A 288358-nucleotide genomic window follows, 5' to 3' on the forward strand; every position below is an offset into this window, starting at 1 on the left:
AAAATTAGCCTGACGAAGAGCGATGTGCGCTCGGAACTGTACAGTGGCTTGCTTGTACTAATTGAAATATTTTCAGTAAAGACACTTTTTGCATCAAGCATCGATCCACGTCTTTTTTCTATATATATATATATATATATATATACTAAATACACTGCAGCTGTCTTGCCCGCCTGCCCGAAGTATATTAGCGACAGTACACCAGGAACAGTGTGCAGTGAGATCTAGCTAAACTATATACGGTATATATATGGCCTAGTCAGGTATAGGCTTGGCTAGACTATATATATATATATATATATATATATATATATATATATATACAAGCCTGTATATACATCTATGAAATGCACTGAGCTCATTGAGTCACCTGCCTGGCTGAAAGTGTCTTTGAACATGCACTCAGGCAATGGCCTAGTCAGGTATAGGCTTGGCTAGATTATATATATACAAGCTTGTATATATATATCTATTAAATGCACTGAGCTCAGTGAGTCACCTGCCTGGCTGAAAGTGTCTTTGAACACTCACTCAGGCAATGGCCTAGTCATGTATAGGCTTGGCTAGACTATATATATATATACAAGCCTGTATATATATCCATTAAATGCACTGGGCTCAGTGAGTCACCTGCCTGGCTGAAAATGTCTTTGAACACGCACTCAGGCAATGGCCTTGTCAGGTATAGGCTTGGCTAGACTATATATATATATACAAGCCTGTATATATATCTATTAAATGCACTGAGTCACCTGCCTGGCTGAAGTATATTAGACACAATATACCAGGAACGGTCTGCAGTGAAATGAAGCTAAACTGTATATATATATATATATATATATATATATATATATATATATATATATATATATATATACTAAATACACTGCAGCTGTCTTGCCTGCCTACCCGAAGTATATTAGCGACAGTACACCAGGAACAGTCTGCAGTGAGATCTAGCTAAACTATATACAGTATATATATATATATATATATATATATATATATATATATATATATATATATATAAATATACAAAACCGGGATGCATGTATATACACAATACACTGCAGCTATCTAACTGTCTCGCCTGCCTGCCTGAAGTATATTAGCAACAGAACACCAGGCAGGAATTACCTGCCTGCTGAAAGTAAATGAAAGGACAGTGTCTGTCTCTCTCTTTAACAAACGCCACCAACACACTACACACGGTCGACGCGCAGGCAGCCTTATATAGTGTGGGGTGTGTATTTAACCCCCTGAGCCATAATTGGCCACAGGCACCCTGCCTGTGGCCAATTATGGCTCTCTTCGCTGACGGCGCTGTGATTGGCCAAAGCATGTGGGTCATAGTGCATGCTTGGCCAATCATCAGCCAGCAATGGCGCAGTGAATTATGGGCCGTGACTTGCCACTCGAATTTGGCGCGAATGGCCCATAATGTTCGCAATTCGACGAACGGTTGAACGGCCAATGTTCAAGTCGAACTTACGTTCCACTCGAACTTGAAGCTCATCCCTACCCTCTATCAGTGCAGACCCCCCCTCCATCAGTGCAGACCCCCCTGTCCCCTCCCATAGCGCCCCCCTGTAATGCAAATAAGCACATGTTTATTTGCATTACATTAAACTTTACAGACCTCAGAACAGCAGGGGATACAGCGATGTGTCCCTTGGACTTCCTCTCACACAGTGGAGCGGACCAAAGCCTTATCCCCCTCCTGTAGATGTAAACAGAGAGGAGGTGGAGGCAGCTTCGGTCCGCTCCGCTGTGTGAGACAAAAAGATATTTTACATATAATTAATAGAAACATTTTCATTTTTGACTGGACTTCCACTTTAAGTACAGACCCCCCCTCTCAGTATAGACCCCCCCACTAAGTACAGACCCCTCCCGCAGTATAGATCCCCCCTCAGTACAGACCCCCTCACCAAGTACAGACCCCCTCAATCAGTAAAGACCCCCCTCAGTGCAGACCCCCCCATCAGTGCTGACCCCCCTCAGTGCAGACCCCCCCTCCATCAGTGCAGACCCCCCTCCCTCCATCAGTGCTGACTCCCCTCGGTGCAGACCCCCCTCCATCAGTGCTGACTCCCCTCAGTGCAGACCCCCACTCCATCAGTGCAGACCCCACACACTGCAGACCCCCCTCAGTGCAGACCCCCCACAGTGCAGACCCCCCTCCATCAGTGCAGACCCCCTCCCTCCATCAGTGCTGACCCCCCTCAGTGTAGACCCCCTCCATCAGTGCGGACCCCCTCAGTGCAAACCCCCTCCATCAGTGCAGACCCCTCCTCCATCAGTGCAGACCCCCTTCAGTGCAGACCCCCCTCCATCAGTGCAAACCCCCTTCAGTGCAGAACCCCCCCTCCATCAATGCAGACCCCACCTCCGTCAGTGCAGACCCCCCCTTCATCAGTGCAGACCCCCCTCCAACAGTGCAGACCCCCCTCAGTGCAGACCCCCCTCCATCAGTGCAGGCCCCCCTCCCCTCCCATAGCGCCCCAGCACATGTTTATTTGCATTAAATTAAACTTTACAGACCTCAGAAGAGCACGGGATACAGCGATGTGTTCCTTGGACTCCCTCCTCCCTCTCACACAGTGGAGCGGACCGAAGCCACCTCCCCCTGCTGTAGATGTAAACAGAGAGGAGGTGGAGGCAAAAGACAAAAACAGAACATTCCATAGCTCAACTCACCAACCAGTCTGCCAACTGACCAAATTAACCTAACAGTCTGCGTTAAAAACAGGGGTTTAGTTAGCACACATTTGCAAACGCATGGATAAGCTGCAAGGCCTCTTCACGGCACCCTGTGTATGCTTGCAGCCCTAAAGCTACTAAATTTATAAGTGTCTCCACAATGGAAGCACGTGCATTAAATGGACAGATGAGGGGCAGGTGGGCCTGGAGGCAGCCCAATCCCCCTTAAAGGAACAGGAGCACACTGGACACCCAGCAAGAGCACAATGGCAGCAAAGGTGTACAATGTGTCCCCGGACCATATTTTACACCAGTAACAAACAAATGGCCCCTGCCCCCACCTATAACTGGCCTTCACAGTAAGGAGCACATGCGTTTGCAAATGCGTGCTAACTAAACCCCTGTTTTTAATGCAGACTGTTGGACAGGTTAATTTGGTCAGTTGGCAGACTGGTTGGTGAGTTGAGCTATGGAATGTTCTGTTTTTGTCTTTCATGTGATAGCCCTTCCATGTGCTCCTTGCTGTGAAGGCCAGCACAGCAAGGTGGGGGCAGGGGCCATTTGTTTGTTGTAGGAGGTGGAGGCGCCTTCAGTCCGCTCCGCTGAGTGAGACAGCCGGCGAGACACGAGAGATCAGTGTATGAGTGAGGACCATGAGGCGTTAGCGGTGCCGCTGCCCTCAGGTGTCACCCCTCTGGCGGGTGTCACCCGGTGCAGCCCACACCCCCTGCCCCCCCTAGCGATGCCACTGGGCAAGACACACTTGTCTTTGTACTCCTCCTCACCTGGTTGCCACCACACACGCTTGACACCATCTGAACCAAATAAGTTTGTCTTGGTCTCATCAGACCACAGGACATGGTTCCAATAATCCATGTCCTTAATCTGTTTGTCTTTAGCAAACTGTTTGCGGGCTTTCTTGTGCATCATCTTTAGAAGAGGCATCCTTCTGGGATGACAGCCATGCAGACCAATTTGATGCAGCATGCAGCGTATGGTCTGAGCACTGACAGGCCGACCCCCCACCCCTTCAACCTCTGTAGCAACACTGGCAGCACTCATATGTCTATTTCCCAAAGACAACCTCTGGATATGACACTGAGCATGTGCACTCAACTTCTTTGGTCAACCATGGCGAGGCCTGTTCTGAGTGTAACCTGTCCTGTTAAACTGTTGTATGGTCTTGGCCACCATGCTGCAGTTCAGTTTCAGGGTCTTGGCAATCTTTTTATAGCCTAGGCCATCTTAATGTAGAGCAACAATTTTTTTTCCAGATCCTCAGAGAGTTCTTTGCCATGAGGTACCATGTTGAACTTCCAGTGACAAGTATGACAGAGTGAGAGCGATAACACCAAATTTAACATACCTGCTCCCCATTCACACCTGAGGCCTTGTAACACTAACGAGTCACATGACACCAGGGAGGGAAAATGGCTAATTGGGCCCAATTTGGACATTTTCACTTGGGGTATACTCATTTTTGTTGCCAGCGGTTTAGACATTAATGGCTTTGTGTTGAGTTATTTTGAGGGGACAGCAAATGTACACTGTTATACAAGCTGTGCACTCACTACTTTACATTGTAGAAAAGTGTAATTTCTTCAGTGTTGTCACATGAAAAGATATAATAAAATATTTACAAAAATGTGAGGGGTGTACTGACTTTTGTGAGATACTGTAGATATTTGCTTAGATGTGATGCTATAACATTAGATGGGTAGATATACTATGTGATGCCCTTACTTTTAATAACTAAACCCAAGAACAAAAATATACAGTAATATATTGCAGCTTACAGTCCTTAAATGTGGTGGCTGCATTTGTTTTCTTTTTTTTTAAGCTAAGAACATTTTCAGCAAATACAGAAAATACCTGTTGTCTTGCAGGACATTCAGTGTCCTTGTCAGTTCCTGTGACCTGCACAGAAGATTATGTTCCTTCCTATCTATCTTCTGTAAACTATCAATTGTCCTATTCTCTATGTAATAGGGATGAAAAAATCCAGACATACACTATATTGTCAAAAGTATTGGGACACCTGCCTTACATTCACATGAACTTTATTGGAAAATTTATTGGTATTCCAGTCTTAGTCCGTAGGGTTCAATATTGATGTGGCCCACCCTTTGCAGCTATACCAGCTTCAACTTTTCTGGGAAGGCTGTCCACAAGGTTTAGGAGTGTGTCTATGGGAATGTTTGACCATTCTTCCAGAATCGCATTTGTGTCAGTCAAGTTCCTCCACCCCAAACTCACTCATCCATGTCTTTATGGACCTTGCTTTGTGCACTGGTCCAAATCATTTGGTGGAGGGGGGATTATGGCGTGGGGTTGTTTTTCAGGGGTTGGGCTGAAGTTTAAGCTGTTATAGCTGCAAAAGGGTGGGCCAATTCTATATTGTACCCTACGGAATAAGACTGGGATGCCATTAAAGTTCATGTGCGTGTAAAGGCAGGCGTCACAATACTTTTGAGTCATGTTCATACTGCTTTGACAGCATCTGGTTTTTCTAATGAAAAAGTCATATCTAGCCAATCTTGTAAGGGCCACCTTACCCAAATGGGTGACTCTATACACTGGACACCTTCCTCCCTAAAAGGGCATAATTTTTGACATCCTGCTGTAAAATATTTTTTGGCTCCATGCTTGAACAAACTTTTAATTTAGTTGGAATAGGGAAACTGCACAGCCATCTTTTGGAGAAGCTTGAACTATCTCCTCTGCTTTGCAGGGAACTCAGGATCTTCCATTTTAAGGCATCACATCAGCCTTGTAAAGGGAGGGATCAAAACCTACACATAGGCCATCCTCATCTTCTTTAGAAGCTTCTGAGGAGGGTTAATTGGACTGAGAAGGCTTTGAGACAATTTGACTGGTTCTGAAAGGAAAACTGGATGTTGTCAGAGTAGACGACCCTTACAAAACTCAGTGGAAACAACTCCTTTAACCCCTTCCCGACCAGCCGCTGCAGTTATACTACATAGCTGCACGTTGGCTCTTTAAGACACTGTAGCAGGTGCACACGTGTCCCTGGAGCCTGACACATGTGCCTGGCGGGCGCGATGACTGCCGGGCACCCGCGATCACTTGTGACAGAGCGAAAACCATGATCTGTGTGTGTAAACACACAAATCCCGGTTCTGCCAGGGGAGAGGAGACAGATCGTGTGTTCCTACTAAGTAGGAACAACGATCTCTCTCCTCCTCTAGTCAGCCACATTCCCCCCACAATTAGAACACATCTAGGGAACACATTTAACCCCTTGATCGCCCCTAGTGTTAACTCCTTCCCTGCCAGTGACATTTATGCAATAATCAGTGGCTATTTTTAGCTCTGATCGCTGTATAAATGTCACTGGTCCCAAAAAAATGTCAAAAGTGTCCATCACAATGTTGCAGTCCCCTCATTACTAGTAAAATAAAATAATAATAATAAAAAAGCACATAAATCAATCCCCTATTTTGTAGATGCTATAACTTTTGCGCAAACCAATCAATATACGCTTATTGCGATTTTTTTAGCAAAAATATGTAGAAGACTACATATCGATGAATATATGATGAAGAAATTAGTTTTTTTTTCTTTTTTTGGGGGGAATATTTAATATAGCAAAAAGTACAAAATATTGTATTTTTTTCAAACTTGACGCTCTTTCTTTGTTTATAGCGCAAAAAATAAAAAACACAGAGGTGATCAAATACTACCAAAAGAAAGCTCTATTTGTGGGGAAAAGTGGACACAAAGTTTGTTTGGGTACAACGTCGCACGACCGTACAATTGTCAGTTAAAGCGACGCAGTGCCGTATCGCAAAAAATGGCCTGGTCAGCAAGGGGGTAAATTCTTCCGGGGCTTAAGTGGTTAAAGTGCCTTGATGAATGTGGAGACCTTAGTTCTCCTCATCTGAATCAGTGGCTACTTGAACAAAACAGGATTCATTCAGTCATACTCATCCAGATCTTCTTCTGCAGAATATTATAAGGAGGGAATATTGGCTTCAGAAGACTGGTTTTGGAAGGAAAACTGGACATGGCCAGAATAAATGGCCCCTGTACAGGGTAAGTAGAAACAACTCCTTTAGAGTTTTTTGACCACATGCCTAATGAATTTGACAACCTGTTAGACCCCATACACACTAAACAATTTTTGTTGTATGATTTCCTTTAGATTTACCAAAACCATGAACTGCAAGGGCCTGCCTGATTGCATAAAAAAATTGAAACTCTTAAGAACTCGTAGAACAACGAAAAATTGGGCCTTGGGTGGTGGTGCCACAACACTGTAACGTCTCACAGATAGTCGTATTGGGTGCTGGAACGGGTCCTGCTGTGGAATATGATATCAAAAGTTGTAATTACAAGCCCCTGTTACACAGGGCAGAAAAATTGGGCCTTGGGTGGTGGTGGTGCGTCAATACTGTAACCCCTCACAGATACTCTTGTTGGGCACAGGAATGGGCCCTGCTGTGAAACATGACTGCCAGTTTCTTATCCTTCTGTGGCACCCCCTCTCTCACTGTGCATCCTCCAGCAGCATATAACAGACACTGTGGTTAAATAATTCTGGGGACTCCTCTGTGCACGATGGTGGGGCTACGGAAGGAGTGACTGTGAACAAGGAGCCGTTGGAATAGGCTGCTTTGGCAGCTGCGCTGGAAGGCAAACTACTCTGAGCCTGGGTGACAGAGGATGAGGAGGATGAGGACGGCTTCGTTATTTATATATCGTGCCTGGGGGGTGTCCTTAGTATGCCTGTAAAGCAGCACATCTTTTCCATGTTTATAACAGTACCACGGCAAAATTACATTTATAAAGGAAAAATGTCATTTAAAACTGCTTGCTGCTGTAATGTATTGGTGGATCCCGGCAATATAGATAAAAATACCAAAAATAACAAACAAAATGGCGTGGATGTTCCCCACAAAATCCATACCAGGCCCTTCAGGTCTGGTATGGTGAGTAAGGGGAAACCTGCACTAATTTTTTTTTTAAAATGGCATGGAGCTCCCCAGGTACTATATACTCTGAACAGCAATATATATACTATACAGCCTGCCCTATATACTCTGCAGAAAATCTGGGCCTTAGGTGTTGCTGGTACCAGAACACTGTAACCCCTCACAGTTACACTTGTTGGGGGCAGGAACAGGCCCTGCTGTGAAATATTATTTCAAAAATATTAAATTACGTGCTCCTGTTAAACAGGGGCAGAAAAATTGGGCCTTTGGTTTTGGTGGCTCCAGAACACTGTAAGCCCTCACAGTTACTCTTGTTGGGCGCAGGAACGGGCCCTGCATTGAAATATTCTATCAAAAATTGTAATTACATGCCCCTGTTAAACAGGGGCAGAAAAATTGGGCCTTGGGTGATGGTGGTGGTGCCACAACACTATAACCCCTCACAGATACGCTTGTTGTGCGCAGGAACGGACCCTGCTGTGAAATATTAGATCAAAAATTGTAATTACATGCCCCTGTTAAACAGGGTCAGAAAAATTGGGCCTTGGGTGGTGGTGCCCTAAACCAAAAATATTGTTGGAAGCTAGCATCATCAAGATATTCCCTCACCATATATATATATATATATATATATATATATATATATATATATATATATATATATATTATATATAATGCAGATGCTGGCGATGGTTCCTGGAACCATCAGACCTTGGTGCTGAGGACCGCAAAATTGTTTAAAGGCATCGGTCAGCCGGCCACCTTCTCCACCGCTCTTCCTCTGACTGAACAAAGCCTCAGCAACACGTTGTTTAGCACCAGGAAATGGTAATTCCCCAGGGTCTAGAAATGCGTTACACAAACCTTTCTTCAAGGCCTCCTGAAGATGTTTCATCATCTGCTCCCTCTGCGAAGGCAGGATGAGTTCTCCAACTTTACTCTTGTAACATGGATCATAAAGGGTTGCCAGCCAGTAATGATCCCTCTCCTTGATACCACGAATCCTAGAGTCCTTTCGCAGGCTTTGCAGAATCAGGGAGGCCATGCAGCATAAGTATGCAGAGGCATTCAATTCTGAATCCTCTGGGTCACTAAGGATCACATTATCCGTAATCACCTCCTCCCAGTCACGTACAACTCCTTGCATTTCTGGGAACTGAAAACCATCCCTTGAAGACTGCTGCTGAGTGCTATCCTATACATCCATGCTGACACAATCCCCCTCTTCCTCTTCTTCCTGTGTGTTTGGGGGGCCCGCAGGAAAGCTATCTGTATAAAAGGGGCCTTGAGAGGAAAGGAAGTCCTCCTCTTCCTCCCGCTGTTCTGCCTCAAGTGCCCTGTCCATGATTTCACGAAGCGTGTGCTCCAGCAGGAAGACTAGAAGGACAGTTTTACTGATGCATGCATTGTCGCTGCTCACCATCCTTGTGGCCTCCTCAAATGGTGACAGGACAGTGCATGCATCCCTGATCAGTAGCCACTGGCGTAGCGAAAACAAGCCAAGCTCCCCTGACCCTGTCCTGGTGCCATACTCGCACAGGTACTCATTGATGGCCCTCTGCTGTGTGTGCAGCTGCTGCAGCATTGCCAACATTGAGTTCCACCTGGTGGGTATGTCACAAATGAGGCGGTTGGTGGGCAGATTGCATTCCCTTCCAATGTCAGGCATCTGAGCACTGGCATTGTATGACCCGGCGGAAATGACCACAGACTTTTCTGGCCTGCCTCAGGAGATCTTGTAAGCCTGGGTACCTGCTCAGAAACTGCTGCACCACCAAATTCAGGATGTGTGCCAAACTTGAAACATGGGTCAAGTGTCCCGGTTGGAGGGTGGAGAGAAGGTTGGTGCCATGCAACCATTCCTAGCTGAAGCTGGCGTGGTGTCAACCACCTCTGAGCCTGCCCCTGAAGAGCTGACAAAATCTCTGCCCCAGTGTGGCTGGCAGACCAACTCAAGCAACTCAAGCACCGCATGGCATCTTTTAGCCTGACTGCTTGCGTAGCCCCTTGAACGCTTATGGAGCACGGCTGGTTCAGAGGACAAATCTGCAGAAGAGGCCATAGAGGAAGAAGAAGAGGAGGGGGTGGAGAAGAGAGCTGTGGCAGAATCACCACTAGCATTTTGGAGGCATGGTGGTGGAACAAGCTCCAACACTGAATCCTGTCTTGCATCCTTCCCAGCTGCCAGCAGAGTTACCCAGTGTGCTGTGAAGGAAAGGTAACGTCCCTGCCCATGCCTGCTGGACCATGAGTCTGTGGAAATATGAACCTTACTGCTGACCGCCCTGTCCAACGAGGCCAAAACATTGCCTTCCACATGCCGTTAGAGAGGCGGAATGGCCTTCCGTAAAAAGAAATGACGTTTTGGAACCTGCCACTGAGGTACAGCACATTCCACAAATTCACGAAAGGGGGCAGAGTATACCAGCTGAAAAGGCAGCAGTTGCAGTGCTAGAAATCTGGCCAAGCTAGCATTTAGAAGCTAAGCATGTGAATGGCTGGAACCAAATGTCTTTTTACAGTTCAGCAACTGGGGTAGGGAAATTTGCCAGCTAAAATCAATTGGTGGTGTACTGCTAGCAAATTGGCTGCAAGTATTTGGGACACCTATTGCTATACCTTCATTCCTCTCAGTGCAGGTGTTTGAGAGGACTGTAGGTATAGTAGGGTTGGAGATCCCAGATTAGGAGCAAGGAGAAGTCTGCCTTTTTCTTTGATGTGGGTCATTCAAGTGCTGCTGCCAGCGGACTGCATGGCAGGTCGCAATATGTCTGGTCAAGCATGTGGTATCCAAGTGGCTGCTGTTCTGGCCACACTTGATCCGCTTCAGACATAGTTTGCAAACAGCAACGGTGCGATCTACTGCACACGTGTCGAAAAAGGCCCACACCAAGGAACTTTTAAAAGTCAGCAGGGGGGTCAGCAGCGCCCTGCACCTGCAAACCTCTGCGGTGTGATGCATTAGGGTGGCTGCCCTTAAGCTGCCCCCTAGAGGACATCCTGCCTCATTAGATTTGTGCCTCTTCCTCCTCCTCAGTTTCCTCCTCTCTTCTCTCAGGCACCCAAGTACAGTTCCTCCTCATCACTGGAGCAAACTTGGCAGTATGCTGCAGCTGGTGGAACATGACTGCCAGTTTCTTGTCCTTCTGTGGCACCCCCTCTCTCTAGGCTCCCGTTACTCCCTTCCTCAACCTGGGAACCAACATCGGAGCCTTCAAATAGCTGCGCCTCCTCCAGCAGCATGAATAATTCTGGGGACTCCTCCATGCATGATGGTGGGGCTATGGAAGGAGTGACTGTGGACAAGGTGGAATAGGCCACTTTGGCAGCTGCGTTGGAAGACAAACTACTCTGAGCCTAGGTGACAGAGGATGAGGAGGATGAGGGCGGCTTCATTATCCACTCCAAGTCTTGTGCATGTTGTGGCTCAATAACACGGCCAGCAGCAGAAAAAAAGGACAAGCGTTCCCCGCGGCCACCTGCAGAGGATGCACCATGTCCACGACCACCGCTGTTGACTGTAGACACAGAGGCTGCTCTCCCTCTTTTAGTGGCCTGTGAGCATCTGCCACTCCTTGGAGGCCTTCTGAAGATTATGTATTTTTAGTTTTGCAACACCACACTACACTGTATTAGATACTGTGTACACCACCAGAAAAGTAGTAGAAACTGTACACACTGTATTAGATACCGTGTACACCACCTGAAGTGTATTAGAAACTGTACACACTGTATTAGATACTGTGTACAGCGCCTGAAGTGTATTAGAAACTGTACACACTGTATAAGAATCTGTGTACACCACCAGAAATGTAAAAGAAACTGTACACACTGTATTAGATACTGTGTACACCGCCTGAAGTGTATTAGAAACTATACACACTGTATTAGATACTGTGTACACCACCAGAAAAGGAGTAGAAACTGTACACACTGTATTAGATATTGTGTACACCGCCTGCACTTTATTAGAAACGATACACCTAGAGCAAGATCAATCCCCTGTCCCCATAAAGAGCATACTTTGGTGCTGGGACTCCATACCACCTAACTTAAAAACGCACCCTCTGATAGGGAATACCTTGAAACAATGTTCACAGGCCACAGTACAAATACGGCAAATGACCAAGGCGTCACTCTTGACCCAGATCCTAGGAAACCCCAAATTTCCTCCAGGCATATCATCCACACAATTTCAGATTTTACGTGAATCCGGTCATGTCAGTGCATCCCAGTTTGTGACAGGAGATAGCTGGCCCACCATTGAGGAATTAATGATTTCCACAGGCCCATACCGACTTACATTCTGGAATGCGGTACAAGTGCACCACTTAATACAGACTCTGAAAGACCCCCAGGCGTACACGAGACAGATAACTACATTCGAGGAATACTGCTCAGGACTAGAACCACTTTCCGAAGTCCTTTCCAAAACATACACTTTGCTTAACACCCCCCCGCCTCCCCCCGAGCAACCAGAGCTATCTAGCATCCTAAAATGAGGATCAGACCTAAACCAAACTTTCTCTATACCGCAAATACAAAACATGACAAACCTATCCCTCAAATCCTCACTGTGCACCAAAGTACAGGAGACCAACTATAAAGGTACTAACGAGGTGGTACATGACACCCAGCCGACTTCACACCATTTTTTTTAACACATCAGAGCATTGCTGGTGATGTGGTGTGGACAGGGGAACGATTCTACATATATTTTGGATGTGTCCCAAACTGACAGCCTATTGGATGGTAGTCCACACCATATCTTAAAAATTCACTGATTTTATGATCCCAGATGATCCAGCTGCTATACGTTTCAACCATATCGATTAAAACTTACAAAAAGTCCATACTACGACATCTAGTGAATGTAGCAAGGTCTTGCATTCCCTTACTCTGGAAACAGCAGAACCCGCCAACCATAGCGCTATGGTTGAAGAAGGTGGAAGATATAAACAAGATGGAGGACTTGATAATGACTGCGACAGACAGACATGAGACGTACAAGAAAACCTGGACCCATTGTGAATTTATTCGAATACTCAGAAGAAGGTAAATCTCTCTTTAATACATAAACACTGGAATGTACTTAAAATAATGCATCTTTACAAACATAACATGGGACACAGACGCATCCCAACCCAGTTGCCACCCCCAGAACCCCCCCTTTTTTCTTCCTTCCTACCCCCCCTCCCTTCCAACCCCCTCCTCCTGCTTCACTTTCTCTGCTAACTTTACCAGGTCTGTCTACACTTTCTCTTCTCTTTCTTTGGGTATTTTTAATGTATTCAATAATTGTTACTGGAAATGGAGAACGATCTTCCAGCTATATAGTTGAAGAGGATATGCTATCCCTATACCACAACTAATTACTACATTAAGACAGCAGGAAACGTCATCAATGGAAACTCCAGACTATAGAAATTACGATGTACTGTATATACCGATTTACTATTTCACATATTTGGAAGGCTGCGTCCTCCTTATACGCAGGCATGAACTGGCCATCGGGACTACCGGGAGTTTCCCGGTGGGCCGATGGCTCAGTGGGCCAGTCAGGTGCGGTCCTGGAGCCGCTTCTCTCTGAGAGTGAGTGATCACGATTTCACTGCTGTCAGGAGGAGCTGCTTCTGTCACTAGCTGGAGAGAGCATTAGGTGTTATGCTACCTCCAGCCTGCAGGGGGAGATAGACAGCCGGCAGACTTTCCTTCCTCTCTCCCCTTAGCACTTGTTATCACATGACTGGAGAGAGGAACGAGAAGCTGCCTTCAAAATGGTGAGTACATGGGGGAGGGGGAGGATAGGGAGGACTCTCTGATGTGAAGGGGACTTCTGATGGGGACTCTGATGTGAAGGGGACTTCTGATGGGGACTCTCTGATGTGAAGGGGACTTCTGATGGGGACTCTGATGTGAAGGGGACTGCTGGTGGGGAATCTGATGTGAAGGGGACTGTTGGTGGGGACTCTCTGATGTGAAGGGGCTTCTGATGGGGACTCTGATGTAAAGGGGACTTCTGATGGGGACTCTCTGATGTGAAGGGGCTTCTGATGGGGACTCTGATGTGAAGGGGACTTCTGATGGGGACACTCTGATGTGAAGGGGACTGCTGGTGGGGACTCTGATGTAAAGGGGACTTCTGGTGGGGACTCTCTGATGTGAAGGGACTTCTTATGGGGACTCTGATGTGAAGGGGACTGCTGGTGGGGACTCTGATGTGAAGAGGACTTCTGATGGGGACTCTGATGTGAAGGGAACTGCTGGTGGGGACTCTGATGTGAAGGGGACTGCTGGTGGGGACTCTGATGTGAAGGGGACTGCTGGTGGGGACTCTCTGATGTGAAGGGGCTTCTGATGGGGACTCTGATGTGAAAGGGACTTCTGATAGGGACTCTGATGTGAAGGGGACTGCTGGTGGGGACTCTGATGTGAAGGGGACTGCTGGTGGGCACTCTGATGCGAAGGGGACTTCTGATGTGAAGGGGTTTCTGATGGGGACTCTGATGTGAAGGGGACTTCTGATGGGGACTCTGATGTGAAGGGGACTGCTGATGGGGACTCTGATGTAAAGAGGACTTCTGATGGGGACTCTCTGATGTGAAGGGACTTCTTATGGGGACTCTCTGATGTGAAGGGACATCTTATGGGGACTCTGATGTGAAGGGGACTTCTGATGGGGACACTCTGATGTGAAGGGGACTTCTGATGGGGACTCTCTGATGTGAAGGGGACTGCTGGTGGGTACTCTCTGATGTGAAGGGGACTGCTGGTGGGGACTCTGATGTGAAGGGGACTGCTGGTGGGGACTCTGATGTGAAGGGGACTGCTGGTGGGGACTCTCTGATGTGAAGGGGCTTCTGATGGGGACTCTGATGTGAAAGGGACTTCTGATAGGGACTCTGATGTGAAGGGGACTGCTGGTGGGGACTCTGGTGTGAAGGGGACTGCTGGTGGGCACTCTGATGCGAAGGGGACTTCTGATGTGAAGGGGTTTCTGATGGGGACTCTGATGTGAAGGGGACTTCTGATGGGGACTCTCTGATGTGAAGGGGACTGCTGGTGGGGACTCTGATGTAAAGAGGACTTCTGATGGGGACTCTCTGATGTGAAGGGACTTCTTATGGGGACTCTCTGATGTGAAGGGACATCTTATGGGGACTCTGATGTGAAGGGGACTTCTGATGGGGACACTCTGATGTGAAGGGGACTTCTGATGGGGACTCTCTGATGTGAAGGGGACTGCTGGTGGGGACTCTCTGATGTGAAGGGGACTGCTGGTGGGGACTCGCTGATGTGAAGGGGACTGCTGGTGGGGACTCTGATGCAAAGGGGACTTCTGATGGGAACTCTCTTATGTGAAGGGACTTCTTATGGGGACTTTGATGTGAAGGGGACTGCTGGTGGGGACTCTGATGTGAAGGGGACTTCTGATGGGGACTCTGATGAGAAGGGGACTGCTGGTGGGGACTCTGATGTGAAGGGGACTGCTGGTGGGGACTCTCTGATGTGAAGGGACTTCTTATGGGGACTCTCTGATGTAAGGGGACTGCTGGTGGGGACTCTGATGTGAAGGGGACTGCTGGTGGGGACTCGGATGTGAAGGGGACTGCTGGTGGGGACTCTGATGTGAAGGGGACTTCTGATGGGGACTCTCTGATGTGAAGGGGACTTCTGATGGGGACTCTGATGTGAAGGGGACTGCTGGTGGGGAATCTGATGTGAAGGGGACTTCTGATGTGAAGGGGTTTCTGATGGGGACTCTGATGTGAAGGAGACTTCTGATGGGGACTCTCTGATGTGAAGGGGACTGCTGGTGGGGACTCTGATGTGAAGGGGACTTCTGATGGGGACTCTCTGCTGTGAAGGGGACTGCTGGTGGGGACTCTGATGTGAAGGGGACTTCTGATGGGGACTCTCTGATGTGAAGGGACTTCTTATGGGGACTCTCTGATGTGAAGGGACGTCTTATGGGAACTCTGATGTGAAGGGGACTTCTGATGGGGACTCTTTGATGTAAGGGGACTGCTGGTGGGGACTCTCTGATGTGAAGGGGGCTGCTGGTGGGGACTCGCTGATGTGAAGGGGACTGCTGGTGGGGACTCTGATGTGAAGGGGACTTCTGATGGGGACTCTCTGATGTGAAGGGACTTCTTATGGGGACTCTCTGATGTGAAGGGACGTCTTATGGGGACTCTGATGTGAAGGGGACTTCTGATGGGGACTCTTTGATGTAAGGGGACTGCTGGTGGGGACTCTCTGATGTGAAGGGGGCTGCTGGTGGGGACTCGCTGATGTGAAGGGGACTGCTGGTGGGGACTCTCTAATGTGAAGGGGACTGCTGGTGGGGACACTGATGTGAAGGGGACTGCTGGTGGGGACTCTGATGTGAAGGGGGCTTCTGATGGGGACTCTGATGTGAAGGGGGCTTCTGATGGGGACTCTGATGTGAAGGGGACTTCTGATGGGGACTCTCTGATGTAAGGGGGGCGCTGTTGGGGACATTCAAAATTAAAGTGGGCCGGTCATGATGTAGTCCAGGGCCAAATTTTTGTCCCAGTCCAGTCCTGCTTATACGCGTAAGATAATCACGCTTAACACGCGTAAGGATGATATTGGAGTTTTCGGGACTTTGAGTGAGGCACATGGGGAACGTGCCTCCATCCCTATTTCAAAGAAAGGAAAGGGAAATTGGGACTTTAAAATGAGGCCCACGGACAGCAGGAAGTAAATAAATAATGACGTTTATTAATCATAATTCCTGTACCGAACCATATCACAGACATAGACCACATGTAAAAGAAGAACATTGTAATAAATGTCATTCAATACACCTACGCACATATGTATGAGCGCATGCACTAAGGCATCAAGAATACATCAATATGTTAACTAGAGGCCACATGATGGTCACAAGCGATCAATGGGTACATACAATGATGATTACATATATATACACTTAAAAGCAGCATTGAGCAATGAAAATAAGAGTGTATAAAACCATAATTGATTGAAGGAGATTGTTCTAAATAGATGGTAAGATGTGAGCATAAATCTGTGTGACAAAATGCCCAATGCGTTTCGTGTGAACCACTCATCAGGGGCACAGTGCTCAAACATATCTATAAAATATAATAGAATAAATAATTAATCCATATGCAACCGATTGTAGCCAGGGGAAGTGATTATACAACCCCTGAGTACTTACATAAAATTCATTGCGGAGGAAGTGTGGTGATGATAGAGCCAAGGCCATATTGGCAGTCCTTGCCGGGAGCTGAGGTGGCAGAAAAACACGCAGTGGTGGGGCGTGTGCATAAAGCCCCCCCACACACGCACAGAACTCGGGACGCTGAATCTAGAGATGAAACAGTGACCAGTGATTGCTACCAGACGGGGTCTAAGAAAAAAGGGGGGGGATAAATGTTCAGTATCTCATATTGTACTGATAGGGTGAATAAAAAATATAACACATAATTTTGATGCATCAAATGAGGAGAAACTAAAATATAAAAATCAAAAACAGAACAAGTCCAGCTGAAGATGAAAAAAAGGAGAAAAATAAAATAATGAATGAATAAGAAATAAATGAAACACATACAGTGTCCATAGAATATGGTGTAAATAATAAGGGTAGCAACAGCAGACCTGATTGGTCAATGATAACGAAAAACCAAGGGGGAAAGAAGGAAAGGAAAAAGAGAGATAGTGACTGGTTGGAGAAGAAAAGAGAATGTGGTGATAGGTTAAAATAATAAAGGAGGGAGGTAGCCTGGTAGGAACTTACAAGTTTCCCAAGAAGAAAAAGTATACGAGTGCTACGGTGAAATCTGCCATCATCTAATATGCAGCACCCAGACTGTGTCGGGAGCGGCCATAAATATACATCCGCCCCAACCACGTGCACGCCGACTGACACCAGCGTCACGCAGCACGGCATATGCAGGGAAGGGCTCCGACGTGGGCGCAAAGCACCGCCCACAAAAGATACCCATGTGACCCCGCTAAACCGGCCTAGATGGAAAACACTAGTGCCTGCACGCCGCGACGTCAGAATTGGCGTCACCCGTGCGGCAAGATGCGTGGCGCCGCCCGCCCCCCACACACACCCACTCCCCCCAATCCTGATAGGGCATGAGGGAGTGAGAGGGGGAGGAGGGGGGACACGCAGAGCGCATCGCAGCTCCCGGACATAGGACGACAAAAGCGGCCCCGGCAATTCACAAACCACATAATTCCCAAGGATGTGTATCACAGCTATGCTGCACAATCTCATGGACACACATATATAGTTGTGTCCATTGAGAGTGTATGAACCCGGACAAGTTGAACAACCTTCCAGGGCTAAAAAACTAACCTGTGGGTAGCAGGGGAACACTGCTGTCCCTGTCCGTGGACCTCCATCCCTAAGTACGAAGGATATTGGAGTTTTCGGGACTCCTACACGCGTAAGGATGATCAGAAGAAATGGACAGCACCTGAGTTAAATATATGAGTGTCACAGCAAAGGGTCTGAATACTTAGGACCATGTGATATTTCAGTTTTTCTTTTTAATAAATCTGCAAAAATGTCAACAATTCTGTGTTTTTCTGTCAATATGGGGTGCTGTGTGTACATTAATGAGGAAAAAAATGAACTTAAATGATTTTAGCAAATGGATGCAATATAACAAAGTGAAAAATTGAAGGGGGTCTTAATACTTTCTGTCCCCACTGTATATTAGAAACTGTACACACTGTATTAGATACTGTGTACACCGCCTGAAGTGTATTAGAAACTGTATAACGGCTGTGGTGTATTAGATACTGTGTACACCACCAGAAGTGTAGTAGAAACTGTACACACTGTATTAGATACTGTGTGCACCGCCTGAAGTGTATTAGAAACTGTACACACTGTATTAGGCACTGTGTACACCGCCTGAAGTGTACTAGAAAATGTACACACTGTATTAAATACTGTGTACACCACCAGAAAAGTAGTAGAAACTGTACACACTGTATTAGATACTGTGTACACCGCCTGAAGTGTATTAGAAACTATACACACTGTATTAGATACTGTGGAGAGATAGGAGTAGTCTTTCTAACAGTAATGGTGATAAAGAGTATGTAGAAAATTGTACCATCATCCAGAAACTTGGATAAAGAGGTCGGGAGCTTGGTCGCCAACCAAGCCTCCTTAAAGAACAGGGGCAATTGGACTATCTCGGTATGATATAAACTTGAGTAAATTTAAGTATGTAGGCAGGTAAGTAAAAAATGTATATGAAGGTTTATTAATACAAAATTAATAACACATAATAAATAGTAAGTCGAAAGTAAGTTACGAATATAAAGTCTTTTGTGGTATTTGTGGATGAGGCTCTTTATCTTCTCAAATGGTAAAGCTGCCCATTCCTCTTGGCAAAAAGCCTACAGTTCCTGTAAATTCTTGGGCTGTCTTGTATGAACTACATGTTTGAGATCTCCCCAAAGTGGATCAATGATATTGAGGTCAGGAGACTGAGATGGCCACTCCAGAACCTTCACTTTATTCTGCTGTAGCCAATGACAGGTCGACTTTGCCTTGTGTTTTGGATTATTGTCATGTTGGAATGTCCAAGTACGTCCCATGCACAGCTTCCTGGCTGATGAATGCAAATGTTCCTTCAGTATTTTTTGATAACATACTGCATTCATCTTGCCATCAATTTTGACCAAATTTTCTGTTCCTTTGTAGCTCACACGCTGTGCCAGAAGGTTTTAGGCTTGTCTCTGAGCTGTTTGGTGTATTGTAAGGATACTTTGTGGCATTTGCGTAGTAATGGCTTTCTTCTGGTGACCCGATCATGCAGCCTATCTTTCTTAAAGTGATTCCTTATTGTGCATCTTGAAACAGCCACACCATATGTTTTCAGAGATTCCTGTATTTCCCCTGAAGTTATTTGTGGGCTTTTCTTTGCATTTCTTTGCATCCCAAACAATTTTCCTGGCAGTTGTGGCTGAAATTTTAGTTGGTCTCACTGACCATGGTTTGGTTTCAACAGAACTCCTCATTTTCCACTTCCTAATTAGAACTTCTTGGTATGAACACTGCTGATTGGCATTCTTAATTCCTTGGATATCTTTTTATATCTCTTTCCTGTTTTATACAGTTCAACTACCTTTTCCTGCAGATCCTTTAACAATTCTTTTGCTTTCCCCATGATTCAGAATCCAGAAATGTCAGTGCAGCACTGGATGAAAGATGCAAGCATCTGTCAGGAGTCCATAAACTCATTGACCTTTTATACGCACACACTAATTACAAGCAAACAGATCACAGGTGAGGGTGGTTACCTTTAATAGCCAAACTCCTTTGTGTCAACTTGTGTGCATGTTATCAGGCCAAAACCACCAGGGTATGTAAACTTTTAAACGGGGTCATTTGGGTAGTTTCTGTTGTGATTATGATTTAAAAAGAGTAAACACAGTTGATTGATAATAAATGGCTTCAGCCAAACACTAACCATGAGTGAAAGAAATGATTTTGTGTTATCATTCATATTCTCTGAAAAATGGCCAAGAAATCATAAATTATGCCAGGGTAGCACAACTGTATATACAGTATCTCACAAAAGTGAGCACACCCCTCACATTTTTGTAAATATTTTATTATATCTTTTCATGTGACAACACTGAAGAAATTACACTTTGCTACAATGCAAAGTAGTGAGTGTATAGCTTGTATAACAGTGTAAATCTGCTGTCCCCTCAAAATAACTCAACACACAGCCATTAATGTCTAAACTGCCGGCAACAAATGTGAGTACACCCCTAAGTGAAAATGTACAAATTGGGCCCAATTGGCCATTTTCCCTCACCAGTGTCATGTGACTCCTTAGTGTTACAAGGTCTCAGGTGTGAATGGGGAGCAGGTGTGTTAAATTTGGTGTTATTGCTCTCACTCTCTCATACTGGTCACTTGAAGTTCAATATGGCACCTCATGGCAAAGAACTCTCTGAGGATCTTGAAAAAAGTATTGTTGCTCTACATAAAGATGTCCTAGGCTATAAGAAGATTACCAAGACCTTGAAACGGAGCTGCAGCACGGTGGCCAAGACCATACAGCGGTTTAACAGGACAGGTTACACTCAGAACAGGCCTTGCCATGGTTGACCAAAATAGTTAAGTGCACGTGCTCAGCGTCATATGCAGAGGTTGTCTTTATGAAATAGATGTATGAGTGCTGCCAGCATTGCTGCAGAGGTTGAAGGGGTGGAGGGTCAGCCTGTCAGTGCTCAGACCATATGCCGCACACTGTATCAAACTGGTCTGCATGGCTGTCATCCCAGAAGGAACTCTCTTCTAAAGATGATGAACAAGAAAGCCCCCAAACAGTTTGCAGAAGACGAGCAGACTAAGGACATGGATTATTGGAACCATGTCCTGTGGTCTGATGAGACCAAGATAAACTTATTTGGTTCAGATGGTGTCAAGCGTGTGAAGAGCACAACGACAAGTGTGTCTTGCTTACAGTCAAGCATTGGTGGTGGGAGTGTCATAATCTGGGACTGCATGAGTGCTGACAGCACTGGGGAGCTACAGTTCATTGAGGGAACCATGAATGCCAACGTGTACGGTGACATAATGAAGCAGAGCATGATCCCCTCCCTTCGGAGACTTGGCCGCAGGGCAGTATTCCAACACGACCCCAAACACACTTCCAAGATGACCACTGTCTTGCTAAAGAAGCTGAGGGTAAAGGTGATGGACTGGCCAAGCATGTCTCCAGACCTAAACCCTATTGAGCATCTGTGGGGAATCCTCAAATAGAAGATGGAGGAGCGCAAGGTCTCTAACATCCACCAGCTCCAGGAGGTCATCATGGAGGAGGGAAGGAGGACTCCAGTGGCAACCTGTGAAGCTTTGGTGAACTTCATGCCAAAGAGGGTTAAGGCTGTGCTGGTAAATAATGGTGGCCACACACAAAATGTTGACACTTTGGGCCCAATTTGGACATTTTCACTGTACTCAGGGGTGTACTCACTTTTGTTGCCAGTGGTTTAGACATTAATGGCTGTGTGTTGAGTTATTTTGAGGGGGCAGCAAATTTACATTGTTATACAAGCTGTACACTCACTACTTTACATTGTAGCAAAATGTAATTTCTTCAGTGTTGTCACGTGAAAAGATATAATAAAATATTTACAAAAATGTGAGGGGGTGTACTCACTTTTGTGAGATACTGTATACACGAGACTGTGTATATATATAGATATATATCTATATCTATATAGATATATATATTGTACAGGATGCCGTGGCTGGGTCCTGGAAGGACGCTATGTTTCCCCTCTGTTTGGACTGTGGTCCCTTTAAGGGAACAAAAAGGGTTAACTCACCTGTCAGAGGAAGTGGGTTTAAAACAAGACAGGAAGTTGTAGGTGAGTGTGGAGGAGTGTAGAGGAGAATGTGGATGATTGTGTGCAGCAACAAAAGTGAACAGCAGTGTCCTGCCTGGAAGCCTCCTGGCAGGGGAAGCTACCTGCAACAGAAACCAAGGACTGTTTAACTGCGATAGCAGTTCTGGACTTTTGCAAGTCGGTGAGACTGAAATCCCTTTCTTTTGTTTTTGCTGCTGTAAAGCTATTTAAGTTCAATAGTGTTAGACATTCAGAGCTTTTTATGATACACAGTGCTTTGGCTTAGGGGTTGATTTCCTTAAAGCAAATAGGCTGTTTACTTGGCAAGAGAATTTTTCCTTTGCAAAAGTGAATTTTCACCATATTTACTAAGCTAAGAATAATCAATTGTGTAAGGAAAATTATAAAATATATACAAATAGAAAATATGTTTATTAAAGTTTTCATCCCTTACAAAGTATTCAGTAGAAACAATTTGCCCATGATTGGAAGTCAACAGAGTTTAAATGACTTACAGAGACACCCATTCTAATGCCCCGTACACACGGTCGGACTTTGTTCGGACATTCCGACAACAAAATCCTAGGATTTTTTCCGACGGATGTTGGCTCAAACTTGTTTTGCCTACACATGGTCGCACAAAGTTGTCGGAATTTCCGATCGACAACAACGCGGTGACGTACACCACGTACGACGAGACTAGAAAAGGCCGGTTCAGAACCAAGCGCGGCACCCTTTGGGCTCCTTTTGCTAATCTCGTGTTAGTAAAAGTTTGGTGAGAGACGATTCGCGCTTTTTTAGACTCGTGGCTTTCAGATCGTTTTCTGACGTTCAGTTTGTGCTTGTGGGTTTGTATCTGCTCTTCAGTGCGTGCAGTCAGTTCGTATCAGAGTTTTCTGTGTGATCTTGCCTGCTCGTTGCTGTTTTTCAGCTCGCTCTTCACAGGCCTTGCTGTTCTTCAGTTCGTTCTGTTACTTCGTTCTGAGCAGCCGACCGTTTTCTAGCCATGTTTCGTATGCGTACTCCTCGTAGAGTTCGTGCTGTGCGGGGGCTTGGTGTTGGGGTCCTGACCTTGACACAAGTCCAGTCCATGAACAGGGTGAGGAGGAGTTCATGGACCAAGAATTGGTTGCTTCAGCGTGACCAGTTCTGTCATATGCCTTTGCTCCGTGAGATCCGTGAGAATAATCCTGATGATTTCAGGAACTTTCTCAGGATGACGGACCCCGTGTTTCACCGTTTGTTGGCTTCGCTGACCCCCTATATCAGCAGGCAGGATAGCTGCATGAGGCAAGCCATCACTCCGGAGCAGAGGTTGGTCGCTACCTTGCGGTATTTGGCCACAGGGAGAAGCCTGCAGGACTTGAAGTTCTCGACAGGCATCTCCCCCCAGGCTCTTCTTTGTGGACATTTACTGCTTGTGTTTGTTTGAGCTGACCCTGACAGAAATGTGTGGAGTGCAGAAAATGTCGTGATTGTGTAACCTTATACAAAGCACTGTTGGCTGTTATTTACTAAATGCAAAGTCACTTTTCACTACAAGTGCACTTGCAACTGCACTGAAACTGCACTTGTAGTGCAAAGTGGATTTCCCCTTAGGAAATAACCCCCATTTTCTCATAAAACAACAATTACATCACCCCAAAAGTGTTGTAGCATTGAGACAATAATCCACACATTCTTGATGAACAATCTTTTTAATACCTGCACAATCACATGTGCATTTACCAAAGGTTTTTCTGACAAACCAACATGTTTGTTGTATAACAATTTTTGGGGTGTCATTATCCAAAATCAAAATGTCCATTTTATAGAAAACAGGCATGTGTAAAACCAACAAGAAAGACACAAATCTTGATCTTACAAAGTTCACATTTGGTAGAACTGGAAGGCAATATCAGACATGAGTATTTAGGAACTGTGTTTGATATTGCGTTCAGATGGGGGGAAATCACCCCTGGCAAAGCCAAATTTGGAAGATGCACACAAATTTCACAATGTCAACATGTGCTATCTACCATCACGGGGGATCAAGGGACGTGTTTTGGGGGAGAAAGCCCTTCCTCACCGCTACTTTATTATTGAGGAAGGGGTTGCACCCCCAAAACGCGCCCATTGATCTCCCGTGATGGCAGATAGCACATGTTGACACACTGTGTGCATCCTCCAAATTTGGCTTTGGGAAAAATCACAAAAACATTTCGCACATTGTAGCAGACAAAAGAAGAAAGTGATTTGGAGGGGCTTTAAACTCGCCCCAAAACATCAATGATGTTTTTATATTTTGGAATAACATCATTGATGTTTTGCTTGATGTTTTCCAATTGTAAATTACACCCCATGATCTCCCCGATCACAATCTGGGCACTTTCTGATGTGAAAGGATCTTCATCCACAACCTCACGATCACCTAAAAAGAGAGGAACCCCAAAATAAATTAGGTGTAAAAAATATGCCGCCATCCATCTCTTATCTGAGCCTGTGGTCGCAGACACTCACCTGTTGTGGTGACTACTTCCACCACGTCTTCATCCTCCTGCTCATCTTGTGTTGGGGGGATTTCACCTTCTTCCAGAGGGGGGGGGGGCTCTGGTCTCCTCACATGAGGGGTGTCCTCCGAGTCTTTTCTCCCCTATGTAAAACAAAAATGGTATAATTAGCACACAGATATTTGATGGCAGAACTATATAAAGATGAAACATTGCTTGGAAGTGGGGTACAATGATATATTTTAGCAGAGTTCCAAGATGTAGCTTTTTTAGTGCCCTTTGTCAAGCTGCAATACTTTACCTGTTTAGTACAAGCTTCACAGATGTAGCCCCCCCTATAGTATACACTGGAGCACCTGTGTGGCCCCCCTAATAAAAATGGTGTTCTGGGGTCCCACACTAGTGCTCCAGTGTCCAGATGTGAAAACAGCTGCTGAGTGTCCTCTCCTTACACACAATCTAGTTTGCATTTCATTCTAGTAACAAAGCCATCTACACAACCCAATTCTTTGAAGACAAGTATAGGGCCTCAAAATGGTGGCCAAATGCATATGGCCTAAACAATGGTATTTTCTAGTCCGCAAAAAAAATGTGTGATCCGAACGAATAATGTGCCCATGAACATGAAAGTTGCCATTTTAAACTGTACAACAGTTCCTAAAAGCACATGGAGCAGCACGAACGTAATAAACACAAAAAAAATAGGAACACAGCACAACTACTTACTTTTTTGCAGCACTCTCCGGATCTTTCTGTACTGCTCATGTTCTCGTAATTTCAGGTCCGACCACCGCTTCCTGAGCTGATCTTTCGATCGTCGTACCCCGAATTTCCGGTGCAGACTCCTGACCACTTTCGCCATGATCTTGGCCTTTCGGACATTGGGGTTGGGGTAAGGCCCATACTTTCCATCATAGTCGGCCCTCTTCAGGATGTCCACCATTTCCAACATCTCCCCAAAGGACATATTTGAGTCCTTTAATCTCCTTCTGGATCTGGACGTTTCAGGCTCCGGCCTTTCCTCCTCCTCCTCGTTGCTCCAATTCTCAGGATCCTGCTGTCTCTCCGCCATGTGCTCTTCCTCCACTGCGCCGAACGAAAAGGGGCGGGGAATAGAATAGAAAGAACGTCAGGGGCGGGCGGAGTTATACGCATGCGCAGTGTGTATAAATCGTAACGCGCGCGTCTTACGTACGATCTGTGAGCAGAGGAAGGAGCATCGGAGACGCCGATCGTGCTAACGAAGGTAGGATCTAAACTTGGCCCTATACTGCTTCGAAATTGAAGCCTATATTGTAACAAGATTAGGGGAGTTTGGCCTGACATTAGGCTTTGTCTTGTGTTGTGTCTTGCATAGAAAATGGATGGGTTCAACGACCACAATTTCCTGCCCCTGTTCATAGACAAGTACAGGGAGCTGCCCTGTCTGTGGCAGGTGAGACACCCCCACTATAATCACAAACAGAAGAGGCAGGCAGCGCTGGAGAAACTGCTGGAGTTGGTGAAGCCAGTGGTCCCCACAGCAACCATCCCTTATTTAAAAGCTAAAATTGGTGGCCTGAGGAGCACTTATCTTAGGGAGCGCAAGAAGGTCACAGATTCCCAGAGATCTGGAGCTGCAGCAGATGACGTTTATGTCCCCAGGCTGTGGTACTATGAGAGACTGCGATTTCTGTCAGACCACACTGAAGTCAGGGAATCCCTCTCTACTCTTCCTTCCACGCTTCCTTCCACCCCAGCTGAGGCTTCCGATGTCCAACCTGGGCCTTCCAGCCAGGAAGAAGTGGAGGAGCCCAGCTGGAGTCAGGTATAGCATTCTTCTACAGATTTCTGGTCAATCAATAAATGATGTTTATTAGATGTTATTATTGATCACTAATTGCTGATTGAAAAAAGTGTTTTACATATCAATAGACAGTAGTGGGCACCCAAAATTGGGACAAGAATGAAAACTGCTGGGCTCAGAAGGATAGTCTGTTATATTTGTTAACATTCAATTTGCAGCAGTCAGGAGGTGAAAATTGTGTGTGATTGATGAATAAAAAACTAAAACTATGTCCCTTTTTCATACACAGGAAGACCTCAGCCAGGAGGAGGCTGTGGAACGTGGCAGTCAGGAGGAGGCGGGGATTAGTGGCAGCCAGGAGGAGGCGGGGATTAGTGGCAGCCAGGAGGAGGCGGGGCTAAGTGTCAGCCAAGAGAAGCCTGGGACCAGTCGCAGCCTGACTGAGTCTCAGGTTCCTCCCCTCCGCCTGCCATACAAAAGGGCCAGGAAGGCCACTCCGAGTCCCGTGCAGGATTCAGCATACAGGCTGATCCAGGAGGCTTCGGCGTCCCTCCGAGCCTTCCCCAGTCCTGAAGAGGCCTTTGCCTGCATGGCTGCCACAAAATTGCAGGGCATGCAGGAGGGCCAACGCAAGATTTCTGAGGACCTGATTTATAAAGTCCTACGTAAGGGGGAGAGTGGGGAACTGACACACAAGACAGATGTCATGGAGAGGGACGATCCTCCTCCTCCTCCTGCTGCCACAACTCCACCACCACAGCCAAAGCCTGTAAGGAAGCGTGGAAGGAAGACCAAAGAGTGATTGCCCTGGGTTCAGTCTGGTCTGACAGAAGATGCAGTCTCTCGTATGACCACAGCCTGGGGACACACATGTCATCTGCTGCTTTCCGGATCTCTGGGACTTCTGGACCAGACTACCCTCCCTTAGATAAGGACTCCTCAGGCCACCAATTTTACTTTTAAATAATTGATGTCTGCCCTGGGGGTCCAAGGCTTCACCCACTTCTGCAGTTTCTCCAGCGTTGCCTCCCTCATTGTTTAGTTGTGAGCCCTTAATAAAATATTTTTCGGGAAATTCTACTCTCCTGTGTGTGTTTTCATCCAAAAAGGACAGTTTGTTGGTGACGATTCAGGTACATTTCTAAAGTACAATGTGAAATTAACAAGGGACAACAACACCAAACAATCTCCTACAGATTAAATAGAACATATTAGTGGTGTTGTGGGAACTTGTCACCAAAAACACACAAACATTTTCGGGAATACAAATCCAAATCACCAAAAAAAAAAAAATAAAAAGAGAAACACAAAAAAAGATTCTACATTAAAGTAAAAAAACCTAAAAAAAAAAATATGTTGTCAGATGTGAGAAATCAAAATATATTGAGGGAATCCCGATAAATAGTAACGAAAAAAGTTTGTGAGAAGTGTGTGTGAATATGAGCGTCAAAACGACTTAATTCTTGTCACATTATAAAGAAGAAGAGAGTGCGCTGTATTAAACCATTTTGAACATTGCAGTGTGACGAAAGTGCTTTATCCATTACGAACGCTAAGTTTACCAGAACAAGCTGTCCCGTGTCTGAATTTCTTCTGAGCATGCGTGGCACTTTGTGCGTCGGAACAGGCCACACACGGTCGGAATTGACGCAATCGGATTTTGTTGTCGGACAATTTTATCTCCTGCTGTCCAACTTTGTGTGTCGGAAAATCCGATGGAAAATGTCCGATGGAGCCCACACACGGTCGGAATTTCCGACAACACGCTCCGATCGGACATTGTCCATCGGAAAATCCGACCGTGTGTACGGGGCATAAGGCTTCAAAGAGAACTAAAAAGAATAATAAACTGACGAGCGGGACAACCTTGTGGACCATACCTCTACCTTTCAACCCTTTTTCTTCTTTCTCTTTCCTTTTCTCCACCTTACGATTAAAGCTCATTATCAGAATTTATTTGACCTATATACACTCTACCTGTAAACAATATGTATAGTAGGTATAAATCATTTAAATACCTACAAAAGTAACTAAGGAAATGATATATATCTTTAATTTAGGTTTACGTGAACCCATTGTTTAATATTTGAAATTTCATGATATTTACCTATATAAACCCTACTGTAAAACAATGAGCTTACTTTATAGATCCTTGTAAACTTACTTTATGTATCTTTATAACATTGTATACTCATTAAACTTCTTTTGACAAGGAAGTCAACAGAGTTACACCTCATTAAGCTTAGGGAAAACTCGATTGTCAATTGTAAATTCTCTTGCAAACTGAACAGCCTTTTTGCTAGTAAATCAACCCCTAAATGTCAATCTCATCAGCGCCTCCAGTTCTTACCTTGGACTTAAAAACACATTTCCTCTTTTCCTTTAAGTTGTGAAGATTCAGCCCTTCCAGTTCTTATCCTGGACTAAAAAACACATACCCTCTATTTTTTCAAGATAAGGACAGGAGGAGGGTTTCTTTATTTTGGCACAAGACAAGTAGGCAGGATAGACACCATTCTTTGTGATTTGCAATCAAACAAAAAATAGTATAACTGCAAAAATACAAAAATCAGCACAAGGGAAATAACATAATTAGTATAATGTGTTCCTTGTGCTGCTGCCTTTTCAGTTGGTAAAATTTTCCATTGATGCCCCACCCTGCAATCTTCCAGTGCAGCGGGGGTTAATAGAATTGTGGGGGCAGTCACAGTCTCTCAAATCGCCATACTATGCCTGCCTTTTTACGCCCTGCACCACCATTCATACAGCCAGTAGTACAGCTTTGATGAATAAAGCACAATCTATGAATGTAGGGGAAGGTCTTACCAATTATCTCCTGTATTGAATTGTATTGTAACTGTACTGTGTACCCCATGTTGTAAAGCGCTGCCCAAATTGTTGGCGCTATATAAATCCTGTATAATAATAAAAATAATAATCCCCCCTTCACCAGATCATTTTTTATTAAAATAAACTATAGGTTGGCTTCTATGAATAGAGCAGCTATAAGGAAAAGGTGGGCTTTGTCAGAAACTCTTGATGAGAGCCTGCGACAGTTCCCACAATTTAATTAACCCCCCACCACACCAGAAGATTGCAGGGGTGGGGGTCAATGGAGGAGGATATCACCTAACAGTAAAATCAGCACAAGGCATCCTATTGACTGTAAGGCCTCATGCACACTGGACATTATAAAAATGTCAGTAGCATTAGCCGTAGCTGTAGAATGAGTTTTGCAGCGTTTTTGCAGTAGCATTTTTCAGCAGAACTATACTCCCACAAAATTTAAATGCATCACCACAAGATGGCAATGTCGATACAGATAGGTATAAGTGTGCCAACATCCTAAATGTATTGCAAAATGTATTAAAATGAAGAAAACATGGACTTTAGAGGTACATCTGTAGCGTTGACGTACAAAATTAACTTTTATTTATCTTAAAATTCACATTATTGACATAACATGTTAAAAACAAAACATGGTGTTTGGTCTAAAGGACGCTCACACCGCCTAACACAACCAACTATTACCACAGTGAAACAGATCGATCAATAATGATTCAAATGAGGTGATGTCAAATAGAAGAAGCAGCTGGTTGGTGGTAGAGATGTAGTTAAGAACCCCCCCCCCCTAGAAAACAACATTGGGAAGCATCCAACCCAGAAAGGAAGTGATCATAGGTGGACAGGACCCAATTGCAGGGGCGTATAAAACTGTACAATTGTGATCTCTTAAGGCAGGTAACAGCTAGTATAGAACAGGGAAAAGAAAATTACTTATGGTGCATAATATACCAAACAGTATACGCAGGCGGGATCATCCACCAATCAGCGGTTTCTCATGCCTTAAGCAATATTAAGCTCTAGAAGGAAGTGCACAAATATGTATATGTCTATACATATAGAAGAACAAGGCACAAGAGAAACATCTATAAGAAACAGCCAAAGATGGTATATAGGGTTTAAAAGGTGCTTACCGAAAAATCCTTATAAAATTGTGTGGGGCAGGGGTAATAACCATATCCTCAACAACCAAAATAGGAAACTTTGAACCAGACACTAGTACCATACAAATGGAAAGGAGAAGCCCAATATGGCTGTCCCTATGTAAAGTCCACTTTAAGTATAGGGGGCCAGTAGAGCTCCAACAGTGTTGAGGCTAAAAAGAAACAAATGGAGGAGTTTCATAAGTAACTTAATGAGCACTATCAAGACAGAGTAACAAAACCTTGTCTAGAAAAAGGAACAAGCCTTGTATCCAAGAGCATAGACAGGGCATAAGCAGTGCATAGCTTACCCAGAGCTGGTAAATGTAATGAAGACCCACCATCCGTATCTCTCCAGAGTGAATCTGTCTCTGTCTGAGAGGTGCTGTGGCCATGTGTATATATGCCCTGACCGGAAGTGCGTCATCCCTCGAAACCGGAAGTGACGTCACCCGGAAGTGCGCCATCCCAAAATTGGAAGTGACGTCGCTCGGCCCGCCCGCAAGCTGATGCGCATGTGTCAGACTCCCCACTGATGCAGAGAGGGCGGGACACTGCAATAAAAGCAAAGAAGGACCAATTCAGGCAGAGCAAATCCCTCAGGCGCCGCAGTCAGGTAGCAACATGTGCTACCATACATACGACGCTGGGCGGCCATACAATTGGGAGGTAACATCCATCACACCAACCACAGACAGGCAGGCCACTAAAAAAGGGGGGCTGAACAGATTGATCAACATGCTAAAGATAAAAAATGTAAAAACAAAACGAATATTAATAGTAAATATACATAAATGTTTAATTGAGACAATGAACAATCCATTATTAAAAACGGACAGCCCAAACCATAGTCATTTAGGTCATTATATAGCACATATTTGTGAACTTTACATCTTGATCTTTAAAATGGCCAGGTCAGCAGAAATGGAGATAAGCATTGTATAACATACCAAAGTCAATCTAAAAGTTGTCAGATAATATAACTTAACAGGAACCAGCCAACTAAATCAACCATAGCAACAAGCAGGGGCGTTGCTAGGTCTACAAAAGATCTGGGGCTAGAGTCCATAGCAGCGTAGTAAAGAAAGTCATACGCTTGGGCGAGCATACACATGTATATACAGTAATATACATGTGTGTGTATATATATCCACAGAGAGCCCCCCCACTTACATCAGGGTCCCCAGAGAGCCCCTCATATATCAGGTTCCCCAGAGAGCATCCTCCTTACATCAGAGTCCTCAGAGAGCCTCCCCCTTTCATCAGGGTACCCAGAGGGCCCCCCTTACATTCAGGTCCCCAGAGAGCCTCTCCCTTGCATCAGGGTCCCCAGAGAGCCCCCCACTTACATAAGGGTCCCCAGAGAGCCTCCCCTCCCCTTGAGGACCCCTGCAGAGACTCGGGGCTATTGGCCCCAGATTCGGGGCTATAGCCCCAAAAGCCACCCCCTAGTGACGCCCCTGGCAACAAGTATAGCTTAATAAAGTTGAATTATTTATATTTATTATAGAGTGAAGGAGCATGCAGCAATTAGACTCAGAGATGTCAAGAATTAAAACAGGTTCTAATTACTAGGTATAGGTTGAAATATAACTGTATAACACTCAAACGTCAATTTTTAAAGGAAGGGCTTGTATGGGTTTCATTTATCCCTGGAGCATATGTGGCAGCTAAACGCTCAGTCTACAATTTATATATTATAGAGGACAGAGGCAGTTAACCAATGGCACTGCATCCCATAAACAAATGTAAAAAAAGAAGAGGGATATGGGGCACAATTACCCCAGGGACTTTTAAGGTGCATGAATATCAAGATAATCAAAGTCAAGAAGTATGTATGCAAAATCTATCCATGTAAAAACATTTATTTATTTAGTACATAGTAGAAAAAAGTTCATTCATTAAAAACACGTTTTACAATAACCATAATTGGCTTTACAAAAATGTTGGCAGAAATGACCACTTAGTAAATACCACTCGACATGTTTCGCTCTTTTTTGAGCTTCATCAGGAGTTCTGGTATATATGTGGTATACTGAAAGTGAGAAACAGAATATATGTTATATATTATGCAGTTAGAAATAAAACTTAGAATAACAGTTCCAAGTATAGAATATTTTTTGCATACATCAATGGCAAAAGCATCTATGGATTTACATAAAGATAATGGAGATATAACCAATTAATCAATGGAAAATAAGGAATGAAAATTAGTAATAAGAAATAAAGTGAATAAATTCCACATATACCAATTACATAATTATAATTAAGACTGTCTTACCAAGCCAAATGAGTACATACAGATAAACCAGATGTTGTAGTTTGTGTGAATGTGATGAATAACATTCACATTAAATTGGATGAGACTCCCATGCCCCGGTCTCCCAAATTGTTGGTCATAGAGGAACAAAGTATGAATATATCCTTACAGAAAATTAAAGATAACAAGTATAAAATAGAGTTACAAACAGTAACCTGCCGAACATTCAGGATTTAAAATCCAAGAGTCAGGCAAAAATTAGTAACTTGAGTTGAATCAAATGTACATTGCTGAACGGCTGATAATAGCCTATTTTCATATATTTTTTCATTTATTTCATTTTTTTTTCTCCCATCCCAATTTGATTTTATTAATATGTTTTTTCAAAAATTTCTTTTATTTTTGACATAATTCATTTCCCACATCAGTATAGGATTATTATATTACCTCCCTGTGGACAGGGTGCAGAGATTCAAGTTCATCTCCTCTTTCTCCCCTAACAGGGGATATTAAAAGAGGGGTGAACCTATGGGTTCCTACCGTCCCTACCGTCCCTACTGTCCCTACTGTAAAGATAACAAGTATAAAATAGAGTTACAAACAGTAACCTGCCGAACATTCAGGATTTAAAATCCAAGAGTCAGTGAAAAATTAGTACCTTGAGTTGAATCAAACGTACATTGCTGAACGGCTGATAATAGCCTAAATTGCAAAGTAAACACGAGCACTTCCCATCTCCCAAATGAGAGGTTTGGTAAGGACTGATTGTTTGCCAATTGTATGTAAAACACAAGTATAATGGAGGATATATGTACTCTGTAAAAAAAGAAAAACAAATCTGTTTAAGCAAATGTGCTAACCAACAACAATGAATCGCTCTGTCAGTGAGCAGACACAATGTGTGGAGACACAGTTACCTTTCATTTTATATCACTAATATCTAGCCATATTAACGCTTGGTTTTTACACTAATTTTTAGCACTTTTCATCTCAGAACACACCTACAGCTGCAGATATGGATATTTTTGATTTTGTAGAAAAACGCACAGTAAATTTAGATAATGTTTTTTCAACTGCACCTAGCACAGAAAAAGGAGATTTAGATACGAATTTTAGAAAACTTGGCCACCTGATGGAGAAAAAAGTGAGCCTATGGTGGGATATTGCTACCCATGAACAGTACATTAAAGACAAAATGGTGCCCAGGAGATTGAGATGGGAGGTCCCCATTTGTGATGGTCTAGTGGATCAAGAAGGAGTAAATGAATGGTACAAATTTTTTAACGATAAAGGAATGGATTTAGTTCACTTTGCCCTGAAAAGGAAACAGAGAAAATTACAGATAATTAACCAACAAATTACTGAGTGCAAGAGCACATTGGAACCGTTTAAAGATACAGCTCCATTTACAACTTTAACTAAGCAACTAAACAAAGTTCTAGAACAGAAAGATATAGAACTAAAGCAAAGGAAGAAAAGAAAGTACCTCAGAGATACCAATGATTATCATTTGGAACAGGTACCATATTTAATTGGCAGGTCAACCTGAAACAAGGTAAAACAGAATCTATTGCCTCATCCTCTGAGAGAGAGGTAAGAATAATCACTCCAAGAAGAGAATCTAACCATAGAACACCAGAAAGAAGACCGCGAACACCTGATGGTCTGAAGTATAAGAGACAACCTGAAACAGAACAAAGTAGAATCTATAGGGATGATGATGGCCCTAGAACCCCAAAACCTTGGTGGAAAAACAGAACAAAAAATAAGTCCCCTAGAAGACTTTATTGGAAAAATAATGGTAATAAAAGAAACAACAGACCATATCAGTCACCACACAATTATCCAAAACCATACCAATCACCTAATAATCGCATGAATGCTCCACAATATTATCGGGAAGATAATAGAAGGAATAATGGCTATGTGGACCAGGCATGCTATCGTCAACAACCAAGAGAGTACCAAACCAATAATTATAGGACTGAACCAAGGGAGTATTATCAAAATACATACAGAAACGAATCAAGAGATTATTACCAAAACCCTGAGAGAAATGAACAAAGGGAATACCAACATTATACAAATGGAGAAGAATACCTGGAGTATCAATCTAACCGAAATAGGAATGAAGGAGGAGAAAATGAACAATCTAGGTATGAACCGACAAGAAGCCCCATTCAAACTAACAACAGGTATGAACCATTAAGGGAATATAATAATGAGGAGCAATCAAGGTCTTTTTTAGAATATCGCTGAAACGAAGACCCCTACAAACAAGAACATCACAACAGGGTAAAAAGGCCAAACAGAAAAGGGGATGGAGAGCAGGACAGAAAGTCCAAAAGAAAAAGAGAATATTAGGAGAAGGCATATATAACCTCAGTGGAATAGAGCTAACGAGAGCTGAACTTGGTACATTAGACAAAGGTTTAAAATATGCCCCCACAAGAAATCTTGATAAATTTCAAATTTATATTGATATACAAAAGTATACCAGGAAGCTGAATATCAAGAAATAGATGTTATCTAAACCTCCCAGTACACATAACTTGGAAACAGAAGCATCAAGAGGAATTATTCACAGCAACCTCAGAAACAGATCATTGTTTAATCCACAGGTATTGAACAATGAGCATATTCAAGTTTTTAACAGAATGGTGATACAAGAACTTGAACAATTAAAATACAAGAAAATATCTGAACCCAATAATATACAAATAGGCATCAAACGGCTAGAACAAAATAAGGAAATTGTAGTGAGACCTGTGGACAAAGGGGGAGCAATTGTGGTACTATCCAAAGAATATTACAATAAGGAGCTACTAGGACAACTAAGCGATACAAATACTTATATTAAACTAAATGGCAATCCAACAAGAGAATACAAACGGGAATTATCAGATGTAATCCTGAAAGGAGTAAGTAAGAATATCCTAAACAAAAAAGAGTCCAAATATTTATTGCCTGACACGTGTAGAGTACCCATCATCTACACCGTGCCGAAAATACACAAAAATTCAGAACGACCGCCGGGTAGACCCATTATAAATGGTATTCAATCTTTCAATGCCAGGATAGGTGAATATGTCGATAAATTTTTATAGCCGTTAGTATCTCAAACCAGAGCATTACTGAGAGATACGAAACATTTGATACAAATAATGGATACCCTTGATTTAAAACGAGATCAAAAATATATCATTGCAACTGCGGATGTAGCTTCGCTGTATACAGTTATTGATCACAGTGATGCAATAGAAGCATCCAAATGGGCTATGGACAAATTCAGCCATCTCATATCCAAACAAAAAAGGTTTATTTTGAGAAGCCTGGCGTTTGGAACACAGCACAATTACTTTTGGTATAAGGACAACTATTACAGACAATTAACTGGGATTGGCATAGGAGCTAAGTATGCTCCAAGTGTGGCCAATGTTTTTCCTTGTCAAAAGAAGTTTATTGAGTATACAATATTATAAAGATACATAAAGTAAGTTTACAAGGATCTATAAAGTAAGCTCATTGTTTTACAGTAGGGTTTATATAGGTAAATATCATGAAATTTCAAATATTAAACATTGGGTTCACGTAAACCTAAATTAAAGATATATATCATTTCCTTAGTTACTTTTGTAGGTATTTAAATGATTTATACCTACTATACATATTGTTTACAGGTAGAGTGTATATAGGTCAAATAAATTCTGTTAATGAGCTTTAATCGTAAGGTGGAGAAAAGGAAAGAGAAAGAAGAAAAAGGGTAGAAAGGAAGAGGTATGGTCCACAAGGTTGTCCAGCTCGTCAGTTTATTATTCTTTTTAGTTTTCTTTGAAGCCTTAGAATGGGTGTCTCTGTAAGTCATTTAATCTGTTACCATGGCAACAGGACAGAGTCATTGAAGTTTGACAGGAACTGTTGTTTTATCCAAGGATGCCAAAGTTTTTCAAATTTTGGAATTTGATTTTGATCGATGGCTACCATCTTAGCATGGGACATTGTATTATTCATTCTGTGAATTGTTTCTGCTAATACCAATGTAGGAGATTTCCATGCCTTGGCCACTATTTGTTTTGCAGCCGTTATTAGTTGGATCATAAGTTTGAATTGAGAGAGTGTTAACCATTCCGGTTTTAGATTAAGTAAAGTTATATATGGATCTGGTTGTATTATTTTTTAAAATATTTTAGATGCAATCACGAAGACTTCCTTCCAGAAGGTTTGGTTTACTGGGCACGTCCACCATATGTGTAAATGTGTGCCTATTTCTGGGCATCCTCGAAAACAAAGAGCTGAGGTATTAGGTGAATATTTTGCCACTCTAGCGGGTACAAGGTACCAGCGAGTTAGGACTTTATAATTTGTCTCCAGTGCTAAAATGTTGGGTGAAGATGACTTAGATGTGAGCCATACGTTAGACCAGTCCGTGTCTTCTAAAGTTCGTCCCAGGTCCTCCTCCCACCTCTGAACGTAAGAGGGTCTATTAAGATTTGCTACTCCATATAATTGATTATAAAGTGATGAAATTGTACCTTTAGCAAATGGATCTTTTGTACAGATTGATTCAAAAATGGATAATTGGGATAATGGTGTATCCCCCTTTAGGAATGATGTATAGAAATTTTTGATTTGGAGATATCTAAATATCTCAGAGTTTGGTAGATCATATTTTTCTCTAAGCGATGGGAATGAAAGGAATGATTTAGATGCTATGAAGTCATTTAGTGTCTGAATGCCTGATGCTGTCCAAGCATTAAAAGAATTTGGGTAGATCCATGCCGGATAAAAGGCCGGATTTCTGATAAACGAAAGGAGAGGATTGTGTGGAGAACTGATATTTGATATTTGGTTTTTAGTTTATCCCAGAGAGATAAGAAGTGTTTAGTTATGGGATTATGAATTTTAAAGCGGTCTTTAGGATCAAGCCATAATAAGCTTGATATTAATAGAGGGTCATTTTCTGAAGCCTCTATAAATACCCATAATGGGATTTCCTGTTTTGCATGGTATTTGGACAGACTGGCCAAATGTGCTGCTCTGTAGTAGTTAGTAAAATTAGGGTATCCCAGGCCTCCTTTATTTTTGGGAAGATGTAGTGTGTGTATAGGTATACGTGGTTTAGAAGAGCCCCATATAAACGAAGTTGCTCTTTTTGTACTATTCTCAAAAAATAGGAAGGAATTGGAATAGGGAGGACTCTGAATAGATAAAGCAATTTGGGTAGAATAGTCATTTTGATTGCATTAATCTTCCCTATCCAGGATAAAGGAAGTTGCGACCATTGTTTTATTAGATTTGTGATCTGTCTTAATACAGGAGGATAATTGGTTGAGAATAAGTCAGAATGAGATGCTGTTAAATGAATTCCAAGATATGGGATTGATTTTTCTGCCCATGTGAATGGGAGTGCAGCCCTAGCCGGGATCAATTCCATGTTTGTGAGTGAAATATTAAGCACTAGGCATTTCTTAGGATTAATCATAAGGCCGGATAGGGCTGCAAATCCATCAAGAGCTGGTATTAAGTTAGGACCAGAGACCTGTGGTGATGATAGAAAAAGTAATATATCGTCTGCAAATATACATAATTTGTGTGTAATACCTCCTACTTCAATGCCAGTTATAGTTTGGTTTGTTCTGATGTATTGGGCCATGGGTTCGAGTATAAGGGCAAATAATAAGGGAGATAATGGGCAACCCTGTCGGGTACCTCTTTCAATATTAAAGGCATCAGATTTGTATCCAGCATATTTTATATAGGCTTTGGGTTTATTATATAATGCTTTGATCCATGTTAAAAAGTGGGGTCCAAAACCCCATTTTTGTAATGAATATTGCATATATTGGCAGGATACTGTGTCAAATGCCCTCTTAATATCAAGAGATAGAAAACATAAAGGGATTTTCCGTTTTTTAGCAATATGTGCCAATAACACTGCCCTGCGTATATTATCGCCTGCCTGTCTATTTGGCATGAAGCCTACTTGATCTCTATGTATTAATTTTCCTATAATGCTATTGAGGCGTTTTGCTATTATTTTTGCTAATAATTTAATATCAAGGTTTAACAGAGAGATAGGCCGATAATTCACACAGGAAGTATCATCAGAAAGGGGTTTTAGGATCATACAAACAATTGCCATTAGTGTTTCTTGTCAAAGAATGTCCATCTAGAAGTTTGTTAAAAGTTTCAGTGAGAATGGGAGAGAGTATTTCTGAGAATGTTTTATAGTATAAAGCCGAGTAGCCGTCTGGGCCTGGTCTTTTGTTAAGTTTTAGGTCTTTTATGGCGTTAGCAACTTCATCTATAGTTATAGGCTCATCCAAACTGCTTTTTTGATTCTGAGATAACTCAGGTAAGGTTATTTTTGAGAAGAAGGATTCAGCCTCTGTAGGATTAAATTCATTGTTTGTCTTGTATAAAGTTGTGAGATGTGAGTGAAATTTATGGACTATTTTAACTGGATTACAAGTATAAACATTTTTTGATAATTTCAAACGTATTGGTTTGAAAGATTTGTTAGTTGAATTTAATGCCCGAGCCAAATATGTACCTGGTTTGTTTGTATTCATGTAGAAATTGTGTTTGGAGCGTTTGAGGGATTTATCAATTGACTCAGTGAGAAATAGATCGTATTCCAATCTAGATTTTTCCAGATGAGATTTTGTACTCTGAGATGGATTATCTTGGAATGATATGTAGGCTGCATTAAAATTGAGTTCTAGTTTTTTTGCTAGATTTTTGCGTTCCCGTTTAAATAGTGCCATTTGTCTTTGTATTGTGCCACGCAAGACAGGCTTATGAGCTTCCCACAGTGTTATTGGGGAGATGTCTTTTGTATTATTAATTGATATGTATTCCTTTAAAGCTTGTTCAATGGCCATCTGATGTAGTGGGTGTTTGAGCATTATGTCCGGTAAGTACCACGTTGGATCATGTGCTTTTGGTATGGCTGAGGCTATAGTAGTGTATACTGCATTATGGTCAGACCACGGAATCGGAATTATATCTGATGCAATAATTTCTGGTAGCATTCCTATTGTTAGAAAAATATGATCTATTCTGGTGAAGGTTTGATGAGGGTGCGAGAAATAAGTGAATTTCTTTTTCATTGGGTTACTTTCTCTCCACGAATCTACCAGATTGTATTTGGAAAGAAGTTAAGAAAAAGGTAATCTAGAGGTTATTTTGGATGGTGTAAAAGGTGATTTATCTAGAAATGGTAGGAGGACCTGGTTCGAATCCCCACACATTATCACTGTTCCTATTTTGTGTGTATTAATCACTTGTAATATATGTGAGAGGAATGGTGTAGGTTGTTTGTTAGGAGCGTAGTAGGAAATCACCGTGATTGCTGTATCCATTATATAACCCATGAGTATCAGGTATCTACCTTCTGGGTCTTTAATTTCTGATGATAAGGTGAATGGTGTGGATCGGTGAAATGCAATTAGAGTTCCCCTTTGCTTGGTACAGGCAGAAGCCGTGTAAATTTGTTGATAAAAAGGAGAAATATATTTTGGAGTAGAATCTTTGGTAAAGTGTGTTTCTTGGTGGCATACTATGTGAGCCTTCTTGTTATGGAAAGTACGGAAGGCTTTGGTCCTTTTTTGAGGGACATTTATTCCCTGAACATTCAGGGAAAGTATATTCAGTGGTGCCATGGCAACAGATCAAATAGTTTTGACTTACTTTTTGTTATGCAGAGCTGACTGCGCAGATCAACCTGTGTGGACTGAAGAGATGAAAAGATAGAAAAGAAACCAGTGAATTCTGGAGTAAAGAGTAAACAAAAAACATATGAGATTAGATGATACATTGTATAAATTATTTTTTGCAAGTAATCACAATTTATCCATGAAAGAGAATAAATATCTCTCTCAGGGGAATAAGTGCCTTCGTCACACTCCCACATAATATGGTTGGGAGAATGACGAGGGCTAATGGGGGTACACGGATCTTCCGCTTACAGGAGAGAAGTGCTATGTCAAAAGACATCAAAATGATGTTTCATTAATTGGAGTGCAGAATATAGTTTTTGTTGAAATTATTTATTCCAGGGTGGTTGTATATGGTTAGTCTTGCCCTAGGCTAAATAATTCAGTTAGAAAGGTACTGTTAATAACTTTGGTATTGATGAAGATAGTTTGAATTATTTTGGGATTTTATACCTTTTAGAGTAAACAATTACATATTTTATTCATATGTAACTGTTTAGATATGTTAACTCATAAAATTGAGGTTGTATTGCCTCAGATTAGAATAAACAAAAACATAATTCTAGGAACTAGTTAGGTAATAATATATTTGTTTTAAGAAAAAAAAAGAAAAATCTTCCATTACTTCTAGATTATTGAACATATTTGTCCTAAAAAGTAATAAATCTATTGTTATTACCTGATAATATATAACTGAACAAGAATTTCCTTATTTCACTTATATATTCTAAGGCTATATGAATCAAAGCAATAAGAAATATAACTGGAATGTAACATGATCCCACACAGTGTGTGACTATCAGAATGCAGTTACATTCAGTTATAAATACAGTTTTTTATAGAGAACCATCTCTTAGTATAATAAATGAAGAGATATCAGGAATTAGGATGTCAGTCCATTGAATCTTCTTGGTCCATGGATGATGTGGCATAACGGCCTCTTTTGTGAGAATGATGATTCCCATTTTGTTCTGGAATTTTCTGGGTGCTGCCTGAAGGTGAAGATGATGCCATTCTTCTGCGTGTGTGAGAGTTGCTGCTTGTGGGTTCTGTCAGATTTAATTTTATAAGGGTTTGTTGTAGTTCATCTGCTGATCTGCTTCTGTAAATTGTACCTTGGTGGTTAAATCTGACTGAAAAGGGGAAGCCCCATTGATACATAATGTTGTGGCGTTGCAGTTCCATTAGTTGGGGTTTCATGGATCGTCTTTTAGTAATAGTAAGTTGGGATAGGTCAGCAAAAATTTGATAATTGTGTCCTTGAAAATTAAGTTCCTTTTTTTCTCTTGCAGCAATTAGTATTTGTTCTTTCGTTCTGTAATAATGACATTTTGTGATTATATCACGTGGGGGTCCATCTTTCTTTTTGGCTGTGAGGGCTCTGTGTACTCTGTCCAGTTCTAAAGGTTCAATAGGGATATCTGGCTTTAGTTCTTGTAATAGAGCAGTAATAGTAGATTGCAGGTCTGTCACAGTTTCAGGTATTCCCCTTATGCGCAAGTTTGAACGTCTGGTTCTATTTTTGTAATCTTCGAGCTTAGTTTGAAGTATTAAATTCTCTTCTTTTAATTGTTCCAATTCTGTTATATTTTCTTGGGTTGTAATTTCAATTTCATCCATTTTTATTTCTAAGGCTGCGGTGCGGTTTCCCAGCTCTCTTATTTCTTTGGTTAGGCTTTTTGTTATTTAGTCTGAGGTTTGTTTTAAAGCCTTATGAAGCATCTTTTCAAATTGTAATAATATTACTGGGGATGCTGAGGAGGCTTGTGGAGAAGTTTGTGAGAGGATTTGTTCTGTATCTGACTCAAATGGAGAGTCTTGCTGTGACATTTTCTGTCTGTGAGAGCGCCCTGATGCTGTATATTGTGAGGTGACTGGAGCTGCTTTAGTTGCAGTGAGTGCCTGTGAGCTCTTTCTGAGGTGATTTTTATTTCTGCCACGGTTTCCTCCCAGTACCATATTTCCTGCCCAAACTTTCACAGTTTGTTCCCAGGGGCAAAAAGGTTCAAATGGATACCTTTTGAGCCTGCAGGCTCCGCTTTGTCCTTCTCTTCTCTCCTCAGCGGTGTGGAGCTCTAACAATGCATGTCTGCTCCGCTAGGCTCCGCCCATCTCCCCCATGGCCAATGTTTTTATGGCCAAGTGGAAGGATGAGGCAATCTTCTCAAATACCCCAGACAATATGGTGCTCTACAAAAGGTTCATTGATGACTGTATAGTAATATGGAAAGGTGACGAATCTAGTCTAGTACAGTTTTTTTAACCAATTAAATACCAATCAAAAGAACATTAAGCTTGAATATGAGATAAGTGAAAAAACAGTACATTTTTTAGATTTAGAAATAAAGCTAGAAAATAATTCCATTAGTACCAAAACATATTTTAAAACAGTGGAGAGAAAAAGCTACATACCAGTGAATAGTTGTCATCACGAACCATGGCTTATCAATATCCCAAAGGGACAATTTATACGGCTAAGAAGAAATTGCTCAGACAATAAAGAATATTTAAAACAGGCACAATTGATGGGACAAAAGTTTGAAGATAAAGGATATAGTAAGGAATTTATAGCAGAAAAAATCCAGGAGATTAATCAAACCCCAAGGGAGTTGCTGATTCAAGATAAAATTAAAGATAATAATAATTAAAGATAAAGGTAAAATTAAAATTAAAGATAAAGGTAATAATGATATACCCCTGATAATGAATTATAGCACTCAACATAAGAAAATGGAAAGAATTATCAGAAAATACTGGCCTCTTTTAAAATCAGATATTTTCCATTGATTAATTGGTTATATCTCCATTATCTTTATGTAAATCCATAGATGCTTTTGCCATTGATGTATGCAAAAAATATTCTATCCTTGGAACTGTTGTTCTAAGTTTTATTTCTAACTGCATAATATATGACATATATTCTGTTTCTCACTTTCAGTATACCACATATATACCAGAACTCCTGATGAAGCTCAAAAAAGAGCGAAACATGTCGAGTGGTATTTACTAAGTGGTCATTTCTGCCAACATTTTTGTAAAGCCAATTATGGTTATTGTGAAACGTGTTTTTAATGAATGGACTTTTTTCTACTATGTACTAAATAAATAAATGTTTTTATATGGATAGATTTTGCATACATACTTCTGGACTTTGATTATCTTGATATTCATGCACCTTAAAAGTCCCTGGGGTAATTGTGCCCCATATCCCTCTTCTTTTTTTGCTCAGTCTACAATGTCTCCATTTGAAGGATAAGTTTGTCCCATTCTCCTCCTCTTGGACATTTGAGAACGACGGCCAGAGCAATAAATGAGACACGAGGATGCGTCAAACTTATGGTACAAATCCAGATGTCGACCCACTGGAGTCAGCATTGTTACGATTGTTGAATAATAAACGTGATAGTTTATCCTTTGTCTGAATTGCCTGGCCGTGTTGCCCACACAGAAAGCTCCACATTTGCAGAGCATCAAGTAGACTATGACCTGTAGACTATGCCCTGTGTCACAATTGACATGGAACTTTGGGATAACCATTTCCCCATTGGGAAGCAAGAACCTATTACCTATATTCACCTAGGGGCAGAGTGTGCACCTGCCACATCTATAAATGCCTCTGGGGATCTGTGGGCTTTGCGGTTGGCAGAGTAGTTGTCTCAGGGCACAGCCCAACGTATTTTCTCAAAATTGGGTCCTCATGTAGCAAATGCCAATAATTGGTCATAATATGTGTTAATTCAAGATGTTGAGAAGAGAATCTCGTGACATATTTAACTGTAGACTGACTATTGGAAATCCTAGCTCTATACAACAATTCATTGCGAGACTGACGCATTGCTTTATTGTATGCCCAGAGTAGAGTCTTGCTGTACCCCCTTTCCAGGAGACGTACACGTAAAGACTTAGCTTGTCTTTGAAAGTCTATTAAGTGCATACAATTGCGTCGTAATCGAATATACTGTGCATATAAAATGCTTCGAATTAGGGCCAGTGGGCGAGCACTTGATGTGTGTAAAAGATTGTTTCCTGCTGTTTCCTTTTGGAACAAATCAGTTGCCAAGCAGTTGTCTTTATCTTTAGAAATGGTAAGATCTAGAAAACTGATTTTAGAGGTATTGCAGCTAAACGTAAATTTTAAATTCAATGAGTTGTGATTGAGGGACTCGATGAAAGCCTCCAATGATGCCTAAGTGTTGGTCCAGATAATGAAGATATCATCAATAAAGTGCATCCAGCACAATATATCGTTTGTAAAGGAGGATAATGCATCATTGGAGAACAAATTGCATTCCCACCCCCCAGGTACAGATTGAATGAATGAATGAATGATTTGTAAAGCGCTGCAAATGCGAACTGAATCACCTCAAGGCGCTAAGTGCGTTTTGTGTTGTCAGCTTCTTAGAAGAGGAAGGTCTTGAGTTTTTTCTTGAAGGCCAGATGGTTTTCTTCCATGCGGATGTGAGTCGGAAGAGCGTTCCATAGCCGAGGTCCTTGGACTGCAAATCTTCGTTCTCCCTTTGCTTTGTAGCGGTATTTGAGAATGAGGAGGAGGTTTTGGTTAGATGATCGAAGATTGCGCTCGGGTGTGTAGTGTTTTATTTTCTCTCGAAGGTATTGAGGATCGTTTCCTTGTATGCATTTGTGGGTGAGGCAGAGGGTCTTGAATGTGATCCGATTCTTTATGATTAGCCAATGTAGGCTCCTCAGGGATGGGGAAATGGACTCCCAGAGTTTTTTCCTGTTAGCAGTCTTGCCGCCGCGTTTTGGATGGCCTGTAGGCGCACAAGCTGATATTGGGGTAATCCCTTGTAGAGCGAGTTTGCGTAGTCGAGTCGGGAATTGATGGTTGTTCCAACTACTGCTGCTTTGTCCTCTTCTGGGATGAAGGGGGATGAGTCTATGTAGTAGGCGGAGGAGATGGTGAGATCCGCTAACTACTGATCCTATTTGTGCATCCATTGTCATTTCTGAGTCAAAGATAACTCCGAGGCTCTTGGCTTTGGTACTTGGAGAGATGGTCTGTCCAAAGATGGTGGGAGGTGTCCACAGAGTCTTGATTTTGGGATTTTGGTTAGGAGACGAAGTTCTGTTTTTGAATCATTGAGTTTGAGTGAGCTAATGGTCATCCAGTCATCTATCAGAGTGAGGCATTTCTCTAATTGCTGATGGTGGTCTTTTTGTCCGGTGATGCAAAAGTAGAGTTGGGTGTCATCAGCATATGAGTGGAAGCAGAGGTCAGATTTTTTGATGATTTTGAGGAGTAGGCAGATGTAGATGTTGAATAGCACTGGTGACAAGGGTGAACCCTGAGAGACTCCACAGGAGACTGCATGGGTTTCAGAGGTGAATGCTCCTAGTTTCACTGTCTGAGAGTGATTCTCTAAGAAGGATGCAAACCATTTTAGACTACAAGTGCCCATGGCCACGCCTTGTACCTGGAGGTAGCGGGAATCTTTGAAACTGAACCAGTTATGGGTCAGAATGTATTGAAGGTCTAATACAAACTCAGTATATTTCCACTGGTGGTGGTCTTCCTCCTGGGAAAAGGTGTGGATCGTCTTGATGCCCCGCTCGTGTGGAATGCTGGAGTAAAGTGCTTCAAGATCCAAAGTCACAAGCAGGGAGTCGGGAGGAACGACCAATCCCTCAATATTCTTGAGCAAATTGAGTGTGTCTTTAGTATAGGAGGGTAGTCGAATCATGTGAGGCATTAAGACAGAGTCTACCAATCTGCTCGCATTTTCAGTCAGAGATTAAATACCCGAAATGATCGGTCTCCCAGGGGGCGTCAGGCTGTCCTTATGCACTTTGGGTAGTGCATAAAATGTTTACACCCTGGGAGACCAAACATTCAGGTAATCGTATCTTGATCAATGAGGCCCTTCTGGAAGGCATCATTGATAAGAGCTAGGTAGTCATTTTTGAACCGCGAGGCATATGATGATGGTATACGATGATACCAATCCCGATTGGATAGTACTTTAAGACACATTTTCTCATAGTTAGTTTTTGTCATGATGACAATATTTCCCACCCTTGCCTGCTGGCTTTATTACCAAATCAGGATTATTTTGTAATTTAGATAATGCCTGTCTTTGTATTGGTGTGAGATTGGTTCCTTTAGGAGCGATGACAATATGCTTAATGTCACTAACTACACTATGCAGGAAGGCCCATATTTGCAGCCTAAATTGTAAGATCTGGGAAATTCCTAGATTTAGGTTTAAATTTTCTTACTGGTATTGTATTGGGTGCTTCCGGAGGAGAGCCAGCAAGTGAATCCTCAGTGCCGTCACTCTCATCCAAAAGCAACATTAAATCTCGGAGGGCTCGAAAGTCCCCCCATTTTAAAATGCTTGATCCTGGTCAAAAAGAAATTTACATGTTAAATTTCTCAAAAACATATAAATGTCCTTGATAGCTTCCTACTTACCCAAATCCTGTGAGGCTCAGAAACTAAGTCCATATCTGAGAACCTGTATTTCGTGTTCCAAGAGATGGCAAGAGGTAAGATTTAAGATATCCAATCCTACGTTGGAGGCAGGTAAGCAAAAAAATACCTCAAATATTTGGGATCTTTAAGGCAATGTAAACAGATTTTGTAAAAAAATATATTTATTAATACAAAAATATCTAAAAACAGTGATCATATGGATCCAAACAGATTACTTAAAGCTAAATGCATGAAAATATATAGAATAGCATAGAAAAATATCAGAAAGTAGCAAATACAGCTAAGTTCAACAAAGAGATAAATAACATAGCTCTAGGTGATACATAGTTGCAAAGTCCGGCGTGTTTCGAGAAAGTACATAAAATTCTTCATCAGGGTCATGTAGCAACTTTCTGAAAATACAAACATGGTATAAATACATGTTTTCAAGACATTATTAAACGTGTCCAGGAAGCTTTTCAAGAAACACTTACTTATTGTGGTATTCAGATGTTGAGCCCAGGAATGGGAAGAAAGCAACTCCAAAATAAGCACCTCACCATCAACAGAATGAGCCCTCCATCACATTGAAGCGCCCTAGAGTATAAACACTCAACAGGGATATCCAATATCTAGGCCTCCACCATTATATTGTAAACCCCCGAAAGTTCATGGGGAGAAAAAGGGGGGAACAAGACCTGAAACAAAAAATAAATAATAAATAATAAAAATTTAAAAAAAACAAAAAACAAAAGGAGTTGTGTATCTCCTCCAATGTCAGTATGGGGCTTTTTATGATGGGAAGACCAGGCAAGAACTGGGACAACGTGTGAGTAAACACCTCTTAAGCATGAGGATCTGCAACCTTTATCTCCCACTTGGGAGACATGTTGCAAAAAGACATGGATATAAAATGTCAATGGTCAATTTCTCAGTCCTTAATCGGGTAAATATACCTATGAGAGGTGGTGATTGAAACAAAATACTTTTACAACGCGAAATGCGCTGGATTAGGTATTTAAATGCCACCACCCCTCCTGGTCTTAACGAAATGGAAAGCTTTAGGCCCTTTCTAGGATTCAGTTCCGGAAAAACTGATTAAGTGAGGATTTCTTTGATAATTCATTTCATCTCTGTTTTTTTCTTATTTTCGGGACTTATCTATTCTGTCCGGCTGGTCTTTTTGGGTGAACCATTTACATCGTTTCTCCTCTTAGATTGTTCCTCCCCTCAAGGATTTCACGCACTTTTTTGGCAGTTATTTTGGAGAGTTGGAACCATCATAAACATCTTTTAGGGGTTTATTTTTTTTTTTTTTTTTTGGTTTATCCATTTCATGTGAATGAAGTGTACAATATGCAGGTTGTGATATTACAGGCACCCTACTATATCTTATCATATGATTTGGGTTATTTTGTTTTTTTCTGTATATATGCACAGGTTTATTTGTTGTAATTATGTTCCTCCTAGGTCTGGGTCTGATTTGTTTTTCTCCATTTTGGCACCCACCTCCAGTTGTCACTATCGCATTCCCGGCACATTTAGGCCCCCACTAACAATGGGGGCCGCCCCCATGGCGACCCAGTTGGCGGCATTTTCTGCTGCCTCTCTGGTTTTTGCCTAGGGGGGTTTCTTTAGTGTGTTGGGGGTATTAGTCCTCAAAGGAGTGACATCAGCCTCACAGGATTGGTTCGTTCTGGTATTTTGTGGGGCTTCTGTCCCTCCATGACCCATGTGGTGTTTGGGTCCTCCCTGGTTTTTCTTCGTAGGCTGCCAGACCTTTCCATCCACTGTGATGTCTGCCTTTGCTGGCCTTTATGTGTCCTCTATCTATCTGCTTGGCGGATGGATCTGGGTTACACATGATTGAGCTGTTCCATCTGCAGCAATGAACAGACATTCACTGGGTTTGGATGAGGGACCTGCCTCGTATGTCTCCTGATGACGAGGCAGCTCCTCTCTCGGTAGTGGGGGTCAGGGTTCCATCTCCCTAGTCTGCTGTGGGCACTCCCCGCCTTCGGGGTGAGGGTGGCGCCGCTGCCGTTGCTGTGTCAGATTCTTTCCGGCTTGTTGCCATGGTGGCGGCGTCGCTCCCTCGGGAGGGATGTTAGGTTTCCCCAGCTGTCTGGTCGGAGTATGTTGCCTTGGCAATGTCGGGTGCTTTCCGACATCACTGCCATGGTGATGGCACTGGCTTCCCCTCGGGTATTGTCTCCTGTTTCCTGAGTGATCGAGCAGGCGTACATCCATACGCCGGCCCCTCCCTCTGCTCTGAAGCCGTCCATACCCTCTGAGACGCAGCGGCCAGGTCTGCGGGACGTCAGATCTTGTCGCCTTTTTTGAATCACTGGGGATATAAAAGGAGGACGCCGGGAGCCCAGGGGATGTCAGCTCCACTGTATGCATGAGGTATTTTTGTTTCAGGCATAAGATTTTTCTCTTCTCTGGGGGAGACTGCTCCTTCTTTTTTGCTTTATATTGGTGGATGGCAACGGTCTATCCCTATGGGAGCATATCCACATCTTGGCTCCTTGTATTTTTTTTTTTTTTTGTATTATTTTTTTTTTGTTTCAGGTCTTGTTCCCCCCTTTTTCTCCCCATTAACTTTCGGGGGTTTACAATATAATGGTGGAGGCCTAGATATTGGATATCCCTGTTGAGTGTTTATACTCTAGGGCTCTTCAATGCGATGGATTGATGGTGAGGTGCTTATTTTGGAGTTGCTTTCTTCCCATTCCTGGATCAACATCTGAATACCACAATACGTAAGTGTTTCTTGACAAGCGTCTTGGACACGTTTAATAATGTCTTGAAAACATGTATTTATACCATGTTTGTATTTTCAGAAAGTTGCTACATGTCCCTGATGAAGAATTTTATGTACTTTCTCGAAACACGTCGGACTTTGCAACTATTTATCACCTAGAGCTATGTTATTTATCTCTTTGCTGAACTATATTTGCTACTTTCTGATATTTTTCTATGCTATTCTATATATTTTCATGCATTTAACTTTAAGTAATCTGTTTGGATCCATATGATCACTGTTTTTAGATATTTTTGTATTAATAAATATATTTTTTTACAAAATCTGCTTACATCAGCCCACATGAGTCCAAATTTTTTTATAAACGTTGGAGGCAGGTGTGGTGTGGAGATTTGAAAATTCTGAGTGGGAGTAGGTGGCTGGTTAATATGTACATCAAGTGTACTCTGCTTCATGAACATTTGTAGCTGAGTAGTAGGTGTAAGTGTTGGTGTCTGTGAAATAATCTGGGTATTAGCTTGTGATAGTGTGTTACCATTAGAAATTGGTATACTTGAACCAGAGGGAAGATTAGTGTTAAGTGCATTAGACGTAGTAGGGAATGCATTATGTGTTGAGATTTGAGTGTTTAAGATTTGTAGTGCTTGAATAGCCGTAGGGCCCATGTATTTAGTTTGTGATAAGTTACCCAGACCACTAGTAGAGGGGGCACCTAAATGTTGTGCATAGTCAAAAATAGTATTGTCTATATTGTCCGGTCGTTTCTTAGAATAGGGTGTATAGTGCCCTCCACCATAGTTGCGCTTACGTGATCCCAACTCGTTGTGCATTAAGGTATTTCCCCCTCTCCTGTTTGGTGGCTGTGAAGGAAAATTAGATAAAGAGGAATCAGATTCTGTATTTTCATCTATAATACCAGTTTCATTGCCCCTACGCTGGATTTTACGATTGTTTCTAGGGCCCCTCCCTTGGGAGGGTGTAACGGTATGTCCCACACATACTATATATGACGCTATATATGACGAATGCTTTCGTCATATATAGCTTCCTCCCAGTCTGAATATAGATATCAGTTATTCCAACCACTGACAACCACAACAAGGCAATACTCATTTGGTTGCTCACCATGAACTGTTTTTTAGAACAAGAATACAGTCTTATATACAGTTGAAGAGAAGATTCCCCCCTCCTGCTCATATTACTCTAACAATACACCTGTAACCAGAAACATAAATTAACGTGAGCTAATTAACGAATCCCTTAAAGCAGCCGTGGTGATTTCACCACAGGTCAGACTTGTTGTCACCAAGCTTCACACAGTAGATTATACATTATCATAAGTATAAACACAGGACACCAGTAGGAGTCGGCCTGTCTCCTAAATTGTACAGAGGCCAATGTGATCATCTCTTTCAATTAACATGTTGAGTTCAGAATCAAACAATCCAAGAATAGTCTTTATATATATCCTGGGAGATATTGTGGATAAATATTATTGTCCCATTTTAAGTAATCCAAGCCGTATTTTCTCAGTCACCCTGTGCCTCTAATAGAGACACAGGGTGACTTAGACATAGGAGGTGCATGAGGAGCTAAAACAAGGGTTTCCCAACCTTTCCAAGGGATTCTGGGTTCCACAGGCCCTCCCGTCACATTTCTTCCCCTTTGGCAGAAGACTAACACAGGAGGAGACCCCAGATGGGTTGACTCCGAAGTTAGTCCATAGTTCTAGTCCCATAATGCCTGTACCCACATAGTACCCCAAACAAATTGTTCCAAACTGAGCATTACTCACCCAGCCAACCTCTGCCTCTCATAGAACATACCCGCTGCGGGGGGGGGGGAGTGCGGACTGGTCTTTCCCCTGGAGTCCCTTCAGCTGCAGGAGAGAAAACAGGGTGGCTGGGCCCAGTCCGTCATGCTGTTGGGCATCTGGGCCGACTGCCCAGAATTCCTGGGGTATACAGGTGGAGACTGAAGTCCCATCCACTTTTACAGGAAATCCGTCCTCTGTTAGTTGAGTGTAGAGGCCAACAGCACTCTGCCCTGTTGCCAGCACATCTGCTGGGAACCCCACACCATCTGCTCTGGCAAACTGTTGGGGAGGGAGGCCGACTGCCCCGGCTCCTTGAAACTTTCTAGTTGTTGCCAGTGCTGGGCAGAGGTTGGTAGCACTCTGCCTGGTTGCCAGCACTTCTGCTGGGTTTACGATAGTGGAGACCGCAGGCCCATCTACCGACACCAGATCAAGCTGCAGTTGTGAGGTTCCGATTGCATTCTCTCCTTGGGTCCTGATCTGCTGCTCGGGAGTGACCGCCACCTCCTCACCCTGGGCCACCAGAACTGCCGCAGGTGTGGGGCAGAGGTCCTGGACCCTCTGTCCGGTTGCTAGCACTTCAGCTAGGCTGGCGTTATCATTCTGGGGCGCTGTCTGCTGCTGGAACTCCCTTTCACTGGTATTGTCTCCCAGGTGCATGAATCCTTGTTGGGGAGGGGGAATGGCTACTTCCCCTCCCTGCATCTCTGAAATCCACTGGGGAAGAGAAAACATCACCTTCTCACCTCGGGCCTCAGAAACTGCCACGGGTGTGGAGCAGGGGTCTGCAGTACTCTGTCCTGCTACCAGTATTTCTGCTGGGGGTTCGCTAGGTGGTTCCTCCTCTACAGAAAAGTTGATGAAATCACTAGTCTCTGTAATTGCTGAAAATCCAGGGCATGGCTGGTGACACTTGGGCCCAGTGCCAGCACTTGAGCAGGTGATGCATAATCTATAACAGGGATATGCAATTAGCGGACCTCCAGCTGTTGCAAAACTACAAGTCCCATCATGCCTCTGCCTCTGGGTGTCATGTTTGTGGCTGTCAGAGTCTTGCTATGCCTCATTGGACTTGTAGTTTTGCAACAGCTGGAGGTCCGCTAATTGCATATCCCTGATCTATAACATCCTCTAATAGCATTCTGTAATCTGTGGCTGGAGAGAAGAGCCGATTGCTCCATCTGCCGTATCCTCATCCAGATGCTGAACAGACGCATTCCTCCATCTGAGATCACCCCATGCAGAAATATGATCGTAAAGGTCAGTCAGCACTTGCTGCATCTGTCATAAGACCTCCGAGTCCATAGCTGCGGGTGCAGGTGGGCAAAGCACACTGTTACTCTGCCACATCGCCGACTCTTCAGCCAGGATTTCAGAGCCCTGGCACTGAGCAGAGTCTAGCAGCCATCTGTAGGCGATCTCCATCTCCCATTCCTACATGGCCAGAAACTCCATATCTTCCAGTGCCCAGTGCACTTCCGAGAATTTCAGTATCTCTTCTCTGAAATCCATGATTTCATCCAACCGCCACTCCAAATCACGACCAAAGTTATGATCCCCTGTCAGCTTAATGTACAACAGTCCCAGGACGCCATAGCCAAAGCCTTCCATTGGGCTGTCATCCGCTATCTAGGGACATGCTTGGGATACAAGCCACCGGAGGGCTCTGTAGCTCTCATCCAGCCGAATTTCTGCCCAGACCAGCCTGCTTAACTCAGCTGTCTGCTTCTTGTGCGGTTTTTCTCCCAAAAACAGCACCCACAATCCATACTGTGAGCAGTACCTTTCCTGGATGGAGGGGAGAATTTTTCGCTGGTGTCGCTGTTCACAGGCTAGCATTTCCTTCCAGAGTTCACAGTGGATAGAATCATACCATCCCAGCAGGACCTGCTCTGACACTGGTACTCTGTGCTGTATCTTTCGCAACCTCCTTCCGAATTCCTCTTCCATGGCGGCTGGTATCTGTACCTCTCCTCTCCCCTCCTGCTCTCCGGACCTTGGATCGAGGTGGAGGTTTGGATGTCCCAGACTGCAGGAAGCATCCCACTGCTTGCCACCAATGTAATGGTACATCCCACACCCCGCTTGAGTGCTTTCGTCATATACCCCAGTCTGAATATAGATATCAGATATTCCAACCGCTGACAACCACAAGGCAATACTCGTTTGGTTGCTCACCATGAACTGTTTATTAGAACAAGAATACAGTCTTATATACAGTTGAAGAGGAGGTCCCCCCCCCTGCTCATATTACTTTAACAATACACCTGTAACCAGAAACGTAAATTAACATGAGCTAACAACTAATCCCTTAAAGTAGCCGAGGTGACTCCAGGCAAACCTGGCCATTGTTGTGATTAATCAGTATTTCACTACAGGTCAGACTTGTTGTCACCGAGCTTCACAAAGTAGATTATACATTATAATAAGTATAAACACAGGACACCTTCTCACAAACAGCAGGAGTTCCAGTAGGAGTCGGCCCATCTCCTAGATTGTATAGAGGCCAATGTGATCATCTCTTTCAATTAACATGTAGAGTTCAGAATCAAACAAACCAAGAATAGATTTATTTATATACAGTGGGGAGGGAAAGTATTCAGACCCCCTTAAATTTTTCACTCTTTGTTATATTGCAGTCATTTGCTAAAATCAGTTCATTTTTTTTCCTCATTAATGTACACACAGCACCCCATATTGACAGAAAAACACAGAATTGTTGACATTTTTGTAGATTTATTAAAAAAGTAAAACTGAAATATCACATGGTCCTAAGTATTCAGACCCTTTGCTCAGTATTTAGTAGAAGCACCCTTTTGATCTTATATAGCCATGAATCTTTTTGGGAAAGATGCAACAAGTTTTTCACACCTGGATTTGGGGATCCTCTGCCATTCCTCCTTGCAGATCCTTTCCAGTTCTGTCAGGCTGGATGGTAAACGTTGGTGGACAGCCATTTTTAGGTCTCTCCAGAGATCCTCAATTGGGTTTAAGTCAGGGCTCTGGCGGGGCCATTCAAGAACAGTCACGGAGTTGTTGCGAAGCCACTCCTTCATTTTTTTAGCTGTGTGCTTAGGGTCATTGTCTTGCTGGAAGGTAAACCTTCGGCCCAGTCTGAGGTCCTGAGCACTCTGGAGAAGGTTTTCGTCCAGGATATGCCTGTATTTGGCCGCATCCATCTTTCCCTCGATTGCAACCAGTCATCCTGTCCCTGCAGCTGAAAAACACCCCCACAGCATGATGCTGCCACCACCATGCTTCACTGTTGGGACTGTATTGGACAGGTGATGAGCAGTGCCTGGTTTTCTCCACACATACTGCTTAGAATTAAGGCCAAAAAAGGTCTATCTTGGTCTCATCAGACCAAACAATCTTATTTCTCACCATCTTGGAGTCCTTCAGGTGGTTTTTAGCAAACTCCATGCAGGCTTTCATGTGTCTTGCACTGAGGAGAGGCTTCCGTTGGGCCACTCTGCCATAAAGCCCCGACTGGTGGAGGGCTGCAGTGATGGTTGACTTTCTACAACTTTCTCCCATCTCCCGACTGCATCTCTGGAGCTCAGCCACAGAGATCTTTGGGTTCTTCTTTACCTCTCTCACCAAAGCTCTTCTCCCCCGATAGCTCAGTTTGGCCGGACGGCCAGCTCTAGGAAGGGTTCTGGTCGTCCCAAACATCTTCCATTTAAGGATTATGGAGGCCACTATGCTCTTAGGAACCTTAAGTGCAGCAGAAATTTTTTGCAACCTTGGCCAGATCTGTACCTTGCCACAATTCTGTCTCTGAGCTCTTCAGACAGTTCCTTTGACCTCATGATTCTCATTTGCTCTGACATGCACTGTGAGCTGTAAGGTCTTATATAGACAGGTGTGTGGCTTTCCTAATCAAGTCCAGTCAGTATAATCAAACACAGCTGGACTCAAATGGAGGTGCAGAACCATCTCAAGGATGATCAGAAGAAATGGACAGCACCCGAGTTAAATATATGAGTGTCACGGCAAAGGGTCTGAATACTTAGGACCATGTGATATTTCAGTTTTTCTTTTTTAATACATCTGCAAAAATGTCAACAAGTCTGTGTTTTTCTGTCAATATGGGGTGCTGTGTGTACATTAATGAGGAAAAAAAATGAACTTAAATGATTTTAGCAAATGGCTGCAATATAACAAAGAGTGAAAAATTTAAGGGGGTCTGAATACTTTTCAACCCACTGTATATCATGGGAGATAGTGTGGATAAATATTACTGTCCCATTTTAAGTAATCCAAGCCATATTTTATCAGTTACCCTGTGCCCCTAATAGAGACATAGGATGACTTAGACATAGGAGGTGCATGGGGAGCTGAAACAAGGGTTTCCCAACCTTGGGATTCTGGGTTCCACGGGCCCTCCCGTCACAGAGGGATTTTGCCAATAATAGGCGTATCCCTCAGAGAATGTCATCCTATCCTTGACCAGTTTATTGTGTTTTTTAAAAATAATATCCTTTGTAATTTTAGTAGTATACTCCTTAACTTCTTGCCACCGTATAGTGAACTGAGCATGATCTGTCATGTGTTCATTGGTGGATTGTAATAACAGTATATCCTGGTCAAGGCTATTAAGCTCAATCTGGTATTGGGTAATTAGAAGCTTCATAAGATCTAAACTACATTGTGTTAGTATTTTCTCTCAGATTAGCTTGAATTCCAGAGTCACATTCTGAAAAGATGGATACAATTGTATACGTATGCCCAGGGGACTGATATTTTCCTTTACATACAGCTGTCGCCCCCTGAGAGACCGATAATTTCGGGTATCGGATCTCTGACTGAAAATGCCAACAGATTGGTAGACTCTGACTTCATGCCTCACAAGATTCAGCTTCCCTCCTATACCAAAGACACACTCAATTTGCTCAAGCAGATTAAGGAATTGGTCGTTCCTCCCGATGCCCTGCTCGTGACTTTGGATCTTGAAGCACTTTACTCCAGCATCCCACACGAGCGGAGCATCAAGATGATCCGCACCCTTCTCCATGAGGAAGACAACCACCAGTAAAAATATACTGTGTTTGTATTAGACCTTCTTCAATACATTCTGACCTATAACTGGTTCAGTTTCAAGGATTCCCACTACCTCCAGGTACAAGGCCTGGCCATGGGCACTTGTTGTGCCCCGACCTACGCCAGTCTGTACCTGGGGGGGTGGGAACACAATTTGTTGTCCAATGATGCTTTATCCTCCTTTACAAACGATATATTTTCTGGACCAATACTAAAGGCATTTCATTTCAGAGGCTTTCATCGAGTCCCTCAATCACAACTCATTCAATTTAAAATTTACGTTTAGCTGCGATACCTAGAAATCACATTTCTAGATCTTACCACCTCTAAAGATAAAGACAACTGCTCGGTAACTGATTTGTTCAGAAAGGAAACAGCAGGAAACGATCTTTTACATGCATCAAGTGCTCACCCACCGGCCCTAATTCGAAGCATTCCATATGCACAGTATATTAGATTACGACGTAATTGTATGCACTTAATAGACTTTCAAAGACAAGCTAAGTCTATACATGTACGTCTCCTGAAAAGGGGGTACAGCAAGACTCTACTCCGTTGGGCATACAATAAAGCAATGCGTCAGTCTCGCAATGAATTGTTGTATAGTGCTAGGATTTCCAATAGTCAGTCCACAGTTAAAAATGTCACGAGATTCTCTTCTCAACATCTTGAATTAAGACATATTATGACAAATCATTGGCATTTGCTACATGAGGACCCAATTTTGAGAAAATACGTTGGGCTACGCCCTGAAATAACTTTCAGGAGAGCCATGTCGCTCTGTGACAGACTTGTCTGTAGTCACTACTCTGCCGACCCCAAAGCCTGCAGATCCCCCACAGGCATTTATAGATGTGGCAGGTGCACATTCTGCCCCTGGGTGAATATAGGTAATAGATTCTTGCTTCCCAATGGGGAAATGTTTGTCCCAAAGTCCCATGTAAATTGTGAAACACAGGGCACAGTCTACTTGATGCCCTGCAAATGCGGAGCTTTCTATGTGGGCAACACGGCCAGGCATTTCAGACAAAGAATAAACAATCATGTTTATTATCCAAACATAAAAATGCTGACTGCAGTGAGTTGACATCTGGATTTGTACCATAAGTTTGACGCATCCTTGTGTCTCATTTATTGCTCTGGCCGTCGTTCCCAAATGTCCAAGAAGAGAAAAATGGGACAAACTTATCCTACAAATGGAGACATTGTGGACTGAGCGTTTAGCTGCCACATATGCTCCAGGGATAAATGAAACCCACTCATACAAGCCCTTCCTTTAAAAATTGATGTTTGAGTGTTATACGGTTAGATTTCAACCTATAACTAGTTTTTAGAACCTGCTTTAATTCTTGACACCTTAGAGTCTAATTGCTGCATGCTCCTTCACTCTATAATAAATATAAATAATTAAAATGTATTAAGCTATACTTGTTGCTATGGTTGATTTAGTTGGCTGGTTCCTGTTAAGATATATTATCTGACAACTTTTAGATTGACTCTCGTATAATGTTATACAATGCTTGTTTTCAAATGGTTATCTCCATTGCTGCCCTGTATCAAGATGTAAAGTTCTCAAATTTGTGCTATATAATGACCTAAACAACTATGGTTTGGGCTGTCCATTTTTAATACTGGATTTTTCGTTGTCTCAAATAAACATTTATGTATATTTACTAATAATATTCGTTTTGTTTTTACATTTTTTATTTTTAGCATGTCGATCAGTCTGCTCAGCCCCCCCTTATTTGGTGGCCTGCCTAGCTGTCTGTGGTTGGTGTGATGGGTGTTACCTCCCAATTGTACGGCCACCCAGCGATGTATGTACTGTAGCACATGTTGCTGCCTGACTGCGGCACCTGAGGGACTCGTTCTGCCAGAATTGGTCCCTCTTTGCTTTTGTTGCAGTGTCCCGCCCTCTCTGCATCAGCGGGGAGTCTAGCATATACACACCAGTGTGCAGGGGATGACGCACTTCCAGACGTATATACACACGGCTAAAGCACCTCTCAGACAGACGCAGATTCACTCTGTCAAGAGAGATACAGACGGTGGGTCTTCGTTACATTTACCAGCTCTGGGTAAGCTATGCACTGCTTATGTCCTGTCTACGCTCTTGGATACAAGGCTTGTTCCTTTTTCTAAACAAGGTTTTGTTACTCTGTCTTGATAGTGCTCATTAGTAGGGATGAGCTTCGAGTTCGAGTCGAACTCATGTTCGACTCGAACATTGGCTGTTCGCAAGTTCGCCGAACAGCGAACAATTTGGGGTGTTCGCGGCAAATTCGAATGCCGCGGAACACCCTTTAAAAGTCTATGGGAGAAATCAAAAGTGCTAATTTTAAAGGCTAATATGCAAGTTATTGTCATAAAAAGTGTTTGGGGACCCAGGTCCTGCCCCAGGGGACATGGATCAATGCAAAAAAAAGTTTTAAAAACGGCCGTTTTTTCAGGAGCAGTGATTTTAATAATGCTTAAAGTCAAACAATAAAAGTGTAATATCCCTTTAAATTTCGTACCTGGGGGGGGTGTCTATAGTATGCCTGTAAAGGGGCGCATGTTTCCTGTGTTTAGAACAGTCTGACAGCAAAATGACATTTTGAAGGAAAAAACTCATTTAAAACTACCCGCGGCTATTGCATTGCCGACAATACACATAGAAGTTCATTGACAAAAACGGCATGGGAATTCCCCAAAGGGGAACCCCGAACCAAAATTAAAAAAAAAAAAATGACGTGGGAGTCCCCCTAAATTCCATACCAGGCCCTTCAGGTCTGATATGGATATTAAGGGGAACCCCGGCCAAAATTTAAAAAAAAAAATGACGTGGGGTTCCCCCTAAATTCCATACCAGACCCTTCAGGTCTGGTATGGATTTTAAGGGGAACCCCGCGCCAAAAAAAAAAAAAAATGGCGTGGGGTCCCCCCAAAAATCCATATCAGACCCTTATCCGAGCACGCCCCCCCCTCCTGAACCGTACCAGGCCACATGCCCTCAACATTGGGAGGGTGCTTTGGGGTAGCCCCCCAAAACACCTTGTCCCCATGTTGATGAGGACAAGGGCCTCATCCCCACAACCCTGGCCGGTGGTTGTGGGGGTCTGCGGGCGGGGGGCTTATCGGAATCTGGAAGCCCCCTTTAACAAGGGGACCCCCAGATCCCGCCCCCCCCTGTGTGAAATGGTAAGGGGGTACAAAAGTACCCCTACCATCTCACTAAAAAAACTGTCAAAAATGTTAAAAATGACAAGAGACAGTTTTTGACAATTCCTTTATTTAAATACTTCTTCTTTCTTCTATCTTCCTTCATCTTCTGGTTCTTCTGGTTCTTCTGGTTCTTCCTCCGGCGTTCTCGTCCAGCATCTCCTCCGCGGCGTCTTCTATCTTCTTCTCCTCGGGCCGCTCCGCACCCATGGCATGGGGGGAGGCTCCCGCTTTTCTCTTCTTCTTCATCTTCTTCTCTTCTTCTTTTCTTCTCTTCTTCATTTTCTTCTCCGGGCCGCTCCGCACCCATGCTGGCATGGAGGGAGGCTCCCGCTGTGTGACGGCGCTCCTCGTCTGACAGTTCTTAAATAACAGGGGCGGGGCCACCCGGTGACCCTGCCCCCTCTGACGCACGGTGACTTGACGGGACTTCCCTGTGACGTCACGGAATGCCACAGGGAAGTCCCGTCATGTCCCGTGTGTCAGAGGGGGGCGGGGTCACCAGGTGGCCCCGCCCCCCGTTATTTAAGAACTGTCAGACGAGGAGCGCCGTCACACAGCGGGAGCCTCCCTCCATGCCAGCATGGGTGCGGAGCAGCCCGGAGAAGAAAATGAAGAAGAGAAGAAGAGAAGAAGAGAAGAAGAGAAGAGCGGGAGCCTCCCCCCCATGCAATGGGTGCGGAGCGGCCCGAGGAGAAGATAGAAAACGCCGCGGAGGAGATGCTGGACGAGAACGCCGGAGGAAGAACCAGAAGAGCCAGAAGAACCAGAAGAACCAAAAGATGAAGGAAGATAGAAGAAAGAAGAAGTATTTAAAAAAAGGAATTGTCAAAAACTGTCTCTTGTCATTTTTAACATTTTTGACAGTTTTTTAGTGAAATGGTAGGGGTACTTTTGTACCCCCTTACCATTTCACACAGGGGGGGGCTGGGATCTGGGGGTCCCCTTGTTAAAGGGGGCTTCCAGATTCCGATAAGCCCCCCGCCCGCAGACCCCCACAACCACCGGCCAGGGTTGTGGGGATGAGGCCCTTGTCCTCATCAACATGGGGACAAGGTGTTTTGGGGGGCTACCCCAAAGCACCCTCCCAATGTTGAGGGCATGTGGCCTGGTACGGTTCAGGAGGGGGGGCCGCACTCTCGTCCCCCCCTCTTTTCCTGCGGCTTGCCAGGTTGCGTGCTCGGATAAGGGTCTGGTATGGATTTTTGGGGGGACCCCACGCCGTTTTTTTTTTTTTTTTTTTTTTTGGCGCGGGGTTCCCCTTAAAATCCATACCAGACCTGAAGGGTCTGGTATGGAATTTAGGGGGAACCCCACGTCATTTTTTTAAAAAAATTTTGGCCGGGGTTCCCCTTAATATCCATACCAGACCTGAAGGGCCTGGTATGGAATTTAGGGGGACTCCCACGTCATTTTTTTTTTTTAATTTTGGTTCGGGGTTCCCCTTTGGGGAATTCCCATGCCGTTTTTTATCAATGAACTTCTATGTGTATTGTCGGCAATGCAATAGCCGCGGGTAGTTTTAAATGAGTTTTTTCCTTCAAAATGTCATTTTGCTGTCAGACTGTTCTAAACACAGGAAACATGCGCCCCTTTACAGGCATACTATAGACACCCCCCAGGTACGAAATTTTTAAAGGGATATTACACTTTTATTGTTTGACTTTAAGCATTATTAAAATCACTGCTCCTGAAAAAACGGCCGTTTTTAAAACTTTTTTTGCATTGATCCATGTCCCCTGGGGCAGGACCCAGGTCCCCAAACACTTTTTATGACAATAACTTGCATATTAGCCTTTAAAATTAGCACTTTTGATTATTCATGTTCGTGTCCCATAGACTTTAACGGTGTTCGCGTGTTCGAACAAACTTTTTTCCTGTTCGCATGTTCTGGTGCGAACCGAACAGGGGGGTGTTCGGCTCATCCCTACTCATTAGGTTACTGATGAAACTCCTCTGTTTGCTCTTTTTAGTCTCAACACTGTTGGAGCTCTACTGGCCCCCTATACTTAAAGTGAACTTTACATAGGGACAGCCATATTGGGCTGCTCCTTTTCATGTTTATGGTACTAGTGCCTGATTCAAAGTTGCCTATTTTGGTTGAGGATATAGTTATTACCACCGCCCCACACAATTTATAAGGATCTTTCAGTAAGCACCTTTTGAACCCTATATACCATCTTTGGCGGTTTCTTATAGATAGGCTGTTTCTCTTGTGCCTTGTTCTTCTATACATATAGACATATACATATTTGTGCACTTCCTTCTAGAGCTTTATATTGCTTAAGGCATGAGAAACTGCTGATTGGTGAATGATCGCACCAGGTTTGCCTGTGTATACTGTTTCGAATATTATTATTATTAAGTATTTTTCTTTTTTCTGTTCTATACTAGCTGTTACCTGCCTTAAGAAATCACAATTGTACAGTTTTATACGTCCTTGCAATTGGCTCCTGTCCTCCTATGATCACATACCTTCTGGGTTGGTTGCTTCCCAATGTTTTGGGGGGCAGACTCCTTGACATGTTGGTTATTTTTTACACTATTATTAAATGATTGTTATATTCTTAGTTTTGATACATTTGGCTGTTTTTGTTTGTTTTTTAATTATTTATATTTTCATATATATATTAGACTGCAAACTCCTGAAGAAGCACTAAATGTCCGCGTAACATGTAGAGTTTTCTTCACTACATCTCTACCACCAACCAGCTGCTCCTTCTATTTGACATCACCTCATTTGAATCATTATTGATCGATCTGTTTCACCGTGGTAATAGTTGGTTGTGTTAGGTGGTGTGAGCGTTGTTTAGACCAAACACCATGTTTTGTTTTTTTGTTTTTTACATCAAAAGTTTATTGTGAAAGTGTTTTAAACAGTACAAATCAAAGCAATGTGCACATTACACAACAGTGTACAATTACAATTGTGAGAACTTTCAGGTAAGATACTATCATTACCTCTCTAAGTAACTTTAGGTATAAGTAGTTGCATATTTATTTATCAAATGCATTAATATATAGATCTAAATTATTATTGAGTCAGTTCTTTTGTATCACAAATATTGTTTACTTAGGTAGTTAGCTTTGATTTTTGGATGCATAAATATAGATGTGAAAGAGATAGTAAGACAAAAGGGGAGGTGGGGGTGCATACGCTTAGCTAGAGCAGTTATATTTTATTGTATTTCTCAAATGTCAGATAAATACTGGTGGAGAGTGGTTGTTCCTATTAACAGGGAGTCTCTCACCCATTTCGGGGATTCTTATTGATTCATTATTGTATCATAAGCGCCTGAGGCCTTAAAGGCGAACCACGGGGACCAAGTTCTTTGGTATTTTTCCACTCTATCCCGGGATTGGGTTAGGGTGTCTTCCATGTAACAGGTTTCAGTGACCTTCTTTAGCCATTCTTGAATAGATGGGGGGGGGTGTTTTTCCAATACAGTGGTATTAGTGCCTTAGCTGCGTTAAGTAGATGTTTTGTTAAAGACCGTTTGTAGCGTCTAATGGGGAAATTAGTGATATGAAGCAGACAACAGGCAGTGTTAAGTTTAAGACTGGTCTCCTTGATTTGCCTCACAAGCTCCTTGACCCTATTCCAATAAGTTTTAATCTTTGAACACTCCCACCATACATGTAGGAGGGTGCCTATCTCTTCACCACATCTCCAACAAATATCTGAAGTGTGTGGAAACCACTTCTTCAGTTTGTCAGGTGTAGCGTACCAGTGTGTCCGGAGTTTGTATGACAATTCCTGAGTTTTGGTGCTAATAGAGCAATTATGTGAAAGAACACATGCCGTTTTCCACTGATTGTCAGTGATTTCTATTTGTAAGGCGTTAGACCATGCACTGCGGAATCTGTCGTCTTTCGTCACTTTCATCTTTTGTAACCATGTGTAAGCGACATAAGTCGCTCTGTTGCATTGTGACCCGTTGCAGCAGATTTCCTCTAACTCTGTCAGCTCCCTAGAGAGGAGGGGTTTTCTATGTTTTTCATTTAGAAAGCTACGCATTTGGAAGTATGTCCACAGAGGTAGTCTGGGAAGTCCACTGTCATCCTTTAGTGTGGTAAAATCTTTGATTTGGCCCTTGCGGAAGCAGCTCTTTGCTGTAAGAGGTTGCTTGTGATCCGGTGCCTGTAGGCAGGAGTTCCTGAGGCCCGGTGGAAAATCTGGGTTGTCTGTCAGGGGGGTGAGCGGACTAATACATGACGTCAGGTCTGTGTTTTTAGCTATGTTGTGGAACAGGTTCAGTGTCAAAGGGTGATTTTTAATGAAGGAGTGATGGACCTTCAGCGGAATCCATGGGGAGAATTTCAATGGAATTTGGTGTAGTGAGTTCTCCAGTATAACCCAGTCCTTTGACTCCTCATGACAGTGCCAATCGATCACTCTCGTGAAGTGGGAAGCGAGATAGCAATTGTAAAAATTTGGGAGCCCCATCCCACCTTGATCCTTTGGTCTATTGAGTTATGAAAATCTAATTCTGGGTTTTTTGAGCCTCCAGATAAACTGTATCAGGGTTGATTGCAATGCTTTAAAAAATTTCTGTGGAATCCTAATTGGGAGTGTTCTAAGTACAGCAATCTGGGGAGTATGACCATCTTTAAGGCTGCTGCTCTCCCGAACCAGGACAGATATTTAGAGTGCCATTTTTGCAGGTCTTTCTTTATTTCCTGTAATAGGATGGGGAAGTTGTGCTCATATATGGACGTCAATTTCGGTGTTAACCGAATCCCTAGATATTTAAGAGCGTTGGACTCCCATCTAAAAGGGCAATTGTGTTTGTCTTTGGTCAGGCTTTCTGTTGTGAGGGAGATGTTCATAGTTTCAAATTTAGTGAGGTTTATTTTAAGATTTGATATATGGCCATAGTGTGTGAACTGTTTTATTAAGTTGGGTATTGTGGTGTGGGGATTGGTCAGAAAAAACAAAAGGTCGTCAGCATAGGCTGCAATCTTGTATTCCCTGCTTGCCACTTTAAACCCTGTTACTGAGCTGTCTCGGTTAACCGTCCTTATGAAAGTCTCTAATGAGAGGATAAATAGTAGCGGTGACAAAGGACACCCTTGCCTAGTGCCATTTGTAATCAAGACCCTATCTGATAATGTGCCGTTGATCTTCAACTGGGCCGAGGGTTTGTCATATAAGTTGGAAATCCAGGCCATCATGTGTGTCCCCCGACCAACATACCTACAAGTTTCCAGCATGTAGTCCCATGAGACTCAATCAAAGGCCTTCTCCGCATCCGTGGACAGGAGAAGGCCTTCACAATCCCCTTTGCTGCGTGTGTTAGCAGTAGGGCCTTGATCACGTTATTTCTCGCCTCCCTGCCGGGCATGAAACCCACCTGTTCAGGGCCTATCAGGGAGTGTAGAAGTGGTCTTAATCTGTTTGCGATTACTTTTGCTAGAATTTTTAGGTCTAGATTCAGTAAAGAGATAGGCCTATAACTGGAGCATTCAGCTGGGTCTTTCCCTGGTTTTGGCACAACTGTAATATGGGCAGATAAGAAATCCGATGTGGCATGGTTGGGCAAGGACAGAGTGTTCAAAGCTCTGTTCATTGGGGGCAGTAGTATAGTGCTAAATGTCTTATAGTAAATTGACGTAAAGCCATCTGGGCCCGGGCTTTTCCCTGATTTAAGCTCCTTAATTACTGATTGGATTTCTGCTTCCGTTATTTCTCCTTCCAGGAGGGAGGCTTCAGTTTCCTCTAATTTGGGCAGCCCACTATCGTACAAGTAGTCCTGTATGGCTTTTTTCCTGTCATCCTGAATAAAGTGGGGTTTGTGTTGTTGAGGTAAGTTATATAGGGTTGAGTAGAATTGTTGAAAATGCGAAGCCATAGCTTTGGTGGTAACATCTAGTGATCCACTCAGTGACCTGATCCCTGCTATGTGTTTTTTTATAGTTGTTTCTTTTAGAGCCATAGATAGCATCCTATCCATTTTATCTCCTGATTCATAATAGATTGCTTTCTTGAAAAATAATAATCTTTTGGTTTTATGCTCAATTAATTGTTGCAAAGCCTTTCGCGTTTCAAGCAATTCTTTGGCCGACTGCACGGACAAAGATTGTGGCTATTTTCTAGTGCTCTAATGTTATTTATTAATTTAGTTAATTTCCTGTTCTTGTCTCTTTTCTTTTGAGATGCTAGTTTAATCAGTTCTCCTCTCATATAACATTTGTGTGCCTGCCAAATTATCATAGGATCCATGTCTGGAGTAACGTTGAAACTAAAGTAATCTGATAGGGCTGTTATTTTGGGTATTAATTCAGGGTCAGTCAGCAGTGAGGAATTAAGGCTCCACCCAGTCGATCTATGAGTTGCTGAGTCCAAGTCTATTGTCAGAGATATTGGTGCATGATCGGATAGTGATTGGATGCCTATTTGAGCTTCTTTCACAATTTGTAGGTCTCTTTGTGTAACGAATAAGAAATCTATACGTGAGTATCGATTATGTGGGATCGAGTGGAACGTAAAGTCTCTAGAGTCTGGGTGAAGATATCTATAGGTATCTATTAGTTGTAGGGAGATGGAGTGTTTTGATTCTTTTAAGGGCGCTATATTTGATGCAGGATTTCCCCGAAGAGGAATCAACTGCTGGGTTCAGTGGTATATTGAAGTCCCCTCCTAGTATAAGTATTCCTGCTGCAAACCCCATCAGTTCTCAAACTATTTTTTGGCAGAAGGTCACTTGTGCTGTATTGGGGAAGTAAACGTTTGCAATCGTAATGGGTCTGTCATAATATGTTCCCTTGATGAAGATGTACCTTCCCTCTGGATCTATTAGGCTGTCACTGAGGGTGAAAGGTGCTTCTTTACTCACCAGAGTCGTAACTCCTTTAGTCTTGGCACAGTCATTAGTCGCATGGTACGCCGTTGTAAAGTAGGCGTTAGTAATCTTTGGAATGTGTCCTGTCTTAAAATGGGTCTCTTGAAGGAGGACAAAATGCGGCTTACCCTTCTTCAGTTCCCTAAGGAGCGAGGTCCTTTTTTCTGGGACATTCAATCCTCGGATGTTGTGCGAGATCACCTTGGATTTTCCCAGCAACGAGTAAGCGATCTGTATTATTGAGTTGCTGGTGTCAGTGGACGTAGCTTGTATCAAATTCTGAGGAGATTGTGAACGACCAGTCTCCACTGCAGTTCTTAACAAAGATGTGAGGGATGTGAGGGGGGGTTAGAAGAAAAGTAAAGAAGTAAGAAAGAGAAGAAACGATAATACAACAAGGTATTCAACAATAGGATTAAGTTCTATTGTACGTAGAGTGATTGTATCACACCCTAGTCAGTTCATAAACTGTGCTAAGGTATTTAAATAGTATGTCTGAGTCGAGGGGTCCCGGCTCAGACACACTTTGTGGTGACATGTTAAGGCCCCTTTCACACGGACGGTTAGAATGGTGCTTTTAGCTGCGGATTTTCTAATTTTCTACCGCACCTAAAAGCACAAAATGCTTTCCTATGGCCCCATTCACACACTGCGTTTAGCTGCGAATTAGATACATGCGGTTCTGTGCGGATAGAAAAAATAGAATTGACTGCGTTCAGGAGCGATTTAGCGCAGCTATCTGCACATAACCGCAGGTAATCGCAGTGCACTGTGTCAGCTGCAGATAACAGCGCCGAGCTGCTCATTGGGAAAGGAAAAATGATTTTTCCTTTCCCAATGAGCGACAAGCACGGGGATCCGACTCGGATCCCCGCCAATGCCCGGCACGGTTTGGTATGAATCTTGAGGGGGAACACCACGCCAAATTTCAAATAAAAAAAATGGCGTGGGTTTCCCCCCAGGGGCATACCAGGCCCTTCGGTCTGGAATGGATTTTAAGAGGAACCCCTACGCTGAAAAAACGGCGTGGGGTCCCCCCCAAAATCCATACCAGACCCTTATCCGAGCACACAGCCCCGCCAGTCAGGAAAGGGGGTGGGGACAGGCTAGCGGCCCCCCCTCCTGAGCCGTACCAGGCCGCATACCCTCAACATGGGGGGGTGGGTGCTTTGGGGGAGGGGGCGCCCTGCGGCCCCCCCACCCCAAAGCACCTTGTCCCCATGTTGATGAGGACAAGGGCCTCTTCCCGACAACCCTGGCCGTTGGTTGTCTGGGTCTGCGGGCGGAGGGCTTATCGGAATCCGGGAGCCCCCTTTAATAAGGGGGCCCCCAGATCCCAGCCCCCCCCCTATGTGAATGAGTATGGGGTACATGGTACCCCTACCCATTCACCTAGGGAAAAAGTGTCAAAAAAAAAAACTACACAGATTTTTAAAGTAATTTATTAGACAGCTCCGGGGGTCTTCTTCCGGCTTCGGGGGTCCTCTTCCGACTTCGGAGGTCTTCCTCCGCTCATCTGGTGATGACCACGCCCCCTAAAACATCACAGTCCCAGCATGCCCAGGGACTGTGATGGCATAAGGGGGCGGGGTCACCGCCTATATAAGTCAGAGCGGAGAGCCCAGAGTGCATTCCAGCCGGCGAGAGCATCTTGTCAACATCAGAAGACGAGAAGAGGGAAGAAGGCAGAAGGCAGCAGACCGGGCTCCTCTGCTAGCAAAAGAGCGGCAAAAGAGCAGAAGATAGCGGAGGAGCCTGGCAGAAGACCCGGAGAGCGTGGAGAAGAACCGGAGAGACCCCTGAAGTCGGAAGAAGACCCCCAAAGCCGGAAGACCCCCGAAGCTGGAGGAAGACCCCCAAAGTTGGAAGAGGACCCCCGAAGCCGGAAGAAGACCCCCGGAGCTGTCTAATAAATTACTTTAAAAATCTGTGTAGTGTTTTTTTTATTGACACTTTTTCCCTAGGTGAATGGGTAGGGGTACCATGTACCCCATACTCATTCACATAGGGTGGGGGGCCGGGATCTGGGGGCCCCCTTATTAAAGGGGGCTCCCGGATTCCGATAAGCCCTCCGCCCGCAGACCTCGACAACCAACGGCCAGGGTTGTCGGGAAGAGGCCCTTGTCCTCATCAACATGGGGACAAGGTGCTTTGGGGTGGGGGGGCCGCAGGGCGCCCCCTCCCCCAAAGCACACACCCCTCCATGTTGAGGGCATGCAGCCTGGTATGGCTCAGGAGAGGGGGGCGCTCGCCCGTCCCCACCCCCTTTCCTGACCGACTGGGCTGCGTGCTCGGATAAGGGTCTGGTATGGATTTTGGGGGGACCCCACGCCATTTTTTTGGCGTAGGGGTTTCTCTTAAAATCCATACCAGACCGAAAGGCCTGGGATGCCCCTGGGGGGGAACCCACGCCATTTTTTTATTTAAAATTTGGCGTGGAGTTCCCCCTCAAGATTCATACCAAACAGTGCGAGTCGGCACCCTGTCGGGTTGCCATGGAAATGGCAAACCGCAGCCAAACGTGACCGCAGCTAATCGCACTGTGCAAATGCAGCTGATTGCAGTGCCTGGAGTCTTGAACTCCACAGGAAAAAAAACATGCTTTTAATTGAGGCAGAATAGCCGTCCGTGTGAAAGGCGCCTTAGTCAGCGACCAGAACTAGAAAGAACCTGTAAAAAAGTAGTTATTGGTTATTTCAAATAAAACGGATAACGATAAAGACACAGCCTCTATGAGGCAACATTTAACTTGGCACTCGGGATAGGCCAAACCTGTCTAAGGACCCCCTCCCTTAGTCCCCAGCTGTTGTGAGTTTATCCCCTTGACTATAGGTGATCTATTTAAAATGTTTGTAGTCCCTATAAGAGGATCCATTCCTGAAACTAGCAGATAACAAATGGGTAGATTAGTCCATCTTAACTGCTTTTTGATCTGATTCGTATTCATTGCTCTAGGGTCTGGGAGGTATGTGTTTCCTGTATGGTACATAAGTGCTGGTGCTCTGCTATGTTCTTCTCTTACCATCCTAAACGGTTTTAAAGTAAATCTGTTGAGTAGACAATCAAAGGCACTAATCATAGTGGGCAAAAAAAACAACAAAAAGTATGTGGGCCTAACTCGTCAGAGTGTCCTCGTGCCTTCTGCAAAAATGCAGCATTGAGCTTCCCGTCAGGTATAGAGTCTGGCTAGATCAGAAATTGGTGGTGAAAGTAGTCAACCTGGGCTGTTGGGAGGAGTCTTGACATAGAGTTCACTTAATCAATCAGATACATGGGATCTTGAGGGTGTGGGGGTTCCCTGTGGTGTTCCTCCTCCTCGACCGTGTTTCATTCTCTTTTTCTGTTTATCAGGGGTAGAGAAGGGAGAGCCATGTGGGTTTTTAGTGTGAGGAGGTAAGGTAAACCACTGGTACCATTCAGGCAGTTCTATTGTTTCCATGTCCAATGCTGCACAGAATTCTGGTAAATCATCTGATGTGCGAAGCACAAGTTGTTTCCCTGTGACTGTCACTACTAGGGCGAACAGGAAGCGCCAAGTGTATCTGACATCTTTCTCTCTAAGTTTGTCCAGGAGGGGGCGTAGTGCCCTTCGGTTTTTTAATGTGATCTGTGAGAGGTCCTGGTATAACATAATGTGGGCACCATTGAAAATGATGTGATCGTTCCTCCTTGCTTTCCTCATGATATCTTCCTTGAGTGAGAAACTTTGCAAGCAGCAAATTATATTTCTTGGGGGAGCAGTGTATGGACCTCTGGCTCTAAGCGCTCTGTGCGCCCTGACAAATTCTATTTCAGAGTCTTCCTGTCTAACAGGCTATTAAACACTCTCCTTAGAGCGGGCATTATCTGATCATTGTCCACAGTTTAATTCAATGAATTTTTATTGAGTATTTCAAGAAGTAAATACAGAAAATGAAAAATGAAAGAAAATGGGTACATAACATAAAGTAGGGTGATAAGTGATATACATCTTATTGTGATATATATTCAGAAGTTACAATCCTGAGATAAGTATATAGGTATAGAATTAGACCTACTGGTACTGTTAATACGATAAGGTCATCTCTTGTAACAATTAACTCATAATCTATATGACCATATAGACCAAGATTTGTCGAATGTCGCACATTTAGATGAATTTATTGCTATGAGACGTTCAAAAGTAGAGTTCCTGTTAACAGCTGTAACTATGTCTGTCATATTCAAGGCGGTCGTAGATTTCCAGTTTCGTAGGATCATTGATCTTGTCTCTAGCAGTATGTGAGTCACTACAGGTCTGAAGTCCTTATGAAATTTATCTATGTTTAAGTGTAAGATTGCTAAAGTCGGGTCTGGGGGTGTAAGCATTCCTGTTATCGAGGAGATTAGGCGAAATATTTGATTCCATGTGCTTTTAACTGTGGGGCAGTACCATAGCATGTGTAGTAATGTACCCGTGTGTCCACATGCTCTCCAACAAAGTTGTGATGTTGCAGGGAAATAATTTGCCACTCTATATGGAGTGTAGTGCCATCTATTAGCAAGTTTAATTGCCAGTTCCCAGTGCTTAACACAATGAGAGGCTTTATGTATTTCTTTGAATGACTGTCGCCATTGTTCTGGTGAAAAGACAGTGCCCAATTCATCCTCCCATTTTCTCATTGCTGTGGTTTTGAGGAATGTACTTTTATCCCTTATTTTATGGTAGAAAAAGGATATACCTTTTGTGTTACTATCTGCATTTGAATAAAATTGCCATATTGTGTTTGGGATGGAGCTAGTCGGTCTAGAGCAGGATTTAAGAAAGTGTGTGATCCCCAGGTATAAGAGTTTCCTGTCGTTCGGAAGATTATACTGGGACATGATCTGATCAATCGATTTTAATTGTGTTCCGTTATAGAGTTCTAAGATGTTAGTGATACCTTTGCTTGTCAAGTAATTTACCTTCAGTAAGGGAATCTTTGTCTCTAGTAGCGTCAGGGGTAGGGTATATTGTATTTCTTGAATATCATTGTTTCTGTTTGAGTATGAATCTCCATGCTCTCAGGGAGATCTGCATAGGGGGAGTGAAAGTTGACAAACTCCAAGGTAACCACCCATCGCTTAACAATAGTAAGGTTAAATCTTGTGTTGGGGCTAACGCCTTTTCAATATCTACCCATAGTGGTGTGTCCTCGGTTTTGAACCATAGTTTGGTCTGGTCTAGTCTGACTGCCCAGTAGTAGTCATATAGGTCCGCTAGACCTGCCCCTCCTATTTTTTTATGAAACGTGAGGTTGTTTCGGGAGCATCTAGCTTTTTTACCATTCCATATATATTTCCAACCTAATTTTGTCATGTTGTGGATATAGTGAATAGGTATGTGGATTGGTAAGGAGCGAAACATATACAATATTTGTGGTAGTATCATCATCTTATATGCTGCAGTTCTTCCAAGCCATGATATTTCCTTATTGGACATATTCCTGATTTGGGCTTCCAGTGTGGCTATCAGTGGGGTCATATTAGCTCTGACTAGCGTGGAGGTTTTATTGGTAAGTGTGATACCAAGGTATGTTATGCCTCCTAAGCTCCACGTATAAGGCAATTGTGACTGAAGCATTTTGCGTTTGTGGGGTGGGACTCCTAGATCCAATATTAATGATTTGGTGAAGTTAACTTTATAGTATGAGACTTCCCCAAAGGTGCTAAGGATTGCATGAGCTTGCAGTAATGATGTAGCCGGATTGGTCAGGAGGAGGATTACATCGTCAGCAAAGAGATTTATGGTGTGCGAACTGGAGCCAAACCGGAAACCCGTAATCAGGGGGTGAGACCTTATGGTTTCAGCTAGGGGTTCAATCATTAAGTTGAAAGCTGTTGGGGATAGGGGGCACCCCTGTCGTGTTCCATTGGTAATGCTGAATGGTTTAGATAAGAACCCAGAGGCATAAACCTGTGCCGACGGGCAGGACTAAAGAGCCAGGATAGCTTGCAGTATGGGGCCCTTGAACCCAAACTTGGTAAGAGTCATTTTCATATAAGTCCAATGGACTCTGTCGAACGCCTTCTCTGCGTCAATCGACAATAGCAGAGAAGGCGTTCGAGTTCTTTCAGCAAAATTTATCACATTCACAATTCTTCTGGTTGCATCAGAGGTTTGTCTCCCCCTCACAAAACCCATCTGGTCGCGCTTTATAATGTTTGGGATGTCTGTTAATCTTTTGGCTAATAGTTTGGCATATATTTTTATATCAGAGTTTAGGAGAGAAATAGGTCTGAAGTTAGCTGGTGTGGTGGGATCTTTGCCTGGTTTTGGCAATGTTACTATGTAAGCTTTCAACATATTCTGAGGAAGAGTTGCAGTCTCAGCAGCTTTGTTGTATATAGTTGCCATATGTGGTGATAGAGTATTGGCAAATGTTTTGAAATATTAATTGGAAAATCCATCCGGACCTGGAGACTTTCCATTGGGAAGAGTGTGTATTATTTGTGATATTTCCCGTATTGTGATTGGTGCATTCAGGGTTTCTAACTGGTGTGTGGAGAGAGTTGGGAGATTAATATTCTTTAGAAATGTTTCAATCCATTCCACTGTTGGTTGGTGCTTGTTGGGATCTGTGTGCAGGTTATATAGTGAGCCATAGTAGTCCGCAAATTGGTCAGCTATAGCTTGAGGGTTTATAATTTTGTGTGGTACTGTAGGATGCTGTAGGAAAGCTATTCTCGTTTTAGTGCGAGCCGCCTTTAACCTATTTGCTAGATATTTTCCTGCTCTATTAGCATTTGCATAATAGTTAAGTTGAAGGCGTCGGAGATGTATGTTGTATTGTTGGGAGAGAATATTTCTAAGTTTTTCTCTGAGAGAGTGTAATTTTTCAGTTAATGGTAATATAGGGGATTTTTTGTGTTGAGTGGTAGCATCATGTATTTCTAAAAGGATAGTGTTAAGCTGCTGAGACCGTCTCCTCTTTTCCCTGGCTCCTGTTTGAATTAGAACGCCTCTCATGAAGGCCTTGTGTGAGTTCCACAAGATGTATGGGTCAGTGACTGATCCATCATTGTCTAAGAAAAAATGTTTTAAGTGCTGAGAAAGTAACGTTTGGTATTGTTGGTCTTGTAGAATGCGTGTATTGCAGCAAAAGATGGGGGGTGAGGAGGAGATTCCCCTCTCCGCAATAGATACAGAAATAGCGGAGAGGTCTGACCACGTAATATCATAGATTGTCGTTGTTTCAATATTTTGTAGTAACCATTTATCTGTTAAGAATAAGTCTATGCGGGAGTATGAGCAGTGTCTGCTTGAAAAATAGGTGTAGTCCCTTTCATTGCTGTGTAGACATCTCCAGGTATCGAATATCTCCTCTTTGTGTAGTAATGATTGTAGGGACAAAGTTCCTTTACCTGACGATGTATCTAGAAGTGGGTCTGGTGTCGCGTTAAAGTCTCCGCAAATCAGAAGGTTACCATATTTCAAGGCTTTTGCTTTGTAGAGCACTTTTTTGATTAATCTTATTTGGTGCGAGTTTGGAGCGTATAACGTTACTATGGTGTAGGGGATGGAATTAATTCTCCCTGTGGCGATGATGTATCTACCCTCTTCATCAGCGATGATTTCTTTGGGTCCAAAGGATATGGAGTTTTTGAAGGATAAAAGGACACCCCCTGTTTTTCGATGTGGTGTACAGGCCATGTAGATGTGTGGGTAATCCTTGTGAGTGCAGTGGGGAGCATTGTCCAGTTGAAAGTGCGTTTCTTGGACGCTCAAGATGTCCGCCTTGTGCTTGTGAGCTTCCTTCCATAAGGAAAAGCGTTTGGCCGGGTGATTTAAACCCTTGGCATTGATTGATAGGCAGGTTATTTTCATTTTAATAAATGTGTGTTAGATCGTGAGGCTGAGTGTTGGGGGTACTCACTGCGACCATAGATGACATCCAGTGTTGCAAGGTTGTTGATGGGGGCGACAGACTGTAGCGAGTTCTCTGTTGGTTCGGAGGTGTAATTAATTCTGTGTAGCTGCGTATATAACTTAGAAAAGGAGATAAAAACAAACTGAAAACCAAACGGAAAGTTAGCATAAGAAATATAAGAAATGGATCTTACAATTGATCCTCATGCAGACGTAGCTGCTATTGGTATTATAGGGGTGAGGGAGAGATTCTAAAACAGAAACTCAGCCCTGGAGATAACCAGTGATAACTTGGATTTCAATTATGAGCTTCCACCTGCCTGTTTCTTACTGGATCTCTTGTAAGACACTACCTGCCAATCATTTTGAATGAGTGAGGGCCCTGCCAGGCATGCTTGATACATAGGTTGATCTGCAATGATGTTCCAACTCTTAAGGGCAGTAAGCCCTTCTTCCAGGGTGGATACTAAAATAGTGACCCCATTATGGGTGATAGAGAGCGTAGCAGGGTACTTCCATTTATGGAGGATTTTGTGGTACCTCAAGGTTTTTGTGACTGTTAACAGGTTACGGCGACGTTATAATGTATGCCTGGAAAGATCCAGGCGCAGTCTGATGCTCACATACTGCTGTGGGATATTCTCTTGTTTGCGTGAGGCCTGGAGTACCCGGTCTTTTATGTGGTAAAAGTGCATCCTTAACAGGACATCTCTGGGGATGTCAGCAGGGAGAAAGGACGGTTTAGGGACTCTATGTATTCTGTCCACGAGAAGGTCATGTGCTGAAGCATCTGGCACCAATGTGGAGAATAGGTCTGGGCAATTGTAGGAGCTGGTTAGGAGGAATATAATCTGAGATTCCTCTCAGTTTGAGGTTGTTCCTCCTGGACCTGTCCTCTAAGTCGGCCATTTTATCCTTTAACCATGTAATGTCCTCCCCCTGGGCTGTATGGGCCTCCACCATCACATTATATGCTGAGGTGTATTCCTCCATTTTGTTTTCCACCTGATGTACTCTGTGGCCTATGGCTTGAACCTCCCTTTGGCACTCTGTTATCCCCCTAACCATGTCTGCTTGCAATGAGGAGCGTAATGACAGGAGCATGTCTTTTAATAAGGTATCTGAGACACGTCTGTCTGCGGTAGGGAATTCCCTGATAGGATCTCCTTCAGTACTGCTCTGGTGTGTGGGGTCGCTGTGAGGCCCGCTTACCTCCATACCCGGCGCGCTTCCTTGTCTGATGGGAGAGTCTCTCCGCGGCTTCGATTTGGCCGGACTTCTCGTGGAAGGGCTGGATGGGCTTGAGAAGGTCACGCTGGGCGGATTTGAGGAGCGGATAGAGGCGGATGCTGGTCCGATTCTGGCGCCGTTCATTTCGGGCCTGAGCTCCGGCCTGTTGTCTGCCGCGCCGCCGCCATTTTGTTGAGGACTGCGAGCAGCGTAATAGCTCGTCATTTTTTGCGGCTGTTGTGGATTTTTGCGGTGTCTAGGCATCCCCGACGTGTGCAGCGGGGCTCCACCTGACAGATGGTAGGTTTGTGGGTCGTAAGGTGTGCTGGTGGGCTCTGATGGCTGTGGATTATCTCCCGAGGCGAGCGGAGCTCCTGGATTACGCGTCCATCTTAGAGCTCGTTCGGCCACGCCCCATCATTGTCCACAGTTTCAGGGATCCCCCTCACCCTGATATTATTTCTGCGTCCACGGTTATCAAGGTCCTCAAGGTGGCGATTCATTTCAATAAAATGGTAGACGTGTGTCAGCAATCTTGTCTAGTCTGTGCAGCGCTTTATCTCTGTGTTTCCCCTGAACTTCCACTGCCTCCATTTTTCAGATAACACTAGTAGATTTGATTTTAAGTCTGTGATGGCTGCAGAGAATGTGGCTTTTATATCTGCTGCAAAGCCAGACATATCCGCGTATGTGAGGGGTTTATTGGAGCATGCTCTGCCCCTACCTGAGTCTTCCATAGCAGACTGCGAGTCCTCGCTGAGGTCCTCCTCCTCCAGCAGTGACCGTGCCATCTTGTGTCCCGCCATGTACTTCTGGATGAAGAGGAAGAAGCTGTCGATCGGTGGGTTTTGGAGTGGGGAGTCTGGTGCGTCAGTTTGCCCATCTCCCGGTCCAAGCGGGCTAGGTATTAAGCTGGCGGCTGTGTCTTTATGTGGAGCTCCGCTAGTGTGCAGCCATCCCGGTCACTTGCTAGCCCACGCCCCTTCCATGTTTTGTTTTTAACATGTTATGACAATAATGTGAATTTTAAAAGAAAAATAAATGTTAATTTTGTACTAGCAATGCTACAGATGTGCCTCTAAAGTCCATGTTTTCTTCTATACTCCCACAAAAGCTTATGGCTCCAAAATGCTGATAAAACCTAGAATAGCAGTTTTTTGGCGGTTTTACATTATCAGAGTTAGAGTGTTTTTACAGCTGAAATACATAACAACCTATGTGTGCATGAGGCTTATGTTATAACCCTTGTATTTTTTTTTTTTTTTTTGACTACACTTGGGCTTTAATATGATTATTGAAGTATCAAACAGAGGGACAGGACCTTACAGAGCCTGCTCTTTGGGATAAAAACTCCCCAACCCCACACATGAGAAGCTCTGAAGTTTGCCTGCAATCAGTAAAGAAGAGCTCAGATTTAGGGCTCATTCACACCAACCCACATGATAAAGAGCTATATTTTAGTCACAAAATGACACTTCCTTTAAGTCTGTGCCCCGCAGCGTGTTGCAAAACATTGCAGTGACATGTGGTGCATAGTAATGCAGCATGTCTGTATTTTTATGCAGCACACATTCACAGTGTGCTGTGGTGTGAACAGGGCACATTAAATACAAACCGTTTTCTATGTATTCTAGCACTGAGCCTATGTTAGGCTGCACAGACTGAACAAGGCCATAGGTAGTTTGTCTAGGCTGTTTAGCAGTGTTATAGCTTTTAATGAATTGCATTAGCATTTCACTTATTAGCTGGATTTGCTCTTTAGCAGTTCATTTAAGTGGGTCAGGTGGTACCTGTTGGCACTTGTGTACAGGAGACAAAAACCTTACATGTATGTAAACTATTAAAATGTTATAAAAGTTTTACCATTTTAAAGAGTAAGTGCATTTTCAGACAAAGTGCACTTAAATAATATGCTATCCTGACATTTCACATTCCAGATATGTGTCTGTTGTACCATATATCTGTTTTAAAATGTATCCTGTTTACATTGCTTACTTTGTGTAAAATTCCTGGTATTCCTGCCAGCTCCCCTGCGTTCCTGTCTCAAACTGGCCACGCTATGTATGAGAGCACATCCATCCCAGCGTAGTCAGTTTTCTGCGCATGCTGGGAGAACAGCCTGCCCTCTAATGGGCAGAGTTATGCTGACACCCAGCACAGCCATTCACTTGGAAAAGTATTTTTATATATATACATACACACACACACACACACACACACACACACACGTTTCGCCTTTCATTTCCATTTTAAACTGAATGGGTATTTGTGCACATAAACTTTACTCTTTCTCCCCCCTCCATCCAGCTAAAAGGAGGAGTTACAGAGCCAAATGAAGACTAGCATAGGTGTGGGTGTCCAGGGTAGGACCTCACTGGACAGCTCTTTTATTGGATACAGAATGTCAAAAAACAGGTTAGCATTAAAGTTTGCAAAATAAGGGAAACAAACCCAAAATGGAAGGAAGAGAAAACTTTATTAAGTAAAGTTTGACGTATTGCTAAGAACAATTTCCATCTTTATAAATGTTATATCTACATCTTGGCCATTACAAAAAGGCACTTAACATAATTCATATCAATATAAATGCACAAAAGCCAGCACAACAGAGTCATTTTATGGTTATACGTCCATCTCACAGCATGTAAGCAATTTTCAAGCCATGGAGATAAAACACCACATCACATTTACAGGCCTGTGGGTAGCTTTTTTTTTTTATTATTTTTTAGGGGATTTTAGGTTTGAAGAACTTCTACTAAAAACATTTCTCTGAAAATTACCCTGTATTTTGTCATAGGACATTGTGGGCGACTAGGACTCACAGGTATGTTGTTTCTTAAAAGAAAAATGTAGCAGGAAAGAGTGATGTCGTCCAGAGCAACCACTCAGATTCCACTACCATTATTTTAATGCTGGTTGGAAAGTCAAAGAGGATCTGAATAGACATTATGGGCAATGTATTTCCTCCACTAACTCAGTCCATCTGTAGGAGCGGAATAGACATTATGGGCAATACATTTCCACCTACTCAGCCCATCTGTCTGCTACAGTATTCTACTCAGAGAAATATGGAGGCTGCAATTGATGACCTCCTTGTGAACATACTAGTTGCCTGGTTGTCATGCTTCTGGCTTAATTACTTTCTTAGCCAGTCACTTGTTGTCATTCAGTTACTAAGTATGCAAATCAGATCAACATGTGAACATTTCTCTCATTGTAGGTTGCCTTAAGGTAATCAGTACCCCTACAATTAAAAATTCAGTGGTGAAGCATATGCTGGCATATATATATTGGACTTTAAAGAGACACTGTCACTTTGCCCTGAATGGAGCATGTGGGGACAATGTGGCTTCCTCCCATGTGACATTGCTCAGGTCTGGGGTGCAACCTCTAGGGCCCAAGATCTGTCTTGTAATGCAGGGGGTGATGTCATCACTTTCTAGGCTCTAGGCTCAGCTGGAAATGGGTATTTTTGTGGCACCTTTGATGGAGGAAAGGGGGAGTGCTAAAGAGGTAATCAGTGGGTCAGGGGAGCATCCTTTTATAGACACTATTACTTTGTCCTAAATGGAAAAAGTGAGTGTCTAATCAAAACAAACATACAACTCTGGACCTACTTTGGCCAATATGGAGGAGTCCTGTTTAATCTGTTTTTAATCTGGCTTTTCATTTTCATTTGGGAAGGCTAACCAGCATAAACATCAGTGACACAGTTGGAAATACAAGTGTAAGAATGTTATGGATCACAAAGTATACACACATCAGAAAACAGACCTGCAAATAAATGAGCATGTAGTATGAAAGTGCCATGATAGTTTGACTTTGCCATTGTAAGATTTTGGCATAGTAAAGGTGTTTTAGTTTTCTATATGCTAAAATTGTGCATGACCAAAAGATTCTTTAAATTAATTTTTAGTTACATTTATTTGTATAAAAACATAAATATACAAGAAACACGGTCTGTTATATGTACACAATAGTTTTACCTTTTAAAAGTATTTTGAATGTTAAATGTTCCTGTATTGGTTTTAAGTGTGCAATACTCTCCTTCTGTTGGTCGGTCTTAACTGCAAAAAACAATTCCCAATTTTTTTTTAAAAAGGGACCTCTGCGAAGTTTCATAAACTCCATTAAAGCACAAGCTACAACGGCTAGGGATGCCCTAAATAGGGATAACTGCTGGAAACACGCTTTTCATTATAAAAGTATTCCTGAGCAGATTTCTTGCATGTATTTTACACGTGTACGCAAGTACGAGGGTTCTTCAAAAGGTTTCCGCACTTTTTTTAACGCCAACAAATTCTAATTCTCAGAATGGAATTTTAAGCTCTTCAAATTATTATTTACAAGCAAACGCGTGTATTTGCGTGCACATGTGTAAAATAACATTTCTGTATTTTGTTTACTAGTTTATACGCCGCACATGTTTATGCGCCTGTGTGTACAGGCACAATGAAAACAATGGGCTGCGTTTAGATCAGTAAAAAGAAACCTAAAAACCTAAAGTATACCTAAAAACAGAGTTTTTAGGCAGCAGTGTGTAAGAGGCCTTAATGGAGTAAAACTTATGTAGGATAAAGCTTGATTTTCGAGAAATAGCAAAAAAACAATGATTATATTCAAAGTTTAGTAACCCAGAGCAACCAGATTTCACCTTTCATCAGTTTAGAGCAGCCATCGAAAGGTAACAGTTATTTGATATGGATTACCGTACTTTCGCTCCTTGCATTGTCAAAAATTTTTTGGAGGGTGCTCTAACCCAGTGGTTCTCAACCTCAGTCCTCAAGTAACTGCAACACCATGTTTGCAGGTTTTCCTTTATCTTGCACAGGTGCTTTAAATGAAATTCGATGTCTTGGTATTTTGGACAGTTATTTTATCTAAGAGAAATACCCAAAACACGCCCTGTTGGGGGTACGTGAGGACCAAGGTCAAGAACCACTGTTCTAACCAACATACCTCTACATTTATGATGATCCAGTTTACTGATCAGCACAATACCATCAAATGAAATGGTGTTCTATTTTGATTACATGGCGCAACCATTCATTTTGTCAAGTTGTGCAACTTCATCCAGCCACTTGTAACCAGCTTCAGATCATGAAATTGACCACACAGATTAAGGCAATCCACCACTGTTTTGAAATATAGCTTTTGTTAATTTAATAAATATTACACTTGGTTTCCAAAGCTCTCCTGGCAGTCTTATTAAGAAAATGCGTGCCCTTAATGTTGAAAATCCTAAGTGAACCAAGTGCTTTTTTCCCTCCCTATTCTCAAGGCTTGCAGTACGCATAAAAAATGTAGTAGTAGTAACAATCACTCACCAGACAAGGAGCACTGCACTGTCAGTGCTGACATCAGTAAAGGCTTTTATAATAGAGAGAGAAGAACTTGTGCTTGGAAAAAAGCACATTGAAGTAACAATTGTCCTCACTTAAACATTCTATGTAACTTTTCATCCGGTTTGGGGAAGGAGGAAGGTACCTGCTGTGTGCAGTTATAATTGCCTACACAGATTCCACTGCTTTGAAGTTCCTCCCTATGAATTCTCCCAACTATGCTGGCCAATGCATCAGCAGACCTTCCACTGAAGTTATGAACTTCAGCAGAAAGGTAAAGAGAGAGTAGAGGAAGAATCATGCTGCCAAAATTTTACAGTAAATGTTCACAGACAGGTGTATTTACACATGTAAGGTGCCCAGATCACCACACAGGCAAAAATTAACACTCTGGTGGGGAGTTCTACTTTTTAAAGTTAATTTGGTCACAGATCCATTTCAAGAATGTCAGTGTCAATAAACTTTGGATGCTGCAGCTGTATTGTTTTTATCTTAGTCTAATTATCTAAACAGAAGTATTTCTTATTCATGCTATTATAAATATTGACTGTGGCAAGAGAGATCATCCCCAATTTCATCAACATAACATGGTGTGAGCTGTACAAGCCTCCTTATAAGACACGAAACGATCAATTTCAATGAATACAGAATTTAATATTCAGTGCTGAATACAAAGTCATATCTTGGCATCATGAAATAAAAAAATAAATATTGTTAGTGTCCCTTTAATAATTTTTTAGCCATAGCCATCTTGCATATTACACTGACAACTCCAATGTGTTACAATACAGTTTGTTAATTTTGCTGTATCGACAATAAAAACAAAAATACATCTCATTAAACTACATTAGTATACTCCTACACTATGAATTGAGTGTTTTCTATAGGGGAAATGATCATGTATTTACAGAAATATAACAGTGAAAATGGCATTTACATCCAATATTTCAAAAAATACTTAAACACCCATTACATTTTATATTCTGCAAAATAAGAAATTATGAAGATTCAGTGCATACGCTAACAAATTTACTGTAAAATTATCCTATTTTTATACTTAGAATATTCTAATATATACATACACATTTTTATACAAAATTTGGTTTTGTACTGCAGACAGAAGAGGCCATAGCCTCAATCAATGGCATCGATAAGGAAAACAATAAAATAAACAGTCCCAGTAAATACACTTTACACTGCAAAACGTGTCTGATTGAGCTCAAATAAAAAAAAAAAGACTCATTAAAGGTAATTGATGATGTTGTGCTCCTGTACAACTGCATGTGAATCGGCTTAAGAATGCCAGTTTGAAAATTTTAAAATCTATGAAATTATTATGTAAACTACCACTGGATTACAAAAAGCTGAAAAGTTGCTAATCTTGTTTTACTGCAAAAGCATGCTAACCTTAATAAAACTGAGCATGCAAAACTAGGCTGTTCTTTTTTTTATAAAAGTTCCAAACCTTTTTAAGTTACAATACATCCAGAAAAACTAAATTTTAAACAGGAATATTTACAGAATATTTATATCTTGATCGTCAACTCATACTAAAAAACATAGTTTGATGGCATCAAGTCAAGCAGAGGTTGGCATAGAGTGGTACATGTACAGTGAACATTTCCATCCCTTTTTTTTACATAGAAGTGATTGGGCATGCTTGCATAAAGATGTTCACTAGCAACTAAAAATGATAGCTTTCTTTACACTAGGAATGACACATCAAATTTATGAATTATTAAAGCACCTTTTAATAAGCATCTATGCACGTCAGATAAGAATCTAGAAATAAATAAAAAAAAACAAAAAAAACCCAAGAAACCAGGAGAGCATTAGATGTGCACAGCTACTCCGTTTCTCCTCGAGTACATGTTTCCCCTGTGCCACATATTCCTGCTGGTAAGAACAAGAGGAAGTAATGCTCCTCTCCAGCGTTAAACCCAAGTTTTGCTAACTCCAGCCCTCAAGTACCCTTAAGGTTGTGTCTTTGGTGTTTTTCACTGGTCCAAAAATAGATTAAAAATGCATGCAAAATGGAAGAAGCCCACTAAAAATGGTTTGCTGTGTGATAGCTAAACACAAGATTAAAAGGTGGAATTCCAGTCTAACATGCTTAAAATACCCCCCTTCCAGTCACCTGATTCCCTCAGTGAGCGGCGGCTGCAGGGGAGAGGAAGAAGTGCTTAACAGCTGGGAATTCCAAGATTAGTGATGTCACTCAAAGGCTCCCATGTCTCAGCTGTTGTCAACGCTCCCGCCTATCCCCTGCAACCTTTGCTCACTAGGGGAAATGGAGGGGAGGGATCCTGTGACCAGGCCAGGACGGACAAAACTTTGGTAAGTATACACTTTACTTATTATACACCTTTACGGTTAATTTGCATGTGGAAAAGCGAGTCAGCACTATGTCATATATGCCAGTTGTTTCAGGGCACCTTTATACACATGGTTTGGGAATGTCCAAAAATCAGGCCACTTTGGTCTCAGGTAACGGAGTTTATGGCAGATCACTTTGGATTCCCAAACATCTGTAACCCCCTTCTGTGTCTCTTAGGGGCTATTAATGATGAGAAAAATGTAACAAAACAGTTTATCAGACTCATCCGTTTCTATGTGCGAAAGCCAATTGCTATAAGATGGATTTATACGGAGACTTTTACTCTTGCAATGTGAGAAAAACTAGTGAATGCAGACCCTACCCTTTATAAGATGACGTATGAGCATGGATATGCCCTAAAAAATGTACCAAATCTAGTTCCGGTGGAAGGACTCTCCAGCTTTCTGGGAGGACTTACAGGAAGGTTGAGCATCTGAGGAACTATAGGTTGAGGATGCTTTGTCCTGGTGGATTGTCCAGGTGTCTGTGGGGTGGAAGAAAATGGGGCCCGGGGCTCCCTTGCAGATGGTGTGATGAATACAGGAAAACACTCCAAAAGGTTCTGTATGCAGTACTGTTTTTTTTTGTTTTTTTTTTAGAGAGGTTAGGCAGGATAGGTAGAAGGAGGAGGTGGGAACATTTTTAAGCATAGATCGTGTTAGGCTGGAATTCCACTTTAAGGATCATCTCTACTCTCTTCCCTAGTTCTTGTCAGGCCAGAGGGGGGATCAGCAATCTTGATAAAGTTTTCACTGGTACTTTAGGCAGAACAGGGGTAAGTCACCACTAGCTACGGTCAATGCCGTTATACATGAAATCAAAACATTTTTCGAAGTATGGATAAGCTAGTTTAGTGTATTTGCAAATAAGGCAGCATTCTAAATAAACTATTCTTACATATGGATTTCAAAATCTCATGTCGACTTTACTTCCTCTTAAGAAGTCAAACAGCAAAATCCCAGCAACCAAATTAATCAAAACTAATTGATAAGAAGACATCAGTAAACTGAATTTAGAGCTTGTTAGTATGAAATCCAAATTTGCTTGCTATAGATTTCTGTGCCATTGCTCCTTACATTACCAAAATAAGTCTTAATTTAACCATCGCTAATACAACATTTTACTCAATTCCCTTTTTGGTTTACACTAGCAGTGATTTTGACTCTCTCCAGAATACAGCTATAGAGGGCTCATCGGAATGATAAAGTTGCTGTAAGATATTTCTAAAATACTCAAACTTCAAATACAACTTAAGTTTTAAAGTAATTAAAACAATATTTTGACTAACACTGACACTTTCCAACATTTGAACAGCTCTATATTTTACACCATATTTCCTAACTTTAATTACAGCAGAGATTATGGAATGCAAAAGTTTGCTTTTACCTTTGTTTAAAAGGCTAACATATAACTGTTTGTTTCAGGGAACATTTGTTTTAATATGAACCCCAGGCAAGGCAATAAGCCATTTCCTTAATATAGCCCTGTTTGCTCTATGCATTTTTATAGAAACAAATAAAAAATTATGGAAGAGCATCTTTTGGTAGGACATTGTTGTTTATATCTGAGCCAAACAGGGGACAACTGGTCCTATGATGATTTGCCAGGTCACCAGAGGCATGTCTGTTTGTTTTGGGAGGCTACAGTGCTGCACACCATGCCCCTCTCCTAGGCAGCAGCATACCAATTCCTATCTGTCAAATAATATATGAGAATGGACTGGCAGACAGAAGTTATTTACTGTGCTGCGGCTACTAGCACTATCCTTATGATGCAGGGCACCCATGTTAGCAGCAGGGTTTTTCCTGTGTCAGTGTATAAACATTAAAACATTAAAAAAGGATCATCATTACAGCCACGTGACTGGCATTTCTTTATGTTGGAAGAGTCAAGTGTTGCACAATGTGGCAGCCTAAAATATTTTAAATTACACTACAATGTACACCCTATAAAGTAGAATCAATCAGGGTTTTCACAATGCATCTGACGCTCATCAGTTCAAATAACCAAAGATGTCTTCCATTCAGCAGATTCTTTAAAATGAAGGGGAATGCACTGGAGAACCCTTTAAAACAAATTATGCTGTAATTGGTGCAGTATTAATAACTGCAAAATATGGGAATGGTTAGCCAAGCACTTACGGTTCCTTAACTGTTGAGCTTAAAATACAATTTTAGCCTCCTAATTGGAGAGAGCTTAGTGGGTGTGAAGAATGCCATTTGTGTATGGCCCAATTGTGATAAATATTTTCTTTGTATAGACAAATAATGTTTAATTACATTTAAAACTTAATACAAAAAACAATTATGGGCAATCTTGATAATCAGTGCCACAATATGAATATCTAACACACAATTAATGCCACACAACAAATAATAATAAAACTAATACATATGTAGGGTGGACATTCAGTTATTGTTAAATGCATTGATAGTAGATCTTAAGACCAGAATATCCAAAATCCTTTCTGCACTATTCACTCATAAAATAACATCATCATTTTAAGGCACTTGGAGGTATCAATTAGAACACTGTATAGTTAAATTAGTCATTTTAGCGCCATTCCTTGTAGTGCAACAATAGGGGAACGTCAATTACTGCCGATTTGAGAAATACTACTGCAAATATGCACATTTATTTCCTTGTGAAATACTTTGCAGATCAGCAAATCCAAAAGCTAAAATTGGCTTTAGGTTTGTACATAGAAAGCAGTTTTTAACTTTTTTTTTTTTAAGCCTTATATATCTGTCTGTTGGGCTTAGTGAGTCATTAATATTGTAAGTGCTAGTAAATATGACAATTGGAAAAAAATTCCTGTAAACACATAAAAAGTTTAATTTAAATTTGTCATCGCTGTAGGCAGGTTATTTCACAACTTATTTTAGGAAAAACAATTTAAAAATTACAGTATAGTAGTTAGGCCGGCCATACAAGGTGCAAATTTCTTTCCTGCAGCCATGGGTTGCAGGAAAGAAATTCACACAATTCCCACATCAACACAGACAGTGCTGACAGGGCAATCTCTCCTTCAGGGGAAGGCCGTGATTATTGCTAGCGGCTATAGCAGCCACTAGCAATAATCATAAGTGAATCCGGCAGGCTGGATGTACCCAAATTAATCGATCAACTTGATATATTCAGCCTGCCCATTAATGGTTCGAACCATGCCTGGCTGGCCTTAGTGTAGGTGAAGACACACCGTTATATGTAGCCTACATTGCCTAGTGTTTATCATCTTTTTTAATAAGGAGAACTTATTGTTCTCAACTCCAGCTCAGAAATCATTACAGGTCTTCTCTCCCCACCCCCCCACTCTCTGACAGTAAAAGGAGAAGCAGCAGACTGATGAACTTATCTCTCTGTCACTACTCTGCTCTTGCCTCCTATTGACATGCTCCTTATATTGCAGCACAACTGACTGGCTCCTTGTGTTGCTTCACCTTCCCTTAGTCTAAGCTTAACTGTACAGGGGGCTGCAAGAGGCTAATACCAGGTCAAATTCTGGTAATAACACTGTTTGCATTAAAAAAAATACATTTAGAGAGGTGTTAAATACAGAACTGTATTAATGTGTGTCTTTTATATCAGCACAAAGTTCAGCTTTAAAATCTTGAAACACAAACATTAGAAAGGCTCTGAAAAATTGTTACATGCAGATGGATTCTTTTGTCATGTATTTTGTCATGTATCTGAAAAATTGTTACATGCAGATGGATTCTTTTGTCATGTATTGTATTTATTAATATTGTAATCTTCATTCACTCTTGATTGGAATTTTTAATACTGTAGACCATATTCATTTTCAAATCTAGATCTAAATTGCAAGATGCAATAACGACACCTAGTAAAATTCCTAATGGTTTAGACAGTGTTTTACTTTAAATGAAAAGCAAACTGCAGCTTCAAGCTATTTTGTGAGCAAACACAGACAAGTCCTTGTAAATTTCTCAGTCACACTACAAACAATTGCATGGTGCTTGTTTTGAAAAATTGTGTAAATTATTTTAGTGCTTATCTTACTGGAACAGTAACATATAGCAAAAGATACAGTAGACTACATGTTGGATTACTGAGGAGAAAACGTGATCTAAATTATCTTTAAATAACAGATACTTTGTAATTAAGATTAATAGCCACTTGTCATTATTTAATCTGCCCAGATCTTAAAAAAATACTGTAGCTCTATACAAATGGTATGTATACGTGACATTAATAATTTGATTTTATGAATTGGTATCAAGAAAGAAAGAGTTAGAGGTGCTATTGTGCTTGCTTGGCATTCACTTCCCGTCTCAATTCTAATGTACAGAAAAGTTTGCCATAGTCTGTTTCTCAGTGTGTCAGGTTTCATTAAAGCACATTTTCTGTTACCTTACAGCACGAATGAAAAAAAAAAAAGAAGTGTTTTAAACACAGTGGATAACATAATTCACCCTGTCAAAATGAAAACGTAAAAATGAAAATATTATTTAGTGTTATCCACTCAACATTTTCTAGTCCACTTTGTTTCATCAATTAGTACAGAAGTCTGCAAATCTTGCACACATACCAGATAGTTACAACAACTCTGATGATATCGCATTTCTCCACTTTGCCTTTTTGGACTTGGTTATTAAAATAAGAAAAGGAAATTTAAAATGGTCTTCATTATCCTATAATTAAGCATTAAGACAGTTTTAGATTTTTTTTTCCTCTGACAGTTTAGGAAAGAGGCCGCAAAATGAATTACTTACACAGAATTTAGGAGAAAATATATGCTGCATATAATAACATTTCTTCTGCTACCTAAATAAATAATACATTTGATCAGCTTGACTGTATATACCACTCAAGCATGGAACCGACATGAGTAATTGAAGTTCACAGCATGTTGCAGTATAACTAGCTACCAGAGGGCAACATTACTTCAAATTCTTTCCCATTTGCAATAATTCCATTGTTGGAACAATGGTTACTGGGCACATCCACTGAAGCTGCCAGGGAAGAGGTTTGGTTGGGTACTTTGGTTGGTGGAACAGGAGATGCTGGGGACTGGGCTAGACCTGGTTTTTTTGGAGGAATAGGTGGAGGGTTTCCTCTTTCCACTCTGGAAAAGGTAGGCGACTTTATCCCTGGAGATACTGGACTGAGAGGACCAGACACTTTCAGAGGGTTTGGAGAGTGGCTACCATCATTCTTCTGATTGGAGGCATTGGCAAGGGTTCTGTAATCTGTGCCAAATGGTGAGCTGTTGGGAGGTACAGGTTTGCTGGAGGTCTGCTGGCTGGTGAAACGCGACAACACCTGGGTGACGGTATTGCGGGCAAGTTGCTTGGCAGCAGAATTATCTGCCAATGTTGGGGACAAATCTCTAGAAGGAGGACTCTGCATTCCAGAAACATGCTGCTCTTGCTCAGATTGAGACTGAAACTTGTGGCGGGCAGCATGAAATCGCTGGTTGATTCCTACTTGATATGATGACTGATAGCCTGGACTACTAGAGCCTCCAATGAGACGCCTTGAGAGAACAGGTGAAGAACAAGGGGACGATGTTAAGGAGGAAGCTGCTGTACTGCTAGGGGAAGACGAAGCTCCGCTAGAAGGAGCATGTCCTAACATATGTAAGGGAGACTCTACTCTGACAGGTGAACTTCCATTTTCAGACAAATTATCATGACTTGCCACTTTCTCTTTCAGGCTATCCCCTACATTCAACTTTAAACTATGTTCACTGTTTTGGCCAGTTGTGTTAGAATGTCCATTTAATTTTGAATATGGCTGAGGAATTTTACTAGGTGTTGACAGAGAAACATGGGCTTTTGCTGAACCATCAGTAACACTTTTTTCATGTGCTACACTCCCTGTCTGGCAAGATACTGATGTGAGCTGTAGCTTTTCTGTTGATACACCAATAGACATCGATTCAGTGTCCTGGGAAACAGATTCTTTGACTTCACCATCAGCTTTCAGGTTTTTTAAGGTTTTCTTTAACAACTCAAGCTCTTCTTTCAGGGCTTTGGTCCGATTTTCTTCTCGATTCAGCTTGGCTTTGAGCTGTTCCCTTTCAATGTCAAACTCTGAAAGCTGTTTTTCCACCTGTGCTTCCATCTGTAAGCTACGCTTCTTTTCTTGGGCTAGGTCTTCTTCAAGCTGAGTAACCTTGCACCTCACTTTTTCCAGTTTCAAGTTAACATCTTCAACCCTCTGTCCTTCTTCTACTGCTCTGTTGTTGGCCTTTGTACATTCTTTCATTAAAACCGAAGACAGTTTCTTGTGTCGAGCTTTCTCCTCTTCTAACTGAGCAGAAAGTTTCTTCTGTTCCTTCTCAAGTTTTTTAACTTGTGATTTTTCAAATTCCAGCTGTAAATCATAAGCAAAAGAGCAACAAAAAATGGTTTAGTTTATAGACTCCCTGTTCCTGAAAAAGAACATACACATCATCGCTGGCAAAAAAAAAAAAACACACACACAACTCGTAGCATTAAAATTGAGAAAATAATCAAGACCTCTCAACCAGGGACTGATGGACTTTAAAGTTACTATGATAAGTTGAACTTGGAAGCTATACAATTTTCTTGTTTTATCCCTTTGTTGGGGTTGTTCCTGTTTTGCCATATATAATGTAACCATCTCATTGTTTACCTAATCTGTCTGTTAAAATTATTTTTTAAATAAAACCCTTTGTAAAAGAAACTTGAGAAAAGAAAATTAAAACTAAACCTTTTTTTTTAAATAAAATTAAAGTTTGCATTATTGTACCTATAGCTAACACCCGGGTTCCATAGTTTCCATTCTCTTCGAAAACTGGAGTTGGAGCTGTATATAAATACTTAGACTGCTACTCAGTGTGCCTACGAGATCTAAACATGAAAGACAGACCGAGGTTGATGGTTTGAGGAGAGAGACATTGCTGACAGTATATGCTGATGAGCATGACCAGATTACTAAGTTTTTTCAAATGTACAGAGAAGACAAGTTTAACATTCTCAAAGTTTGCATTGAAAAAGGTGCGTTTATCCCACTGCATAAATGATGAAGGTATGGAGAGTATCTGAGAGGAAACACAGCAATGAGAAGTCTGAGGTCTGCTGCCCATTTGTATCCAGGGATTTAGTGACCCCAATATGAGTGAGGGTTCTGGGAAGACCTCTTTGGCCCATATACAAAATTATGTGACCTCTGCACCTTCCCCTGCAAAACTGACTGGATAGTGAATTGTGCTGGTATGTTAAAAACACTACTGTAATTTAATTTACTGTACATATGATTGTTAAAAAGGATTACATATATTTGGAGAAATTACATATAATTAGATAATTTTTTGATGCAGCAACATACGATTCGAGATGCAGCGCACTTCAATATAAATGCTAACCCAACGCATCTTGCCAGTGCACACTAATGCAAGGTGTTTTAGTAGAATACAAGACACAGATGTGAACCATTTGCGTATAGTAGTATGGTGCGTTAAAAGCCAATGCAACACAAAGCATAGTCTCTCAATGAGCTCTCAACATAAAATCTAAGAAGCAGATGCAACCTGACATAAAGCAACTCGCTAAAATTTTACAAAGGTACTCTTACCTGCTGAGCCAGCCTCTCCCGTTCTTTCTCTAGCATGTACGTGACATCATCCCCATCAGCAGCATCTTGAGCATGTCGTCTCCTTTCTTCTTCCAAGTCCAGGATGACCTATACAACATAATATAGATGGTATAGGAATGTGTGTAGCTCACTAAATTAGATAGGCCAATCAATAATTTATGTAATGTATAGATGAGGTTCCTAATTCTCACACCCACCATGGATACATAAATCTTCATGGCCAGAACTGTTAATGTTTTTCAATTTACTTTGAACACACACACAAAAAAAAAAAAAAAAAACTACATACACAACATTTTAGTTTTTGAACTTTTGTAAATAATTTTGTTGGCGTCCATTGAGGAACACAGGATTGCAGTTGCCATTACATGGGAGTTAAAGCGGTTGTGTACCTTTTTTTTTTTTTTTTTTTTAACTTTTACCTACAGGTAAGCCTATAATAAGGCTTACCTGTAGGTAAAAAAAAATATCTCCTAAACCTGTACAGTTTAGGAGATATTCCCCTCGCAATGAGCCGCTGACTGCAGCGGCGCATGCGCACAGGGGATTCTTGGCTGAAAGCCAGGCAGCCGCCGGACTTTGCCGTAAAAAAAAAGTCTCCTGCGTGCAGGCGCGGGAGTGACAACATCGCGGCTCCGGCCACTCACAGCGCCGGAGCTGCGATACCCGGAAGGCACACCGAGGGAGCTTGGCGTGGACCTGAAATGTCAGCTCCCTCGGCGTGGACCGGGTGAGATGTCAGCGCCTCGTTCTAAGGTAAGTATCTCATAATGAGCTAGTATGCAGTGCATACTAGCTCATTATGCCTTTTCCCTTACAGGTGTAGGGGAAAAAAAAAAAAAAAAAAAAAAAAAGACAGCGGGTTTACTACCGCTTTAAGCTTCAAATTTTTTGACATTGGCAAAACAAATACCTTTAGGACAGCATATATATAACCCCGCCTGCAACCATCATGCCTCAGTTTTGTGAGAGGGCAGTACATAAGCCCAAAATCATAGAGAAGGGAACTTTTAAAACTGTAGCAGCTGCACGCTGCAACCAATCAGCTCCTATTTTTTGTTTTCAAAGCTTAACTGAACAAGCTGAAGATAGAAGCTGATTTGTTGCCATGTACAACTGCTCCAGATTTTTGCTGCTCCAGTGTAGATGAATTACCTCCAAAATGAATAATGAATAGTCTAACTTGGGATATCCAAAAGCAGTACAACTTAAGGGTGGGCAAAGTCACTAGGAAAACAGGTGTGGAAGTTATTAGTATCAATGCACAAATATAGGCTTAAGCCCTGTACACACGATCGGACTTTCTGACAACAAAACCATGGAATTTTGTCCGAAAAGTGTTGGCTCAAACTTGTCTTGCATGCACATGGTCACACAAATGTTGGCCAACAATTACGAACTAAGTGACATATTACGTGGTTTTTCAGCTCTTTAGCGCCACCCTTTGGGCTCCTTCTGCTAATGTCGTGTTAGTAGAAGTTTGGTGAGCGTTGATTCGCACTTTTCTTTTCACGTTTTTCATTTAGTGCTTTTCAGTTTGCGCTTTTCACTTCGTGCTTTTCAGTTTGTTTCTGAGCGGCCGTTCGTCAACCAGACAAGTTGCGGAATTGGAGGAGAGAACGTGTTACTTATTATTGGCCTTGGAGTTATTGCTTTGACATGTTTTTTTTTGGTTGAATAATTATTTGATTTGGTATATTTTTGGATGCACTTTTTGGTTAAGTTCTATTGGCAGATAGCATGTCTAATTTTTTTTTTTTTTAAATGCATAATAAAAAAAAAAATTGTGGAGAATAATACTTGGCTATGTGTTTTACTTTAAATAACAGTTTGGGAGTAGGCAGTTACATTTTAAAAAATACAATGTAAAATTGACAAGGGACTCCAACATAGTTGTATCTTTGATCTTATAAACTACAGGATAATAGTGTTGTGGTAACTTGCACAAATAAAAAAAAAAAAAAAAAACAATAATAATATTCTTGATATCACTAGAAAAAAAAAAGAAAATATGAAAATATGTTTGGAATAACTCCATCAGTTTTAGCAGCAAAGCAACTTCATTATTATCCCATTAAGGAAGAAGATTATTGTGCGCTGCATTTGGAGATTTCATAATTTGCCACGTCACGAATGTTAATTCTCCATTACGAATGCTAGTTTACAAGACCGACTGCCTTTGCTTCCGAGCATGCGTGTTTTTACTTTGGACTTTTGTCCGACAGACTTGTGTACACATGATCGGAAAATCACACAACACACATTTGTTGGCGGAAAATTTGAAGACATGCTAGTCAACATTTGTTGCCGGAAAGGCCGACAACAAATGTCCGATGGAGCATACACACGGTCGTATTTTCCGCCAACAGCCTGACATCCAACATTTCCCGGCGGAAAATCCGATCGTGTGTACGGGGCATGCATTAAAAAGGGGATCAACTCCAGGGATAAAGCAATAATTCTCCCACGCTACAAGACTGATCCGGCCTCATCTGGAGTATGCTGTTCAGTTCTCAGGAAGGATGTACTGGAAATGGAGAAAGTACAAAGGGGGGCAACAAAGCTAATAAAAGGGTCTGGAGGATATTAGTTATAAAAAAAGGTTGCGAGCACTGAACTTGTTCTCTCTGGAGAAGAGATATTTGAGGGGATATGATTTCAATTTACAAATACTGTACTGGTGACCCCACAATAGGGGTAAAACTTTTTCACGGAAGGGAGTTTAACAAGACATGTGGACACTCATTAAAATTAGAAGAAAAGAGGTTTAACCCTAAACTAAGTAGAGGGCTCTTTACTGTAAGAGCAGCCAGGATGTGGAATTCCCTTCCACAGCCGATGGTCTCAGCGGGGGGGCATCGATAGTTTCAAAAAACATTAGCTAAGCATCTAAACGACTAACATACAGGGATATACAATGTAATACAGATTTAGAATCACACACACATAGGTAGGACTTGATGGACTTGTGTCTTTTTTCAACCTCACCTACTGTGTAACTATGTAACGTTGCCAAGGGGAGACATCTAGGTGTTCTGGATCAGGACAGAAACACCAAGAGGAAAATGGTACATGAAAGAGCAATGAGCTTTTACCAACAATGTGGAGGACAATTATTGAAAGATTATTGATAACTGTTGTTAAAGAGGAAGTAAACCCTGATGGGTTTTACTTCTTTGTTTCCCTGCAAAGGTAAAGCATAATGGGCTACTATGCATCGCATAGTAGCCCATTATGTGTCACTTACCTGACACAGAAGCCTGCGATGTTCCCAATGTCCCCGCTGGCTGGCATCATCCATATTCACCCCTCTTCCTTCCGGGGCCGTGAACTCCGGCTCTGTGACTGGCCGGAGTCGCGGGAGCCACCAGTCACGGCATGAGCCCAGCATGCCCTCTCTAAAGTGCGCATGCGCCAAATACATCGGCGCATGCGCAGAACAACTCATTGTACGGGGAATTGTAAATATCTCCTAAACCGTGTAGGTTTAGGAGATATTACAAGCACCTACAGGTAAGCCTTTATCTAGGCTTACCTGTAGGTGAAAGTGGTTGTAAATGGTTTACAACCACTTTAAAGACCATCTGTTTGGTCAAGCCAACTTGATTCAAATTAAGCTGCTCAAAAAAATAAAAAAGAATCACCTCCAAAAAAGGAGGGGGGTCTTAAGACAAATCCAACTACATAGAAAATAGAAGGAGCACTTGACTAAAAGGTCTTTTATTACATTTTATTTTCATTAAATTATCAATAAAATAGAAAGCCAATGGGTTTAAGGGGTTAAGTCACTCCCTCTTCATCACAACACAGGTTGAACTGGATGGACTATTGTCTTTATTCAACCTTACCAACTATGTAACTATGTAAGGATGGCTAGCACATTGTATAATCTGTAAATGTAGCTACATATTACATTTCTGCCACTGTCAACATGTGGAGTCTCTTTTAATAGACCATGTAATAAAACATTCCTTTGGATTCTTTGACATTTGGTGTGGTGCTTCTTCTGTTCCCTGCTTAGTTAGATTGGGCAATGTTAGGCTGCCAGTGTGTCACTGTACCTTTAAAGCCATATTAAACCCAAAAACAAAAATGCTATATATCGCAGCTTACCAATCCTTAGATGTGAGGATGTGTCTTTTTTTCCCCTCACCTTTCCCTTTATTTCACTTGATGATCCATCCAGTAACACACTTCCTGTCTTAGGGTGTTTGCATTCTGGATAAAGTAGTAAAGCAGACACCTTTAGACATCAGCCCTGTCAGTCTGGGGAAGGGTAGCGTTAAAAGAAAAGTATGGGGATATACTGTTTTTTTTTTTTGACTCATACTTACCTAGGTGGATGCAGTATCGGTCCGCCGATGGCTCTAACACTGAGAACCGAGCACTCAAAAACCATCGATCACTCGGTTCTCAGAGCTCTCTGCTCTGACCCCCTGAGAGGCTGAGCCAGGTGCCGGTCCAGGCATATGGGCTGATCCCGACTAGATGGTTGCGATTCTTCCCGAGCCTGGAACGGCTCTGTGACGTCAGCTGACAATGGGCTTCAGAGGGTCTGCTCAAAATGGGTCACAGGAATGCAGAACGAAATGCACTCCAGTGATCCACATGAGACGTGCAGCCACAAGCTTAAAATGAAACTAGCACATTTAGATAAACTTGACTAACAAACTGAAGCTGAACTCCATTTAACACTTTAACCGCTTCAGCCCCGGAAGATTTTACCCCCTTTCTGACCAGAGTACTTTTTGCAATTCGGCACTGCCACAAATTTTCCCACAAATAGAGCTTACTTTTGGTGCTATTTGAACACTTCTGCGGCTTTTATTTTTTGTGCGATAAATAAAATAGCAATATTTTTTTACTTTTTGCTATAATAAATATCCCCCAAAAATATATATAAAAAAAACAAATTTTTTCCTCAGTTTAGGCCGATATGTATTCTTCTACATATTTTTGGTTAAAAAAAAATAAAAATAAAAAAAATCGCAATAAGCCTATATTGGTTGGTTTGCGCAAAAGTTAAAGTGTCTACAAAATAGGGGATAGTTTAATGGCATTTTTATTATTAATTTTTTTTTTCACTAGTAATGACGGCGATCTGTGATTTTTATCGTGACTGCGACATTAAGGCGGACACATCAGACACTATTTTGGGACCATTGTCATTTATACAGCGATCAGTGCTTTAAAAATGCACTAATTACTGTGTAAATGACACTGGCAGGGAAGGGGTTAAACACTAGGGGGCGATCAAGGGGATAAGTGTGTCCTAGGGAGTGATTCTAACTGTGGGGGGGATGGGCTTCAACACACATGACAGCGATCACTGCTCCCGATGTGATCCCTGTCATGTCACAAGGCAGAACGGGGAAATGCCTTGTTTACATTACCCGTTCTGCGACTCTGTGACACGATCGCCGGGAGACTGGTGGAAATCGAGTCCACCAGTCCCGCGCTCATGGTCACTCTGTATGTGGCGGGCACCCACTAGCCCCGCCAATTGAAGGGGATGTACAGGTACGCCCATTTGCCCAACGCTGCCATTATGCTGACGTATATCGGCGTGCAGTGGTCGGCAAATGGTTAAGGCCTCATGTACACTGCTGCTAAACGGATGTTTAGGAGCAGTTGGGCATTTTTTCAGCTGCCCTTGAACTCTTCTATGTTATCTTATCAGTACATGTACACAGGGTCGTTTATAGTAATTTCTAGGCAGTTGAATTTAGAAGCATTTTTTGGAACGCAAAAAAATGGGTTCAGATGGATATTCAGAGGCATTTAGAACGCCAAATGCCTGTAACAGCCTGTAAATGCTGCTAAACGCGAGTTACCATTTCGAGTTTCGTTTAAAGATGTTTTTCATTTTTACAAAAAAAAAAAAAACGTGGCTAAACACGGCATGTAAACGCAGCTAAATGGATGTTTTTAGACACTGGTTTCTAGCTGTCAATTTAAATCGTTCAGGAGAGGTTAAACAATGTCCCGTGTACATGAAGCCTAAAAGTGTAAACAGTGCAAACTGTATTTTTTATTTTGGAATGAAGGTTTTACATAAATAAAATAAAAGCTGACCATTGTACACACCCTTGTCAGTGTTAAATAGTTTTTCTTAATCCTCTAACTGCTACTTTGTTTGGTTGTTTGATTAGCTTGGTTGGTAAAGTAAGTTGAAAAAAAAAAAAAAGATTTTCTGGCTGGATCACTAGGTAAACACAAACGAAAAATGCCTTAAAAAAGAAAACGAATGCAACCATCACATCTAAGAATTGGTGATCTGCAATAAATACATTTTTGTTTTCAGATTTAAAACTGCCTTAAGGAGGAAGAGGCTATCTCCAAGGAATACCTGTTTTCAATGAATTTACTGCTATTTATGTCCCAAGTTGGAAGTTCTGTTAGATTATAATTAAAGAGCACACTATGCAGAGGGGCTTTAGTGTGGCATTAGATATATTTGCAACCATATGCAACAAAAACCTTTGTTTTTTTAAATGCAAATTGTTGGAACAGTAGGGTCTGCAAGGTCACTAATAACGTGAGATCAACTAAACATTGTCAACATACAGTGCAGAGGTATACCATTAACGGTTTCTAGTTATTTTATACATTTTTGTTTAAATACTTGCTTTTTAAATCAAATAAAATGTACACTTTGCCGCATTAAAGCAAATTTGTATCATCGCAAAATTACTATAAACAGTCAAAATAATGGAAAATGTAGACAATTATGTGTACATCTTTTAAATGTGTATTACGTGTGTGCATGCAATAAAATAAGCTTCAAAACACCAGAGGGAGCTCTAGTAGCAAAGACTACAATCTATAACACTACAAAAGAGGGATAGTGTGCTACATCATACGATATACAGCTTTTGTTCCTTGCATCTAACTGTAAGAAGTCAGATGAGGCAACTGCTCTATTTGTTCCAGGGTCCTAGACCATTTAATTTCATAACTGTATTTGATGCTCTAGCACAAAATAAACTTTTAGGATTAACATCTTAAATTATATTTATTGTAGGGTTTAAAAGACCTGGAAAATTTGGCATATTTCAGCACGTTATTTTTACACAGAGAAGAATGAGCAAACTTTTTATTGTTAGAACCACCACAATGCACAAACACACCAAGCATATGGTCTATGACTGTGTTCATCTTTCCAAAACAATAGCGATCACTAGGACACATTCTGTGGGCAGGCTTACCAGGGTTCATATCGTAAAGGGGTTGTAAAGGCAGAAGTGATTTTTATCTTAATACATGAAGATAAAAAGCCTTCTGTGCGCAGCAGCCCCCCTCATACTTACCTAAGCCCCATCTAGATCCAGCGATGTTGTAGGAGGGTCTCGGCTGCCCGAAACCCCCTTCCTCATTGGCTGAGACAGCAGCGCGGGGGCCAATGGCTCCCGCTGCTGTCAAAGTCAGTCAGCCAGCCAATAGGGAGAGAGGGGGGGGGGGGCCCCAACTCCAAGTCTGAATGGACACAGGGAGCTGCAGTTTGGCAGACCCATAGCAAGCTGCTTGCTGCGGGGGCCCTCAACAGGAGGGAGGGGCCATGAGCACCGAAGAGGAAGATCCGGGCTGCTCTGTGCAAATCCATTGCACAGAGCAGGTATGACATTTTTTTTTTTAGTTAAAAATAACAAACGAGACTTTAGTATCACTTTATTATTGTTCTTGAGAAGACTCTCCTTATGCAGGTGTATTCAAGTTGTCTAGCACTATAAATAAAAATCACAAAATATTACCAGATTGGCTTAGAAGTTATTAAGTTAGGTTAAAAAGTGGAGTACTGTTCTTTTTTTTAAACTGCACTAATAGTAACATTTTCAGCTTTTGGGTTATATCCATTTCTTCCAAGATCCAAGCAGTACTGATAAGAAAGATTAGCAAAATGTTAAGGACAATAATCTCTGAAAAAAAAGCCCCACAAACAGTACTCAACTCTTTTGCAAGTGCACTAAAACTAATACAATCACCTTTAGTAAAATGTGGAAAATCCCTTTAAACGAATAGTAGAGATGGGCCCACAGCTCAGATTCTGCTTAAAGTGGAACGTTGCCTAAAAACAATATCTATCTGCTATCTGTGTAGAGGACCAGAGGTGGGGGTGGGGTAGAGAGGAGGGACAATGTTTTTGAGGGTGAAAATCCACTTTAAGTCAGGCATATGAAATACAGTATTGCATATGAAGATCATATCCAATATACACACACACACATACAGTGAATATAGAAAGTCTACACACCCCTGTTAAAATGTCAGGTTTCTGTGATGTAAAAAAAAAAAAAAATGACAAGTCATTTCAGAACTTTTTCCACCTTTATTGTGACCTATAAACTGTACAACTCAGTTGAAAGACAAACAGAAATCTTTTAGGCGGGGTATAAAATAAAAAACTGAAACAGCGTGCTTGCATAAGTGTGCACACCCTCTTATAACTGGGGATGTAGCTGTGTTCAAAATTAAGCAATCACATTCAAAATCATGGTAGCCTCCCTGATGGTTTTCCCGAGTGTGGCTCGGGGTTAAAATTCAGTCCCATTAGCGGTAACCCCGAGCCACACTCGGGATTACATTGCAGGATCCTGGTGCCACGTTACTTACCTTGTCCCCAGGATCCTGCGATGTCCCCCGCAGTGTCCGTGGGTTCTGTCTCCTCCGAAGCCTCTCCGTTCCCTGCGAGCGTCGTGACGCACGGGGGCGGAGCCTGGCGGCAAATTAAAAAAATGTAAAAATCATAACACATACAGTACTGTAATCTTACAGATTACAGTACTGTATGAAATTATTTCACATCCCTTTTGTCCCCAGTGCTTTGGCCCATGCCCTGCATGCAGTTTTATGTTATATATACTGTTCTTTCTGCCTGGAAACTGGAGATTGTCCATAGCAACCAAAAAGTGTCCCTTTACGTCAAAAGTGGCTTTAGACCAGCTAGAAAACAGCGATAGTAAATTAGAACACTTGCAGAATTGAGCGATAGTGATTTATGGAGAAATTAATTTTATTATTATTATATTATTTTTTTTAATTATTTATATTTATTATATTTTATGTTTTTGTGTTTCAAACTTTATCATACTCGGGATATCTACTAGACTCTTGTTTGGACAGATTTAAGTGTGTTATTGTTAAGAATTACAGGCCTACAATATAAAACGCCAAATTTCCATGCAAAATAAATGTACCGCTTTCAGCACCTAAAATTCGAAATAATCATACCACCAGGGAGGTTAAAAAGGGGTCAGTACACACCTGCCATAAATTAAAGTGCCTCTGATTAACCCCAAATAAAGTTCAGCTGGTATAGTAGGTCATTTCCGACATTTTCTTAGTTGCATCCTACAGCAAAAGCCATGGATCCGCAGAGAGCTTCCAAAGCATCAGATGGATTTCATTGTTAAAAAGGTATCAAGTCAGGAGAAGGGTCCAAAAGAATAAGGCAATAGATATACCATGGAACACAGTGAAGACACTCATCATCAAGTGGAGAAAATATGGCACAACAGTGACATTACCTCCAAAACTGATGAAAAGACGAGAAGAAAACTGGTCAGGGAGGCTGCCAAGAGGCCTACAGCAACATTAAAGGAGCTGCAGGAATATCTGGCAAGTACTGCCTGTGTGGTACATGTGACAACAATCTCCCGTATTCTTTATATGTCTGGGCTATGGGGTAGAGGGGCAAGACGGAAGCCTTTTATTACCAAGAAAAACATCCAAGCCAGGCTAAATTTAGCAAAAACACATCTGAAGTCTCCCAAAAGCATGTGGGAAAATGTGTTCTGGTCTGATGAAACCAAGGTTGAACTTTTTGGCCATACAGTGAAGCATGGTGGTGGCAGCATCATGCTTTGGGTCTGTTTTTCTTCAGCTGGAACAGGAGCCTTAGTCAAGGTAGAGGTAACAGTTCCTAATACAAGTTTATATAAGCACAAAACCTTCATGCTTCTGCTAGAAAGCTGAACATGAAGACTAACTTCATCTTTTAGCATGATAACAATCCAAAGCATACATCCAAATCAACAAAGGAATGGATTCACCAGAAGAAGATTAATGTTTTGGAATGGCCCAGCCAAAGCCCAGACCTGAATCTGATTGAAAATCTGTGGGGTGTCCTGAAGGGGGTTGTGCACAGGAGATGACCTCACAATCTGACAGATTTGGAGTGTTTTTGCAAAGAAGAGTGGGCAAATATTGTCAAGTCAAAATGTGCCATTCTGCTAGACTCATACCCAAAAAGACTGAGTGCTGTAATAAAATCAAAAGGTGCTTCAACAAAGTATTTGTTTAAGGGTATGCACACTTATGCAACCATATTTTTTTTTTTACATAATTCATTTACCTAAAAGATTTCAGTTTGTTGTTCAATTGAGTTGTACAGTTTATAAGTCACATTAAAAGGTGAAAAAAGTTCTGAAAATATATATGTTTGTCTCATCTCATCTTTGTTTACATCACAGAAACCTGACATTTTAACAGGGGTGTGTAGACTTTTTATATCCACTGTATATACAGTATCTCACAAAAGTGAGTACACCCCTCACATTTTTGTAAATATTTTATTCTTTTCATGTGACAACACTGAAGAAATGACACTTTGCTACAATGTAAAGTAGTGAGTGTACAGCTTGTATAACAGTGTCAATTTGCTGTCCCCTCAAAATAACTCAACACACAGCCATTAATGTCTAAACCGCTGGCAACAAAAGTGAGTACACCCCTAAGTTGTCACATGAAAAGATATAAAATATTTACAAAAATGTGAGGGGTGTACTCACTTTTGTGAGATACTGTGTGTAATATATATATATAAAAACATTTCTGTTTAGATTACCACGCAGCAAATCTACTAATGCCAGAAGATAGGTGAGATGACAAAATGCCTGAGATTCTTTCTGACTAACAAAGCTGCCAAAAATAGATTGTCAGACTCTGAATCATACTCAGAGGGAAATTTAGGTTTTTGTCATTTAGTCTACCTTAGTTAGGTATGCATAATACTCCTATGTATATATTTACATTTTCTTTTTAATATTGATAAACATGCAGTGGATTCTGGCAGAAACTTGCATACTGTCCCCAGATTCTGAAAGTCTCTAAGCAATGTCAGCACTACCCAAACATAAAGCATCACAAATAAAACACTCACCTTTCTATGCCTGCTCTCAGCAGCAGCCAGCTGGGCCAACATCCTCTCCTGCATGGCCTTGCATTGCTTCATGACTTCCTTTAAAATGAACAGGGGGTTGGAACACACGGAGGGCCTCTGTCCGTGGTTGTCCTCCTTGAGGGTCTCATAATCCCTCTGCAAGGCCAGCAAAGGATCACTGATATTGTATTTGCCATAACGCTCTTCAATGAATCTGTCTTTGTGCTGTGCCTGGAAAAAATAATATATTACGTTACAAAATATATAGTGTTTCTATATGAAATACAGACCACAATATATAGAAAAATTCTATGCATTTAAATCAAATCTTAGAACAGATTTAATAGCAAATGATATTTGATGATTTTAAAAGCAGCTGGTATTATTAAAGTATTGAAGCGCTGCATTTGATTTATACTGGTTTGCCTTGGTACTCAAAAAGAGGAAAGTGTCTCTGATCCATAACAGATGCTTTATTACATACTCCTAACATAAAAATCCATGCCATTCCACTTGTATTCTAATGGTAGCTGTGCATCGAAGCTATTGTAAGCTCTGTTGTCCTGGTCCTTTTCCCATGTCACAGCTCTCTAGAAAAACTGCCAAGAAAGGCAGTCATGAAAAAACAAGTTGTGGGTTTAGTCATTTTTTGTATATGAATTCTTCACGATTTGTGTGGGTGGCAGAGCATGGTGGCATGGCAGAGGTGTGTTATACATCTACTTACTTTATGCTGAAAGCTGTCCCTTTTTCTTATTTTAAACCATTGGAAAGTATGCACTAGCAACCCCTAGTCAGAAGCTGTGAAAATTCAGTGTAAAAAGCTAATTTACCATGTTTACTTCAGCTTCCTTCTTGCCCTGCTTTCCCCATTGGCTAGGATTTTATATTTTATTCCTATTGGTTGAATTTAGGCAGTCATAGGTGTGCGCAGCCTATTGCATTAGAGACAAAGAAAGGGTAGAAAGGCAATCCATGTAGAGGAGGGGGAGTGCCGCATCCGATAATTGTATCAAGAAATGCGAAAGGATTCCCCTTAGTGGACTTTTAAGGCACTCGAGGTAGTAAAGCAAGTTACAAAAATATGTATAAAAAGTTACATAAATTTTATTGAAAACACTTTAAAAACAATTGCAACAAGGCATTAATTGATCCATACAAAACATGTAAAGTGCTATAGCAAACATATAACAAATTCTCCTTACACCCAAACGCGTTTCGATATATGTGTCTAGTCCTTCTTCAGGGGTGTGGAGACTTAGGAGAAATTTATCTAAAATGAAGTTAAATGTACAAAAATCTATTTCAGCAGACCTAAGGCATAGGATTCAGAGACAATTGTTGAATTAAGACATTATATTTATCACTTACATATAGTTGATTGATTGGTTGGACAATGTTCAGTTGATTTCCATAGGAGCTTGCAATTGGAATAGCATCAAATTTTAGACTGGTAATGGAACTGTAGTAGATTTGAGCGGTATATGTACAGGTGATTTGTGCAGAAAAAAGTGGGATACAAAATATCCAAAGGGTTAGTGGGAAAGTCCCTCATGCACTCCAAGTGACACACCGCACCACTGATCGCCACGGTTTGTGCCTCCAGGGACATGCACGAGCAGCATGTTGTGAAGGATGTCATATGATGCCCAGTCACAACAATGAAACCCCCGCCCAGCCTATAGCAAAATGATGGTGTTAAAGGGCAACAACACAGAAGCACAATTGGGAAACAACAGAAGCAACAGCCTGAGCGAGCCTGAACAAGGACCTTCATGTCAGGATTGTTTAAATGATGATGTCAGCATCATTTAAATAAACAACCTGAAAAGAAAGACCAGACTGGATGTGCTTTTAATAACCATTTTTCCACATTCAGATTACAGAGAGAGAGACAGGCAGCTGTTAAAATACTCACAAAACTTGTACTTAAAAAAAGCTGTATGGTAATGTATTCAGCATTTAATATGTGCAGAGTTATTAAGCAAAGCCACAGTTTAAATGTGTGATTGGAAATGTCAAATTGCGTCACACAGATGCACGTATGTAGTATAATGATTTTTCAGAGTAAATGTCTCCAGACCATGGCTTATGACATCATTCACCCAGGTAACAAACATGAGCTTAATTGTCAGGTCTCCTAAAAATTGTATTCAACTCAGGGTAAGGCCCCTTTCACACTTGTGTGACTTGTCTTGCAACTTGGGGACTGCAAAGTAGCATGACAAGTCGTACCCCATGATTACCAATGAGTACCATTCATATCTGTGCGACTTCAAGTCGCACCGACTTCAAAGTAGTCCCTGCACTACTTTGGTCTGACTTTGATGAGAGTTGAGGTCCGTAGACCTCAAGTTTACACAGGTATTCCCTAAAATTGCGTCTAAGTCGCGGGCGCGAAATAGCTGTAATACCACACAACATCACAACATTCAAGTCACAGCAGTGTGAAAGTTGAACCTCCCTGTTAAAGTTGTTGTAAACGCTTACATATACCAAGTGTGGCGACTGGCCTCAAACCTCCTACAAAAGTTGCACCTATTTATCTGCAGCCCTCTCTTCTCTACAGCATTCTAAAACACACAGATCAAGGGCTTTTACTCAGCTACAGCAAGCAGGGGGCAGGGCTCTGATGTCACACACTGTATAGCATGAAGTAATGCAAAGGCAACGTATTGTAATTCAATCAATGACTGCAAATATCCAGGAAATGTTGCCTTTTATGGTGCTAAAATGGGGTACATGTATGTAAGTTTATACATACATTCTCTCGTTGCATTGTAGTTATCTCTGTAGTGATGAAGTGGACGTGCACCTGCATGTGAGTTGAGGGCAAGCATGGACTCACCTGGAACAGTACTAACTCCCTTGTTTTAGACCAGTGGTGTCAACTTTGGTCATGTTAGTTGCTGCACATGAGGCCAACGGGCCACACATAAAATTGTGAAAAGTGAATATTCATTGTCAGACCGTAGACACACAACAAAATATGTTGTACAGACCATGGGCATGATACAAGAAATGGCCATGGACTGTGGACATAATACAGGAGAATGATTGTGCACGATACAAGAGATGTTCAGAGACTGGACATGCTGTAGGAGACTGCCAGAAACTGAATATGCAACAGGAGTTGTTGGAGACCGTGGACATACTTCAGGAGACAGCCATCTTGAGACCTATTACATGAGACTAGTGGCGGCCCGTCCATACAGGGCGCTGGTGCGCCACCCCCCTAATCCATGCGCCCGGCCCCTAATGTATATGCAGGGCGTCGGACGCATGTATTCCAATGGGTTGGGGTTTTTTTCGTTTGTTTCCCCACAAACGTCTGTGTCCCTGTTGAAGATATTTCTGATTACTTACTGTCCCAACAGGGGCACCAATGGCTAGGGATGCACCAATACTAGTTTTTTTGAAGACAGCTTACGAGTACCAATACTTTTTCCAAAGTACTCACCCATACCAATTACTGATATCTATTTTTAGTGTTATGGGACAGGTTTTTTAGGGCTCGTTCACACCATACACTGAAAACTAATGGGAAAACAGATTTCACTTGCAGAGACATCAGTTTCACATCAGTTTTTTTTACTGATAATGTGCATTAATGCAGCCCGTTCACTGCGCGGGCCAACCTCAGTGTAATCTGAAAGAGTAATGTATTATTTCAGGCCGGTTTAGATGTGATTTCTAATCTCATACACTGAAATTCGCACCTCAAACACTAAACGAAATCACTGTACCTGCAAACCAGCCCGCACATATGTAAACTGAGTCTGAAGGTATCAGTTTTAGTATCGGAGCATTGGCATGAGTACAAGCACTCAAGCAAATGCTTAGTACCGGTATCGGTGCAATGCTTCCATTGGCAATAAAACATAACAGCTTCAAATCCTCCCTCCAAAGTAAAATAAGTTTTGGAGCTGGGCTTTAACACAATATATACAGGGGTTGGACAAAAGTATGGAAACTACATGATTTGCAGGTGTGAAGGCGATGACATGTTTCAGGTTGAAAACAGAAGCGATGCAACATTCTTTAGCTTCTGCTGTGTGAAGAGTCACCTAGCTAACAGGTGGGAAGACTCACTTTCATCATTCACTACGTGCGCTGCTAGTAACATGAAGCTTACTGAGCTCCAAATTGTTGGTGCCTACTAAACTGGTGCCTCTGTGACTGAAGTTGCCAATTTGGTGTGTTATGAGGTACAGTATCAAAGGGTATGACAGCATATACAGTTTTCGGGAAAATGTCACATAAGCGCATTCTCAATGGTCAACTGACACAAAGAGACAAAAGGCAGGATTGTGACCTGGAATAAGAAAACAACTGCTGCAAAAGTGACTGCAGAGCTCAGTCTTAGTCTTCCAAAGCCTGTGTCCACAAAAACTCTGCGGAGGGTACTCCATAAGCAAAACATTCACAGGCGACCTGCAATTGCCAAACCACTAGCGACTGATATTAATGTTAAGAGGAGAGAGTGGTGCAACACCCATAAATTACGGACTGTCAATCAATGAAACACTGTAATATGGCCTGATGAATTGAGCTTCACACGGTTCAACAACCACCAGACATGTGGCGAACATCGTCCTAAGCTTGCGACCAGGAATGTCTTGTACTAGTAAAGTGCAATCATGGTTTGGGCAGCCATATTTTGGTTTTCTGCAGGCCCCAATATCACCTTGAAAGGTAGATTCATTTCCCAGCAACTATGTACAAATTTTGGCTGACCATGTGCACTCCATGATGCAGACATAGTTTCCCAAAGACAATGATGCTCAGATTCACACAGCTGGTGTTGTCAAATCGTAGTATGATGAGCATGCAGATGGAGTCTCTCACCTTCCCTGGGCACCACAGTCACTGGACCTTAATATCATAGAGCTACTATGGTCCATTTTGGAGAGAAAGGGTAGGGCTCATATTCCACCTCTGGCATCTCTACGAGCAGTGGTATCAGAGTTCATTATCCACCATCCAAGACTCATTTGTCGATTTCCAGGAGAATTCAGGCCATCTTGAATGCCAAAAGCAGTCTAACACCACATTAGTTAACAATTTCGTTATTTTACCTGATGTTTCCATAGTTTTGTCCAACCCCTGTACATACACTATTCATTCTACTTAATTTGAGGATACAGTAGTATTTATTACTTACATATTACAGAAAATAAATAAAGCGCTGACAATTTACGCAGTACTTTACATGTAGTACATTCACATCAGTCCATGCCCTTGGGGAGCATACACTCTAAGGTCCCTGCCTTTAATTCATTCATACACCTACTAGGGCCAATTTACATAGGAGCCGATTAACCTACTAGCATGTATTTGGAGCGTGTAAGGAAACCAGAGCACTCGGGAAAAAAAACAATGCAAGAAGAGAACATGCAAATTCCATACAGGTAGTGTCCTGGTTGACATTCAAATTGAGGACTCTAGTGCTGGCAGAAGCGTTAACCACTAAGCCACTGTGCTGCTTTCACTGCCCTGGTGAGTCAAATGGCTAGCTATGTTTCAGGGAAACTTTTAGGGTTCCTTTGTTTAAATTACATACTTTTCATTTTAGAGCTTCACTGTAGTTTTACTACTGAAGAAATGGGCTCTGATCCGTGAAACGCACTTGTGTCGAGAAGTTGCAGCAAGCCAACTCATCACCTGGCTGCAGTAGGGTAACAAGTAATAATTAAAAGCATTACAACTTCTATTTTCTCTCCTCCTTTTTGTACATATACTGTGTTTCCCCCGAAAATAAGACCTACTGTTTTTTCCCAGAAGGGCTGAACTAAGCCCTACCCCAAAAATAAGTCTAAAATGCTTGTAAAATCCTATAACCCACTCTATTACAGTAGTATATAATGTACAATGTGTGGGTTTCTGTAATACAAATGTGTCAAATACCTTCGGTACAGTGCCACTCGGCACTCAGCTGACCTCCCGCAGCTCTCCTTCTCTTCTCCCAGCTGTCAGCGAGGGATCTCAGTCCTCCCTTTGCAGTGCTCAGAGCGGTGAAGAGAGTTCTGGCAGGTCACGGAAGCGCCGAGCAGCATGGGACGGGGTCACCATTGCAACCCTTTCCGTTACACTAATGGTTGGGATGGGGGGGTGCTGCTACAAAGGACCCAGGGGAAGTGCACTTGTTGTCACTTCAACTGGGACAGGAGCTGGTGCTAAAAAGAAGGCTGGAAGCACTCTGATGCTCTGGGATGGGCCGTTGATTGCAATTTGGGCTTGCCGACTCCGGTCAATTGCTTTTCTAGTTTGAGGGCCATGTGTCCCAGTGGCCAATGGTTAAGCACCCTCGGCCTAGGCAATCCCACGGGCCACAACCTCCTGGAGCACGTCACAGGTCCCAGGAGGGTGCAGGTTTATCCACAAAGCGCAGTGCATCTCGTGCATGCGCAGTGGGGATGCGGCTGTAAAGCTGCAAGGAATCACCTCCGGCTTCCCACAGTAAACAGGCTGCTTGGGAACTTAAGACCGGCGAAGAACTGGCCTGGGTGAGGATAAACACTGGATCCCTGAACAGATAAGTGTCCTTTTATTCAAAGTCAATAGCTACAGTATTTGTAGCTGCTGACTTTTTTTTGACTTTACAATCTCTTTAAAGCAAAAGTATTGCTTCATCACATGAAGCACATGCAGAATACATATACTGGATGGAGACATCTAAGAAAAAAGAAAAAAAAAAAGTTTGGAGTCTAAAAGATCTATGGACCTGAAGGGAAAGAGAAAAAAATGGCTCAGGCTACGAGAAGGCCTTGCTAAGCAAAGCTAAGACCTATCAGTTTGCAATAATAAGATTAACCAATGTGGACATCTGCCAGTTGGTGGCGTCTCCTGGTGGCAAGGTATTAGTACTAATATTTTTCTCTTTCTTTTGTTCTCTGTGATTTTTAGACCCTGCTGGGACTTTTATTCTTCTTTTTCTTAGCGGACTCTTAAAACAAAGAAGGGAAAGTGACAACAGACTGGAGCATCAGCCTAATTTGTTGCTTTGGTAAGAAAATATATGTAGTTACCGTAGTTTGTCATCTTATATAGAAGACATATGGATCCATTAACGAAATGTTCCATTATACACTATGTGGCTGATTTATAAAGCAATAATATGGCCTTATTGCGGCCACTCTTGTTTTTTAAAGAAATAAAAAATAACAATTCTGGAATCTTTATAAAGCCCAGCTTTGTGCTTTTTTGCATTACTTGCTTCTAAAACAAGTCAATTTAGTGAGTTGGGTTAAATAAAAGTGCAGACAGGAGAGCCCAGTTACAACATAGCGAAGTAAACACTGCATTGCCCTTTCAGTAGCAGTATCTGGGCTTTGCTTAAATAGGCCCCTATGTCCTGTTAAACCCAATTTGTATGGACATGGGTTTCCTACCTTATTATACATGGGTTAAAAAAAAAAGGGGGGGGCTAGGAAGTGCATAATTGAAGTCTGCCCTCAATGCAAATATTTTCTTTGAACACATTTTTAAATAAATCAATCTGTTACAATACATTATTGACTTTTATGTATTAAAGAAATTGAAAGCATATAAAATCCTTGCAAATAAGGCAACAAGAAGAAACATAATTTCCTTCTTGTGGAATGACATTTTAACACACCCTTATCTTCTGCATTATACAAGCAACTATTGAAAAGGTAGACGCCCTGCTCAAATGCTTTACGCAGACCTTTGGATCCTATATTCTGCACTATTAGTGGGTGTGTCACGATAATATTTTACATACTGTTGCCTAATAAATTCGGCTTCACGGCGTAGCTTCAAATCCCAGTCATTTTTGAAACATTAAATAGGTTTGTTTCTCCAAACACTGGTTCTAAAGAGTTATTTTTAAACTACTCTCTTATGCAAACACACTTTAAATATAAAACTATGCATCATACCATTAAAAGAAGAAAAGGAACTTGTATTTTCATCACAGAGAACACCAACTGAAACCTTTTGAACATCAGAGATGCTACCAGTGTTGTGATGCAAGAGCTCTATAAAGTAAGTCCCCTACATACGGACCTTCAAGATGCGTGGGCTGAATGAAAAAAAAAAAAAAAAAAAACCCACGGACAGAACGCTGTACCAAAACAAGCAATGTTGGTGCAGCAATCTCCCCCCAGCTGCGCTACTGTATTCTGACAGGGGGACTCTCCCCGCCAGAACACACTGATCAGTTCTTGGCGCCTTTGTCTGCAAGCACTGATCTTTGTTGAACTTACAAATGAGTTGGACTTACGAACAAGCTCCCGGAATGAAACGGTAGGGGACTTACTGTACAGCTAAGGTGTACATGTCTACATGAAGCACACAGCTGGCCACTCATCTACCTATAGATCAGCCAACCTACCTCCCCAGTATAAATATCAAATCTGCAGATAAACAGATGACTTTACTTGTTGCATACTTGTTCTGGGTCAGTGGCAGACTGCAAGGCAGGCAAATATAAATAATCTACATCGTCCATCATTCTATTTAAATCATAAAATCCAGACTGACTACAGGTTAAAAAAAATGATTACATCCAAAAAGGATGCCAGAATATTTTGTTCCTGGCCCGTAGATGTCAAAATAAAAAGAACGCATATAAAAATAACGTGCAGAAATTTACAGCTTTAAAAGTTGACAGGAATACCTTCAAAAACGTAAAAGGTCAATTGTTTCAGCCTCTCTGTGCCAATTGTTCTACCCACAGAGTACCCACCATATAATTTGCATCAATTCTCATTGTGTATAGCAAATTTAGGAATTTACTATCATAATTAAATGCCATTGTCTGTCTACAAGTCACCGTTCCCCTTCTCTTCTTACTGTGCCTGCATATGAACTTTTTTTTTTTTTTTTAAGATATTTTTACTGAGTTTTTGTTTTTTCAAAAAAATTACACAGCAGCTTCAAAGAGCCGTAACAAAAAGTGAAATCATAACAGCGGATGTCTCTTACACTTAGAAACTAGTACACAAAAGCAATATAGTTAGCATCACATAGGGGGTGCAGCAAGCAGCAAACTTCAATATAGAGTAGGTCACATAGCAGAAAAACACATTCATTTTTCAGCTTCACAACCAGTAATGAATGGACATGGTTCTCTACTTTTTTTTTTCAAATTTGGCGTGGAGTTCCCACTAAAGATTCATACCATACACAAAGTGTCCGCATTGTCGGGGATCAAAGTCGGATCCCTGTTCATTAAAGTCGGACGCATGTTGGACTTCAAGTCAGATACACAGTTGTACGATGTACCAGTGTGAACCCAGCCTTGAGGCCCCTTTCACACAGGCTGTTTGATCAGGTCCGCCTGTCAGTTTTGCAGTCTCTCCTATGGAGCGGCGGATGTCAGTGGACACTTTATCTTGGGGTACAGTAAGAATGATGCAATTTATTTTAGGGCCCTGGTAGTCAGTCAAATTTCTTTGTAAAGCAGTTTTACATTTTTTTTCTTTTAGTGAACCTCTTCACTGTTCCACTTGTGGATGATGGTCTTTTAGAAGACACTTGAGCACAGCAACCTATTGGTAACACATAAAGTACCATTAAACTGGACTGCGATTTCTTTCTCATTCATTGAGGGATACAGGATTCAGAGACTACTCGGTCATACTGCTGATGTCAGTAAGTCCAGAATTTACACAGCTTGTCTGAGCTTCTAGAAGGCAGGGGGTGGGGAGCTGAAGTTACACTGTGCAGAGCTCAGTGAGAGCTGGCTGGGGTGGCTCTATGGAACGTACGGCTTATTGTCGTCCTATGTACAGATACTCCAGTCTCTGCTGTGGAACTCTGCAGCTCCTCCAGGGTTACCTTAGGTCTCTGTGCTGTCTCTCTGATTAATGCCCTCCTTGCCCGGTCCATGAGTTTTGGTGTGCGGCCGTCTCTTGGCAGGTTTTCTGTTGTGCCATGTTCTTTCCATTTGGTTATAATAGATTTGATGGTGCTCCTAGGGATCAGCAAAGATTTGGATATTTTTTTATTAACCCTGTACTTCTCAACAACATTGTCCCTTGTTTGGAGAGTTCCTTGGTCTTCATGGCAGTGTTTGGTTAGTGGTGCCTCTTGCTTGTATATAAGGTGTGTATATGTAATGACAGATCATGTGACACTTAGATTGCACACAGGTGGACATCATTTCACTAATTATGTGACTTCTGAAGATAATTGGTTGCACTAGAGCTTTTTATGGGCTTCATAACAAAGGAGGTGAATACATACGCACATGCCAATTATCAGTTTTTTATTTCTGAAAAATAGATTTATCTATATATTTTTCTAATTTTACTTCACCAACTTAGACTATTGTGTTCAGATCCATCACATATAATTCAGATTAAAACAACTAAAGGCTGTAATGTAACAAAATAAGTAAAAAGCCAAGGGGGGGGTGAATACTTTTGCAAGGCACTGTATACTGCGGCAGGGCGGCTCTATTGTGGGAATCGCCATACCTGTATGGCGCTCCATGTAATTGCTAAAGCAGGTGCACGCATCTCCGGCGCACGTGGCCGGCGCCCACGATGTCCACCGGCCATCTGCGAAAGCTCCACAGAGAGCCAGAACGGGGATCTTCCAGATCCCCATTCTGATAGGGGAGAGAGATAGTCTGTTCCTAGTGATTAGGAATGGCGATTTTGCTCTACTCCCAGTCAGTTCACTCCCCCCACAGTTAGAAACACCTCCCTAGGACACACTTAACTCCTTGATAACTCCCTAGTGTTAACCCCTTCCCTGCCAGTGTCATTTATACAGTATTCAGTGGTTATTTTTAGCTCTGGTACTAATGCCGCTGGTCCCAAAAAAGTGTCCAATTTGTCCGCCGCAATGTTGCAGTCCCACAAAAAATGTTTTTAAAAAGCTGATATTTATTAATAATAATAATGCCATAAATCTATCCTCTATTTTGCAGACGCTATATCTTTTGCGCAAACCAATCAGTATACGCTTATTGCGATTTTTTTTCATCAAAAATATGTAGAGGAATACATCTTGGCCCAAATCGATGAAAAAATGTGTTTAATTTTTTCGGGGATTATAGCAAAAAGTAAAAAAAAATATTTTTTCTTCAAAATTGTTGTTTTTTTTGTTTATAGCTCAAAAAAAAAAAAAAAAAAAAAAAAAACACAAAGGTGATCAAATACCAGCAAAAGAAAGCTCTATTTGTGGTCGAAAAAAAAAAAGGACATCGATTTTATTTGGGTATGTCGCATGACCGCGCAATTGTCAGTTAAAGCGACGCACTGCAGTATCGCAAACAATGGCCTGTCATGAAGGGGGTAAATCCGGGGCTGCAGTGGTTAATCTTGTACATTTTCTTGGTTTAAATATTTGATATGTTTTTCATTTTTTATTGTGAATAAAATATGGGTTTTATAAGATTTGCAAATCATTGCATTCTGTTTTTATGCAAATTTTACACAGCATCCCAATTTTTCTGGAATTGAGGATGTACATTGACTTTGTCATGGCAATTGGGGCAATGCTGCTGGAGAATATTACTGAATTACATTTTGCTTTTGATCGCTGACTTGGGAATGGTTCAAGGAATGGGTTGGTGCTGGAGGACATCACTGGATTGATGCTGTAATACCTAAAGAGAAAAAAATAGTAAAAAAAAAAAAAAAAAAAAACCACACACACACACACACACACACACACACACTACCTACAACATTGACAAAAATAAAATAAATACTTGAATTTTAGAGACCTGAACATACAACTTTGCAAATGTTCGTTTAAATATTTTGCCGCTAGCAGGTGGAGCTCCATGCTCCCTGTGGCTCCTTTGGGTCTGTAGTTGTAAATAACATTCAGCCACTAGGTGGAGCTCACAGTTAATTTTCACATGCATGAGGTGATGGCTGCCCAATTCCCAAATCTCAGCTTTACCAGACAGAAATTTGTGACTGACCACCAGGGCCCTAAAATAAATTACACCATTCTTACTGCACCAAGATAAAAAGTTTTTTACATAGTTATATAGTAGGTGAGGTTGAAAAAAGACACAAGTCCATTAAGTCATTTTTTAGTCAGTCAATTATTGAGATTAGTTTAGTCTTTGCTGTTTCACTTGCAAGATGGCATCCACCCAAAGCCTAGCAAACAACATTTCCAGTCCAGTCCACAAGTCAATAACTGGCTGCACAAAAAATTACACCAATCTTTGTGTGCCACAGAATATATTGTTCATTTCCGAAAAATTATTCAGATTAATTTAGGCTTTTCTGGTTCATTTACAAACAGCAGATCCCCCCAAAAAGTATACCATCAATCTCCACTGTGCCCCAACAGGTTAACAATTGATACATTTTAGTTTGCCAGTTATTCAGCTTAGTTTAGACTTTTCTTTATTCATTAGTGAATGTAGATGACCACTCTCTCTCTAGCGTTTCTTCCTTCCTTGATGCCTGGCCCAGACAACCAGCTAGCTCAGCAAGAAAGTCTTCAGCAGTTCCCAGGGTGCATCTGCAGGGGATGCTCTTTAATAAGGCAGTGGAAGGAGCAGATGGTAGGAGGAGGTCAGGGGATCTGATGTTGGTCCTTTCTTCTGACATCACTGAAGTCACTGGCTAGAAATGAAGGACGCAGGCGTGGAGGAATAGGGAGGGTGAATCGCAGCAAGGCTGCAGCTATAATTCCAGTTACTGACTTTCTGAAGGTGCTGTGCCCTGTGAGAATTAATGGACATGACATGACCCTGGTGGGTGGAACAATTGTCACAGAGACAGGGATGACATTGACAAGAAATGACAGGTAGAGTTTTAGCTAAAATGACATGGTGGCCCATGCAGGAAAGCGCTCTGCGTCACCTCACTCAGCCTGTACATTTTGGCATTCAGAGTCCAGATTGGCACAAGCAGTTTATTATAATAATTTGAGTAAATCTCAGTGTTCTAACAAAGACATAGTAAAGATTTTATGAAATAAAATGGGTGGCTAAGAGGTTAATGAAAACTCAAAACACTCCCGCCCTTCCTTTTGCATTGTTGCATTTTTTTTTTCATTCAGACAATCAACAAGACTGGCTGCTCCACATTCTACAGCAACTCCTTTTGTCACTGCAGGGTTCATTAACAGGATGAAATGAATCTGGTCATTCGATGCTTCCTACCCAGCTTACCTGCAGCCTTCGTCTTCAGACTATTATGACTGCAGGTATACCGGGTAATGGAAAATCCACACAACAGGGAACAAAATCCAGAAAATAAAAGTAACTTATAATTGTGCAGACATAATACCGTACATTATTCTATATTATAACTATTTGTGTTATTTGCATTCTGTCGAGTAATGTTAGCAGCTGTACTGGTAGTACTGCTCTACAGAAAGGAAACAGATTTAATTAACCAAGTCTTTGGATTACTGATTTTAGCATTTATTAGGAACAACTGCAACCCCCGCCCCCTCCCTCATAAAAAAAAAAAAAAGGATATCCACAGCTCACCATACACTATTGGATTCCTACATCCATGATCAACAGCATGGGCTACGCACATTTCCAGCATGCCACAACGTACACTCTAGATTCAAATCACCTTTGCACTGGCCACACCCACTGAGTTGACCCCCATAAACAGCTATACATCCACAGGGCATCTCCTGAAAATGTTAATGCTTGGAATCCAGTCTCTAGGCCTCTACAGTGATCGCCTTTTGTTCAGGTGCTGAAGAACCAACAATGCAGCAGACCACATGTACTTTTGCATTAGGGTGACCGCGCACTGCTTTGTGGTGCAGTTCAATGAGTGCCATGCAGCATGGCAGAACACACGTTTTACTGCGTATTACTGCATGCACACTGTAGGTCTGAAAGCTTAAAGAGGAAGTAAACCCTGATGAGTTTACTTCCTCTTTGTTTCCCTGCAAAGATAAAGCATAATGGGCTACTATGCATCGCATAGTAACCCATTATGTGTCACTTACCTGACAAGGGAGCCTGTGATGTCACCGCTGTCACTTCTCCTACAAAGCGTCCATCTTCTTTCCGGGTATCGCGGCTCCGGCGCTGTGATTGGCCAGAGCTGCAATGACTTCACTCCCGCGCATGCGCGCTGGTGCCACCAAAAACGGCACACTCAATGCACCTGCACGCCGTTGTCTATGATGCATGCGTCGTAGACATCGGTGCCTGTCTTTAGGTTTAGGAGATATTTCTTGCACCTACAGGTAAGCCTTAATCTAGGCTTACCTGTAGGTAAAAGTGGTCTGTAAGGGTTTACAACCACTTTAAATGCTAGCTCATTGAAGAAGGGATGTAGGGCCACTTCAGATCTGCATCTTGCTTTTGATACTCAACAGAAAGATTGAATAATAAAGCCAGTAATGTGAAAAACAAGAACAAAAAAGGAATTTCTTTTCAGTCTGTTATCTTTTTTTCCACAAAGCCTATAATCACTTTGTTGTCATCTGCAACTTCTTAATAATGTAAAGGTCAATTTTATCCGGATTAGTAAATTACTGTTTTTCAGTTTGTGGTTTATTTCTTGGTAGCTGTCTTTGCAAAGACAGAAAGTCCGATCAGATCCACCTATCAATTTTTCAGTAGGATCTGAATAATAGCTAAATGCAAGGCTTCATTCCCACGGGTGCATAGACCTTTATCTGTGTGAAGGGTTGTGTTTATGCGCCCATAGACTGACAGGTGTTTAGTAAGGCCAGCCTGTCAAAATCAATGATACACTGAGATATATATATATATATATATATATATATATATATATATATATATATATAGATATCTATAGATATCTATATATATATATAAAGCTAGAGATCTTCAACGCACAGCATACAGGGATACAGGGGCGGATCCACAGCTCTTCACGCAGCTGCACAGGACAGTTGTCACTTCTCAGATGTTTAAACACAAACCTCTGCATGGAGGTACAGGTCCATATGCCCATGTGAATTTGGCCTTACTCTATGGTGAGAGGGATGTAAGCGGAAACATGTCCATTTACATCTAATTACCTCAGGTCAGAAAAAAAAAAAAAAAAAAAAAAAAAAAAAAAAAAAAAAAAAAGGGTCTATGTTGTTTTCTGTGTTTTTTTGGTCCAAAATGTCCTATTACATCTGTATGCCAACAGAACTAAGGCTTCACGTACACTAGTAGCTCCTAAACTTGAATTTAGACACTTTTGGCACTTTTTTGCCAAAGCGCTTAAACACAACTCCATAAAAGCCTATGTGTCCATGTACATATAGGCTTTTAGCAGAATTTAGGAGCTGCCACATTTAGGTTAGCTTCAGCCTCCCTCTTCTGAGCACGGAAGAATCGCGTTCAGGATAAGAACGTTTTGACTGCCTGCAATTGTGCGTTTTCCCGCGGCCAATGTAGACATGTGTGTACATGAAGCCTATCACAAGTCTTTTAAGCTCCAGGAGGGCAAAACTGAACAGACATGGACATCACAAATGTGTCATTCATACAGTTTGGTTCAGATTCAGTAGGGGATATGCTCATACAGTGGATATAAAAAGTCTACACACCCCTGTTAAAATGTCAGGTTTCTGTGATGTAAAAAAATGAGACAAAGATAAATCATTTCAGAGCTTTTTCCACCTTTAACGTGACCTATAAACTGTATAACTCAGTTGAACAACAAACTGAAATCTTTTAGGTGGTGGGAAGTAAAAATAAAAAAAAATAAAAAATGGTTGCATAAGTGTGCACACCTTTAAACTAATACTTTGTTGAAGCACCTTTTGATTTTATTACAGCACTCAGTCTTTTTGGGTATGAGTCGATCAGCATGGCACATCTTGACTTGGCAATATTTACTTCTTATTTCTTCTTTGCAAAAACACTCCAAATCTGTCAGATTGCGAGGTCATCTCCTGTACACAGCCCTCTTCAGATCACCCCACTGATTTTCAAATCGGATTCAGGTCTGGGCTTTGGCTGGGCCATTCCAAAACATTCTTCTTCTGCTGAAGCCATTCCTTTGTTCATTTGGATGTATACTTTGGGTCGTTGTCATGCTGAAAGATGAAGTTCCTTTTCAGGTTTAGCTTTCTAGCAAAAGTCTGTAGGTTTTTTACCAATATTGACTGGTATTTGGAACTGTTCATAATTCCCTCTACCTTGACTAAGACCCCTGTTCCAGCTGAAGAAAAACAGCCCAAAAGCATGATGCTGTCACCACCATGCTTCACTGTGGGTATGGTGTTCTTTTGGTGATGTGCAGTGTTTTTGCGGCAAACATATCTTTTGGAATTATGGCCAAAAAGTTCAACCTTGGTTTCATCAGACCATAACACATTTTCCCACATGCTTTTGGGAGACTTCAAATGTGTTTTTGCAAAATGTAGCCGGGGTTGGATGTTTTTCATTGTAAGAAAAGGCTTCCGTCTTGCCACTCTACCCCATAGCCCAGACACATGAAGAATATGGGAAATTGCTGTCACATGTGCCACACAGCCAGTACTTGCCAGATATTCTTGCAGCTCCTTTAATGTTGCTGTAGGCCTCTTGGCAACTTCCCTGACCAATTTCCTTCTCATCAATTTTGGAGGGACATCCAGTTCTTGGTAATTTTACTGTTGTGCCATATTTTCTTTTCACTTGACGATAACTGTCTTCACAGTGTTCCATGGTATATTTAATGCTTTGTAAATTCTATTGTACCCTTCTCATGACTGATACCTTTTAACAATGAGATCCCACAGATGCTAGAGATTTAGTAAAAACCACAGTGGAATCTTCGTCCCTGCCAGCACCACTGTCACAAACATCCTCTGTGTGTCTCCCACACAGAATGGAAAGGCAGTGGTGACATTCCAAGTGTGGTATTTGGCAATCCGATCGTGGGGTGGATGGAGTCTGGTTTGAATATACAGCGAATGCCCTTTTTGATCTAAGGACACATCTCCAGCTGATGACCCCTGCAAAGATGATTACATCAAGCCTGTTTGACCTTTCATAATAAAGGGTCCAGGCTCTCTGGTAAGAGTCTATTTTGTCTGTGGTGACGGTGCACGCACGAGGTGTAGGGTTTTTGGATTTACCTGCATTATCACGGCTCCGATTTCTACAGTTGGACTTTTAGATCACATCATAAGCAATTTTGATTAGCGCATCACTTTTTTTGTATAAAAGAGGGTGTGCACACTTATGCAACCACATTATTTTATGTTTTTTATTTTTACCCCCCCCCCCCAAAGATTATCAGTTTGTTTTTCAACCGAGTTGTACAGTTTATAGGTCACATTATAGGTGGAAAATGTTCTGAAATGATTTATCTTGGTCTCATTTTTTTTACATCACTGAAATCTGACATTTAACAGGGGTGTATAGATATTTTATATCCACTGTAGATCCCCTGCTGATCGGAACAGACTCGGTTGGTGTGAAAGGGCCCGTATTCTGCGTACACACGATCGGAAATGCCGTCAGCAAATCTTCGATGAGAGCTTTTTGTTGGAAAATGCAACCGTGTGTATGCTCCATCTGTCTTTTGCTGGCGGAATTCCAGCCAGCAAAAGATTGAGAGCATGTTCTCTATTTTTCGGTCGGGAAAAGTTCCTATCTGAAAATGCATTCGTCTGTATGCAATTCGGACACGCAAAAAAATCACGCATGCTCGGAAACAATTCAATGCAAGCTTGGAAACATTGAACTTCATTTTCTCGGCTCGCCGTAGTGTTGTATGTCACCGCGTTCTTGACGGTCGGAAGTTCAGAGAACTTTTGTGTGACCGTGTGTATGCAAGGCAAGCTTGAGCGGAATTCCATCGGAAAAACCATCCAAGTTTTTTCTGATGGAAATTCCAATCGTGTGTACGGGGCATTAGGCTTACATTTGCACCACTATATGTAAAGCATTAGAAAAAAATCTTTAGATGCTTCGCCCAATCAGTAAAATAATAATAAACCTAGGGATATCCTAAAAAAAAAACATGAACCTCAGCAAGACTGTGTGTGTCCGTGTGTATGTGCTTTTGAATGCTAAACATTAGTATGAAGTACAAAATCTTTTGTATTTGTTAAACATTATGTAGTAATATAAAATTGTGGCTTATCCAATGAAGAAATCATACCACATTGCATATTATTATCTTGTTTGCCTTGTGGGTATAAGTGGAGTTTCCCTGCACTGATACCAATGTTTTTATATCATGGGAACTGGCAAAACTTTTGAGGTCATGGGACTACGGATGAGTTCCAGATGGAGCTTGTTGTTTTAATAAATATCTAATGTCTCTTCCTTCCCACATACAGGCCTGTTTATTAAATGGTTTCAGTAGCTGCAAAGCATTCACTCCTTCCAAAGCTTCTTGCAAGAACTGTTGATGTAGCATCTTGTTAGGAACTAAAGCTGAAAAACATTAAAAAGGGAGCAAAAAAATCCCCCACTAAAATCTACTCAAAGACAGTTGTTTACAGCCCTTTTTCTTTTTTTTAAATAAAATGGTTGCGATACATGTCATCAGTGTGAAACCGTAATCATTTGTAAAGAAGGACCCTATTCATAGCTATTGATTTGTCTGACAAATTTACTAATAAAACTGCTTTTTTAAAAAAAAATGACATATGGGAAGTCGCTTTGCTTCTCTTCGCTCACTGACATCATCAAGTACAATGCAGGAAAGCAGCCAACACCTACTGTATATGTCTTTATTTTATTTACGTTTACCTATAAACCTGCAACATGCCACCTGCAAATAATTGCACACCTCAGACATGAAAAATGAACAAAGCACATCCCTCTAGTGCAGGGATATGCAATTAGCGGACCTCCAGCTGTTGCAGAAATACAAGTCCCATGAGGCATAGCAAGACTCTGACAGCCACAAGCATGACACCCAGAGGCAGATGCATGATGGGACTTGTAGTTTTGCAACAGCTGGAGGTCCGCTAATTGCATATCCCTTCTCTAGTGTATAAGGCTCACACCAAAGCACCTAGTGTGGTTCTCTCTGATCTTTCCTCTCTGCTACCTACATGAGTCACTGATAAAACTCTAAGCCAACAGCTCCGCCTCCCAGAAGGCGACGCATAGCTTTAGCTCTATAGGTTTTTCCATGAGCCTATATACAGTGGGGTGTGTCCGATCCCTCCACTCAGATTACAGGGAGCTCTATGCTCTAGCTCTGCAGGGTGTGATATCAGATCACTGCTCCCTGCTGCTGAGAAAAATACTTTGATCTGTGTGTTTTAGAAGGCTCTACTAGAGAAATATTAAATTAAAAATGTCATATCCATGTGGGTTATGTATACGGCCTGTATGTGAAAGCTGCTGCATACATTTCAGACTGCTCCATAGCACAGGTGTTTTTTTAAATATTATGCTACTGGAGAAATAGCTGCAGATAACAGGTACAACTTATGTAGGAGGATCCGTTTCATCTCTGTGCATCACCTGAGGCTAGTCACTTCTCTGGGTATAAGGGTTTACAACTACTTTAAATCTTCAGGTAAATAAATAGGAAAAAAAATTATAATCTAGGAACGTATTTGATAACAAGAAAATCTAGAACGTGTATTTTCTGTATGGAATGAACATAAATACCATAATTTGTCCACAAAGAAGCTCCCACAACCCTGCACAGCAGAACACAGAGTCGATGTCAGTACTTTATTGGTGCCCATACACTAGACCAGGGATCTCCAAACTACACGGTCCTCCAGCTGTTGCAGGACTACACGTCCCATGAGGCATTGTAAAACTCTGGCATTCACAGACATGTTTAGGCATGATGGAAGTTGTAGTTCCTGAACAACTGGAGGGCCGTAGTTTGGAGACCCCTGCACTAGACAAAAAAATCATTAGAAAATCTGTCATTTGGACAGTTTGTTCCTTTTTCGCCCAGTTAATGGGCACAAATCGAAAATCGGTTGACGTTTGAGCTAAAATATATAGAAGGAAACGTTTGGAAAACTTCTGCCGAACAGACGATAAATTGAAAGGTTAAGGTGTTTCTCGCCCGTTAAAAATTGAACTGTTGGTACTGTGCATATGTGACCCAGTAGTAAAAAACAAAACAAAAAACTGATTAATTTATGTCCAATAAATGATTTATCGTTCTAAATTTAATCACATGATGGCAATATTGTTTGTTTTCACGCAAAAGAAGAAAAACAGGAAAGGCGCCTCTTAGTAAAACTGTATTTTTAATGATAAAATTCCATTAAAACCACTCACATATAAAACTTAGTTGGTCCGGCATGGGAAGCCTCAGTATAGCTATACAAAATTGCGTCCTCCTATGTCACATAGTCACGCTCCTTCTCCTGCTGCCGGCCGGTCTGTGTAGCGCGGACTTCCGGGATTCAGTGAAAATCCAGAATGAGGCTTGGACATCCGCCAAGCAGTCGATAGGAGGGCTGGGACGTTGGAACGCAAATCCAAGTGTATTTGCTGTACTGCCGACATAGGAGGACGCAATTTTGTATAGCTATACTGAGGCTTCCCACGCCGGACCAACTAAGTTTTATATGTGAGTGGTTTTAATGGAATTTTATCATTAAAAATACAGTTTTACTAAGAGGCGCCTTTCCTGTTTTTCTTCTTTTGCATATCTGGAGCTGCTTCACCTCCCCTCAAAAGGCTGCCCTGTACATAGACTGTATATATCTCACTAAGAGTGGTTTGCTCTAAAGGACATTTTTGCTGATAGCATTGATATATTATGAACAATGGGACTTGCGCTGCTTGTTTTTTCTTTCTTGTTTGTTCTCACGACCGCGTGTTCATTTTTGGAAAATGGGCTTGAACGATTTCTTCGACCGCTGTATGGCTAGCATAAGGCACACAAGCCTCCATTGCTTGGCACACCACTGATTGTTTGGCTTGATGCACCTAGGCAGTTTGACTTAAGTTAATTAAAATTCTGTTTTCAGTCACCTGGGAAGCATAGGTGCAGCATCCAGTCGCACTCCCAGCAGCCTGTCAGTCTATAACCAGCTGAAATACACAGTTCCTGGACACTGTACCGAGCAGTACTTGTGTTTAGGGTCATATGCATTCAGGGATGTATGCCCAGAATGCAGGAATTCCCTATTGGTATTTTAAATCAATGGCTTCACTGAGCAACAGAGAGGGCTCAGGGGGTGGGGAGGCTAAGCTTGACTTTTTAGGAAAGTCGAGATTTACATCCAATTTCTGCTGTTTACATCAACATGCATGTCTTATGTATTTTAGCTCTCTTTTTACTTTACAGATATAACAGTATATCTCAGCTTTAGGGGAGGAGGGTGTATCAGGTAACAAACCTAAAGCTCTTGTTAAGGCTAAATTTAAGAGATACTACACTCAAATCCTTTCTACAGCCTCTTTGCAACATTATTTATAACAATTCCAAATTAAACTACTGCTTTCTAGATCGTGAAAAAAAAAAAAAAAAAAAAAAAGTTTAATTTGCCTATATTCTGCCTTCCCTGGAGTTTAGCTTTAAGATGGAATGAGCTAAAAATAGCTGCCCTGGCAGCATAATATATATTCTAAGCGTGGGTCCTCATTTTTTTAAAGCAATATCATCTGCTCATCAAAACTTGCATCTTAGAATTCCTTCACTGGCATTTGCTGTGATGTTGCTTTTGTTCCATAAATATGAACAGGGAAGGAAACCACCAGAGGTCCTGGAAATGGGAGCTGCCCGTGCTTCTGTACTATCTAAGAATGACAGGAAATCACTCCAGAAGTTGGGGAGTACTTTTATAAGCGCTGGGAATTTTTAAGCAAAGCAGTGCCATGTAGTTAGTTTAATGTAGTTTGCAGGAAAGTTTTTTTTCTTATCTTGATATTTAATTGGTAACAACACACTTCTCCATATACCTGTAAATAAAGTGAATGTTAAAGTGATTGTAAAGGTTCGTTTTTTTTTGTTTTTGTTTTTTTTTTTGCTTTTTCATACTCACCTGCTCTATGCAAGGGTTTTTGCACAGAGCGGCCCCGATCCTACTTTTTTGGGGTCCCCCAGTGGCGCTCCTGGCCCCTCCTCTTCATCAAATGCCCCCACGGAGGGATGCTTTCCATGGGGGCACTCGAGTCCTGCTGCTGCATCTATTGACACAGGCAGTAGGACTCTGCCCCGCCGCCGCATCACTGGGATTTGATTGACAGCAGCGGGAGCTGCTATCAATCTATCCAATGAGACCCTGAGACAGCGACTGGAGCTGCTGGGCTCGTCCTCAACTATCAAGTTCAAATAAGAAAAAGGGGGGCTCTGGGCGGCTGCTGCAGCACAGAAGGTTTTTCACCTTAATGCACAGAATGTATTAAGGTGAAAAACCTTGAGGGTTTAAAACTCCTTTAAAAGGTTAGTTCCATCTTTGCAAGAAATAATTGAGAGTGGGAAGAGATGGTGGTTTTTGCTCTGTATAAGACAAGAGTCAATGGCATTTCAGAACAGGTACAGTGTAATTTTGAAGTTAACAGTAGCCAAGAAAGGCTCGGTTGACACTGCTGCTACATGAGATCCGACTTGTGAGACCCCAAGTCGCATGACATGTCGAATTCAAGGTTTCCCTGTGAAAGCAGTCTTAATCAATCCTTTACAAGGTGACTCCAAAGTCACAATTCCGAGTCAGACTTTGGAGACACGCTAATGTTAATGAAGCCTAAGACCCGGTTCACACACGGGCGGCACGACTTGCAGGTCGCCTCAGCGAGGCGACCTGCAAACTCAGCGAGGCGACCTGCAAACGTCGCTCCGATTAGAACGGTTCCATTGTACAGAACGGGAGGCGACTTGTCAGGCGACTAGGTCGCCTGACAAGTCGTCCCTGTGTGAACCGAGTCTAAGAGTTTCATGAGTATAAAACACTACACATCCATTGATAATTCTAGTTAGTATGCAACTCTGCCTCATGGTATCCAGGTGTTGCACATTTCCTGCTGTATACCTATTACTCAGGAGAGGCAGACTATTAAATGGCAGTGTCATCTAAGACAGAAGCGGTCCTTCACATCACAACAATTATCATTTGGAATGGATACTATTTTAAAAAATTACAGGCTGCAGAGAATAAACATATGGCAATTGCCCCAACTTATAACTGGCCTTAACAGCAAGAAGTACATAGAAAGGTGACCCATGTCAAACAACAAGAAAGGAAAGTTCCCAGCTCAACTTACCAGTCAGCCTGCAACAAACCGAATTGTCTAACAGTTGACGTTAAAAACAGGGGTTTGGTTTTGCCAGTTATAGGTTGGGGTAGTTGCCATTTGCTTGTACTGTTGGTTATTTGGTGCAGGGATGCACTGGATACTGTTGCTGCCATTGTGCTATTTGCTGGGTGTCCAGTGCCCCCTGTGCCTTTAAGGAGGAAGAGTGGGTTCCCTCCAGGCAAACCTGCCCTCTATCAGTCCATTACGATATGTGCTCCTACAATGGAAGCTCTCAAAATTTATAGAGATATAGATATATATATATATATATATATATATATATATATATATATATATATATATATATATATATATATATATTTTACACAGACACACACACACTTCTCTTCTCTTTTAAGAAAAAAAGCGCTAAAACGGCAACAAGAAACACAACACACCCACACACTGACAACACAGCATAACAATGGTCTTTAAGTAATTTTGTTAAGGCAAAACAAAATGGGGCATGTATTATCAGGTGGTGTCATACCAGCAAGTGCTTTTACTTGCAAAATTGGGTAGACAAGGTATTCCTTTGCATAAAGAGTCTTTATCTATACTTTATTATACACTGAAAGGTCACATTCTTTAAAATAACAGCCTTTATAAAGATAGTTCAGTGCATGAAGAAGAGCTAGTGTTTGTCAAGTAATATTTATCTAAAACTGTGCTCCACCCACGCATCATCTTCAAAGTCAAAATCACCTATTAAAATCAATCAATGGCCCATGACCGCTACTGTGTAAACAATGTAACCATGTTGAAAATCAGAAAGCCGCGTAATTTGAAGTACACTTGCCATAAAAGAATGGTGGGGCTGCCATTTTTGGCTTCCTTGTGGCTGTTCACATTCACCCGTGACTCCTGCTGCAGAAATCCACTGATTCTTACCACAGGAATCGGATATATGCCCTTAAATCACATGTGTGAATGGTGTCTTAGTTTGCATTTTTGAGATTAACATTTAAGCAAATGCAGAAAACTGTTAGGCCCCTTTCACATTCGTGCAACTTCAAAGTCGCGTGATTTTGTGGGCACGATTTTACCGCAAATTTGCGCGATTTTGCCACGATTTGGGATCAGTACTATTTTGTACGACTTTGCCACAACTTTGGCATTAACAAATGAATACATACACGGTGTGAGGCTTGTGCTTACACAGTCATACTGAAATTGTGTCTATATTATTCAGGTATGATTTGCATGCTACTTAACATTGATTAACATTGAGGTCTATGAAGATCAACTCGCATGGAAGTTGGACCAAAGTAGTGCAGGGACTATTTTGAAGTCGGCACGACTTAAAGTCATGTCAATATGAATGGTAGTCATTGAAAATCATGCAGAATGACTTGTCATACGATTTTGCAGTACAAAATCTTGGGAGAAGTTGTATAAGTGTGAAAGGGGACTTAATCTTACCAGAAAAATATTTTTCTTCTCACTTCCTGTAAGATTAACAAGAAGCAAAAACATTACCATCTTTCTTGTGTAAACTACTAATCCCACCACCCTCAATAATGGAAATGGACAAAGGCAGACATATTTGAATTTCAATCAGGATGGCAATCATGGTTCCACTCTCACACAGCGGTCCCCAAGCTCCCCAGCACCAGGGATCGGCCTTACAGAATAGAATCCAATATTCAGTGGCATGTTGGGGGCCAGGCGAGTGAGGCTTGATTTGTATTTGCACCCAGATGCCTTTCCGCTTGGGCTTCGCCTCCTCGGGTCGGCTGCATGGTTCACCACAACCAGGGTGGATAAAAATCAATGATTTAAAAAAAATTATATATTTTTTTATTTTGATCAAATTTTATTTTAATTAAATGCTTTGGAGTAAAATCTATATAAAGATTGTTTTCTGTTTAAGATACATTAATAATTTAGTTTATTCAACATGAAATGGAGCTTATTTATGTAGCATGAGGCTGTATATTCTGCAATATTTACATTTTTAGTAAACTCATTCAATGAATCCAAGCTCTGCAAGCTGAGATAACATGCACTGCATTAATGCATTCACACAATGTCACCATGTAACCATGAGATAAAACAAAGTTCAGGAATATTTCTTTATCTCATTTGTTTTGCAAATCTACATACAATACAAACTGTATGATTTAATTGGTTCCGATATTGCAGTTTAACTAACCTGACAGCTTATTATTCTAAATAGGAAACCTTCATTTTGTTTGCAAATATTAAAGATTCTACCAGCAAGAATAAGTCCTTACATTTAAAGAGCACCTGTGATTTCAGATCCATCATGGCATCGCTTGTTAGCGGGCATCCACTCACCTCCTGCTGCCATGTCCCTCACCTTGTGTCACTGCCGCATCACCAGCTGTCCCACGTACCCAAGCCGACGTAAAATGAATGTGACTGTTGTTGAGTCAACAGCGGGTCAGAGGAGCAGCCGCTACGGGACAGAGATGACAGTTGCTCTTTAAAAATTATGATTTAAAATCAAGTTGATTTAAATTGACTTGATTTAAATCAAATCCACCCTGACCATAACCCAAATGAAATGCTAATTAGTGTAAACTTGGATGCAAAGATTTGTTCATCCCATGATGCTTTGAATGGTGAAAAGCTTAGTTTTTGTCACTTAAATGAGGATTCTGGTGTTCAGTGAGGTTTGCTGGTACTGTATGGAGTTGGAACTGCAGGATAAGGTGGGTCCTACTTCATTTCAATCTCTGGAGCATTGACTTTAAACACAGTAAGCATGTGGGCATGGACGGATCAGTCTTTATAAACCAAACACATTTACTTGCGAATCTGCGATAATGCAATCTCCCCCTCACAGAGGGAGTCTTTAGAGACTGGGCAAGTGCCATGGAAATGCCATGGCTCTAGACCTGGAAGGGGTGTTGCACGGCTAGCCGTTACCATTACACAATGTCTGGAAAGTGCCACAAAACCGGAACCCAGTGCCCAAAGGTCAAATTCTAGGTCTCAGTACAGCACTCCAAAGTGAGGCTGAGGAAAGGTTGTTACGGATAGCTGCTATATAGAGACCAGCTCAAGCAGCACTGTAGTGCGCAATCTTGACTGAAGTGCATAGAAGAAATCAGATGGAGGCAGAAAGAAAGAAAAAAAAAAATTTTAAAAATTAGGTTAGATTTTTTTGAGCAGAACTGAAGCGAATATGTCCATCCTAGGACACTAGTGAAAAACATAGGCTGGTTTGGTTAGGGAGGGGTTATCCTGGACTGGCCGGCCTACAACTTTTTGGTTTGTCAGCGTCCAATTCTTCTGTATGTGACAATATAACCCAACCATATCTAAAATCCTGTGTCTCTCTATATATGAAAAAGTACAAATGAAAAGTACCACTAATCTGCCCCCCCCCCCACATACACACACATTATATATTAATATATATACACACACACACACACACACACACACACACATACATACATATACACACAGGCGCTGTGTAAGCAGCCTTATATAGTGTGGGGCATGGACTTAGTCCCCCTGAGCCACGATTTACCCTGCTTTTGGCCAATTATGGCTCTTGCTGAGGAGCGTGCTGTGATTGGCCAAAGCATGCAGGTCAGGTGTTTGCTTTGGCCAATCATCATAAAGCAATGCACTGCGATCTTGCAGTGCATTATGGGGTGCTTGAAGTTGCTGCGAACGCCCCATAAAATTTTGTCGAACTCGAAGCCCATCCCTACATCCAAATATTAAATAATTCAAACTTAATTTGCAGTTTTGAGAAGGTTATAGATAAATTACTTATGAATGTGTTCAACCTTTAAGTTTATATTCGAGTAAAATTACAAATGTCATTTATATGCATACAAGATAGGAAATTGGCAAGTTGAACAAGGCTGTGTGATACAGATCCCAACGGGATAGGACTAATAGAGGTTTTGGTAGCTGCTGGGCACAGAGAAAATGAGTCTAATCATACAGTATTTGGAGTGGGCTGCGAGCCATAGCTGTGTGAATGGCTCTCTTTGCCTGCAAATGTCATTGCAGTTCGTATAAGAGAGGTCTTTATGATACTAGGCATAGTAAACAGGAAGAGCACCAGGGAGAAAGGGGCCTGAGAGAGTTCAATCAAAGACCTAAACTGAAGAGGCACATTAATAAATGTAGAGAACTGTGTTGAGCTAGGAAACTCTTATCCAAACACTTTTACTACCAATGGAGTATTTTAATATAGATCTAAAAAGATAACACTTACATAACACAAGAAATGGTATAACTACAGATACCAGCTAGCAAAGTTTTTAAACAACTGTCTGAATGAAAAATGAGAATATGGTTTTGAAATATAACTTTTCTTTTTATACCCAAGTGATAAATGAATGTCTATGTATATTCCACAATGCACTGAACTCCTCCAAAGTTAATATCATGCAATAACGCGGTAGAATTGTTTATAGGTGCCTAGAACAATACAGGGAATCTGAAGCGTCATTCTTGAGAGCTCCTGACACATCTTTTTTCTTTTATCTAGGTTTATAAAGTTTAAATAGCCTACTTCAGATCATGCTGTGTTACTTCAGTGTAGTAGAGGTTAAGGCCGTTTTATGCATTGTAAAATACTGATTTTTTTCTTCTGTTTGATCCAGTTGTTGATTTACATTTGTTTTGATCACTGTAATGCTGTATGACACAACAAGTTTTGCTTTTTAGGTCTGCGCTAAGGGCCGGTCACCTGTCCCTAGCCACCAGTAACTGCTGAATGTGTGGATACATGTGAACAACGGCAGACAGCTATCAAACGGCCACTGCTTTGTATCGGCTGAGTGGTCCCAGCTGTTCAGACACGCCTGCAAAGTCTGCTGACAGCCCTAAGTGCAAATGTGAATGAGGCCACAAAACCATGTAGTGCAAGGGCCTGCCTGATTGCATACAAATTGAAACTACTAAGGTTTGACCTCATATTATATGGTTTTTGTAAATTTGAAGGAAAAAATCAGCAGAAAATCTGATAGTGTGTATGGGGCTTAATACACCACCTAATAGAAGCCTATAGGAAGTCTTACCTGTGGGTACATTGAATATCTCCTAAACGTGCGGTGATTAGGAGATATTCCTACTGAAAACAGCTGGTGACGGTACATCCGCGCTGAAGGTCCGGTATACTGTGCCGGGCCCTTAGAGCTTCGTGTCGCAGACAACGGCTCCCACACGCACGCACGGGAGTGACGTTGTCTGGGCCACTTATACAGCTGGACCCACAAACCCGGAAGAAAGACCCAGGGAAGATGGGAAGCTGCTGGAGGGCTTCATTCTAAAGGTAAGTATTTCACTCTCAGATGTCGGAGAAGTATGGATGACTAACATCATTTACAAAACGTTGAACAAGAAAACTCAACCAAACCAGTTTGGCCTTTATACGAAAGAACAGTCCATATTCCCATCACACACAATCCTGGAATAAGCTCTTAAAAGTACTGGATGCTGCAGGGACCACCAACTGGATACTGGCTCATGCATGACACAGTGTAAATGTTTGCCAGCACACCACAGATCTTCAATTAAGTCCAAACATTTTTTTTTTTTAATTGAAGAAAGATCACATTACAAACAAAAAGTACAACGTTTCGGAGCTGCACAGGGCCCCTTTGTCAGGCAAGTGATGTCATCACATACCTAAAGAGAGGGCCCTGCACAGCTCTGAAGCCTTGCACTTTGTAATGTGATCTTTCTTCACTAAAAATAGTTCTGACTTCGGTCAAGATCCGTGATGTGCTGGAGAATATTTTTTATTGGCTTATATGTAAAAAAGACACACAATATCGTATCTTCAATTTTTTCCCCTCTATTATTGTACTAGATTTTGTAAATAAGCCCCCTAAAAAAATGTATGCTGATAAAAAAAAAAAAAAAAAAAAAAGGGAACATACTTATATATTTCACATTAACCAGATTTATTCATCATAGCATCTTGGATGTATTGGTGTATTTTTTAATATACAAATTATGAAAAGGCAATATAATTTTTAAACATAATTACATTCCTACAAGTCGGCAAACAAGCATACTAAGAATACATACAAAATGATAGCCCCTACTAATTTATTAGGGTGATTTATACCCTTAATCTTAAATCTACATTGAACTTCTTCACAGAAAAGTCTAAACTACTAGCACAGAAAGGCCACATTTGGCAGTTTTGCATGGAAAAGGCAGACAAAGGCATCTCAGTTTTGCTAAACTGGCCTTTGTGGCTTTCCCTGGTGTTTTTTCACTTCTGCTGCCGGCCACAACTCCAGATGCTGATGAAATCACTACCTAGCACACTAAACGCTTCCTATTCTGTGGCTGCTTCAGTCTAATCCACCCTCCTCCTTGGCCTGTGTAGGGGGAGTTAATAAAAAATAAATTTAAAAAATGCAAAAGCAAATTAACTGCTACACCACTGTAAAATTGTGTATATGCATCTGCTTGCTGCTGAAGATAAAGCACCGATTAGCATATATAATCTGCAGGTGTTGTACCCACCACTGTATACACACATAAACACAAACACATTTTATATATACATACAAAGATTATATTTCCATCAGCTCTACTTGAATATCATTCTCACCATAAGGGCAAATGCAGAATGCTTTCAGGTGTATTTGAAATGCTTCTAAATTATTAGAGAACTTTTTACTTGTATGAAGAGAAAAGAAATTAAAATTGAACATCTGACATGTGCAGGCATCCTAAATGTATATAGTGCTATAAGCCTTCGTTCACACCAGTGCGATTTGTCATGTGATTTGACAGTTACAAATCGCATGACAAGTTGCAACGCATTGCTGGCAATGGAACTGTTTGTGTCGTAGAGATTATGAAAAAGGTTCCCGCACTGTTTTCCAAAAGTCCACAAGGCTTCACTGCCAGTTTCCCTCAGCCGAGATGGCGGTGACAGCACCCGAGAGCCAATTGAAAAAACTGTTCGTGTGAAGACACCACTGGATTCGTGGACAGGTAAGTGACCTAATATTTAAAGTCAGCAGGTACAGTATTTGTAACTGCTGACTTTGAATGGTTTCTCAAGGAGCCTGGAGTTCCGCTTTAAAGATAAATTGTGCACAAGTCAGCTCTGAATTTTTTTTAATTAAAGAAGGAGCCAGCACTCCTTAAACACTATGCAATTAAAACAGAGTTATTCATTTCATACATTTGTAATTCTATGTGGAAGCCACATAAGCCCTGTCAAGTCCTTTCTGTAAAGTGTGGTCTATAACTCTGGTCTAATTAGCTGGTCCCTAGCTCTGGATTTCTGACATGATCAACAGGTATTCTTTGCATAAGGTATACCTCTATGACAATTCCCCAGTGGGTGGGGCGAAATGCGTCAGTCACATGGCCAGTGCTCGCTGAAGCCATATACTAACGAGCATTGAGTCGGTCGAGCCGTGTCCTGCCTTCCTTATACTGACACTCCTGGATTAGTGCAATTGGACTGGGTTATCTGCCTGCTAGGCTCAATACACTGTGCCTGTTTTAGTATTTTCGTGATCACATTTTTAATGTACACATTTTGAGTGAGGTTTGTACCTTTTTTTATTAACCCCTTCCCGCCGAGCATACACAGATGTGCGTACTCTGCTTTCGGGTGTTATACCGGGATAATGCCCGCAGCTGCAGGTATTATCCCGGTACTGTTTTTTTAGAGCCGGCGACATCCCCCCTCCCACCGCTCTTACCGGGCCTCCCGTTCCATCTGAAGGCCCTATGACCAATCGGCCTCCTCCGGCGGCTGGGGACGGACTGCAACGAAGCTGTGAGCAGCTTTGTTCCAGCCTCCTAATCGTAAACACGGAAGCAACGTCATGACGTCACTTCCAGTTTACTCGGCTGCAAATGGCGCCGGTTTTAAAAATATACAGTATTCAGAATCGCCATTTTTGGCGATCTGAATACTTTGAAGTGCAAAGGAGAGATCGGGGGGTCTTTTAGACCCCCGATCCCTCTATAAAGAGTACCATGTTTACATCCCTTGTGACAGCAATAAAAGTGATCATTTTTTTTTTTTTTTTAAACACAATTTATAAATATAAAATAAAATAAATAAGAAAAAAAAATTTTTTAAAAAGCACCCCATCCCCGGGAGCTCACGCAGCAAATAAAACGCATACGGAAGTCGCGCCCGCATATGTAAATGGTGTTCAAATCACACGTGAGGTATCGCCGCAATCATCAGAGAGCAAAAATTCTAGCACTAGATCTCCTCTGTAACTCTAACCTGGTAACCATAAAAAAAAAAAAATTTAAAGCGTCGCCTATGAAGATTTTTATGTACCGTAGTTTGTCGCCATTCCACGAGTGCGTGCAATTATAAAGCGTGACGTGTTTGGTATCTATTTACACAGCGTAACATCTTTCACATTATACAAAAAAATTGGGGTAACTCTAGATTCTCTGCTAAAAATTACATATGTATATAATGTTTGGGGGCTCTAAGTAATTTTCTAGCAAAAAATACGGATTTTAACTTGTAAACACCAGGCTTAGTCATGAAAGGGTTAATAAACCCATACGTTATTGATCTACGCCACGTGGAAGCCTTCTTTTCTTTTATGATCAACATCTTTCCTCAGCGGGAGCAGTACTTTAAGTAGTTTATGCAATCTAGGAGTTCGTGGCTGAATCTTTGTGTCACCGATCTGTTGCATCATCGCGGGTGTGTGTCCACATCTTTCCAACCATAGGAGATCGTGACTCGTCACCCTGATTCTGGCTTCTATCCACGCTTATTTGACCCACATCCGCTGGTGTGTGTCCACATCTCATGGTAAGAGTACCTACCCCTCCCCTGGTTGGTGGAAGCACAGTCCTGGGTGTCATGTAAAAACTGGATTATCACTACTGATGTTTTTTAGAGACCTATTAAACATTTGATATCTACACCATCCTGAGTTTTCTCAGAGGAATACATCATGTAATTTATTATTGATGGACTTTCACACTGTCATACTGCGTTAAAGTTTAATTTTTATTGTTATAACATATGCACTTGATATTTTGTTATATGTGTTTTTACTTTTAAGGTGTCCCCTGGTCATATGGTGTTACCTGATTTTTGATATATTGCATGTATTCACTTGCAGTGCACATTACATTGGTGTTTTCATTACATTAGCTGTTTTGCTTACTTTCACCACAAATTCAATTGTGATTTTTTCCCTAGGTTTATACCTGGGATACATTCATGTTTCTAGCGCTACACTTTCCCCATTACATAGTGTAATTGGACGCCTGCTTCCTCATTCTGAGCACCAGCGGGGAAAACATCCATACCCCCAGCTTTGAATGGTGCTACATGTATTTTAAGGTATTCTTTGCACTTACACAGATATAGCAAAACACTTTAAATGGCTTATTTAAAAGGTCAAAAGGGAGCAAAAGTGAAGTTCATTGTTCGGGTTTACATGCTCTTTAGTCTCGGCCATAAACTGGCATATTCAGCAGCACAAACAGCAAAGTTCTGTAAATTGTGGCAACAAAGCAGAGCTCATCACCCATTGGCCTGAATACAGGAAATCTGGTTGTGCATTTCCATTTTTTCACATCAATTTTACTTTACAGCCCAAAAGTAAAAAACACATTGGGGGTTATTTACGAAAGACAAATCCACTTTGCACTACAAGTGCGAACTACAAGTGCAAAGTGCACTTGAAATTGCGCTGAAAGTGCAGGAGCTGTAGATCCGAGGGGGACATGCAAGGAAAATTAAAAGAACATCATTTTAGCTTGTACATGATTGGATAATAAAATCAGCAGAGCTTCCCCTCATTTCAGATCTACCCCTCAGATTTACAGCGACTGCACTTCCAAGTGCCCTTTCAGTGCAATTTCAAGTGCACTTTGCTCTTGTAGTGTAAAGTGGATTTGCCTTTCGTAAATAACCCCCATTGTTTGCATTTTCACAGACTGATTAGGTTATATCTCTGCTCTTTCCACCTGTCAGCACATGAGAATACAGGACTCCTGACTGCTGTACAAAGGATTACAAAATGCTAAAATCAAGTGAAATGTAGGTAATGCTAGTTGCATGACTTTTTTATTATATATCTAAAGTTAAAATTTACTCAGTATCTGAAACGAAAGTAACAAATCAATATAAAAAAAAACAAAAACAGATTAGTAATTTTGTATTGTAACATCATAAGCATATTTGTTTGCAGGCCAAATCATTGTAATAAAATGTAATCAGACAATGGTGAACTTAGATGAACATGAAATTTCCAGAGGTAAAATTTAAAAAAAGGAATTTGAGGAGTGAAGCACAGCATCCAACAAGCCGCAGCTGTAGAAATGGTCTTGGCAAAAATGTTTAAGGCTCCCTGTGACCAATTGCAGCACAGGACCTGTTTCTAACAAGTGGATTTAAATATTTACTGTACTGAGCCCTTATTAAGGCATTTAAATGAGTTCACATGTTGACTCTTGGCACACAAGCCTTTCTGCGTACTGCTAAAGAGCTCAAGTCTTGGCTGCAGTTCTGCAAATCACCCATCTTGGGAAGTCAAATCCTTGAACATCATGCAGAGAATATGTGGACAGGTCATCTTCAATAGGAAGTAAACTAAAGGGAAAATTAGACATACACATTTCATATCGCAAAGCTGCAGATTCAACTAATCCAGATGGAAACCTACAAACTATACTTATTTCAGCAATTTAGCTTCTGCAACAATCATTTAATTTTGATGGAAACGGTTTTGAAGTGTGGAAATAATACAGGATATCTAGTCACTGAAAGAGGAAATGCATATTAAACTGGAAGGATGGTAAGCAATGTGACAGCATTATTCACTGGAAGAGAGGTCACACGAAACAGCACTACAGCTAGTGTGATTGGGTGAGTAAATAGATTTAATAGTAAGAGAAATGACAGATCAGGGCCAGCTCAGTGTCCTGTCACAAATCAGGAAACACAATCATAAAGTAATTCAGCAAGGAATGTACAGATCCACCCAGTTCTATCTGTTAGATGAAAACAGAAAGAGTCATCTTCAATGCAAAGTTCTGTTGTCAAGCCCAGAACAATGAGAAACTAAATAAAATACAAGTGGGTCTTTTCTGGATCTACTGTCAGTAGAGTTGCTGCACCTGTACTGGAACCAAGAAAAAAAAAAAAAGTGGCAATTTTTTAATAATGTACTCTAATGGCACGAGATTTGATCCAGACTCAAACATTACTTTCTCAGATCATTTTAAGATCTCTAGTAAACAATAAAATGACACTCAAAAGAAAAAATCAGAAGTGTTTTATTTACACGCACAGATTTGATCGCGTACCAGAAAACTTCTAAGTTGTGCAAAATTTTTTCTTCTAAAGAAGAAAGGAAAAAGGAAAGCAGAAAGGAAAGGAGAGGGGAAAGGAAAGAGGAAAGGGAAAAGGAAGGGAGTGCATTCATGGGGATAAATGGGGAGTATTCGGAATGGTCAAGGGTGGAAAGGGGTTTTGTCCTGGGACCAATCCTATTTAATTTATTCCTAAATGACCTGGAAGATCAATCTCTGTATTTGCGGATGATACTAAGCTAAGCAGGGCAATAACTTCTCTGCAGGTTGTGGAAACCTTGTAAGAAGATTTGAACAAATTAATGGGGTGGGCAACTACATGCCAAATGAGGTTCAATGTAGAAAAATGGAAAATAATGCATTTGGGTGGCAAAAATATGAATGCAATCTATACACTGGGGGGAGAACCTCTGGGGGAATCTAGGATGAAAAAGGACCTGGGGTTCCTAGTAGATAATAGGCTCAGCAATGGCATGCAATGTCAAGCTTCTGCTAACAAAGCAAACAGAATATTGGCATGCATTAAAAAGGGGATCAACTCCAGAGATAAAGCGATAATTCTCCCACTCTACAAGACTTTGGTCCGGCCGCACCTGGAGTATGCTGTCCAGTTCTGGGCACCAGTCCTCAGGAAGGATGTACTGGAACTAGAGAGAGTACAAAGAAGGGCAACAAAGCTAATAAAGGGTCTGGAGGATGTTAGTTATGAGGAAAGGTTGTGAACATTGAACATTCTCTCTGGAGAAGAGACGCTTGAGAGGGAATATGATTTCAATTTACAAATACCGTACTGGTGACCCCACAATAGGAATAAAACTTTTCTGCAAAAGGGAGTTTAATAAGACTCGTGGCCACTCATTAAAATTAGAAGAAAAGCGGTTTAACCTTAAACTACGTAGAGGGTTCTTTACTGTAAGAGCGGTAAGGATGTTGAATTCCCTTCCACAGGCGGTGGTTTCAGCGGGGAGCATCGATAATTTAAAAAAGCTATTAGATAAGCACCTGATGGACCACAACATACAGGGATATACAATGTAATACTGACATATAATCACACACATAGGTTGGACTTGATGGACTTGTGTCTTTTTTCAACCTCACCTACTATGCAATTATGGCTTACATTATGGTGGATTCCTGGCAGGTATAAGAATGAGAAGATTTCTTATTATCTATTGCTTACACTGAGACGTATGTATGTATGTATGTATGTACATACATACAGTGCCTTGAAAAAGTATTCATACCCCTTGAAATTTTCTACATTTTGTCATGTTACAACTAAAAACGTAAATGTATTTTATTGGGGGGGTTTTTTTGATAGATCAACACAAAAATCACATGAAGTGGAAGAAAAAAGATAAAAAATAGTTTTCAAAATGTTTACAAATAAATATCTGAAAAGTGTGGCATGCATTTTTATTCAGCTCCCTTTACTCGGATACCCCAAACTCAAATCTAGTGGAACCAACTGCCTTCAGAAGTCACCTAATTAGTAAACAGAGTCCACCTGTGTGTAATTTAATCTCAGTATATATACAGCTGTTCTGTGAGGCCTCAGAGGTTTGTTAGAGAACCTTAGTGAACAAACAGCATCACGAAGGCCAAGGAACAAACCAGACAGGTCAGGGATAAAGTTGTGGAAAAATTTAAAAGCAGGGTTAGGTTAAAAAAATATCCAAAATTTTGAACAGCTCATGGAGCACTGTTCCATCATCCGAAAATGGAAAGCGTATGGCACAACTGCAAACCTACCAAGACATGGCCGTCCGCCCAAACTAACAGGCCAGACAAGAAGAGCATTATTCAGAGAAGCAGCCAAGAGGCCCATGGTAACTCTGAGGGAGCTGCAGAGATCCACAGATCAGGTGGGAGAATCTGTCCACGGGACAACTATTAGTCATGTACTCCACAAATCTGACCTTTATGGAAGAGTGGCAAGAATAAAGTCTTTGTTGAAAGAAAGCCATAAGAAGTCCTGTTTGCAGTTTACGAGAAGCCATGTGGGGGACACAGCAAACGTGTGGAAGAAGGTCCTCTGGTCAGATGAGACTAAAATGTAACTATTTAGCCTAAAAGAAAAATGCTATGTGTGGCTGAAAACTAGCACTGCACATCACCCTGAACTCACCATCCCCACCGTGAAACATGGTGGTGGCAGCATCATGTTGTGGGGATGCTTTTCTTCAGCAGGGACAGGGAAGCTGGTCAGAGTTGATGGGAAGATGGATGGAGCCAAATACAGGGCAAGCTTGGAAGAAAACCTATTAGAGTCTGCAAAAGAATTGAGACTGGGCCACAGGTTCACCCTCCAGTAGGACAAGGACCCCAAACATACAGCCAGAGATACAATGGAATGGTTTAGATCAGAGCATATTCATGTGTCAAAGTCCAGACCTAAATCTCCAATTGAGAATCTGTGACAAGACTTGAAAAATGCTGTTCACAGAAGCTCTCCATCAATCTGACAGCTTGAGCGATTTTAGCAGCGAAAGGTGGTTCTATTGACTCAGGGGGGCTGAATATAAATGCACCCCACACTTTTCACATATTTATTTGTAAAAAAAAAATGTAATACCATTTATCATTTTCCTTCCACTTCACAATTATGTGCCACTTTGTGTTGGTCTATATCACATAAAATCCCAATAAAATACAAGGGGTATGAATACTTTTTCAAGGCACTGTATGTATGCACAGTGTATATATATATAAATGCATGTATGTATGTATGTATGTATATATAAATGCATATCTATGTCTACCCTAAAAACAGATGTATTATTTTAATTAGGGTTGTCCCGATACCACTTTACGACAGAGTACAAGTACCAATACTTTTTTTCTTCAAGTACTCTCCGATATTGATTACAATACTTTTTTTTAATGTCATGTGACAGTGGCACTAATATGTAGCACCAATGACGCGTGGACTGTGTCAGTTTTTTTTACAATTTTATTTTCTTAAGGTTTTTTTTTTTCTTTACAATGCTTTCTTTATTTGGGGGGAGTGGATGGTGTCAGTGTTTTTTTTATATTTTATTTTTACAATTTCACCTTTTCAATATTTATTTATTACAATTCTTTTCTTTTTTTTTTTTTTTTATTAGCTCTGTTGGTGGCTTTGGTAAAATAACAGACCCCTGACATCTCCCTTTTGAGACAGGGAAAGGGACCGAGGACAGAGATTCTCCAGTCCCTTTCTCTGCAGCCTCAGCTGCACTGAAGATTAATGGAGAGGAGACAGCGGCTCCTCTCCATTGATAAAATGAAGCATTGTAAACACAGTTTATGATGTTCAGTGACAGTTATGAATGAACAGTGTCAGTGATCACTGACTTTGTCATTTACCGGCTTCTTCCTCCTACCGGAGGGGGGGACCGAGGAGCACGGTGGGGGGGACCGAGGAGACAGTCAGGGGTGATCAATGCGGCGCTGGGGAGGCGTTACAATCACTGATCTGCCTGTATAAATTTCAATAATGCAGCTGAAAGCCGCGGGGGGAGAGGAGGAGAAGCAGCTTTCAGCTGCTTTATTGAAATGTATACAGGAAGATCAGTGATTGAAACTCCTCCCCAGCACGCGCCGATCACCCCTGCCTGTCCAGGTATCGTATTCAGCATCGGAGCATTCACCAGAGTACAAATGCCGGTATCGGCACCGACACAGATTACTAGTATCGGTATTGGCACAACCCTAATTTTATTCGCGTCCCCAGCCCCCAGAAAATGTAGCTCTCCCTGGAATATTTATCTAGTCTCTAAAGCTGGACAATGCAGAACCTCAGCTCGACCACAGGTCCTCTTCTGGGTTTACAGACAGTTAGCACCATTCAGCTTACTTCCTGTGAGCCAAGACTGTCACAGACACAGCCACTGGTGGTGCATCAACATGCCGGATATGCCAGGCTTATAGTACCAAACAGCATATCATCAGTGCTAATAATCTTCGCTGCAGGGAGAAAAGGGGGACCCAAAGACACTAGGTGATCATCCAAAAAAACAAAGTATTTTTTTTTTTTTTTTTTACGTGTTTGAGATATTCTGGAGATTCTCCAGGCCCAGAAATTGATATTCATTTACAAACACTCAGCCAATGATTACAAAACGTATTCCTCAATTGTGTAGGTCTTGGGAATAAAACAAATAATCTGCATCACCTCAACACACTGCACCGCCCCCCTCCAATCATTTACTTTCCACAAAAGGACCCCCTATGAGGACGACAGAAATGTTTCAAACGTTTGGGCCAAACACCCATCCCCTGGCCAGGTAACAAATCAAGGATTGCAAAAAATGCTCTAAAAAACTGCAATGGCTTCAACACTTTACAAACACAATACAAATTTATAAATGTCATGCCTAATGACAGTATGTACAGTAAAAGCTGTGGGGAGGGGTTCAAACATTTAAAGGCTAGAGTTCTGCTTTAGGACTGTAACAGAGAGGCCCACTTGTAATTTCTGATTTTGTTATACCCTGTTGACATGGTACACAACTGCTGACAGCTGTCACTTCTGCATTACGTGTTAAAGATCAAACTTCTGGATGGATGACAAACACTTTGCATTTCCCCTAGTTACAAAGCGAATTCCACTAAAACAATGATAGTTCCTCCTCAAAATGAACCTTGCACTATAATACATAGTCTGCTTTTGTGGCAGCCTCCATCCCATTTACAAAATGCTTCAAAAAATTACAGAAATAAAATAAAAATAAAAAAACCTTTGCTCTACCACTGGGCCTGGTCATCTCACCTAGACAAGAATGGGGACACTGGATCTTCTTGCATGATCCTGGGAAAGCTGTGGATCCAAGTTCTGTTAAATGATGCACTAATACACTGTGCTTGAGCAGCCTCTTGCAAGATTAAAAATCCCAAAAATCCCACTGTGAAGCCCAGTGACTTTAGCGGCAGGAAGAAGGAAGCAGCGAGTGAGTAAAAAGGTGAATATTTTTTCACACTTTTCCCTTTTCCTTCAAGGTCCATGCACGCTGGGCTTAAAAAAAAAAAAAAAAAAAAAAGAAGAAAAAAGAAGCTCAATTCTTTTGGCAGAAAAAAATGCACATATAAAGTACTTTTGTTCACGCGTTTAACTTCATTTTCTGCCAGAAAACTTCTCTCAAAATATGCAAAATACGCAATCCAGAAGTGTTTTTTTTTCTCTGCCTCTAAACGCGGAGCTTAAGGCTCCATTCACACTAGTGCGACTTGTCATGCGACTTTGAACACCAAAGTCATATGACAAGTTGCACCCTATGATTTCAATGACAACCGTTCAAATATGTGCGACTTCCTGTACTACTTCAGTCCAACTTTCATGCATTGTAGACTGCAATGTAAACCCTCAAAAGCCGTATGAAAGTTGCACCTGGATGTTAAACATGCAACAGTGGTCTATTATCACTGGTCAAAGCCAAAGTTGCACCCAAGTCGCACCCATCCAAAGCTGCCTCAAAGTAGCACTCCGAAGTCTCCTGACTTAGGGGTTGTGTGAATGAAGCCCAAAATATGCCTCTAAACATCATGTGCATAGACACATAGGAGAACAATGAGCTGCTTCTATAGGCAAAACGCTAAACTCCAGTAGAAGCAAAGCTTTTTAAGTCCGGTGTGCATGGACCCTTAATGTGAACTTTTTATTTTCTATTATCACTGTAACAGTTTTCTTTAAATGGGTGGGGGGCTGCCACATAAGTGGATAGAATATTTTAATGTACATTTTTAACAGAAAAATGCAAATGGAAACATTTCTCCTTTAAAGGCAAGGTAAATCCATAGACTGAAGGAGGAAAGTGTGGAGTCCTCATTTCTGTACCATTACACTTCAGTATCCAGAAATCTAAGGAAAATGATGCCAGCAAAACCAGTAACAAAAGGTTTACCTTTATTGCATCAATGACAAGGTCTCTTGCTTCTAGTTCCCCTTCTAAGATGCTCAGCAGTGTCAGCAATTCTGGCTTGCTGAGTTTTTCCAGATTCATTGTGTTCCCCTAAACAAAGGAAACAGAGAGGAGTTAGAAACCAAACATTTGGTTAGCCAAACTATTAACAGTGAATATAGGAACTGTAATATAGTGTTATATGCATACAGTATATATGAAAGAGGATCTAATCTTACTATGCCTTCTTTCCCTGCAACAATTTTAAAATGACCAAGGACTGCAAGTATCAAATTCACCCGCACTGCTGATAAAAGCAGGTATTGCACCATTGGCTATAAATTAATAGCAGACCAGAATGTAAGTATCAATGGACATAAAATACACAAAATGCCCAAAAGTGAAGGAGAGTGCAGTTGGATTCCTCTCCTATTCTTCACTTTTCTAGGAAGGCTTTCCATAAGATTTTGTAGTATGTCAATATGAATCAGTGCCCATTCAACCAAAAAAGAGCATTTGCCAGGTACCGATGATGGAACCGAAGACCTGGCCTGTCATCAGTGCTCTAACTCATCCAAAAAGTATTCAACAGGGTGAAGAGAACTCTGTGTAAGCTACATGATCTCCTCCACGCCAAGACTTTATGGAAGAACAGTGATTAGGGTGTACAACAGTTTAACCACGTACGGACCGCCACACGCCGATATACGTCCTAAGTTTGAAGAGGAATATCATTATTATGGCAGCAGCTAGCTGCCATAACCCCGGTATCCTCTTCTTCGGCCGGCGGTCCGCTTTTCGATAAGAGTGGTCTCTGCGGCAGATTCGCCACAAGATCACTTATCGGCGGCGGGAGAGGGCCCCCCCTCCCGTCACGCTCCGATGCCCTCCGACACTTACCGGAGCCATCGGCAGAGGTGAAGGCGATCGGATCTTCACCCTTGCTGGGTATGGAGACGAGTGAGGGGAAGATGGGCCCCCAGCCGTCTCTATAACATTGCAGGGCGAAAGCGACTTCAAAACGTCACTTCCGCCCATAGGGCCATTTTTTTTTTTTTTTTTTTAAATGACAATTGTATTTTTTTTTCTTTATTGCATTTTAGTGTAAATATGAGATCTGAGGTCTTTTTGAGCCCAGATCTCATATTTAAGAGGCCTTTTTATCTAACACAAGGGATGTTTACATTCCTAGTAATAAGAAAAAAAGTGACACAATTTTTATTTTTTTTTAAAAAACGTGTAAAAATAAAAAAAGGTAATATAAATAAGAAAAAAAAAATAAAAAAATTTTAAAAGTGCACCTCGTCCCGCCGAGCTCGCGTGCAGAAGCAAACGCATACATGAGTAGCGCTCGCATCTGAAAACGGTGTTCAAACCACACATGTGAGGTATCGCCGCGATTGGTAGAGCGAGAGCAATAATTCTAGCCCTAGACCTCCTCTAACTCAAAACACGCAACCCGTAGAATTTTTTAAACATCACCTATGGAGATTTTTAAGGGTAAAAGTTTGTCGCCATTCTACGAGCGGGTGCAATTTTGAAGCTTGACATGTTGGCTATCAATTTACTCTGCGTAACATTATCTTTTACAATATAAAAAAAAAAAAAATTTGCTAACTTTACTGTTGTCTTATTTTTTAATACAAAAATATGTTTTTCCAAAAAAAGTGGGCTTGAAAGACCGCTGCGCAAATATGGTGTGACAGAAAGTATTGCAACGACCACCATTTTATTCTCTAGGATGTTAGAAAAACATTTCTAAGACATTTTCTAGCAAAAAAAAAAAAAATGTTTTTATCTTGTAAACACCACATCTCAAAAAGAGGCCTGGTCCTTAAGTGGTTAGGCCAGTGTTAGGGCTGGCTCAGCGCAGCAGCTGGTGTGCAGCGCAATCCGGCTGAGATCAGCGCAGTGAGAATACGCTGAGCCACGAGGATCGCACAGTTTTGTCTTTTTTTAAACAAACTTTATTGAGATTTCACACAGACATCTCAAAGTTCAATTGCCGGCCACAATGCTGGCCTTGCACAGTGCTGCACTGAAAAAAAAAAAAAAAAAGTACTGCATGTACTTGGGGGGTTGAGGGCAATACTTACACCTAAAAATTTACCTTAAAGCAAGGAATGCATTAAGGAACTCTCACACTGAGGCGCTGGGACTTCGGTGGTAAAGCGCCGCTATTTTTAGTGGCGCTTTTCGGCCACTATCGGGGCGCTTTTAACCCAAGCTAGCGGCTGTAAAAGGGTTAAAAGCGCTCTCAGAGCGCCGCTGCAATGGCACTGCCCATTGATTTCAATGGACAGGGGTGCTTTAGGAGTGGTATATACACTCTAAAGCTCCTCAAAGATGCTGCTTGCAGGACTTTTTTAGTGTCCTGCCAGTGCACTGCTCCAGTGTGAAAGCCCGAGAGCTTTCACACTGGAGTGACAGGAGAGGCTCTTTACAGGCCCTTTGCAGGCACTATTTTTAGTGCTATTGCGCCTGTAAAGCGCCTCAGTGTGAAAGTAGCCTAAAGGTAAAAGATAAATGTTTAGTCTATAGAACCACTTTAAGGGGTGAGGTGAAAAAGGGAGAGATAAATCTGTGTTTCACCAGCATGGGTTGATATTGAAAGCCATGTAAGTTTATCAACTGACCAAGGGAGGAGGCGTATATAGAGTATAGAAGGGGTCCAAGGACCCCTTCAGAAAAAGGATAAACAAAAGGGAGGCTGCACTGAAGGAGGTCTTAGAAAAGTAGGAGGAGAACCAATAAAAAACAGAGTCTTGGAGATCAAGGTAGTGGAAGAGGAGTGACTGGTCAATTGTATCAAAGGCAGTAAAAGGTCTAATAGTATGAGTATAGAGTAGGGTGTATTGGTTTTAGCAGTTAGTAAATGATCAGGAAATTTTGTACATCAGAGCGTTACAAACATTCATTTCCTAAGGTTTTTATTTTCCTCTGTGGTTCACTATTCATCAATTTACTGGAACTTTGAAAGAGCGGAGCTAATTAGTGCCTTTGGGTGGGCTAGTGAGGTCTGAACACTGATCTTTACCTTATGAAAAAAAGGTTTGACAGCTTACGATTTTTATGTTAGCAAGTTGTTTACATCTTATTTTGCTTCCAGTCTTGGAGATTGCACTCCTGAGCTCTGTAATTTTCAGATATACATAAATTACAGACCTTCCATGTACAGTAAGATACCTGTGTACAATCTGTTTTGTTTATATATAATAGTTACATATTCACAGGGCTGATCATGTGAAGATAATGTAGGCATCTGAGGAATGTGTAATGCATAGTGGAATGGGAGTGTTTGGGCTGGGTGGAAGTATTATTTAGGCTGGTTCAGTGCAGTTACAGGAAGATAACACCACTAAGTCTAATTACGAAACAAGTGTTTACAATTCCTTTCCAACCCTCAATACAAACGTGTTTGCGTTTTGAGGATGTTGGATGTAATACCGGACTTTCAGTGCAGGCGGTTTCTGACTACAATAGGTATTTTAGGTCTCACAGACCATCTCTTACAGACTTTCAAGCTCCAAGTCCGACAGGATACTAGAAGAGACGGTTTCCTCCACAGGCACATAACAAAATGGGCAATTCCCCTCTCCACTGTCTCGGATTGGACAAGGTGAATATTATGATGTCACTCCCCTGCCTCTTCACCTCGTCCAATTAGAACACACTGATTACTGACGTGTCCATGCGAGTAGGCGATCCCCCGCGTTTACTACTACTACTGTGATTTCCCACTTTCACAGCGGTCCCACTTGAATGCAATAATGTACGCTTTCATTGAGCCAAGCTGGGCCAATGTACTAAAAGAAAAAGAAAGATCACCATGCTTGGTTAAGCTGCTAGCACCAAAAATCTGAGATACCAACATTTTAAACAGATAATACTAAATAAGGTGTAGCACTATATTAAAACGAAATAAAATGATATCAAACAATCCATAACAATATTTGCACCAAAAATGGCCATGCATTTTGTCCATATAATAGTATCAAAGATATAAAAAAGTCCAATATTTATAATAAAATCGCAAAAAAGGATCAGATCTCATACGGCCAATCCACTTCACAGTGACAATGTAGAATCGGAGGAAGACACCCACTAAAATCATAGTGCCACACAGTGCTCACAGGATCCTTATCAGAAAAGTTTGACCACCATGTGATAAAAGGTCAAACAGCGCATATAGGTTTGAACCCTTGTGATCCAAAATGCCCCAATTTTAGCACATCCTCTGAGACATCCACTGGTTCCACTCGTGTAAATGACATACAAAAAGAAGAAAGCAACTCTCATAGGGTAGTACAGTTAAAACCCAAATTTACTAACATAATAAAAGAGCACACTCACACTATACTAAAAAAAAATCCAGCATTACCGCAAGTACATGCATTCCATCAGCATCGATTACATCCTACTTCTGGTAACGCGTGCGTTATGACGTCATCATAAAAAAAAAAATCACTTGGGAGTTCAACTGGAAATTAGAATGTCCTTATAATGCAGATGGAATTCCAAACAAAAAAAGTTTTATGTTCAGGAAATGGTGATCACGAAGTTGTATCTCTTTCAGCTTGTAGACTATGCAAATATGACAAGTGATAATAAGCCATTTCAAGGGCTAAGCTACATCAGTGGCTGCAATTTAAAACTGTTCGCTTCTGACCATGGAATCTTGGGATCAATCAAGTTATAAAAGTACTTAACTAATTATGCACAATTGCAGCACTGTGCCATCAAGCATTACTAATCGGATAGAAGTTCATTTGTAACTTACACCACAAAAGCGCATTGATTTAAGATTTAATGAGCGGCAGCTGGATTACGTGATCATTTTCTGGTGATTTTAAGTTAGATTAATTAGTATATTGAAAAAAATTTTAATTGGACAGCCACTGGCTTTGTGCCCATTGAATGTGTAGTGTAGAAGGTGCTGTATGTAGCAGATGCACACACAAGGTAGGTAATTCAAACCTGAAAACCTTGAGACTCCATAGAAAACATTAGAAGATAAAGCTATACGGCTAGATTTAAAAAAACGAATAATAGGGTATACTATAGATGGTAAAGCTAGCTATAGTTACACTAGAAGATTTAGTACAAGCAATCATATGAAATTCTCATTGGTACAAACTGATGCGACGAATGACATTCAAAAAGTACTTCCACAAATCCATTTGATTTTGGTGTGAACGAACATTTATGAATGAAAACCGCATTTACTGAGAATTCTCCTCAATGCAGTTGAAAAGGAAGTCGATTTGACCCCACTAACAATTAGAAAATACAAAGAACATTCTTAAAAACTAAAAATTTCCGAGTTAAATTATACCAGTGTATGGGGAGCTTAAAGCAGAACTTGAAACTCATGAAATGTATTTTGTCCTTTTCAAACCCTCCACCCCCTCTGCAATTGCAAATGTGGTTATTTTTTCTGTGTCTGTATGTTTATTTGTTGTGGCCCCGTTCCCCAATGCCATTCAGGCCTAGGACATGTCCCTGGCCCTGCAACCTCCTGGGATATTCACATCAAACCCTTCAGGAAGCTGTACCGGAATCTGTCTTGATAAGACAGCCTTCTGTCATTTCTGGAACAGCAGTACTCAGACTAGAAGAGGGAAGGCAGCAGTAGTAGTAGCTGGTCAGGTCAGGCTCTGCTGCACATATGCTAATAGGGACCATGCTGAGAGAAGAGGAGAGCAAAGGAGTTGGTATCTTGTTATTGTGTTAATGCTCCTTCAGTGACCAATCAACAGATTGTAGGTGGGCTCAGGCACGGTACCCATAAGTCCTCATGCACACAGGGCATTAGAAAAAACGAGTTGCAAAGTCAGTACCAACACCAGGAAAAAGCAGCTGTAAAAACATGCTTTTAGTAACTTTTTGCATTGGCGTTAAAGCGCGTTTAGCCGCACTAGCTTTGAGCAGTTTCTCTGCCTCTATTCAAAATCAATAGTTCCCTATGAGAGCCCATTGATTTGAATAGAAGTCACATCCAAGTCGGATCATGAAAATCCGACTTGTGGTGAGACTTGTTCACTGAGGATCTTGAAGAAGAACCCCTCGCCAGGATGAAAAAAAAATAAAGTAACTAAATGGCGGGGGGTCCCCCCCAAAACTATACCAGACCCTTATCCGAGCTTGCAGCCTGGCAGGTCAGGATAGGATGGGGGGGGGGGCAGACAAGCACCTGGACCATATCAGGCCACATACCTGCCATGGGGGGGTGCTTTGGGGCAGGGGGGCTCTGCGCCCCCCCACCCCAAAGCACCTTGGGCCTCTTCCAACCCTGGCCGGTGGTTGTGGGGGTCTTCGGGTGAGCAGCTTATCAGAATCTGGAAGCCCCCTTTAACAAGGGGGGCTCCTAGATCCAGGCCCCACCCTATGTGAATGAGTAAGTGGTGCATTGTACCCCTACCCATTCACCCAAAAAGGCATAAACAAACAAAAAAAAAAAAAACAAACAAACACAGTACACAGGTTTTTGACAAAGTCCTTTAATAAAGCAGCTCCAATGTGCAGCTTCAATGTGTCTTCTCCCCTCTCCGCCAATTTTTTTTTTTTTTCATTTTGGCGTGGGGTTTCCCTTCAAGATCCTCAGAGCACAAGTCGCATCATCATGATCCGACTTTTATTCAAATCAATGGGCTCTCATAGGAAACCATTGATTTTGTTATTTAAAAAAAAATGCTTGACGTGGCCGTTCCCAGCATTAAGCCGCGTTTAGCAGCGACAAACGTTTCTACAGCTGTGACACCGGTCCTCAGAACGCGCTGGCCCTGGGGTTTTTTTGCAGCTTGAAAACACCTATGCCACTTACAGCTCCAAGCCTGTGTGTGCATGAGACCATAGAATATCATGGCGAGGCGTTTTTCAAAAAAAGACTGGTAAAAGTAGCTATAAAAACGCCCTGTGTGCATGAGGCCTCAATGTGAGGCAGGCAGAAGTGATGACGTAAGCATGCACAGGCCAGGGGAGGAGTAGGGGCAGTCTTGCTCGAGCATGATCCAAGGCAACCATGCCTAGTGTAAGTATGCCCCAAGTACCAGTAGACATACATCCAAAATCCAGATTATACACACTAATTGACTCCTCACCGATAATTCCCCAGGTGACACTCCTGGCTGTGGTACTGATCATTGCCCAGGCTATGTGGCGTTAATCCCCTGGATCCAGCAATTGTGAATCTCTGGTTGTTGCTGTGGACATTTCTAAATTCAGTTCTAATCCATGGTTTTAGCCAGTACCACAGGTATCCATTTTATGGGCAGCACAGGGGCAGATATTACCTTTGGATGACTGCTGTTCAGTTCACCGTCTCTTAAAACGTTCAACATTAAAAAGTGGCTTTTTCAATATGAATTATAGTGTATGTAAACCCAACAATAGATTTAGGACAAATCTTTCTATGCCAAAGCTTTCCAGGAATTCGTTAACGCTGGGATAAGTGTATTCATGTAGCAGGGAAGTATGTAGAATAAATGCAGTTTCCACTCCCTGAAATTTGTTCTTATATTATTATATAAACTCCCGGTTTGACATGAACGCCCCTTGTATTTGTTCTCCTAAAATATATAATTGAAATATAGCTGTTCCAGAAGTACAAAAATTCCTGTTTAATCTGCCAAAAATCTTGTTATCTGAAAACTCTCAGCTGCAGTGTTACTAGCTCCTGGCTTTCTCTAAAGGACTACAGAACACCTCCATGTTATGGAGAAGAATGAAATGGAAAGTGTTCTGTAGTCCTATGCAAGAGCGACAATTCTGCTTTTTCATAGACAGTACAGTAAATGAGCATTGCCACCCTAGGACAGAAAGGGTGTTACTGGCAGGTTTACAAGGGAAAAAAAAATCTATTTGTAGTGGTCTCAGTGGACTACAGAACATATCCCTCCTAGGTTATGGAGGTAAACAGTGTAGTCCTAACACACTACCTATCCTAGGGTGACAAACAAACTGCACAGTGGAGGTAAGCATGATTGTTATTTAAAAAGAAAAAAAAAAAAAATTTGTTTGAATTGAAGTTGAATTTGTATGCAAGTCGGAACATGTACAATTTTTAAAGTGGAGGGCCACCCTGAAAAAAAAAAAAAAAAATCACCAAAAATCCTAAAAAAAAAAAAAAAAATTTAAACTTACCTAAACCCTTGTTGCTAGGCAGTCTTCCTAATCTGCCTCTTCCTTTTCTGCGGCGTGTTCTTCTCGGTGAGCGGCCCCATTGTCTTCTGGGAACTGTGTGTGTTCCCAGAACACCACGGGGCCATTCACAGATCACCGCGCCGCTCGCGCGTGCGCAGTAGGAAACTGGCAGTGAAGCCGCAAGGCTCCACTGCCTGTTTCCCTTACCTAGGATGGCGGTGCCGGAACCCAAGAGCCGAGGGTCTGGTCGGCCTCGGGAGGCCGACATCGCGGGCACCCAGGACAGGTAAGTACTTATTTAAAGTCAGCAGCTACAGTGTTTGTAGCTGCTGACTTTTATTTTTTTTTTTTAAGGCCGGAATCCCGCTTTAAGTGTAGCTTCAGGCCAAAAAAATTATTTTTACGCTTTTTGGATAGCAAAGGGAAGGGTTATCACCCCTGTAACTGGTTTTGCTGTCTGTGCCCCTATTCAGAAGATTTCACCTCACTTTCTGTCCCTGTAACAATTGAATTTTTTTTTTTTTTTTAAATTTTTTATTTATTTCAGGGATCAGGCATACAGGTAACCGGATAACAATATTGGTTTTACATCAATTCGCCATAGACATATGTATATGTATTTACAATTGCATTACAATAACATATTTTTCGTGATAAAATGGTCTGCTGATTAGGGATGATGCAACATTATTTAGCTATGTGGCTCCATATACCTTATCTCCCTTTATTTTCATATTTTCATATAAAGCAGATAATCAAGTAAAGAGAGATCGAACCGTTTGTAGAGACTTTCGGTTCGGAAAGGAAGCCATAAAGAGTAGTGGCAAAAAGGTTGAAGGAGGAGGAAAAGGGGGGGGGAGAGGGGGAAGGGAAGAAGGGGTGTAAGTATAAGTATCCGCGAGCATGGGGCCTCCGATTCATCTATTCTGGTCAATTTATTGTGTAGTTGGGTTGCATTGTGCAGCAAAGATCAGTTATCATTCATGTCGGTATCAATCAGGCATTCAGGTTTCCTCCCCTGAGGATTTGTCCTTCCTCTGAATATTGAAACATAGTCCATAGTTGCCATGTCCTGGAGTATGCTTCATTTTTGTTTTGATTCGAGAGCATCAAATCCTCAAATTTACTGATGTCGTCAATTTTTTTGAGCCAGAGAGAGATGGTGGGTGGATGTGGGGATTTCCAAGAAAGAGGGATGCAAGCTTTGGCTGCGTTTAGTAAGTGACGGATTATCGACTTTTTGTATACGCGTGAGGGGGTGTTATTGACATGTAAGAGAAAATATGCCGGGTCATCTGGGACATCACGATCTGTAAATTTTTGGGTTATTCGGCGAACTTCGTTCCAGAAGTTACGTAGCTTGGGGCATGACCAGAAGATATGGAGTAACGTGCCAGTATCCTGCTGGCATCTCCAGCATAGATCCGTGACCCCAGGGAATATTTTGTGTAGAGTTTCTGGGGTTTTGTACCAATGTGTGAAGAGTTTGTAGTTAGTTTCTTGAAATTTAGAGCAGATTGAAGACTTATGTATAAATTGAAGGATACGTGTTCGTTCGTGTGTATTAAAGTGGCGGTTTAAGTCATTTTCCCATTTGTCAAAACTAGGATGTTGGTAATCTTCAGGGGGTGTAATTAATAAATTATACGTCAGGGAGAGCGTATGAAAGATCACTCCTGAATCTGTGCAGAGCTCTTCAAAAGTAGTGAGAGGGTCATTGTTTGTGGATGGAGGAGTCATGTTGTTGAGAAAATGTGAGAGTTGTCGTGCTCTTAGAAAGTCTAGACGGAATGGACCACTCGGATCTAATAAATCCGTGAGTGTAACCCATCTGCCCGAAATGCTAAAGTGAGAGGCCTGGTGTTTCCCTGATTCTTTCAGATTAATAAATTTAGGGTCTGTCAAGCCGGGTTCGAATTGGGGATTACCTATGATAGGTCTCAGTGGTGAGTTTTTGGTTGAGAGCGAGGTATGTGTAAGGAGGCGTGAGCATTCTTTTACAGTATTGCCAATCAGAGGATGACTGTTAATGTGAGGGGGGGAAGTCGGGCCACACCATGGGGCTCTGTGGAGTGGCACTGTAGTTTGTGCTTGTTCTATTTGGGGCCAGAGTTTGGTCTCCTTATGCCGGCACCAGTCTACCAGCCTACTTAGATGTATTGCGTGATAGTATGTTCTGATCTCCGGCAGGGCCAGTCCTCCGTATTGTTTTGGTATTGAGAGCACTTTCCTGGAGGTTCGGGGTTTTTTCCCGGCCCACAGAAAAGAGAGGAATGTGGAGTGAATTTGTTTAAAATAGGTTGCGGGTATGTGAATTGGTATAGCTTGTAGGAGATATAAGAATTTGGGTAAAATCATCATTTTCAGAATGTTACATCGGCCGAACCAGGAGTGAAGGCCACCGTTCCAGTTTTGCAATAATTGTTGGACAGATTTCAGTAAGGGTGGGAAGTTTAATTTAAATATTTGGGATATTTTTGGGGGTATATGGGTTCCTAGGTATTTCAATGCCGTATTTGTCCATTTTAGATTAAAACTGTTTTTAAGATTTGTAATATGAGGTGTCAATATATTTATTCCCATTGCTTCAGATTTATTGAAATTTATTTTTAGGTTGGAAAGGCGTCCATAGGTCTCGAATTCTTTCATTAGGTTAGGGAGGGAAATGATTGGATTTGTGATGGAGAACATAAGGTCGTCCGCGTAAGCGGACACCTTATGTTGCAAGCCCTGAACCGTTATTCCTGAGATATTTGGGTTTAATCTCACATGGCATAGAAAGGGTTCCAGAGAGAGAGCGAAAAGTAAGGGTGAGAGTGGGCATCCCTGTCTGGTTCCGTTAGAGATTGGGAACGGATCCGAGACAACACCATTGGCCCTGACTCTGGCAGACGGGTTTGTATATGCTGCCGAGATCCAGTTAAACATTTTTACACCCACTCCTATGTGTTTTAGTGTCTCGAATAGGAAACTCCATTGAATACGATCAAACGCTTTTTCAGCGTCAGTGCTGAGGAAGACACAGGGCGTTTTGTTGGTGTTTGCTATGTGGAGTAGGTTCAGGACCTTAATGGTGTTGTCTCTGGCCTCCCTTGTCTGAATGAAACCAACCTGATCTAAGTGTATTAAATGTGGGAGGTGTTGTTGTAACCGTAATGCTATGATTTTTGTGAAAAGTTTAAGGTCTGTGTTTAAGAGAGAGATCGGGCGGTAACTGCCGCATTGGGTTGGGTCTTTACCTTCTTTTGGTATTACTGATATCTGTGCTTGTAGGGTGGAGGGGTGCAGTCTCGAGCCCGATCCCAAGTCATTAAATAATTTGGTCAAGTGCTGTCCTAGGGAGGGTAGGAATGTTTTATAATATGTTACAGTCAAACCGTCTGGACCCGGTGCCTTTCCTTGTTTAGTGCCTCGGAGAGCTAGTTGAATTTCGGATGTGGTGATGGGTTCCTCAAGTATGTCTTTCGTATCTGTAGGTAGGGTCGGCATCTGTGAGGCGGTTATGTATTCCGATGTAGTGTCTGTGGTGGGTTGTGTTGTAGATAGATTATATAAGGAATCATAGTAAGCTCGAAATTGTTCGGTAATTTGTTTTGGTAGGGAAACCTTCTGCCCAGAAGGGGTAACAATCTGCGGTATATACGACGCTAATTTCTGTTGTTGTAGGGACCGAGCTAGCATCTTCCCGCATTTATTACCGGATTCGTATGCTTTCGTCTTGCAGATCTGAAGTGCTGCCTTAGCCTTATAATGCAGCAGGTCTGTGACCTGTTTGCGGGTGATGTCGAGCTCGGCACCTAGTTCTCTCGTAGGTGACAATTTGTGTTTCATTTCTAGTGTTTGGAGTTTCTGGAGGAGTGTAGTTAATTGTTCTGTTCTTTGTTTTTTTAGTCTGGCTCCGTGTTTGATAAGTATCCCTCTGGTTACGGACTTGTGTGCCTCCCATATCAAGCCTACATCAGCGTCAGGGGTATTATTGGTGTCAAAGTAATGTCCAATCTCTTTTGTCACTTCTGCTAGTACTGATGGGTCCGACAGAAGGCTCTCATTTAACCTCCACGGTGGTCGTTGTGATTTGTATATTCCTGCAAGGGCATATCGCATTGTGATCGGGGCATGATCCGACCATGTGATAGGCTCTATTGTGGTGTTTATGACTGCCTGTAAGTTTCTGTGGGGGACTAGAAAATAATCTATGCGGGAGTACGATTGGTGAGGTCGAGAGAAGAACGTGTAGTCCTTCTCTCCTGGATGGAAGAGTCGCCACGTGTCTATCAATTGCGCTGAGTGTAACGCTGTACTGATGCGTTTGCGTGAGTCTCGAGAGGTCGAAGACCTGCCCAAGGATGTATCTTCAGTTGGTATTAGGGGGGTATTTAGGTCCCCTCCTAATATTAATTGTCCTTCAGTATAAGTTGTAAGTTGTTTTATGTGTCTCGCTAGGAATGTGTCTTGGTGGTCATTTGGGGCGTATAGATTAGCTAAGGTCACTTTAATGTCTCCTATTTGACCTCTCAGAAATAAGTATCGTCCTTCTAAGTCTGTTTTCTTGTCTAGGCATTTCCAGGGAACTTTGGCTGATATTAGGATCGAGACCCCTCTAGATTTTGCTTGGCTGTTAGTGGAATGGTAAACGGTGGGGTAATATTTGTTTCTGAGGATAGGTATGGTGTTTTCCCTGAAGTGTGTTTCCTGTAGTAGGATGATATCAGCTCTTAAACGTCTCATGTCATGGAGAAGCATTCGTCTCTTTTCTGGCGTGTTCAGTCCCTTTACATTCAAAGACACTATGTTTAGGGCATCCATGCTCGCGGGTAGGGGGGGGGGAGTTAAAGCAATAAATGGAGGGTCAAGTAAAGACAAAGAAATAAGTGTAGAGTAGCAGGAGGTAGAATCTAAGAGTAAATAGATTGAAGAGACAGGAAGTTAGGAGCTGACACAAGGGTGTGTAGCTTAGAGGGGTGCTAATCGTGCAAGAAGGAAAATCCTTGCTGTGGCGCTACCCACTTACAATCTGGGTATACAGCGCCGACCTAAATGGGGGAGTGGATAAACCTAGCCGAGGGAGGAGCCCCCCAGCCCAACCGTCCACCCCTAGCTGATGTAAGAGTCATATTTCAGATCGTCATAACATTTTTTTTTTAAAAAAAAAAGAATAAAGAATAGAAAATAAAAAAAAATAACCCCTACTATCTAAGAAATTACCTGAGAGGTGCCAACTGGTTCATATGGGGTTTATGTGAACGAGAGCAACAGTGCAATAATAACAACAAAGTGTAATCTCAGTTAACGTTTCTTGACCAGTATAACTAGGGGGAACCGTATCCCATCTAAGATCCCTTTCATCTCAACTTGTTTCACAAACCGGGTCCCGCCCTAGAGCCACCTGCATGCCATAGTTCTTCTCCTTGACCGAGAGTTTGAATCCCCAGGGTGTCCAAGTGAGCCCCATAACAGTAACATGCGGCTCCTGGGCCTCGGAGAAAGCCTCCCCCTCCCCCGCCCCCCCAGATCAAGTCCCGAAGTCTGGGTATCTTGTCCCCGTGGAAGATCATAATACCTACAGAAAGCCTTTCAGCATCTGCCATGTGTGCCTCGCACGGGAGATGTTTTCTTCCTCTCTGACGCAGTCTCTGCAAATTAGAAATCTTGTGACATGGTGCTAAAGTAGAGAGCCATAGATAAACGTAATGTTCTTTCGACTCTCGCTTAGGTAGTATTCCAGGCAGGTTGTCCCTTCGGGTAGAGTGGGCTGAGGGAGCATAATATGAGACCCCGGTCAAATTTCTGACCTCCCCAGTCACGACTAGTTATTGATTTCTGTCCTTACAGTCAGGCAGCGTGAGAGGGGAGGGGGGCTGCGCACAAGATATCTCCTGTCGTGTGTTGCTATTTGCCGTGGCCAGGTCTCTATACGGGGGCATAGTAACTCTCCCGGGGGAAGGAGCGGAGGGGCCAATAAAGTCAAATGTTTGCAAGTGCCCTAGAGGCAGGGTGAGATGGTTAACCGGGACCCCCCTCCTGGAATTTACTCACGTGGGGCTTCTCCTGAGGCTGATCGGTGTCTTCTCCTGCCCCGCTGACGTGGCGGGAGCGGACCACGGGCAGCTGCAATGCCCGATCTGCCCGGTGGACGTGGTAGCATTTGTAGCCAATCTGGAATCTGGATCGGTTCCACTTCCAAGTAGCGGAAGAGTGCCGGGAGGTCTGCCGTGGTCTGTAGTGTGAATGCAGCGGAATCCTTGCGGAAGGTCACTGACAGAGGGTATCCCCAGCGGTAGGTGAAGCCTTTCTGTTTCGCCAGGTCAAGGAGGGGTCGCAGCATAGCTCGGCGTCTCAGGGTGGCCCTAGATAAATCGGGCAGGACACGAACTTGTGAGCCCCTTGTGTCAACATCTCCGTGTTCCCAAGCGCGGCGCAGAATGTTCTCCTTTTGGACATAGCGGTGCAGTCTACACACAACATCGCGCGGGTTGCTTGGGTCAGTCGGTCTCGGTCCCAGGGTCCTATGCACTCTATCAAGTTCAATGCTAATATCTGTGTCATCCAGAATGATTTGAAAGATCCCCGTGACTGCCTCCGCGAGGTTCTCAGGGAGTACGGCCTCCGGGATCCCCCTGAGCCGTAAATTGTTCCGGCGGCTCCGGTCCTCGATATCTTCGAGGTGTAATTGAAGGGCTATTGCATTTTCTTTGTATTGGTCTCGGGAGCGTTCTAATGCCGACACTCTGTCCTCTAGAGAAGACACCGCTGTCTCTCCTGTAGTGACTCTTTCAGAGAGGCAGGATACCTCCCCTCGTACCTCCTGTATGTCTCGGCGATGTGTCTCCTCCAGCCGGAGTATCATCGCCTCGATGTCGGATTTAGTGGGGAGGGCCTGCAATAGTGCTCGTATTTCTCGGTCCACCGGCACTGGTTCTGGAGACTGTGGTGGATCCATGGTTCCCAGTATTGGAGAACTTGATGTCGCTGGGGTCGATCTAGGTGTCTCAGAGGGAGGCACAGCCAGGTTGGAGGGGGCCTCCTCTATGGTTGCACGTGGGGATCCTCGTGGCGCCGTAGCCCTAGCTCCGGAGGAGAGATCTTGTGGGCTTCTGAGGTATCGTTGTATCGCACCGGAGCTCTTGTTTGAGGGGGTCCCTTTAGTGGTTGCTCTCGTTTTATATTTTTTGGCTGATTTCATGCCGATCTGGTGTCTGGAAGTTCGGGGATAGAAGGCCTAGGCCGGGAGCTCACAGAGAAAGCAGCCTCACTCAGCCATGTCCAGGCCACGCCCCCGTAACAATTGAATTTTGAAAATTTTGGGTTGTTGTGGAAACAAGAATTGGTGAAAAAGCTTCAGTGGAGACACTTTTTTTTCCCATGATAACCCTAATGCCTCGTACACACGATCAGACATTCCGACAACAAAATCCATGTTTTTTTACCAACGGATGTTGGCTCAAACTTGTCTTGCATACACACGGCCACACAAAGTTGGTCGGAAATTGCGAACGTCAAGAACGCGGTGACGTACAACACGTACGACGAGCCGAGAAATATGAAGTTCAATAGCCAGTGCGGCTCTTCTGCTTGATTCCGAGCATGTGTACACAATCGGAATTTCTGACAACGGATTTTGTTGTCGGAAAATTTGAGACCCAGATCTCAAATTTTGTGTGACGGAAATTCCGATGGAAAATGTCCGATGGAGCCTACACACGGTCGGAATTTCCGACAAAAAGCTCCCATCGAACATTTTCCAATGGAAAATCTGACTGTGTGTACGGGGCATTAGAGGAGTGAATTTTTCTTTCCTAAGGATAGATTTCCTCCCACTTCCTGTTGTCTCCCTCTGTAAGTAGGAGTCGTTTGTAAGTCGGATGTTTGTAACTCAGGGACCACTTGTATATAGTAATTAAAGCCTGAAATATAATCTAACCCAGGGATCTCCAAACTTTCGAAACAAAAGGCCAGTTTACTGCCCTTCAAACTTTAGGGGGGTTGGACTGTGGCCAGTAGGAATAAACAATCTCATGGGTTGGTGTTCTGTGGGAGTATAAAAATCACATCATTAGTGTCAGGGGGAGGAATTGTGCCCCATCTCTGGTGTCAGGGGGAGGAATCGTGCCCCATCTCTGGTGTCAGGGGGAGGAATCGTGCCCCATCTCTGGTGTCAGGGGGAGGAATCGTGCCTTGTATCAGTGGAAGGAATAGTGCCCCAATTGCCACGTTATTATACAAGATTTATATAGTGCCAACAATTTACACAGAGCTTTACAATGTAAAGGGGGAAAGTATGATTATAGTACAGTTTAATACAGAAGAAATGGGAGAGCCCTGCTCATGGAGCTTACAATCTAAAGGGAGGGGGAGATGGTACAAAAGGTAATAGTTGTGGGGATGATCTGATGGAGGTGACTCGGGTACATTTCTTAGGTGGAGGTGGGGTAGGCTTCCCTGAATAAGTGAGTTTTCAAGGATTGCCTAAAGGCAGACAAAGTAGGGGCAGGGAGTTCCAGAGGATGGGGGAGGCTTTCGAAAAGTCCTGGAGGAAAGCATGGGAGGAGGTAACAAGGGAGCTAGAGAGCAGGTAGTCTTGGGAGGACTGGAGAGGACGATTTGTTGTGGTTAATATTTTGAATTTTATACGGTGGGGTAGGGGAAGCCAGTGAAGGGACTGATAGAGAGGAGCAGCAGTCACGGATAGGTTAGTAAGATGTATTAGTTTAGCAGCAGTATTAATAATAGACTGAAGGGGGATAGCCTGTGTAAGGGTAGGCCAGTGAGGATTGAGTTACAGCGGTCAAGGTGGGAAAAAACCAAAGAGTGAATAAGTTGTTTTGTGGTGTCGTTAGTCAGGAAAGCTGTTAAAGCGATGTTTAATCCTTGGTTAAAAAAAAAAAAAAAAAAAAAAAAAAAAAAAAAAATGATGTTATACTAACCTTCTATGTGCAATGGTTTTGCACAGCATTTTATGGCAGCATATCACACTGCAACACACCATAGTGACATGCACTGGGAAGGTGCATTGGGGTGCTATTCAGAATGAATGGCACCACAGCACACAATTGGATTTATTTACTAAAGGCAAATCCACTTTGCACTACAAGTGCACTGCAAGTGTGCTTGGAAGTGCAGTCGCTGTAGATCTGAGGGGGACATGCAAGGAAAATAAAAAACAGCATTTTTGCTTGTGCATGACTGGATGATAAAAGTCAGCAGAGCTTCCCCTCCTTTCAGATCTTCCCCTCAGATCTTAAGCGAATGCACTTCCAAGCGTACTTGCAATGCAAAGTGGATTTGCCTTTAGTAAATCTACCCCAATGTGTGTCATCACAGCACAAAAGCGTTAAAAGGGGCAGAAGAATAGATATAGGATACTAAAGCTATAACACACACACTTATTTTTTTGCAGATTTTGACCAGGTTGAAAGGGTGGATTTAATGACAAAAGCAAGGATAAGAGCTTACATGCATAAATACATGATAACAAAGAGCTATTAAGACAAGCACCGATATCATATGTCCTAGAGAGCACAGCAATACCCTGGGGTGTAATACCGATAATGGGCAGCAGTATGTATTCCAAAATTAGCTTTATGCTAATTACTCTTAATGAGTAATATAATTCACCACCTGAGACCAGAGGGTCTCCATTTAAACTACTTAGCAATCACTGATTTTAGTGGGTAAAAAGACCTTAGGCTAAAAACTGCTAAATGTGGCAATCCTTAAATAAAGATACAAAAAGATCCTCTTTAGCCAATACTTCATGGGTGGTTGGCAGCCCATTGTACATATAGTAATTCTTCTATATAAATCATACACTGCAAGTGGAGCAGCGAAAGCCAAATTATAAAAATAAATAAATTATACTCAAAGTCACTGCAAAATAGAAAATAGAATGTTTCATTTCTGTATTCCATTCTTTTCAAAAGGTCAACTGCTGGCACTGCTGCTGTGATGCATGTGTGCTGCCTTTGAGTGCATTGGAGGTGCCATTCCAAATATATTGAAAGCCAACACATGTAATGGCCATTAGCAAGCGTGGTCACAACACAGAAATAAGTTGGACCTAAAAGGTGAACTGTTTTATGTGCCAAAATATTTTCAGTTCTGTTAAAGTAGTCTTGTGATTTACATTCCTCTATCAGATGAAATAAGGCCTTACTGTCAGTTTATCCACAGTGGGGCTTAAAAAAAAAAAAAGACGTTTTGACAGGCAAACACTCCAACATCTCCTGGTAGTATTGAAACTTACCACCACCTCCTTGCATGAAAGGGGTGAGAAAACTACAACATTACCAGAAAGAATTTGAATTTTGTTCATCTGATTGGTAAAGACATAAAGACCGAACCCATGCAGATTAAGGTGGCTGCAGCTGATATGTGGGGACCTCTAGGTGTCTGAATGCTAGTATCCAGAATAGCTGTTCTGCCGAGACAGAGTTCCTTTAAACATAAAACAACTTTATTTATTCAGGTGTTATAGTGTATATAGTATATTAACAGAATAGTGCGCCAGTGATCAGAAACATCTGTTCACTTTTATAATACTGTCACAATCTAAACAGACGCAAAGCCAAAGAAAGTTATATTACTAGAACAGTTCATAAAAAAACTATAGTGACCCATAGACACCAAAATCCAACCTATATTGGCCTAAACTTACTTGCACTTTATAAGAATTGTATGTATTATTCAGCAACTAGAACCACAAGAAGCAGTTTTCCTCTGGCCTTGCGCTGAAACCACTTCCTACTCAAAACATACTCAGGAAGTCCAAAGAAAAACAACCTATTGTAGCTTGTAAAATATAGGAACTGATGAAAAGCAAAGTCTTCAATTTTAACACCAAACTGCTAATGGAGCATTTACTAACAAGGTAACAAAATAACTTCTGAAAAATGATAGCACAGAAAATGTATGCATATGGAAACCCTAAACCCCAAAATGTATGTTTGGCATCATGTATCACTATATGCAAATTTTTTCAGCAAATCCTTTTTTTTTTTGTGCAAATCTACAAAGCTTCACTTCCTGCCAGTAACAGCACTTTGGGTTTTCCTGTTGCTGGCTGACAACGCTAAGTCACTGCACCACAATTAGCAGCAGCATTACACGTTCCTGCTGGGCTCGTTCACACACGGTGCGCTGACTGGAGTTTTTCTGCAGTGGATAAAGGCCAGTCACTGCTAGGGTACATAGAAAATAATATGTGCCCCATTCGCATTGCAACATAGCCTAAGGCTGCGGTAAAATACAGACACATAGCATAGGAAGGCAACACACAGCTGTGCCATATATGGCAATGCTGTGCAGAAACATGAAAGCAATTCTAACGGATGAAGTCTTTAAAAAAGAAAAAAAAAAAAAAAAAAAAAAAAAAAAAAAAAAAAAAACATGGTATACTTCCCTACTTTGTGTAATAGTTTTGCACAGAAGCCCCGATCCTCTTTTTAGATCCCCGCCAGCCATCCTGGCTCCTCAGCCCTGCCCAATGCCCCCAACAGCAAGCCTCTTGCTATGGGGGGCACTCGAGCAGGCTCGCTCTCAAGCCACGCCCTTGTGAATGGACATTGTCCATTACACACACACACACACACACACACACACACAGAGTGAGGCTTGAACCCGCTCCCACTCTCTCCTCATTGGCCCACTGGCTGTAAAAGACAGCAGCATAAGCCAATGGCTCCAGCTGCTGTGCGAGCCAATGAGGACCGAGAGACCCTGCTGCTCTCATGCACATCGCTGTATCGAGATGGGGCTCAGGTAAGTATAAAAAGGAGGCTGAGGAGGGAGCTGAACCCAGAAGGTTTTTTTTTTTACCTGAGTGCATAGAATGCATTAGGGTAAAAAAAAAAACCTTCTGCCTTTAGAACCACTTTAAATGAAGCGTCAGTTTAAAGTCAAATAAAGTAAAAAAAAAAAAAAAAAAAAAAGAGAGAAGTAAACTGTGCAATGCGCTGGAACGCACATCACACCGCCCTCTCCCCATGGCATACATCAGTCAAAACTGACAGCTGTCTGCAAGCAGGCAGTGTGCATAAGGAATTAGTTGGTTCAAGTCTATCATACGATAGGCATCCCAAAAGTCATCTGAAGGGGCACACGTGGCGGGCCGACAACGCTGCTGCCAATTGTGAAGCTGTTAAGCCAACAACTAGAAGTAGTGTTACAAAAAGTTTTACTTGGAGATCCTGTCAGTAACAGATTTGCAAAAAAAAAATAAAAAATTGTTAAAGAAAACTGTACAGACTACAGAGCAAGACATGATACCAAACAAACCGAAAAATAGATAGCGGGTTTACATTTATTTTAATACGCATTAAAGTAAACCTGGAAAATATGAAATGGGTAGGTATAAAATTAAAATATGCATAGCCAACATTTTACATATGAAATCCCATGCACATTGGCGTGTTGTATTTGTGGTCCATAAGAAAAAAAAAAAAAAGTCTGTACCACATTTCAACTCTGATGCACTTAGGTTTGTATGCATTCAAATGTGTACTACGTAAAGTCATTCTGCGCCCGTGTTACTGCCACCTGCATAATGTTGATATCTACCTGTACATCCCCCCTGAATTATTCATTGGCACAGGACGACCTCACCCATCAGAATGGCTGAGAGTCGAGATCATTCTGCACCTGTGGCGCTGTCTACACGCTGTTTATGTTTGCACCTTGGCCCTGAATTCACTAAGCAGCAATGGTGGCACATATGATCCATTTACTCTGTATGCACGTAAACTATTGCACAAGTGTTTAAATGCATACAGCGTAAATATAGTCAAAAATTAGAACATGGATGTAGAATTTTCTTGCTTTGGTTGTCGTAACCAAACACCGAAATGGAGGTGTGTAAATGCGCCCCTAACATGCATGCTGCATTTAGATCCATATAAGTTACAGATCTGAATGCAGTACATCCATGTGCAATCAGTAAACACAGAGATACAGTATACAGCTGGTATTATATGTAAATCTTGACTTCTGCTGTAAAAATAGATAACCTGCTCTTTGGAGGTGGAAGAGCCAAGTCCAAGCTCAAATTTTACAGAAAGTTCATTTACCTTGCTTAGCTGTCCTTAGCATCTACTTTGCGTTTTCCCCTGTAGTTCCACTGACTGTAACCTCTGTATTTCATTATATGATCAGTCTAAATTGCCTAGGTTTAACACCAAACAAAAACCTTTCTGTGAAAACATCACCAAAATGCTAAAAGCTACAAAGGCCCAGTACAGAGCAATCACCGATTCACAAGTATCAACCTAAAGCTGACATTTAACCCCCCCCCCAGCATAACGTTCCCATTGAAAAGCATACAAAAAGTTGAATTTTTCTCAGGATACACGTAAAGTGTGCATTTTAGGCCAGAAAATTACTTAAAACTCCACAACATTACATAGCTTCTGAAACCTGAAAACCTGTGCAATAAAAAGTCAGTAACTGCAAATTTTTATGCTGCATAACTTTTTATTTTTTTTACATTTTAAAGCAAAAAAAAATACTAATAAACTAATTCTAGCGCATACAAAAATAGAATTCGATTTTTTTTTTCCTAAAAAATTTAAGAGACAAGACTTTGTCGAAGTGAATGGATACCAAATATGCCAAGGCTTAAAATTCAGTGCCTGCGTGCACTGAATTGTACTTACTCCTATATGCATCCCCTATGTGACTGTATTATGCAGAGACAGGTCCTCCTTTATTAGGCCCCTGAAGTCTCTCCCTGCACTGTCTTCAAACAGCACTAGATTTCTTTTCATTCCTGGCTGTTGGCTACAGATAGTTTATCCAATTGCAATGCTGGCAAAAATCACACATTCTCACTGGCTGCCACCCATGTGGATTGGTCCTTGAAAGTCTCATCCCTCCCCCAGTCTGAATGGATAGTGAAAAATATTGCAGTAGTCTGATGAACTTGGCCCTTTGTCCCTCTGCTGCCCTCCATCAGCATGCTCCTTGCAAGCATAGGAATACTGCATCATACCTGATAGAGCCCTTATCCTACTCCACCTTATCTTAAGCTGAATACACACTATACAACTTTGGTTTTTCAATTTCCTTTAGACCCCTTTCACACTGAGGTGCTTTGCAGGAGCTATAGTGTTAAAAATAGCACCTGCAAAGCGCCCTGAAACAGTGGCTCCATTCACTCCAGTGTGAAAGCTCGCGGTGCGCTGCCAGGATGGGAAAAAAAAAAGTCCTGCCAGCAGTTTCTTTGGAGCTCATTAGGAGCAGTGAACTCACCGCTCCTAAAGCGGCCCTGCCTATTGAAAACAATGGGGCAGCGCTGCTATACCGCTGGCAAAAGGCCGCTGCAGTGGCGTTTTGCAGGCAGATTTAACCCCTTTTCGGCCGCTAGCAGGGGTTAAAACCGCCCCGCTAGCGGGTGAATAGCGCCGCTAAAACAACGGTAAAGCGGCGCTAAAAATAGCGCCACTTTACCGCTGATGCCCGGGGCGGCTCAGTGTGAAAGGGGTCTTAGATTTACCTTCAACTATGTAGTGCAAGTGCCTACCTGATTGCATACAAATTGAAGTGCTTAGATTTGACCTTATATTGTATGGTTTTGGTAAATCTAAAAAAGGAAAAAGATCTAAAAGAAAATTGTATAGTGTGTATCCAGCTTTAGTCTGAGCTCTGCTGTACAGGGCCTGCAGGACACCAATCAGGTAATTAAACTACTTAAACAAATAAATTATGTATTAAAAGCGGTAGTAAACCGCAAAAGAAAAAAAAAAAAAAAAGAAAGAAAATAATAATAATAATAATAATAATAATAATGCACATTATGAAAGACTTAACTGAAAACGAAGCCCTCTAGTGGAGCGATGTCACCTCTAACAGGGCTTCCATTTTCTCCCGGTCTTCCTTTTTGGGTTCGCAGCTGCTGTTTGATTAGCCGAGCTGCGATGACATCACAGCTTTCTATATGAACACACCATCCATTGAGAGTGCAGTGTGGATGCGTCGGTGACATCACTGGTACTGCTGAAGTAAATGTCTCCTAAACGGTGTATGTTCAGGGGATATTTACTGTACCTACAGGTAAGCCTTATTATAGGTTTACTTGTAGGTATATCATTTTAAAAAAGCGCTTACTACTACTACAGAACTGCATTCATTTCTGTATTTTATATCTGCCTGTAGTTCAGCTTTAATAAAATGAAAGAAATGAGTAGGTAGACTCCGAACAAGTCTTTCCTAAATCTTATATGAGAATATTAAGTGTTGTCATGGGGACAGAGACTAGCAATTAGTTGTGCGCATTCTGAAAATCACACCCTGTGTCTCACCACTGACAGCCATCCTAACGTTGGCTGCAGTTCAAGCCCAGAGTTTCGATAGAGAAGCCGAAACGGAGGTTTGCATCACCACTTAGGCCTTTAGAAGTACACGAGCATTTCCACTTATCCACACCTCCACCCACTCTTTTGTGAATCACAGAGGTAGCAAACACCTGGCCTGCTGTGAATATAGGCCAACCTGTCACTGGAATTTTATGAAGACGTGATTCCTAGCCAAACACTAACATGACATTCCGTTAGCTGCTAAACTAAAACTGCACATCAGACTGATTGATCTGGTGTGGTTTAGGCAGCATTACCTTCACTATGTAGATATAGTAGTATAGGTTAACCTCCATAAAAAAGGCACCCTGACCTACAGCATTTGTTTCGCTTGTTAAAGCTTTTTAAAAAAAAAAAAAAACAAAGAAGAAGAGGATCAGTAAAGGAAGCAATATCACATGTAAGGTATGCCAGCAGCAATCAAAATAAAGGAAAGATAGATCGTCCTTATTTTTGGTGTTTTAAGCATGGTAATGGGACTGTAAATTGGCTTTATAAAATATAGATCGGGTGGCCACAAAAGTATGCATCTGGTTACATCACTGCCATAAGCCAAAGTGAGCGAGGGAGAGAAAAGATGTATCCAGGCTGAGTAGTGAGGCGCTCGTCTGACAATTCGGCCTCATGTACATGTATGAAGTTTTGCTAACTCTCCTAGACTCCTTCTCTACTGACAGCAAAAAGTTTTGGCAAAAGCTTGACGCCTGTAAATGTGTGTAACGCTTTTAAGTGCGTCAATGCTTGGGCAATAATTCATTTGATTGGCCAGAATAAAAATGTATTCTGGACACTGAAAAGAATTAATGCTCAAGCCCTAAAACACGCCTAGCATTAACATTTACACACGTTTAGGCACGGCAAGCGTTTTTTCCTGCAAAACGCTGCTGATCCTGGATGCACAGGCTGTGGGGGGGTTTTCTGCCTCAAAAAGCCAATATGTGCATGGGCCAACATGCAGGGGTGTTTACAGGCAGAAAATGCCCAAAAAAAAACCCGCCAAATGCCCCTAGGAGCAACATCCAGTGGACATGAGGTCTTCCAGTGTATGCGCAATGCAAGGAACAGTCAAAGACAAACAGCACAGCAGCTTTAAGGTGCCAACAACACTAGGTGGATAAACCATTTGCATTGCGGTTGTACATTGTTATCAGCCCAGAACAGGAAATAAGTCTATAAGCAGTGACACAGCAGGATGTATTTTATTGGGATTTTATGTGATAGACCAACACAAAGTGGCTCATAATTGTGAAGTGGCAGGAAATTTATTTTCACATTTTTACAAATAAATATCTAAAAAGTGTGGCATGCATTTGTATTCAGCCCCCTTTACGCTACCTCCAACTAAAATCTAGTGGAACCAATTGCCCTCAGAAGTCACCTAATTAGTAAATAGTCCACCTGTGTGTCATTTAATCTCAGTATACAGCTGTTCTGTGAAGCCCTCAGGTTTGTTAGAGAACCATAATGAACAAACAGCATCATGAAGGCTAAGGAACACACCAAACAGATCAGGGATAAAGTTGAAGTGAAGCAAGGTTAGGTTAAAAAAAAAAAATATCCCAAGCTTTGAAGATCTAACGGGGCACTGTTCAATCCATCATCCGAAAATGCAAACCTACCAAGACATGGCTGTCCACCTAAACTGACAGGCCGGGCAAGGGTTGCATTATTTAGAGAAGTAGCCAAGAGGCCCATGGCAACTCTGGAGGAGCTGCAGAGATCCACAGCTCAGGTGGGAGAATCTGTCCACAAGACAACCATTAGTCACGCATTCCATAAATCTGGCCTTTACGAAAGGGTGGCAAGAAGAAAATTATTGTTGAAAGAAAACCATAAGAAGTCCCATTTGCAGACTGCGAGAAGCCATGTGGGGGACACAGCAAACATGTGGAAGAAGGTGCTCTGGTCAGAACACTGCACATCACCCTGAATACACCATCCCCACTGTGGAACATGGTGGTGGCATCATCATGTTGTGGGGATGCTTTTCTTCAGCAGGGACAAGGAAGAGGGTCAGAGTTAATGGGAAGATGGATGGAGCCAAATACAGGGCAATCTTAGAAGAAAACCTACTAAGCCGCATACACACGAGCGGAATGTCCGACAGAAAAAGTCTGATGGAAGCTTTTCTTCGTATATTCCGATCGTGTGTATGCCTCAGACTTTTTTTTTTTTTTCCCGAAAATTCTGATGGACCTAGAAATAGAACAAGTTCTAAATATTTCCGACGGAACCAATTCCTATCAGGAAAACCGCTCGTCTGTATGCTGTTCCGACGGACCAAAAACGACGCATGTTCTGAAGCAAGTACAAGACGGAAGCTATTGGCTACTGGCTATTGAACTTCCTTTTTCTAGTCCCGTCGTACGTGTTGTACGTCACCGTGTTCTGGACGGTCGGACTTTGGTTTGACCATGTGTAGGCAAGACCGCTTGAATGGAATTACGTCGGAGTTCCGTCAGAGAAACCTTCGGAGTTAATTCTGACGGCAAAACTGGTCGTGTGTACGCGGCATTAGAGTCTGCAAAAGACTTGAGACTGGGGCAGAGGTTCACCTTCCAACAGAACATTCAGCCAGAGCTACAATGGAATGTTTTAGACTTTAGATCAAAGCATATTCATGTGTTAGAATGGCCCAGTTAATGTCTCTAAATCCAATTGACAATCTGTGGCAAGACTTGAAAATTGCTGTTCAGACGCTCTCCATCCAATCTGACAGAGCTTGAGCTATTTTGCAAAGAAGAATGGGCAAAAATTTCACTCTAGATGTGCAAAGCTGGTAGAGACATCCCTAAGGCTGGATTCACACCTATGCATTTTTAGTGCTTTTTGCATTTTGCAGATTTGCACCACAGAACAAGTTCCATAGGAAACCATGTTAAATCGACTGTTGTGCAAATCTGCAAAATGCAAAAAGCACTAAAAATTTTTTTCTTTACAAATATGTGAAAAGTGTGGGGTGCATTTGTATTCAGCCCCCCTGAGTCAATAATTTGTAGAACCACCCTTCGCTTCAATTACAGCTGCAAGTCTTTTAGGCTGGATTCACACCTATGCATTCTTAGTGCTTTTTGCATTTTTCAGCATTGCACTACAGAACATCTTCCATAGGAAACCATGTTAAATGTTCTGTAGTGCCAATCTGCAAAATGCAAAAAGCACTAAAACTGCATAGATGTGAATCCAGCCTAAAAGACTTGCAGCTGTAATTGCAGTGAAAGGTGGTTCTACAAATTATTGACTCAGGGGGGCTGAATACAAATGCACGCCACACTTTTCACATATTTGTAAAGAAAAAAATTGAAAACCATTTATAATTTTCCTTCCACTTCACAATTATGTGCCACTTTGTGTTGGTCTATCACATAAAATTCCAATAAAATACATTTACGTTTTTGGTTGTAACATGAAAAAATGTGGAAAACGTCAAGGGGTATGAATACTTTTTCAAGGCACTGTATTTAAAGAAGCAGAATGTTAATACAAACATTTTATTAGAACATTGCTATACAGAGTTTTTTATTCTTGCCTGGAGAGACAGGTTATACAGTTTTGTTGCCAAATATATATCATATCCACCAACAGTCTCTGAATCAAGGCTTTCTACGACCTGTCCTTAATTCCAAGTACTGACTACGTGGGTACTATAAAATTCCTATTCTATAGGTCTACTGCAGCCTTTCACAACCGGGATTATTTAAAGGAGGAGATCTACGGTCACAGCATACACTTTCATTTTATGAATATCAGCATTGCAATAGCAATATAAACTTTGTTTTTTTGACAGTCCAACATAAGCTCACTTGAAAATCACTTCAAGTTGTGAGCTCCGATTTCCCATAGTACCTTGCTGTCTGCAAGCATTGATTCCTGTACTGACTCCGCCTCCTGAAACTCCTCCTCTCAGCTCCTCTGTGGTTCAGAAGACAGGCTCTGTGAAATGTGTGGCACAGCAGTGCCTACCCACAGGACATTGTGAATACATGGCAGAGTTCAAGGGCGTGAATGTGTGTGGGAAACTTTCCAAACTCAGTTTTCCAATTTCCAGATAATTTTGATTAATCGAAGTAGGCTAGAGACAATTGAAATCCAATGTGGAAATGAACAGGTGATTTTAATTCTGACTAAAAGACAAAACTGCGGGTGATTGCCCTCCCATTTGAAAGCGTATGCATAGCTCCAGGGACCTCGTCACTTGGCAAAGCCAGCAGCATGACAACAATGACCTCTTTAGCTATCTGCAAGGGGTCATTCTTCCCACTAACCAACCACCAATGTAAGGGCTATTTTTTCCCCCACTGCCCCTTGAAGAATTGGTTTTAGCAGGGGCTCCCCCTGGAACCTAAAATAAATATTTCAAGGATTCCTCTAAATAAAAATTTGAGCTGTCCCCAAAGACACATTTTTAGAGGCTAACTCTTTGTAAGTTTTGTTCCTTCAGCCCACGCTGTTGAACGAAAAAAAAACATGTATAGTGTGTACCCCACATAAGACTTATCACAAGCTAAAGATCTGCAACATATAGGAGATGTAGCACAGTTAGGCTCGGTTCACACTGGGGCGACTTGTCAGGCGACCTAGTCGCCTGACAAGTCGCCTCCCGTTCTGTGCTATGGAACCGTTCTAATCGGAGCGACGCAAGTCGCTCCGACTTAGAAAAAGGTTCCTGTATTACTTTGGGGGCGACTTGGGGCGACTTGCATAGACTTCTATGCAGAAGTCGTCTCGCAAGTCGCCCCGGCAGTCGTTTGCAGGTCGCCTCGCTGAGGCGACCTGCAAGTCGTGCCGCCGATGTGTGAACCGAGCCTTAGACAGATATTCTAAAATGGACAAGAGTTAAGGTCGGTTCACACTACAACGACTTGGGATCCAACTTGTCAGCCCTCAAGTCACCCCAAATTGCTTGAATTTGGGAAATGCATTATAGTCAATGAGAGCGCCGTAATGTACACTACTGAAGTCGCTCCAACTTCAAAAAAAGTTACTGTACTACTTCAATCCGACTTCTAGGCGACCTGTACCCATAGAATTCAATAGAAGTCGCCTCCAAGTTGGATCTCCATCTATACTGAAGCGACTTTACAGGAAAAGAAATTAGTTTACCCAGGCAAACCCCTCCCTCCCAGAGAGCTGATTATTCTGTGATTGACCACAGCCAAAGTCGCCTGTCCTGGAGGTGACTTGAAGTTGCTCTGTAAGTTGCTTAAAGTCGCGTTGAAGTCGCCTTGCAAAGTCCAGCTGAAGTCGTGTTGCCCCTGTGTGAATCGCCACTAAGGCTCCATTCACACTAGCGCGTTTTTTGATGCATTTTGCATTTTGCAGAAATGCACGGGAATTTTTTAACATGGGTTCCTATGGAACATGTTCACATCAATGCCTTTTTGTTTCTCTGCATTTTTGGAAAGGGTCAGGGACTTTTTTCATGCAAAATGCAGCGTTTTGCATGTAATAAAATTCAATGGACAAGCATCAAAAACGCAAGTGCACCGTTTTTGCACCGTTTTTGCCGTTTTTTTTTTTTTTTTTTTAATTTTTTTTTAAATTTTTTTTTTAGACTGTAAAAAAAAAACTAAAAAAAAAAAAAAAAAAACGCAAAACGCAAATCGCGGCAAAAACGCCGCAAAAACGCTGCTCAAAAACGTGGCAAGCATGAAAAAAAAACCTCCAAAAACGCTCAAAAGCAACATGCATAGGTGTGAATCAAGCCTTAGAGTTTGGACAAACTAGCCAGCATCGATTTTGTGCAGGCTGGTATGTATAGTCTAAGAATGATGAGGGGCGGTTAGATGCCACCCAGAGTTCAGGAGCCGCCTATACAAATGGACAACAGGTTGGTGGTGTACGCTGGCAACTACTCATCCAAGGCTTTTTTTGCATACAGAAATGAATGTGCGCCTCTGAAAGTTTGCTTCAGGGGCCACATCAGTCCCTGTATGCTAGTAAATACCTAGCTGTGCAGTTACCAGTGTATAGCTGTAGTCGATCACAGATCTGTACAGACAGTTGTACCAGAAACCCCATCATTCCCAGGCGCACAAGTATGCTCAGCTCTCTGTGCCTGTGTATGAGCCTTTAATCCTATTTCCCAGTTCCTATTCTGTCTCTAAAAGAGTTCATGTACTGTTAATGTCCACTCCCTGGTACTAAAAATGTGTAGTTTGCTGGTAAATTCAGTTGTTGTCTCTAAAAAGATCTTACAAAGAGCACCCCCCATATAGGATTTACCTGTGAACTGTTGCATAGCTCTCCAACACACGGCATCTCACAAACAGCCACCCAGAAAATGATCTCACCGAAAGGCATGTACTGCTAGACTGAGAGGCACAGCAGGTTATTCATCTGTAATTCAACTTGAATAATGGGATTTGCAAGCTCCACCCACAGAGGATTCTCTCAATGGGAGGCTTATGACCCCGTAGTACCCTTTAAATTACATAATGCCAGGCTGGAGCTACAAATTGCATTTTTGGAAAACCGCTTATTTTAATCCCACTGCAGAGCTTCGCAGAGGGAAAGATGAGGCATCAAAAGGCAGTCATTATGTATAATATGACAAAGTATAATTAGCTTTCAATTTGTTGAAAGAATGTGTATGTTTAAACAAACATAAAAAAATTATAATCATTTTTATTAATGGAAATCGTTTTGTTTTGGATGGAGTAGAGAAGGGTTAGAAACTCTACAATGTTTTTATTGCTGTTTCCTGGGGTGATCGCCTTCTCTGTCTCGTTTTGGTGATCACGGTCACTAAAACAGAAAGGGGTGGCTAATCCACAATTTTAAATAAAATAAAATATGAGTCTTGCCATTTGTATAGAATTATTATTTATAGTTCTGGATGAATTTGATCCATTGTAGTGCCAGCAGCTTCTCATTGGGATATTTGTGATTTCACCTTCATCTAACTTCCTCTTGTGTCTCAGAGCCGATATTGAAGGCTTTTTTTTTATTAAAAAGGTGTTATACTTACCTGCTCTGTGCAAGAATATTGCACAAAACATTAATAGGAAAAGCAAGAAAAGCCGCTCCAGGTGATAGCAATGCCTCCTCTACGAATTGGGTGCTGGTCCAGTCCGCGGTCTGGGTAAGTAAATGGAAACAATTTGTTGTCCACACTCCAAAGTGTAAAAGATTATGATTAAGCCAACTTGATTCATGAAACACGTCAATCTCTGCTGGTATAGATCTGTATTGTTATTACCTTGATGTTTTACTTGGAATAAAAAACAACATATCTTCTACACTTTGGAGTGCGGTCAACAAAATAATTTCCATTGCACAGAACATTCCCTTACCTTCTCTTCACCAGTCCCCTGCCAGTACTGTCTGCTACCCCCTCCTCCGGTTGCCCCCTTAGTAAGCCATAGGGGGACATCCCTCTAGTCCCAATGCTCCTGAGCTGGGCTGTGTGTGTCCATAGACACACAGCACCAGTAAGCCACACCTCTGCTTCCTCCTCACAGGAGATTTACTGGCAGGAGCCCATGGCTCCCAATGCTCTCAATGTCTCCTATAAGACCAGGAAGTGAGAGGAGCCGTGCTACAGTCGGGACAGCACTGGAGCAGAGGAGCCAGGTACATGTTTAGGAATGGAGGTGGGTAGTGGTAAGTTAGTGGGGTGTTTTTTACCTTAATGAAAAGAATGCATAAAAAAGGTAAAAATTGCATTGCGGTTTGAGACCATTCATTTTCATGGGTCTGAATTGCACTGGAACACACTAAAAGTAGTGTATGCACCATTTTAAAAAATATGCCCTTCAACCAGATTGCACGGTACTGCTATACCATGAGATCTGGTGCAGACAAACACACTGCATTTGGGGTGTTGTTAACTTAAGACTGACCCCCGCTGCAGATTGCAATTGCTGTGAGTTTTGAACACCGAACGTTGCTTTCTGATGGGAAATCACCCCAAAAAGGAACATAAAACAAAAACACCTGAAATGTTTTGCATTAGATAAACATTATAAAATTACACCTAGGATTACTCAATAAGAGTACAAAACCAACAAATAGAATGCATTAAGATAAAAAGCCTTCTGTGTGCAGCCCCCCCCTCATACCTACCTGAGACCCGTCCGATCCAGCGATGTCCACGAAAGCCTCAGCCGTTTGGGACTCTCCCTCCTGATTGGCACCATTGGCTCCCGCTGCTGACAAACTCAGTTAGCCAATGAGGAGAGAGAGGGAGGCAGGGCCCAAGCGCGGCTCAGTGTCTGAATGGATACACAGAGCTGCAGCTCGGGTGCCCCCATAGCAAGCTGCTTGCTGTGGGGGCACTCAACAGGAGGGAGTAGCCAGGTGCTCCAACCAGGTACCCGAGAAGAGGAGGCTATGGGCTGCCCTGTGCAAAACCCCTACACAAGGCAGGTACAGTAAGTATAACATGTTTGCTATTTTAACCACTTTAAGACCGGGCCTATTTTTCAAACTTGTTTACAAGCTAAAATCATTTTTTTTTGCTAGAAAATTACTTCGAAAAAAATATATATAATGTTTTGGGGTTCTAACACCCTAGAGAACAAAATGGCAGTTGTTGCAATACTTTCTGTATTTACACACCGTATTTGTGCAGTGGTCTAACAAGCACACTTTTTGGAAAAAATACACTTTTTTGAATTAAAAAAATAACAGTAAAGTTAGCCGTATTTTTATTTTTTTTTATATTGTGAAAGATGTTACGCCGAATCAATTGATACCCAACATGTTATGCTTCAAAATTGCGTCCGCTCGTGGAATGGTGACAAACTTTTAGCCTTGAAAATCTCCATAAGTGACGTTTAAAAAAGTCTACAGGTTGCATGTTTTGAGTTACAGAGGAGGTCTAGGGCTAGAATTATTGCTCTCACTCTAACGATCACGTTGATACCTCATGTGTGGTTTAAACATTGTTTTCTGTGTTTGTGGACGCTACTCACGTATGCGTTTGCTTCTGTACGCGAACTCGGCACGCGTTAACATTTTTTATTAATTTTTTCTTATTTATTTTACTTTTTATTTTTACACTGTTCTTTTAAAAATAAATAAATAAATAAATAAATAGTGTCACTTTTATGCCTATTACAAGGAATATAAACCTCCCTTGAAAAAAAGCATGACAGGACCTCTTAAATATGAGATCTGGAGTCAAAAAGACCTCAGATCTCATATTTACACTAAAATGCAATAAAAAATAAAATAAAAATAAAGTCCCTTTAAGAGCTATGGGCGGAAGTGATGTTTTGATGTCGCTTCCACTCTGCAATGGTATGGAGCCGGGTGGGGGCCATCTTCCCCTCACGGATTAACCTGATTTACAATGAACCCTATGGGAAAATTTGCCTCGGTTTCGCTACCAGAGTCATTTCACAAATTAAGTTTGTGAACCGAGGTACCACTGTATTTGGCCCAAAAGATCCAACAAAATTTTGCCACGGTCCACTGTCAAAAGGTGTACAAAAAAAAAAAAAAACTGACCGGGCATGCATGTCACAAAAGAGACATCTGTCCCATTCTGCACACAGATCCCCTGCTGAATGGAAGGGAGCCCACCCATGTGAAAGGACCCTTATATTACTTTGTTTCTGCATGCAATACCAAAAAAACTGTAGTAAGGCCCATCCTGGAAATCAGAAGGCTGTGGCCTTTGAACAGGGAATGCTTCATGATCAAGTACACAAAATAAGTGAATAAATGCTTCAAGGAAATATGTGAAAGACTGATTTTATGACGCAATCTTAGCCATTCCCTGCAGCTAAATATTAACCTGGCGGTGACATAAGAAAATTCTTTTGAAGATTCATATTGCTCTACGTGTCATAAGTGGCCTCTTGTAATACAGTGTTTGGAGACATTTATGTTCTATAGAAAAGGTTAGAAAACAGTTAACAGATAAGACAGACATGTAAGGAATTGCAGTGAAGCTCAGACAGGTTTTATTTTTAATTCTGCTGATATACCTCTCCTCAGTGCCATGGCATGCACAATATTCATGACCTAATCCACAAGGAGCTTCAGTAATGTGTAACCCAACTCTGATGATGATACCCAAGAATTTAGAAGACATAGTGGAGAGTGGCACTGAAGTGCAAGCAGCTTGAAGAAAAGTGTCAAGCATCCTGCAGAGAGTACTTAACGCCTCGGCAACTTGACACTCTGCCATGGCCTTGTCACACACCTGAACAACTTAGGAATTCTTCTACTAAAATTCTATTATCATTCTTGTCTAATCTGATCTTGTGCCACAAATCTAGAATTATGATTGTTGTCTACATTCTTATATAACTAGAACTGTGCATTTAAACAGAATGCATAGGCCTCTTTCACAATGACATAGATGCGTTTATAGGACATTTCTAAACATTTATAAATGCAAGTAATGATTTTTAATGGTATTGTTTACACTTTGTGCTTTCGCTTGTGTCAAAAGATGATCAGTTTAGCCGCCTTTAGAAAAAAATAGAATTCTAGTGTGTCTAGTGTGTAAACGCATGTAAAAATGTGTAACTGCAGGTCAACAAAATTACATTTTAGGGCTCATTCAGATGACCGATTTTGACTGTACACCACCAAGAATCAGGCTGCATTTACACATGGGCGTCTTGAATCGCAGGCAGAACCGCACCATATTTTTAGATGCCACGCAAATGAATGGCATCTGAAATGTGTATTGTGCAATTTGTCATTCGCACCTGAGCATTTTGAAATGTGTAAATGCAGCCCCAGAGCTTCTCCATGGTGGGTATAAATAGGCGTTTGTGATTAGCCAGCAGCCTGTATAAATGGCAGGCGCCATGGCTCTACAGCCGTGGCCAAAAGGTGCTCCATCATGCTGGAAAAGGCATTGTTCATCACCAAACTGTTTTTGGATGTTTGGGAGAAGTTGCTCTCGGAGAATGTTTTTGTGCCATTCTTTATTCATGGCTGTGCTTAGGCAAAATTGTGAGTGAGCTCACTACCTTCTTGACACCAGGCCATCCTCCAAAAGTCTTCTCCTCACTGTGCATGTAGATACACTCACACCTGCCGGCTGCAATTCTTGAGCAAGCTCTGCACTGGTAGTGCAATAATCCCGCATCTGAATCAACTGTTCCTGACGCTCCTGACGCTTGCTGGACCTTCTTGGGCATCCTGAAGTATTCTTCATAAATGCAGTGGAAAGGTTTTTTTTTTTATGGGATTAAGTTCATTTTTATGGCTAAGAGGAACTTTGCAATTATTATTATTTAAAGGTACTTGTATAGCGCCGTCAATTTACGCAGAGCTTTACATATACATTGTACATTCACATCGGTCCCTACCCTCAAGGAGCTTACAATCTAAGGTCCCTAACTCACATTCATACATACTAGGGACAATTTAGACAGAAGCCAATTAACCTACCAGCATGTCTTTGGAGTGTGGGAGGAAACTGGAGTACCCGGAGGAAACCCACGCAGGCACAGGGAGAACATGCAAACTCCAGGCAGGTAGTGTCATGGTTGGGTTTGAACCAGTGAACCTTTTTACTGCTAGGTGAGAGTGCTACCCACTACACCACTGTGCCCCCCACACCACTGTGTGGGGGGCACAGTGGACCACTGAAAGTGACCACTGAAGTGCAATTAATTCCATTTTATCTGATCATTATTCATAACATTCTGGAGTATATGCAAATTGCCATCATAAAAACTGAGGCAGCAGACTTTGTGAAAAATCAACAATTGTGTCATTCTGAAAACTTTTAGCCACTGCTGTATGCATATAACTGCACATCCAGTTATACGCCATTAAGGTGAGACTGTTTGCGGACAGTTTCCATTTTATCACATGTAACTGGATGTGCAGTTATATAAATACCGTTGCATCTCCTGTCATAGATCCTGTTAGGCCGATGGCCTGGGGTGACAACTGCGCATACGGAGAGAAACGCAAGTTCTTGGCAGCATACAGCCCAAATCGGCCATGTGAATGAGCCCCAAGACTAGGTTCACACTTATGCGGGTTGCGGTTGATACATTTTCCCACTGTGTTTTTGTCTGTTGTCATGCAGTAGAAACACATCAAGAACGCAAGTGTTCCACCAGCTAGCTTTTATCACACACACACACACTCTGTATAATCATATACAGTATTTAATTATATCTACATACAGTACACTGCCTGGTCGCACTAATATTCCAGTGATCAATGCATCTTCATTATGTACAATAAAATATTTAACGTAAAGTATAAAAAAAAAAAAAAAAAAAAGTTCAGTGCTGTCTGGAATACCCCTAGAATTCCTAAATCCAGTTATTTCACATTCTCTGAAGGTAGAATCATAGAAACTCGGCACAAGCCTGTATAGTCCAGCTGTGCTGAGAAGCTTTATTCATTCTGTGCACATAATGGAAATTTCAGCCCTGTGACTCTGGGTCAATGAGGAATTTAAGGAAAATAAACAGGCAGAGCTCCATTCATAACTAAATATAGCAACATACCATACGGCTTCCATTAAATGACTATAAAATGACTGTAGTTAAAGTCATTTTAAAGGACGATGAATGTTTTGGTAGAATATATGCTATACATAAGGAATTGTGTTGCCAAAATATAAATAAAGAAAAAAAAAAAAAACTAAAAGCTCTAGTGTCAGACAACTCCACAAACAAACAACCTCGCAAATAAAAGGAGGCTTTAGGTTTTTTTTTTTTTTTTTTTTTAAGCAGGTAAAATGTAGAAGTAATAAAATGTTATGTACATTGAGCAGGCCAAAGACAGTTTAGGTCTCTTTCAGACAGGCAGCGGTGCTTACCACCCTCTAAAAGCAATCCATAGTGGAGGGCAGCAGTGCAAAAGCTGACAGACATTCAGGAGGAGCTACTGCCGCTTCCTGGCACTTTTTTTCCCCCTTTTCTTTCATCGCTGAATGGCAATTTGACATTGTAGGACCACATTTGCCTTACGGTTGTGATGTGGCCCCATTGATCTTAATAAGTTAAATCAACAGGCAGCACCAACTGTCAAACCCCGCCAGAGTTAAAAATGCCACAAAGCAAAGCATCATTGCAACAGCAAGTGTACAGCCCTGTCAGACTGTAATGTCAGCATTCGGGTGGTTGGCCAAGGAGCAGTAAAACTGCGGCTTACCTGTTTTTACTGCCTCCTGCCTGCGTTTAAGGGCCCTTAGCTGTTCAACTGTTCAGACAAAATTTAGAAAAATCCATCATCAGAGCATTCAACGTCATCATGAAAACAACGTTAGTTAAAAAAAATAAAATAACTAATTTGACCGCCATGTCAATGTATAGAACATTAACTTCTTCCTGGCAAGTGTGCCAATGCAGGAAGTAGGTCTATTCTTGGGGCCACATATATGCTCACATGTGTTTGTGCCATGCTCATCGAGAGCCCCGGGTCCCATAGTAACAATCAAAAATCGGGAAGCCAGATTACTGTGATAGCCTCCAATTGGCTATCAGTGATGAGTCACTGTACAGCTTGCCCTGCTCCCTTTTCTATTTGTGAATGGAGAAAAAGATGCCATGTAGGAGAAAAAGATGCCATGTATCTTTTTCTCCTTGCCAGAGGAGAAAAGTGTAAGCAAAAAAGGTGTGTGGAAAAAAAAAAAATAGGAAAAGAAAAAAATGCTAGATCAGAATTTGATCTAGGGCAGGGTCAAAGGTCATAGCCAGAGTCTATGTATTTTAGGCTCCATTCACACCTGTGCATATTGATTTACTGGCATTTCTTCAGCTTTTTTATAGCATTTTACAAGTGTATTACAAGTGTTTTACAGCTTCAGGTGTTTTTTTAGCCAATAGAAAGCACTAAGGGGGAGGAGAGGGAGAGGAAATTATAGCTGCTACTTGAGTGTTTTATGAGTGTTTTTCTGCTTAAGTCAGGCATTTCTATTGAAGTCTATGGGGCCAAAAACACTTGTACTTTTCTGAGCTTCAGGCATTTTGTTTCAGGCGACAGAATGCTCAAATGTGAACAGGGGCCATTGAAATTACTGGGATTTGGCTTGTTGAGCGTTTTTGGGCTTCAGAGCTGACTGTTTTACCAGCTGAAAATCGTTTAGGTGTGAACGGGGCCTAAGTATGGATTAAGACAAAAAAAAGGGCTTTTTTTAATGTTGTATCAGTGTGTTTTAGGCAGGATAAAAAGCAGAAGGCTCACTATTGTTTCTGGGCCCGACTACTGGACCAATCAATCAATAACATAGCTGGTATTGCTGCAATTGTTGGGCTTGTTCTTTGGTGGTAGCTTATGGTAATAGAAAGATATACAGCTAACCAAAAACACACACACACACACACACACACACACACACACACACACACACACACACAACACCTTTACCAATTTGTGTCAACTTTCCTTTGATAAAAAAAATCCTCATCAGGAGATATTCATTACTATTTACTTCCAAATAAAAGTCCTGAAAAAAACCTAAGGGCTCTTTCACACGGACGATCCGTATGTCCGTTTTTCATCCTTCCGTTTTCGGATGAAAAACGGACATACATGTACAGTATCCCTATGGAATAGCGGATGTCAGCGGATGAACGTCTGCTGACATCCGACTCGCTCCGATCCGAAAAAGTGTAACAGAGGAAAATCCTACTTTTCCATCCGTTTTCGGATCGGATGACGACGGACTCTACGGTCCGTCATCACCCGATCCCCCATAGGGGAGAGCGGCGCTCTGACAGGTCCATTGCTGCACAGTGTGCAGCGACGGACCTGTCATCTTCCTGCTCAGCGGGGATCGGCGGAGCGATCCCCGCTGAGCAAGCGGTTGTTCATCAGTGATGATCCGCCCCGTGTGAAAGAGCCCTAAAGTACGATCCACCTGGATACATTACGTAGTTGCAAAATGTAGTTTTAGTAACACAAAGTTGCAGAACTATGTTCAGAGAACTTCAGGCAAATTTTTTTTTTTTCCCCATGTCCTTGTTGCTGATCTCCTACCTTCACCAAAATTGCCATCCATGTTCTTCTGAGCTCTGTAGTTCCTCTATAACAGGCTGCTGAACTTGCTGAAAAAACATTATTGCCTACCAACATCCTGTTTGTAAGACCGTTGGCATCTCTCCTAAGCTCAGCCAGCGGTCTGACACTCCCCCTTGAAGTCCTCTGACAGAACAGGGAGGAATCAGACATGTAGTGGGCGGAAGGGGTCTCAGCCCCCGGTCTGTGTCGCCCATGGAGGAGGTGTCCTCCCTCCTCCTCCTCCCTGCCAGCAATCCACCCCTCCACTGTGCCTACCGCACCACCACCCCTCCCCCGCTATTGTTATCTCTGGGATTATTATTAGAAATCAGCTGTATGACACAGTGGAGATGTCCCGCTGTGTCAGGTATAGTATAGGAGAACACCAATCACTGATGTCCGCCTCCCTCCGGCATTGGCACAGTGCGCTGTCAATCACAATACCGGGAGGTGGACATCAGTTTTCTCATATAACAATACCTGACACAGCGTCTAATAATAATTCCAGCTCTACACTGGTGGTCCCTGACAAGCTGCACTGGTGGGACAAACATGCTGCACTTGTGGTCCCTGACATTTGGCTCTGGTGGTGGTCCCTGACAACGTTGCACTGGTTTGCGTGTATATTAAAATGCTTTGCATTTTTAGGGCTGTAACCTATCATACCGTGTGTTATGTACGGCTTTCTGGCTGCAGAATGAGGGGTGTGATTTATGTTGAAGTGGGCAAGTTCACATTTACATGTACAAGCCTAGTGTACCTCCCACATTCACTCCCATCCCAAGTATTCATGGGAAATGTAGTCCGATTACAGTTTAGAGAGAAGAGGATATGATGCAATCACTGTTCTAAGAGATCCTCCCTGCCAGAAAAGATGATGCATTTTTTGAATCCCAAAGCTGACTTCCTGAAAATTAAATCAGACATATCTCTTAAATGGTAAGAAATTTCACAAATGTGATAACTGTTTAGTGTTGTGTGTGTGTGTGTATACTAATGGGGGATTTCCCGAAGTTCTTCTTTAAGATTTGTTTTGTCATGAAGGGGTTAACATTAGGATTTTTGATTGTTACAATGGTGTACAAATAAAGTTTAAATGATTTTTCGTGACCCAGGACCACATTAACAGTTAGGCCTCTTTCACACGGGCGGTCCACCCAACGGACTCCACTTTGCTCAGCAGGGGAATCGATCCACTGATCCCCACTGAGCAGGCAGATGACAGGTCCTTGTCCGCTTACTGTACAGAGACGGACCCGTCAGAGTCCCACTTTCCTCTATGGGGAGATTGGATGAAAACAGACCACCTGTCTGTTTTCATCTGATCCCATCCTCCAGACGAAAGGAAAATAGGGTCACTACGTGTCTGGATTTTACAGACAGGATTGGATATTGGTGGATGTCAGCAGACATGTCACCACTGACATCCGCCGCTTCACATGGAGTGTCCGATCAGGTCCGTCTGAAAAACTGACAGGTGGACCTGATCGTAAAGCCCGTGTGAAAGGGGCCTTAGAGAGAAGAAGCATTTTCCATCCTGAACCTTCACATTTTCCATGAAAATAGATTTTTTTCTAACTAAACATTCTACTGGTGTATGGCCAGCTTTAAGCTGGGTACACATGATCCAATTATCACCCAATTCATCAGGAACCAGCCATCATTCACTGTCTCACAACTTCTGCTGGAAAATCAGTATCAGAGCAGCAGCCTGTGTATTCTGGTGGGGTAGGAGCGGGGGGAACCCCCTTGTCAGAATACAAAAGCACAGCAGGAGGATTGCTGCACTAACATCGCCTGTGTTGGTACGGCGATCTGCCAGGTTTTTTGTTCACCACGCTGGGTTGAACGGAAAAAAAAAAAAAACAACTGTTTGCAAGTGTGTGTGTGTGTGTGTGTGTGTGTGTGTGTGTGTGTGTGAGTGAATTGCATGTTTAAATGCCCTGTATGGTTCCACACACATGCATTCAGTGAATGATTTGCCTAGTGCTATAAAAACAAATTAGCATAAACATCTCAGCGTCAATGTAGCATTGAGGTTTGTAGATAAGTAAAGTCTAGGCGTTAGCAGCTGCAATTGATCAGCATGAAGACTTGAGACACATATATATATATATATATATATATATATATATATATATATATATATATATATATATATGCCATTAGTGGCCAGATAAGGCCATTTTAAATCCAATCTGTTAATAGCTAACACACAGAAGGCACAAAGCCTCATGTCAATGCCACTTAGAAAAGAAGCTGGAAATAAGTAGAAAATGTTGCTGTGCAGACATGACATCTACAAATGTATGCTTTCATTGTTTAGTTATTCTGCCCAATTCAGAAAGCAGAGGAGGCCAACTGTGTCTATGGAAAAGTAGATCTAAAAACAAAAAACAGCAGAAAAAGACACAAGGGAGAGATTTACTAAGCCCTCGTTCACATTGGAATGACTTCTCATGCGATTTGACAAGTCTCACCCTATTGTCAACAGTGGCACTGTTCAAATTGGTGTGACGCCGACTTTGCAGCGCGGCATCGATTTGAAAAAGAGGTTCCTGCACTACTTTTGGGTGCGACTTGCATAGACATCTGTGCATGAAGCCTCACAGATGTCTTCAAAGTGTACCTGAATTCGCACTGACACGCGGCTTGTGCAGTTTCAGATGAAGCATTCAATATGAACGAGGGCTAAAACTGGAGCACACAGAATCTGGTGCAGCTGTACATAATAACCAATCAGCTTCTAGGTTTTATTGTCAAAGCTTAACCTCTTGGCGCTGGCCTCTCAGGTGGTGGGCATTTGGCGCAGAGCAGCCGCATATTTGCATGCGTCGGTGCAAATTCAGCTGTGCCAAGAGTGCGTGCCCCAGGCACAGTTACCGGCGACTAGAAGAAAGCTCCCGATCGCTGATTGCGACCAAGAGATTTCTGATCATGTGACCGCCGTGACAGCCAATCATGGCAATCACATAATCATAAACCCCGCCCCCAGCATCCTAAACCCCTGAAAGAGCCAGGAGGCGCCGGCTCCAAGGGTTCAATTGAACAAGCTGAAGTTAGAAGCCGATTGGTTACTATGTACAGCTGCACCAGATTCTGTGTGCACCAGTTTTAGTATATCTCCCCCCAATTTCTATCAAAACGCTCATGCGGGGATTGTATAATTCCCCAAATGCGAAAGCAATGCATGAACAGCCATTCAGGTGTACTGGCAGATGTACACCTGCGACTTGAGTTTTAAACTAATAAGTGTCTGCGTGCATGGGGCCTAAGGTAGGCTTTAAAGCTCACCTCTGAGGCTGTATTACTTACCTTACACCCCTCACTTCTGGCGATCTCCTCTGCTCCGGCACGATCATGTACAATGCAGGACAATTAGTCCTGTATCTTATGTGGAATAAGCAAGTATGTGTCCTAGAAAGGGAAGGCCTGGAAAAAAACAGGGTTTTTTCAGGGTGGTTTTCCAAAGCCAATTTTTGTTTTTTAAAAATTTAAAAAGGAAGGAGTGTGGCATAGGTTCTTCTACAATTATAAATATTATCTCTATGACATGGTTTTCAAACTATATAACATGAAGACCTTAATAAAAAACATTGAGACTTCATGTAAAGTATTCAATTATTGCCCCCTCTCAGCTGAAGACAAGCAAGTTCTAGAATACAATTCAAGTAGCACTGTAGTTCTCAAACAAGAAAAATATGCATTACTGCCACTAGGAGGCACTGCAGGGCAAAGGCTCCAGTTTGCTTGTGGGCTCCATCTTGTCTCTCGTACAGCTGACCAATTGTTGGGATACAGTAGATTATAGTTTCTGTCCTCTTAGGCCCTAATTGACAGGTAAGATGGTAGATTTGTCTGACAAATAAGTTTATAAATGAGTTTATCGTTATAACCTTTAAAATGATTCCTATTGTTTCCACCATCACATCATAATAATGTTTCCCTATAGTCTGGTCAGTAGTTTTTTTCTTTTCGTCCTCTCAGTAAAATGGTGTGACCAACATCTAGAGTTTGAAAACATTTCCATAGCGCAATTTTTGCAGAGAGCAAAGCTGCAATTTACAAATCTTGTGAGAAGTAATATTATTTTCCAATTGCTACAAGGATAACAAAACACATCCTGGCATACCAGAGGTACCCTAAAGACATTAAAAAATACTTTATGGAATGAAAATGACGAGGATCAGATTGAACGTGCGAGTGGCTTTTCCCTCCCAGAAAGACTTTCTGCTGCTTCTGGATCATCACAAATTTAACAAGTTTATTTTATTTACTGATTAAGCTGTACTTTTATTTCAAGCATAATACTTTTAAACATATACTTTCTATCCATGTGTCATAATTTATCTGAACGTAAGTATTTAAGTTTACCATTCGTTTACACAGAGATAAAGCGAGTCTGCGTTCTATATGAGCTATATGGTTGGATTTCATATGTGTATGTACAATCTGTCCTCTGCTCATTTCTTTTGGCAGGATGCCAGATGGGTCATCAGGAGTGTGTTGGGAAGATGTATCCAGGACAAATAGTGCAGTTCACCGTTTTCTACGGGTCAGTTTTTCAGAATTTAATCTACTAAAAATAGCAAGTAACTTAGAGTTCTCATTGACATAAAGCAAAATATCAGCTCTCAGTAAAGAGACGCAATTGAACAGGGACAAGGCAAGCTCAAATGAGCCTACTGTATTAAATTGTACTGTCTGCCCTTATGTTGGAAAGCGCTGCGAAAAACTACTGGCGCTATATAATAATAATAATAATAGTTTTTCTAAAATAAATACTGCTGCTTTTCTGAATGATACATTGAAACTTTCTTAGTTGGCTAATGAAAAATTATTTCACCACTGCATCACCTGTATACAAGAAATCCTTGGCAATGAGGGTCTAGTAAAGCGGAAGTAAACCCATCCATAAAACAGTTTCATTTCAGGCACGTGCTGGAAATCCAACACTATAATTGGTTGTGCTCTCAACCAAACTGTCAAGCCATATGGCTGGTGTCTAAACTGATCACATGTGCAGCATCATGGCAGTTGTAGATTAAACAGAGGCAAAGATGGCAGCTTCCTTGGCTGAAAATGATAAGGGGGTTAACATACACTTTAACCGCTTGCCAACCAGCCGGCGCAGTTTTCCTGCAGCAGAATGGCACGGCTGGGCGAAACGACGTTATGTTACGTCGCTTCGCCCTGTGGCCACTAGGGGCGTGCTCGCTGCTTGCCCCCAGAGCCGCTGCGAGTGCCCGGCGGGCGCGATGACCACCGGTCTCCCGCGATCGCTCGTGACACGGCGAGAACCGGGATCTGTGTGTGTAAACACACAGATCCCGGTTCTCTGAAGGGAGGAGACTGATTGTCTGTTCACACAAAGTATGAACAGCGATCTGTCATCTCCCCTAGTCAGTCCCATCCCCCCTTCAGTTAGAACACAGAGAGGGAACACAGTTGTGTTTTTTTCAAAATTGTCACTCTTTTTCTGTTTATAGCGTAAAAAATAAAAAAAACGCAGAGGTGATCAAATACCACCAAAAGAAAGCTCTATTTATGGGAAAAAAAAAGGATGTCAATTTTATTTGGGTGCAGCGCCGCACGACCGTGCAATTGTCAGTTAAATCGACACAGTGCCAAATCGCAAAAAATGGCAAAAATTCAGCAGCCAAATCTTCCAGGGCTGAAGCGGTTAAAGAGTGAAGGTTTCCATTAAACGACTGCACCTAACCATACTTACAAAACCATCCCTGTGAAACAAACATGCATGTCATTAGTCAAGCTTCCTTTAACATATTTCCGAACTGTTACTACATTATATGGGTACTTCTCTTTATCAATAACATATCATGGCAGACCCTGAACTATACTCCATTCCCATGACACTATGAAAGCACTATCTGCTCTGATCTACTGCACTAACCGTACATCTGCCAACCAGCCATACTACATTTTAAAAGTAAACTGTTCAATTCCCATAGTACATATAAAAATAAAAAAAACACAACCACACACACACTTCAGCCTGAGCAGACTAAAAATGGCTTTTAGGGCTCTTCCACATGGGGGATCCGTATGTCCGTTTTTCATCCTTCAGTTTTCGGATGAAAAACGGACATACATGTATCCCTATGGAGCGTCGGATGTCAGCGGTGACATCTGAAAAGTGTAACGGAGGAAAACCCTACTTCTCCATCCGTTTTCGGATCAGATCGGGTGACCACGGACACTACGATCCGTCATCATCCGATCCCCCATAGGGGAGAGCGGCGCTCTGACAGGTCCGTCGCTGCACAGTGTGTAGCGATGGACCTGTCATCTTCCTGCTCAGCGGGTGTTCACGGGGCGGATCATCACTGATCCTCCCCGTGTGAAAGAGCCCTAACTAACATGCAGGCTCTGTTAGAAGTTAACATCTAAGCCAGGGTTTCTCAACCAGAGTTCCTTAAGCAATGAGCATTCTTCCCACTGACCAGCTCACTAATGTTTCACGACTTGTAGATATAGTAATTTTAGCAGGGGTTCCCTGAGACTGGAAAGTTATTTCAAGGGTTACTGTGTGCTGAAAAGGTTGAGAAAGGCTGATCTAAGCCCTCATTTTCATCTCAAGCCACTTTTCTTGACAGTTAACTGAAGTGTCACTAAACCAACATCATAAAAAAACCTATCAATAATCCCGACCACGACACCATCTGCCTGGAGTTTGCATGTTCTCCCTGTGCCTGCGTGGGTTTCCTCCGGGTACTCCGGTTTCCTCCTACACTCCAAAGACATGCTGGTAGGTTAATCGGATCCTATCTAAATTGTCCCTAGTATGTATGAATGTGTGTTAGGGACCTTAGATTGTAAGCTCCTTGAGGGCAGGAACTGATGTGAATGTACAATGTATATGTAAAGCGCTGCGTAAATTGACCTGAAATAATAATAATATCAATAAATAAATATTGTATTGCATGCTGTTCATACTCCCTCACTATGAGATTCGTTTTCTGTATTCTGCAAAAAACCTGGTTGATCCTGCTGTTCGCTATCTCAACCTTCTGTTAATGTTCCCGAGGGATTTTGCAGAGCAGTGTTGGCAGCTCTGCACATGCTGAGTTTTCAGTGCATTTCTATACTAAGCAATTTCTCCCCATTACATCTGAGTAGCCCATGTTACTATTAATTCACTCATGGGGGCGTATACGCAGTGGTAAAGAACAGCCCACTGCCTCCCTCCCTCCTCCTTCATGCCCACTAACCATCTAAACACAACAGGGGTGTCATATTACATTTATTGATGGAGGCTTCACCTCCCTCTTATTCTAAGACACACTATGTCATTGCAAAAAATAAAGACTTGATTTCAAATATATATTTGTATGATAATTTAAAACAGTTTAGTAATATTTATTTTTACTCTGTACCCCAAAGGCTGTTTATTTTTTTTTTAACATGTGACCAGCAGCAGAGGACTAGAAGCTCCTCTTGTTTTATGCTTCCCTGCAGACAGGCTGGGAAAGAGCTGGGTCATGTGACAGCTGTATATCGGTTAAGAAAATGGTACTTAGATTTTTTTTATTTATTTAAATAATTAGTGCCATCATCCATATACAGAAAGAGAAGGAACAATGTAAATTAGTGTGTGTGTGTTTAGTATCACTTTAAGCTGGCCATACACGGGTAGATTTTCAAACAAAGGTTAGTATGAATTATCATACAGATATTCTCTGTACATTTGATGACTTTGTGTTCAATAACACTTCAAAAACCATTTGCTTCAGTTTTGGAGAAAGTGACCACAAGTATAAGGTCAGCTTTATATAGATAGCAGTAGCACCTCTGTCACAGGAGTAGGAGTAGGAGTAGAAGTGGTGTCTTTGGATAGTGTTATTGACAGGCTGTCTAGTGTTTCTATGCTGTGCGAGTGGCAATAGATAAATGGCTACTATGTGTGTGCGGGTCTTAAAATCCCAACTGAAGCCTGCTGTGAAGACCCTGGTAACACTTTGCATTAGCCAATCTTGAGAAGCTAATGCAGCTCAGGTATACATTTCAGACACGGAACCACAGGAAAAGCTTGTTCACACTATGCGTTTTCATGCACTGCACCAAAGCACACATGAAGTCTTTGGGGGAAATTTACTAAAATTGAATCTGGTGCAGCTGAGCAGGCAATGTTAGCCAATCAGCTTCTAACTTCAGCTTGTTCAATTAAGCTTTTACAATGAAACCTGGAAGCTGACTGGCTTTTTTGCAGAGCTGCACCAGATTTTCCATGTTTAAAAAAAATCTCCCCCTTTCCCTGTTTCTGTACTGCAACTCATAACAGTGCATAGAAATTAAAGAGGAGCTCCAGTCTCCCCGCCCCCAAAAAAGTGGAAAGTCAGTAGCTACAAATACTGTAGCTGCTGGCTTTTAATATGACACTTACCTGCCCCTGGATCTAGCTCTGTCCTCACCCAAGCCGGTTCTTCAATCGATTTTGAGTCCAGGTGCCGGCATCTTAACGAAGGAAAAATGGCAGTAAAGCCATGCAGCTGCTCATGTGGGAGCTGCACTGTGCTTTGTGCATGGTCCCGCAGTCTTCTGGGACCTGCTATGTGTTCCAGAAGGCTGTGGGGGGGGGGGGGGGGGGGGAAGGGGGGGATTTCCGCTCGGATCGCTGCCCAGAAGTGGGATTGCCGAAACCAGACCCCAAAAAGTGCCAATTGTTAAAGGGGGGGGGGGTGCAAACAAGAAGTTCTGCTTTAATGAAATGTTATTTAGTGACATTTCAGTACAGTTAGGGGGAAAAAAGTAAGCAGTGCATTGTGTAAAAACACAAGACCCCCTTACCGCTAGCAGAAAACACACACCAGCCTGCCTGCTAAACAGATCATTTTAGCATGCTGCTAATGTAAATGGGTCTTATAGTAAGGCTTCAAGTGTAGAAGTGCATCAATGATCACAATGCAATCAGGGTAGTAGAGAATTAAATAGGACACTATTTTCTGTATGCACTGATAAAGTTAATTTGGGTCCAAAGCACCTGTAACTTTGTGTAAAATGTGCTTTACAAGGGAAGCAAAACCTAAACCTGAAGTGCTGAAACACTAGACTATAATCACCCTTCTTTTTTAAGAAGTCATTTTCCTAGACTAGAGGTTTAGTACTTGTTCACACCATAACCCAGTGTTTCTCAACTCCAGTCCTCAAGGCACCCCAGCAGGTCATGTTTTCAGAATTTCCCTGAGACTCAAGTTCACACAGGGACGACTTGTCAGGCGACCTAGTCGCCTGACAAGTCGCCTCCTGTTCTGTACAATGGAACCGTTCTAATCGGAGCGACGCAAGTCGCTCCAACTTAGAAAAAGGTTCCTGTACGACTTTGGGGGCGACTTGCATAGACTTCTATACAGAAGTCGTTTTGCAAGTCGCCCAGGCAGTCGTGTGCAGGTCGCCTCGCTGAGGCGACCTGCAAGTCGTGCCGCCCGTGTGTGGACCGGGTCTCAGATGAAATGGCTGTGGTAATTACTAAGGCAGTGAAACTGATCAAATCACCTGTGCAAAATAATGGAATGCCTGAAAACATGACCTGTTGGGGCATCTTGAGGACTGAAGTTGAGAAACATGTGCCAGTGCATGTCCCAGCAACATGTATCATCCTGCATTTTCCTGTGTGCCGAGCTGCACTGTATTTCAGACAGTCACAATCAACTGACCTAAGTAGGACCATACACAGCAGCACATCTAAACTACAGTATGGTGGAGTTTTCTTTAACCAAATATCACAATGTTGCAACATGTTAGAATATGTTAATTTGCTAAATATTGCTTGTGTGGGAAACATGCACAAAACGCACCTTTCCCGTACGGCATTTTAGTGTAAACCACACAAAACAGGTCAATAGGCTACATTTAAAAATCTAGAAGCAAGATAAAATGTTTTCAGAAACCAGATCTATTTTTGCTCATTTCCCTACGTTTACAGCTATCAGAAAGCAGCTTTAATGGTTCTCTCGTGGACATGACTTCATCTGTGTGAGGAAACAACAGCCCCCGTACCAGTATTCTCGGCACCGAACGTTTTTGTCATGTCAGCGGCATTCCAGCTATACATTTACTGACAGCTCAGCTTCTTACCAACTTAGTGTTTTCCAGCAATTTGTTAGGCAATGTGTATTGGAATGTTGTTTAAGTAGCTGGCAAAACCCTCAGAAAACAAATATAGAAACTATGGCGAACAGTCTAAAAGTGTGAAGACGAAAAAAAAAAAAAAAAAACCCAAAAAAGCCATAACAACCAGTGATATTGCAGTATACCATAGTAAACCAGTAAAGAATAAACTTGGTTTCCAGGGGACAATGCAGCATCATTGCACCTTGTGATGCCGTATTAATAATCCAATTGTTTAACACTGATAGTGGGTTTGAATCTGTAAAAATGATGTACAGCAACTAAGAGCCAAATGTAAACCATCAAGGAAAGCCAGTACAACGCCGAGGCTCCCGCCATAAAGAGCTTCTTGGGCATGGAAACCTGAAAGACTACAAACTTCTGTGGCCTGGATGGATCACTCCAAAATGACCTGAGTGGCTCCAAGCTACCCTCACAGCTATTCACAATATCTGACTGGAAAAGAACTGACATGGAAAGGAGCAACGGAGACCAGTCTAGTAGGGTGAGTGAATATGATACAATAGTATAATGTGAGTGAAGTGACAGTGGAAAACCACTAAATTTAGTCAGACTGATAAAAATGGACACTTAATTTACTAGTAGATGGGCATGCTGGCTTCACTTTCAAACCACAGAACAATATAAACAAATTTAAAGCGTATCCCCCTTGACTCCTAGGCTGTAAGGACATACTGTATTTTTGGCCACAGTTTCTCCAATCTTCCAGTTTGGAGACTTCCTGAGCTTTCCCTGTCTGGGACCCCATATTTGAGAGGTCCAGGTTTGAGGCAACATGCTGAAGGGGTGTACTAGGATGTTGTAATGGGTTGGCCTCCAACATCTGTTTTGTCTTTTTTTAAACTTTGTCCCCCCCCCATCTTTCATTTGCACGACATATCTCCGCTAGCCTCCTGACCAGCAGCGGGCAGCTGATAATCTGTAGGAGTTGCTCCTGGAGGCTCACCCTATGATGCCCAGTGGTATTCCCTATACATTCCAGAAGTTAGTCTGGTGATACCCTTCTTATTAGAGATTATATGTCTACATACTGCGGTTTACTCCTTACACGTGTCTCCATGAGCAACTTTTGTCCAACATTCATTATTTCAATTTCATGGACTTGTATTTTTAAACCCTTGTGTTTTTTCATGCATCCTATGACAGTCACTGGCCCCCCAGCCCTCCCATTTTAATTACTTGAGCCCCATCATTTCTTTGACAGGGATGCGCTGCTCCTCTCTCCACGGGGTCCCGGGTCTTGATTGGATAGATTGATAGCAGCGCAGCCATTGGCTCCCGCTGCTGTCAATCAAATCAAATGACGCAGGCGCCAGGGGTCTGGCATTCGTGTCTGTGGACGCAAATGCTGGAATCGGGAGCGCACTCGCAAGGTAACCCCCTCAAGAGAGCGCTTCTCCTAGGAAGTTATCTGATGTGGGGAGGAGCCGCCAGGGGTCCCCAGAAGAGGATGTTCGGAGCCACTCTGTGCAAAACGAGCTGCACAGTGGAGGCAAGTATGATATGTTTGTCATTTAAAGAAAAAGAAAAAAAAACGATCCTACAATCACTTTAAGTGGTCCTTTCCAAACAGCAAATTACATCATGCCTGGCCTTTAACGTGTTTGTAAACAATCACCTAAAACAACCTATTCAGTTTAAAATAGAAATGAAAGGCAAAACAACTTTGTATAGATATAAAAACACATTATAAATACATTTTTTCCTTTTTTTTTTTGTTTAATACGTGATCATATTCCTTCTGTTCTCAGCTGCATAAGAGCTAGGGGGAGGAGAAGCAGTAGTACACTGAGCTTCCCAGTGAATGGCCGTGTCAGGACAAGTCTAAATATTGGAGGAGAGTACACTGAGTTCCCAGCATAGCCAGTGAAGTGGCCACGGTGTGCTCTCCTGCTTGATGTGGTCAGTTTAATTGGAAAGCAAGAGGACTAGTTTATGTGTTTATGTGAAATCCTTGGATCACCAAGGATTTCACATAAACGAAGCAATACAAAGAGAACAGGATACTTTCTTATACAATACATGGTACAGCAGGCACGTATCTGAAATATGAAGTGTTGGAGTAACAAACGCTTTAAAGCACATGACCGCTAGAAATATCATGGCCCCAGGTGCTCGTGTAGTAAATGTTTAACACACGGGCCTACTGGAAAAAGTTACATTTTTCTCTAGTCCTACAAGCTGTAGTCGAGATGCAACCCCCCCATGCTTTATCAAGCCCCTATAATTTAGTTCTAAATTTTCCTGGATTCCCTAAAAACTGAAGCAGTCTCCTAACTTCTACTACAAAGCCAATCATTGGCTCACCACTGTCAAAATGAGGTAACTTATCACAAAAACAAGTTATAAGGCTCGGTTTCCACTAGTGCAACTTGGGACTGCAAAGTCACATGACAAGTCTTTCCCCATGATTTCCAATGAGTACCGTTCATATATGTGCGACTTCAAAGTAGTCCCTGCACTACTTTGGTCCCACTTTGATGCGGCTTGAGGTCCATAGACCTCAAGAAAACACAGGCATTGCTTCAAGTCGCATCAAAGTTGCGGCAAAATCGCACAACTTTCAGGTCACAATAGTGGAAACCTAGCCTAAGGATGAGTTCACACTGAGGAATGGAGCAGCTCACAGCAGGGGTCCGGTGCGTCTCCATTCACCATTTCAGGTCAAATTTCAGCCCGATGTCAAACGTGAAAACGGACCAGAAGACACACAGGACTCCTGTGCAATTTGCACCTGAGCCGCTCCAGTGATGTGTGAATCGGCTCCATTGAGAGCCGGTCACAATCTCCTGACATGCGAATTGGATGCGGGAAACCTAATCCAATAATGTGAACTCAGCCTTATGCCCTGTACATACGATAGGATTTTCCAACAACAAATGTTCGATGGGAGCTGGTTGTCGGAAAGTCCGACCATGTGTATGTTCCATCTCGGCTCATCATACGTGTTGTACGTCACCGTGTTCCTGACGTTCGGAATTTCCGACAACATTTGTGTGACCGTGTGTATGCAAGACAAGTTTGAGCCAACATCCTTTGGAAAAAAATCCGCAGTTTTGTTGTCGGAAAATCCTATTGTGTGTACAGGGCATAAGAGTTGAGAAGGATGGAGCCAAGGGCTGACTTAATAGCAGAAGTCATTATATAAATGTATGACGACCCCAAGTTAGTGCTCCTGGGGTACTCTAGAGCCAAGCCAACATGCAGGCACCTGACGAAAGCATGGAGGTGGCGATCTACACTTTTCAAAACTAAATCTTTTCTTAGGCTAGGTTTACACCTATGAGTTTGCGATTTTGGAAAGGGTCAGGGAATTTACACACAGCAGGTTGCGTTTTTGGTTCCATAAACAGCAATTGAAAAGCAGCAGAAATGCATAAAAATGCAGTGCTTGCATTTATGCGTTTTTGTTGGCTTTCCCGTGTGACAGACACCTCCCAAAAATGCAAAACGCATCAAAAACATGTGAGGGGGAAAAAAAAAAAAAAAGAAAAAAACAAAAAAAAACAAAAACACACACCCCATAACCCTGTATAGGTCTGAACCTAGCCTTGGGATACATAGTTAGTCTGGTTGAAAAAAAAAAAAAAAGACACCAAGTCCATCCAGTTTAACCAATAAAAAGGGGGGGGGGGGGGGGGGATTATACAATCCTATACCCACAGTTGATCCAGAGCAGGGGTCTCCAAACCTTATAAAACAAAAAGGGCCAGTTTATTGTCCTTCAGATTTTAGGAGTGCCGGATTGTGGCCAGCGGGGGCAGAAAATGTCCCGGGCCCAGCATCAGTGAAAATAAATATGGAGGAGTAGTAGTGTCCCTATTAGTAGGAGGTATAGTATGCCATCATTGGTATCAGTGGAAGAAATAGTGCCCCTTTTTGGTATAAGTAGAAGAAATAGTATCCCCTTGTTGGTGTCAGTGGCAGGATAGGGGGCCATATAAAGGCTAGGAAAGGGTCGCATCTGGCCCTCAGGCCGCAGTTTGGAGACCCCTGATCCAGTGGAAGGCAAAAGAAAAAAAAAACACCACACAGCAAAGAACGCTCCAGCAGGGGGAAAAAAAAATTCCTTCCCGATTCCCCAGGAGGCAACTGGATATTCAAAGGATCAACTTTGAAAAACAATAAAGTCGCGCTAACACATGTGATGAAAACTGCAAAATTGAGCGTTGAAAAAATAAATGGCATTAATGACTCAAAGAGAAGTGCAAAAATTATACACCTTGAATAAAACGTGCAAACATAAGTTAAATGTCCATACAGTGCACATACGGAGAAATAAAGAAAAAAAAAAACTTTAAAAAAAGTCCATAAAGTGAAAAAACGAATTCCAAAGTGATGAGTGAAGTAAATTTTCATAAAGTGCCAAGTGCAAGGATGGGACCTCCACCTCAGACAAACACTGCTGCTTACCGGAAAGCAATGGTCCCTTGTTACAGGGGACCACGCTGAGCAGATGGCTGCAACCCCAGCCGGGATCTCACAAGCAAATACCAGGATTGTTCACATCCCTGGGGATCCTCACCGACGCTCACAGCAGGGTGATGAGATTACCAAGGAATGAAACACATAGAAATGCTCCACATATCGTAAATCCTTACGATTTATTGAAAAGATAAAAGTCAAATGCACACTTACATTTATACAGTATAAAAACAGCAGAACAAGTAGGAAAGCCGTCCGGCTTCAGATCAGCCCGTATCCTCCGGGACTGGACGCACAGCGGTGACGTCACGTCCCCTAGTGATGAAACGACGTAGGGAGGAGGAGCCACGTCCTGACGTCACCGCTGTGCGTCCAGTCCCGGAGGATACGGGCTGATCTGAAGTTGGCCGGCTTTCCTACTTGTTCTGCTGTTTTTATACTGTATAAATGTAAGTGTGCATTTGACTTATCTTTTCAATAAATCGTAAGGATTTACGATATGTGGAGCATTTCTATGTGTTTCATTCCTTGGTAATCTCATCACCCTGCTGTGAGCGTCGGTGAGGATCCCCAGGGATGTGAACAATCCTGGTATTTGCTTGTGAGATCCCGGGCCACAGTGTTTGTCTGAGGTGGAGGTCCCATCCTTGCACTTGGCACTTTATGAAAATTTACTTCACTCATCACTTTGGAATTAGTTTTTTCACTTTATGGACTTTTTTAAAACTTTTTTTTCTTTATTTCTCTGTATGTGCACTGTATGGACATTTATGTTTGCACGTTTTATTCAAGGTGTATAATTTTTGCACTTCTCTTTGAGTCATTAATGCCATTTATTTTTTCAACGCTCAATTTTGCAGTTTTCATTACATATGTGTTAGCGCGACTTTATTGTTTTTCATTTTGATCTGTGTCGTATTACACTGGTTAGTTGCAGCTATTTTTTCATTTATTCATCGTTTGTGTGGTGCAGTATTTTTATATACCCAAAGGATCAACTTTACCTGTAGACATTAGTATCCAGTTACGGTTGTGCTCATAAGTTTACATACCCTGGCAGAATTTATGATTTCTTGGCCATTTTTCTGAGAAAATGAATGATATAACACAAAAAAAGTTTCACTCATGGTTAGTGTTTGGCTGAAGCCATTTATCATCAGTCAACTGTGTTTACTTTTTTTAAATCATAATGAGAACAGAAACTACCCAAAATGACCCTGATCAAAAGTTTACATACCCCAGTTCTTAATACCGTGTATTGCGCCCTTTAACATCAATGACAGCTTGAAGTTCTTTTGTGGTATTTGTGGATGAGGCTCTTTATTTCAGACTATTGGAGGGCTGGAAATTTTCCTGGCATCAGTGGGAGTAAATATCTGGCATTAGGGGGAGGAATAGTGCCCCATCATTGGTATCATAGGGTGTAATGGCGCTCCACTGTTGGTGTCAGATGGCAGAATAGTATCTCGTATCAGTGGGAGGGATAGTGCCCCAAGAGCCAGATAAAGGCAAAAGGGCCAAATCCAGCCCTCAGGTCGCAGTTTGGAGACTACTGCTCTTGGCAAAAAAACTCCAGTTCCTGTAAATTCTTGGGCTGTCTTGCAGGAACTGCACATTTGAGATCTCCCCAGAGTGGCTCAATAATACTGAGGTCAGGAGACTGAGATGGCCACTCCAGAACCTTCACTTTATTCTGCTGTAGCCAATGGCAGGTCGACTTGGCCTTGTGTTTTGGATCATTGTCATGTTGGAATGTCCAAGTACGTCCCATGCGCAGCTTCCTGGCTGATGAATGCAAATGTTCCTCCAGTGTTTTTGGATAACATACTGCATTCATCTTGCTATCAATTTTGACCAAATTTCCTGTGCTTTTGTAGCTCACACATCCCCAAAATATCAGCGATCCACCTCCGTGTTTCACAGTAGGAATGGTGTACCTTTCATCATAGGCCTTGTTAACTCTTCTCCAAATGAAGCGTTTATGGTTGTGGCCAAAAAGCTCAATTTTGGTCTCATTACTCCAAATGAATTTGTGTCAGAAGGTTTAAGGCTTGTCTCTGTGCTGTTTGTAAGCGGTATACTTTTGTGGCATTTGCATAGTAATGGCTTTCTTCTGGTGACTTGATCGTGGCTCCTTATTGTGCATCTTCAAACAGCCACACCACATGTTTTCATAGAGTCCTGTAGTTCACCTTAAGTTATTTGTGGGTTTTTCGTTGCATCCCGAACAATTTTCCTGGGAGTTGTGGCTGAAATTTTAGTTGGTCTACCTCAGTGTTTCTCAACTCCAGTCCTCAAGGCGCACCAACAGGTCATGTTTTCAGGATTTCCCTTAGATGAAATGGCTGTGGTAATTACTAAGGCAAAGAAACTGATCAAATCACCTGTGCAAAATAGTGGAAATCCTGAAAACATGACCTGTTGGTGCGCCTTGAGGAGTGGAGTTGAGAAACACTGGTCTACCTGACCGTGGTTTGGTTTCAACAGAACCCCTCATTTTCCACTTCTTGATTAGAGTTTGAACACTGCTGATTAGCATTCTCAATTCCTTGGATATCTATATCCCTTTCCTGTTCTATACAGTTAAACTACCTTTTCCCGCAGATCCTTTGACAATTCTTTTGCTTTCCCCATGACTCACAGTCCAGAAACGTCAGTGCAGCACTGGATGAAAGATGCAAGGGTCTGTCAGGAGTCCAGAAACTAACTGTGTATATGTATATCTATACACACACACACACACACACACACACACACACACAAATTGCAAGCAAACAGATCACAGGCGAGGATGGTTACCTTTAATAGCCATTTAAACCCCTTTGTGTCAACTTGTGTGCATGTTATCAGGCCAAAATCACCAGGGTATGTAAACTTTTAAACAGGGTAATTTAGGGTAGTTTCTGTTGTGATTATGATTTAAAAAGAGTAAACACAGTTGATTGATAATAAATGGCTTCAGCCAAACACTAACCATGAGCGAAAGAAATGTTTTTGTGTTATCATTCATATTCTCTGAAAAATGGCCAAGAAATCATAAATTCTGCCAGGGTATGTAAACTTATGAGCACAACTGTATATTATGTGTATCCAGGAAAGAATCCAGGCCTTTTTTTTAAAAAAACAATCTACTGAGTTGGTCAGAACCAGCTCTTGTGAGAGTCTATTCCACATTTTCATGCAAGCCTCATGCACACCAGACCTTTAAAAAATGCCTGCTGCCAGGAAAAAGCAGCATTAAAAATGCTCTGTTAGCCACGTTTTTGAACGTTTATGGGCGTTTTTCAGTAAAAAACGCCCCCTATAATGTAAAAATGTCAAATGTGGCTAAAAGCTTGTTACAACGTTTAGCAGCATTTAGGGGCATTTTTTGATTTTACAGCTCATTTTTACTGCTCCTGGAAGCACAGGCTGTTTTTTTTTCTACTGCCCCTAAACGCTTATGCCTCCAAACACCTCTGACAGTTTATGTATGCATGGACACACAGGTTAACATGGAAAGTTGTTCAGAGGCAGTTAGCAGTTGTAAAAGCGTCCTGTGTGCATGAGCTGTAAAGAAGCCTTTCTGTATTTGGAGTTTAAATTTCTCCAGATGTAAAGCGTACCCCCCTTGTATTTATTTTTTAATAGTTAGTAGGGTTAGATCCACGGTGGATAAAAAAAAACAATAATTTAAAAAAATAATAATAAATAAAATAATAATAATTTTTTTTTTATATAAAAATTGTATTTTTTTTTATTTTTATCAATTTTTTTTTTTAAATTAGGCTGTATATTCCACAGTATTTACAATTTTGGTAACTCATTCAATGAATCAAAGCTCTGCATTGATGCATTCACATAATTTCAGAGTAACCATGAGATAAAACAAAGTTCAGGAATATTCCTTTATCCCATTACTTTGCAAATCTATGTACACTACAAACTGTATGATTATTTGAAGAGAAATGCATCTGTACCAGGCTCTAATTGTGAGGCGGAAGGGCAAGCAGTAGAAATCAAAGTGAAACCTCCTAAGCAATTTATAATCCTTGTGATCTTTCTGCACATAGCTTGAAGTGCTTTATTATTCCCTTGAGAAGCAAAATGGCAGCAGGCCATAAAAAGAGAGACCCAGTTTGGGAATATTTACTAACCTGACAGCTTATTATTCTAAAGAGGAAACCATCATTTTGTTGCAAATATTAAAGATTCTATCAGCAAGAATAAGTCCTTACATTTAAAAAGCACCTGTCATTTCAGATCCATCATGGCAGCGCCTGTTAGCGGGTATCCGTTGCTGCCATGTCCCTCACCTTGTTGTGTCATTGCCGCATCACCAGCCGTCCCATTAAAGTGAATGGGACTGTCGGTGAGTCAACAGCGGGTCAGGGGAGGAGCTGCTACGGGACAGAAATGACAGTTGCTCTTTAAAAATTATGATTTAAATCAAGCCTTTTTACTAGTGATTTAAATTGACTTGATTTAAATTAGAGCTGTACGATTAATCATTAAGAATCGAGATCGCAATCGTTTTCCCTTCCTGAGCTTCACGGAAACAGCATGTCATAAATCTTTTTAACAAGAGCAGAGAGTTCTCACAGCTAGAAAAAGAAATTAAAAAAAAAAATCTAGGCAGCCTGCCACATTAAATCCCAACAGGTGATTAAGTAGAAACAAAGTATCTTTTTGTTCTTTCATCAAAGGAAAGAACTCAGTGTAAATGAAGGAAGTTTAACTATTTAAAGACCAAACCTTTTCTGACATTTGCTGCTTACAAGTAAAAAAATCATTATTTTCTGCTAGAAAATTACTTGGAACACCCAAACATGATATATATTTTTTTTAGCAGAGACCCTAGAGAATAAAATTGTTTTTTGCAATATTTTATGTCATACTGTATTTGTGCAGCGGTCTTTGAAACACAATTTTTTTTTTAAATACACTTTAATGAATTAAAAAAAAAAAAAAAAAAAAAAAAGTAAAGTTAGCCCAATTTTTTGTATAATGTCAAAGATGTTACACCACGAGAATCGTGACAGAATCTTTATTCTAAGCAAAAAAATTGTGATTCTAATTTTAGCCAAAATCATGCAGCTCTAATTTAAATCAAATCCACCCTGGTTAGATCAATGTTCATTTTCAACCAAAGTGACAAGAAGATTCAAAAGGTGCAGAACAGAAATGATTTTCTCGAACAAACAAATTTCTAACAGTGTATGTGCTTTTTGTCCAGGAAATGGCATGAATTACTGGGTAATGATTTCACTGCATGACGATACTCTTTGAAATGATACTAAACATCTGGATCTTACAGATATCCCTGGTCATGGCAATGGCAAACTCTGAACAACTGAAGTATGATCTACAGCAAATTACTTCATTGTAAAAAGCTAAAATATGCAAAGAATAAAAGAAATAAAATAAAATATATATATATATATATATATATATATATATATATATATATATATATATATATATATATATATATATATATATATATATATATACACATACACACACACACACCTCACATTTTTGTAAATATTTTATAATATCTTTTCATGTGAGAACACTGAAGAAATGACACTTTGCTAAAGTAGTGAGTGTACAGCTTGTATAACAGTGTAAATCTGCTGTCCCCTCACAATAACTCAACACACAGACATTAATGTCTAAACCGCTGGCAACAAAAGTGAGTACACCCCTAAGTAAAAATGTCCAAATTGGGCTCAATTAGCCATTTTCCTTTCCCGGTGTCATGTGACCAGTTGGTGTTAAAAGGTCTCAGGTGTAAATGTGAATGGGAAGCAGGTGTGTTAAATTTGGTGTGTTAAATTTGGTGTTATCACTCTCACTCTCTCATACTGGTCATTGGCAGTTCAACATGGCACCTCATGACAAAGAACTCTCTGATGATCTGAAAATAAGAATTGTTGCTCTACATAAAGATAGCCTAGGCTATAAGAAGATTACCAAGACCCTGAAACTGAGCTGCAGCACGGTGGCCAAGACCATACAGCAGTTTAACAGGACAGGTTCCACTCAGAACAGGCCTCGTCATGGTCGACCAAAGTTGAGTGCACGTGCTCAGCATCATATCCAGAGGTTGTCTTTGGGAAACAGACATATGAGTGCTGCCAGCATTGCTGCAGAGGTTGAAGGGGTGGGGGGGGTCAGCCTGTCAGTGCTTAGACCATACGCTGCACACACCGCACACTGCATCAATATGGTCTGCATGGCTGTTGTCCCAGAAGGAAGCCTCTTCGAAAGATGATGCACAAGAAAGTTCGCAATTAGTTTGCTGAAGACAAGCAGACTAAGGACATGGATTACCATGTCCTGTGGTCTAATGAGACCAAGATAAATTTATTTGGTTCAGATGGTTTCAAGTATGTGTGGCGGCAACCAGGTGAGGAGTACAAAGACAAGTGTGTCATGCCTACAGTCAAGCATGGTGGTGGTAGTCTCATGGTCTGGGGCTGCATGAGTGCTGCCAGCACTGGGGAGCTATAGTTCATTAAAGTGGTGTTCCACCCAAAAAAAAAAAAAAAAATAAAAAAATAAAAAAAAACCATTTGGAAAAATTTTTTTTTTTTTTTACTAACCTCTAAATGGCTGTTGCTAGGGGGTCCCTCGTAGTCTGCCTCCTTCAGTACCTGGGCTCTTGACATCACTTCCCCTCGGCGCAGGAAGGGCTCACCTCTGCCCCCTCCCTCTTGTCAATCATCTGGGACAAATGACAGGTCCCAGATGATTGCGCGGTCAATCACAGTGCCAGTGAACGGAGGGGAGACGAGCGGGGCTTCGATCCCCCGCACCGCTGGACCCTGGGACAGGTAAGTGTCTGATTATTAAAAGTCAGCAGCTGCAGTATTTGTAGCTGCTGACTTTTAATTTTTTTTTATAAGGGGAACACCACTTTAAGGGAACCATGAATGCCAACATGTACTGTGACATACTGAAGCAGAGCAAGGTCCCCTCCCTTTGAAGACTGGGCCGCGAGCAGTATATCAACATGATAACAACCCCAATCACACCTCCAAGATGACCACTGCCTTGCTAAAGAAGCTGAGGGTAAAGGTGATGGACTGGCCAAGCATGTCTCCAGACCTAAACCCTATTAAGCATCTGTGGGGCATCCTCAAACAGAAGGTGGATGAGCAAAAGGTCTCTAACATCCACCACCAGCTCCGTGATGCTGTCATGGAGGAGTGGAAGAGGACTCCAGTGGCAACCTGTGAAGCTCTGGTGAACTCCTTGATCAAGAGGGTTAAGGCAGTGCTGGAAAATAATGGTGGCCACACTAAATATTGACACTTTGGGCCCAATTTGGAGATTTTCACTTAGGGGTGTACTCACTTTTGTTGCCAGCAGTTTAGACATTAATGGCTGTGTGTTGAGTTATTTTGAGGGGACATCAAATTTACACTGTTATACAAGCTGTACACTCACTACTTTACATTGTAGCAAAGTGTCATTTCTTCCGTGTTGTCACATGAAAAGATAGAATAAAATATTTATAAAAATGTGGGGGGTGTACTCACTTTTGTGAGATATTGTGTGTGTATATATTATTATTATTTTTTTTACGTTACAGCTGAAATCTTGAGCAACAAAAAGGTCATTTTACCTAGGAAAAAAAACCCAGCAAAGTACTGTATACCAGACCACCTGTATCCGTCACAATGTTACAGGCAAGAAAACTTGTAGATTTGTGCTGGCTGCTCCAGCGGCACTAAAAATTAGAGCTATTAATAGCACCACATTTTAATTTTACCAGCCTGTCTGGAAAATATTACGTACATTTCACTACCACTTACGTCTCAGCAAAGCAACTACTCTCTGCTGGACACAAGTAGCTTCAATATCATTACAAAAGCAGAGCAAAGCTGACACATGGCCATTAAATGGCATTGGGCTTCTAGCACTAACAATATGTCCTATTTACCATGCAGGCATCTTCCAGAAAGCATTTAAAAAGTCGTAAATCTGCTTGAAAAACGGCTATGCATGTAGAAAAACAGCCAGCTGTATTATAAGGTTTGTTGTTCGATTCCTACAAACAGACCAATGTAGAGCAGGGCAAAGAGCGATCATGATATATACAGTGCAGCATCAATCAGAACCATATTATAATAAATCATTTCATAGCAAACAGAATTGGTGTAGGCAAAAGTTTTTTCTTAAATTAGCTGTGAAGCCACTCTACCGTATCCAGAACAGCATTAGCATATTAGATTTAGCATATGCAAATAAATCCCTTCTCCTATGCCAATTCTGTAAAGTAACAACAGAGATGGACAGCTAGTTTCAAACTATTTCTAGAAAATGAAATGAAACAGATGTGACCTCGATGACACACTGATACCAGTTCTAGAATTCTGCACAGCTTTAAGCAATTAAACTATTTTTTTTGTTGTTGTTGTTTTAGATAGGGATGGGAAGGATTACAACCCCATCTGGTTTTTACCACTATTCACAGTCCTGTTTTTGCCTTCACTTTTTGCCTCAGAGACAATTTTCCCGAAGTCTTCACAAAAAACACTGCCTAAGAGGATGCTGTGGCCCTGTGTGCGTTATCATGGCAGCAGCATGGTTATCCACTTACTCTCCAGAAGATTTACCCCCCCCCCTTCATGACCAGGCCATTTCTATCTTTTTGGCACTGTGTTACTTTAACAATTGCGCGGTCATGCAACACTGTACATAAATTAAATTTATATCCTTTTTTTCCCCCCACAAATAGAGCTTTCTTTTGGTGGTATTTGATCACCACTGCTTTTTTATTTAAGCAAAGACTGACAATTTTGAAAAACACACATACAAGTGAGTACACCCCTCACATTTTTGTAAATTTATATATACACACATACATACATACATACATACATACATATACACACACACACACACATATTATATATATGTCCTTTCTGCTATAAAACATATCCAATTAAAAAAAAAATGTAATTTCTTCATAAATTTAGGCCAATGTGTATTCTGCTACATATTTTTAGTATTAAAAAAAAATCCCAATATGCATATATTGATTGGTTTGCACAAAAGCTATAGAGTCTACAAACTATGGGATAAATACTGGAAATGTTATTTATTTATACTAGTAATGGCGGCGATCTGCGACTTATAGCGGGACTGTGATATTGCGGTGGACAATCTGACACTTTGTGGGAACCATTTACACTAATACAGTGATCGGTGCTAAAAATATGCACTGTCCCTGTACTAATGACACTGGCTGGGAAGGGGTTAAACACCTAGGGTGATCAAAGGGTTAAATGTGTGCCTAACCAGTGTTTTTGTGTTTACTAAGGGAACTGATGGATTTTCTTTCCCTGCAAAGCAGGGAAAGAAAATCCATCACATCCATGTTGACAGAACAGAGCTCTGCCTTGTTTACACAGGCAGAGCTCTGTTCTGTGTCTCTCCTCGCTGATGAGCAATGGATGTCCACCGGCACTTGCTGATCAGCTTGTGCGGTGTCTAATCACAGCACAGACGCGGCACCCTACCCAGAAGTGCCGCACTAGCACAGGAGAGCCGCTCTGCCACCTTATAACTAAGTTATGCGGTCAGCAAGCAGTTAAAGGCTGTGGGGGGAAAAAGAAACTGCACTGCAGAGGTATGTACATACCAACACAACCTTTCATCTCTTTTAAAATGGAACAACACTTGAAATAACTTTCAGGTTTTTGAGAACCCCTGCTAACAATTTAATGTATGCCTTATGAAACATTACCATGAACAGCAAGTTGGAATATATAAAAAAAAGTAAAAGAATAAAGAATGCAATGCATTTAGTGTATTTGACACTCAAGGCTACTCTATATGACAAACATATCAAACGTATAATAGACAGAAAAGAAACAAAGTAAAAATTGTAATGCTTCTTCACATGTAATGCTTCTTTTATCACACAAATACATCCTTACACCTTGAAGGGCCCCCTTACATTGGTGGTTAATGTCAGTTCCCCTAACATTGATAGTTAGTAATAAACCCCACCCTCACATTAATGGCCAGTGAAAAGCTCCCTTATCCATTAGGCTCCATTCATACCAGGGCATTCTGAATGGCTGTGATTCTGCCTGCGATTCATAATGGCGGCAAAACACACAACGCATCTGCAATGCCATAATTTTTCAATGGCACCCCAAACGCGGTGCGATTTTGCCATGATGGCCGCATGACAAATCGTGGCAAAATTGCGCAAACAAAATCAGGGGACGAGTGTCTCCCAAAAGAAGTTCTGGAACTTCTTTTAGGCGACAAGTGTCTGGCGATTTTTTTGGTGCCCATTGCACTGGTCTTTAGTGGGAGAAAGATGCTATTACACTGGTGGTCAATGAGAGGAATGTTCCTAGCACTGGTGGTCAGTGGAAGAGTACTTCCTACATTAGTGGTCAGTGGGAAGAGTACCCCCTTGCTGACAGCTAAAAAGATCATTAAAAAGGCAGAAATTGGTAAAAGCGTCAGTGGTTACTTATCAAAGGGGCGGAAATTGATTCATTAACCTCTGAAGGAACCCCAGAGTTTCATGGAACCGTGGTTGATAAAGCCTGTACTAACATGTCTAAACATACAAAAATAAGCACCATAATATGTATTAATATTATAGTGCATATTTTAAACCTTGTATTCATGATCCCTCTAAAAGCAATGTGGAATCCTGGTTCCATCCAAACACAGCCTTCCCTTTCTTCTGAATCTGATAATTCCCCCCCTCCCCCATCCTGGAACGTTCAGTCCTAGGGTGAGAAGGCTTCCTTAGACCCACACCTGAGCGTAGCGGTTTCAGGCAGAAAGTTGCGCGATTTTACGGCAAAGGTCAGCAATGTAAAAAGCAGAAAAACGCCCAAATCTGCCTTAAAAAAAAAAAAAGTTCCAGAATTTTGGAGTGGAGATGTGAACCATCTCCATAGAGAATAATTGATTTTTTTTTCCCCTCCAGCGTTTTGTAGCTTTTGTAGCATTTTTTGTAGCGTTTTGTAGCTTGAGGCTTCAAGCTACAAAACGCTCAGGTGTGAAAGGGGCCTGAGTGTGTGTACATGCAGGACCTGACAATTTACGATGCACGATCCTGCTTCCTACAAGCACACTTCCTGCTGGTTGAACATACAGCTACCTGCCTAGAGCCTGTCCATCTACCAGGGAGATTATGACATGACTGTTGGGCATATCTCATGTTCAGGGAGTGTACTTAAGTGGATGTAGAACCAAAACTCCAGTGGCATGCAAGGTGCAACAATTAACATACTTTGCATACTTTGCAAAGTATAAAAGAAAAAGAAACACACAAAAAAAAAAAAAAACTAATTGAAGATCATTATGAACACACAACATGTAGTCATTTTATTGTAAGGCTTTGGTTTTTAATATGCATTTTTTTATTTTACTAGTGAACAAAATGCTGGATGGCTAGAGCCCCTGTCAGCTTTTTACTGCTACTTCTGCCCCATGCTGGGAAGATTTAACCCCACCCCCCATTATGTGTCCTGGTGACCAATGTCATTGGGACAAAAAGTGATGGAAAGTAAGAATTGGGCTGTTACCAGAACAATTGTCTAAGAGGGGATTCTCCCTTTGCTTTCACGTCAAAATACAAAGTACAGGAAGTAAAAAGAAAAATGTTCAACGTGACAAAAACGAACTGACCGGGCTTTTTTTTTTTTTTTTTTTTTTTTTTTAAACCATCACCTACTTCACACAAAACTAAAAGAAAGGCTTTCTGAGATATACTTCTGTTTTTGCTTTGAAAGACACATTTCCTTTTTCATCTAATGACAGACATGACCCTTGTAGTGACCATTGTACACTTTAAATCAGCACCTATACAAAAACGGACTTTACACTTTGAATCTGGCTATACCTATCACAATCCAATTGTACAATCACCATATGTCATGTGAAAATGATTAAACTGTATAGGTAAAGCTGGGTACACAGGTACAGCTGGCCGACTTTTGGTTTGTGTGTACCCCCTCTCTGGTCTGGTCTCAGGACCAGCTTCCGCCCAATGGCCAAGTTGGAAAATCAGCGTCTGCAGCCGTTGTCAGGTTACAATAGCACAGTGAGAGGGATCCATGCATCCACGTTGCTTGTGTTGATGTGGGGATCAGTCTTTTTTTTTTTGTGTTCAACGAAAAAACAAAAACAAAAAAAACTTAACGTGCATACACCACTTAAAGCCGGCCATAGATGGAGTGATTTTCTGTGTTGATGGGGGAATCCCTGGCGTGGAGCCATTGTGTTCTCCTGGCCGGCATGAACAAGCTCTAAAGTTGCGGTGCGGGAAAGTATTTAGATCGCATGCATTTCTGCATCCACGGTCAAAACTGCTCTTTTGCAGACAAGCGAGGTTGCAATTCATTCTTTATGCCACCCCCATGCATCAGAGAAAACAGCACGCCTTCAGGTGCACAAAACCCCATGGTGCAAAAGCGTCAGGTGTCAGATTTAAATACACTAACAAATTGAAGCCAAACTCCAGCTAATACTTTATAAGCAATTATAGCAAAACTTATTTTTTTCTTTAGCAATAAAGATTTTATATAGATATTAAAAGCCAACCATTGTAAGCACCTGTCATTGGTAAATGGTTTGTCTCAACACTGATACATTTGCAGGAGAGCTTGTTCTGCTGAAAAACAACAGACTTACAGGACAGATCACCAGATGAAAAAAAAATGCCTAAAGAAAACAAAAAACTACTGCAGCCATCACATCTAAGAATTGGTAAGCTGCAATTTAATAAACGTTTGCATTGGTGTTTAATACTGCTACAGCGCGGCGCTCAATTGCCGGGAGGGCATCCCTGGATGTCCTCCTGTTTACTGCCTCCCTGCGCGCACGCATAGGGGGAAATCTGTGTTGGCTGTGTCCCTTGGACCTAGCCAATCACAGATCGTGCTAAATGGCCAATCACAGCGGCCATTTAGCACTGGATCGATCGGAGTGTCCAATGAGAGATGATCTCATATGTAAACATATGAGATCATCTCTCATTGCCGGCTCTCCTTCCTCACACAGAGACCGTGTGTGAGGAGGAAGAGCTTCCATGCTGCAGCGTGAGTGAAAAAGTCATAAATTACAGTGCCACACTAACACAACACAGTGCCCACAGTACCTATCAGTGCCATCTGTCCCCAGTGCCACCTGTTATCAGTGTCATCAGTGCTACCTGTCAGTGTCACGTGCCATCTGTTATCAGTGTCACATGTCATCAGTGCCACATATTAGTGCCATCTGTCATCAGTGTCACATGTCATCAGTGCCACATATCAGTGCCACGTGTCATTGTCCTGGTGCTCCAGGGCCTTCAAAAAAAGTGTAATAGGTAGTCAACAAGTTAAATGTGTCATTTATGCTCCTAGAACACCTGATGGTGCTCCCTGCATGTTGGGCCTCTCTATGTGGCTAGGCTGTGGAAAAGTCCCACACATGTGGTATCGTAATACTCAGGAGGATTAGCAGAATGTATTTTGGGGTGTTATTTGTGGTATATACATGCCATGTGAGAGAAATAACCTATTACAATGACAATTTTTTGGAAAAAGAAAAAAAAAAAAATCTTCATTTTGCAGAGAATTGTGGGAAGAAATTACAACATCAAAAAACTCACCATGCATCTTACTAAATACCCTGGAATGTCTACTTTCAAAAAAAGGGTCATTTGGGGGGGTATCTGTACTTTCCTGGCTTTCTTTGGGTCACAAGAAATGAGGCCACCAGTACATCAAGTGTGATCAATTTTTTTATGATTTGCACCACAGCTTGTAGACTCTCTAACTTTCACACAGGCCAAATAATATCTACTGTTATTTTTACCAAAGATATGTAGCAGTATAAATTGTGGCCAAAATTTATGAAGAAAAATTAAGAATTTGCAAAATTTTATCACAGAAACAAAGAAAAATGGGGGGGGTTTTTTCAAAATTTTCAGCCTTTTTTCATTTATAGGGCAAAAAATAAAAAACCCAGGAGGTGATCAAATACCACCAAAAGAAAGCTCTATGTGTATGAAAAAGAGGACAAAAAATTCATTTGGGTACAGTATTACATGACTGAGTAATTGTCATTCAAAGTGTGAGAGCACTGAACGCTGAAAATCGGTCTGAGCAGGAGGGGGGGTGTAAGTGCCTGGTAGGCAAGTGGTTAAAGACCACATTGTGTTAGTATCAAATCAGATAGGCCCTTGTATATCACTGCACTCTGAAGTGAGAAAGAGATTTCGGAGTGCAGTGACTATCGGATATGCATTTAAATGGACGGTCTTCTGTACTCAGCGTACAAGATGAGCACACCATGCACTTGTATGAGGAGTGCAAGACACATATATGGGACATCATACTCGGAATAAATAAAATAATAATAATAAATCATAATAATAATTATTATTATTATAAAATTTTGTAATGAATATTTTGTAATAATGTAAATAATGGCACATTCAGCTACAATTTCCAATGTTTCCCTATGTATGGCAACTTTTGGGGAAATATAATATTTTTTTTTCTGATTTAGGATTTATATAGCGCCGTTTGCGCAGTGTGTATAGAATATATATATATATATATATATATATATATATATATATATATATATCCCCCTCCCTTTTTCTTTAATGAACAATATATAACTTGTTATTTTTGCATAAATAATAAAAAGTAATTTAAAAAAAAATAAAAAAGTTTTACAGTATATAAAGAAAACAAGCAGGGCGTTAGCATTCTTCTTGTATTTAATCCTATTATAAGAGTACTGTCTGCCTTCATTTGTATGGACAGTGCACACTGCTGGCGCTATATAAAGTCATAATAATAAGTAGAAGACGACAACACAGAGAGAGAGATAGCGGACATCCAGCTCTTGTAAATAAATGTATGGTATTATATAGTCCAGGTATTTATATAGTGTTGTCCATTTACGCAGTGCTTTACATACTATCCAATCACATCAGTCCCTTGCTCAAGGAGCTTACAATCCAGCGATCTGTCTCACATATATACACATTAGGTCCAATTTTAGACAGCAGCTAATTATTCTAGCAAAGTGTGGGAGGAGATCCATACAAGCACAGGGAGAACATACAAACTCCATGCAGACAGTGATCTGGCCAGGCTTTGAAGCAAGGACCTGGTGCTGCAAGTCACAAGTGCTGAGTACCAAGTCACTGACTGTGTGCCCCATATATGCCAATCAATGGCATCGATCAATCAGTAAAGCCATCTTACAAGTGAGGATGAGGAGGATGATAAGCCACAGGAGTGTGGGCTCCCTCCCAAGTCCTGTACTACTATATCCTGGCACCCTATGACTTCCAATGGAAGGAAGCATCCTGCCGGCCAAGGCCCCTCCAGGCGGGCAGTGTATGAGCTTAGAGCCCCCCCAGTCTAGTGTCCCTCCCCGGACCCTCCATCCCCAGGTAGAAGTATATAAAGCCCGGGTCTTACTTCCACTTCTCCTCCTTTGTTACAGAACAGGAGCCAGTCAGCCTCCAGCCAGCTTTCCTCGCAGCCTCAGTCAATCAGGACTGCCCTGTACACGGCGCAATGTAAACAGCTCACTGATTGGCTGTGCCCGGCCGATGAAGTGATTGGTCCGTACAGCCAGGGCTGGGATTCGAGCTCCGCTCTCCCTCTCTGTCATCCTGTGGTGGGCTGGAGGCAGCTGACAGGGGAGAGGAAATAATGGCACTAGTTTGCTTTTAACTTCTCTCCCTTCCCCCCCTACCTCAATCCCTGCAGGCAGATGGCTGGGGACACCATTGTTTATATACAGTGTACTGGGAGGAACAATATCCACATAGGGCGAGGAGGAAGTGCTGTTAAAGGGACACTCCACTCTGCTGGAAGAAACATTCTCTTCAAATATCATTAAAGTGTCACTGAGGGCTTCTTTTCTTTTTTCTTTTTTTTTTTTAGTATTGGATAGAATGCAGAAGAAATAGAACACGTGTCAGTTTTTATTGCAGTCTGTGTCCTAGGGCTGCAACTAACGATTATTTTCATAATCGATTCGTTGGCCGATTACTCTTTCGATTAATTGGATAATAACCTTAAAAAAACTTAGTTTATATGTAAAGTTTAAAAAAACAAAGGCAATTTATTCTTAAATATATATACGCAGTGGTAAAAATAAATAACCAACTATATGGTTAGGGAGCAAAATCTCTAATCCACTCTGAGAATAAAAGACAGAAGAGATATAATGTATATACTATTAGAAGAGATATACTGTATATACTATTAGAGGAGATATACTGTATATACTATAAGAGGAGATATACTGTATATACTATTATAAGAGATATACTGTATATACTATTAGAGGAGATATACTGTATATACTATTAGAGGAGATATACTGTATATACTATTAGAGGAGATATACTGTATATACTAATAGAGGAGATATACTGTATATACTATTAGAGGAGATATACTATTAGAGGAGATATACTGTATATACTAATAGAGGAGATATACTGTATATACTATTAGAGGAGATATACTATTAGAGGAGATATACTGTATATACTATTAGAGGAGATATACTGTATATACTATTAGAGGAGAGATATATACTGTATATACTATTAGAGGGGAGATATATACTGTATATACTATTAGAGGAGAGATATGCTGTATAAACTATTAGAGGATAGATATACTGTATATGCTATTAGAGGAGATATACTGTATATACTATTAGAAGAGATATACTGTATATACTATTAGAGGAGATATACTGTATATACTATTAGGAGATATACTGGATATACTATCAGAAGAGATATACTGTATATACTATTAGAAGAGATATACTGTATATACTATTAGAGGAGATATACTGTATATACTATTAGGAGATATACTGGATATACTATCAGAAGAGATATACTGTATTTACTATTAGAAGAGATATACTGTATATGCTATTAGAGGAGATATACTATATATACTATTAGAAGAGATATACTGTATATACTATTAGAAGAGATATACTGTATATATTATTAGAGGAAATATACTGTATATATTATTAGAGGAGATATACTGTATATACTATTAGAAGTAGGGTTGTCCTGATACCGATACTAGTATCGGTATCGGTACCGATATCGAGCATTTGCCCGAGTACTTGTACTCAAGCAAATGCTCTGATGCTTCGCCTGATACCTGGACAGGCAGGGGTGAACGGTGCAGAGGGGGAGTTACAAGCACCAATCACCCTGTATAGATTTCAATAAAGCCTGACAGCCGTTTCTTCGCTTCTCCCCCCCCTTTCAGCTGCTATAGTGAAATCTACACAGCGGTGATCAGTGCCTGTAACTGCCCCCAAAGCTGCACCGATCACCGCTGACTGTCCCTGTATCCTCCTCCAGTCCCCCCCTGTTCTGCTGCTGTCCCCCTCAATGTCCCCCTCCGTGCTGCTGTCCCCCTCCCTTCTCCCCCGTGTCCCCCCTCCATTCTGTCCCCCTCTGTTCTCCGTGTGTCCCTCCTTTCTGTCCCCCTCCGTTCTCCTCCGTGTCCTCATCCGTTCTGTCCCCCTCCGTTCTCCTCCGTGTCCCCCTCCGTTCTCCTCCGTGTCCCCCTCCTTTCTGTCCCCCTCCGTTCTCTTCTGTGTCCCCCTCCTTTCTGTCCCCCTCCGTTCTCCCCTGTGTCCCCCTTCGTTCTGTCCCCCTCCGTTCTCCTCCGTGTCCCCCTCCGTTCTGTCCCCCTCCGTTCTCCTCCATGTCTCCCTCCGTTCTGTCCCCCTCCATTCTCCTCCATGCCCCCTCCTTTCTGTCCCCCTCCATTCTCCTCCGTGTCCCCATCCGTTCTGTCCCCCTCCGTTCTCCTCCGTGTCCCCCTCCTTTCTGTCCCCCTCCATTCTTCTCCGTGTCTCCCTCCTTTCTGTCCCCCTCCGTTCTCCTCTGTGTCCCCTTTCGTTCTGTCCCCCTCCGTTCTCCTCCGTGTCCCCCTCCTTTCTGTCACCCTCCATTCTCCTCCGTGTCCCCCTCCTTTCTGTCCCCCTCCGTTCTCCTCCGTGTCCCCATCCGTTCTGTCCCCCTCCGTTCTCCTCTGTGTCCCCCTCCGTTCTCCTCCATGTCCCCCTCCTTTCTGCCCCCCTCCGTTCTCCTCCGTGTCCCCATCCATTCTGTCCCCCTCCGTTCTCCTCCGTGTCCCCCTCCGTTCTCCTCCGTGTCCCCCTCCTTTCTGTCCCCCTCCGTTCTCCTCCGTGTCTCCCTCCTTTCTGTCCCCCTCCGTTCTCCTCTGTGTCCCCCTTCGTTCTGTCCCCCTCCGTTCTCCTCCGTGTCCCCCTCCTTTCTGTCCCCCTCCAATCTCCTCCGTGTCCCCCTCCTTGTCCCCATCTGTTCTGTCCCCCTCCGTTCTCCTCCGTGTCCCCCTCCTTTCTGTTACCCTCCGTTCTCCTCCGTGTCTCCCTCCTTTCTGTCCCCCTCCATTCTCCTCTGTGTCCCCCTTCGTTCTGTCCCCCTCCGTTCTCCTCCGTGTCCCCCTCCTTTCTGTCCCCCTCCATTCTCCTCCGTGTCCCCATCCGTTCTGTCCCCCTCCGTTCTCCTCCATGTCCCCCTCCGTTCTCCTCCGTGTCCCCCTCCTTTCTGGCCCCCTCCGTTCTCCTCCGTGTCTCCCTCCTTTCTGTCCCCCTCCGTTCTCCTCTGTGTCCCCCTTCGTTCTGTCCCCCCTCCATTCTCCTCCATGTCCCCCTCCTTTCTGTAACCTTGTAACCCTCCATTCTACTCCGTGTCTCCCTCCTTTCTGTCCCCCTCCGTTCTCCTCTGTGTCCCCCTCCGTTCTGTCCCCCTCTGTTCTCCGCCGTGTCCCCCTCCGTTCTCCTCCGTGTCCCCCTCCATTCTGTCCCCCTCCATTCTCCTCCGTGTCCCCCTCCTTTCTGTCCCCCTCCGTTCTCCTCCGTGTCCCCCTCCTTTCTGCCCCCCTCCGTTCTCCTCCTCTGCCCCCTCGATTTTTCAGGATGGAGAGCGGAAATAGGAGCTCCTTCCTTTTGCGAATAAACAGTCAGTGATAACTATTAGAAGAGATATACTGTATATGCTATTAGAGGAGATATACTGTATATACTATTAGAAGAGATATACTGTATATACTATTAGAGGAGATATACTGTATATACTATTAGAAGAGATATACTGTATATATTATTAGAGGAAATATACTGTATATACTATTAGAGGAGATATACTGTATATACTATTAGAAGTAGGGTTGTCCTGATACCGATACTAGTATCGGTATCGGTACCGATATCGAGCATTTGCCCAAGTACTTGTACTCAAGCAAATGCTCTGATGCTTCGCCTGATACCTGGACAGGCAGGGGTGATCGGTGCAGAGGGGGAGTTACAAGCACCAATCACCCTGTATAGATTTCAATAAAGCCTGACAGCCGTTTCTCCGCTTCTCCCCCCCTTTCAGCTGCTATAGTGAAATCTACACAGCGGTGATCAGTGCCTGTAACTGCCCCCAAAGCTGCACCGATCACCGCTGACTGTCCCTGTATCCTCCTCCAGTCCCCCTCTGTTCTGCTGCTGTCCCCCTCAATGTCCCCCTCCGTGCTGCTGTCCCCCTCCCTTCTCCCCCGTGTCCCCCCTCCATTCTGTCCCCTTCTGTTCTCCGTGTGTCCCTCCTTTCTGTCCCCCTCCGTTCTCCGTGTGTCCCCATCCGTTCTGTCCCCCTCCGTTCTCCTCCGTGTCCCCCTCCGTTCTCCTCCGTGTCCCCCTCCTTTCTGTCCCCCTCCGTTCTCTTCCATGTCCCCCTCCTTTCTGTCCCCCTCCGTTCTCCCCTGTGTCCCCCTTCGTTCTGTCCCCCTCCGTTCTCCGTGTCTCCCTCCGTTCTGTCCCCCTCCATTCTCCTCCGTGTCCCCCTCCTTTCTGTCCCCCTCCATTCTCCTCTGTGTCCCCCTCCTTGTCCCCATCCGTTCTGTCCCCCTCCGTTCTCCTCCGTGTCCCCCTCCTTTCTGTTACCCTCCGTTCTCCTCCATGTCTCCCTCCTTTCTGTCCCCCTCCGTTCTCCTCTGTGTCCCCCTTCGTTCTCTCCCCCTAAGTTCTCCTCCTGTCCTCCTCCTTTCTGTCCCCCTCCATTCTCCTCCGTGTCCCCCTCCTTTCTGTCCCCCTCCGTTCTCCTCCGTGTCCCCATCCATTCTGTCCCCCTCCGTTCTCCTCTGTGTCCCCCTCCGTTCTCCTCCATGTCCCCCTCCTTTCTGCCCCCCTCCGTTCTCCTCCGTGTCCCCATCCATTCTGTCCCCCTCCGTTCTCCTCCGTGTCCCCCTCCGTTCTCCTCAGTGTCCCCCTCCTTTCTGTCCCCCTCCGTTCTTCTCCGTGTCCCCCTCCTTTCTGTCCCCCTCTGTTCTCCTCTGTGTCCCCCTTCATTCTGACCCCCTCCGTTCTCCTCTGTGTCCCCCTCCTTTCTGTCCCCCTCCATTCTCCTCTGTGTCCCCCTCCTTGTCCCCATCCGTTCTGTCCCCCTCCGTTCTCCTCCGTGTCCCCCTCCTTTCTGTTACCCTCCGTTCTCCTCCGTGTCTCCCTCCTTTCTGTCCCCCTCCATTCTCCTCTGTGTCCCCCTTCGTTCTGTCCCCCTTCGTTCTCCTCCGTGTCCCCCTCCTTTCTGTCCCCCTCCATTCTCCTCCGTGTCCCCCTCCTTTCTGTCCCCCTCCATTCTCCTCCGTGTCCCCATCCGTTCTGTCCCCCTCTGTTCTCCTCCATGTCCCCCTCCGTTCTCCTCCGTGTCCCCCTCCTTTCTGTCCCCCTCCGTTCTCCTCTGTGTCTCCCTCCTTTCTGTCCCCCTCCGTTCTCCTCTGTGTCCCCCTTCGTTCTGTCCCCCTCTGTTCTCCTCCATGTCCCCCTCCTTTCTGTAACCCTCCATTCTACTCCGTGTCTCCCTCCTTTCTGTCCCCCTCCGTTCTCCTCTGTGTCCCCCTTTGTTCTGTCCCCCTCCGTTCTCCTCCGTGTCCCCCTCCGTTTTGTCCCCCTCTGTTCTCCTCCGTGTCCCCCTCTGTTCTCCTCCGTGTCCCCCTCCGTTCTGTCCCCCTCCGTTCTCCTCCGTGTCCCCCTCCGTTCTGCCCCCCTCCGTTCTCCTCCTCTGCCCCCTCGATCTTTCAGGATGGAGAGCGGAGATAGGAGCCAGTAAATCTGGCTCCTTCCTTTTGCAAATAAACAGTCAGTGATAACTATTAGAAGAGATATACTGTATATGCTATTAGAGGAGATATACTGTATATACTATTAGAAGAGATATACTGTATATACTATTAGAGGAGATATACTGTATATACTATTAGAAGAGATATACTGTATATATTATTAGAGGAAATATACTGTATATACTATTAGAGGAGATATACTGTATATACTATTAGAAGTAGGGTTGTCCTGATACCGATACTAGTATCGGTATCGGTACCGATATCGAGCATTTGCCCAAGTACTTGTACTCAAGCAAATGCTCTGATGCTTCGCCTGATACCTGGACAGGCAGGGGTGATCAGTGCAGAGGGGGAGTTACAAGCACCAATCACCCTGTATAGATTTCAATAAAGCCTGACAGCCGTTTCTCCGCTTCTCCCCCCCCTTTCAGCTGCTATAGTGAAATCTACACAGCGGTGATCAGTGCCTGTAACTGCCCCCAAAGCTGCACCGATCACCGCTGACTGTCCCTGTATCCTCCTCCAGTCCCCCTCTGTTCTGCTGCTGTCCCCCTCAATGTCCCCCTCCGTGCTGCTGTCCCCCTCCCTTCTCCCCCGTGTCCCCCTCCATTCTGTCCCCCTCTGTTCTCCGTGTGTCCCTCCTTTCTGTCCCCCTCCGTTCTCCTCCGTGTCCCCATCCGTTCTGTCCCCCTCCATTCTCCTCCGTGTCCCCCTCCGTTCTCCTCCGTGTCCCCCTCCTTTCTGTCCCCCTCCGTTCTCTTCCATGTCCCCCTCCTTTCTGTCCCCCTCCGTTCTCCCCTGTGTCCCCCTTCGTTCTGTCCCCCTCCGTTCTCCTCCGTGTCCCCCTCCGTTCTGTCCCCCTCCGTTCTCCTCCGTGTCTCCCTCCGTTCTGTCCCCCTCCATTCTCCTCCGTGTCCCCCTCCTTTCTGTCCCCCTCCATTCTCCTCTGTGTCCCCCTCCTTGTCCCCATCCGTTCTGTCCCCCTCCGTTCTCCTCCGTGTCCCCCTCCTTTCTGTTACCCTCCGTTCTCCTCCATGTCTCCCTCCTTTCTGTCCCCCTCCGTTCTCCTCTGTGTCCCCCTTCGTTCTCTCCCCCTAAGTTCTCCTCCGTGTCCCCCTCCTTTCTGTCCCCCTCCATTCTCCTCCGTGTCCCCCTCCTTTCTGTCCCCCTCCTTTCTCCTCCGTGTCCCCATCCATTCTGTCCCCCTCCGTTCTCCTCTGTGTCCCCCTCCGTTCTCCTCCATGTCCCCCTCCTTTCTGCCCCCCTCCGTTCTCCTCCGTGTCCCCATCCATTCTGTCCCCCTCCGTTCTCCTCCGTGTCCCCCTCCGTTCTCCTCCGTGTCCCCCTCCTTTCTGTCCCCCTCCGTTCTCCTCCGTGTCTCCCTCCTTTCTGTCCCCCTCCGTTCTCCTCTGTGTCCCCCTTCATTCTGTCCCCCTCCGTTCTCCTCTGTGTCCCCCTCCTTTCTGTCCCCCTCCATTCTCCTCTGTGTCCCCCTCCTTGTCCCCATCCGTTCTGTCCCCCTCCGTTCTCCTCCGTGTCCCCCTCCTTTCTGTTACCCTCCGTTCTCCTCCGTGTCTCCCTCCTTTCTGTCCCCCTCCATTCTCCTCTGTGTCCCCCTTCGTTCTGTCCCCCTCCGTTCTCCTCCGTGTCCCCCTCCTTTCTGTCCCCCTCCATTCTCCTCCGTGTCCCCCTCCTTTCTGTCCCCCTCCATTCTCCTCCGTGTCCCCATCCGTTCTGTCCCCCTCTGTTCTCCTCCATGTCCCCCTCCGTTCTCCTCCGTGTCCCCCTCCTTTCTGTCCCCCTCCGTTCTCCTCCGTGTCTCCCTCCTTTCTGTCCCCCTCCGTTCTCCTCTGTGTCCCCCTTCGTTCTGTCCCCCTCTGTTCTCCTCCATGTCCCCCTCCTTTCTGTAACCCTCCATTCTACTCCGTGTCTCCCTCCTTTCTGTCCCCCTCCGTTCTCCTCTGTGTCCCCCTTTGTTCTGTCCCCCTCCGTTCTCCTCCGTGTCCCCCTCCGTTCTGTCCCCCTCTGTTCTCCTCCGTGTCCCCCTCTGTTCTCCTCCGTGTCCCCCTCCGTTCTGTCCCCCTCCGTTCTCCTCCGTGTCCCCCTCCGTTCTGCCCCCCTCCGTTCTCCTCCTCTGCCCCCTCGATCTTTCAGGATGGAGAGCGGAGATAGGAGCCAGTAAATCTGGCTCCTTCCTTTTGCAAATAAACAGTCAGTGATAACTGACTCTGTCCATTCACGTAACTGAAACATCGTAACCTGTGTTTATGATGCTTCAGTTTATGAATGGAGAGGAGCCTCTGTCTCCTCTCCATTCATTTTCAGTGCAGCTGAGGCTGCTGAGAAGGGAACTGGGAAACATGTGTCCTCAGTCCCTTTCTCTGTCTCAAAGGGGAGATGTCAGGGGTCTGTTAAGACCCCTGATATCTTACCAAAGCCACCCAACAGGGCTAATAATAATAATAAAAAAAAAGAATTGCAATAAATAATAAAAAGAAATTAATTGTAAAAAAAAAACCACACTGACACTGTCCACCCCCCCCCCCTTTATAAAAAGAACGCATTGTAAAAAACACATAACAAAATAAATTGTAAAAAATAATAAAAATAAATAATTGTAAAAAATAAAATTGTAAAAACAAAAACAAAAAAATTACTGACACACGTGCCACTGTCACATAACATTAACCACTTCAATACAGGGCACTTAAACACCTTCCCGCCCAGACCAATTTTCAGCTTTCAGTACTCTCACACTTTGAATGACAATCCCCCTCTGTTCTGCTGCTGTCCCCCTCCCTTCTCCCCCGTGTCCCCCTCCATTCTGTCCCCCTCTGTTCTCCGTGTGTCCCTCCTTTCTGTCCCCCTCCGTTCTCCTCCGTGTCCCCATCCGTTCTGTCCCCCTCCGTTCTCCTCCGTGTCCCCCTCCGTTCTCCTCCGTGTCCCCCTCCTTTCTGTCCCCCTCCGTTCTCTTCCGTGTCCCCCTCCTTTCTGTCCCCCTCTGTTCTCCCCTGTGTCCCCCTTCGTTCTGTCCCCCTCCGTTCTCCTCCGTGTCCCCCTCCGTTCTGTCCCCCTCCGTTCTCCTCCGTGTCTCCCTCCGTTCTGTCCCCCTCCATTCTCCTCCGTGCCCCCATCCTTTCTGTCCCCCTCCATTCTCCTCCGTGTCCCCATCCGTTCTGTCCCCCTCCGTTCTCCTCCGTGTCCCCCTCCTTTCTGTCCCCCTCCATTCTTCTCCGTTTCTCCCTCCTTTCTGTCCCCCTCCGTTCTCCTCTGTGTCCCCCTTCGTTCTGTCCCCCTCCGTTCTCCTCCGTGTCCCCCTCCTTTCTTACCCCCTCCATTCTCCTCCGTGTTCCCCTACTTTCTGTCCCCCTCTGTTCTCCTCCGTGTCCCCATCCGTTCTGTCCCCCTCCGTTCTCCTCTGTGTCCCCCTCCGTTCTCCTCCATGTCCCCCTCCTTTCTGTCCCCCTCCGTTCTCCTCTGTGTCCCCATCCGTTCTGTCCCCCTCCGTTCTCCTCCGTGTCCCCATCCGTTCTGTCCCCCTCCGTTCTCCTCCGTGTCCCCCTCCGTTCTCCTCCGTGTCCCCCTCCTTTCTGTCCCCCTCCGTTCTCTTCCGTGTCCCCCTCCTTTCTGTCCCCCTCTGTTCTCCCCTGTGTCCCCCTTCGTTCTGTCCCCCTCCGTTCTCCTCCGTGTCCCCCTCCGTTCTGTCCCCCTCCGTTCTCCTCCGTGTCTCCCTCCGTTCTGTCCCCCTCCATTCTCCTCCGTGCCCCCATCCTTTCTGTCCCCCTCCATTCTCCTCCGTGTCCCCATCCGTTCTGTCCCCCTCCGTTCTCCTCCGTGTCCCCCTCCTTTCTGTCCCCCTCCATTCTTCTCCGTTTCTCCCTCCTTTCTGTCCCCCTCCGTTCTCCTCTGTGTCCCCCTTCGTTCTGTCCCCCTCCGTTCTCCTCCGTGTCCCCCTCCTTTCTTACCCCCTCCATTCTCCTCCGTGTTCCCCTACTTTCTGTCCCCCTCTGTTCTCCTCCGTGTCCCCATCCGTTCTGTCCCCCTCCGTTCTCCTCTGTGTCCCCCTCCGTTCTCCTCCATGTCCCCCTCCTTTCTGTCCCCCTCCGTTCTCCTCTGTGTCCCCATCCGTTCTGTCCCCCTCCGTTCTCCTCCGTGTCCCCCTTCGTTCTGTCCCCCTCCGTTCTCCTCCGTGTCCCCCTCCTTTCTGTCCCCCTCCGTTCTCCTCCGTGTCCCCCTCCTTGTCCCCATCCGTTCTGTCCCCCTTCGTTCTCCTCCGTGTCCCCCTCCTTTCTGTTACCCTCCGTTCTCCTCCGTGTCTCCCTCCTTTCTGTCCCCCTCCATTCTCCTCTGTGTTCCCCTTCGTTCTGTCCCCCTCCGTTCTCCTCCGTGTCCCCCTCCTTTCTGTCCCCCTCCATTCTCTTCCGTGTCCCCCTCCTTTCTGTCCCCCTCCATTCTCCTCCGTGTCCCCATCCGTTCTGTCCCCCTCCGTTCTCCTCCATGTCCCCCTCCGTTCTCCTCCGTGTCCCCCTCCTTTCTGTCCCCCTCCGTTCTCCTCCGTGTCTCCCTCCTTTCTGTCCCCCTCCGTTCTCCTCTGTGTCCCCCTTCGTTCTGTCCCCCTCCGTTCTCCTCCATGTCCCCCTCCTTTCTGTAACCCTCCGTTCTACTCTGTGTCTCCCTCCTTTCTGTCCCCCTCTGTTCTCCTCTGTGTCCCCCTTTGTTCTGTCCCCCTCCGTTCTCCTCCGTGTCCCCCTCCGTTCTGTCCCCCTCTGTTCTCCTCCGTGTCCCCCTCCGTTCTCCTCCATGTCCCCCTACGTTCTGTCCCCCTCCATTCTCCTCCGTGTCCCCCTCCTTTCTGTCCCCCTCCGTTCTCCTCCGTGTCCCCCTCCGTTCTGCCCCCCTCCGTTCTCCTCCTCTGCCCCCTCGATCTTTCAGGATGGAGAGCGGAGATAGAAGCCAGTAAATCTGGCTCCTTCTTTTTGCGAATTAACAGTCAGTGATAACTGACTCTGTCCATTCACGTAACTGAAACATCGTAACCTGTGTTTATGATGCTTCAGTTTATGATTGGAGAGGAGCCTCTGTCTCCTCTCCATTCATTTTCAGTGCAGCTGAGGCTGCTGAGAAGGGGACTGGGAAACATGTGTCCTCAGTCCCTTTCCCTGTCTCAAAGGGGAGATGTCAGGGGTCTGTTAAGACCCCTGATATCTTACCAAAGCCACCCAACAGGGCTAATAATAATAATAAAAAAAAAGAATTGCAATAAATAATAAAAAGAAATTAATTGTAAAAAAAAAAACACACTGACACTGTCCACCCCCCCCCCCCCCTTTATAAAAAGAACGCATTGTAAAAAACACATAACAAAATAAATTGTAAAAAATAATAAAAATAAATAATTGTAAAAAATAAAATTGTAAAAACAAAAACAAAAAAACTACTGACACAAGTGCCACTGTCACATAACATTAACCACTTCAATACAGGGCACTTAAACACCTTCCCGCCCAGACCAATTTTCAGCTTTCAGTACTCTCACACTTTGACAATTACTCTGTCATGCTACACTGTATCCAAACAAATTTTTTATCATTTTTTTATCACAATTAGAGCTTTCTTTTGGTGCTATTTTTTGGGTTTTTTCTTTTTTGCAATATAAGCGAAAAAAGAGCGAAAATTTTGAAAAAAAACAAGTAAATAAGTAACTTTTCTTCATAAATTTGGGCCAAAATTTATGCTGCTACATATCTTTGGTAAAAATAACCCAAATTAATGGATATTATTTAGTCTGTGTGAAAGTTATAGAGTCTACAAGTTAGGGTGCAAATCACTGAAAATAGATCACATCTGATCACACCTGATGTACTGAAGGTCTATCTCATTTCTTGAGACACTAACAATCAAGGAAAGTACAAATACCCCCCAAATGACCCCTTTTTGGGAAGTAGACATTCCAAGGTATTTAGTAAGAGGCATGGTGAGTTTTTTGAAGTTGTAATTTTTTCCCAAAATTCTTGGGAAAATATAGACTTTTTTTCTTTTTCTTTTTTACACAAACTTATTGTATTGACAGGTTATTTCTTGAACACAGCATGCATATACTTGCAACTACACCCAAAGATACATTCTGCTACTCCTCCTGAGTATGGCAATACCACATGTGTGAGACTTTTACACAGCCTGGCTACATACAGAGGCCCAACATGCAGGGAGCACCTCCAGGAATTCTAGGAGCAAAATTACACATATATCTGACGTTTGATGGTCCTGGAGCACCAGGACAATGGAAATGCCCACAAAATGACCCCATTTTGGAAAGCTAACACCCCAACATATAATCTATGAGGCATAATGAGTCTTTTGAACAGGGCATTTTTTTCCAGAAGTTTTTGGAAAATGTTGGAAAAAAATGAAAACGCATTTTTTTTACACAAAGTTGTCCATTTATAAGATATTTCCAACACATAGCATGTACATAGCAAAAATGACACCCCAAAATACATTCTGCTACTCCTCCTGAGTATGCCGATACCACGTGTGAGACTTTTACACAGCCTGGCCACATACAGAGGCCTAACATCCAAGTAGCACCTCCAGGCATTCTGGGAGCAAAATTAAACATATAATTTCATGACGACCGATCTCCCTTTTGAAGGCCCTGGAGCACCAGGACAATGGAAACGCCCACAAAATGACCCCATTTTGGAAAGCAAACACCCCAACATATAATCTATGAGGCATATTGAGTCTTTTGAACGGTTTATTTTTTCCCAGAAGTTTTCGGAAAACGTGGAAAAAAAATGAAAACGCATTTTTTTTTACACAAAGTTGTCCATTTATAAGATATTTCCAACACATAGCATGTACATAGCAAAAATGACACCCCAAAATACATTCTGCTACTCCCCCTGAGTTTAACGATACCACATGTGTGACACTTTTACACAGCCTGGCCACATACAGAGGCCCAACATCCAAATAGCACCTCCAGTTGTTCTAGGAGCATAAATTACACATATAATTTCATGACTATCGATCATGTTTTTGAAGGCCCTTCATATTTCTAATACATAACATGTACATACCAAATAACAAAAGATTACCTGTGGTTTTAGTAGTGTAGTGGTCCACAGAGGAGAGCATCAGTCCAGGCAGCAGGCAGGGATGTGGTCAGCGACAGCAAAAGCAATCTTCTAGGCAGCAATACTGTCCATAGTTAGTTCAGGCAGAGATACTGTCAGCACAGCCAAAGCATTGGTCCAGGTATCAGGCAGAGATGTCCAGGCAAAAATACTGTCTATAGTCAGTAGAGGCAGCAGGCCGAGATATGGTCAACACAGCCAAAGTATTGGTCCAGGCAGCAGAAATAAACAGTCCATAAAGTCCTGGGTCATTACAGGCAGCGATATGGTCAGCACGGCCAAAGTATTGGTCCAGGCAGCAGGAAGAAGCATCAAGCTTAGGGCCAGGGGTACAGGGGTAGAGGCTTCTCCCACCCAAATCTCTTTGAAGCCTCCGGGCAACCAGACCCTGTTCTGGGAACACAGAAAACCAAAAACTGATTTTCTCTACTCTGAACGCTATTCTGAAGCCCCTCACATATGTATAAGTAGAAGGGCAAAAGATCAGTCCAAGTGGCAGGCAAATACATGGTCATTTTAACAGGCTGAGGTCGGTGCACGTGGAAGTCAGAAACGTGGTTAAAACAGCAGGCAAAGGCACCGTCGGTAAACAGGCTAAGGTCAGTGCACGTGGAAGTCAGAAACGTGGTTAAAACGGCAGGCAAAGACATTGTCGGTAAACAGGCCAGGGTCAGTTAACATGGAAGGTAGAAACATGGTGGCAGGCAAATGATGCACACAGGTAATTGAAATAGGGAAATGGCAGTCTGTTACTAATAAGAGGAACTAATATCTGATGGATGTGTGATAATTTTTGAAGCAATCACCGATACACAGGCCAGGTTGGGAGGGACATTGGGGACAATAATAACTTGTATCTCTTCTAGCTCCTCCACTTGAGCATACACAACATCTCTTTTGGCGTCTTCCTCCGGATTCTGCGGGGGGGGATGTTGTAGGGAAAATGTTGCTCATGAAGTCGACTCACACTATCAGAGCGAATGCTTCCTGGGGCAGGTGCTTGCTGGTAAATAAGGGCAGTGACAATGTTTTCAATATATTTGGACTTGCGGATTGACAAATATGGTTGCAGCATCTGATCATTTAAATCCACCCCCCCCCCCCATATACAGATTGTAGTCATGGACACATTCAGGCTTTACTACGGGGCCACGTCTTCTCTGAACCTGCACCAAGGTGTCATTGTGAATGGTAGTCATCATGTGAACATCCGTCTTGTCCCGCCACTTCATGGCCAACACTTCCTCATTCCTCGTGAATGCGGCTTCCCCCTTTTGTAGCCGTTTTGCTAGTAAATTCTGTGGGAAGCCCTTCCTATTTTTTCGGAAGGTACCGCAGGCCAGGGTTTTTTTCACAATACAGGTGACGGAAAAGGGGCAAGCTGCTGTAGTAATTATCTACATATAAGTGGTAACCTTTTTTGAACAGGGGGTATGCAAGGTCCCACAATTTTACCACTGGTTCCTATGTATGTGGGGCACTCACGGGGCTGGAGCTGGGAGTCTTTTCCCTCATAAATACGAAATGAGTACACGTAACCAGTGGCTCGGTCACATAATTTATTCAATTTCACCCTGTACCTGGCTCTCTTACTTGGGATATACTGCTTGGTATTCAGCCGGCCAGTAAAGTGGATAAGGGATACGTCTACACAAATATTTTGGTCAGGGATAAAGACTTCAGAAAATCGTTTGGTAAAAGAATTTATTAGGGGGCGAAGCTTATATAATTTGTCGTGGTTGGGATGATCTTGGAGAGGGCACTGCGAATTGTCATTGAAATGTAGGAAACGTATTATCATATCGTACTGTGTCCTGGACATAACAGAAGAATATAGGGGCATGTGGTGGATGGGGTGGGTGGACCAGTAGGCATGCAGTTCGTTTTTCTTTGTAAGCCCCATATTAAAAGTAAGGCCCAAGAACAATTAGAATTTGTCTAGTGTGAGACGTCGCCAATGGAACATACGGGCGTAGGACGAACTGGGGTTGGCTGCAATAAATTGCTCTGCATAGAGATTTGTTTGGTCCACCATGTACTGCAACAAATGTTCCGGGAAAAACAAATGGAAATAGTCCAAATATGAAAAATTCGTTTCAAAAGTGTTGGGCTGCACACCTGGCTGTGCAGTGAAAGGGGGGATTGTAGCGGATCCTGAGTTGGCAGGCAACCATAAGGGGTTTGCCAGGGCATCAGGAAGGTAGGACTGGGCCCGGATTCTTTGGGCTGGATGTGCAATTTCAGTACTTGTACTGGGCAGCTCTTCCTGGGGTCTGGCGCTGCTGGTGGTAGGCAGGTTTTCTGATCTAGGTCCAGATCTCCTTACTCTTTTAGGAGGGGAGGTTTCCTCCGCTGACTCGGACTCCGATCCGCTACCCTCCACTGGCTCATATTCCAAACCAGAATCGGATAATGAGAGCTCCCCGCTGCTCTCATCATCCGACATGGTAAGGATGTTATATGCCTCCTCAGCTGTGTAAACTCTTTGGGACATGATGGTGGTACTTTTTTGTGGGCCTGTGTGATGGAACTGGTGGTGCTACTGACAGCTCACTGATGGTGGGCCTGTGTGACGGTACTTATGGCGGGACTGTGCGACGGTAGTGATGGCGGGCCTTTGTGACAGATGGGCTATGACAGATGGGCTGTCAGATCCAGATGTTACTGATGGCGGTACTAATAGCGGTACCGTTAGTGGTACTGATGGTGGCCTGTGTGACAGATGGGCTGTCAGATCCAGATGGTACTGATAGCGGTGCTGATGGCGTTGGCTGTGCTGATGGCGGTAGCGGTGCTGATGGCGGTGGCGGTGCTGATGGCGGTGGCGGTGCTGATGGCGGTGGCGGTGCTGATGGCGGTAGCGGTGCTGATGGCGGTACCGATGACGGGCTGAAAGGTTCTGATGGGCTGTGACAGGTTCTGATGGGCTGTGACAGATCCTGATGAGCTGTGACAGATCCTGATGGTCTGTGACAGGTTCTGATGGGCTGTGACAGGTTCTCTTTATTGATGAGGGGGAGTTCGTGTTGTGCAGACAGTAGATGTAAAAATAAAGATGTTTTACTCACTGATCAGATCTCTCCTTCTCTCTCCTCACACGATCGGTGTGTGAGGAGAGAGAAGGAGAGATCCCTGGAAACCGCCACAGTGTTTATACTTGTGACCGGCTGTGATTGGACACAGCCGATCACATGGGTAAACAGCCATTTCATTGGCTGTTTACCTTGATCCGAGGGACACTCGCCCTCTCCGATCGGCGCGCTGCGCGCCCCCGGCGGCGCGCATTGCGCGCGTGCCCGATTTGTTTTGACATGTGACCGGCTGTTATTGGACACAGCCGATCACATGGTAAACAGCCAATTTCATTGGCTGTTTACCCTGATCGGGGATGCGCTGTGTCCGAGGGACAAGCGTCACCCCCGATCGCCGTGGTGTGCTCCCCCGGGGGCGCGCAATAGTGGATAATCCTGATCACGTCATATGACGTCTGATCAGGATTATCAAACCACTTTGCCGCCGTCATTGTGTAATAGGGCGGGCGGCAAGTGGTTAAAAAAAGTATCGGTAATCGTATCGGTGAGTACTTGGAAAAAAGTATCGGTACTTGTATCGGGACAACCCTAATTAGAAGAGATATACTGTATATACTATTAGAGGAGATATACTGGATATACTATTAGAAGGGATATACTGTATAAACTATTAGAGGAGATATACTGGATATACTATTAGAGAAGATATACTGTATATACTATTAGAGGAGATATACTGTATATACTATTAGAAGAGATATACTGTATATACTATTAGAAGAGATATACTGTATATACTATTAGAGGAGATATACTGGATATACTATTAGAGAAGATATACTATTAGAAGGGATATACTGTATAAACTATTAGAGGAGATATACTGGATATACTATTAGAAGAAATATACTGTATATACTATTAGAGGAGATATACTGTATATACTATTAGAGGAGATATACTGTATATACTATTAGAGGGGATATACTGTATATACTATTAGAGGAGATATACTGGATATACTATTAGAGGAGATATACTGTATATACTTTTAGAAGAGATATACTGGATATACTATTAGAGGTTGAATCTGGTAGATATCATCAAACTCAGAGATTACATTTTTTATTTAAAGAAAAAAAAATGAAAGACTGTTTTGCTGATTTTCAGAAAGACCTGTAATATATTATATGCTGGCCATACAAAAACAACGTGTGGTGTATAATTTAGTTAATATTTAAAGTCTTAAAAAAAAAATGTAATTTTAAGAACGTTCGTTCGATTTTCTAATCGTTAGTGGGGTCAAAGCAACATTTGTTTTCGACCACAGTGATGGGAAAAATCGCTGCAAAAAACACACTACATGCTTTTCTGTAGCTTCTCCATTGAAGTCTATTGAACCAAAAAAGCACTGTTTTGCGTTGAAAAATGTCCTTGGTCCTTTCCAAATATGCAGAGGCTGAAAAAAACATAGGTGTTAATGTGTCCCATAGGAAAATATGTTAAATGAACTGTAGTGCGTTTCTGCAAAAAGCACAAAAAAACGCATAGGTGTGAACCAGGACTAAGACGTTCAGTAGCAGCAGCATGCTTTTTTTTTGTATCACCTGTCATAATGGGGTTAAAAAAAAACCCTAAAATTAGCCCTTTATTAGTACAAGAAGAGCAGATAATAGCTACTATAGAGGGTTTATTTATACTGTGAAACCGTGAAAGTAATAATATATATTACTTATATCCTATATATAATAATAAATACACCCAGAAGTAGGATATATGGGCATTATTATATTCACTAGATTTTTATATAGGAATAGAATATCTCACCACCACTATTTAACTGCAGTCAGTATTATTATGATTTAGTACGGTTACCGTATGATTACATTTGGATAGCGCAGCATTATATTGGTATTACACATTTTAACTAGGAGTCAGACATGAAGGGTGGAAGGGAAATATAAATCTTTTATATTAAAGTAGTACTAAAAGCTGAGACACTTTTTCATGTATGATCATTTTAAATATAATGCACAATACTGGGAAAAGTTTACTTTAAATGTATTTGTAATGCCTTATAATACCTCCAGTCGATCAGCCTCCACCTTCTCTGGGTTCAGATGCTGATCTTCCCTGCAGAGTCTTTAACCGCTTGCCGACCGGCGCACGCCGATGTACGTCGGCAGAGCGGCACGTGCCGGCCGGGAGCTCCGTGAGTCGGGTCGCGGGTCCCGCGGACTCGATCGCCGCGGGGATACCCGCGATCGCCTCACGGAGCGGATGAACGGGGAGATGCCGTTGTAAACAGCATCTCCCCGTTCTGCCTAGTGACAAGTGTCACTCGATCTCTGCTCCCTGTCATCGGAGCAGAGATCAGTGACGTCACCCACACAGCCCATCCCCCTACAGTTAGTAATCACTCCCTAGGACACACTTAACCCCTCCCCGCCCCCTAGTGGTTAACCCCTTCACTGCCAGTGTCATTTACACAGTAATCAGTGCATTTTTAATCGCACTGATCGCTGTATAAATGACAATGGTCCCAAAAATGTGTCAAAAATGTCCGACATGTCCGCCATAACGTCGCACTCACAATAAAAATCGCTGATCGCCGCCATTACTAGTAAAAAAAAAATTATTAATAAAAATGCCATAAAACTATCCCCTATTTAGTAAACACTATAACGTTTGCGCAAACCAATTAATAAACGCTTATTGCGATTTTTTTTACCAAAAATATGTAGAAGAATACGATCGGCCTAAACTGAAGAAAAAAAATTTTTTTTTATATATTTTTGGGGGATATTTATTATAGCAAAATGTAAAAAATAATGCGTTTTTTTTTCAAAATTGTCGCTCTTATTTTGTTTATAGCGCAAAAAATAAAAATCGCAGAGGCGATCAAATACCACCAAAAGAAAGCTCTATTTGTGGGAAAAAAAGGTCGTCAATTTTGTTTGGGAGCCACGTCGCACGACCGCGCAATTGTCAGTTAAAGCGACGCAGTGCCAAATCGCAAAAAAAGCTCTGGTCAGGAAGGGGGTAAATCCTTCCGGGGGGCTGAAGTGGTTAAATTGATTTTTTTTTTACAACAACAAACATGTTATACTTACCTGCTCTGTGTAATAGTTTCGCACAGAGCAGCCGAGATTCAACTCTTCTGGGGTCCCCCATCAAAGCTTCTGGCTCCTCCTGCTTTCAGAGTGCCCATATAGCGAGCTGTAAAGTATAGTATAGAGTGCCCCTATAGCAATGTTAAAAAAAAAAAACTTCTGCCTTCAAAACCACTCACTTCCTGCCCAGGACTACATGTCCCATGAGGTATTGCTCCTCACACATTCATATGTTTGCAGGCACTTATTGATATGTATGGATGGTGTACTGAGCTGCACTGTGTCTTCTGATATGTAAACAAATAATGCATTCTGTATGCAGACCAACTAATTGGCTGGCCGATTAATCGATTATGGAAATAGTTGACAACTATTTTCATAATCGATTAGTTGTTTCAGCCCTGCTGTGTCCCCATTAGGGAGATTCATCTTCTCTCTCCTGTTTACAGTAATCATGGAAAGTGAAAGTAAAAGAAAATCCCAAATTTTGTCCTCAGAATAGTAAGGGCTAGTTTACACTTGCTTCAAAACATGGCTTCGGATAGGCTTTGTTAAAGCTCTCTGAAGGCCAGTCAAAGCTCCTGTCACTAAATAAAAATGTCCTTACAGTCCTGTTTACACCTTGCTTTTGCTTTGTGCTTCAGTAGTGCTTCGATGAGGTTTCAATTAGGTTTCGGTGGGGCTTAGCTGAGGCTTTGGTGGGGCTTTGATGAGGCTTTGGTGGGGCTTTGATGAGGCTTTGGTGGGGTTTCGATGAGGCTTTGGTGGGGCTTCGATGAGGCTTTGGTGGGGCTTCATGGGGCTTCAGTGGGGCTTCAAGCAAGCTTTGCCATAGACTTCTATAGAGGCTTTGCAGACGCTTTGAAGCCATACTAAAGCGACATCGGGGATAATTTTTGAAGCAAAGCCAAAGCAAAAGCAAGGTGTAAACAGGACTGTAAGCTAACCATTTTATTTAGTGACAGGAGCTTTGACTAGCGTTCAGAGAGCTTTAACAAAGCGTGTCCAAAGCCTTGTTTTGAAGCAAGTGTAAACTAGCCCTTAATGTGTGTTGAAGCCAAAGCAAGTAAATGAGCCATAATAGAGGGGAAATCATCTAATGGGGACACTAGTTCTGTTGGCACCACAGGTTTCCATAAGGGCTCATTTACACTTGCTCCAGCTTCAACACACATTAATGGCTAGTTTACACTTGCTTCAAAAAAAGGCTTTGGACACGCTTTGTTAAAGCTCTCTGAACACTAGTCAAAGCTTCCGTCACTAAATAAAATTGTTAGCGTACAGTCCTTTTTACACCTTGCTTTTGCTTTGCTTTGGCTTCACTTCAAAAATTATACCCCATGTAGCTTTAGTAGTGCTTCAAAGCGTCTTCAAAGCCTCCATAGAAGTCTATAGCAAAGCTCACTTGAAGCCTCATCAAAGCCCCATGAAGCCTCACCAAAGCTCCATCGAAGCTCCACCAAAGCCTCATCGAAGCCCCACCAAAGCCTCATGGAAGCTCCACCAAAGCCTCATCGAAGCCCCACCAAAACCTCATGGAAGCTCCACCAAAGCATCATCGAAGCCCCACCAAAGCCTCATGGAAGCACCAACCAAAAGCAAGGTGTAAACAGGACTGTAAGCTAACCATTTTATTTAGTGACAGGAGCTTTGACTGGCGTTCAGAGAGCTTTAACAAACCGTGCCCGAAGCCTTGTTTTGAAGCAAGTGTAAACTAGCCCTTAACTGCTTGCCACCCACCCACAATAGATGTAGGGTCCTTTCACACCAAATGCAGTTGGATGCATTTTGAACTGCACTCCAACTGCATAGACAGCCCCAAATCAAGGTAATCCTATGGGCATCATTGCAGTGCAGTTCAGCGGAGTTAAAAAAAAGTAGAGCATGCTGCATTTTTCTATGTCACAAATGCAGGGAACACGTTACAAACGTGCTACAAATGCACTTCATGTGCACCTTACTGTGTCCCTTTAAGCCAAGCCCCAAAACGTATAGAAAAATATAGATCAAATTCAGTGCTAAACACAGCGCAAAATGCAGTCAAGCGTGCTTCAAATGTCGCCGCCTGTTGGAGCCCCCTGCCGACCCTTACTGTGATTGGACACAGCACAGGTTTTGCAGCAGATTAAAGCCAATGATTTTGGCTGAAATCAGCTGATTAGCTGTGCCCAATAATAGACCAAGTTCTGTGTGTTTACAAACACACAGAACTTTGCGTACAGGGAACAGCGATCTTGCTGTTTCTTCTCCCTGAAAAGCAGGAAGAAAATACAGCCAGATCAGAAAGTAAAAGCAGCACACCTTGCATACATTACACAATTTTAGGCACACAGATAACCCCTTGATTGTCCCTAGATGTTAACCTCAGTCAGTGTCAGTGTACAGTATTATCACTGTATTAGTGTCAGAAGCGATGTCTGTGCCAGTTAGTGACCCTCCGAATGAGCGTCTGTTAGCGCCAGATTGCCCTACACCCTATCACAGTTCCACTATAAGTCGCTGATCACCATCATTACAGTATATATCGTCTATAGCTGAGTAAATTCCAGTATATATACCATAGTTTGTAGACACTATAGCTTTCGCACAAACCAATTAGGCCTCATGTACACTTCTGCTGGTAAACGGATGTTCAGAGGCAGTTTGCTGCTTTTTTCAGCTGCCCCTGAACTCATCCAATGTTATCTTATGTGTACATGTATGTTTGTCTTACATATGTCTTATGTGTACATGTAGGTTTGTTTAATGTCATTTTTAGGCAGTTGCGATTCTAGGCTTTTCTTTGAAGGCAAAAAAATGAGTTCAGACGCCAACGTTTCTGACGTTTCAGATGCAAAACGCCGCTAAACACGGCAAAATGCGGTAGCTGTGTTTTGCGGCGATTTAGTTTAAGCGTTTTTATAGGTGCCCTATTTTTTAACATTACAAAACTTAAAAATTATAGCAAATGATGAAAAAACACTAAAAAAAAATTAAATACTTGTAATTGCTTGCTATGTTCATCTAGGGTTAGGGGTTATGGTTAGGGTTTTCCCCTTGAAGAACAAGTTTAGGGTTATGGTGTTATGGTTTCCTAGTAGGATTAGGGTTAGGGTTACAGTTTCTGGTTAGGATTTCCCATTAGGGTTAGGGGCTTATAGTTAGGGTTTTCCCCTTGAAGAACAAGTTTAGGGTTATGGTGTTATGTTTTCCCATTAGGGTTAGGGTTACAGTTTCTGGTTAGGGTTTCCCATTAGGGTTAGGGGGTTATAGTTAGGGTTAGGGTTTTCCCCTTGAAGAACAAGTTTAAGGTTATGCCGAGTACACACGATTGGAAATTCCGCCAGCAAAAGTCCGATGTGAGCTTTTGGTCGGAAATTGCGACCATGTGTATGCTTCATCGTACTTTTGCTGGCGGCATTTCTGCCACCAAAAGATTGAGAGCAGGTTCTCTATTTTTCCGACGGAAAACGTTTCTATCGGAAATGCCATTCATCTGTATGCAATTCCAATGCGCAAAAAACCACGCATGCTCAGAATCAAGTACGAGACGGAAGCGCTCGGTCTGGTAAAACTAGCGTTCGTAATGGAGATAGCACATTCGTCATGCTGCAAATTATTGGATCTTTTAACCACTAGGCGTCCGCGCTATAGCCGAAAGACGGCTACATTGCAGACGCCAATGGCCGGAAGGGCGTCCCTGGACGGCCTCCTACTTACCTCCGCGATGCGCACGCCCGCGGGCGCGCATCGGGGAAATTCTGTGCTGGTTGTGTCCCTTTGACACAGCCAGTCACAGATCACTGTAAATGGCCAATCACAGCGGCCGTTAACAGCGCGATCGGAGCTTCCAATGAGAGATGATCTCATATGTAAACATATGAGATCATCTCTCATTGCCAGCTCTCCCTCCTCAAACAGAGACAGCGTGTGAGGAGGGAGAGCTAACGGCTGCAGCGGTGAGTGTCAGAAAAATAAAAACGGAAAATAAAGTGACCACAGTACATGTCAGTACCATCTGTCCCCACTGCCATCTGTCCCTAGTGCCATCTGCCCCCAGTGCCACCTGTCAGTGCCATCTGTCCCCAGTGCCATGTATAAGTGCCATCTGTCATCAGTGCCACATATTAGTGCCATCTGTCATCAGTGTCACGTGTCATTGGTGCCATCTGTCATCAGTGCCACGTATCAGTACCATCTGTGATCAGTGCCACCTGTCAGTGTCACATGCCACCTGTTATCAGTGTCATGTGTCATCAGTGCCACGTATCAGTGCCATCTGTCATCAGTGTCACGTGTCATCAGTGCCACGTATTAGTGCCATCTGTCATCAGTGCCACGTATTAGTGTCATCTGTCATCAGTGCCACGTATTAGTGCCATCTGTCATCAGTGCCACGTATTAGTGCCATCTGTCATCAGTGCCACGTGTCATCAGTGCCATGTATTAGTGCCATCTGTCATCGGTGTCACGTGTCATCAGTGCCATGTATTAGTGTATCTGTCATCAGTGCCACATCAGTGTCACGTGTCATCAGTGCCACATATCAGTGCCATCTGTCATCAGTGCCACATCAGTGTCACATGTCATTGTCCTGGTGCTCCAGGGCCTTCAAAAGTGTAATAGGTAGTCAACAAGTTAGATGTTTAATTTATGCTCCTAGAACACTTGATGGCGCTCCCTGCATATCTCTATGTGGCTAGGCTGTGAAAAAGTCCCACACATGTGGTATCGTAATACTCAGGAGGAGTAGCATAATGTATTTTGGGGTGTCATTTGTGGTATACACAAGCCATGTGAGAGAAATAACCTATTACAATAACAATTTTGTGGGGGAAAAAAATCTTCATTTTGCAAAGAATTGTGGGAAAAAATGACAACATCAAAAACCTCACCATGCATCTTACTAAATACCTTGGAATGTCTACTTTCAAAAAAGGGGTCATTTGGGGGGTATTTGTACTTTCCTGGCTTGTTCGGGTCGCAAGAAATTAGATAGGCCACCAGTACATCAGGTGTGATAATTTTTTTATGATTTGCACCACAGCTTGTAGACTCTCTAACTGTCACAAAGACCAAATAAAATCCACTAATTTGGGTTATTTTTACCAAAGATATGTAGCAGTATAAATCGTAGCCAAAATTTATGAAGAAAAATTAATACTTTGCAAAATTTTATCACAGAAACTAAGAAAAATGCATTTTCAATATTTTCGGTAATTTTCATTTATAGTACAAAAAAATAAAAAACCCAGAGGTGATCAAATACCACAAAAAGAAAGCTCTATTTGTATGAAAAAAGGACAAAAAAATTAATTTGGGTAAAGTATTACATGACTGAGTAATTGTCATTCAATGTGTGAGAGCACTGAAAGCTGAAAATTGGTCTGGTCACGTTTAAGTGCCCAGTTGTCAAGTGGTTAATGCAGCGCATTCTTTTGTTCCTTATAATGCTAGAATAATTAATTTGTTTTGCTGCTGATATGCACACAGAGTTCTGACAAACTGATTTCTTTATTATTTCTCATGATCTCCTGAATAATCTTTTTTGTTTTTAAAGCCAGATCTCCATAATAATGTTTAGAATAATTTTTTATAGTCATCTTTTTTTTTTTTTTTTTAACCAAGATCTCCTGTTTTTTTTGATTATTTTTAAATTATTTTCTAGTGATCCCCATAATTTTTTTTTTTGTGTGTGTGTCAAGTTTCCACAACAACATTATTATCTTGTATTTTTAAAGCTCAAGGAGGTTGGTTGGTGTCCCTTGTTAATTTGACATTGTATTTTTGAAATGTACCTGCCTACCCACAAACAAACTGTTCTATTTGAAGAAGAACACATAGGCAAGTAAAAAAAAAAATCTCCATTTATTCTGGCTCATAACAAAAAAAAGAGGAATGCAACGCTGGAGAAACTGCTTGAATTTGTGAAGCCTTTGTACCCCAGGGCACACATCAACTCTCTGTATAAAAATTGGTAGCTTGAGAAGTCCATATAATAGGGAGCAGAATCTGGTCCAGGACTTCACAGATTACATATATGTCCTCAGGCTGTGGTACCACAGCCTGCGTCTTCTGTCAGACCAAACTGAACCCAGGCCATCACTTTTATGTCTTCCCTGCAGCCTTCCCTCCACGCTTCCCTGCAGCCTTCCCTGCAGCCTTCCTTGGAGGCTGTGGCTCTGGAGGTGGACTTGTGGCAGGAGGAGGAGGAGGAGGAAGGGCGAGCGCATATAAGTGCATGTTATCAGTGATTCTGCCCCTCAACCCCTTATGAAGGGCCTGAAAAATAATCTTCTCACAGATAAGGCGTTGGCCCTCCTCCATTTGCTGCCATTTTGCAGCTACATAGCAGCCATAGGCCTCTTCAGTGTCGGGGGGTGTTTTCAGGGCCGCATTAGCCTCCTTAATGAGGCCCAGTGCTGCCTCCTCCATGTTACTCCCCTTCCTGGCCCTTTTTGTTGTAAGGCGGAGGGGAGGCACCTGGGATTGGGTGAGGCTACTGGGCCTGGACACCTCCTGGCTGACACTTACCCCCGCCTCCTCCTGTCTGCCACATTCCAGAGCCTCGTCCTGGCTGAGGTCTTCCTGTGTATGAAAACACAATTTTCAGCTCCTGACTGTTGCAAATTGAATGTTAATAAATAGAAAAGACTATCATTCTGAGCCCAGCATTTTTCATTCTTGTCACAATCATTTTTGGCCCCTACTGTCTATTGATATGTAAAACATTTTTTGTTAAATCATTTATTTGTTATCAATAATAACATCTAGTTAACAACAATAATTTTCGGACAATAAATATGTTAGAAAATACTATACCTGGCTCCAGCTTGGTTCCTCAACTTCTTCCAGGATGGAAGGCCCAGGTTGGTCCTCGGAAGCCTCAGCTGGGGTTGAGGGAAGGGTGGATGGAAGGGGGGCCAGTAGTGTAGAAAGTGATTCCCTGGCTTCAATCTGGTTTTCCAGAAACCGCATCCTGTTGTAGTACCACAGACTGGTTACATACACATCCTTTGCTGCTGCTCCTGATTTCCTGGACCTTATTAAGCTCCTTCCTATACGTACTTCTCAAGCTACCAATTTTCTTCTCCACAAAGTCGATGCCTGCGTCGGGGACCTGCGTCTTCACAAATTGCAACAGTTTCTCCAGCGATGCCTTCCTAGCTGGTTTATTTCGATATAAGGGGTTTTTAACCTCCCACAAATTTCTCATATCCCTGTATCTGTCTATGAACTGGCCTTTGAATTGTTTCATATTTGCTTCAAGACAAAACACAAGACAAAAACACTAATAGGCTAAACTCTCCTAATCTTATCCCAATGTAGGCCTCAATCTCGAATCAGTATAGGCCACTGATGTCACAAGTTAAAATGTTACCTTCGTTAGAACATTCGATGCTTCCGTTCCTCCTTCCTCCGCACACAGAACGTAGTTACGACACACGGATGTTAGCTGTATATACACTGCGCATGCGTGAAACCCTGCCCGAATCGCCTGCCCCTGACGTTCTTTCTATAATATTCCCCGCCCCTTCTCTTTCGTCGCAGTGGGAGAGGAACATGGCGGAGACAAAGCAGGTGCGTAATAGCAGTAACGAGGAGGAAAGCCCAGAGCCAGAAACGTCCCAATCCTGCAGGAGATTTAAGGCCTAAAATATGTCCTTTGTAGAGATGGTGGAGATGGTGGACATCTTGAAGAGGGCCGGCTATGATGGGAAGTATGGACCTTACCTAAACCCAAATGTGAGAAAGGCCAAGATCATGTCTCAAGTAGTGAGAAGTCTGCACAGGAATTTTGGGGTACGACGATCCAAGGATCAATTGAGGAAATGCTGCTGGTCAGACCTCAAATTGAGGGAGCATGATCAGTACAGAAGGATCAAGAAACTGCTTCTAAAATGTAAGTATTTGTCGTGTGTCCCTATTATTATTATTATTACTTGCATGCTGTGCCATGTGCTTTTCTTTACAGTTGTACAGTTTTAAATGGCTACTTTCATGGTTGTGGGCACTGTAATCGGTCGTAGTAAACATCGTTCATTTGCCAACTAAATACAATGTTTTTGGCAGATACAGGGTTAACTACATTTGGTCATGCTAATTTGTATTAAAAGAAGTTGAGGACATTGTTGTCTACAAGTGTTTGAAACTAGAATGAATTGCAAACTTGATTCAGTGTAATGTAAGGAGAGGACACTCAGCAGCTGTTTACACATCTGGACTCAGGAGCACTAGTGTGGGACACCAGAACAAACTTTTTAGGGTGTCCCACACAGGTACTCCAGTGGATACTTGGGGTGTCAACATGTGTGAAACTTGTCCAAAAAAGGTAAGTATTCCAGCTTTGGTAAGGGAAAAAAACATGTCTTCAGCTTGGAACTCTGCCAAAACAGATAACTGTACCACACTTCCAAGCAATGTTTCATATTCCTATTTCTGGCCTCAAATATCTGTGTGCTAAGTATATCTTTTGTTTCATTCTCATAGGGGAGAAAAGACTCGGGACATCTGAGGACACCAGGAACCCCCCATCTCCTGGAGAAAAGGAACAGAGGACAACACAACCTCAGGATGTGGAGGGAGGAAAGGTGGAAGAAGTGGTTGAAATTGTCACCACAACATGTCAGTGTCTGACACCACAGATTCAGGTAATCGAGCTATGCATATTTATAATACATGGTGTGTATTTTTTCTTTTAGGTGATGTGCATGTTGTGGAAGAACAAGAGAACAAGATCCTCATTTCACCAGTGCAAGTGCACAAATACTAATCCAGGAGATAATGGTGTGTAGTCAGGATCTAGACATCATAAAGCAAAAAACCAATGAGGTTGAACAAAAACTGAAGAACATGATTGATGTATTAGGGAGAATCTAAATAACAACAAAATCCACCATTTTAGATTTTTTTGGACCAATTTTGAAAAATTTTGTTCTCATTTTAAAAGCCAAATTTTGAAGATGCACACAGTGTGTCAACATGTGCTATCTGCCATCAGGGGATATCAATGTACGTGTTTTGTGGGTAAACCCCTTCCTCGCAACTCAAGTATGTGAGAGGAAGTGATTGCACCCCCAAAACACATCCATTGATCCCCAATAATGGGAGATAGCACATGCTGACATTAGGCATGAGATCAGGAAGGAAATCCCCAGTTTGACTCCCAATTTGTGTGCATCTTCAAACTTTGATGAAGGCAAGGTCAACACATTTTTGACACTTTAATGTCTGATATTGCCTTCAGTTTTTCAATGTTGAACTTTGTAAGTTCCTGAGTTGTGTATGTTATGTTTTGAAACATACCTGTTTATGTACTAAAAAAACATTTTCAAGGTAAAACTTTATAAAACCAAGATGTTGCTTTTTTACCCAAAAATGTTTTATAATGCACATGTGCATGTGCATGGAGTAAAACGTTTTATACTCAACAATGTGTAGCTTCTTCTTGCAGTGCTCACTACCAGTTTTTGTATTAAGTTGGTGTTTACAGTGACAATGGGTGTTATTTAATAATGGAAAAATCACTTGGCACTACAAGTGCACTAGGAGAACCTAGGAGACAGCTAAAAGAAACACAAGCAGTAAATCAAAATCAAGATTTAATCAGATATTTTTTTTTTCAAATAGAAAATATTTACAAATTTGCTGGCATAGCAATGGCCCCCTACCCGTAAAATAATCAACATATTTTTGCCCCACTTCACGAGCGCTTTGGGGGGCAAGCCAGGACAGCCAGCATCCAGGGCCGACAGTGTATTTTCAGGAAGTCCGGCCTCAGGTCCAACTGAGGCAACATAATTAGAAGCATTTCTGTTCAAAAAGTTGTGAAGTATGCAACATGCCAGAACTATGTAGTTCAGTTTGCCATATTAATTGCCGTAAGAAATAGGCGGACCCGACTGGCCATTATCCCAAAGGCAGACTCTTCTGGCTCTGTCCAGCCCGTAATTAAAAACCCTATTCTCAGGGGGGAGGGTTCTCTGGGGGAATGGCCTCATCAGGTGATCACCCAGACCAAATGCTTCATCAGCGATAAAAACAAATGGGAGTCCTTCAACGTTCTCTTCCACAGGTGGCATTTCCAAGCCACCACTCTGGACACGTTGGTAGAACTCGGTCTGGGCAAAGACTCTGACATCAGGCCATTCTTCCCCACGTCCACATATAAAAATGCATATGTCGCCAACACCACCACCATCAACACGATATTATTGAAACCCTTATAATTAAAATAGTATGACCCCGAGTGGGGTGGTGGTACGATGTGGACATGTTTCCCATTGATTGCGCCTCTGCAGTTAGGAAAGTCCCACTGCTGAGCAAACTGGGAGGCCACAGTCTGCCATTCCTGTGGCATTGAACTGTGGAGTCAAAAAAGAAAAAAAAATAGTACTTTTGCACATAACATTGCAAGCAGGTTAGACACAAACATTCTTGGCCAACATCAGTATAACATTTATTTTAAGGAGTATTTAAAGACAAAAATATAAGGTCCACTTATCAGATTCCTCACCCCCTCTGATGGCCCATTGGAAAAATTTTAGAGGAGGGGGAGGGTTATAAATGATAATTATGGAATGATGAAAGAAATACAATACTTTAGCATACATTAAATACATAGAATGTAATGTTAAAGGAGAAAACTTACCCTAATATAGTTCTTCTGCAGGACCTGAATGATGGCAGAACAGGTCTCTGGAATAATGATCTCCAGAACCTGGGGGGAGATGCCTGTAGAGAACTTGAGGTCCTGTAGACTTCTCCCTGTCGCCAAGTACTGCAACGTAACGACTAGCCTCTGCTCGGGAGTGATGGCTTGCCGCATGCAGGTGTCCTGCTTCGTAATATAAGGGGACAGCAAAGCCAACAGACGGTGAAAAACGGGGTTCGTGTACGTGGTATTATGGTTAGTGTTATGGTTTCCCATTAGGGTTAGCGTTTCCGGTTAGGGTTTCCCATTAGGGTTAGGGGTTATGGTTAGGGTTTTCGTCTTGAAGAACAAGTTTAGGATTATGGTAAGTGTTATGGTTTCCCGTTAGGGTTAGGGTTACAGTTTCTGGTTAGGGTTTCCCATTAGGATCAGGGGGTTATGGTTAGGGTTTTCCCTGTGAAGAACAAGTTTAGGGTTATGGTAAGTGTTATGGTTTCCCGTTAGGGTTAGAGTTAGGGTTTCTGGTTAGAGTTAGGGATTAGGGTTAGGGTTTCCCATTAGGGTTAGAGGGTTATGGTTAGGGTTTTTGTCTTGAAGAACAAGTTTAGGGTTATGGTAAGTGTTATGATTTCCCATTAGGGTTTGGGTTTCCGGTTAGAGTTAGGGTTATCCATTAAGGTTAGGGGGTTATGGTAAGGGTTTTCCCCTTAAAGAACAAGTTTAGGGTTATGGTAAGTGTTATGGTTTCCCTTTAGGGTTAGGGTTTCCAGTTAGGGGTTAGGGATTCCTATTAGGGTTAGGGGGTTATGGTTAGGGTTTTCGCCTCGAAGAACAAGTTTAGGGTTATGGTAAGTGTTATGTTTTCCCGTTAGGGTTAGGGTTACGGTTTCTGGTTAGGGTTTGGGTTTCCCATTAGGGTTTGGGGGTTATGGTTAGGGTTTTCCCCTTGAAGAACAAGTTTAGGGTTATGGTAAGTGTTATGGTTTCCCATTAGGGTTAGAGTTACAGTTTCTGGTTAGGGTTTCCCATTAGGGTTAGGGGGTTATGGTTAGGGTTAGGGCTTTCCCCATGAAGAACAAGTTTAGGGTTATGGTAAGTGTTATGGTTTCCCATTAGGATTAGAGTTAGGGTTTCTGGTTAGGGTTAGGGATTAGGGTTAGGGTTTCCCATTAGGGTTTGGGGGTTATGGTTAGGGTTTTCGCCTTGAAGAACAAGTTTAGGGGTATGGTAAGTGTTATGGTTTCCCTTTAGGGTTAGGGTTTCCGGTTAGAGTTAGGGTTTCCCATTAGGGTTAGGGGGTTATGGTTAGGGTTTTCCCCATGAAGAACAAGTTTAGGGTTATGGTAAGTGTTATGGTTTCCCATTAAGGTTAGGGATTAGGGTTTCCCATTAGGGTTAGGGGGTTATGGTTAGGGTTAGGGTTTTCCCCATGAAGAACAAGTTTAGGGTTATGGTAAGTGTTATGGTTTCCCATTAGGGTTAGAGTTAGGGTTTCTGGTTAGGGTTATGGATTAGGGTTAGGGTTTCCCATTAGGGTTAGGGGGTTATGGTTAGGGTTAGGGTTTTCGCTTTGAAGAACAAGTTAAGGGTTATGGTAAGTGTTATGGTTTCCCTTTAGGGTTAGGGTTTCCGGTTAGAGTTAGGGTTTCCCATTAGGGTTAGGGGGTTATGGTTAGGGTTTCCCCTTGAAGAACAAGTTTAGGGTTATGGTAAGTGTTATGGTTCCCCCTTAGGGTTAGGGTTTACAGTTAGGGGTTAGGGTTTCCCATTAGGGTTAGGGGGTTATGGTTAGGGTTTTCGTCTTGAAGAACAAGTTTAGGGTTATGGTAAGTGTTATGGTTTTCCGTTAGGGTTAGGGTTACGGTTTCTGGTTAGGGTTTGGGTTTCCCATTAGGGTTAGGGGGTTATGGTTAGAGTTTTCCCCTTGAAGAACAAGTTTAGGCTTATAGTAAGTGTTATGGTTTCCCTTTAGGGTTAGGGTTTCCAGTTAGGGTTAGGGGTTACATAGTTACATAGTTAGTAAGGTTGAATAAAGACACCAGTCCATCCAGTTCAACCTGAGTGAGTGTGTGTCTACAACCCTGACCCTTGTTCCTAACCCTGTACATCGCACACTCACATCAGTCCCTACCCTCAATCAAAGGTCCCCATTCATATACTAGGGCCAATTTTGTACAGAAGCCAATTAACCTACCAGCATGTCTTTGGAGTGTGGGAGGAAACCGGAGTACCCGGAGGAAACCCACGCAGGCACAGGGAGAACATGCAAACTCCAGGCAGGTAGTGTCGTGGTTGGGATTCGAACCAGCGACCCTTTTTACTGCTAGGCGAGAGTGCTAACCACTGCACCACTGTGCCGTCCACAGTGCTTCTCATTAGGGTTAGGAGTTATGGTTATGGTTTTTGCCTTGAAGAACAAGTTTAGGGTTATGGTAAGCGTTATGGTTTCCTGTTAGGGTTTCCGGTTAGGGTTAAAGTTAGGGGTTAGGGTTTCCCATTGGGGTTAGGGGGTTATGGTTAGGGATGAGCCCGATGTTCGACTCGAACATCGGGTGTTCGCCTGTTCGCCGAATAGCGAACAATTTGGGATGTTCACTGCAAATTTGAAAGCCACGGAACAACCTTTAAAAGTCTATGGGAGAAATCAAAAGTGCTCACTTTAAAGGCTTACAGGCATGGTATTGTCATAAAAAGTGTTTGGGGACCTGGGTCCTGCCCCAGGGGACATGTATCAATGCAAAAAAAGTTTTAAAAATGGCTGTTTTTTTCGGGAGCAGTGATTTTAATAATGCTTAAAGTGAAACAATAAAAGTGAAATATTCCTTTAAATTTTATACCTGGGGGGTGTCTATAGTATGCCTGTAAAGTGGGGCATGTTTTGAAAAGTCCCTGCACAAAATGACATTTCTAAAGGAAAAAAAGTAATTTAAAAGTACGGCTATAATGAATTGTCGGGTCCTGGCAATACAGATAAAAGTAATTGAAAAAAAGTCATGGGATCCCCCCCAGTCCATTACTAGGCCCTTTGGGTCTGGTATAAATATTGAGGGGAACCCCGAACCAAAATTTTAAAAAATTGCGTGGGGCTCATCCCTAGTTATGGTTAGGGATTTGCTCTTGAAGAACAAGTTAGGGTTAGGGTTTCCGGTTAAGATTAGGGTTAGGGTTAATTAAAAATATTTTAAAAATTGCAATTCAAAAAATAAATAAATAAATAACAAATGAAATTACATATACAGCTTATAATAAAACATAAACAAAAAATATACTAATCAATTGCAATTTAAAAATTAAATATATTATAAAAATTGCAATAAAATTTTGCATAAAAAAGACAAAAGAAATAAATAAAAAAATTAAATTACATATACAGCTTATAAAAAAAAATAAACAAAAAAAATACTAATCAATTGCAATTTAAAAATTAAATATATTTAAAAAATTGCATTTTTGCTCATTATGGGATCCATAGTAAAAGCACCAAAATTGAGGTAGATACAAAATACACTGCTGCTCTCTCAGCTGCTGCTACTCACTCTGGTCTCACAGAATGGCCAAAATAGTTAAATAATACTGTTTTTTGGGCTTTGGGAGGGTCCTATGATGTTATCTTAAATAGACGCTCCTAGAGGCAAACGCGGCATGCAAAATTTGTTCAGAGGAGGTTGCCTCAGCGTCCCGTGTACATTAAGCCTTAATATACACTTATTGGGATTTTTTTTTAGATTTGTTTCCATTTGCATTGGATATTTTATAACAGGAAATATTAGGGGTTTTTTTTCAAAATTTTTGTTTATATAATAAAAATTAAAATTACCTCTTGTTCTACTTTAACTCAGAAAAGTGTCTTTTATTGCCCTCATCCATCTTTCTTTTTCTTTTTTTCTCTCTTCCTCCATCCTTCTTTCTTTCTTTTCTTCTCTTTTTCTTTCCTTCTCTCATTCATTCTTGCTTTCTTTCTCCCCCTCTTTTTTTTCTCTCCCTCTTTCTCTCTTTTTTTCTCTCCCTTTTTCTTTCTTTTTTTTCTCTCCCACTCTCTTTTTTCCCCTCCCTTTTCTTTTTCACACATTCTCCACTATGTAAGTCATCTCAGACTCTATTTAACCCCCCCCCCCCCTTTAAACCTCACCCAATATATAGCGGAATTTAAACAAAGTCCAATTTTTCTTTCTTTCTCTTTCTTTCTCTCTCCCTCCATCCCTCTTTCTCTTTTTATTTCTTTCTCTCTCCCTACATCTCTTTTTCTTTCTTTCTCTTTTTCTTTCCTTTTCTCTTTCTTTCTTTCTTTCTTTCTTTCTTTCTTTCTTTCTTTCTTTCTTTCTTTCTTTCTTTCTTTCTTTCTTTCTTTCTTTCTTTCTCTCTCCCTCCATCTTTCTTTCTCTCTCCCTCCATCTTTCTTTCTCTCTCCCTCCATCCCTCTTTTTTTCTTTTCTTTCTCTCTTTCTTTTTTCTTTTTCTGTCTCCATTCCTCTTACTCTCCCCCCTCCCCCAATATATTACCATATTCTCCACTATGTAAGTCATCTCAGACTCTATCTGTCCATCGCCGCCCACTCTCCCCCCATCCATGCGTCTGGCCCCTTTCAGGACACCGGCGCATTGATTCCAATGCGGGGGGGGTGGGGCTGTTTTTTTGAAACACCGATTAGAGCCAGAGGCTCTAATAGGCATCAATATAGGGTGGGCTCGGGTCGCAGAGAGTGTGCTCCGATCCCACCCAGGTGTGTTACAACAGCAAAATAATACTCACTGTTGTAACACTGATCCTCCTCCCGGCCAACCTGGAAGCGGGTTTTGACACCGGTCACCCTAAAGAACAGGCGATCCTATTGGACGCTTAGGAGGAGGAGGGGAGGAGCTGGATGCCACCATGGAGAAGAGGACACAGAGTCGCTGCACCATGCCGCCTGCCACCAGCCATGATGGGGTAGGTGCTGGACCGACCAGCAAACAGTGAGGAGAGTGCGGGGGGTGGGTGGTTGTTTGCCCCCCCAAAAGAAAACCACCAGCCACCACTGTTATAGAGTACAAACTGTGCAGCAGGCTGCTGAGAGGATGATTTGCTGCTGTGTCACTGACCTCTTCTGGTCTGTGGGAACTCCACTGTCAAGTCTGCTGTCGCCTCCTGGTCATGGGGTGGACGTTACAACAATTGGCCTCACAGAGCCTTGGACAGAGAGTATGAGGTGACAGATCGTTATCCTATGTGGTTGATTTACTGAAGCTGGAGAGTGCAACATCTGGTGCAGCTATGCATGGTAGCCAATCAGCTTCCAACTTCAGCTTGTTCAGCTAAAGTGTCACTAAACCCACATCATAACAAACTATCAATAAATGGTGTATTATATGCTGTTCATACTTACTCACTATGAGATTTGTTTACTGTATTCTGCGAAAAAACCTGGTTGATCCTGTTGCTCTTTATCCCCACCTTCTGTTCATATCCCCAATTCAGCTAGGGATTTTGAAGCTGTGGTGGCAACTCTGCACATGCTCAGTTTTCAGTGAGTTTCTATGCTGAGCATTTCCTCCCTATCACATCTGAGCAGCCCATGTGACAATAGAGTGATACAGATGGGTGTACACATATTGGCAAATGACAGCCCACTCTGGCCCATAAATACCCTCTCCCAGAATGCAACTCGGAGGACCACCTCCACTGAGTTATCTCCGGGACAGAAGAGCATGCAACACAGCCAAACTGGAACAGAGGCTAAATCTGACTATGTATAAAACAGATAATCCACTAAATTTACCTATACGCGGTAGATGAAAATCTACCAGCGCTACAGAGGCTTCACCTCCCTCTTATTGTTAGACACACGCCGGAGGGGCATGACACAGCCTGTGACTGGCAGAAATCTGCCCACACCCTGTTATTGCCAAAAATAAGGAGTTGATTTCAAATATATATTTGTATGACAATTTTAAACAGTTTATTAATATAAAATATTACATTTTACTCTGTATTCCAAAGGCTGTTTTTTTTTTTTTTAACATGTGACCAGCATCAGAAGACTAGAAGCTATTCCTGCGTATGTTTTCCTGCATACAAGCTGGGAAAGATCTGGGTCATGTCACAGCTTTATATTGATTAGGAAAAAGGACTGAGATTTTTTTTAATTAAAATAAATACAGTGCCATCATGCACATATAGAAATAGAAGGGACAACGTAAATGAAACAGTGTGTGTTTAGTGTCACTTTAAGCTTTGACAAAAAAACCTGAAGCTGATTGATTTATATGCAGAGCTGTACTCAATTTTGCACTCTCCAAGTTTACTAAATCAACCCCTGTGTGTCGGTGAAAGGCTGCTGGCTGTAGAAATTAAACTAAAATTACACTGAAGAAATTACACTTTGCTACAATGTAAAGTAGTGAGGGTACAGCCTGCATAACAGTGTAAATTTGCTTCCCCCTCAAAATAACTCAATACACAGCCATTAACCACTTCAGCCCCGGAAGAATTTACTCCCTTCCTAACTGGGTAATTTTTTGCGATACAGCACTGCGTCGTTTTAACTGACAATTGCGCAGTCGTGTGACGTTGTACTCAAACAAAATTGATGTCCTTTTTTTTCCCACAAATAGAGCTTTCTTTTGGTGGTATTTGATCACCTCTGCGGTTTTTATTTTTTGTGCTATAAACAAAAAAAGAGCGACAATTTTGAAAAAAACACAATATTTTTTACTTTTTGCTATAATAAATATCCCAAAAAACATTTTTTTTCCTCAGTTTAGGCCAATATGTAATCTTCTACATATTTTTGGTAAAAAAGTTGCAATAAGCGTATATTGATTGGTTTGCGCAAAAGTTATAGCACCTACAAAATAGGGGATAGATTTATGGCATTTTTATAATTAATTTTTTTTACTAGTAATGGTGGCGATCTGTGAATTTTATCAGGACTGCGACACTGCAGCGGACAGATCGGACACTTTTGGCACTTTTTTTAAACCATTGACATTTATACAGCGATCAGTGCTATAAATAGCCACACTAGGGGGCGATCAAGGGGTTAAATATGTTCCCTCACTGTGTGTTCTAACTGTGGGGGGATGGAACTGACTGAGGGAGGAGACCGATCGGTGTTCTTATATACTAGGAACACACAATCTGTCTCGTCTCCCCTGACAGGAAGTTGTTTTTTGTGTGTACACACACAGATCCACGTTCCTGCTCTTTTACGAGCAATCGTGGGTGCCCGACAGACATCACGGCCGCCGGGCACACGCATCGGCTCCTCAGATGCCCCCTATACCCCTTAAAGCCGCCGTACAGCTATGGCGATTCACGCAGGGCAGCCATTCTGCCGCCATCAAACGACGGTGGGTGATCAGCATATGGTTAATGTCTAAACCGCTGGCAACAAAAGTGAGTAACCCCCTAAGTGAAAATGTCCAAATTGGGCCAAAAGTGTCAATATTCTGTGTGGCCACCATTATTTTCCAGCACTGCCTTAACCCTCTTGGGCATGGAGTTCACCAGAGCTTCACAGGTTGCCACTGGAGTCCTCTTTCACTCGTCCATGACAACATCACGGAGCTGGTGGATGTTAGAGACCTTGCGCTCCTCCACCTTCCGTTTGAGGATGCCCCACAGATGCTCAATAGGGTTTAGGTCCGGAGACATGCTTGGCCAGTCCATCACTTTTACCCTCAGCTTCTTTAGCAAGGCAGTGGTCATCTTGGAGGTGTGTTTGGGGTCATTATGTTGGAATACTGCCCTGCGGCCCAGTCTCCAAAGGGAGGGGATCATGCTTTACTTCAGTATGTCACAGTACATGTTGGCATTCAAACCTCATGCACACTGGATGTTTTTAGGACATTTTTACAGCAGTTGTTTTTGGCTTCAGATGTTTTTTTCTACAGTCAATAAACTCCCCATCATGTTATCCTATGTATCCATGCACACATAGGCTGTTATCAACAGTTTTTAGCTGGGGCGTTTTTTGTCTTTAAAAACAAAACAAAACTAGTGGGTTCTGAGAGGAGTTTTTATGCTGTTTTCAGCTGTAAAAACGCTATAACATTAAAAAAGCGCTGATAATCGCTCAAAAAAGTGGCTCCCCAGCGTTTCAGGACGTTTGAAAAAAAAGCTAAAAAACGCGGAAAAACGCTAATAAACACTAAAAAACGCTATTGCAAAAAGCATTGAGAAACTCACTGCAAAGCTACTGGCATTTTTACAACGTTATTTTAACGTCCAGTGTGCACGAGCCATAATGGTTCCCACACTGTAGCTCCCCAGTGTCGGCAGCACTCATGCAACGCCAGACCATGACACTCCCACCACCATGCTTGACGGTAGGCAAGACACACTTGTCTTTGCACTCCTCACCTGGTTGCCGCCACACACACTTGACACCATCTGAACCAAATAAATGTATCTTGGTCTCATTAGACCACAGGATATGGTTCCAGTAATCTATGTCCTTAGTCTGCTTGTCTTCAGCAAACTATTTGCATGCTTTCTTGTGCATCATCTTTAGAAGGGGCTTCCTTCTGGGATGACAGCCATGGAATTTGGAAGCCCTCTTTAACAAGGGGACCCCCAGATCTCAGCCCCCCCTATGTGAATGGGTATCGGGTACATTTTACCCCTACCCATTCACCAAAAAAAAGTGTCAAAATGTTAAAAATGACAGTAGACATTTTGGGACAAGTCTTTTATTAAAAAAACAAAAAAAATAAACTGTCCCACAATGTCCATTCATCTTCGATCATAGTGTCCGATGACCCGATAAAAAAAAAGGGAAAAAACTACGCCTACATGGGAGGCTCCCGCTGACTGAAGCCTCTTCGCGATGACAGCTGTTATATAGCTGAGGGCCGGGCCACCTGGTAACGTAAACGGGTGACCATCACGTCACGTCAGAGGGGGGCTCTCTCGTCCCCCCCTTTTCCTGCGGCCTGCCAGATTGTGTGCTCGGATAAGGGTCTGGTATGGATTTTGGGGGGACTCCCACGCCATTTTTTTTTCATTTTGGCGCGGGGTTCCCCTTAAAATCCATACCAGACCTGAAGTTCCTGGCAATGGACTGGGGGGATCCCATGCCCTTTTTTTCCATTACTTTTATCTGTATTGCCGGGACCCGACAATTCATTATAGCCGCGAGTAGTTTTAAATGACTTTTTTCCTTTAGAAAAGTCATTTTGTGCAGGGACTGTTCTAAACACAGGAAAAATGCGCAACTTTACAGGCATACTATAGACACCCCCCCAAGTACGAAATTTAAAGCAATATTTCACCTTTATTGTTTTTTTGTTTATTCTACGCAATTTTTTTTTACATTTTGGCTCGGGGTTCCCCTTGAAAACTATACCAGACCTGAAGGGCCTGGTCTGAATTTTGGGGGGGCCCCTACCCCATTTAAAAAAAAAATTGGCACAGGGTTCCCCTTAATATCCATACCAGATCCAAAGGGCCTGGTAATGGACTGGGGAGAGGGGGACCCATGCTGTTTTTTTCAAAGATTTCCATCTATATTGCTGAGACCGGACAATACATTATAGCCGCGAGCAGTTTTAAATGAAATTTTTTCCTTTAGAAATGTCATTTTGCTGTGGTACTGTTCTAAACACTGGAAAGATGCGCTACTTTACAGGCATACTAAGGACACCCCCCCAAGCACGATATTTAAAGGAATATTTCATTTTTATTGTTTCACTTTAAAGTGTCTGTTATTCCAACAAAAAAAAAATAATATCCTGGTGCCTTAAAGCAGATTACATAGTACAGTGCTTGTGCTATGTAATCTGCCCCCCTCTAAACTGTAAAAAAAAAACCCTAAACCTACCACTTCCTGAATGCCCCTCTCCAAATAGACCACGATAACCAGGGCAGCTCCACCCTGATCACCGTGGTCAAAGTGCCCCCCTCAGTGATAGGCTGTTGTCCCCTCAGCTCTCCTCTCTCCCCCCTCACCCCCTCCTTCCTCTCTGTCAGCGCCTTCTCTGTCTGTCTCCGCCCAGCCCCACCCCGCCCCCCGCTATTATAAAAAAAAAAAAAACCTATAATTGTCACTGCCAGCCCCTCTATTAGAGGCTGGCATAGCACACTGTGTTAAGCACTTTTTAAAACGTGTGTTGTAAATACCGATTTTTAGCTGTCTTCAGACCGGTCACGTGACTCGTGGTCCCTTTATACTATGAGATGGGGATTCTGCGGAGGAGAGGAGCGGCCCCTCCCGCAGAAGCCATCCATCGGAGCTGGAAAGCTGCCGTAAGTCATGTGACCGGCCTGAAGACAGCTAAAAATCGGTATTTACAACACTCGTTTTAAAAAGTGTTTAACACAATGTGCTACGCCAGACTCTAATAGAGGGGCTGGCATAGACTTTTACAAATGGTTTCACAAATCCTTTAAGCATTATTAAAATCACTGCTCCTGAAAAAACTGACGTTTTTAAAACTTTTTTTACATTGATACATGTCCCCTGGGGCAGTACCCGGTCCCCAAACACTTTTTATGGCTATAACTTGCATATAAGCCTTTAAAATTAGCACTTTTGATTTTTCATGTTCGTGTCCCATAGACTTTAATGGGGATTGCACAATTTTTTTGCCTGTTCGCAAGTTCTGCTGCGAACCGAACCGGGGGGTGTTTGGGTCATCCCTATTCTTTGCCATGAGGTGCCATGTTGAACTTTCAGTGACCAGTATGAGAGAGTGATAGTGATAACACTAAATTTAACACACCTGCTCCCCATTCACACCTGAGACCTTGTAACTCTAACGAGTCACATGACACCGGGAGGGAAAATGGCTAATTGGACCCAATTTGGACATTTTCACTTAGGGGTGTACTCACTTTTGTTGCCAGCAGCTTAGACATGTAGTAATGGCTGTGTGTTGAGTTATTTTGAGGGACAGCAAATTTATACTGTTCTACAAGCTGTACACTCACTACTTTACATTGTAGCAAAGTGTCATTTCTTCAGTGATGTCACTTTTGTGTATATATGTTTTTTTTATTCAAAACCCCTCTCTTTTAGATTGTAGGGAGTTCGTTTACACAAGCGCAGAGGCCAGTGCAGTGTTCGAGAGCTGCTTGTTTATGTGTCTAGAGCAGTGTGGAACTGCGTGCCGACAGCCAATCTTAGTCAATGGAGATGTAGCGGCTGTACAGACTCACCCGCACATCCAAATTTGACAGATGTGCATATACAGAACACACAATGCCTGCTTTGCCGCTGCATCTCTTTTGACTAAAACAGGCTGCCTGCATGTCTGCATGCTGTTCCAGATGCACAAACAAATGACTATTGCATACTGTAAGAGCCGCTGGGCCTATGTGAATGAGCCCTAAGCTCTCTATAGCATGACCTTCCTAATCTTCTCGCCTTCTATTTTCTCCCTTTAGGCCACATGTACTACAGGGGTTTATCATCTGGCATTAATGCATTCTATTGACCAGAATGTTAATTTATTCTGGCCATTGGAATGTATTATTATGCGAAGGAGCATAAATGCGCCTAGCTGAACCGTGAGTTTATACGTATTTAGGCGCTTTTGAGTGTTTTTTGTGCTCAAAAGCTCCTCTCCTGAATGCGACTTTGGTGGTGGTGGTGGTGGTGGTGGTGGTGGTGGTGGTGGTGGTGGTGGGGGGGGGGGGGGGGAGTTCTGCCTCTAAAGTCCTGTAAACTTCTATAGTGTGCATGGACACATTCAGTGCCTGAAAAAGTATTCATACCTCTTGAAATTTGCCACATTTTGTCATGTTACAAACAAAAATGTAAATGTATTTTATTGGGATTTTTTGTGATAGACCAACACAAAGTGGTACATAATTGTGAAGTGGAAGGAAAATGATAAATGGTTTTCAACATTTTTTACAAATAAATATCTGAAAAGTGTGGCGTGCATTTGTATTCAGCCCCCTTTGAACAAACAGCATCATGAAGGCCAAGGAACACACCAGACATGTGAATTAGTGGAAAAGTTTAAAGCAGGGTTAGGGTACAAAAAATATCCCAAGCTTTGAAAATCTCACAGAGCACTGTTCAATCCATCATCTGAAAATGGAAAGAGTATAGCACAACTGAAAGCCTACCAAGATATGGCTGCAGAGATCCATAGCTCATGTGGGAGAATCTGTCCATAGGACAACTATTAGTGGTGCACTCCACAAATCTGACCTTTATGGAATAGTAGCAAGAAGAAAGCCATTGTTGAAAGAGACATAAGAAGTCAGTTTACAGTTTGCGAGAAGCCATGTGGGGGACACAGCATGTGGAAGAAGAAGCTCTAGTCAGATGAGACCAAAATTGAACTTTTTGGCCTAAAAGCAAAACGCTAAGTGTTGCGGAAAACTAACACTGCACATCACCCTGAACACACCATCCCCACCGTGAAACATGGTGGTGGCAGCATCATGTTGTAGGGATGCTTTTCTCAGCAGGGACAGGAAAGCTGGTCAGAGTTGATAGGAAGATGGATGGAGCCAAATACAGGGCAATCTTAGAAGAAAACCTGTTAAGCCTCGTACACACGATCGGATTTTCAGAGGGGAATTGTGTGATGACAGGCTGTTGGCGGAAAATCCAACCATTTGTACGCTCCACTGGACAATTGTTTTCAGATTTTCCACAGACAAATGTTGGATGGCAGGCTTTAAAATTTTCTGCGGACAAATGTCTGTTGTCAGATATTCCGAGCGTATGTACACAAGTTCGTCGGACAAAAGTCCAAAGTACAAACCCGCATTTTCAGAAGCAAGAACGAGCCAGAAGTCGGTCTTGTAAACTAACTTTCGTAATGGAGAATTAACATTTGTGAACTGACAAATTATGAAATCTCGAGATGCAGCGCACATTCTCTTCCTCTTTAATGGGATAAATGAAGCTGCTTTGCTGGTGATACTGCTGGAGTTATTGCAAACGGATTTTCAAAGGCTTTTTTTTCTAGTGATAGCAAGAATAATATTATTATGCTTGTTATTTATTTTTTGGTGGAAGTTACCACAACACCATTATCCTGTAGTTTTTAAGATCAAAGATACAACTATGTTGGTGTCCCTTGTTAATTTTACGTTGTATTTTTTTAAATGTAACTGCCTACTCCCAAACTGTCATTTGAAGTAAAACACACAGCCAAGTATTATTCTCCACAATTTTTTTATTGTGCATTAAAAAAATAAAACAAATAAAATTAGACATGCTATCTGCCAATAGAACGTAACCAAAAACTGTGCTCTATGCATCCAAAAATATAGAAAACATACCAAATCAAATCATTATTCAACCAAAAAAATAAAAATAAAAGCCTCATGCATGTGTCCTGCTTCTTAATATAGGGGGTCAACAATGCCAAGAGTTGGTGAAAGCAGGGGTCCGTCATCCGGAGATAATTCAGAAAATCATCTGGATTATTCTCCTGGAGCTCCCGCAGCAAAGGCATATGACAGAATTGGTCACAATTAATAAAGCAACCAATTTTTGGTCCAAGAAATTCTCCTTCTCCTGTTCTTGGACTGGACTTGGGTCAAAACAATAACTCCAAGTCCAATAATAAATAACACGTTATTTCCTCAGATTCTGCAACATGGCTGGTTGACAAACGGGCGTTCAAAAACGAACTGAAAAGCGCAAACTGAAAAGTGCAAAATGAAAAGTGCAAAATGAAAAGCGCAAAATGAAAAGCGCGAATCAACACTCACCAAACTTCTATTAACACGAAATTAGCAGAAGGAGCCCAAAGGGTGGCGCTAAAGAGCTGAAAAACCACATAGTACGTCACTACGTTCGTGTTTGTTGGCCGACAATTCCTTGGCGTTTGTATGCAAGATAAGTTCCTGGCCAATGCCCTTCGGACAAAAGTCCGAGGTTTTGTCTGCGGAAAATCCGATCGTGTGTATGAGGCTTCAGAGTCTGCAAAAGACTTGAGATTGGGGTGGAGTTTCACCTTCCAGCAGGACAACGACCCTAAACTTACAGCCAGAGCTATGATGGGATGATTTAGATCAAAGCATATTCATGTGTTATAATGGTCCAGTCAAAGCCCAGACCTAAAATCAATTGAAAATCTGTAGCAAAACTTGAAAATTGCTGTTCACAAACATTCTCCATCCAATCTGACAGATCTTGAGCTATTGTGCTTAAAAGAATGGGCAAAAATGTCACTCTCTAGATGTGCAAAGGTGGTAGAGACATCCCCAAAAAGACTTGCAGCTGTAATTGCAGTGAAAGGTGGTTCTACAAAGTATTGACTCAGGGGGGCTGAATACAAATGCACCCCACACTTTTCACATATTTGTAAAAAAAAATTTGAAAACCATTTATTATTTTCCTTCCACTTCACAATTATGTGCCATTTTGTGTTGGTCTATCACAGGGATATGCAATTAGCGGAGCTCCAGCTGTTGCAGAACTGCAAGCCCCATGAGGCATAACAAGACTCTGACAGCCACAAGCATGACACCCAGAGGCAGAGGCATTATGGGAGTTGTAGTTTTGCAGCAGCTGGAGGTCCGCTAATTGCATATCCCTGGTCTGTCACATAAAATCCTAATAAAACACCTTTTTTTTTTGGTTGTAACACGACAAAATGTGGAAAGTTTCAAGGGGTAGGAATACTTTTTCATGGCACTGTATATGGAGGGGTGTTTAGAGGCAGAGAAAAAAAACAGCTTAAAATTCTGTAAAAGCAGTGTTTTTGAGCTCAAGTGTGCATGAGATCTTATATTGTAAGATGCTGCGCAAACTCTGCTATCACTCTGTAAATCTTGTATTAAAATAATAATAATCAAGCAATTTATTGAAACAGTGCAGGTGTTATTCTATTTTTCTATACTTAGATATACAGTATATAATAGAATGAAATAGAATATTGAAATATATAGTATGGAAAGATCATATCAATGCAGGAGTCAGAACAGACAGAAAGTAGTAATAAAGCCATTAATACAAAGGTTTTATTGCTCATTAGACGGTCTAAGGCATCTCTGCGCACTAAAAGCCTGTGCTCTGGGGTACAGTATGTGTCTGTTTAAAAGAATATTTATGTAAATGTTGGTAGATTTAGGGCTTGTTTACAGCTTTGTCATGCTTTTGAAGAGCAGTCCACGGTGGATTGCACAGAACAGGCGCGGGTGGCAAGCATTCAGAAGGCAATACTGCCACCTCCTGAAAGCTTTTTTTTTTTTTTTTTTTGGATATCAGAACTCGGTTTTTGAATGGGAATACTGCATGGCAACTATAAACCTAATGTTTGGCTGGTGGGTGGCACAGGCCACTAATTTCCTAAATGCGGTGGCAAGGGGATGACTTTTACAATGCCATGTGTAGACCTCATCCGATTGCCTTTGCAGCTAAAGAAAAGGAAAGGCCATTTCAGAGTGTTAAAAACTTTGCCCAACCGCCTTAAAATAATAAGCAGAAAATTATGGGGTTATATCCCCCCCTTAAGCATTCCAAAAAAAAAGGTTTTGCCTTTAGTTTGCCAAGTCTAATTAGATGCTTATGAGACTTGTTTGCTTTAATTGTTCTTGGTGACACTTATTATCTATCTTTATAACTTCTTTATTTAGTCTTATCTATGAATAAATTGTAGGTGGGTTAGTTTGCTTCCGAAATGTTGTCATTTAGTCAATGCAACAAATGACACAACCTGAGATAATCACATAGCTCCCAACTGTCCCTGATTTCGAGGGACTATCCCTGATTTGGAGCAATGTCCCTCTGTCCCTCATTCCTTCTCATTTGTCCCTCATTTTGGTCTGATCTATATAGATGTATATAAAATGCACCTTTTATCTATCAAAAAGTGTTTTCCAGCACTAAACCTTGCATCCAATTTCTAAATTGCTGCATTTGTAAATTCCAAAAGCCAAAATAAAGGAATAGTAGTGGTAAAAAAAAGCACTTGTAGGTTTAACCAATATTTTTTTGTACAATTCTCCTTTAAGTGGGCGTGGCAAGGGGTGTGTCCTATGCCTGCATACTTTTGCTGATGGGTGTCCCTCATTCCCATCTCAAAAAGTTGGGAGGTATGCAATCATGTAATGGCTGGACTGGTGTATATGAGGTGTTTTTCAGGCGTTTTAGCGATAAAAATAGCGCCTGAAAAATGCCTCCCATGCCATCCCAGTGTGAAAGCCCACAGCATCTTTGGGGCGGTTCCTAAACCACCCCTGCCCATTGAAATGCATGGGCAGCGCTTCCGGTTTTAACCCTTTCTTCGGCCGCTAGCGGGGGTTAAAAGCGTCCTGGTAGCTCCCAAAAAGCGCCGATAAAATGCCGATAAAGCGTGGCTAAAACTAGCGGTGCTTTACTGCCAATGCGGTGAGGCTCCAGTGTAAAATGGGTCTTACACATGCATTACAATTTACTCGAACATGAGTGAGGTTTTATTTACCTCTGCCTCTCTTATTAGTGATTTGGAAAGATTTCTTCAGGAATTTGTCACCACCAGTGGAATTTGTTGAAGTCAAGAAGACATTACACCCTGTTCCAAATTATTATGCCAATGATATTTTTCTCGTTTACCTATAATAATTGATGTAAACAACAGTCAGCATAATTCTCATGTTATCAACTATTAAGAGTACAATTCAAAGTTTATTGAACAAACCTCCTAATGATAATAGTTTTTATTTTTCAAAATAAAAAACTTACAATGCACTGTTCCAAATTATTACACACAGTAAGTTTCAAAACACTTTATAGGTTGTAAAGAACTGAATATTGTCATTTGCTGTGTTTGCAGCATATTTACTGAAATCAAAAGCTATTTCAATTAAACATTGAAAAACATTTTAACTTTTTAAGCATTTTAACAGGTCACGTTACATTTTAACATAGGACCCCTTATTTGATAGCAGCTTCACAAGTCTTGAATCCATTGAACTTTTGGACAGTTTCTTGCTTGAATTTGTTTGCAAGATGTCAGAATAGCCTCCCAGAGCTGCTGTTTGGATGTAAACTGCCTCCCACCCTGATAGATCTTTTGCTTGAGGATGCTCCAAAGGTTGTCAATAGGATTGAGGTCAGAGGAGGATGGAGGCCACACCATGACTTTCCCTCCTTTCATCCCCATAGCAGCCATTGATGCAGCGGTATTATTTGCAGCATGAGATGGTGCATTGTCATGCATGAAAATGATTTTATTACGGAAAGCATAGTTCTTCCTTCTGTACCAGAGAAGGAAGTGGTCAGTCAGGAACTCCACATACTTTGCAGAGGTCATCTTTTACACCTTCTGGGACCCTAAAGGGTCCGACCAGCTCTCTTCCCATGATTCCGGTCCAAAACATGACTCCACCACTGCCTTGCTGATGTCGCAGCCTTGTTGGAACAGGGTGACCGTCCACCAACCATCCACTACTCCATCCATCTGGACCATCCATGGTTGCATGGCATTCATTAGTGAACAGGACTGTTTGAAAATTAGTCTTCATGTATTTTTCTCGCCAATGCAGCCGTTTCTGCTTGTGAGCATTGGTTAGTGGTGGCCGAATGGAAGGTTTATGCATAGTTGCAAGACTCTGGAGGACTCTACACCTTGATATCCGTGGGACTCCAGAGGCACCAGGAGTTTCAAATCTGCTGCTATGTAATGGTGTTTTAGCAGCTGCTCTCTTGATTCGATGCATGGATCTGGCAGAAATTTTCCTCAATGTGCCTTTATCTGCACAAAACCCGTCTGTGCTCTGAATCAGCCACAAATCTCTTAATAGTGCGATGATCACGCTTAAGTTTTCGTGAAATATCTAATGTTTTCATACCTCGTCCAAGGCATTGAACTATTTCACTCTTTTCGGCAGCAGAGAGATACTTTTTCTTCCCCATATTGCTTGAAAATGGTGCTCTGCTTAACAATGTGGAATACCCTCTTTTAGTAGTTTTTCCTTTAATTGGACTCACCTGGCAATCTAATTATCACAGGTGTCTGAGATTGTTTTCAATGATCAAAAGAGCCCTGAGACACAATGCCATCCATGATTTAAACTGAAAAACAAAATATTTAATCTTTGTGACACTGAAATAGAATTTGCATAATAATTTGGAAAAGGGCGTAATAAAGGTATTGTTAAAAAACGTCTTTTTTTTAACATTTTTGACACTTCTTTTGTGAAATGGTAGGGGTACATTTGTACCCCATTACCAATTCACACAGGGGGGAGTGGGATCTGGGGGTCCCCTTGTTAAAGGGGGCTTCCAGATTCCGATAAGCCCCCCACCTGCAGACCCCCACAATCACCAGGCAAGGGTTGTGGGGATGAGGCCCTTCTCCCCATTAACATGGGGACAAGGTGCTTTGGGGGGCTACCCCAAAGCACCCTCCCAATGTTGAGGGCATGTGGCCTGGTACGGTTCAGGAGGGGGGCGCTCTCTCTTCCCCCCCTCTTTTCCTGCGGCCTGCCAGGTTACGTGCTCGGATAAGGGTCTGGTATGGATTTTTGGGGGGACCCCACGCCATTTAAAAAAAAAATTTGGGCGTGGGGTTCCCCTTAAAATCCATACCAGACCTGAAGGGTCTGGTATGGATTTTGAGGGGTTCCCCCACACCTTTTTTTTTTTACTTTTGGTGCGGGGTTCCCCTTAATCTCCATACCAGACCTGAAGGGCCTGGTGTGGAATTTGGGGGGACCCCCACGCATTTTTTTTTTAAATTTTGGTTTAGGGTTCCCCTGTGGGGGAATCTCATGCCATTTTTATCAATGAACTTTCATGTGTATTGCCGGACCGACAATTCACTATAGCCGCGAGTACTTTTAAATGACTTTTTTTCCTTTAGAAATGTTATTTTGGTGTCAGACTGTTCTAAGCATGGGAAACACGCCACTTTACAGGCATACAATAGACACCCCCAGGCAGGGGCGTTGCTAGGTCTACAAAAGATCTGGGGCTAGAGCCCAAAGCACCGTAGTAAAGAAAGTTATACGCTTGGGCGGGCATACTAATGTATATAATATATGCGTGTGTGTGTATATTCCCAGAGAGCCCCCCTTACATCAGGGTCCCCAGAGAGCCCCCCACTTACATCAGAGTTCCCAGAGAGCCCCCCTTACGTTAGGGTCCCAGAGAGCCTCCCCCTTAAATCTGGGTCTCTAGAGAGCCTCCCCCTTAAATCAGGGTCCCCAGAGAGCCTCCCCTTAAATCAGGGTCCCCAGAGAGCCTCCCCCCTGCATCAGGATCTCCAGAGAGCCTCCCCCCTGCATCAGGATCCCCAGAGAGCACCCCACTTACATCAGGGTCCCCAGAGAGCCTCCCCTCCCCTTGGGGACCCCTCCAGAGACTCGGGGCTATGGGCCCCAGATTCAGGGCTATAGCCCCAAAAGCCACCCCCTAGCAACGCCACTGCCCCCAGGTATGAAATTTAAAGAAATATTACACTTTTATTGTTTCACTTTAAGCAATTAAAATCACTGCTCCCAAAAAAAACGTCCGTTTTTAAAACTTTTTTTTTGCATTGATACATATCCCCTGGGGCAGGACCCAGATCCCAAAACACTTTTTAAGACAATACCATGCATATAAGCCTTTAAAATTAGCACTTTTGATTTTTCATGTTCGTGTCCCATAGACGGTGTTCGTGTGTTGGAACAAATTTTTTGCCTGTTCGCATGTTCTGGTGCGAACCGAATGGGGGGGTGTTCGGCCCATCCCTAGTTGCCACCTTTTCTTCAAGCCAAATCCAAACACTTTAGCTGCGGCATTTTTTTGGGGGTATACACTATAAGATTGTAAATGACCGGGGACACTTTTGGTGGCCTGAAAGAGAGTAGTAATGTGGCGCATAGCTCGCCGCAGAAAACAGTGCATATGGCTGAATTGTGTGTGTTCTGTATGGAATGCAGGGGTCAGATACGTCCTGGGGAGAGGGCTAGTGCTAGCAGGGGGTGAGGAGAGTTAGATATGTGCAGTGGGGTATTTTTTTGGGGGGGGGGGCAAAAATTCGGAATAAAAACATCAATTGCAGCCTCACTGTGCCCCATAAAATGCAGCCACTGTGCCCCATAAAATGCAGCCACTGTGTCCCATCATATGCAGCCACTGTGCCCATCATATGCAGCCACTGTGCCCATCATATGCAGCCACTGTGCCAATCATACAGCCTCTGTGCCAATCATATGCAGCCTCTGTGCCCATTTTATGCAGCCTCTGTGCCAATCATACAGCCACTGTGCCCATCATATGCAGCCTCTGTGCCCATTTTATGCAGCCTCTGTGCCCATCATATACATCTTGTGCCCATATGTGCTTAGGGCGCTTAGGGGGGTCAGATATGTGCTGGGGGGGTGCTTTGTTGGAGAAGAGTGCCAGTGCAAGGGGTAGGGGGGTGGGATATGTGCTGGGGGGTGTTTTGGGAAGGGAGAGAGATAGTGCTAGGAGAGGTTGTCAGATTTCAAATCCAATCCACACTTCTAGTTTTGTCTTCCCCCTGTCAAAGCCCCCCCAGCACAGATCCTCCTAACCCCTCGATCACTCCACATATTTTCTACCTTGTCCTCCTTTCCAGCCGCTCTCTCCCCCTCCCTCCTCCATCTACAGAGCATAATAAAAACTTTCTACAGACCAGATATCAGTGTATCCCTGCTCTCCCCTCCTCCTTGTTTGTGTACAGAACAGAGAAGGAGGAGGAGGGGAGGAGCTTTGATACACTGACACCCTGCTCTGCTGAACCAAGCTGCTGTCAGGGAGAGGGGAGACTCGTCACTCTCAGTACAGTCCATGTGAATGATGTGTCCAGGTCTGGGGCAGAAGTAAACCCAAACACATCATTCAAAAACCGGACTGTCCGCAAGAAAACCGTACAGGTGGCAACCCTAATGTGGGTGCAGGTGTACGACCCTCAACAGTGTAAATTCAGGGCAATTCACCCACACCTGTCAGACTGTGGCTGTGTTTGTACAGCTGCTGTGTCCCAATAGTGTAACAGAGAGCGCCAGCCATGCAAACAACCCACTCATTCATGCTGTTTGGGCTAGATGACCTGTGTCAATGTAGCATTTTTTTAAAAGTCTTTTTCTCCAGCTAAATAATTCCAGTGGGCTGCCTAAACATGGGAATATGCAAAAATACTGCAGGCATGATTTTTTAAAAATGTGTTGCACCATGTTTTGGTGGCTGCAAATGCATCTGTGTTTGCTGGATGTGTGGAGGTGCCATTAAGAATTCATGGCACCTGTGCACATCTACACAGAGCAGTGTGTTTCCTTGTGATGCAGGAAAATAAATGCTCTTGTATGCATTTCTGCAGAAGAACTGACCTGAAATCATGAATGCAATTGGACTAGCGGTGAGATTCAATTAGGAATCTTATAATAATGATAGATCTGAGCTGTAGGTGATAGGAAATGGGAGACAATAAAGTGGTTCTAAAGGTTGAATGTTTTTTACCTTCATGCACTCTATGCATAAAGATAAAAAACTTTCAGAGTGCAACAACCCCCCTCCCCCTTATACTCACTTAAACCTGATCCAGCGACGTGCATGAGAGAAGTAGCTCTCTGGAGTCTCTGCCTCTTCAAAGGCTTAGACACAACAGAGGGAGCCAATGACTCCTACTGCTGTCAATCACAGCCAGTAAGGAAGGAGCAGAGGTGGCTCAGGACCAAATACGCACAAGTGCCCCCACAGGAAATGGCTTCTGGGGGGGGGCACTCAGCGAGGGGAGGGGCCAGGGGCTCCAGCCGGGGACCAAAGAAGTGGAGGAACGGGGCTGCTTTGTGCAAAACCAACTGCACATAGCAGGTTAGTATAACATGTTAATGTTAAATAAAAATTGAACTTTTGCAATCACTTTAACTAGATCAGCTAGTAAACAGTTAATAGAAAGAGTTAAGCAGTGATAAATAAATAAATATATATATATATATATATATATATATATATTCAGAAGGAACAAGTAATGATAGTTAGGGAATACAGGAGTGAAGGACTGCAGGAACACACATGGACACAATCAGAGATATTGGATCAGTGAGAAAGTTTGGAGCTTGATTACAGAGATGGGGGATTGGAAGCCGATATCTGAGAGGCAGAGTGGGGAAGGTAAGCACCTGGAAGTAGGAAGGGGTGAGAAACAAAGTTGCAATCATATGTGAACAGAAGGAGACATGAAGGAGTCAAACTTGTGGAGCAGAGTGGGAGCGCTGCTAACATTGAGAGCGCTGGGCTTCTGCTCTGTCAGAGAATGACAGAAGGCTGTGAAATGGAATGCAGTTTAGCACTGCAGATGAGATTATCAGCTACAAGGAGAGGAAGGGGGTAGGGGACGGCCGCAGTTAGCTGCTCCTGTCAGCCGATGTCTCCACCCCCCAATGGGAAAAAAAGGGGACTAGGACTATTGCGGTACTCAGTATAACTATGTACTAAGCAAGGAAAGGTAAAGAGGGAAATAACGGGTTTATAAAATTTCAATTTTAATAGAAACAATATTAAAAAGTTATTACAATATCACATACAGTTGCAATTGGAAGCAAGGACAATATAAACAACCATATGGATTACACCCAATTTTTGATGGTAGATAAATATATAGCTTGAATTCTCGACCGGTTTCGCGGTTTTCACCGCTTCCTCAGGAGAGCCATATCTATAGTGCAACATAGAATAGCTGGGGTAGGTGAGGACATCACATTGAGAGGACCGTATAACAGAGAGGTCAAAAAAGACCATAAACTATTAGCAATGAAAGCCCCCTAGGGCTGGAACCATTTATGTATAAGTAGAGAGGGAGGTCACAGCAGCAACTGAAATCGAAATTTATATCAAAATTACCATCCACAGATATACAAGGGGTTAATCCACAGGTAAAAAACGGTATAAATGCAACACACTGAGGATAGTTGTGTTGCATTTATACCGTATTTATCGGAATTTTTGATAGCTATATCACTGGCACCCCTATATTCCATCCTTCTTTGGACTTTTTTAGTCTGGTGATCTGTATAATTTAATCATTTAAATTTATCCACTAGAGGCTGTTTGCTATCCCCTGTGTTCGCCGCAGGGGGAATTACATGGGGCCTTACATACCCACAGAGAATTTCTGAACGGGTGAGCTTATCCTTATTGTATACAATTTGTATGTAATTGTTTAATGTATCATTAATAATTTTGCTGCATTAATAACTTCATTATACACCTGTTGAGTTGTTTGTATTTATTACAACTATTCTATGTTGCACTATAGATATGGCTCTCCTGAGGAAGCGGTGAAAACCGCGAAACCGGTCGAGAATTCAAGCTATATATTTATCTACCATCAAAAATTGGGTGTAATCCATATGGTTGTTTATATTGTCCTTGCTTCCAATTGCAACTGTATGTGATATTGTAATAACTTTTTAATATTGTTTCTATTGAAATTGAAATTTTATAAACCCGTTATTTCCCTCTTTACCTTTCCTTGCTTAGTACATAGTTATACTGAGTACCACAATAGTCCCCTTTTTTTCCCATTGGGGGATGGAGACATCGGCTGACAGGAGCAGCTAACTGCGGCCGTCCCCTACCCCCTTCCTCTTCTTGAACTTGATACTTGGGATGATGGTACCTTTACCCTTCAATATAATTCCTTTAACTTAGGCGTTTTTCTTTACGAGATTATCAGCTACCTGAAACCCCATTCCCCCCCCCCTTGGGCTCAGTGGCTCGGGCCCCATACAGGAGGGCCGGTGGTCCCCCCTTATCAGCGGCCCTGGATATAGTATGTTGATTGATTACCTTCACTAAGTAATCAAAAAATGCTTTGTTTTACCATAAATCAGTATTAGATATTTCTAATGTAATTGCTAATACCTGTAAGGTAAAAGAACAGCCTTGGATGCAGATGCCATCTGAACCAAACGAAAGCTAGTGTTATCTCTGACTCCACCTACATCATATTAATGCAAAAATATAATACACATCTGATGTTCAATAAAGATTTAAAGGAAGCTGTAAAACTGGTTTTTGATACGTATAAGTTATTTTGAATTGCTCTTCTGAAACAGGGTTTTTTTTTTTAGTCATGTGACTGGCATAGCCTCAATCAGGGCTGAACAGATGCAGACTCTGTAGAGAACATACATCAGCAGTAATAGAAGCCCCTCCTAAAGATCTTTCCCTGTGGATGCCAAAGAACAGGGAAAAATAATGGGACCACACAACAACGCTGCAGGAATAAGATACTAGGATTTCTTAAAAAAAATAAATAAAATGCAGGGCCATGATAAATATGATTTATGTGAATGAATTATGGCATTTAACACTTCTCTGTTTAGTATCACTTTAACGGCACCCCACACACTTGAAACCCATGCCAGAGCCAGAGGCTGCACTTTCGAAATGGGGCAAGGACCCTTTCCATACATTTTCTGTAGGTACAGCAGCCCATTCAAATGAAACGTAGCCACAGGAAAGCTGCACTAATGTGAACATAGCCTAAAGTAGACTTAACCACTTCAGCCCCGGAAGGATTTACCCCCTTCCTGACCAGAGCACTTTTTACAATTTGGCACTGTGTCGCTTTAACTGCTAATTGCGCGGTCATGCAATGCTGTACCCAAACAAAATTTGCATCCTTTTCTTCCCACAAATTGAGCTTTCTTTTGGTGGTATTTGATCACCTCTGCGGTTTTTATTTTTTGCGCTATAAATGGAAAAAGACAGAAAGTTTTGAAAAAAATGATATTTTCTACTTTTTGTTATAAAAAAAATCCAATAAACAAAATTTTAGTCATACATTTAGGCCAAAATGTATTCGGCCACATGTCTTTGGTAAAAAAAATGTCAATAAGCGTATATTTATTAGTTTGCGCAAAAGTTATAACGTCTACAAACTAGGGTACATTTTCTGGAATTTACACAGCTTTTAGTTTATGACTGCCTATGTCATTTCTTGAGGTGCTAAAATGGCAGGGCAGTACAAACCCCCCCCAAATGACACCATTTTGGAAAGTAGACATCCCAAGGAAATTGCTGAGAGGCATGTTGAGCCCATTGAATATTATTTTTTTTGTCCCAAGTGATTGAATAATGACAAAAAAAAAAAGAATTTACAAAAAGTTGTCACTAAATGATATATTGCTCGCACGGGCCATGGGCATATGTGGAATTGCACCCCAAAATACATTTAGCTGCCTCTCCTGAGTATGGGGATACCACATGTGTGGGACTTTTTGGGAGCTTAGCCGCGTACGGGGCCCCAAAAACCAAGCACCACCTTCAGGATTCCTAAGGGCGTAAATTTGATTTCACTCCTCACTACCTATCACAGTTTTGAAGGCCATAAAATGCCAAGATGGCACAAACCCCCCCAAATGACCCCATTTTGGAAAGTAGACACCCCAAGCTATTTGCTGAGAGGCTTGTTGAGTCCATGGAATATTTTATATTTTGACACAAGTTGCGGGAAAATTACAAACTTTTTTTTTTTGCACAAAGTTGTCACTAAATGATATATTGCTCAAACATGCCATGGGCATATGTGTAATTACACCCCAAAATACATTCTGCTGCTTCTCCTGAGTACGGGGATACCACATGTGTGGGACTTTTTGGGAGCCTAGCCATGTACGGGGCTCCAAAACCAAGCACCTCCTTCAGGATTTCTAAGGGCGTACATTTTTTATTTCACTTCTCACTACCTATCACAGTTTTGAAGGCCATAAAATGCCAAGATGGCACAAACCCCCCCCAAATGACCCCATTTTGGAAAGCAGACACCCCAAGCTATTTGCTGAGAGGCATGTTGAGTCCATGGAATATTTTATATTTTGGCACAAGTTGCTGGAAAGTGACAAATTTAAAAATTTTTTTTTTTTTTTTTTTTGCACAAAGTTGTCACTAAATGATATATTGCTCGAACATGCCATGGGCATATGTGGAATTACACCCCAAAATACATTCTGCTGCAGGGCCGATCCTACGGTCACAGACACCTGGGTGCAGAAATATTTTGGGCGCCCCCATGGGGGCGTGGTCATCTTACTAACTCCTCCCCTTTGCAAATGTTTCTATAGCAACGACTCAAACACAGATATGCTCCCCTAAGGAGTCTTTGTTAACCTGGGATCCTCCCATGATCTCTTAACAATAAAGAGAACAAGATAGTCAGAGACTGCAAACATACTACAGGGGATGGTCAGAGACTGCAGATATGATACAAGAAATGGTCAAAGACTGCAGACATAGTACAAGAGATGGTCAGAGACTGCAGACATGATACATAAGATGGTCAGAGACTGCAGACATGATACAAGAAATGGTCAGAGACTGCAAACATGCTACAGAAGATGGTCAGAGGCTGCAGTTATGATACAAGAGATGGTCAGAGACTGCAGACATGATACATAAGATGGTCAGAGACTGCAGACATAATACAAGAGATGGTCAGAGACTGCAGACATAATACAAAAGATGGTCAGAGACTGCAGACATAATACAAAAGATGGTCAGAGACTGCAGACATAATACAAAAGATGGTCAGAGACTGCAGACATAATACAAAAGATGGTCAGAGACTGCAGACATAGTACAAGAGATGGTCAGAGACTGCAGACATAGTACAAGAGATGGTCAGAGACTGCAAACATAGTACAAGAGATGGTCAGAGACTGCAGACATACTACAGAAGATGGTCAAAGACTGCAGACATGATACAAGAGATGGTCAGAGACTGCAGACATGATAAAAGAGATGGTCGGAGACTGCAGACATGATACAAGAGCTGGTCAGAGACTGCAGACATACTACAGAAGATGGTCATAGACTGCAGACATGATACAAGAGATGGTCAGAGGCTGCAGATATGATACAAGAAATGGTCAGAGACTGCAGGCATAGTACAAGAGATGCTGAGAGACTGCAGACATGATACAAGAGATGGTCAGAGACTGCAGACATCATACATAAGATGGCCAGAAACTGCAGACAAGATACAAGAAATGGTCAGAGACTGCAAACATGATACAGAAGATGGTCAGAGGCTGCAGTTATGATACAAGAGATGGTCAGAGACTGTAAACATAGTACAAGAGATGGTCAGAGACTGCAGACATAGTACAAGAGATGGTCAGAGACTGCAGACATAATACAAGCGATGGTCAGAGACTGCAAACTTAGTACAAGAGATAGTCAGAGACTGCAGACATAGTACAAGAGATGGTCAGAGACTGCAGACATGATACAAGAGATCGTCAGAGACTGCAGACATGATACATAAGATGGTCAGAAACTGCAGACATGATACAAGAAATGGTCAGAGACTGCAAACATGATACAAGAAATGGTCAGAGACTGCAAACATGATACAAGAAATAGTCAGGGACTGCAAGCATGCTACAGAAGATGGTCAGAGGCTGCAGTTATGATACAAGAGATGGTCAGAGACTGCAAACATAGTACAAGAGATGGTCAGAGACTGCAGACATAGTGCAAGAGATGGTCAGAGACTGCAGACATAATGCAAGAGATGGTCAGAGACTGCAGACATAGTACAAGAGATGTTCAGAGACTGCAAACATAGTACAAGAGATGGTCAGAGACTGCAGACATAATACAGAAGATGGTCAAAGACTGCAGACATGATACAAGAGATGGTCAGAGACTGCAGACATGATACAAGAACTGGTCAGAAACTGCAGACATACTACAGAAGATGGTCATAGACTGCAGACATAATACAAGAGATGGTCAAAGGCTGCAGATATGATACAAGAGATGGTCAGAGACTGCGGGCATAGTACAAGAGATGGTCAGAGACTGCAGACATACTACAAAAGATGGTCATAGACTGCAGACATGATACAAGAGATGGTCAGAGGCTGCAGATATGATACAAGAAATGGTCAGAGACTGCAGACATGATACATAAGATGGTCAGAAACTGCAGACATGATACAAGAAATGGTCAGAGACTGCAAACATGATACAAGAAATAGTCAGGGACTGCAAACATGCTACAGAAGATGGTCAGAGGCTGCAGTTATGATACAAGAGATGGTCAGAGACTGCAAACATAGTACAAGAGATGGTCAGATACTGCAGACATAGTACAAGAGATGGTCAGAGACTGCAGACATACTACAGAAGATGGTCAGAGACTGCAGACATGATACAAGAAATGGTCAGGGACTGCAAACATGCTACAGAAGATGGTTAGGGACTGCAGTTATGATACAAGAGATGGTCAGAGACTGCGGGCATAGTACAAGAGATGGTCAGAGACTGCAGACATACTACAGAAGATGGTCATAGACTGCAGACATGATACAAGAGATGGTCAGAGGCTGCAGATATGATACAAGGAATGGTCAGAGACTGCAGACATAGTACAAGAGATGGTCAGAGACTGCAGACATGATACAAGAGATCGTCAGAGACTGCAGATATGATACATAAGATGGTCAGAAACTGCAGACATGATACAAGAAATGGTCAGAGACTGCAAACATGATACAAGAAATGGTCAGAGACTGCAAACATGATACAAGAAATAGTCAAGGACTGCAAGCATGATACAGAAGATGGTCAGAGGCTGCAGTTATGATACAAGAGATGGTCAGAGACTGCAAACATAGTACAAGAGATGGTCAGAGACTGCAGACATAGTGCAAGAGAGTGGCTGCATTTGATGGGCACAGTAGCTGCTTTTAATGGGCACAGTTGCTGCATTTAATGGGCACAGTGGCTGCTTTTAGGTGGGGCACAGTGGCTATGTTTGATGGGCACAGTAGCCGCTTTTAATGGGCACAGTGGCTGGGTTTGATGGCACAGTGGCAGCGTTTGATGGGCACAGTGGCAGCGTTTGATGGGCACAGTGGCTGCTTTTAGGTGGGGCACAGTGGCTGCTTTTAGGTGGGGCACAGTGGCTACGTTTGATGGGCACAGTAGCTGCTTTTGATGGGCACTGTGGCTGCGTTTGATGGGCACAGTGGCTGCATTTGGTGGCACAGTGGCTGTGTTTGATGGGCACAGTGGCTGCGTTTGATGGCACAGTGGCTGCGTTTGATGGGCACAGTGGCAGTGTCAGATGGGCACAACAGTGGCTGTGTCTGATGGGCACAGTGGCTGTGTTTGATGGGCACAGTGGCAGCTTTTGATGGGCACAGTGGCAGCTTTTGATGGGCAGAGTGGCAGTTTTTGATGGGCACAGTGGCAGTTTTTGATGGTCAGAAACTGCAGACATGATACAAGAAATGGTCAGAGACTGCAAACATGATACAAGAAATAGTCAGGGACTGCAAACATGCTACAGAAGATGGTCAGAGGCTGCAGTTATGATACAAGAGATGGTCAGAGACTGCAAACATAGTACAAGAGATGGTCAGAGACTGCAGACATAGTACAAGAGATGGTCAGAGACTGCAGACATACTACAGGAGATGGTCAGAGACTGCAGACATGATACAAGAAATGGTCAGGGACTGCAAACATGCTACAGAAGATGGTTAGGGACTGCAGTTATGATACAAGAGATGGTCAGAGACTGCGGGCATAGTACAAGAGATGGTCAGAGACTGCAGACATACTACAGAAGATGGTCATAGACTGCAGACATGATACAAGAGATGGTCAGAGGCTGCAGATATGATACAAGAAATGGTCAGAGACTGCAGACATAGTACAAGAGATGGTCAGAGACTGCAGACATGATACAAGAGATCGTCAGAGACTGCAGACATGATACATAAGATGGTCAGAAACTGCAGACATGATACAAGAAATGGTCAGAGACTGCAAACATGATACAAGAAATGGTCAGAGATTGCAAACATGATGCAAGAAATAGTCAAGGACTGCAAGCATGCTACAGAAGATGGTCAGAGGCTGCAGTTATGATACAAGAGATGGTCAGAGACTGCAAACATAGTACAAGAGATGGTCAGAGACTGCAGACATAGTGCAAGAGAGTGGCTGCATTTGATGGGCACAGTAGCTACTTTTAATGGGCACAGTGGCTGCGTTTAATGGGCACAGTGGCTGCATTTAATGGGCACAGTGGCTGCTTTTAGGTGGGGCACAGTGGCTATGTTTGATGGGCACAGTAGCCGCTTTTAATGGGCACAGTGGCTGGGTTTGATGGCACAGTGGCAGCGTTTGATGGGCACAGTGGCAGCGTTTGATGGGCACAGTGGCTGCTTTTAGGTGGGGCACAGTGGCTGCTTTTAGGTGGGGCACAGTGGCTACGTTTGATGGGCACAGTAGCTGCTTTTGATGGGCACTGTGGCTGCGTTTGATGGGCACAGTGACTGCATTTGGTGGCACAGTGGCTGTGTTTGATGGGCACAGTGGCTGCGTTTGATGGCACAGTGGCTGCGTTTGATGGGCACAGTGGCAGCGTCAGATGGGCACAACAGTGGCTGTGTCTGATGGGCACAGTGGCTGTGTTTGATGGGCACAGTGGCAGCTTTTGATGGGCACAGTGGCAGCTTTTGATGGGCAGAGTGGCAGTTTTTGATGGGCACAGTGGCAGTTTTTGATGGTCAGAAACTGCAGACATGATACAAGAAATGGTCAGAGACTGCAAACATGATACAAGAAATAGTCAGGGACTGCAAACATGCTACAGAAGATGGCCAGAGGCTGCAGTTATGATACAAGAGATGGTCAGAGACTGCAAACATAGTACAAGAGATGGTCAGAGACTGCAGACATAGTACAAGAGATGGTCAGAGACTGCAGACATACTACAGAAGATGGTCATAGACTGCAGACATGATACAAGAGATGGTCAGGGACTGCAAACATGCTACAGAAGATGGTTAGGGACTGCAGTTATGATACAAGAGATGGTCAGAGACTGCATACATAGTACAAGAGATGGTCAAAGACTCCATACATAGTACAGAAGATGGTCAGAGCCTGCATACATTGTACAAGAGATGGTCAGAGCCTGAATACTTTGTACAAGAGATGGTCAGAGCCTGAATACATTGTACAAGAGATGGTCAGAGCTTGAATACATTGTACAAGAGATGGTTAGAGCCTGAATACATTGTACAAGAGATGGTTAGAGCCTGAATACATTGTACAAGAGATGGTCAGAGACTGCATACATAGTACAAGAGATGATCAGAGACTGCAAACATACTACAGGAGATGGTCAAAGACTGCAGATATGATACAAGACATGGTCAGAGACTGGCTGCGTTTGATGGGCACAGTGGCTGCGTTTGATGGGCACAGTGGCTGTGTTTGATGGGCACAGTAGCTGCTTTTAATGGGCACAGTGGCTGGGTTTGATGGCACAGTGGCAGCGTTTGATGGGCACAGTGGCAGCGTTTGATGGGCACAGTGGCTGCTTTTAGGTGGGGCACAGTGGCTGCTTTTAGGTGGGGCACAGTGGCTACGTTTGATGGGCACAGTAGCTGCTTTTGATGGGCACTGTGGCTGCGTTTGATGGGCACAGTGGCTGCATTTGGTGGCACAGTGGCTGTGTTTGATGGCACAGTGGCTGCGTTTGATGGGCACAGTGGCAGCGTCAGATGGGCACAACAGTGGCTGTGTCTGATGGGCACAGTGGCTGTGTTTGATGGGCACAGTGGTAGCTTTTGATGGGCACAGTGGCAGCTTTTGATGGGCACAGTGGCAGTTTTTGATGGGCAGAGTGGCAGTTTTTGATGGGCACAGTGGCAGTTTTTGATGGGCAGAGTGGCAGCTTTTGATGGGCAGAGTGGCAGCTTTAATGGGCAGAGTGGCAGCTTTTGATGGGCTGTGGGCACAACAGTAGCTGTGTTTGATGGGCAGCACAGACTACTTACTTCCAACTTCCTTGACCGGCCTGGACGCCTGGTTCAGACAGTGCAGGGACAGGGAGGCAGGCAGCCGCATATCTGCTCTCTCCGGGAGGATTTCTTCCTGTTCCTCTTCTCTTCTCTCTTCTTCAGACCAGCCAGCACAAGTCCGCTGCAGCCGCTCCGGCTCCGCTCCCTCTTCTTAGCCACACTCACGCTGTGTGAAGATGGCTGAGGTGGGCGGACCTCCAAGCTTCTTTACTAGCCGCGGAGGCGGCGTGCAAGGAATGCTGGGGCGGCCGCGGCGCGCTCTGAATGCTGGGGCGGCCGCGGCGTCCCTGAGTGACGTCACTATGCTCCACAGCTAGACGCCGGCCAAACAGCCGGCGATTCTAGCTCGGCGCCCCTCTTCTGAAAAGAAATGACAGTGCTGGGGTGCGGTGCACTCCGTGCACCCCGGCCAGGATCGCCCCTGTTCTGCTGCTTCTCCTGAGTATGGGGATACCACATGTGTGGGACTTTTTGGGAGCCTAGCTGCATACGGGGCCCCGAAAACCAATCACCGCCTTCAGGATTTCTAAGGGCGTAAATTTTTGATTCACTCCTCACTACCTATCACAGTTTCGAAGGCCATAAAATGCCAAGATAGCACAAACCCCCCCCAAATTACCCCATTTTGGAAAGTAGACACCCCAAGCTATTTGCTGAGAGGCATGGTGAGTATTTTGCAGCTCTCATTTGTTTTTGAAAATGAAGAAAGACAAGAAAAAAAAAATGTTTTTTTCTTTTTTCAATTTTCAAAACTTTGTGACAAAAAGTGAGGTCTGCAAAATACTCACTATACCTCTCAGCAAATAGCTTGGGGTGTCTACTTTCCAAAAAAGGGTCATTTGGGGGGTTTTGTGCCACCTGGGCATTCCATGGCCTCCGAAACTGTGATAGGCAGTGAAGAGTGAAATCAAAAATTTACGCCCTTAGAAATAGTTAGTTCCCCAGATGACGCCATTTGTGGTGAAACGTACGTCGGGAGGTTGACACTGTGATGTCATCGCCATTTTCAGTGTGGACGGGTGCTCGCTATGCCAGCCGGCTGTTTGCTGTATTTTTACATACTCATGTGAGTTTTCTACCTTTATCTATTAAATCGTTTTTATCAGTATTACACTATGGCCAGTTCCTTTTTATTTACATGCTTGTGAGATGTCATTTTGGAGTCTCTGCTGTATCCCCCGGTTCCTGCCGCAAGCAGTCCAGAACACAAATGGATCTCTCATACTGCTATTGAACATAAGCTGTGGTTGGCTTGCCTTGCGGTAAGCGCATTATTTGCCTGGTGGTGGATCACGTAGTGTGGTGTGGTTAACCAATACTGAACACAAGCTGTTCTTGGCTTGCCTTGTGGTAAGCGCAATATTTGCACGGAGTGTGGGGTCTCATCTTCACTACTGAGTTTGATTTTTTCCTGCTGTATCTTTATGCACTAGTGTAAGTTTTCTACTCTATACTAATGGTAGTAGAGTGCAACAGTTCCGGTAAGCGTACCTTATCCACTTATTACTTTGATGACATCTAAGCAGATATTTGGGAAGCCCAAGGAACTTCCACACTGATTGCACCAATTTGTCGTGGATTACCACTTCTTTTTGACAACACGTCACCACTGGGACATATTCTTATGTTTACAGAGACATTTACTTTAAATTATACATGGTGTTTTTTTCTTCTTTTTTAGCGCTACAATTTATCTATATATTGGTTCACATTTTTATCACATGTTTTGTAGCAGCTTTGCCTTCTTCACCTTTTGGGTAGCGCATTAATCATCCCCTTTTTTCACCAATCTGACAATGCAGAGAATAAGGCAAGTAAAAGTTTTTTTTCCCCCTAGATCTTAATCAGCATTTAACCCTTGCAGTGCCATTTTTTGTTTTCCTGGGGTTTAGCGATGTGGGAAATGCAGCGATTCCTGTGTGTTTCCTGCACCGCATTGAAATCGCACGGTGTTCATGTGATCTGCTGTGGGTATCAATGGTAAATTACCATCACCCCAAAACTGCTCGCATTTTTTATGTGGTGGTTTTTTAAATTTTTTTTTATTAGGTGGAGGTATCTGTTGTCATGTGGCAGAAACCAACAAAACACAGCGGAAAGGCATAAAAAAACTCAGTGCTTGTGGTTTTTATGCTTTTCCATAGAACCATATGGAACCAGAACGCAACCTACTGCGGGTAAAAAGTCCCTGAAAAGCCCCGGTGTCCCTGACCCTTTCCAAAAAATGCTTGTGGTAAAACGCATGGATGGGAACGTGACTCCTAGGAAACAGATGTGAATGTCAGTTCGAAAGTCAGCTTCAGTCTTTCTAAAGCTTCTGCTGTCATTACAATAATACCCGGTGATCCTGCCATGGAGGTGCCTGCGCTAACTAAGTGACAATGCTCTTTGGGCCAGTTCACGCCACATGCAGTCCAGTGTTTTTCTGTATGAAAAATGCATGGAAAGTAGGATATATGGTTTTCAATGGCATAGTTCACATGAGTGTGGTTTTCCAGTTCCAGAAAAAAAAGTAGAACATGCTGCATTTTTTCGTCACTTAACTCTACTGTAAAACACACTGGAACACAGCGAAATGCACCAAAAACACACTGAAACACACATGTCTAAAGGGCATTCCGTCATACATGGATCCAAATTCAGCCAGTTCTCCGGGGACCCTCTGGATTTCTATCGATGAACCACCTGGTTGTACACAAGTCTATCTATCGATCTCTACAACCAGCCTGTCAGGTTTTTCCCCAATGATCGGTACCACCAGCTCTAGCTGGAAACACTGATCATTGTATGGTGACAGCGGGGTCGGCTCCTCACCATCAGAATACAATACACAGCGAGAGGGATTCCCCCAGTCACCTCGTATGTGTGGGGAATGGAGGAATCAGATCATTTTGTTCATTTGATGTATGGGCTGCCAGACACTGTTGTCACCATCAAATATTCTTAAAACTGAACTCAGGGGAAAACAGAAAATTCTCCCTTTCAGCTGCCCCCCTGTACTGCGAGGATAGGCATAGCGGAGGACCTGAATAGCGGAGGACGAAGATAGTGGAGGATGAAGATAGTGGAGGACGAAGATAGTGGAGGAGGAAGATAGGGGAGGACGAGGATAGTGGAGGACCTGGATAGTGGAGGACGAAGATAGCGGAGGACGAAGATAGTGGAGGACGAAGATAGTGGAGGACGAAGATAGCGGAGGACAGGGATAAATGAGGACGATGATAGTGGAGGACAAGGATAGTGGAGGACCTGGATAGTGGAGGACGAGGATAGTGGAGGACGAAGGTAGCGGAGGACAGGGATAACGGAGGATGAAGATAGTGGAGGACCTGGATAGTGGAGGACGAGGGTAGAGGAGGACCTGGATAGTGGACGACGAAAATAGTGGAGGACAGGGATAACGGAGGACGAAGATAGTGGAGGACCTGGATAGTGGAGGATGAGGATAGAGGAGGAACTGGGTAGTGGAGGACGAGGATAGTGGAGGACGGGGATAGTGGAGGACAAGGATAGTGGAGGATGAGGATAGTGGAGGAGGGGGATAGCGGAGGACAGGGATACCAGAGGTGGGCAGAAGACAGGGATGCTGAGCAGAGGACAGGGGTTACAGAGGTGATGTGAGAGGTGATAATATGGTTATATATAACATTGTTTTAAGGCCCTCTTATGCTGTTATGTTGGGTTGTCCCTGCCCAGTCAATCCAGTGTTGTCTTGCTGCTATCCGGCAGGGTCGGTGACATGTAGAGGATCCTCCATGCAGCCACTGAAACCCCCCGCTCTCTCCTTAAGACATTCAGTGGCTGCAGGAGGAAAATGGAGGGCATCAGCTCCTCAACATGCCGCCCCTGCCACCTCCTTATCTCTGTCCTGCTGCCCCTGTGCTGCTGTGTCCTTCCCTGGTGTTCCATGACCGTGGGGGGAACCCCAAGATGGCAGGGAGGAGGCCCATTGGGGGGCCATAATAAAGGGTCCCACAATGGAAGTAAAGGGCCCCAGATCAGTGGGAAGGGCCCCAGTCGTGGGCCAGTGGGGCCCTTCATGATTTCTTGCATCGGGGAACATTCTAGTTACGCCTCTGCCAAAACCCAAATACTTACCTGAGTCCTCACTCGATCCAGTGCTTTGCTAATCTGTATTAGCTCTCTCCCTGCATTCACAGGAAACAGAAGTAGCAGCAGGAGTCATCCATTAGGCCCACATTATGTAACACATTTTAGCAACGTATTTGTATTGCTGTCACAAACCATTCAGACCAACTCCTGTTTATCCTAGGAAGTTTTCTATTTTTTGGATGTAGTCTGACTCTCTTTATGCCATTCCCGAGAGTCCCTGTAAAGGACTACCTGCTTTCTCCTGCAATCTCCTGAAGATATTTAATCCTTTGTGTTTATGATCTACTCCTACTCTGCTTTTTTAAAAAAAATAAGCATCATGGATCTGGGTGGTTATACCTGACTGACCGATGGATTTTTTGCTTGCCAATGTGCAATTCCTCATAAAGTCAGCAGAATAGCCCAATAGTCTCAGATTCTACCCTTACTGATCGTGTGTCCCTTGAAAAACTTCAAGAGAAGGGTTTTATGGTGAGTACAGACCTCTTGTCATGAAAGGGTTAAATAAAAGAAGAAGCGATTCAAATGAAAATCTACAATTTTTAAGTGCGTTTATGAAAATATGATTATGGACCTAGAAACATTTGTTCCTTTTACAGCTTTTTTCATGTACTCTGATTCAACCAAGAGTCCTTTGGTGAAATCAATTGGCCAAAAGTGAAAATCTAGTGATCCTGTCTCCCATTCGCTGACACACTTTTGACCAAGAGATTCCAAGCCTGCCCACCACGGCAAGGTAGACTCTTCTAGGGCAGGACCTACACTAACTACACTAAGCTACCCTACTGGATGCTAGTCATCATTTTTTTAATGTTGGATGTATGTTTGTAGTAGGCCTCATCCTATAATCTGTGTGTGCAATCTACTCTCTCCTAATTTGGTTGTCTGTCTGCCCCTGGAGCACACAATGTTTACCACGGATAGGGGAATCAGACATTCCCTTTCCTTCAGCCCCTCCATATCTTACAGTGTATGGCTATCTTAAAACGGTTCTAAAGCCTTCAGTTTTTTTACCTTCATGCATTCTATGGACTAAGGTGAAGGACCTTCACTGCTGAAGCTGCCCCCCTGACCCCCCCCCCTTTCCTTATCTGAGCCCATCCGATCCGGCTTCTGCCGGTGTCTTACTCCTCACTGGACAGACTGACAGTAGCTGCTGTCAATCGAATCCGGTGGCATGGGGTGCCGGACGGGCCGAGTCCCGCTTTCTGCGTCAATGCACAGGTGCCCCCAGGGAAAGCGGCTTTCCGTGGGGGCACCCGATGAAGAGGAGGGTCCTGGAACACCAGCGGGGGTACCCAGAGAGGCTGCTCTGTGCAAAACCATTGCATAGAGCAGGTAAGTATAGATATGTTTGTTTGTTTTTTGCTTTTTTTTAAATAAACACCTTGAATAAAAAGAAAATATCTGTTATTATTATTCTTATACAGTGGAACCTCGGATTACAAGCATAATCCGTTCCAGGAGTATGCTCGTAATCCAAAGTACTCGCATATCAAAGCGAGTTTTCCCATTGAAGTCAATGGAAACTAAAATAATTTGTTCCGCATTGACTTCAATGAGATGCAATACCGCATGTGGCCAGAGGCGGTGGGCGCCGGAGAGCCTCGGAAACGGCCGAAAAGGCCCAAGCACTCTTCGGCTGACCTTCGCAAACCTCGGAAAGACTCACGAGCCTTTCCGAGGTTTGCCGAGGTCAGCCGAACTGTCCTCTGGCCTTTCCGTGCATTTCTGAATGGCGACAATCAGCGCCATTCGGCTCCGGTGCCCCCCCACCTCAGGCCAAAAGCAGTACTGCACACCGTTTTGGCCTGAATCCTGCTTGTCTAGTGAGACAACACTCGCAAACCAAGTTAGGATTTTTAGAAATACAGTGCTCATATTGCGAAACGCTCGTTAACCGCGTTACTCGCAATCCGATGTTCCACTGTATATACTTATAGATACAAATCTTTATTTATTTATTTTCAAAACATCAATTACTATAAAACTACTAGAAGCATGCTGTTTAGAGGAAAGATGTTAAATATTTTATACATTTACAAATATGCAGTTTTAATTTAAAAAATATCAAATCCTTAACATTAGGCCCTTTTCACACGGGGCGGATCCACTGGACAGGCTCCGCTAGCTCAGCAGGAGATCGCTCCGTTCATCCTCGCTGAGCCGGCGGATGACAGGTCCGTCTCTGCTCACTGTGAAGGGACGGACCTGTCAGAGCTCGGCTGTTCTCTATGGGCAGATCGGATGAAACCGCACAGCATGTCCATTTTCATCCGATCCACTGGATGGATGGCGAACGTATCGCCATCCGTCTGTTTTGAGCGGATCTTGTCGGATCGAATGGCAGGCAGGTGTCAGCGGACACATCTCCACTGTCATCTGCCTGCCCATACAAATCAATGTGTGGCCCGCTCAGATCTGCCTGAAAAAAGGTCAGGTGGATCCGAGTGGGTCAATCATGTAAAAGGGGCTTTACAGTGGTCTCTAAACTGCGACCCTTTGTTTGTCTTTATTCAGCCCTTGAGGCATTATTCCTGCCACTGACACCAATGATGGAGCACTATTCCTTCCACTGATACCAATGATGGGGCACTATTCCTTCCACTGACACCAACAATAGGGCACTATTTCTTCCACTGACACCAACAATGGGGCAAAATGCCTCCCACTGAAACCAACAATGGGGCAAAATGCCTCCCACTGACACCAACTATTTATCCCCCTAATTCCAAAGATCTGGCATTGTTTACTTCCACTGGGCACAGACTTTTTCTGGCCCTTAGAGCCCTTTGACTGGCACTTTTAACCCCCTCTAGTGGCTGAATAAAGAGCAAAGTGCCAATGCTGAGGCACTTTGCAGGCGCTTTGTTTTCAATGGACAGGGGAGGTTTAGAAGCGGTGTATACACCGCTCCTAAAGCGCCTCAAAGATGCTGATTGCAGAACTTTTTTAATGTCCTGCCAGCGCAGTGCCCCAGTGTGAAAGCACTCTGACTTTCACACTGGGACTGCAGGGGAGGCATTTTTTAGGTGCTTTACAGTCGCTATTTTTAGTGCTAAAGGGTCTGAAAAACGCCTCCGGTGTGAAAGGGGTCTAAAGGCATTATTACTTCCACTGACACCAACAATGGGGCACTATTCCTTCCACTGACACCAATGATGGGGCACTATTCCTTCCACTGACACCAGTGATGGGGCACTATTCCTTCTGCTGACACCAGTGATGGGGCACTATTCCTTCCACTGACACCAATAATGGGGCACTATTCCTTCCACTGTCTCCAATGATGGGGCACTATTCCTTCCACTGACACCAATGATGGGGCACTATTCCTTCCACTGACACCAATGATCTGGCACTATTCCTTCCACTGACACCAATGATCTGGCACTATTCCTTCCACTGTCACCAATGATGGGGCACTATTCCTTCCACTGACACCAATAATGGGGCACTATTCCTTCCACTGACACCAATGATGGGGCACTATTCCTTCCACTGACACCATTGATCTGGCACTATTCCTTCCACTGTCACCAATGATGGGGCACTATTCCTGACACTGACACCAATGATGGGGCACTATTCCTTCCACTGACACCAATGATGGGGCACTATTCCTTCCACTGACACCAGTGATGGGGCACTATTCCTTCCACTGACACCAGTGATGGGGCACTATTCCTTCCACTGACACCAATAATGGGGCACTATTCCTTCCACTGTCACCAATGATGGGGCACTATTCCTTCCACTGACACCAATGATGGGGCACTATTCCTTCCACTGACACCAGTGATGGGGCACTATTCCTTCCACTGACACCAGTGATGGGGCACTATTCCTTCCACTGACACCAATAATGGTGCACTATTCCTTCCACTGTCACCAATGATGGGGCACTATTCCTTCCATTGACACCAATAATGGGGCACTATTGATCTTTTATTAAAAGAATCAAGCAACCAATTTTATACAAAAGTAAAAAACAAAACCATAGTACAAAACTTCAACAGAAATCCAAGGAATACACATCCATGTTCAGAATATATACAATATATACATAATCCACTACCAAAACATTTTTAGAAAACTATTTACATAAAGCAGCAGAGAGGGCCTAAGAGGCACAACCCATCACCTATGTACGCAGCCATTTATCAAAAATTAATCCAAAAAAAAAAAAAATAATCTAGGGTGATAGGAGACAGACAGCCACACCCGAGAAAGAGACTCCTGGCAGTCAGGGAGGCTTGAAACCCCTCCACGCCTTCAACCAAGCCCCCCGACTCTGCTTGTCTCTCTCGAGCACCCGAATCTTCTCCACCTCATGCAAAATGTCATACACCACCACCTGAACAGGAAGGATTTTATGCCGAATGCTGACCTGACACAGTGCATTCCAAGTGAAATAACGGACTACTAGGCTAACTAAAAACAGTGTATCCAAACAAAAAACCCCACCAGTATTGAATGCTCCATACACCCACTCAGCGTAACCCAGCCTGGAGAGGAAAGGGACACCGAGGGCCCGCCCCACTTGTTTGTACACCTCTATGTTAAAAGGGCAATGAAGCAGAAAATGGTCCATAGTCTCCTCCTCACCTGCACACTCCTCCCGAGGACAGCTACGATCCATCCCACTGTGGAATTTCAAATTGCCCCTAACATAGAGCCTCCCATGGAAGCACATCCAGGCCAGATCCCTGAATTTAGGAGGTACTCTGTCCAAATTAATAAGTCTTAACCCTGCCCTCAAAACTGGGCCTGGGCAATCCCTTAAGGCCAGTGGGTCATGAAAGACTTCGCTCAAGACTCGACTCATAAGGACTTTCCTCGGAACTGATCTGAGATCTTCAGCTGACAATCGCCACTGCCGTAGTAACTTCAAGCACGGAGCGACATAGGCTGGTAGCTGACCACGATGACCCCTGAGATTCTTCACTTGGCCACCTTCTTCCTAAAGTCGTAGAAAAGGCCTAAACCAAGATCTAAATATGCCTGCCCATCCAGGAGGTTCCGCTGCAAGCATATTACCAATATTAAACTTGAGAAAAAGCAGTGAAAAGAAAAGAACTGGGTTGACCATACCTAAGCCACCCTCCCTCCTGGATAGATAGGTGACATTCCTCTTGATGGGGTTCAGTCTGTTCCCCCACAACATCTGGAAGAACACACTACTGACCCTAGCATAGAGAGACACTGGCAAGATGCAGACAAAGCTGACATACAAGAAGATCGGAATCAGGTAAGTCTTAATCAGATAAACCCTTTCCCTCATAGATAACTTCCATCTCTTCCAGCTGACCACCTTAGTATTGGCAATTTCCAGTCTGCCTTCCCAGTTTTTGAGGCCATAATCGCCAGGTCCAAATTCAATGCCTAAAATCTTAATTCTTTCCTGGGGCACTGGAAAGGTGTCCGGGAGATCAGACCCCTCACCTTCCTTTCCCATCCAGAAAACTTCACTCTTTTCCTGATTGATCTTGGAGCCTGATGCTTCAGAATACCGTGATGTCAGAGAGACCACCTCCTCTGCTTCATCCGCCCCGGTGACAATCACCGACACATCGTCCGCATAGGCAACAACCCTCAAAGGCGGCTCACCCGGGAGCCCCACTGGCACCCCACACAACATGCTGCTCTCTAGCCTCCTGATGAAGGGGTCAATTGCAAACACATAGAGCAGGGGACTCAGGGACAACCCTGGCGCACCCCGGAGCCAACCTCAAAGGACTGCCCAACCCAACCATTAACAAGAGGATAGCTCTCTGCCCCCTTATACAAGACTTTTAACCAATCGACAAAACCACCCGGCAGACTACTTACTTACTAAGGAGCAACCATAGGTACTCATGGTTAACACGATCAAAAGCCTTTGCCTGATCCAATGTCAGCAAATACTTTCCCCAGCCTGCAGCCCTGCACCGCTCCAAGGCCTCCCGGACAGCTAAAACCGCTGTGAAGGCGCACCTACCCTGGACCGAACAGTGCTGATGGCGAGAAAGCAAAGACTCTGCTACTGACAATAGGCGCCAGAAAATGATCTTTGCCAGTATCTTTCTATCGACATTAAGAAGGCTGATGGGGCGCCAATTCTCAATCATCGAAGGATCTTTACCTTTTGAAAGAAGAATCACAGCTGAGTGCCTCATGGAAGGGGGAAGTACCCCATCAGCAAGGCAACTGTTAAAAACCTCTACCAAATGTGGGGCCAGAAAAGACTTAAAAGCTTTGTAAAACTCAGCCGTCAAGCCATCCGGTCCAGGTGACTTTTTGATGGCAAGCTGTTCAGTTGCCCTTATCACCTCTTCAACTGTGATCTCCTCTGTCAAATTCATCAATGGGATATCTTCATCACTTAGACCTGGAGTAGAGTCCAAAAAGCTTTCCATCTTGTCACGGTCAAGCTCTTTCCTCCCAAGAAGGTCAGCATAAAAGGACCTCACGACCTCCAGTATCCCTGACCTGGACTTTGTCAAGGAACCTGTACTGTCCTTAAGGCCAACGACCGTTTTAACAGCTACACCTTGTTTGCAGTTCTGGTAAGGGTCAGGTGAGTGGTACTTCCCATAGTCCCTCTCCAGAACCAAAGAGGTATACCGGTCATATTGACACTTCCTGAGAAGGAGTTTCACTTCGGAGATTGCCCCAGGATCTCCTCATCTCGAGACAAGAATATCCAGCTTCCTCCGTAAACGTTGGTAGGTCATGTATTTATTAAACTGTTTTCTATTGGCTAGGCCCCTGAAGAATCCAGCGATCCTCTTTTTGGTCAGCTCCCACCACTCAGCCTTGCTGCTACAAAAGTCCAGGATGGTCACCTGTGCCTGAAAGAATTCCTCAAAGGATTGTCTAACATGTTCTTCCTTGAGTAGAGTCGAATTCAATCTCCAGATGCCCTTGCCCCTCTGAGGGGCATCTGAAGCATTCAGGACCACAGATAGCATACAGTGATCAGAGAACTCTACTGCCTGCACCACTGGGGGTGAGAAAGCAGAGGTCTCCTTAAAAAAAAAACCTATCTATTCTACTCTGACTATTACCTCGATGAAAGGTGAACCCGGTGTCATCCGGGAGGTGCTTAATGTGCACATCCACAAGACCAGCATCCCTAACCATACTATTTAAAAAAACGCTATCATATCCCAGCCTGTCCTTGAAGTCCTTCCTGTCCTTGGGCCTAGTTACTGTATTAAAGTCACCTCCAAAGACCACTTGCCGGGATGTAAAAAGAAATGGCTTGATCCTTGTAAAAAGGCATTTCCTGTCCCACTTTGTGTGCGGCCCATAGACATTAATTAGGCGCAGGTCCTGCCCTCCCACAAGGACGTTATTGCGTGGAATGCGCTCTAAGATTTCTAGGAGCTGCCCTATCGGACTGCTCAAAGGCTAAAGAAATGGTATGTTTAATCCATCTAGCTATAGAAGCCTTGGATGCCTGTTGGCCCTTCCTTTGGCTAGAAAAATTAACTAAAAGATGGCTGGACCTTCTGAATTCCTTAACCCTTTCTAGGTAGGATAATAAACAGCGTCTGACGTCCAGACAATGAAAAGAAACTTCCTCTTCACTCTTGGGGTTACTACAAAAGGAAGGCAGCACTACTTCTTGAGTCCTATGGAACCTTGATGCTACCTTAGGGAGGTACAGGGGGTCCTGCCTAAGTATAACCCTGTCCTCGAATAAAGTAAAAAATGGTTCTTTAATAGAGAAAGCCTGAATGTCACCTACTCTCCTAGCTGAGGTGATTGCTAGTAAAAAGGCCAACTTGAAGGTCAGGATCCTAAGGGGGATCTGATCTATCGGTTCAAATGGGGCCCTTGTTAACACATCTAGTACTAAGGTAAGGTCCCAAGGAGGACACCTAGATATTTGAACAGGGGACAACCTCTCTCTGACCAAGAGAAATCTCTTGATCAGGGGGTGTAATGCCAAACGTTTCTCGAGGAAACAGGACAAGGCTGAGACCTGCGCCTTAAGGGTCTTGGTTGCCAAGCCTAGATCTGCTCCATCCTGGAGAAATTCTAAAATAGCAGGGATCTCTCTTTGTGAAGTCCCTCTCTCCTGACACCAGCGAGAGAAAATCGCCCAGGTCTTGGCGTAAATACGCCTTGTGATTGGCTTTCTACTAAGGAGCAGTGTATCCACTACTCTGTCCGATAGTCCCTTCTCCCGCAGGTTCTGCCTTTCAAGAGCCAGGCCGTCAGCTTGAAGAAGCTGGGGTCTGGGTGGTGGACTGGACCCTGAAGAAGAAGGTCGCCCCGGACAGGGAGGTGAAGTGGTGGGGCTATGGACCAACCCTGCAGGGTTGGAAACCAGGCTCTCTTGGGCCACCAAGGGGCTATCAGAATCAATTTGCTTTCCGAGAGGAACAGTTTTTGAAGAACCCTCGGAATTAACCCCAGAGGGGGAAAGGCATAGGCCAGTCGGAAATCCCAGACTTGTGCCAACGCATCTATCCCCTCTGAGCCTCTCACTCGAGCAAGGGAAAAGAATCTCCTTACCCTTCTGCTTTTTCTGCGGGCAAAGAGATCTATTTATGGAACGCCGAACTGCTGACTTATCAGGGAAAAGACCTTTGGATTCAGTTCCCATTCCCCCTGCAGAATCGGCTGCCGACTGAGGTAGTCTGCCTTTACATTCAACGTCCCCTTTATGTGGATTGCGGAGATGGAAAGAATCCGACTCTCCGCCCAGGACAGAATCTCCGCTGATAGGGATAGGAGTGGTGTGGATCTGGTACCCCCCTGATGATTCAGAAACGCTACTGCTGTGGCATTGTCTGACAAGACCTGCACCTCCTGGCCCCTGATCCTTCCCTCGAAAGCCTTTAGTGATTCTCCTATGGCCAACAGCTCCCGAAAGTTGGAGGAGGCCCCTCTTTGTTCTGAATCCCAGGACCCTTGAGCTATTAGATCCTCCAGGTGGGCTCCCCACCCCCAGGAACTTGCGTCTGTAGTTATCTTGAGAGGCTGAAGTTGGCTCCAAAGGAGGCCCCCCTGAAGCCTCTGAGGAAGAAGCCACCAGTGAAGGGAGTTCTTTACTTCGACTGGAATGGCAATCTCTGTCCAGAGAGTCTCTTCTCCTGTCCCAAGAGGATAGGAGGAAGTGCTGAAGTGCTAGAGTGTAGCTGTGCCCAAGGAACTGCTGGGATAGATGCTATCATCAGACCCAGTACTCTCATGATACCTCTGTAGGAGATGGTCCTTGCCTGTAACAGTGACGTGACTGCTGATATGAGGCCCTCTACCTTGCCCTGAGGAAGAACTAAGTTTTGTTCTGAGGAGTCCACCAGGAAACCTAGATACAACTTTGTCTGAGCAGGAGTCAGCGAGGACTTTTCCCTGCTGACGATCCATCCCGGGTTTCTAAGGTCTCCATTACTCTGGATAGATCCAGAAGTAGTTGATCCCGACTCAGACTGTAAATCAAAATGTCGTCTAGGTAGTGAATCAATGCCACTCCCTGCAGGTGCAGGAAAGCCACCACCTCTGCCATGACCCTCGTGAAGACTCTCGGACTGGATGCCAGTCCAAAGGGGAGGGCCGTGAACTGCCAGTGCTGCACTCCCTCTGGAGAGGCAATCGCGAACCTCAGGAAGATTTGATGGTCCTGAAATATGGGGACATGAAGGTAGGCATTCTTTAAATCTAAGGTCACCATAAACACGTCTTTGAGGAGATGTCTCCTGAGAGAATAAACTCTCCATGCGGAACTTCTTGTAACGAAGAAAAACATTGAGGTTCCTTAGATTCATAATAAGACGATACCTTCCTGAGGGCTTTGGTACCACAAAAATGTGGGAACAAATCCCCCAGCCTTGCTGGCCCACTGGGACAGGTATTATGACCTCCTGACTGGACAGTTCTCTTATGTTCTGAAGGATTCCTGCCGCTTTGCAGGGATCCCTGGGAAGGTAGGTCAAGAGAAACTTGGGTGGAGGAGGGGAGAGGAACTCTAATCTGTAACCCTCTCTTATAATTTGAAGAACATGGGGGCTCTGAGTGACCCTTTCCCACTGAGAGGCAAAGTGGGAAAGACTTCCCCCTACCGGAAAGTCATTTAGGGGCCTTGTCATCTGACTTCTGGCTGGAAAAGAGAACGCCTGACTTTTGCTTGTCTTTTCCAGCGCCCCAACGTCTATTTGGGGAGATCTTTTTCTCTGGGAAGCGGTTCTTTGCCTGGGGGCCACGAAAAAACCGCCCCCTCTCTCTCCTAGGCTTGGTAGGAAATGTCTTCCCTTTTTCGGTAGATCTGGCCAGGGCCTGATCCAGGCCAGTACCAAAAAGGAGAGTCCCTTCAAAAGGGAGACCACATAGATGGGTCTTGGATGAGCTATCCTCATCCCAAGTCTTAACCCAGAGGGCTCGCCTGGCTGAGTTTAGTAAAGCACTTGATTTGGCAGTTGTACGTACTGTCTCCACCACAGCATCCGCTAAGTATGCGACAGCATTCCCTATGACCTCCAGAGAATCCAGGACTTCCTTGGATTTGGAGGTTCGGGATACATGGTCCATCAATTTACAGACCCACATGTCCGCATTCCTTGCGATGCAGGCTGAGGCCAACGCGGGGCTCATAGCTGCAGCGTTAGCTTCCCAGGCCGTACGTAAAATGGTTTCAGCCCTTCGATCCATTTGTTCCTTTAAATTACCGGTATCTTCAACGGAAAGATCAGACTTCTTAGAAACCTGTGCTAAGGAGGCGTCTAGTCTAGGAGTCTTCAAAATTTTTTCCTCATTCTCCTCAGAGAAGGGGCATCTACGCTTCCACGTTTTATATTTCAGGAGCCTCCTTTCTGGTTCTTTCCATTCCCTTAAGATGACTTCTTTGAGGGCAGAATGCACCGGGAGAACCCTGGCCTGAGGCTTAATTAAGCCTCTATACATCTTATTCTGAGCAGACACCTGCGCAGCAGGCTCCTGAATCTCTTCTGAGGCATAAATAGCCTTCAGAAGATCTTCCATGTCGTCAGCAGAAAATATATGCCTGCTAGACCTGGAATCCTCCCTCCCATCCTCCTCTTGGCTGTCTACCACCCCTTCATCCGAAAACCCCTGATTAGGGGCTTCTGACTCGCACTCCTCCTCTGAATCCTGAGGGAGTGGATACTTCAGAGCATCCGCCCGGTATCTAGACCCCCTAGAGGAGGCGGAGCCCTCCTGGGAGGAGGCGTCCTTACTAGAATGAGCCTCTGAATCCCTAGGCTTAAGGGTGGATTGAAAAGACTTTAAAGTAGACAACATCTCAGTCTGCACAGTGAGGAACTCCTTCATAATCTGAGATGTCTCTTTCCCTGTCAACTTCTGTATGCACTTAAAACAGAAGGGCTTTGAGTGGTCTGGGGTTAATCTGTCATTACAGTTCCCACATCTCTTAGAGCAGGTGGAGGATTTCACGGGACGGCTGGCAACCTCACAGGCAATAGCATCATCCCCTGAAAAAAACACACAGGCATAACACTGTGAGACTCGGAGGAGAAGCGTTGGGGTACCCTCCCCATCTAAACCTCCGGAGGCTGGTCAGACTCACCCCCTGTGGTCTCTTCTGTGGCTGCAGACCCTGCAGGTCTCTCCTTCTCATGTTCCATACTGTCCTCTGAATCCTGAGGGAGTCTTTTAAAGGAACGTAGAGGAGACGTGGGCGCCTGTACCCTCTGGCTTTTATATTCTTCTGAGTCTTGCAGCATCGCGCCGCCGCCGCCATTTTGCCGAAGCCGGGAAATGGCTCGGCACACCTGACTGCTGAGGTCACTTCCTCTTCTCTAGAGGAGGAAGTGATGTCATTCCCTGAGCTTCCGAAAAATGGCGCCAAGCGCTCTCAGGACGCTGAGCTGTACCCAGCAAGGGAAGTACCGCGCGACCTCAGCGAACGGCTGGCTGCTTGGCGGCCAGATTATTTGGATGGGTGCTCCACAGCCCAGGTGAGGAAAAACCCCTAGACAGCCACTTAGAAGGAACACCAAAAACACCCTTATCTGCATGGCCACCGCACAGGGCAGGGAAGGTGACAGGAAGGTTGGCCCCTGAAGTTCTGGGTACACCCAGGGTCCTTCAGCATCCAGGGGGGCTCTTCTATGGACCCATGTATGGTCATCCGCCCAGGGTCCAACTTCTGCTGCCCCCCCTGAGAAAGGAATTGGGAAGCCCCCCAGGAAGGATGGAAACATCCGGCCGGACCCAGCGGCTTCCCAGGCATTTGGTCCGGCTCCCAGGGGGATACCACCAGC

The 288358-nt window shown here is 42.8% G+C and overlaps 1 protein-coding gene across 2 annotated transcripts; it reads right to left on the minus strand.

Annotated features, from left to right (window-relative positions):
* Positions 1–77941: 77941 nt before the first annotated feature.
* On the minus strand, positions 77942–211294 carry CTTNBP2NL (CTTNBP2 N-terminal like). Of its 2 annotated transcripts, none has more exons than XM_073615732.1 (5): positions 210667–211294; positions 142218–142325; positions 101946–102176; positions 90767–90874; positions 77942–89542 (listed from the first exon to the last, which is right to left on the minus strand). In XM_073615732.1, the coding sequence occupies exons 2-5, from the start codon at positions 142314–142316 to the stop codon at positions 88085–88087; spliced, it is 1896 nt and encodes a 631-aa protein (XP_073471833.1). In that variant the 5' UTR covers positions 142317–142325; positions 210667–211294; the 3' UTR covers positions 77942–88084. The 2 variants fall into 2 exon arrangements, with proteins under 2 accessions (XP_073471833.1, XP_073471832.1); XM_073615731.1 differs by lacking the exon at positions 210667–211294 and adding an exon at positions 171926–172056.
* Between the last annotated feature and the right edge of the window lie 77064 nt (positions 211295–288358).

Source organism: Aquarana catesbeiana, linkage group LG02 (assembly GCF_042186555.1).
Source record: "Aquarana catesbeiana isolate 2022-GZ linkage group LG02, ASM4218655v1, whole genome shotgun sequence".
Lineage (NCBI taxonomy): Eukaryota > Metazoa > Chordata > Amphibia > Anura > Ranidae > Aquarana > Aquarana catesbeiana.

What these genes read in the sequence shown, in the direction of transcription:
- CTTNBP2NL (XM_073615731.1), bottom strand. Translation starts at nt 172,003, where the DNA reads ATGCCTTTCGGTGAGATCATTTTCTGGGTGGCTGTTTGTGAGATGCCG. An exon ending in AGCTATGCAACAGTTCACAG is followed by an intron (nt 142,326 to 171,925) that starts GTAAATCCTATA and finishes TCCTTTGTTTAG; the next exon opens with GGGAACACAATGAATCTGGA. An exon ending in TTGTCATTGATGCAATAAAG is followed by an intron (nt 102,177 to 142,217) that starts GTAAACCTTTTG and finishes TATTTTTTCCAG; the next exon opens with GCACAGCACAAAGACAGATT.